The 265355-nt window shown below is 45.2% G+C and overlaps 2 protein-coding genes across 8 annotated transcripts; both read left to right on the top strand.

Moving 5' to 3' along the window:
• Nucleotides 1-2791: 2791 nt before the first annotated feature.
• Nucleotides 2792-98492, top strand: RLF (RLF zinc finger). Of its 4 annotated transcripts, none has more exons than XM_078849438.1 (6): nucleotides 2792-3009; nucleotides 8724-8856; nucleotides 24721-24923; nucleotides 38384-38520; nucleotides 70634-70775; nucleotides 93307-98492. In XM_078849438.1, exons 2-6 carry the CDS (start codon nucleotides 8796-8798, stop codon nucleotides 98071-98073), a joined length of 5310 nt encoding a protein of 1769 aa, XP_078705564.1. In that variant the 5' UTR covers nucleotides 2792-3009; nucleotides 8724-8795; the 3' UTR covers nucleotides 98074-98492. The 4 variants fall into 4 exon arrangements, with proteins under 4 accessions (XP_078705564.1, XP_073173744.1, XP_073173747.1 ...); XM_073317643.1 differs by lacking the exon at nucleotides 2792-3009 and adding an exon at nucleotides 4425-7818; XM_073317645.1 differs by lacking the exons at nucleotides 2792-3009; nucleotides 8724-8856; nucleotides 24721-24923 and adding an exon at nucleotides 69272-69489 and having other exon boundaries at nucleotides 38438-38520.
• Nucleotides 98493-138619: 40127 nt separating this feature from the next.
• On the top strand, nucleotides 138620-258400 carry ZMPSTE24 (zinc metallopeptidase STE24). Of its 4 annotated transcripts, none has more exons than XM_073317423.2 (10): nucleotides 138620-138796; nucleotides 140741-140887; nucleotides 157348-157434; nucleotides 195003-195119; nucleotides 202592-202744; nucleotides 220350-220491; nucleotides 230806-230966; nucleotides 233089-233193; nucleotides 241803-241946; nucleotides 257536-258400. In XM_073317423.2, the coding sequence occupies exons 1-10, from the start codon at nucleotides 138680-138682 to the stop codon at nucleotides 257758-257760; spliced, it is 1398 nt and encodes a 465-aa protein (XP_073173524.1). In that variant the 5' UTR covers nucleotides 138620-138679; the 3' UTR covers nucleotides 257761-258400. The 4 variants fall into 4 exon arrangements, with proteins under 4 accessions (XP_073173524.1, XP_073173525.1, XP_073173523.1 ...); XM_073317424.2 differs by lacking the exon at nucleotides 138620-138796 and adding an exon at nucleotides 138803-139011; XM_073317422.2 differs by lacking the exon at nucleotides 138620-138796 and adding an exon at nucleotides 139481-139655.
• The last annotated feature ends 6955 nt before the right edge of the window (nucleotides 258401-265355 follow it).

The following is a 265355-nucleotide window of genomic DNA, read 5'->3' as shown; positions in this document are numbered from 1 at the left end:
AGGCTATTTTGAAGGTTCCCTGTGCCATTGCAATTCATTTTATATTTTTCTTTTAGTACATTGCTAAAACATCTCCAACATTTTTGAAAGTTATGCTAAGGGTTACTGTAAGCTCAGTAAAATTCTGTTCTCTGAAGTTAGTTTAATCTTAATTGGAAAGCATCATAGGAGTCTTGTTCCTAGGAAAGCCTTACAAATCTTTCTTGGCCTATATTAAGTGTCAACAAAGCTCTTCCCGTCACCTTCTGTGCACACTCTGACTCCATTCTTTCTGGAGTCTCTTCTTGCAGCAACTCCAGTTAGTGAACTGCCCATGGTTCCCTAAGTTCAGACAAGTTTTCTGCGGTGTAGAGCTGTTCTTGAGGCAGCATCACTCTATTCTTCTTCCTACCTTTGAATGCAGGGGGATGAGGGGGCACTTACCTCAAAAGCAATCAGCTTCCCCAGCTGGCAGTCCACTTGTGGATCTCTGATGGTGAACTGCTGGTTTGAAATGCTGCAGGAGGCTCATCAAACAGGCACTGCCTGTGGAAGGAATTTGTACTTTCTAATGCTAGGGAAAGTATTGGAAGAATCTCGGGGGGGGAGGGCAGGGCAGGTATTTGCCTCCCATGGCTGTAGATTGGAGAGGGGTGGCATCTACACTTGTAGCAGTCCTGTAATACAGGAACTGCTGAGTCATGCTGAGTGGGCTGCCTTGCTTTGTGATTAACAGGAGCTTGGACACAAGGAGAAATCTTGTTTTGTTCTAGAGCAGGGCTGTGTGCTTTAGTATTACCTGCAGCCTGGCTGTGCTCTTGCCTTTTGTCACTGTAAAGACAGGGCCTTGCGCAGCAAACTGCCCCCTGTGCTAAAGACCCAGCTTGTCCACAAGGGAAACCTGTCATGCAGAACTCAGTTGCTGCAGTACTGCTGTAGACAAGAGAACCTTTTCTCCAGACGGTAACCATTTCTGGATGGTCCCACTTACCTCCCTCTGCCACACTCTTGTCTAACTCTACTCCCCTGCATCTTGCCCTACATAGAATGTGTTGGGGCCTTCCTTGTTCTCCATGCAGGTGACCGAATACTACCCACAAGTTGGGAGGAGGAATGACTCTCCTTTGCCCAGACAGTATTTGTGTGAGCATCATGGGCCTTGTAAAGTCAATAATCCACTTATCTGCTGAGACCAGCTCCTCAGAGAATTGCAGAGCCCAGTACACACACATACATGTCAGAGGACACCGAGTGGAAGGGGAGAAGGCTTCTCTGTGAGTCTACATGAAGAATGGTGCAACAGTTAGTTTACGTAATTGGCTGGTGAGCCCATGACTGTGGAACTCCATTATCAGCTCTGGTACAACCTCTTGTAGTTGGTTGTTGGCGCTGTGTGTGTGTTCTTTCAGTATGCTGCCACAGCTATGCGCAGATAGCCGACACAGCAGACCTCGATCAAACTGCCCAATAAAACCACAGAACTGTTTCAGTAGCAAAGGCACCCAACCATGTCTATTGATGATGAAGCACGGTCCTAGTATCCCGTAGACTCGACAGGGCCACTACAACATGTATTCCTGTAACAATGGACCAGCTCAGTAAATGGTGGGACTTTCCATTCCTGCCTCGGCTGGCAAAAGACACTTTCTCTGAGACCCCTATTTATACACCAGTACAGACAAATTACATATTCCCCCTCTGATGTGGTTAGTTACCACCCTTTATCTCGTACACTTGATTCGATCAAAACATCTCTATCCATCACGTTGTCATCCTGATCTTATCTCTGAGAGGTGAGTGTGTTTGTACCATATGGGTATCAGGGTGTTCTGATACCGTCCTTATTGAATGTGTTTACATGAGTGTTCTGTGCCTGGCATGTCTTAAGAATATAAGTGTTTTTTGCAATACCAGCCCTGTTCTTAGCATTTTCTGTGAACTTGTGCACAGGCAGGCCCTGACTTCTGCTCACGCCCTGACTTTTGCTAACTTAGCTTTATATTAGCAGGGCCTGACTACCACTTTAGTTCAGGCCTCTTCTACCAAGCCTCATGTCTCAGGCTCTCTCCTTTGACTACACCTCTTTCAAACCCTAACTCCTTTATCCCCCACAGCTCAGAGTTTTGGGACATCACTGGAGGCTAGAGTATGCTTCTAGACTGTTATGGCAGGAATGGGGAGATGGGCTATCAGCCTCCTAATCTTTCTCACCGCCCAGCAGAAACATGCTTCTTCCAGAGACTTTGTTTTATATTTCATTATACTGTGTGGCAGATTCTCACACAAAGCACTTTAATTAAGTGATATTAAGGCTCATGCTGTATGCTGGTAATTTGACCTTAATTTTGACCTTTAGTGATGTCACAAGGGGGGGATATTAAATCTAATGTGACTCTTAAAAATCAGTTTAATGAAGTCTGGGGTGACAAACTCTAAAATCCCTCAGTCATGGTATGGTTATTTCATGAGGTCACTATAGGACAGAGTTACGGTTGTTTGGATGTCTTAACTGTGCATTTCTTACCTTTAACATAGATTGGATTTCTTATAAATTTAATCTTACTGTGGCAGTTTCCACAGTATGTATCCGATGAAGTGAGCTGTAGCTCACAAAAGCTTATGCTCAGATAAATTGGTTAGTCTCTAAGGTGCCACAAGTGCTCCTTTTCTTTTTGCGAATACAGACTAACACGGCTGTTACTCTGAAACCAATCTTAACTCTGAATTTCCTGGGTTTGTAATACCTGGTTTTGTGATAATTACTACATCCCTGTAACTGGTGTGTTTTTTTTTTTTTTTTTTTTGGTTTTTGTTTTTAACCCTTAAGCTACAACCATGCTGTATCTTAATGTAGTTTCATGTCTGGGAATAAAACTAAGACCTGCCACTTTCTAATGCTGCTACAGCAATGTTTTAGCTATCTTACTTATACAGCTCTTTTGTTACAGGAGTTGTTTTGAACTACTGCTTTCTGTGCCTGAAAGTGAATTGCCATGTGAAGTATGGTTAGGATTCAATCAGTCTATACAGGTAAGTGTATTTCGCTAAGTTGTAACAAGATCCAATGGTTGGAAGATGAAGTAAGCCAAATTCAGACTGCAAATAAACCACAATTTTTTAAGTTAGGATAATTAACTATTGCAACAAATTACTAAAGGTTGTGGTGGAGTCTCCATCACTAGAAACTGTTAAATCAAGGTTGGATGGATTTCTAAAAGATAAGCTCTATTTTAAACAGGAATTAATTCAAGGAAGTCCTGTGGCCTATGTAATACAGAAGGTCAGATTAGAAGATCACAGTAGTCCCTTCTGGCCTTAGAATATATGAATTTGTGTATGTATAACAATAAGTGAGTTTATAGGCTGGACTTGAATGAGAGGGTGGTGGCATGGAGAGCAGGAATTGCAAATGTAGCCTTATGCATGTGAAGAAAGAAAAGGAGTACTTGTGGCACCTTAGAGACTAACCAATTTATTTGAGCATGAGCTTTCGTGAGCTACAGCTCACTTCATGTGCCACAAGTACTCCTTTTCTTTTTGTGAATACAGACTAACACGGCTGTTACTCTGAAACCTGTCCTTATGCATGTGGACGTCATGGAAAAAGGCATAGACAGAAGTGGGTGAACTAAACTACAAGGCTGGCATCATTGGCTAAGGGTGTGGCGATGCAGTAAGAGACAAAGTTCAATATGTAGGCTCAGGCATAGTTGTATATGGCCTTGTATGTGTGGGAGTTAAGTCGGAACTGGGGAAGTCAGTGGAGGAATTCCAAGATGGGAGTGATTTCAGCAACATTGGTTTGGATGGAATGAGTGGGATCGGGTTATGTGACAGCTAGGATTTACCAGGTGAATAACAAAACTTATTTTGCTTCAAGTATTCTAAGGCCATTTTGTAAAACAGGGCTTTACACAAAACCTACTGAGAATAAACGCTTTATTTACAAATGTTGAGCAGTGGGGATTAGTGAGAAGATGCTAAATGTTCCCTTGCAATGTTAAAACGTGCATAATAACACTGATCACTAGTGCTGAGAACAACAAAGTGGTTTCTTGTGCAGTCTAGAAGAAATGCAAAATTATAGAAAAGCAAAACTAACTACATTTCGGATTAATGGGCAGCAGGCGTCTAACTTGTGTACTCTAGTCACTAGAGGGACGTAACTTACCTGCTTGCTGAAAAATAGATTGAAGGATTTCATGGTCCTAGGAAAAGGTTTCCAAATATTTCTTGTAAACTGCAGAGTAGAAAAGTTGTACTTTAGGTTGAGAATGTAGCTCCTCCATGTTTAAGGTTAACAGGTTGATAGATTGCAAGACAATGCTTAAAAATGTGAACTGATGTAGTACTCGCAAAAGAAAAGGAGGACTTGTGGCACCTTAGAGACTAACAAATTTATTTGAGCATAAGCTTTTGTGAGCTACACGAAAGCTTATGCTCAAATAAATTTGTTAGTCTCTAAGGTGCCACAAGTCCTCCTTTTCGTTTTGCAGATACAGACTAACACAGCTGCTACTCTGAAACCTGTCATGATGTAGTACTGTGTGCCTGAGTCTGCAGATAGCCTTCGAGTATGTGGCAGCATGGATTGTTCTGTAGGGGCACGTGCATCGCATAAGCACAAGATCCAATTTTTTAAAACAATTTAAGTACTTTGCATTTGTCCGTATTGAATTTCATCCTATTTACTTCAGACGATTTCTCCAGTTTGTCCAGATCAATTTGAATTTTAATCCTATCCTCCAAAGCACTTGCAACCTCTCTCATCTTGATATCATCTGCAAACTTCGTAAGTGTACTCTCAATGCCAGTGGTGCACAAACTGGGGGGTGTGCCCTCCTGAGGGGGGCTCAAGAGGTTCTCTAGGGGGGTGGGAAGAAACTAGGATTCCATCGGTCCCACAGGACCTTCTGCCATAATAGTGGGAGCGGGATAAAAATAGAGTGGATATTTTGGGTCAGGACCGGAGCAGGATTAAAAAAAAGTCCTCTTGTGCTACAAACAACGTGAACACCCTGGCCAGCAGCTGCCGCTCTCCAGCCACCCAGCTCTGAAGGCAGCACTGCTACCAACAGCAGTGCAGAAGTAAGGATGGCAATGCCCCAGCCTGCAGCAGCCGCTCTCCAGCCACCCAGCTCTGAAGGCAGCGCTGCCGCCAGCAGCAACATAGAAGGGGGCTACTTCAAGTAATGGAAGGTGTGACAAATTCCATGAATGGTAAGAGGGGTGTGACTGGAAATATTTGTGCACATCAACTCTATACTATTATCTAAATTGATGGAAGATATTGAACAGAATCAGACCCAGGACCAATCGCTGTGGGACCCCATTCAATATGTCTTTTCAGCTTGACTGTGAACCACTGATGACTACTCTCTGGGAATGATTTTCCAATCAGTTATGCACCTACCTTATAGTAGCTCCATCTAGGTTGCATTTCCCTAGGTTGTTTATGAGACTGTCAGGTGAGACCGTGTCCAAAGCCTTACTAAAGTTAAGATACATCACATCTACTGCTTCTCTCCCCCACATCCCCCTCCCAAAATTCACAAGGCTTGTTATTCTTTCAAAGAAAGCTATTAGGTTGGTTTGATGTGATTTGTTCTTGACAAATTCATGCTGTTACTTATCACATTATCTTCTAGGTGTTCACAAATTGATTGTTTAATTATTTGCTCCATTATCTTTCCAGATACTGAAGTTAAGATGACTGGTCTATAATTCTCCAGGTTGTCCTTATTCCCTTTTTTATAGATTGGCACTATATATGCCCTCTTCCAGTCTTCTGGAATCTTTCCCATCTTCCATGAGTTTTCAAACATAATTGCAGATGGCTCCGAAATCTCCTCGGTCAGCTCCTTGAATATTCTAGGATGTATTTCATCAGGCCCTATCATGAGTCCTCCCTGCAGAGATCCATCACAGAGCCAATATTCCATCATTGGGTGTGGGAGAATAGCTTCCTATGCTGAAACGTTTGTTCCAGGGGGGGCATGAGCCTGGGGTAGTTAACACACACCTTCCTTTTGCTGTGGAAACCAGGCTTTCTTCATGCCCTTCCACACATTTGCCTAATCCCTAGGGTGACTTCCAAAATCAAAAGGGACAAGGCCACAATCTTTCTCATAGCTCCTATTGTAGTTGTGACATTAATGGCATCTCTGCCCCCAAGACCTAAAAGTGCTCCTTTAGATCTCAGGCCTCCAGCTGTCACCTTTCTGTGGGCAGGGATCCAAATTCCTCATCTTGCAGACTGGGGATTTAGGCTTTCAGTCCCCCTGAAATTTGCTGTGTATCCCAGCAGATTGCTGAAGGGACGATGACAGTGTCTACTAGTGACCAGCCAGCTTTCACAAAGCAGAATATACATTTATTTTAGGACAAAAGCATTACAGGTAAAACACCATAAAATTATATTGTTTTGATATGCCTGCTAAGTTTAGTTGGTGTCCCTTATCTTCCACGTAGAGACCTTGGCAAGATCCAGTTCTTCAAACTCTTCTGGGCAGAGTTTTACCCTGTTAGCTACAATCACATCAATTTTTAAATCAAAATGAGGTTCATAAGTCAGTTCATGCCAACCCATTGTACCACACGCCCTTCTTTGTCTCCTTGGCCTCCTGAACATGGTGTGAACCACTATATGTAACTGACCCAAACTTCTCTGGAGTTGTCTACCTGATCTTGAATTTGCAGTAATTACCTCCATTGATTTTAGTTCCCGGCAGAAGTTTGGTAACCCTCCCCCCTAGAGGAGATAGAACACAGACCCAAGCTCACAAAGATACATATAGCATTATAGACACAAGTTTGACTAATCCTTGGGCCCTTAGCATTTGGCGCATCTCACTATAATAGTCTTTTGAGATTCAACTCCCAGGTGGCCCGGATCTGATTTCACAGCACCACAGTCAGATACTCCATTAAAATTTGAAGTCCCTGTAACATCCAGGGTGTTGGCTGGTTAAGTACCGTGGATGGGGATTGCTGTAGGCAAGTCCAGGAGATCCTGATGCAGAGGATGACTGTATCCACCAGAAGGACTTATTTGTCTAAATGGAAGAGGTTCTCAATATGGGTGGCTCAGCGTAGTGTGGACCCTGTGCAGACTTGGGTACTGAAGATCCTTGAGTATTTGCTGCCTCTGAAGTACTCCAGCCTGTCTTCCAGTACCTTCATGGTGTTCCTAGATGGTATCACTTTGGCCAGGAGAGAGTAAGTGCCAAGCACTTATGGCTGACCCTCCCCACATGAAACCTCCCCCTAAGATGGCCCCTCAGGTGGTCTCAGAATTTTGTGTGAATAGTTAACCTGCCTGTCATCTTCCCAAAACCCCACTCTTCATCTGGATAAAAGTTTTTAATCCTGGGGGAACATCTGGTGTGTCTTTTTACTACAGCGACAGACCCAAACTTTTCAGATTTCCCCCCTGAGTTATTTCTGGCTATAGCCATGGCAGTTCCAAAGGCCATGTCATCACATCACAAAGAATATCTAACTAGCTAATGCAGTGTATCTCATTGTTACCAGTTGGCTGTGTACCTCTCCCACTGAACGTCAAGACTTACTCTACTAGAGCTCAAGGGACATCCTCCACCTGCTTCAGAGATCTCCAATTTGCATTGCAAGGCAACGGCATGGAGCAACCCACTGACTTTTTGTCAAGCGTTATGCATTGGACTTAGTTGCCAGAACGGACGCCTGGTTTTGGAGACTAGTGCTATGATCCCTGTTTGACTGATGCAGCTGATATGCCTCATCCCACCATCCAGAAGTGGTACTGCATGCTAATCACCTATCATGGGGGTGATCCACACCAACACATACACAAATAGGGTGGTTACTTATTCTATAATAACTATGCTGCTTCAATGTTGTTGTAATCTGTGAATCCCATAATCCCACCTCCGTCCATGCTTTAGGAGTCCTCAACTAACACGAGCTTTGAATTGGGAGGGAACTGAGGGAAGGTTATGATCTTGTGCCCTTTATGCTCTCACATGTGAGCATGAGAAAGTTGAGTGCATGAATCTCCTGTGCACAAGGCACATGCACTCCTACAGTGGGATCTACAGTGTCTTCAACATATCAAAGAACCACAATTACTACAAGGTAAATAGCCATTCTCTCTGAGGTTGTGAACCAGCCCTACTCATCTCAATGGAGTGTTAACTCTGAAAGATGACAGTTTGAGCCATCTGCATTGTTTCTCATAAAATGGTCAAGTTAATGTCCTTATCCTACAATTCCCAAACCACACCCCACATTTTATGTGGTACTAAAAGCCCCAACTATCCCTAATCCTCTGCCAAAACCTCCATCTTCTCCTCTGACAACTTCTGTTCAGTTGTGTTGAAACTAGGAAAATTTGAGGCACACAGAAAATGAAGAAATGGTGTAAACATATTTAATATAAAAATAAATAGTTTAGGGTCTACTGTAGGGACATGTTTTTTTAATTTAATTCAATAAAAACCTCTAACTGAAGCTGCTAGAGTGCTGCAGAAACCTGAAGACCTAGCTGCAGAACTTAAGGCCAGCTTGCTAACAAGCAATGTTGTAATGTCCCAACACAGCACAATAGAAATGAAGCATTCAAGAATGACCATAATGTAATACTGTGGTATAATGTCAAAAGAGTATAGTTGGTTGGTTGTCTTTCTGAAGTTAGATTAAATATTTAATCTTATTTAAAATTCTCTTAATGGATTTTGGGTTCGTGTTTTTGTTTTGTTTTATAGGATTCACATGATGCTTTACTGGAATTTGGGAATAATAATCTCCAAATATTGGTTGACATTACTAGGGAAGGCATGTGGAAAAATCCAGTTCTTCTTAAAATTCTATCACAGCAACCAGTAGAAACAGAAGAAGGTAAGAACTGAGATTCTGATTTATAACATATGGATTTCAATAAACTGTTGGTACCCTTTGGTTGGGGGCAGGTACCTGTCAATCCTGATTTGAACTGCTCATTATTACAGAATTTGGCAATATTTCAGTTGGAGCTGTATGATGCTAGCCACGCGATAAACTGCATTTATCGTGAAACTTTCTCACTGGCGCTCTGTCCATTAATCATCTTTAATAATACATTTCAGCTCCAGGCCATTTCTAATATTGTAAATTTTGAGCATCTTGAAAGAACCACCATTTAAAAAAATAGTCTGCCAGAGAAATGTTTCATTCTTTTCCTGCCAATGTGGAATTTTCTTTCCTTCCCCAAAATTTTTCAGAAGATTGACTTGCATAAGTCTTTGCCACTTCTGACCAATGCATGCATTGCAGATGGGGAGAGAATTTTAAAGGTTACTTGCAAAGGATAAAAATAAGTTCTTCTTCGAGTGATGTCCCTGTAGGTGCTTAACTTTAGGTGATTGACTGCTCTGTGCCTCTAGTTGGAGAATTTCGACCGCAATACCTGGCTGGGCTGCACGTGCGCTCTCCCTGTCTCTCACCTGTCATTGTAGCTGATTAGCGCCGTGCAGCTGTTTCTTTCTCTCTCTCTCTCTTTTCCTTCTTAACTGCCCTTTGTCCAAATCAGAGCTCCAGCAGTGTCTTCACTTGCTTTACCTCAGGCGTTCTTGTTAGCAGTTTTTGTATATAATAGATTAGTTGATTAGGACTTTCTATTTTTCTTCTCCCTGTATTAAAATAAAATTCTTTCTTTATAACTTCACCCTGCCATGGGGTATTCCCTTTGAAATGCCAAGATCTCCTGGGTTTAAACCTTGTATCTCCTGCCATGAGGCAGTTCCTATCTCTGACGGACACTCACAATGCGTCAGGTGCCTGGGGGAAACACATTGTCATAATCTGAAGACCTGCACAAGGAAAGCAAGGGACCTCAAATTTAAGCCTGCCTCACACCCAGGAACGCAAACTTCTGCTGGTGACCAATTACCGAAGGCAGCTTCTGACAGTTCCTCCTCCTCAGCTTCATGTGGGAGGGACCTGTCTCCTAAAATACCTGCAAAGAGGAGAGCTTCCACTCCTCCTGTCAAACCTGCATCTAAAAAGAAGCGTTCCCTAGCTTGCTCTACTGGACAGGTACTGACCGCGCTGCAGCAAAGTACCTTCAAATCAGCAGGGACTAAAGCCACAGAACCTAAGTGGGCAGGTTCCAAAAAGGAAGGCAGAGAAAAGTGCCCTTTCCACTACAGCACTGGCAGCAACAGCAACAATCCTCCGTACCGAGTGCCTCTGCAGTTTTTAAGTCACTGGCGCCGTGTCTCTCTCTCTCTCTCTCTCTCTCTCTCTCTCTGCTGCACATCAGTGTTGCATCGTCACCAAAGCCTTCTAAGTCCTTGGTGCAGTCAACATCGGCACCTATCCTCACAGTGTCAGACTACTTCCTGGTACCTCAACAATTCTCGGCACCACAACAAATGCAAGTGCCTCCTCCAATACCGAGAATACAGCAGTTCCTTGCACCTAAGGGCCTGACAGTGAGCCTGGAACCTGCGTCCCCTCTTCTTGGTACTGACGCTGTATCTGTGCTTTCAGCACCACGCACACCACCAGCTGCATCTGAACCCTCCCCACCTCCAGTGATGAGGATCCAGGAGGATGAGGAGGGGGAACTTTCTTCATCTCAACATTCCTTGACCCTGCAGACCAGTATCAGATCTGAGCCACAAGAGCTCTCTAGACACTATCCAAGACCAGTCATACAAGGGTGGTATGGGGACCCCCACCTGTTTCATGTCTGGGAATGGTCAGTCTGGGACCTGTGGGCAGCATACAGGCAAAATTTTCCCAAGCCACCAAGCAACAGGGAAATTTCTAGACACGCCTCACCAAAGCCAGTAACACCACCTGACATCTCCCAGGAATAGACTTTTGAGGAAACAGAGCAGGAGTTAGACCAGGAGGCTATTCCTGCAACGAACTTGTCTTTCTCACTTGATGAGACCACCATGCCTCCGCTCCCTACTACCAGAGACTATTTCAAACAGTTTCAGGAACTGTTTAAAAGAATAGCTGACACACTTCAAATCCTTCTTGAAGAGGTTACTAAATCTCAGCACAGTCTCTTGGACATACTCCGCACATCGACATCTTCCAAGATTGCCTTCCCCATAAACGAGGCCATTATAGAGCCCACCACAATCATTTGGAAAACCCCCGCCACAATCCCACCTATGTGTAAGAGGGTGTACAAAAAGTATTATGTCTCTTTGAAGGGGCTAGAATTTGTATATTTCCCACCCCCAGCCAAATTCTGCTGTGGTGGATGCTGTTAATGAAAGAGGCAGGCAACATTATTCCAGGTCCACACCTTATGATAAGGAGTGGAAAAGGCTGGATTTACTCAGCCGCAAGGCCTACTCATCAGCAACATTACAATTTAAAAATGCCAATTATGAAGCTCTCTTGGCAAAATATGACCACACGACATATTACAAATTAGCAGACGTTATTGAACTTATACCAGAGGAAAAGAGAGAGAAGTTTACATTCATTTCTGAAGGCCACCTTATAGCTCAAACAGCCCCTCAGGCATCATTGGATTCCCCTGACATGGTGGCGAGGACCATCACAACTGCCATAGTAATGCACCGGGCCTCCTGGCTGCACCTGTTGGGGTTACCAAGGGAGGTGCAATCTACAGTAGAGGACCTTTCTTTTAAGGGTCTGAAGCTGTTTGCCTGCAAGACTGATGAGTCACTTCACTCCTTAAAGGACTCGAGAGCCACTCTTAGATCTCTAGGCATCTATATACCTTCCACAAAACACAAACAGGGCAGGTACTATACATCACAACGTCCTAGGCTCCGTACACACAGGACCAGAGACAGTATGATCCTCAAAGATGTTGGCAAAGACCACCCAAACGAAGATCAAATTCTTCGCAGCCCTCCACATCACAGCAACTGGCCTCCAAACACCAAATTTAAGGGTTTGGTCAAGGGCTTGATTGCTAACTCCATGTTCCACCAACCATCCGTTTACAGACCATCTGGTACCATTCTACTCATTCTGGCGTACTATCACTGCCGACAAGTGTGTATTAGAGATCATCGGGACCGGCTACTCCATCCAGTTCCTCTCCACCCTCCCGTCCGTCTTCAGGGATCCCTCTCACCAATCACTCTTGAGATAGGAAATAGAGTACCTCCTGCAATGAGGCTTGGTAGAACCAGTGCCAGTACAACAAAGAGAGAGAGGCTTCTGTTTCCATTATTTTTTAACACAAAAGAAGTCTGGGGGATGGAGACCCATTCTCTACCTCAGAAAACTAAACAAATTTGTCAAAACATAACGTTTCAGGATGGTTACTTTAGCAGCAACAATTTCTGCACTGGAACGAGGGGATTGGTTTGCAGCACTCGACCTGCAAAATGCATATATTCACATCCCCTTACACCCAGCACAAAGGCAATTCCCCTGATTTTGTACTGGGACAAAAGGGCCACTTCCAGTACATAGTACTACCCTTTGGCCTCCCCATAACCCCCTTGAGTATTTTCCAAAATTCTAGCAGTGGTGGTGGCCCACCTGCGCAAGCAAGGGGACATAATCTACCCATATTTAGATGATTGCTCACAAACAGGGAAGAATTAGTAGGGGAAGCAAAAGTGGATGGGAATCTGTGTGACCAGGAGATGGTAGAGTTCAGGATTCTGACAAAAGGAAGAAAGGAGAGCTGCAGAATACAGACCCTAGACTTCAGAAAAGCAGACTTTGACTCCCTCAGGGAACTGATGAGCAGGATCCCTGGGAGAATAACATGAGGGGGAAAGGAGTCCAGGAGAGCTGGCTGTATTTTAAGGAATCCTTACTGAGGTTGCAGGAACAAACCATCCCAATGTGCAGAAAGATTAGTAAATATGGCAGGCGATCAGCTTGGCTTAACAGTGAAATCCTTGCTGATCTTAAACACAAAAAAGAAGCTTACAAGAAGTGGAAGATTGGACAAATGACCAGGGAGGAGTATAAAAATATTGCTCAGGCGTTATTGAAAGAGTGAAATCAGGAAGGCCAAATCACACTTAGAGTTGCAGCTAGCAAGAGATGTTAAGAGTAACAAGGGTTTCTTCAGGTATGTTAGCAACAAGAAGAAAGTAAAGGAAATTGTGGGCCCCTTACGGAATGAGGGAGGCAACCTAGTGACAGAGGATGTGGAAAAAACTAATGTATTCAGTGCTTTTTTAGCCTGTCTTCACGAACAAGATCAGCTCCCAGACTGCTGCACTGGGCAGCACAGCATGGGGAGGATGTGACCAGCCCCCTGTGGAGAAAGAAGTGGTTCGGGACTATTTAGAAAAGCTGGACAAGCACAAGTCCATGGGTCCGGATGCACTTCATCCGAGAGTGCGAAAGGAGTTGGTGGGTGTGATTGCAGAGCCATTGGCCATTATCTTTGAAAACTCATGGCGATTGGGGGAGATCCCGGAAGACTGGAAAAAAGGCAAATGTAGTTCCCATCCTTAAAAAAGGGAAGGAGGAGGATCCAGGGAACTACAGGCCAGTCAGCCTCCCCTCAGTCCCTGAAAAAATCATGGAGCAGGTCCTCAAGGAATCAATTCTGAAGCACTTAGAGGAGAGCAAAGTGATCAGGAACAGTCAGCCTGACTAACCTAATTGCCTTCTATGACGACATAACTTGCTCTGTGGATGAGGGGAAAGCAGTGAATGTGTTGTTCCTTGACTTTAGTAAAGCTTTTGATAGGTCTCCCACAGTATTCTTGCCAGGAAGTTAAAGGAGTATGGGCTGGATGAATGGACTATAAGGTGGATAGAAAGCTGGCTAGATCGTCTGGCTCAATTGGTAGTGATCAATGGCTCCATGTCTAGTTGGCAGCTGGCATCAAGCGGTGTGCCCCCAGGTTTGGTCCTGGGGCCGGTTTTGTTCAGTATCTTTATTAATGATCTGGATGACGGGATGGATTGCACCCTCCGCAAGTTTGCAGATGACACTAAACTGGGAGGAGTGGTAGATATGCTGGAGGGTAGGGATAGGATACAGAGGGCCCTAGACAAATCCGAAGATTGGGCCAAAAGAAATCTGATGAGGTTCAACAAGGACAAGTGCAGAGTCCTGTACTTAGGACTGAAGAATCCCATGCACTGCAACAGACTAGGGACCGAATGGCTTGGCAGCAGTTCTGCAGAAAAGGACCTAGAAGTTACAGTGAACGCAAAGCTGGGTATGAGTCAACAGTGTGCCCTTATTGCTAAGAACGCTAACGGCATTTTAGGCTGTATAGGTAGGGGCATTGCCAGCAGATTGAGGGATGTGATCGTTCTCCTCTATTCGATGTTGGTGAGGCCTCATCTGGAGTACTGTGTCCAGTTTTCGGCCCCACGCTACAAGAAGGATGTGGAAAAATTGGAAAGAGTCCAGCAGAGGGTAACAAAAATGATTAGGGGGCTGGAGCACATGAGTTATGAGGAGAGGCTGAGGGAACTGGGCTTATTTAGTCTGTAGAAGAGAAGAATGAGGGGGAATTTGATAGCTGCTTTCAGCTACCTGAGAGGGAGTTCCAAAGAGGATGGATGTAGACTATTCTCAGTGTTACCAGATGACAGAACAAGGAGTAATGGTCTCCAGTTGCAGTGGGGGAGGTTTGGGTTGGATGTTGTGAAAAAGTTTCCTTAGGAGAGTGACAGGTTTCAGAGGAACAGCCGTGTTAGTCTGTATTCGCAAAAAGAAAAGGAGTACTTGTGGCACCTTAGAGACTAACCAATTTATTTGAGCATGAGCTTTCGTGAGCTACAGCTCACTTCATCAGATGTTTACCGTGGAAACTGCAGCAGACTTTATATACACACAGAAATCATGAAACAATACCTCCTCCCACCCCACTGTCCTGCTGGTAATAGCTTATCTAAAGTGATCAACAGGTGGGCCAATTCCAGCACAAATCCAGGTTTTCTCACCCTCCACCCCCCCACACAAATTCACTCTCCTGCTGGTGCTAGCCCATCCAAAGTGACAACTCTTTACATAATCAAGTCGGGCTATTTCCTGCATAGATCAAGGTTTTCTCACATCCCCCCCACCCCCATACACACACAAACTCACTCTCCTGCTGGTAATAGCTCATCTAAACTGACCATTCTCCAGGTTTAAATCCAAGTTAAACCAGAACATCTGGGGGGGGGGGGGGGTAGGAAAAAACAAGAGGAAACAGGCTACCTTGCATAATGACTTAGCCACTCCCAGTCTCTATTTAAGCCTAAATTAATAGTATCCAATTTGCAAATGAATTCCAATTCAGCAGTTTCTCGCTGGAGTCTGGATTTGAAGTTTTTTTGTTTTAAGATAGCGACCTTCATGTCTGTGATTGCGTGACCAGAGAGATTGAAGTGTTCTCCGACTGGTTTATGAATGTTATAATTCTTGACATCTGATTTGTGTCCATTTATTCTTTTACGTAGAGACTGTCCAGTTTGACCAATGTACATGGCAGAGGGGCATTGCTGGCACATGATGGCATAGATCACATTGGTGGATGTGCAGGTGAACGAGCCTCTGATAGTGTGGCTGATGTTATTAGGCCCTGTGATGGTGTCCCCTGAATAGATATGTGGGCACAATTGGCAACGGGCTTTGTTGCAAGGATAAGTTCCTGGGTTAGTGGTTCTGTTGTGTGGTATGTGGTTGTTGGTGAGTATTTGCTTCAGGTTGCGGGGCTGTCTGTAGGCAAGGACTGGCCTGTCTCCCAAGACTTGTGAGAGTGTTGGGTCATCCTTTAGGATAGGTTGTAGATCCTTAATAATGCGTTGGAGGGGTTTTAGTTGGGGGCTGAAGGTGACGGCTAGTGGCGTTCTGTTATTTTCTTTGTTAGGCCTGTCCTGTAGTAGGTAACTTCTGGGAACTCTTCTGGCTCTATCAATCTGTTTCTTTACTTCTGCAGGTGGGTATTGTAGTTGTAAGAAAGCTTGACAGAGATCTTGTAGGTGTTTGTCTCTGTCTGAGGGGTTGGAGCAAATGCGGTTGTATCGCAGAGCTTGGCTGTAGACGATGGATCGTGTGGTGTGGTCAGGGTGAAAGCTGGAGGCATGCAGGTAGGAATAGCGGTCAGTAGGTTTACGGTATAGGGTGGTGTTTATGTGGCCATTGTTTATTAGCACTGTAGTGTCCAGGAAGTGGATCTCTTGTGTGGACTGGACCAGGCTGAGGTTGGTGGTGGGATGGAAATTGTTGAAATCATGGTGGAATTCCTCAAGGGCTTCTTTTCCATGGGTCCAGATGATGAAGATGTCATCAATATAGCGCAAGTAGAGTAGGGGCTTTAGGGGACGAGAGTTGAGGAAGCGTTGTTCTAAATCAGCCATAAAAATGTTGGCATACTGTGGGGCCATGCGGGTACCCATAGCAGTGCCGCTGATCTGAAGGTATACATTGTCCCCAAATGTGAAATAGTTATGGGTAAGGACAAAGTCACAAAGTTCAGCCACCAGGTTAGCCGTGACATTATCGGGGATAGTGTTCTTGACGGCTTGTAGTCCATCTTTGTGTGGAATGTTGGTGTAGAGGGCTTCTACATCCATAGTAGCCAGGATGGTGTTATCAGGAAGATCACCGATGGATTGAAGTTTCCTCAGGAAGTCAGTGGTGTCTCGAAGGTAGCTGGGAGTGCTGGTAGCGTAGGGCCTGAGGAGGGAGTCTACATAGCCAGACAATCCTGCTGTCAGGGTGCCAATGCCTGAGATGATGGGGCGCCCAGGATTTCCAGGTTTATGGATCTTGGGTAGTAGATAGAATATCCCAGGTCGGGGTTCCAGGGGTGTGTCTGTGCGGATTTGATCTTGTGCTTTTTCAGGAAGTTTCTTGAGCAAATGCTGTAGTTGCTTTTGGTAACTCTCAGTGGGATCATAGGGTAATGGCTTAGGAGAGTGGTGATGCACTGGAATGGGTTACCTAGGGAGGTGCTGGAATCTCCTTCCTTTAAGGTTTTCAAGGTCAGGCTTGACAAAGCCCTGGCTGGGATGATTTAATTGGGGATTGGCCCTGCTTTGAGCAGGGGTTTGGACTAGATGACCTTTTGACGTCCTTTCCAACCCTGATAGTCTATAATTCTTATACTGATGGAAAAATCAGCCAAAAAACCCTCTTGAATAAAACCACTCCATTTCTTTGTAACTTTGCACTCTCCTCTATCAAGTGACTCCTGATCAGCCTCCGTGATGACCTAGAGTCCTACCAGGTGGCTTTATTGCCAGAGAGCCTTTCCCTGACAAACCAATTCTACAGGGTAGGAGCTAGTCTGTTGCCTAGGATGTTTGTAGTTCAGTAGAGGACTATCCTGATTTAACAACCCTCTATTGTCATGTACCATTTTAGTCCATCATGGGGTAAAGAGTCAACAGATAAGATAAAGAATCCCATGTCCAGTAGGGAGTCTGCAGCCTGTCAGGTACATGCAAAGAGCCCCCAGTATTAAACAGAGTTTATAGGTTGTGCAGGCAGATTCCACAAATTATCACAAGGAGGATGGGCATTTTGAGCAATGGGTGGCAAAACAGGACCTCTTCGGAGTGATGACAAGGAAATCATGCAGGCGGACTTCAGAAATGAGAGAGAGGAGCAAATGGGGGTTACAGTTTCAGCTGGAAAAGTTCAGAGTAAGAAGGTAGAAATAAAATTGATGGTTTGGTCCAGTATTTTCCCCCTTCTCTTGTGCCTGAACTTCTTGCCTGATGATATGGCATCAGTTAGGACAATAGCACTTGAGCTTCGTAACAGCCTTCCTCCAGCACTCCAGCCCCCTGCAAGACCAGGGAAGAATTCTGTGTCCAGATGTGAGGCACATAAAGGCCTCAGCTAGGTCGGGCCCTGCGGTTTATACACAGGAGTGGTACTCCCTCTGCAGCATCTTATCTGCAAGTACAGCACACGCCTGTGTGGAGAGGCAGTGAAGGGGGAGGTGGATGAGTGTTGCATTATTAAGGGTTAAGATTCTGTATCACCTTATGTTTAGTAAAAGTCAGGTCACTGGCAATAAACAAAAACCATGTCCCTGACTTTCACTAAAAATACCCTAGGGGTTTGGGTGGGGAGAAAGTGTGCTGCCAGGGCTTGCAACTGCTTCAGCCCCGCTGCTGCTCCTGTGGTGATGACCCAGCCCCACTCACTGTGCCAGTCAGCTGTTCTGGCCATCCTTACCCTACCGGTTGCTCCGGCAGCCCCAGGGCTAGTCCCGGGGCTGGCCAGTGGCCAGCTGCTCCAACCCTGCCCCAGGAGAAGTCACGGAAAGTCACAGAATCTGTGACAGAATTGTCTTTATGCATTATGAACTCAGTCTGCAGGTACTGTTGGAACATCCTCTCCTCTCTCAAGACTGCTTTTCCTTAGCTTTAGCTGAAACCTTCCTTGCTGAAAAAGAATTGAGCATTCGTAGTTAGCTTCCATTTTGAAGGAAAAAACTAAATGGAGCTGGGAGTAGGGGACTATGGTAGTTTCATGTCTTCCAGTTTTCTCCTGGATCTCTAAAAGGCACAGAAGGCTTCTGAAATCTCCCAGAAGAAATTGCTGTGAGACAGGTACCCAAAGGTGCATAACAGCAATGCTAGGTGAGTGCAAATAGGGATGCTAAGCAAAACTGCTATGGACCTGCACCTGAAACAATGACTAGTCTGGACAAGCTGTTGTGCTGTGGGTATGTAGCAGGGTGGGCACTCGCCGCCGCGGTGCCTCCTGGTGGTCAGTCTGGGAATTAGCTCACATTAGCCTTGGAGCGCCGCCTGCTAGCCGATGTCTCCCTACCGGTACCTGCTTCCTGGTCAATCTCCATCACTGTACTTCAGGCTCCATGTCCCTCACCGGCCCACAGTGCCCCTTCTCCTGGGTACTGCCCTGCAGCAGTGCCCCCATGCGTTTGGGATCCTCCCTTCTCCAGGGAACCCCAATCCCCTAATCCCACCTCGCCTCAGTGACCGACTGCCAGTCTTCATCTAGCTTTTTCCCTCAGGGGCAAACTGCAGTCTAAAGTGTCCACTCATCATTGGCCAGGGGGGTTGGACCAGGTGTCTCTTCCTTCCCTTGCTGCTTCCCCACAGCCCTAGTACCTCCTCCGACCCTGACAGCAAGGCTTCTACCTGGGGGTTTGCCAGGCTGGAGCTTCTCCATCTCCTCCTGCCCTGCCCCAGTACCGCAGTGTCCAAGGTACCCTTTGCTCTTTCAGGCAGCCAGGTCCATCTCTCTCCAAGACTGGAGAGAGACTGACTACCTACCCCTTCTGGTCTGCTCTCTTTTATAGTGGCTTGGCCAGCTCTGATTGGCTGCCTCCTGCCTCTTCCTGATTGGCTGTCAGCACCAGCCCTCTCCAAGGGCTGGCTTTTAACCCTTTCTGAGCCGGAGCGGGGTGATCGCCCCACTACAGGGTACTTCATGCTAGTGCTCTCATCAGTTTAGTTCTCTAGGGTGGGCAAGGTACATTCTTACTCTTACACAGCACTATTCTGTATTTGACACCATGATATGATACATGGTATGGGCAAGAGCGGAATCTGTTTAATTGAAGCCCTTCTTTTCTGTCTTCCTTTAATCAGTTACTTCTTTCTGCATTCCCAAGGCAGGTGGTATACAGATGCAACTCTCAAAGGAGAAAAAAAGGTTGCTTACTAATACCTGGAGACTTTAATATGTGTTGCCTCTGCTCAGCTACACTTCCTACCTTCTTTTCTACAATTTCTTGGAGTGCTTTCTTTAGCACAGTGGTATCAAACATATGGCCCATGGGGCAAGTAATGCAATAGGCTATTCTTCTCCAGGTCCTTCATGTGGAAGACTAGCAGCTGAAGGAAGGTAATTGGTCAGTACTGCAGATGTAGATCTTGGCCACAGTGTTCAAACTTGGATGTCTAAAGTGGAGGCTCTAAATCCATAGGTAGGCATTTAAATAAGTGACATGATTTTCAGAAGTGCTGAATGCCAACAAATCTTATTGAAGTTAATGAGAGCTTTATCTGCTTGACATCTTTGAACATCAGATCTTTTAGGTGCCTAATAAGTATCACCTTTCTGCCAAACAGTAATATATGTTGGGAGCATTATGAGTTTGTCACCGTTCGGTGAAGAACTCAGCAATGCAAACAGTGGGTATTAGTACCGTTCGTGGAACATAAATGGTCACAAATGGATTGAAGACAACCCCCTTTTTAGGGAATCTTGGCTCAGGCACCAATGGGTGTGTCTGCACTGCAGCTGGGAACATGGATAGACAGACATGCAAGTTTCACTTGAGCAAGCACACTAAAAATAGCAATATGGCTGCGGTGATTCAGGCCAGGACTCAGGCAGGCCACCCAAGTATGTACCAGGGTGTTGTGTGGGATAGTACTCAGGTGGCTACCCTGAGACCCTGCCTGTGCCACTGAGGCTGTTTTGTTTTGGGGTTTTTAAAATTGGGTTGGGCTTGAATGTGAATACAGGACACCTGTGTATTTAGAATAGTTTTCATAGATTCATAGAGCAGAAGGTCAGAAGGGACAACTGTAATCATCCTAGAGACTAACAAATTTATTTGAGCATAAGCTTTGTGAGCTACAGCTCACTTCATCAGATGCATCCGATGAAGTGAGCTGTAGCTCACGAAAGCTTACGCTCAAATAAATTTGTTAGTCTCTAAGGTGCCACAAGTACTCCTTTTCTTTTTGCAAATACAGACTAACACGGCTACTACTCTGAAACCTGTAATCATCCAGTTAACTTCCTGCGTAACACAGGCCATAGAACTTCTATGAATTAATTCCTGTTTGAAGTCAAGTAGTTTGTTTTCATTCTTTTGTTCGTTCATTCTTTCATTCCTTCTTTCCTTCCTTCCTTCCTTCCTTCCTTCCTTCCTTCCTTCCACAGAATTATGTCAGAAAAGGACTTCTATATTTTGTAATTTTTTGGTAGTGATATAACTAGATTTTAGACACATTTCATAAAGCATGCTTTTATTTTGCTGAACATAAAGTGTTTAGTGTATTGTTTGAGATACTTAATTTTCTCGTCATAGATGCTGTAGAAATAAAATATATTAAACTTACCCAACTTAAAGTACAGGAAAAAGTGTAGGTAGACAAAACTCAATTACTAGATTTTTACCCTTGAGCGGATCACTGCGGACTATGTGGCTCTAGGAAGAAGGATAAAGGAGTTGGAGGCGCAAGTGGTGTTCTCGTCCATCCTCCCCGTGGAAGGAAAAGGCCTAGGTAGGGAGTGTCGAATCGTGGAAGTCAACGAATGGCTACGCAGGTGGTGTCGGAGAGAAGGCTTTGGTTTCTTTGACCATGGGATGGTGTTCCATGAAGGAGGAGTGCTGGGCAGAGACGGGCTCCATCTTACAAAGAGAGGGAAGAGCATCTTTGCCAGCAGGCTGGCTAACCTAGTGAGGAGGGCTTTAAACTAGGTTCACTGGGGGAAGGAGACCAAAGCCCTGAGGTAAGTGGGAAAGCGGAATACCGGGAGGAAGCACAGGCAGGAATGTCTGTGAGGGGAGGGCTCCTGCCTCATACTGGCAATGAGGGGCGATCAACAGGTTATCTCAAGTGCTTATATACAAATGCACAAAGCCTTGGAAACAAGCAGGGAGAACTGGAGGTCCTGGTGATGTCAAGGAACTATGACGTGATCGGAATAACAGAGACTTGGTGGGATAACTCACATGACTGGAGTACTGTCATGGATGGTTATAAACTGTTCAGGAAGGACAGGCAGGGCAGAAAAGGTGGGGGAGTAGCACTGTATGTAAGGGAGCAGTATGACTGCTCAGAGCTCCGGTACGAAACTGCAGAAAAACCTGAGTGTCTCTGGATTAAGTTTAGAAGTGTGTGCAACAAGACTGATGTAGTGGTGGGAGTCTGCTATAGACCACCGGACCAGGGGGATGAGGTGGATGAGGCTTTCTTCCGGCAGCTCACGGAAGCTACTAGATCGCATGCCCTGATTCTCATGGGTGACTTTAATTTTCCTGATATCTGCTGGGAGAGCAATACAGCGGTGCATAGACAATCCAGGAAGTTTTTGGAAAGCGTAGGGGACAATTTCCTGGCGCAAGTGCTAGAGGAGCCAACTAGGGGGGGCGCTTTTCTTGACCTGCTGCTCACAAACCGGGTAGAATTAGTGGGGGAAGCAAAAGTGGATGGGAATCTGGGAGGCAGTGACCATGAGTTGGTTGAGTTCAGGATCCTGACGCAGGGAAGAAAGGTAAGCAGCAGGATACGGACCCTGGACTTCAGGAAAGCAGACTTCGACTCCCTCAGGGAACGGATGGCCAGGATCCCCTGGGGGACTAACTTGAAGGGGAAAGGAGTCCAGGAGAGCTGGCTGTATTTCAAGGAATCCCTGTTGAGGTTACAGGGACAAACCATCCCGATGAGTCGAAAGAATAGTAAATATGGCAGGCGACCAGCTTGGCTTAATGGTGAAATCCTAGCGGATCTTAAACATAAAAAAGAAGCTTACAAGAAGTGGAAGGTGGACATATGACCAGGGAAGAGTATAAAAATATTGCTCGGGCATGTAGGAATGTTATCAGGAGGGCCAAATCGCACCTGGAGCTGCAGCTAGCCAGAGATGTCAAGAGTAACAAGAAGGGTTTCTTCAGGTATGTTGGCAACAAGAAGAAAGCCAAGGAATGTGTGGGCCCCTTACTGAATGAGGGAGGCAACCTAGTGACAGAGGATGTGGAAAAAGCTAATGTACTCAATGCTTTTTTTGCCTTTGTTTTCACTAACAAGGTCAGCTCCCAGACTGCTGCGCTGGGCATCACAAAATGCGGAAGAGATGGCCAGCCCTCTGTGGAGATAGAGGCGGTTAGGGACTATTTAGAAAAGCTGGACGTGCACAAGTCCATGGGGCCGGACGAGTTGCATCCGAGAGTGCTGAAGGAATTGGCGGCTGTGATTGCAGAGCCACTGGCCATTATCTTTGAAAACTCGTGGCGAACCGGGGAAGTCCCGGATGACTGGAAAAAGGCTAATGTAGTGCCAATCTTTAAAAAAGGGAAGAAGGAAGATCCTGGGAACTACAGGCCAGTCAGCCTCACCTCAGTCCCTGGAAAAATCATGGAGCAGGTCCTCAAAGAATCAATCCTGAAGCACTTGCATGAGAGGAAAGTGATCAGGAACAGCCAGCATGGATTCACCAAGGGAAGGTCATGCCTGACTAATCTAATCGCCTTTTATGATGAGATTACTGGTTCTGTGGATGAAGGGAAAGCAGTGGATGTATTGTTTCTTGACTTTAGCAAAGCTTTTGACACGGTCTCCCATAGTATTCTTGTCAGCAAGTTAAGGAAGTATGGGCTGGATGAATGCACTATAAGGTGGGTAGAAAGCTGGCTAGATTGTCGGGCTCAACGGGTAGTGATCAATGGCTCCATGTCTAGTTGGCAGCCGGTATCAAGTGGAGTGCCCCAAGGGTCGGTCCTGGGGCCGGTTTTATTCAATATCTTCATAAATGATCTGGAGGATGGTGTGGATTGCACTCTCAGCAAATTTGCGGATGATACTAAACTGGGAGGAGTGGTAGATACGCTGGAGGGGAGGGATAGGATACAGAAGGACCTAGACCAATTGGAGGATTGGGCCAAAAGGAATGTGATGAGGTTCAATAAGGATAAGTGCAGGGTCCTGCACTTAGGACGGAAGAACCCAATGCACAGCTACAGACTAGGGACCGAATGGCTAGGCAGCAGTTCTGCGGAAAAGGACCTAGGGGTGACAGTGGACGAGAAGCTGGATATGAGTCAGCAGTGTGTCCTTGTTGCCAAGAAGGCCAATGGCATTTTGGGATGTATAAGTAGGGGCATAGCGAGCAGATCGAGGGACGTGATCGTTCCCCTCTATTCGACATTGGTGAGGCCTCATCTGGAGTACTGTGTCCAGTTTTGGGCCCCACACTTCAAGAAGGATGTGGATAAATTGGAGAGAGTCCAGCGAAGGGCAACAAAAATGATTAGGGGACTGGAACACATGACTTATGAGGAGAGGCTGAGGGAGCTGGGATTGTTTAGCTTGCAGAAGAGAAGAATGAGGGGGGATTTGATAGCTGCTTTCAACTACCTGAAAGGGGGTTCCAAAGAGGATGGCTCTAGACTGTTCTCAATGGTAGCAGATGACAGAACGAGGAGTAATGGTCTCAAGTTGCAGTGGGGGAGGTTTAGATTGGATATTAGGAAAAACTTTTTCACTAAGAGGGTGGTGAAACACTGGAATGCGTTACCTAGGGAGGTGGTAGAATCTCCTTCCTTAGAGGTTTTTAAGGTCAGGCTTGACAAAGCCCTGGCTGGGATGATTTAACTGGGAATTGGTCCTGCTTTGAGCAGGGGGTTGGACTAGATGACCTTCTGGGGTCCCTTCCAACCCTGATATTCTATGATTCTATGATTCTACCCTGGTTGTCCTGGTCAAATTTAATACTTCTAGTCGTGTGAAAACTACTATAGGATCTGAGTAGTGCCGTCGCTGTCTGTGTCTCCTAATGCTGTGCTGTGAGGTGTCTATTGAGCCAAAGAAGCTACCATTCCTTGCTAATATACTAGCACTACTTTTGTAGCCTAGCATTCCCTTATTGCTACACAGGTGCACTTCTAGTGTGCTAATTTGTATGAAAGAACACCACTGCTTATTTATTACTGTCCATTTTTATTGCAACAAGGGTTTCATATCTCTTATCTAAACATTGACCAGACCTCAGCATGTTTCTTACAAAATCAAAGTGGTGTGAATGCAATGAGACAACTAAGTGCCAACTGTAAATTTGGTGTATTCTCAAAGGTTTTTTTCTTTTCCTAGTCAATAAATTGGTTACACGAGAAGGGCCTTCCTTTCTGCAGATGCGAGTAAAACACTTGATGAAGTCCAACTGCATTCCACAAGCTACTGTCTTGTCAAAATTGTGTGCAGATTCTCCAGAAATTTCAAATGTATCCTCTTTTCGCCAAGCCTACATCACATGTTTGTGCTCTATGCTGCCTAATGAAGACTCTATTAAAGAGGTTAGTAATCATATCCCCTATTAATGTGTGAAGTTTCTATCAAGTGCATTTCTAAATCAGTTTGGCTAATGCTAAGGTTATAGAGTTTTTAAAGAAAATCTAAAATATAAAGACTTCAGGCAGTAGTATGAAAGTGCATTTAATGTTGTTGCTACAGATACACATGTGCATTATATACAGTCTATTAATGTGGGCTTATACATCATGCAAAAAAGGTTTGAGAGTGTTAGATCCTCATATGCCTCAAGTATAAATCTAAAGTCTTCCCTTCAGCTGCCCTATGCACTGTGACTCTGTACTCTTCTGATGCAAAGGAATAAAATGACTGTTTTAATAGAGTGAAAACTAATGTAGAAAAGGAGGACTGGTGAGCCATGGGCAAACTCCTCTAGTGTCTACTGGCCTGAATCTTTATGACCCATTCCGATTACTTTGATTCAAACATCTTTTTCTTTTTCAGTGTAGTAGCAACTGTGCTAATAGTGAACATTGTAATCAAGGTTGGAAAACTGTTGCCACTATAACCCCGCTTGTTATTTTTTATTGAATTCACTGGTTAGGCTGAAATCTTAAATGCTTGGTGTCAACTTGAATGAGACTTTGTGGTGGGAGGGAGTTTGAGCAAAATCTCTTAAGCAATATTTTTGGGGGGTTGAGGGAGGAGAGATAGTGAGCAGGACTTGCCATTGTTTAAAATTAAATATGGCTGAATAACTCAGATGTTTGCACTCCCCAGCTGCAAGAGAATAGGCCCCCAATTAAGGCCTCTGCTCAGTTCAGGGGGAAAAAATTAAGAGCAAACACATTATTTGAAAATATGGTGTTGTGTATGTTAGCAAATCTGTTAAACATAGTCACAATGCTTTGTCTGGGAGTTAACTGGACAGCTGAGCTGCACAGAGCCAATTACTTTGAATCAAGAAGTTGAGCCAAGGTGGCGAAGAGTGATGCAGGAGCAGGGGATGTGGTTTCTTCAGATGCTTATTTAGAAAGATGTTGTGCATACATGTACAGCTACTTATATGCCTTCTTTCCAAAACTGCTCAGGAGGCTCTCTTGCTCTCTAGTTCTTAGGCACACTTGTCCCACAAGTATTATAGGCAGGGCTGGTAGCATAGCCGATTAAGTTTGTCTGACACTTCTCATTGTTAGATCCTGTTCAGTTGCTTATAATTTTGCTAAACTTTTAACTATTTAGGTTGAAATTTCCATGCCATGTGTCTCCCTCACGCTCTGAATATTTTTGGAAAATTTCAGCCAAGAATTTCAGCTATTTCTGAGAACTAGGTTAGGGAAAAAATGTTGTTTTGCCTGTGTTTAAAAAAAAAAAATTGTCAGTTTCTTCTTTGACCAACTCTAGAGCCTCCATACTTTGGAGCAGGGATTTGAACTTTGGCAGTGGGGTGTCCTTTGTCTCAAGGATGTGCGTTCTACAATCTCTGTGAAAATCTGTCCAAGTTTGGCAAAGTTATTCATAGAAACTAAGGTCAGAAGGGACTATTACGATCATCTAGTCTGACCTCCTACACAACGCAGGCCACAGAATTTCACCCACCCACTCCTGCGAAAAACCTCTCACCTATGTCTGAGCTATTGAAGTCCTCAAATCGTGGTTTAAAGACTTCAAGGAGCAGAGAATCCTCCAGCAAGTGACCCATGCCGCATGCTACAGAGGAAGGCAAAAAACCTCCAGGGCCTCTTCCAATTTGCCCTGGAGGAAAATTCCTTCCCGACCCCAAATATGGCAATCAGCTAAACCCTGAGCATATGGGCAAGATTCACCAGCCAGATACTACAGAAAATTCTTTCCTGGGTATCTCAGATCCCACCCTATCTAATATCCCATTGGGTTATAAACCTTTGAAAGATATAGTGATTGTACATACCACTAAATTCCCCAAAGATCCCCTCTGCTGTGGGCATGCTGCAACCTGAGGTTGAGCAGAACTTTCCCTGCTGCTGCAGCTGAGACTGTTGTGGGGCCATGCATGGTTCAAGTTCAAGCACCTGACCTGAGACAGGCAGCCTCCCCTCCCCCCCCCCCATCTGTTCTGCCAGTGACACACGTGCAGCCGCACCCCTTGTTGGGCTCAGGCAGCATGAAGGAAGAAATCATCTGATTTACATGCAGAGTGGGTAAGAGCCCAACCTTTAGTGGAGTGTTAGATTGAGACAAGAAGACTGGGAGTGGTGGGGAGACTGTTGTGACCGATTTGGTAATTTCCTGCAATATTCTGGACAAATCTTACTGAATTAAGTTTATTTTGGGCCAGGGATTGTAAGTAATTCCATTGTGGGGGAACCAGATCCCTCAGGAGCGAAGAACAGGGGAGGATGACTAGGCAAATTCATTCAGGTTGTAAAACCCCAGAGAGCAACCAGCACCTGGAGAGGCTTGGATGTACTCGTTCAAACTGGACTATCCAGAGAACCAACAGACTATAGGGAAATCGTCTCTTTAATAGACTGAGTTTAAATAGGCTGAGGGCCTACTTTCTGATCCACCAAATGGACAGGATATTCTGTCCAAGAGAAATCCCACTCCTTTGGGGGAAGCGTTGGAAGAACTTGACCTATTCATGGGGATGCTTGTTCTAAGCTAGCAGCTGTTATGAACTTGTGACCACAAAAAAACCTCTTGATAGAGTTTGAAGAACAGATCACCTGTCAGAGCCTTTGTTGGAATTGGGGTGATCTCAGATGAGCTTATTAGCATGTGTAGTGTTTTTTTAATCGTTTTAATGTTTTTTCTGTAATGATTTCACTTTAAGAATAAATGTGCTTGCTTAGAAAGGGCAGTGTGGTAACTTATACCTATGGGCAATTACACTGTTTATAGCCTCTGAGGAGAAAACAAAGCAAGCCTGCTTAGGCAGTCTGACCTACTGGGGAATTCTCAGTGTAGGCAAGAAAGTGCAGCTTGGAAAAAAACCCAATCAAGAGGGAGAGACACATGTCTCCACTTGAGGTGATGGCCAGGGAGCTGGAAGCATGAGTGGGTGCCCTTGGTGGACCATAGAGGGGGAATAAAGGTAGAGCTGCTCTGATCTAGCACAACAGGGTGCAACTGGGCAAAGAGATTGGGACAAGAAGCCATGGGGTAGCGGGGTCTGAAGTCTGAGGAGCTTGTGGGAGGTAGATTGGGACTGGGAGCCAATGGGGACTGCAAACAAGGGTGGGGTTGGGCAACTGGAAGCCAGGATTGACGGGGAGAGACTGGGATGGGATGGGAAAAGGAGACTGGGACCAGAGAAGCTTGAGCAGTGGAGACTGGGGATAGGACTGGGACAAGGAGCCACAGAGGGGATGAGACAAGCTTGAGACAACCAAGTAGGAGGGGAGGAGGCAAGAGAGATCACACTTGAGGGGAATGGGTAGAAGACTGTGCCCACTAGAGAACACTCTCCTCAAGAGCCTGGAATGGATCACAATATTCCTGAGTCTCACCATTCCTCCATTAGACTACTGTTAGTCTAATTCCTGTGAAACTCACAGGCAAAGTGTCCCATTCCTCTCTCATGCTGGTTCACGTAGAGGATAGCCTACAGCTTCTGTCAGTCACTCCAGTATTTCAGATGATGAAGGTATGTTCGATAGATCCAAAGGTTCCAGTCCTGCTGCTGATCCATGTGGGTATCTGTATGATGCCACAAAATATCACGTATGTTTTTTGGTTTGCATTTTTAAAAATCTAGGAAATTACACCTCAAAAACTGTAAAAGAACATTAAGGTTGCATAGACAAGCACTCAGTCAGGAAATGCCAGAATTAAGGTTGCTTTTGCCTAAGTTCTCTAAAATCCACATGGTTAGTTGGATTTCTTTGAAATTTGGTGTGCCTCAGAAGAGTGCAGGGTAAGGTTATTTACGTGACCCAAATTTTAAGTCATTTGAGCCAGGGATTCCAGAGAAGCCTGGGGGAAAAGCCATTTAGGGTTTTTGTGGAGAGCTAAAGATCAAACTATTGATGTGATGTGGGTCTATCTGAGTTTTATCCAAGGTAGCGCATGGCAATCACTAAAATCTTTGGGGGACCCAAATGGAGAATGCGTGTTTTCTTAATGTGGCTGTGCCAATACAGAAACATAACTAGAGGGTTTCCATTTCTGCCATTTTAGGTGCTTTAGAGCTCTACTCTTGTAAATGCTCTAAAATCCCAATGGTTAATATGACTGTTTTGAAATTTGGTGCCCTTCATGAGGCCACAGGTCAGTGTTAGTGATCCATATTTGGGGTCATTTGACTGAGGGGTTCCCGAATTACAGGTCTCTCCCCCTCCCCCCCATAACTTTTTTCTTCTGCTGCCTCTTACTGTTAAACAGAGAGGTATTGATCACTGAATTAATCACAGACCTCCTGGTGTTTGCTATGAAGTTACCATTCAATTAACATAATTTAGGATAAGTAAATCACAAACCCCCACTTAAAACAAAACGAGTTTTGAATTGAGTGGCTGGAGATGCTAAAATTTGAGTCATGGGTGGCAGTTTATTTTGTGAGGGAATGTAATCAAAATATTTGGCAGCGGATTAGATATGTGAATGCTTCCTGGGAGAGGAGGAGTGGGGGAGCAGGTGGGAGAGTGGACGGGGTTAAGTGGTAGGGGAGGCGAGAGAAGTTGTTGGCTCAAGTAAGGAGGCTTGACACCCTTCATCTCTGCCAGTGCACCCAAGCCACCATTGTTGCCAAAGTAGCAATTTTTGTCACTTGATTTAGTGACTTTTTGGTTTCCCTAGCGAGGAAGTAAGTTCAAAGCGACCAGCCACAAATCTAATAACTTTCACTGCCAATTACAGTGATATTCAGAGAAAGAAGTCGCCAGTTTGTATAGTCAGAAAATCATAATAAAATCCATTCCATGCTTTTCTTACTAAACGATCCTGCTGGCAGCCCTCAGCCCTGGAGAGTGGTGGCAGGGGGAGGAAGAGAAGGAGATGGTGTCCAGACTGGAGACAGCAAACCTGCCAAGCTAAGGGAGGCCTGCGCAGCAGCAGCCAGAGTCATTGATCTGCAGACATATCCTACCCTGGAGTCGCCCCACACACCAGCAGATGAACAGTTTGGCACTCCCCATCAGGCTTGGCAAGGCTATGATCAGGTTGAGAGGGAGGAGTCTGGATGAGGGCAGCTTGGTCAGGTGTGCACAGCGGAGATGGAGTTTCAGCCACTGCCTCCCAAACCCTGGGAGAACTGGTGCGTCATGGGTACTGTGGTATTCCAGTGTGTATTGCCTTCCCCATCCTCCCACCCCCACTCCCCAGGACTCCCTGTCATGGACCCTGGCCCTGGGGAGAGACTCCCTCACTTGGACGTTGCCCTGGGTGCCCCTGGCTCATTGAGAGGAGAGAGATTCCCCTCGTATGAGATGGACATTTCTTATTGCATCTGTCTGAAATGTTCCCTTATGTAGGTTACATAGCGACATCTAGTGACTTTTCAGAGTTTCTCTGATGACTTTCTGCTATGTGAAGTTGGTAACACAATGAGTTGTGTTACAGGAGGGGGAATTAACAGTGATGGAAATGTTTGTATACCGGGGAGTGAAGTTTTCAGGGAGATGTCTTCCCTGCTTGTGGTGGGGAGGCATCGGGACAGTAATGGGGAGGTGGCCAGGTTGGAAGGGGAAGTGCATTAAATGGGCATGGGCATGGCTTGGGAGATGTGCTGAAGCAGGGCTGATGGGGTGCAGCTGGGGATGGGGGAGTGGAGAGGATGGTTGGCTCAGGTATGTTAATTACAGGGCATGATACATACAAATGCCTTAAATGACTACTAACTTCTACAGCAATGTATCTTTTTCCTGTTAAAAAAAACTAGGGAAATTGGCAAAAAAACCCTACATTAATGCAGAGTTAAGGTTGTTTGATATGTCGTCTCCTTGCAAAACATTGAGTTGAGCAAAAACTCAAGCTTCTGAAAACTAGGAAATGCCCAGTTAATGTTGTGTGGCCAACCATGCATACCTTTACTCTGCTGACTCCACAGTTGCTGAAATGGGCAAGCTCTTCACCTCCTCTTACAACCCATTCACTCTCACCCATAGATTTCATCTAACACTGTTAAAGGACAAAAAGGAGAAGAGGGGAAAAGGTTGCCCATGCCACCTTCCCTCTGATCCCCTGGAGGTGGCAGTAGCCAATGGAATTATTTGGATACTCCAGCTGCAGTCAGTGTGTTTAAGTGTACACTAAATGGTGCAGGCAGTAGCTGAGCCTGTTTGGTAAAGGTGTGTTTGTGGTAAGAGGATGTGTGGATTACTCTGAGGTGAGAGACAGGGCTGTGATTTATGAGATCTGTTTTCCACCCTCATTTGTGTGAGGAAAGGGAAGCAGTACACGTGTACCTGCAGTATAAAATTATTTCTATTCAGAATTTTGTAGGTTATGTCGATAGCAGGGCATAGTGCTGTTACTGTAAAGGATATTGTCAGCAGTGAGATGGAATATGAAAGGATTCTAATTGTTTAATGCTGGTTAAGTGAAAGTGAGATTGTATCCTGGGAGTGAGTGTAAGGGAGTTGTAGAAGACTGTGAAGTGGTTCTTAAATTGTACGTGCTTAATATTCTTTCCTGCAGGGCTTTGGAGCTGTGCTCCAGCTCCGCTCCAGCTCCAGGCAAAAACCTGCAGCTCCACTGCTCCGGAGCTGTTCCAGGTTCTGCTCCAAAGCCGTGCTTTCCTGGGAGTGGGCTAAGTGTGAGAGTTTATGCCAGGATCTGGAACCTCCTGAATCTTACCGTGCCAAAGGCCACTGTGAGAATGTGCTTTGTGCAAACTGAGGCATTTCTCAAAGAGGGTAGAGGGAAGGTGATGTATGCAACCTTTTTTGTTGTTGTTTGTCATTTAATAGTGTTAGATGGAATCCTGTGGATGAGAATGAATGGGTTGTAAAAGGAGGCTCTTCCTTGTACATTTCAGTAACTGGGGTTGGCAAGGTATAGGTATGTCTCGTGTTAGAGCATATTGGAGCACTGCTGAAGAGGAGGAGAGTTAATTTTGCATGGCCAGTCTTAACTCTCTGGTTTCAGAGTAGCAGCCGTGTTAGTCTCTATCTGCAAAAAGAAAAGGAGTACTTGTGGCACCTTAGAGACTAACAAATTTATTTGAGCATAAACTTTTGTTATATTTTATATATTTTCATTAAATTTGTTAGTCTCTAAGGTGCCACAAGTACTCCTTTTCTTTTAGTCTTAACTCTGTATTTCCTGGTTATCAGAAGCTTGCTTGCTTGCTTCCTTGATTGATTGATTTTCCCCCCTCAACTCAGTGCTCTGTAAGGGGACAATATACCATCAAGCAACCATAAGTTGCAACCATAACTTTTTTCCTATTGATAGTACTTTGAACATATAAAGCGCAGTTTCCATTGACTTCAGTTGTGGGTGGGTGTGTGTATGTGCGTGCGTGCATGTGCATTCACATTTACATAAATCAGACCCCCAGTCTCAGCTCAGCCATCCTGATAGTGAGAGGGACCATTAATGACCCCCTGTGAAAAGTTTGAGCCTGGTCTATACTACAAAGATACATTGGCATAGGTATGTTGGTCAGGGGTGTGAAAAAACAACCCCCCAGCTGACATAGCTATGACTGCAAAAACCCCGGTGTAGACATAGCTTCTGTCAGCCTAGATAATATTTGTGGAGTTTGTGGTATGATCCGGGACGAAAAATTCCTATTGACAAGTACTTAATCTACACTGGAGGCTCTTTTGAGATAAATATACCAGGAAAGAATTTGTAGTGTTGACAAGGCTTTGGTTACATCAGCATCACATAGCAAATCTGTGGCACAGGCAGGGATAGAATCCAGTTCTCCAAGGTGGTATTCAGCTGCCTTAACCATGAGACAGTTGTCTCTTCCTTCAATCCCCTTCCCATTCTCATTGTGTTCCCTATGGGTCTGTCCTCCTGAGGAAGCCCTGGAAGGAGCAACAGTTGAGCCAAATCACAGGGCAGTGCTCCCTGAACTTGGAGGGGGGGCGGGGAGGGAGAGTTTCTTGTCAACGGCTGGAAATGGCCCACCTTGATTATCACTACAAAAGGTGTGCGTGTGTGTGGTGGTTTGGTTTTTGTTTTTTTTCCCCTCTCTCCTGCTGGTAATAGCTCACCTTACCATACACACTGTAACGAGAGTGATCAGGTAACACCCATTGTTTTGTGTTCTCTGTGTATATAAAATCTCCCCACTGTATTTTCCACTGCATGCATCCGATGAAGTGAGCTGTAGCTCATGAAAGCTTATGCTCAAATAAATTAGTTAGTCTCTAAGGTGCCACAAGTACTCTTTTTTTTTTTTTTAAAGTCCTGAGTGGAACAAAGTACCTGCAACAGAAAGAGAATTTGGGTCAGAACGTAAACAAAAAGCATCTTGCACTAGAAGTTATATGTGAATATCTAATTCAATAACTGCTTCCCTATTAATACAAATGCTCACAGTCACCACTGTAATACTCATCCAGTTGAGACTGTAAGTTTTTGAAAACGTAAATTGCTCATGTTGGGGGAACGGTGTGCTAGCAGGCTGGCATTCCTACTGGGGCAGAGTTAGGATTGTGGTAGGTTGTTTGTGGTATATTGTTTGTTCTACAGTGTTCTGTACAAACAGTTCCACAAATCCTTCATGTATTAAGTCTCATGCTCAAATCACTAAATTAAGCAATTATTAAGTTGGGTTAATAATTGTGGGTCAGACTGAACAGGTATTTGGAGGTATACCATACCAACAGTACTTTGTAGTGAACATGATCCCTTACTGATTTGTTGGTGTGTATTTTTTACTTTAGTGACAAATAAAAATTTTACTGCCAGAGAGGTGGAGCTGGATTCTGTTCCATCTTCAGTTATCAATTGAATTGTTCCTGTCATGGACACCTGCACAACTGTGTTTTTCAAAGATGTCAGAGGGCATAATTTATTCCAGAGAATGTTTATTTCTAGTGATTACTCACAAGGTAGAAAGAATGCAGCATTGACTCTCAAAATTTGGGTTGACTTTGCAGTACTGGTGATTGGGAAGAATATCTTTGCTAATAGTATGTAGTTTCATTGTGATACAAAAAAATGGAATCCCACAGTTAAGTTTTAGTCACGTCTTAAGTTGCTAGTCCTTATGGTTATGAAGAAATCCTGTAATTTGAACCAAGTGGTTATGTCTTCCCAAGTCTGCAGAGGAAAAAATAGCCCTGAATTACCCCATTCATCTCCATAATGGTGCACAGTCAAGATGGAAGGGTATATTGAGTGGGATCCCACAGGGATTGGACCTGCTTTCAGTTCTGGTCCGTATCTTCCTCATAGATTTAGATAATGGCACAGAAAGTACATTTATAAAATTTACAGACAGTACCAAGTGGGGAGGGGTTGCAAGTGCTTTGGAGGATAGGGTTACAATTCAGAATGATCTGGACAAACTGGAGAAATCATCTGAAGCAAATAGGGTGAAATTCAATAAGGACTAATGCAAAGTACTCCACTCAGGAAGGACAGTCAATTGCACACATACAAAATGGGAAATGGCTGTGAAAAGGGATCTGGGGAATATAGTGGATCATAGAATCATAGAAGATTAGGGTTGGAAGAGACCTCAGGAAGTCATCTTGTCCAACCCCCCGGCTCCAAACAGGATCAACCCCAACTAAATCATCCCAGCCAGGGCTTTGTCAAACAGGGCCTTAAAAACCTCAAAGGATGGAGATTCCACCACCTCTCTAGGTAACCCATTCCAGTGCTTCACCACCTTCCTTGTGAAATAGTTTTTCCTAATATCCAACCTAGACCTCCCCCACTGCAACTTGAGATGATTACTCAGTGGTAGCAGATGACAGAAAAAGGAGAACAGTCTAGATCCATCCTCTTTGGAACCCCCTTCAGGTAGTTGAAGGCTGTTATCAAATCCCCCCTCACTCTTCTCTTCTGCAGACTAAATAACCCCAGTTCCCTCAGCCTCTCCTTGTAAGTCATGTGCCCCAACCCCCTAATCATTTCCATTGCCCCGCTGGACTATCTCCAATTTATGCACATCCTTTCTGTAGTGGGGGCCCAAAACTGGACAGAGTACTCTTTTCGGCACTGGTGAGGCCACATCTAGAGGGGAATAATCACTTCCCTTGATCTCCTGGCAGTGCTCCTACTAATGCAGCCCAATGTGCCGTCTGGCTTCTTGGCAACAAGGGCACACTATTGACTCATATCCAGCTTCTCATCCACTGTAATCCCCAGGTCCTTTTCTGCAGAACTGCTGCTTAGCCAGTCGGTCCCCAGCCTGTAGCAGTGCATGGGATTCTTCCTTCCTAAGTGCAGGACTCTGCACTTGTCCTTGTTGAACCTCATCAGATTTCTTTTGGCTCAATCCTCCAATTTGTCTAGGTCACTCTGGACCCTATCACTACCCTGCAGCGTATCTACCTCTTCCCCCCCATCTTAGTGTCATCCGCAAACTTGCTGAGGGTGCAGTCCATTCCATCATCCAGATCATTAATGAGATCACAAGCTGAATGAGTCAAAGTGTTGGCGGGGGCGGGGGGGGGGGGAAGCAAACATAGTTCTGGGAAGTATCAGCAGGAGTGTTGTAAGCAGGGCACAAGGAGTTATTTTTCCGTTCTACTCTGTGCTGATAAATCCTCAACTGGAGTATTGTATCCACTTCTGAGTGCCACATTTCGGAAAAGAGGTGGACAAGTAGGAGAAAATCCAGAGAAGAGCAACAAAAATGATTAAAGTTCTGGGAAACATGATCTATGAGGAAAGATTGAAAAACCTGCGTTTGTTTAGTCTGGCAAATAGAAGACTGAGGGGGGACATAACATTTTTCAAGTACATAAAAGGTTGTTACAAGGAGGAGGGAGAAAAATTGTTCTCATTAACCTCTGAGGATAAAACAAGATGCAATGGTCTTAAATTGCAGTGAAGGAAGTTTAGGATGGACATCAGAAAAAATCCCTAACTATCAGGGTAGTTAAGCAGTGGAACAAATTGCTTAGGGAGGTTGTGGAATCTCTATCATTGGAGTTATTTAAGAACAGATTAGATGAACACCTGTCAGGAGAGATCTAGTTATTACGTAGCCTTGCCTTGACTGCAGGGGACAGGACTTGATGACCTCTCAAGGTTCCCTCCAGTCCTGCATTTCTATGATTCTGTAGTGTTTGTGTCAGAAGGCTAATATTGGTGATTAATAGGCAGTATTGAAGCTATTTCACTAGTACTCATTTTTAAACATTTAAAATATCTGACTACCTAGATTGTTGATAGCTCTTAAATAGAGTATTATTGTTTTTTAATCTAATCCCGGTACACTGTAAAATTAAAGAAATGTACACAACACAGTTGCCAACTTTCACACAGTAAATAAGCACCCCGACTTTCACAATAAGCCAAAAATCAAGCACATTCCATTTCAAAACAAGGTAAAAACAAGCCAATCCCTAAGAACCCCAACACTCTATGTGACTAGACCCCCCCCCCCCCCAGCTTGCAGTCTGGGACTGTGGTAGGCCCACTGTGCGCCCCTGACTCTCTCTCCCTCTCTTGCCCCTGCTTGCCAGGAGCCTATTTAAAAAAAAAAAGAAGAAGAAAAGAAGAAGCAACAAGCTATAAGCCAAAAACTAGCCAACAAGCAACTCAAGCCAATTAAGCCAAAAACAAGCCCCATGTTTGTTTTTTTTCCCATGGGTTTGGCATGTCTGGTGCACAACTGAAGTGGTACTTTAGCTTAAACCCATTGGCAGTAGTGCAACAAAGGGCGTCTTGCCAAAATCTATTAAAGAGAATTAAAATATCAGAAAATATGGGGAAGGATAAACAGAGGACTATTGGAGAACATAAAAGAACATAAAACATGGCCGTGAAAAAAGCTAATGTGGTCTTGGGATGCATCAGGCGAGGTATTTCCAGTAGAGATAAGGAGGTGTTAGTACCATTATACAAGGCACTGGTGAAACCTCATATGGAATATTGTGTGCAGTTCTGGTGTCCCATGTTTAAGAAAGATGAATTCAAACTGGAACAGGTACAGAGAAGGGCTACTAGGATGATCCGAGGAATGGAAAACCTGTCTTATGAAAGGAGACTCAAAGAGCTTGGCTTGTTTAGCCTAACCAAAAGAAGGCTGACGGGAGATATGATTGCTTTCTATAAATATATCAGAGGGATAAATACCATGGAGGGAGAAGAATTATTTAAGATCAGAACCAGTGTGGACACAAGAACAAATGGATATAAACTGGCCATCAGGAAGTTTAAACTTGAAATTAGACAAAGGTTTTTAACCATCAGAGGAGTAAAGTTCTGAAACAGCCTTCCAAGGGAAGCAGTGGGGGCAAAAGACATATGTGGTTTCAAGACTAAGCTTGATAAATTTATGGAAGGGATGATGTGATGGGTTAGCCTAATTTTGGCAATTAATTGTTCTTCAACTATTAGCGGTAGATATGGCCTGTGATGGGTTGTTAGATGGGGTGGGATCTGAGTTACTACAGAGAATTCTTTCCTGGGTGTCTGGCTGGTGAGTCACACTGTTCCTGACAGTAGTGTCCCTCCATCCTAGGTTCCCACAGCAGAGGAGGAATGTCCTGCATTTACAAACACTGTCATATTCCTGAAAACTACCCAATCCTCCCACACACATTCCCATCGATACTCTCCTAACCTATTAGCAGCCTCATAAATGTTGTGAATTTTAACTGATCCATCCAAGGCCCTTGAAATAGAATAGTTCGTTTTAGTGGAGTGCCCTTAAATTGGCAGTCTGTCACACTAAGCTTGATAAGTTTATGGAGGGGATGATATGATGGGATAGCCTAATTTTGATAGTTAATTTATCTTCAACTATTAGCGATAGATATGGCCTATGATGGGATGTTAGGTGGGGTGACATCTGAGTTGCTACAGAGAATTATTTCTTGGGTGTCTGGCTGGTGAGTCTGGCCCACATGCTCAGGGTTTAGCTGATCGCCATATTTGGGGTCGGGAAGGAATTTTCCTCCAGGGCAGATTGGCAGAGGCCCTGCGGGTTTTTCGCCTTCCTCTGCAGCGTGGGGCACGGATCACTTGCTGGAGGATTCTCTGCACCTCAAAATCTTTAAACCACGATTTGAGGACTTCGATAGCTCAGACATAGGTTAAGGGTTTGTTCCAGGAGTGGGTGGGTGAGCTTCTGTGGCCTGCGTTGTGCAGGAGGTCAGACTAGACGATCATAATGGTTCCTTCTGACCTTAAAGTCTATGAGTCTGAGAGAGGAAGAAAAAGGTTATGAGACTGGCTTACTCCAGGAGTAGTTTTTCCTGGTTTTCCCTAAACCTTGAATTTCACATGTCTGAAAGAAGCTAGGAATATTTGCAAGTAGAAAAATTAACTAATGTTAAATACAGTCTGTTAACTTACATCATTTAGAAGATTTTGCAAAAAAAATCCCTGAAGAAACTCTACATTGTTCTTTTTGACATGATAACATTGTTTTTGTTAGATTGCAAAAGTGGATTGCAAAGAAGTACTAGAGATCATATGTAATTTGGAATCTGAGGGGCAAGATAACACTGCGTTTATTCTTTGTACAACATACCTTACCCAGCAACTTCAAACTGCAACCGTGTATTGCTCTTGGTAAGTAACACACACACACACACACGTGTATATATATATATACATATATATGTATAAATATATATATATATATTTTTTTTCTTCTCATGTATGGTTTATGAAAAGTGCAACAAACAGTTTACCATGAGTTTTAAATGCTGCTTTTTCATATAAAAAAATATAGAAAGTGATGACTAGACTAAAACCGGATGTCAAATTAGCTTTTCTACAGTATATGCAAACTGTTCATCATTGTGTTAAGGAGAGATAAAGTGACCTATCTGAAATAACACTTTTTCAATCTGTTAGGGTGAAGCATTGTCAGATAGGTATCGAAAAAGAGATAGTGGTACCTCTTGAGAAATTAAATCTCCAGAACTTGATCACATTCATTTGAGAATTCTAGAGGCAGTAAAAAGCCAAGTAGCTGAGCTACTAACAAGAATAAATTGGTGCAGTTCATAAAAATATACGTTCTGTGAAAAAGAGGTTATCTATGGGTAACTAACTGGAGTTCTTGGGGTTGTTGCTTCTGCACATTCATACTATTGGGATTCATGACCAGCACCTTAGGATCACAGAAATATTGGATAAGCTGCACAGGTACCTGGTCTTGGCACTGAACATTTAGGGACCAAGGTTATAAGAGGCATGTAACTCAAGTACTTCAGTTTCTTTCATTGAACCCCAGAGCCAAAGGTAGGTAGATAGGTCTATAGGGAACAAGTGAAAGTGGGTTGGGTAGAGAGAATGTGCAGGGGCAACACCCCTGAAGAACTCAGTTATTGTAAGAAACCTCTTTTTCTTTCAGGTGACCTCTTTACATTCCCACTGATGAAAATTTGGAAAGCATTACAATCCCCAGAATGCTGGGACTAGGTGTTCTTAACTGAACAGTGTTTCAAAAATACTCTCCCAATCCAAACATCAGATCTGCATGTCTAATTCAGGTAGAAGTGCACCCTTACATAACTCAATAGGAATGGGGCAGAAGCAGTGCAGAGAAGCTGCTCAGACTTTTGCTGAATAAAACCATAGCTGTGGTCCAGGAACCTTGGCTAAGGTGTAGCAGATCTCTGTTCAAAGTCTGATCTGTTCGGATAGATGACAGGAAGTGCGGGGATTCTCTTAAAGTGGTCCTCATATTCATTCAAACAGTCTATTTTTCTTAAATACTTTACATCTCTCTAGCTAATAGCACATTTGCAGAGCCTTGATGTGAATGAGGATCTGAGAAATAATGGTCTGGTTACAGTAAAATCCCAAAACGACTATAAGAAGGAATTGGGGTAGAGATGTCTGACAACCATGTGGAATAACAATTTGGGAGTGAGGATTGTGGGGTCAGCCATAACAGCTTGTAGCTCTTTCTTTGAGTAGTGTCCCTCTGGGTGCTCCATTCTAGGTGCTCTAGTGCCCCCTGTGCCTTTGATTGGAGATATCTCATAGTAGTGTCTGTTATGCATGCATAGGCCGGTTAGTCGGTCTCGTGCCGCCAGCTGTTCTATATAGCATTGCACTGGTGAACCACCCTCAGTTTCTTCTCAACTGCCTCGGCCTGAGACGGAGCTCTCGCAGTTGTCCTGTTGAGATTTCCTTAACTCTGTTTTTCTCTCATAATGATAGTAATGGTAGTGTTAGCGTTAGTTTTCTGTAGATAGAAGCTTACTCCTGGGGAAATTCTGCACACAATATTGCAAAATTCTGCATATTTTATTTGTCAAAATAACACTATAATCATACCAATTTCAATTATTTTGGTAATTTTATTTCAAAATACCTGTCAGCAAGTATGTAACAATACACACACACACACAAAATTTCCCCCGGGAGTAGAATTTAAAGAAACCCCTACAACAACTCAGTTTGTTTCTCGGCCTCCTATCCCCCCAGAGCCCAGCTGGGGGGCGCCAGACACTCAACCACCTTCCCTCCCAGACGCAAGCTGAAGGGCCACCAGACACTCTCACCCCCTTCCCCCAGAACCCAGCCATGCTGCTCCCCTCACCCCCCCCCAGCCCAGACACTCACACGCTCTACCTCCCAGAGCCCTGGGATCCAGAGAGAGAAATAACCTGATGATGGGTCCTAGGCTTGAATGGAGTTTCCTGCACACCACTACCTCCTTCCTTCAGGGCGTGCTGGGAACCCTCCAGTTCCTTCCCCGGGACTTGTCTTCTGTTTGTGAGATGGGCTCTACCGGGTTCAGCAGCCCCTAGAGGTGGCCAGTATCTCTGCAACCCATTTCTGTGGATGGGGGAAGAAATTCTGCGAGCACATGAATTTCTGCAAAATTCTGCATTAGGCATCTTTTCATTTTCTCTACATAAGTATGGCCATACTGGGTCAGACCAAAGGTCCATCCAGCCCAGCAGCCTGTCTTCCAACTGTGGCCAATGCCAGGTGCCCCAGACGGAATGAACAGAACAGGTAATCATCAACTGATCCATTGCCTGTCACTCATTCCCAGCTTCTGGCAAACAGAGGCTAAGGACACCATCCTTGCCCATCCTGGCTAATAGCCACTGATGGACCTATCCTCCATGAATTTATCTAGTTCTTTTTTTTAAACCCTGTTATAGTCTTGACCTTCACAACATCCTCTGGCAAGGAGTTCCACAGGTTGACTGTGCATTGTGTGGAAAAAATACTTCCTTTTGTTTGTTTTAAACCTGCTGTCTATTAATTTCATTTGGTGGCCCGTAGTTCTTTTGTTATGAGGAGGAGTAAATAACACTTCCTTATTTACTTTCTCCACACCAGTCATGATTTTACAGACCTCTATCGTATCCCCCCTTAGTCATCTCTTTTTCAAGCTGAAAAGTCCCAGTCTTATTAATCTTTCCTCATACAGCAGCTGTTCCATACCCCTAATAATTTTTGTTGCCCTTTTCTGAACCTTTTCCAATTCCAGTATATCTCTTTTGAGATGGGGCAGCCACATCTGCAAGCAACATTCAAGATGGGGGCATACCATGGATTTATATAGAGGCAATATGATATTTTCTGTCTTACTATCTATTCCTTTCTTAATGATTCCCAACATTCTGTTTGCTTTTTTGACTGCTGCTGCACATTGAGTGGATGTTTTCAGAGAATTATCCACAGTGACTCCAAGATCTCTTTCTTGAGTGGTAACAGCTAATTTAGACCCCATCGTTGTATATGTATAGTTGGGATTATGTTTTCCATTGTGCATTACTTGGCATTTATCAACACTGAATTTCCTCTGCTATTTTGTTGCCCAGTCACCCAGTTTTGAAAGATCCTTTTGTAGCTCTTCGCAGTCTGCCTGGGACTTAACTGTCTTGAGTAGTTTTGTATCATCTGCAAATTTTGCCACCTCACTGTTTACCCCTTTTTCCAGATCATTTATGAATAAGTTAAATAGGACTGGTCCCAGAACAGACCCCTGGGGGACACCACTATTTACCTCTCTCTATTCTGAAAACTGAACATTTATTCCAAGCATTTGTTTCCTATCTTTTAACCAGTTACCAATCCATGAGAGAACCTTCCCTCTTTCCCACAACTTACTTTGGTTAAGAGTCTTTGGTGAGGGACTTTGTCAAAAGCTTTCTGAAAATCTGAATACACTATAGCCATGATCCTCCTTGTCCACATGCTTGTTGACCCTCTCAAAGATTTCTAGTAGACTGGTGAGGCATGATTTCCCTTTACAAAAAAAATGTTGAGTATTCCTCAACAAATCCTGTTAATGTCTGATGATTTTGTTCTTTACTATAGTTTCCGCCAGTTTGCCCGGTACTGAAGTCCGGCTTACCAGCCTGTAATTGCTGGGCTCACCTCTGGAGACCTTTTAAAAATTGGTGTCACATTAGCTATCCTCTAGTTATTTGGTACAGAAGCTGATTTGAAAGATAGATTACAGACTACAGTTAGTAGTCCTGCAATTTCACATTGAGTTCCTTCAGAACTCTTCGGTGAATACCATCTGGTCCTGGTGGCTTATTACTTTTTTACTTATTACTTATTAGGTATTAGATAATTATTACTGCTTCTTACTGTGCGGTAATGCCCAGTTCTCCTGGCTTGCTGGGAGGCGATCCTGGTCAGTGACAGACACTCCCACAGTTTCTGTTGCCTTGTGGAATTGCACCTTGGTCAGAATTGCAACTTTTCTCTGCCACTGAAATCAAGAGCTAGAAAAAAATGGAGAGATAAAGCTTCACCTCCTCATGATGGAGAGCACTCTATATCTGGCCTCTGACCCAGGCCAAAGGGACCCTCCCTGTATGTCAGTCCTCCTGCAAGTCTGCTCCCTAAGAGGCATCTAAGAGGAAGAGACAAGACTCTTCTCATAAGCCCTCAAAAGAACGATCTCTGGGTTCACCTGGTAGAGATCCTACTTCTAAAAAGCCAAGAACATCAGTTTCCTCAGGTAACCTGGCACCACTGGCTCCTCAATCAGTTGCTGTTGAGGCTCCCGCTTCCTAAGGTACCCAGTGTGTGGTTAGACCACAAGGCAGGAAAGCCACAAGCCTGGAGAGACCGTTAATAACATTATCAGATCAAGGCAGCAAGAAGAGCTCTTCCTATGCTTCCTCGGTAGTAAAGAAGCCCACTTGGGCTCCAACCACATTTTGGTGCCATCAGCAACCATGCTTCCCTCTAAGCGCCCAAAGCCTGAGGAACCCTCAGCAGCCTTAGCCATAACTCCCTCAGTGCAGACTTAATCCTTTGTACCAATCACCTTTCGCCTTAGATGTCTCCAGATGCCCCACCTTTCCTGAGTGAACGTGAGGAAGAGGATTCAAGTGTCAGTTCCGGGCTCTCCTCCTCACTCCTATGGAGGTCCCTTTCCAGAACCTTCCTCTGAAGGATCAACTGTTCGTGGCCCACGATTACCACCAACCCCCTTGCTGGTATGAGCACCCATGGGTGCTGCCTCCTATAACGTATGCACCTCCTCCCTGGGCAGCTTATTGCCAATTGCCCAGAATATCGAGTGCCCCCCCACCAGAGAGGAGCAACCAGCTTCACCTACTCCCTCCAGAGACCTGATGCTTCAAGACAAGGGAGGCTAGAGCTGATGAAGGGATCTCTCCTATGGCAACATCTGCTCTTCATTTTCTACTCCGGGGGAATTCTGTGTATCTGCGGACATGCAGAATTCATCTCACATGTAATTTTGTATTTTCCCAAATGAAAAACATTTTGCTTAAGTACTGCAGTTCTGTCTTTTGCCTACCAGAGGCCTCTGTGGTGCCAGAACAGCCAGCTGCGTTCAGGCTGGCTGTTCTAGTGCTACAGCAACCTCTGGTGGAAAAAAGGTAGAACTGCAGCACTTCTTAGGCAAAACGTATTTTATATGGGAAAATACAAAATTCTGTGCCCAGTGCTGCAGAATTCCCCCAGGAGTAGAAGTTCATCACAGCATCCTGCCCGCGGAGCCAGGTTAGGATAGAGTGGAACACACAGGGCTGCTGGGGGGTCACAGACTGGGGTTCAGATGGCTAGTGCGGGGGGAACACACACTGGAGCATGGGCTCAGAAGCTAGTGGGGTGATAGAGTTGAGCATTGGGATGGGGAAGGGGGGCTGCAGAGATCCATGGGGATGAGAGGTGTGGGGACAGGGGCAGACATGCCTGTCTGAAGGGAGAAGCTTGGGGTCAGCCAGGGTCTGCATGGGGGAGGCTTCCCAACACCATAACAATCCCCCCCCTCCCCCCAAAAAAAACCCCACACCCAACACCCTCTAGGTTCACTCCTTAGCTCCTTCCCTCTCCCTCAGCTCCTCTGTTACCCTGACTCCCCTAAGCCTTTGCACTGCTTCTGATAGGTGCAGGAAATAAGTTCTGTATTGTAATTTAAATGAAATGCACAAAGTTCTGAATTAATATGCCTAGTAAGGAATCTGTTTGTCCAAAAAAAATTAACCAGAATCTTTTTTTTGTCTCTGTATTGTTAGACATACCTGCTGACAGATGATTTTGAAATAAATTACCAAAATAATTGAAACTGGCATGATTATATTGTGTTGTTTTGACAAATAAAATATGCAGAATTTTGCAGAAATATTATGTGCAGAATTTTTAATTTTTTGGCGCAAAATTCTCCCAGGAATAATCTCCTGGTGGATGATTTTAAACATTTCCAGGACCTGGTCAAGAGAGTTGCAGACTCCCTACAAATTCCCCTCAAGGAAATTACAGAGCCTCATTGTAAGCTCCTCAACATTCTCCACTCTGAGGTTTTTCTAAATCCAGCAAAGATCATCTGGCACACCCCAGCTTCTATTCTGCCTACATGCAAAAGAGCAGATAAAAAGTATTACATCCCAGCAAAGTATTGAGAATTTTTATTTTCCCATCCCTCACCTAATTCCTTGGTAGTGGGTGTAGTGAATGAACATGGTAGACAGCACCATGGTAAATCCACACCTGACGACAAAGACCACAACTGCCTGGATCAACTAGGGAGAAAGTCTCTTACTCCTTGGCCTCCCTACAATTTAGAATTGCCAATTATCAGGCTTTGCCATCAAAATACAACCATGTGAACTACACCAAGCTGGCCTCGTTTGAAGATCTATTGACAGAAAACAGGGAAGAGCTCCAGGCAATTGTTGGGGAGGACCAACTACTTGCCAGGACAGCCCTACAAGCCTCCCTTGATGCCACCGATACTGCCGCCTGTTCAGCTGCTGAAGCGGAGGTGATGAGAGTCTCCTGGCTTTAGCTCTCTGGATTCCCAAAGGAGGTCCAGAATACAGTAGAGGACCTTCTCTGAGTACAGTAGAGGATGGGTCAAAGTTGCTCGCAAATAGCACAGACAAGTCTCTGCAAACATTGAAAGGCTCTGGAGTGACCTTGTGTTTTCTTGATATCTAAACTCTGACCTACAAGAGAAAACTCAGCAAGTGTGAAACAGACCAGAGATCCCACCCCCTCCAATTCCTTATCTCCCAGAAGACCAAGATTTCAGAGAAGGAAACCATCTTCTCAGCTCCTGACTCACACCTATCCATCTCCAAGCAGCAGTTTTGATGGGTTGGTTGAGGGTTTGACCAGCCATCCTCATCCTCTTCAGCTGCACTGATTTACCAGTTTTCCTCCTTTCGGCGGCCACCGTCACCACTTCAGGCAAGCCTGGGAGTCGGTCACTAGTGACAAGTGGGTGTTGGAGATCATCTCCACAGGTTACACCATCCACTTTACGTCACTTCCACCAATTAATTCCTCTTTCCTGTCCCTCTTCAGGGAACTCTCTCACGAAAACATGCTTCATCAAGAAATACACTTTTACATTTGGGAGCTGTAGAACGCAGCACAAAGGGAAGGGTTTTTATTCACGGTACTTCCTGATACCAAAAAGAGTACAGGTTGGAGACCCATCCTTCACCTGAGGCTACTCAACACCTGTGTGAAGGCACAGAAATTCAAAATGGTGATGCTTGCAGCGATAATTAAATTGGTTCTCAGCCCTCAACCTTCAAGATGCATATTTCCACATTGCTATACCTCCATCCCACAAACAATTCCTCCATTTCATTGTTGGCCAGGACCACTTTAAATACTGAGTGTTCCCTTTCAGCTTATCTGTCCTAATGGTCTTTTTGATGGTCTGCCGAAAAGGTATCTTAGTATTCCCTTGCTGAAAGGCTGCTCCCTGGAACTGATGTCTTGGGTACCTTCTGATGCTATAGACCTATTCCTCAGATTGGGCCTACAACTGAACATACAAAAATCCACCTTGACCCCTGTGCAAAACTTGTGTTCAGAGGGACCATCTTGAATTAAGTATCAGGGGGTAGCCGTGTTGGTCTGTATCCACAAAAACAACAAGGAGTCCGGTAGCACCTTAAAGACTAACAGATTTATTTGGGCATAAGCTTTCGTGGGAGAAAAACACCAGTTCTTCAGATGGGTTCTTTTAATCTTGAATCAGTGACAACAAGCGCCTACCTTCCCCTGCACAGGTTTGTGGCTCTTTCCAACATAGTAAACAGAATTCAGCTCAGCCACCAAACCACAGTCAGGAGCTGCATTCAATTACTGGGGCAAGCCTCAGTCAGCCTTGCGATCACCCTCCCTCTGTGTGATTAACGAGGGGGTACGGCTGACCTAGGAGAGAAGGCCTTAAGAGCCAGAGACTAAGCGACCAAGGGGAGCTAGCAAACGGGACCGCCAACAGGGAAGTTTGTAGGAGGGAGTTGTAATATAGTTGCTATGGTTAGGAAGGGCTGCATTGCTAGTGCCAGTGCTGCCAGACAGACAACCTAACCATGGATGCCTCTATCCAGATCCTGGTGTGAATTTGCAGAGTCTGTGGTCTGCATTTCCCGCTCGTGGAAAGCCAGGTTGGAGGGACCATCCAGTGTGAAAGGTGCCTTCTGGTGGAATCTCTAAGGAAGCAGGTGGGTGAGCTACAGGAGGAGGTGGCTAGGCTGAGGATCATCTATGCCCATGAGGAATTCCTCGAGAGAATTCATATGGAGACATCCAAGGCTGAGGAAGCTATCCAGCTACAGAGGATTGCTGTCACACCACCCGGGAAGGATGGTATGGCTCAGTCACAGGGAGGACACTGGCAACTGGTTACTTTTGGCAGCAGACAGTACTCCACCCCTATTTCCAACCCACCCACCCTGGCAATGAGTGATGAGGAATCACCCCCAAAGGTGAAGGAGGAGAAGCCATGTTCCCCCAAGGCTGGGAGAATCGCAGCCACTGCTCCCCAGAGTAAATGTAGGGTAGTGGTGGTTGGTGACTCTCTTCTGAGGGGGATGGAGGCCCCCATCTGTTACCTTGACATGGCATCCCAGGAGGTATGCTGCCTGTCGGGGCCCGTCTGTGGCACATTATGGAGGGATTGTCGAGGTTCATCCGGCCCTCTGACTACTACCCCATGCTACTCATCCATGTGGGCACTAATGGTACTGCGAGGTGTGACCCTCAGCAGATCAAAAGTGACTAAGGTCTCTGGGAGTAAGGGTGAAGGAGTTGGGAGCACAGGTGGTGGTCTCTTTGATCCTTCCAATCAAGGGTAGGGGCCCAGGCAGGGACAGATGCATCCTGGAGGTGAATGCCTAGCTGCAAAGATGGTGTCACCAGGAGGGCTTCGGCTTCCTTGACCACAGGATGATGTTCCAGGAAGAAGGACTGCTAATTGAGGAAGGGGAAGGGCATATTTGAATACAGACTGGCTAACCTAGTAAGAAGGGATTTAAACTAGGCTTAAAGGGGGCAGGTGACCAAAGCCCACAGGTAAGTCAAGAACATGGAGACCTGGGAGAAGGTTCAAAATTTGGGGGGAGCTTGGGCTCTAATAGCAGAGATAAATCAGAGACAAGATAGAACTGGGGGTGGGGGAATCAAATCAGTATCTTAGATGTCTGTATACTAATGCAAGAAGTATGGGGAATAAATAAACACAACTATGACATAGTTGGCATGACAGAGACCTGGTGGGATAATATGCATGATTGGAATATTGATATAGAAGGGTACAGCTTGCTTAGGATGGACAGGCTGGGGGAAAAGGGAGTAGGTGTTGCCTTATATATTATAGTATACACTTGGACTGAGGTTGAGGTGGAAATAGGAGATGGACTTGTTGAAAGCCGCTGGGTAAGGATAAAAGGGTAAAAAAACGAGTGATGTCATGGTACGGTCTACTACAGACCACCTAACCGGGAAGAAGAGGTGGATGAGGCTTTTTTTTAAACAACTTTCAAAATCATCCAAAGCACAGGACTTGGTGGTGATGGGGGACTTCAACTACTCAGACATCTGTTGGGAAAACAACAGAGCAAGGTACAGATTATCCAACAAGTTCTTGGAATGTATTGGAGACCATTTTTTATTACAGAAGGTGGAGAAAGTTACTAGAGGAGAGGCTGTTCTAGATTTGATTTTGACAAATAGGGAAGAACTGGTTGAGAATTTGAAAGTGGAAGGCAGCTTGGGTGAAAGTGATCATGAAATGGTAGCGTTCGTGTTTCTAAGGAATGATAGGAGGGAGAAAGCAAAATAAAGATAATGGATTTCAAGAAGGCAGACTTTAGCAAACTCGTGGAGTTGGTAGTTAAAATCCCATGGGAAGCAAGTCTAAGGGGAAAAACAATTGAAGACAGTTGGCAGTTTTTCAAAGAGACATTATTAAGGGCACAAGAGCAAACTATCCCACTGCGTAAGAAAGATAGGAAGTATGGCAAGAGACGACCCTGGCTTAACCAGGAGATCTTCAATGATCTAAAAATAAAAAAAGAGTCCTATAAAAAGTGGAAACTCAGTCAAATTACAAAGGATGAATATAAACAAATAACACAAGTATGTAGGGACAAAATTAGAAAGGCAAAGGCACAAAACGATGTCAAACTAGCTAGAGACATAAAGGGTAACAAGAAAACATTCTACAAATACATTAGAAGCAAGAGGAAGACCAAGGACAGGGTAGGACTGTTACTTAATGAAGGGAGAAAAACAATAATACAAAATGTGGAAATGACAGAAGTGCTTAATGTTTTCTTTGTTTCGGTTTTCACCAAGAAGGTTGGCAGTGATTGGACATCTAACATAGTGAATACCAGTGAAAATGAGGTAGGATCAGAAGAGGCTAAAATAGGGAAAGAACAAGTTAAAAATTACTTGGACAAATTAGATGTCTTCAAGTCACCAGGGCCTGATGAAATGCACCCTAGAATACTCAAGGAGCTGACTGAGGAGATATCTGAGCCATTAGCAATTATCTTTGAAAAGTCATAGAAGAATGGAGAGATTCCAAAAGACTGGAAAAGGGCAAATACAGTGACCATCTATAAAAAGGGAAATAAGGACAACCCAGGGAATTAGACCAGTCAGCTTAACTTCTATACCTGGAAAGATAATGGAGCAAATAATGAAGCAATCAATTCGCAAACATCTAGGCAATAATAAGGTGATAAGTAACGGTCAGCATGGATTTGTCAAGAACAAATTGTGTCAAACCAACCTGATAGCTTTCTTTGACAGGGTAAAAAGCCTTGTGGATAGGGGGGAAGCGGTAGACGTGGTCTATCTTGACTTTTTAGTAAAGCTTTTGATACAGTCTTGCCTGACCTTCTCATAAACAAATGAGGGAAATGCAACCTAGATGGAGCTACTATAAGGTGGGTGCAAAACTGGTTGGAAAACTGTTCCTAGAGAGTAGTTATCAGTGGTGCACAGTCATGCTGGAAGGACATAACAAGTCAGATCCTGCAGGGATCAGTTCTGGGTCTGGTTCTGTTCAATATCTTCATCAATGATTTAGATAATGGTATTGAGAGTACACTTAGAAAGTTTGCAGACAATACCTAGCTGGGAGGGGTTGCAAGTGCTTTGGAGGATAGGATTAAAATTCAAAATGAACTAGACAAACTGGAGAAATGGGCTGAAGTAAATAGGATGAAATTCAATAAGGTCAAATGCAAAGTACTCCATTTACGAAGGAGCAATTGGTTGCACACATACAAAATGGGAAATGACTGTCATAGTGGACCACATGCTAAATATGAGTCAACAGGGTAACGTTGTTGCAAAAAAAGCCAACATCATTCTGGGATGTATTAGCAGGAGCATTGTAAGGAAGACCAGAGAAGTAATTCTTCTGCTCTGCTCTGAATTGATTAGGCCTCAGCTGGAGTATTGTGTCCAGTTCTGGGCACCACATTTCAGGAAAGATGTGGACAAATGGGAGAGAGTCCATAGCAGAGCAACAAATAAGATTAAAGGTGTAGAAAACATGACCTATCAGAGAAGATTGAGAAAATTGGGTTTGTTCAGTCTGGAAAAGAGACAACTGAGAGTTTTCAAGTACATAAAAGGTTGTTAAAAGGTGGAGGGAGAAAAATTGTTTTTCTTAACCTCTGAGGATAGACAAGAAGCAATGGGCTTAAATTGCAGCAAGGGAGGTTTAGGTTGGACATTAGGAAAAACTTCATAACTCTCAGAATGGTTAAGCACTGGAATAAATTACCTAGGGAGGTTGTGGAATCTTCATCATTAGATATTTTTAAGAGCAGGTTAGACAAACACCTGTCAGGAATGGTCTAGTCTAGATAACACTTAGTCCTACCATGAGTGCAGGGGACTGGACTAGATGACCTCTCAAGGTCCCTTCCCATCCTATGATTCTATGGCAGCCACCAACTTTGTTACAGAACATGCCAGACTTCAAATGCACTGCCTTCAAGCGTGGCTCAGAATTGTCTGCTCACTCACCAGACAGTCTAAATATGCTTCTTTCCATACCTACATTCATAAAACAGTCCCTCGACTGGTGGAAAGACCATCACAACATGTGCACAGTTCTATTTGCATGTCCTCCCCCTGTGGCCATTATAGCAACAGACCTCTTTCTGCTAGGATGGGGAGTGTATCTAGAAACTTTCACGATCCAGGGCAAGTGGATGTCACGCTACACATCAGTCTGCTAGAAATCCAAGTAGTCAGATACCCTGTCTCCAATTCCTACCACTAATTAGGGACAAACACACAAAGATCATGATGGACAATATATCATGGATGTTTTACATTAATTTCCAAGGAGGAGCAAAATCTCCCTCCCTTTGCACCGAGGTTTTCAGGCTTTGGAACTGGTGCGTATGTGATGAAATCACCATCACAGTGACCTATCTCTCAGAGATTCAGAAAGTGACTGCAGATGCACTCAGCAGACACTTCTTCTAAGACTACGAATGGGAAATGAACTTCAGCACATTACACAATACATTCCATCACTGGGCACCCCTCAGATAGAGTTATTCACCACAGAGTCAAACAAGAAATGCACCTCCTTCTGTTTGAGGGCCTGACTTGGTCACCATTACTTAGGGTATCCTTCAGTAGTCATCAGCTCTACTATATGTATTCCTGCGGACTCTCCTAATAACCAAAATTATGCTCAGAATAAAGGAAGACAGAGCAAGAGTCATTCTAACAGTTCTGACCTAGTCCAGGCAAATGTGGTTTCTTTACCTGATACAGCTGTCTGTTTGCTCTCTAATTACTCTGCACACTTTTCCCCACCTTCTCTCCCAACAAAATGAAATTCACCAAAGACAAATGTAAGGTGCTATGTTTAGGGACGAAAAAACAAATGCACAAATACAAAATGGGGGATAAAAGGCTTGGCAGTAGCCCTGCTGAGAAGGATCTGGGAGTTATGGTGGATCACAACCTCAACATGAGTCAGTAATGTGATGCTGTTGCAAAAAAAAAAAAAAAAAAGCAAATGCAATTTGAGGTTGCATTAACAGAGGCATAGCTTGCAAATCACGGGAGGTGATAGGATTTTTCATCCTAGTCTTACAATGCTCCACCTTAAAGCATGGTTGGTTGATGGCTATGGGATTAGAGAGAGCCTGTTGAGAAGACCTAAAAAGAGTGCTATTACACTGCAGGAAACAGTCTGTTCACTGCATGTATTCTCAAAAATGAATGCAGTTTGCTAGCTGATGTGATCGCAGAGAGATTCTACCAACGACCACATCACTTCGGATATACTGGAATATACACCAACTCTGAAAACCTTGGGTCTCTCGATGAGCTCTATAATAGTCAACCTGGCAGCCACCCTCCCCAATACAAGGTTATTCCATCTTTGCCTACTCAACCACAGTGAGATTCCTGAGCAGGCTGGGTAACCTCTATCTGCTGGTCCAATGTCCTATACCACAGAATCATAGAATATCAGGGTTGGAGGGGACCTCAGGAGGTCATCTAGTCCAACCCCCTGATCAAAGCAGGACCAATCTCCAACTAAACCATCCCAGCCAGGGCTTTGTCAAGCCTGACCGTAAAAACTTCTCAGGAAGGAGATTCCACCACCTCCCTAGGTAACGCATTCCAGTGCTTCACCACCCTCCTAGTGAAAAAGTTTTTCCTAACGTCCAACCTAAACCTCCCCCACTGCAACTTGCGACCATTACTCCTTGTCCTGTCCTCTTCTACCACTGAGAATAGTCTAGAACCATCCTCTCTGGAACCACCTCTCAGGTAGTTGAAAGCAGCTATCAAATCCCCCTCATTCTTCTCTTCTGCAGACTAAACAATCCCAGTTCCCTCAGCCTCTCCTCATAACTCATGTGTTCCAGACCCCTAATCATTTTTGTTGCCCTTCGCTGGACTCTCTCCAATTTATCCACATCCTTCTTGTAGTGTGGGGCCCAAAACTGGACACAGTACTCCAGATGAGGCCTCACCAATGTCGAATAGAGGGGAACGATCACACCCCTCGATATGCTGGCAGTGCCCCTCCTTATACATCTCAAAATGCTGTGAGCCTTCTTGGCAACAAGGGCACACTGGTGACTCCTACCCAGCTTCTCGTCCACTGTAACCCCTAGGTCCTTTTCTGCAGAACTGCTCTCTAGCCTCTCGGTCCCTAATCTGTAGCAGTGCATGGGATTCTTCCATCCTAAGTGCAGGACTCTGCACTTGTCCTTGTTGAACCTCATCAGATTTCTTTTGACCCAATCCTCTAATTTGTCTAGGTCCCTCTGTATCTTATCCCTACCCTCCAGCGTATCTACCACTCCTCCCAGTTTAGTGTCATCTGCAAACTTGCTGAGGGTGCAGTCCACACCATCCTCCAGATCATTAATGAAGATATTGAACAAAACTGGCCCCAGGACCGACTCTTGGGGCACTCCACTTGATACCGGCTGCCAACTAGACATGGAGCCATTATCACTACCCGTTGAGCCAGACGATCTAGCCAGCTTTCCATCCACCTTATAGTCCATTCATTCAGCCCATACTCCTTTAACTTGCTGGCAAGAATATTGTGAGAGACCATATCAAAAGCTTTGCTAAAGTCAAGGAATAACACGTCCACTGCTTTCCCCTCATCCACAGAGCCAGTTATCTCATCATAGAAGGCAATTAGATTAGTCAGGCATGACTTGTCCTTGGTGAATCCATGCTCACTGTTTCCTCTCCCCCAAGTGCTTTAGAATTGATTTCTTGGGGACCTGCTCCATGATTTTTCCAGGGATTGAGGTGAGGCTGTGTGGCCTGTAGTTCCCTGGATCCTCCTCCTTCCCTTTTTTAAATATGGGCACTGCATTAGCCTTTTTCCAATCGTCTGGGACCCCCCCGATTGCCATGAGTTTTCAAAGATAATGGCCAATGGCTCTGCAATCACACCCGCCAATTCCTTTAGCACTCTCAGATGAAGCGCATCCGGACCCATGGACTTGTGCTTGTCCAGCTTTTCTAAATAGTTGCGAACCACTTCTTTCTCCACAGGGGGCTGGTCACGTCCCCCCACATGCTGTGCTGCCCAGTGCAGCAGTCTGGGAGCTGACCTTGTTCGTGAAGACAGAGGCACAGAAAGCACTGAGTACATTTAGCTTTTTCCACATCCTCTGTCACTAGGTTGCCTCCCTCATTCGGTAAGAGGCCCACACTTTCCTTGATTTTCTTCTTGTTGCTAACATACCTGAAGAAACCCTTGTTACTCTTAACATCTCTTGCTAGCTGCAATTCTAAGTGTGATTTGGCCTTCCTGATTTCACTCCTAAACGCCTGAGCAATATTTTTATACTCCTCCCTGGTCATTTGTCCAATCTTCCACTTCTTATAAGCTTCTTTTTTGTGTTTAAGATCAGCAAGGATTTCACTGTTAAGCCAAGCTGGTCGCCTGCCATATTTACTATTCTTTCTACACATCGGGATGGTTTGTTCCGAAAACCTCAATAAGGATTCTTTAAAATACAGCCAGCTGTCCTGGATTCCTTTCCCCCTCATGTTATTCTCTCAGGGATTCTGCCCATCGGTTCCCTGCGGAAGTCAAGGTCGTCTTTTCTGAAGTCTAGGGTCCATATTCTGCTGCTCTCCTTTCTTCCTTTTGTCAGAATCCTGAACTCGACCATATCATGGTCACTGCCTCCCAGGTTCCCCTCCACTTTTGCTTCCCCTACTAATTCTTCACAGTTTGTGATCAGCAGGTCAAGAAGAGCTCTGCCCCTAGTTGGTTCCTCCAGCACTTGCACCAGGAAATTGTCCCCTATGCTTTCCAAAAACTTCTTGGTTTGTCTGTGCACCACTATATTGCTCTCTCAGCAGATATCAGGGTGATTGAAGTCTCCCATGGGAACCAGGGCCTGCGATTTAGTAACTTCCGTTAGTTGCCGGAACAAATCCTCGTCCACCTCATCCCCCTGATCTGGTGGTCTATAGCAGACTCCCACCACAACCTCAACCTTGTTGCTCACACTTCTAAACTTAATCCAGGGACTCTCAGGTTTTTCTGCAGTTTCATACTGGAGCTCTGAGCAGTCATACTGCTCTTTTGCATACAATGCAACTCCTCCACCTTTTCTGCCCTGCCTGTCCTTCCTGAACAGTTTATATCCATCCATGACAGTACTCCAGTCATGTGAGTTATTCCACCAGCTCTCTGTTATTGCAATCACATCATAATTCCTTGATTGTGCCAGGACTTCCAGTTCTCCCTGCTTGTTTCCTAGCCTTCTTGCATTTGTGTATAGGCACTTAAGATAACTCACTGATTGTCCTGCTTTCTCAGTATGAGGCAGGAGCCCTCCCCTCTTGTGCTCTCCTGCTCGTGCTTCCTCCCGGTATCCCACGTCCCCACTTACCTCAGGGCTTTGGTCTCCTTCCCCAGGTGAACCTAGTTTAAAGCCCTCCTCACTAGGTTAGCCAGCCTGCTTGCAAAGATGCTCTTCCCTCTCTTCGTTAGGTGGAGCCCATTTCTGCCTAGCACTCCTCCTTCTTGGAACGCCATCCCATGGTCAAAGAATCCAAAGCCTTCTCTCCGACACCACCTGCGTAGTCATTTGTTGACTTCCACGATTCGACGGTCTCTACCCGGGCCTTTTCCTTCCACAGGGAGAAGGGACGAGAACACCACTTGCGCCTCAAACTCCTTTATCCTTCTTCCCAGAGCTACGTAGTCTGCAGTGATCCACTCAAGCTGTATGGGACCTCAATCTGGTCCTTAAATCATAGAATTTAGGGTTAGAAGGGACTGCAAGGGTCATCTATTTTAACCCCCTGCCAAGATGCAGGATTTCTTGTGTCTCAGTCATCCAAGACAGCTGGCTATTCAGCCTCTTTTTGAAAACCTCTAGTGAAGGAGCTTCCACAACCTCCCTAGACAGTCTCTTCCATTGTCCTACTGTTCTTACAGTTAAGAAGTTTTTCCTGAGATTTAATTTAAATCTGCTATTCTGTAGTTTGAACCCATTGCCTCGTATCCTGCCTTCTGTGGCAAAAGAGAATAACTTTTCTCTGTCTTTTTTTATGGCAGCCTTTTAAGTATTTTGAAGACTATTATATCTCCCCCTTAATCTCCTCTTTTCCAAACTAAATGTACCCAGTTCCTTCAGCCTTTGCTCAGACGGCTTGCATTCCATTCCTTTGATCATCTTTGCTCGCCTGTGGATCCTTTCCAGTTCCTCTACATCCTTTCTATACGTTGGTGACCAAAATTAAAAAAAGTATTCCAGTGGAGGCCTAACCAGCACTGAACATAAAATCAGAGAATATTAGGGTTGGAAGAGACCTCAGGAGGTCATCTAGTCCAATCCCCTGCTCAAAACAGGACCCAGCACCAACTAAATCATCCCAGCCAGGGCTTTGACAAACCTGACCTTAAAAACCTCCAAGGATGGAGATTCCACCACCTCCCTAGGTAACCTATTCCAGTACTTCACCACCCTCTTAGTGAAACAGTGTTTCCTAATATCCAACCGAGACCTCCCCAACTGCAACTTGAGACCATTGCTTCTTGTTCTGTCATCTACCACCACTGAGAACAGCCTAGCTCCATAATCTTTGGACCCCCCCTTCAGTTAGTTGAAGGCTGCTGTCAAATCCCCCATCACTCTTTTCTTCTGCAGACTAAATAACCCCAGTTCCCTCAACCTCTCCTCGTAAGTCATGTGCGCCAGCCCCCAATCATTTTTGTTGCCATCTGCTGGACTCTCTCAAATTTGTCCATATCTCTTCTGTAGTGGGGGGACCAAAACTGGACACAGTACTCCAGATGTGGCCTCACCAGTGCCAAATAAAGGGGAATAATCACTTCCCTCAATCTGCTGGCAATGCTCTTACTAATGCTGCCCAATATTCTGTTGGCCTTCTTGACAACAAGGGCACACTGCTGACTCATATCCAGCTTCTCGTTCAGTGTAATCCCCGGGTCCTTTTCTGCGGAACTGCCACTTAGCCAGTTGGTCCTCAGCTTGTAGCTGCGCATGGGATTCTTCCTTCCTAAATGCAGGATTCTGCACTGTCCTTGTTGAACCTTATCTTATTTCTTTTGGCCCAATCCTCCAATTTGTCTAGGTCACTCTGGACCCTATACCTACCCTCCAGCTTATCTTCCTCTCCCCTGAGCTTAGTGTCATCTGCAAATTTGCTGAGGGTGCAATTCATTCCACCATCCAGATCATTAATGAAGATGTTGAACAAAACTGGCCCCAGGACCGACCCCTGGGGCACTCAGCTTGATACCGGCTGCCAACTAGACATTGAGCTGTTGATTGCTACCTGTTGAGCCTGACAATCCAGCCAGCTTTTTATCCACCTTATAGTCCATTCATCCAATCCATACTTCTTTAACTTGGTGGCAAGAATACTGTGGGAGACCATATCAAAAGGTTTGTTAAAGTCAAGATATATCACATCCACCACTTTTCCCATATCCATAGAGCCAGTTATCTCATCATAGAAGGCAATCAGGTTGATCAGGCATGACTTTCCCTTTGTGAATCCATGTTGACTGTTCCTTATCACCTTCCTCTCCTCCAAGCGCTGCAAAATGGATTCCTTGAGGACCCGCTCCATGAATTTGCAGGGGACTGAAGTGAGGCTGACCCATCTGTAGTTCCCCAGGTTCTCTTTCTTCCCTTTTTTAAATATGGGCACTATATTTGCCTTTTTCCAATAGAGCAGAGCAGTACTATCCCCTCCCGTGACTTGCATGCTATGCCTCTGTTAATGCAGCCTAAAATCGTGTTTGCGTTTTTTGCAAGAGCATCACATTGCTGACTCATTTTGAAGTTGTGATCCACCATAATTCCCAGATCCTTCTCAGCGGGGCTACTGCTAAGCCAGTTATCCCGCATTTTGTATTTGTGCATTTGGTTTTTCTTCCCTAAGTGTAGCGCCTTACATTTGTCTTTGTTGAATTTCATTTTGTTGTCAATAGCCTAGTCCTCCAATTTATCAAGGTCCCTCTGAATTTTAGTTCTCTTATCCAAGATGTTAGCAACCCCCTAGTTTTGTGTAATCTGTAAACTTGATAGGTATGCTTTCTATTCCTACATTGAGGTCATTAATAAAGATGTTAAACAATACCAGAACAGATCCCTGTGGATTCGCCACTTGAGACCTCCCTCCAATCTGATATCATTCCATTAATAAATAGAAAAGGAGTACTTGTGGCATCTTAGAGACTAACAAATTTATTTGAGCATAAGCTTTCGTGAGCTTCAGCTCACTTCATCAGATGTATTTAGCCGTAGCTCACAAAAGCTTATGCTCTAATAAATTTGTTAGTCTCTAAGATGCCACAAGTACTCCTTTTCTTTTTACAGATACAGACTAACACGGCTGCTACTCTAAAACATTCTATTAATAGTTATTCTTTCTTTGTGGTTGTTTAACCAGTTATGTATTCACTTAATGGTAGTTTGGCCAAGCCCGCATTTCTCCAGCTTACAGATTAGAAAGTCATGTGGGACTGTGTCAAAAGCCTTGCCGAAGTTCAGGTATATTTTGTCGTCCACACTCCTTCGTACATCAAACCAGTTATCCTGTCAAAGAATGAAATCAAACTGGTTTGGCATGATTGATTCTTAGTAAATCAATGCTGCCTGCTACGTGGTTACCCCTTCATCCTCCAAGTATGTACAATTTGAATGTTTTATTGGTTTAGTTCTTCCCAGGTATTGAAATTAGGCTGACTTGACTATAGTTTCCCAGCTACTCCTTTTTAAAGATGGGCACAGTTAGCTCTTCTCTAATCATAGAATCATAGGACTGGAAGGGACCTTGAGAGGTCATCTAGTCCAGTCCCCTGCACTCATGGCAGGACTAAATATTATCTAGACCATTCCTGATTGGTGTTTGTCCAACCTGCTCTTAAAAATTTCCAATGATGGAGATTCTGCAACCTCCCTAGGCAATTTATGCCAGTACTGAACCACCCTGACAGTTAGGAAGCTTTTCCTAATGCCCAGCCCAAACCTCCCTGGGACCTCTCCTGCTGTCCATGAATTTGTAAATATTATTGCCAATGGCTCTGAGATTTCTTCATTTAATTCCTTCAGTCCTGTCACGTGAATAGCATCCAGCCCTGCTGATTTGAATGCATTCAAATTTGTCAGAAGGTTTCTGACATGTCTTTTACTTATTCTGATCTGCATCCTTTCCCCTTTATTGTCTGCGGTAACTTTGCTAGTCGTCCAGTTACATGTTATTTTTTGTATGAAGACCGAAGCAAAGTAAGCATTGAGCAGTTCTGCTTTGATATAGTCTTCCGTTACCAGCTCATCTTCTCTATTGAGCAGCAGATCCACACCGTCCTTGATCTTTCTTTTTGTCTAACATATTTGAAGAACTCCTTGTCTATAAAATTCCTCCATATTCCGTATGTATCCCTTTTCGTTTTTAGATAGCTAAAAAGCTCCTTGTGCAGCCATATTGGCCTCCTGTGGCTCTTCTCTTTCCTCTGCACCAGAATAGCTTGATATTGAGCCACTAGTATTACATAGTTTAGGAACAGCCCTCTTGAACTCTTTCCATGGGACCTTGTCTGCTCTTTCTCTGAGTCGGCTGAAGTCCAGTATCCTTGTCTTGCTGTTCTCATGTTCTCCTTTCCATAGGATCTTGAATTGTATCAGATCATGAGCACTTCCTCCCAAGTTCCTCACCACCTTCATGTTCACAACTAATTCATCCCTATTGGTCAAAACCATATCCAAAATGGATGACCGCCTTGTTGTTTCCTCAACTTTCTGAATCGGAAAGTTGTCCTCTACATATGCTAAGAATTTGCAGGACATATTATTTTTTCTGTAATAATCTTCCAACAGATATTGGGGAAGTTAAAATTTCCCATTACTAGCTTGTGTGTTAGCTAATCTTGATACCTGCTTATAGAATGCCTCTTCCACTTCCTCTTCCTGATTTGGTGGTCTCTGTTAAACCCTCACCATAACATCACTTCTTTTTTTCCCCTTTTTATCCACACCCAGAGACTCTTAGTAGGTCTGTTGCGCACTTCCCCTCGTACCTCGGAGCAAGGTACAGTAGAACCTTCGAGTTACGGACACCTCAGGAATGGAGGTTGTTCGTAACTCTGAACAAAGCACAGTTTGGACACCAGATCCAGCAGCTGACACTCCAGGCTAGGTTTCAGCAGCAGCTGAGCTCCCTCCTCAGCCCTAGCAGACAGCTTCTTTCAAACTTGTCTCCCTCCTGTCATGGGGGGTGTGGGTGTGGGGGGTGTAAACAGCACATCCCCCTCGAGGTCGGGGAGGGATGAAAACAGCACGGTCCCCCTCCAGGGGGAGGGAGGTGAAAGCAGTGCAGACCCCAGCATTGCTCCTGCTCTGCTGGCTCCGGCTGCCTTGGGCTGGCAGTCCCAGTGTCTTCACCTCTTATTGTAGCTGTAAGTGGCTGCCCCACGTGTGAGGGTGGGGACGGGGACAGGCAGCCCAGATGTTCTTACCTTTTAAGATGTAATACAGGCACAGTACAATATTTCTCTTTTTTTGGGGGGGGGGTCCTCTGCTTCTGCGTGATTGGTTACTTCCGGTTTCATATGGTGTCCAGTTGACTGGTCAGTCCGTAACTTTGGTGTTCGTATCTTTGAAGTTCTACTGTACCTCTTGACGTACAGCGCAACGCCGCCTCCTTTTTTCCCATAACTATCCTTTCAGAACAAGCTGTATCCCTCAATGCTGGTACTCCAAACATGGGAATTGTCCCACCAAGTCTCTGTAATGCTAACTAAGTCATTTTTTTTTTTTCATATACCATGACTAAGGCTGTGAGTTTGAAGTCACGGATTCCGTGGCTTTCCAGGACCTACGTGACTTCTGCAGTGTCTGGTGCGGCTGGCTCAGTTGGCCCCCGGGCCGGTTGCTTTGGCTGCTGCTGGAGTAGTCTTGCCCCCTTCTCCCCCCCCCCTCCCCCCAGCAGCAGCAGGAGTTTGGGTGTGGGAAGGGGTGAGGGCTCTGGGCAGTGCTTATCTTGGGGGGGTGCCCCAGAAGCAACATGTCCCTCCCTCAGCACCTATCTCCGCGCGCTGCCCCAAGTGCCAGCTCCGTGGCTCCCATTGGCTGGGAACTGCAGGCGGAGGCAGCGTGTGGAACTAGGAGTTGAGGGAGGGACATGTCGCTGTTTCCAAGGAGCCAGGTATAGAGCCTGCCACCCAGTCCTGGGTTGCTCCCCCATGAGCACCTGTGGTGTCCCCCGGGCTACTTCTCCCCTCCCCCCCATGAGCATCCATGGTGCCCCCCCCCCAGCCCCCCCCCCAAGCTCCTACAGCACTCGGGTAACCATCAAGTGATCCATTCCCTGTCACCCATTCCCAGCTTCTGGTAAACAGGCTAGGGACGCTTCAGAGGATGACTTTGCATCCCTGCCCATCGTGGGCATTGATTGATGAACGTATTCTCCATGAACTTATCTTGTCGTCATTACTTGATCTGGATGCGCATTGGCTGGATTTTTGTCACCATCCCTCATCGGGCCTAGTTTAAAGCTCTCCTTATCAAGTTAGCCAGACAATAGAGTCCATCCCAGTACAGTAATCCTCTTTCCTGGAACATCAGCTCATTGTCAAAGAAGCCAAAAGCTTTCTTGCCAACACCACCTGTGTAGCCACGCATTTGGTCATTGCTGCCATCATTTGAAATGACCAGGGTATGTTTGGAGCTACACTTGTTCTCATTTAGCCTGTAGTTTTGAGCCAGGCAGTTATCTAAAGGCCTTATTCTCAAATGTGCAGATAGTTAAGTCATCAGTCCTTGATCTCTGAGACGAAATGTCACTAACTTACTCAAGTTGATCTTCAGGTCCCTATGGCTTGATGCAGTTTCAAATATCCTGTCTCTGTCAGGAAAGCTTTTGTGTGAACAGAGTCCAAAATAGCTAAAAGGAACAAAATCCTTTGGATTTCGCTTCTTCCAGTTAATAAAAAGGCCTGCCTTCTGAAATAAGTTGCAAGTTTTTTCCAAAATGTCCAAAGACTAAGACAAATATTGAATCAGAGAGTTATCTAACTACTGATAGACATAAATTCTTTATCTCATATGAGTGTCATCCACAATTACATACTTGAAGAATTTGGGTGCCGAGCAGAGACTGAAAGTTAGGAACTTGTATTGCTAGTTTTAGAGTAACAGCCGTGTTAGTCTGTATTCGCAAAAAGAAAAGGAGGACTTGTGGCACCTTAGAGACTAACCAATTTATTAGAGCATAAGCTTTCGTGAGCTACAGCTCACTTCTTCAGATGCATATCGTGGAAACTGCCAAACTTCCACGATATGCATCTGAAGAAGTGAGCTGTAGCTCACGAAAGCTTATGCTCTAATAAATTGGTTAGTCTCTAAGGTGCCACAAGTCCTCCTTTTCTGTATTGCTAGTATAATCCAAGATCTTTAATGGAACCACTTGATGCTGACGAGGAAATAGGCATTCTTCAGTTTGACAGCCCCAAACCGGTTCTGTTTGGAAACTGAGAAAATGGTGGAAGATTGGGCAGTTACTCAAAATTTGAACTTCTTGATAATCTACAGTTTCTTGAGCTCTGACAGGGCAAAGCCTACAGTCTCTCTTTGGAATGAGGAAGTGTCTAGGGTAGAAGAAACCCTTCTCTCACTGCTCTTCTAGATCCTTTTCTGTTGTTCCCATTGTCAACGAGAATTTCCTTCATCTTCATTACTGTTTTGTGAGAGTGATCCCTGAAAGGTGATGAGTGAAGTTGATTGAGAGGTAGCATGAAGTGGGGGTAAAATTGAATTGTGTAACTATTCAATGACTGTTTATACCCAAAGAACAAAGTACAGGGAGTCTTGGGACTTGCGACGCCTGACTTGTGTCCGATGCCACATATGACGCTTTTCAATTGACTGCTCTTTTTGCCCCTACGACACTTGTTTCGCCCTTACAATGAAAGCCGGCAGGGAGAACAGCACACATCACATGCTGAGCCTCGGCCAATCACTGATTTCATTATTCAAGCTTTCTGATTGGCTGAACCCAGGGTTGGGAGCCAATCAAAAACAAGCGGCAAGGTTACCCGGCAACAAGCTATCCTGGCCTTGGAAGCCAATCAGACAAGTGAATACAAGAGACCCCTTCCAGCTCCATTCATTATAATGCAACCACAAAGTTATTTACAAACAACTCTATAAAAAGCAAGCCCAATTCTGCATAGTATGTTGCCGGCATTCTGAGCAGCTGAGTTGCTGGAATTCTGCCCATCCTGCCTTTCTGCTCAGCCTGACTTAAGATGCCCAGTTGCTGTTCTTTGTGGTTCTATTTTTTTTTTTTTTAAATGGCAGAAAAGCATAAATCTGGTGCAGGTGATGTTTCTTCTTCTAAGAAACGTAGAACCATTACTATGGAAACAAAAATGGATGTCACTAAGAGATCTGGAAAACCGGAGACAGCAACTGAAATCAGCAGAGTTTTGGATATCCCCTGAACAATTTTCATGACCATCCTGAAAGACATGGTCAGAATTCAGGAACATGTCAAGGGCTCAGCTCCTATGCAGTCAACTGTGATAACTAAGCAGCGTGTTGGACTCATTGCTCAGGTTGCAAAACTGTTAATTGTTTGGATGGAGGATCAAAATTAATGCCAAGCTCCTGTGAGTTTAGGCATAATTCAGGAAAAGGCTAGGAGCCTTTATGAAAAGCCAAAGACACAACGCGGGGAGAGTTCTACTCATGAGCCCTTTAATGCAAGCAGGGGTTGGTTTATGCGTTTTAAAGCCAGGGCCAATTTGCACAACATCAGGGTCTCAGGCAAAGCTGCCAGTGCTGATGAGGAGGCAGCTCGTGCTTTTCCTGACACATTGGCTAAAATCATTGAGGACGGTGGCTATTGTGCTTGTCAAGTTTCAACCCTAATGTTGACAAAACTGGGCTCTTTTGGAAAAAAAAAAAAATGCTATCAAGAACCTACATAGGCAAAAAGGAGAAATCCATGACAGGGTTCAAAGCTGCTAAGGAAAGGCTCGCTCTTTCGCTCAGTGCAAATGCTGAAGGTGACTTTAAACTCAAACCCTTGCTTGTTTGCTGGTTGGAAAAACCCAGGGCTTTCAAGAGATATTCCAAGGCATTTCTCCCAGTGATATGGAAATCCAATCCTAAGGCATGGGTCAGTAACATTTTTGAGAATTGGTTTAATCATCATTTTGTGCCAAGTGTCAGGAGCTATTTCAGCAACAACAATCTTGCATTTAAAGTACTGTTAATCCTCGACAATGCTCCTGGTCATCCAACCACCCTTGACGACATGCATCCTGATGTGTTGAGATTACTGGTTCTGTGGATGAAGGGAAAGCAGTGGATGTATTGTTTCTTGACTTTAGCAAAGCTTTTGACAGTATTCTGTCAATACTCCCACAGTATTCCTGTCAGCAAGTTAAGGAAGTATGGGCTGGATGAATGCACTACAAGGTGGGTAGAAAGCTGGCTAGATTGTTGGGCTCAACGGGTAGTGATCAATGGCTCCATGTCTAGTTGGCAGCCGGTATCAAGTGGAGTGCCCCAAGGGTCGGTCCTGGGGCCGGTTTTGTTCAATATCTTCATAAATTGGTCCTGCTTTGAGCAGGGGGTTGGACTAGATGACCTTCTGGGGTCCCTTCCAACCCTGATATTCTATGATTCTATGATTCTAAATGATCTGGAGGATGGTGTGGATTGCACTCTCAGCAAATTTGCAGATGATACTAAACTGGGAGGAGTGGTAGATATGCTGGAGGGGAGGGATCGGATACAGAAGGACCTAGACAAATTGGAGGATTGGGCCAAAAGAAATCTGATGAGGTTCAATAAGGATAAGTGCAGGGTCCTGCACTTAGGACGGAAGAACCCAATGCACAGCTACAGACTAGGGACCGAATGGCTAGGCAGCAGTTCTGCGGAAAAGGACCTAGGGGTGACAGTGGACGAGAAGCTGGATATGAGTCAGCAGTGTGCCCTTGTTGCCAAGAAGGCCAATGGCATTTTGGGATGTATAAGTAGGGGCATAGCGAGCAGATCGAGGGACGTGATTGTTCCCCTCTATTCGACATTGGTGAGGCCTCATCTGGAGTACTGTGTCCAGTTTTGGGCCCCACACTTCAAGAAGGATGTGGATAAATTGGAGAGAGTCCAACGAAGGGCAACAAAAATGATTAGGGGACTGGAACACATGAGTTATGAGGAGAGGCTGAGGGAGCTGGGATTGTTTAGCCTGCAGAAGAGAAGAATGAGGGGGGATTTGATAGCTGCTTTCAACTACCTGAAAGGGGGTTCCAAAGAGGATGGCTCTAGACTGTTCTCAATGGTAGCAGATGACAGAACGAGGAGTAATGGTCTCAAGTTGCAGTGAGGGAGGTTTAGATTGGATATTAGGAAAAACTTTTTCACTAAGAGGGTGGTGAAACACTGGAATACGTTACCTAGGGAGGTGGTAGAATCTCCTTCCTTAGAGGTTTTTAAAGTCAGGCTTGACAAAGCCCTGGCTGGGATGATTTAACTGGGAATTGGTCCTGCTTCGAGCAGGGGGTTGGACTAGACGACCTTCTGGGGTCCCTTCCAACCCTGATATTCTATTCTATGATTCTATTCTATTCTATGTCAAAGTGGTGTTTCTGCCCCCAAACACCACCTCATTGTTGCACCTCATGGACCAGCGGGTAATTGCATCCTTCAAGGCCTACTATCTCAGGAGCACAATTGCTCAGGTCATCAGGGCAACTGAGAAGCAAGGTGGACCAACTCTGAAGGAATTCTGGAAGGGCTTCAACATTTACCATGCAGTTAAGAACATTGGTGAGGCATGGAATGAGGTGAAACAATCCAATTTGAATGGCATTTGGAAAAAATTATGTCCTGAGTTTGTGTCTGATTTCCAAGGATTCACAGGCACTGTTGAAGAGGTGACCCAAGTAGTTGCTGAGATGGGCAAAGAACTCAACTTTAGATGTTGAACCAGAGGATGTTGATGAGTTGCTGGCATCACATTGTGAGGAATTAACTAATGAGGACATCATTGAATTGGAAAAGCAGAAGGTGGCAGAGGAAGAAGATGCACCCACTGCTGAGACTCCTGCCTGTAAAGTCTTGACAACAAAAGTGTTGGCTGCGGCATTTCAACATTTGGAAGCTGCCATGTCCCTGTTTGAGGAACACCACCCCGACATTGGACACAGTGCATCTGTGAATAGAATCATAGAATCATAGAATCATAGAATATCAGGGTTGGAAGGGACCCCAGAAGGTCATCTAGTCCAACCCCCTGCTCGAAGCAGGACCAATTCCCAGTTAAATCATCCCAGCCAGGGCTTTGTCAAGCCTGACCTTAAAAACCTCTAAGGAAGGAGATTCTACCACCTCCCTAGGTAACGCATTCCAGTGTTTCACCACCCTCTTAGTGAAAAAGTTTTTCCTAATATCCAATCTAAACCTCCCCCACTGCAACTTGAGACCATTACTCCTCGTTCTGTCATCTGCTACCATTGAGAACAGTCTAGAGCCATCCTCTTTGGAACCCCCTTTCAGGTAGTTGAAAGCAGCTATCAAATCCCCCCTCATTCTTCTCTTCTGCAGGCTAAACAATCCCAGCTCCCTCAGCCTCTCCTCATAACTCATGTGTTCCAGACCCCTAATCATTTTTGTTGCCCTTCGCTGGACTCTCTCCAATTTATCCACATCCTTCTTGAAGTGTGGGGCCCAAAACTGCACACAGTACTCCAGATGAGGCCTCACCAATGTCGAATAGAGGGGAACGATCACGTCCCTCGATCTGCTCGCTATGCCCCTACTTATACATCCCAAAATGCCATTGGCCTTCTTGGCAACAAGGGCACACTGCTGACTCATATCCAGCTTCTCGTCCACTGTCACCCCTAGGTCCTTTTCTGCAGAACTGCTGCCTAGCCATAGGGACATATCCAACATGTATAGCTGCTGCAGAGAAATTTACAAGGAGTCGAGACCATCTGTCCAAACTTTCTTGGACACTCTCTTTAAGACGGCAGAGAAGACTCCAGAGAAACCTGCAACCTAGACTTCAGAGAAGCCCCCAGCCAAGAGCCCTTCAAAGACCCATCCCATTAAAAGTAAATTCTTCTGCATAAACCTGTGAATCCACACATTATCCCTAATTAGCAAAGCCAACAGTAGTGTTGGAGTTATGTGCCTGAGCCACTGACCTTTCAAAAGCCGCTTTGAGTACATGCGTCACCACACACATACACACACAATAATAAATAAATAAGTAGTCGTCTTCTTCTCCTAATGGAGATACTGAAGTTATGGCTGGTATATTTTCCCAGAGGTTGTAGTGATTACATGCCATTTTAGCTTGATAATTGGCTGTCCACATACCTAATGTGTCCCCAAAATGATCTTCTGGCTAACTGTGTCCAGATTCTTCCCTTTATCAGAAAGTACAGAATGTAAGGACTTCTTGGCGGCACAGTCGAGTTTCGGAATAGGGTGGTGAAAAAATACCCTAAAATACTGAAGTGCTTACTACAGCCTATCTTTCTTGGAGATACAGCTCTACCCCGATATAACACGACCTGATATAACGCGGGTTCACATACAACGTGGTAAAGCTCTGACTCACTGCTCTGAGCAGCGTGTTAAGGGGGCCGGGCCAGGCTGGGGCCAAGGGGTTGGATAAGGGGCAGTGGGTCTCGGGGGCTGTCAGGGGCTCCTCCCCACCCCCAGGGTCTGGGAGGCAGGAGCTGTGGGAGGGCACTTTTGGGGGCCCCGCAGTCCCAGAGTGGCCCGGGGGATTAGTGCGGGGCTGGGAGCAGCCTGCTCCGCTTCCCCGGCCCCAGCAGTGTTGCTCAGGGGAGGGGGCTTGGGGGAACGGATCCCCCCTGCACTCACCAGCAGCAGCAGAAGCGTAGCAGCCTGGCCCCAGCTCGCTCCACTCCTCCAGCTCCAAGCCGCAGCGCTCTGCTTCCCGCCGCAGGTGAGTAGGGGGGATGTCCTTTCCCCAACCTCCCTGCACTCACCAGCAGCGGGAAGTGGAACACCGCAGCTGGGAGGTGGCGGAGAGGAGCGGGCTGGGGCTGTGTTGCTCCGCTTCCCGCTGCTACCAGTGAGCACCTGTCAGGGCGGGGGGTGTGGATAGGGGTCGGAGCAGTCAGGGGACAGGGAGCAGGGGGGTTGGGTGGGGGTGAGGTCCTGGGGGTGATTAGAGATGGGTGTCTCTGAAGGGGGCGGTCAGGGAACAAGGAATGAGGGGGCCAAAGCAAGTTGAATATAACGCGGTCTCACCTATAATGCGGTGAGATTTTTTGTCTCCGGAGGACCATGTTGTATCGGGGTAGAGGTGTAGAAGGTATGGAATTAGGCATTGTCTCTAGCAAGCTCTAGGACACCCTCATTCACTGGCAAGATGACTTTGCCACTCTCTTGATCTGAAGCTATTTTTAAAAAAAAAAGAGAGAGAGTGCATGAGGTAATATGTTTTTATTGGACTGACTTTTGGTGCGAGAAACACACTTTTGAGCTCTGTGTAAGCTTGAAACAATGTCTCTGTCGTCAGCAGATGCTGGTCCAATAAAATATAAAAGATCTTACCCACCTTGTCTCTCTAATATCCTGGGACCAACATGGGTACAACGCTACCTATCCCAAAAAAAACAACAAAAAGTGGTGTTCTCTAATATTGACATAGCACCCTCCTTATCTGGTGCCACATCAACATTCCATGGCAGCTAGTCTTTGCTATTACCCAGTGATCCAGGTGGATTTGGTAGCTCCATAAGGATTAGATTTCAGAGTAACAGCCGTGTTAGTCTGTATTCGCAAAAAGAAAAGGAGTACTTGTGGCACCTTAGAGACTAACCAATTTATTTGAGCATGAGCTTTCGTGAGCTACAGCTCATTTCATCGGCGTTTCCACGGTATGCATCCGATGAAGTGAGCTGTAGCTCACGAAAGCTCATGCTCAAATAAATTGGTTAGTCTCTAAGGTGCCACAAGTACTCCTTTCCTTTATAAGGATTAGAGAAACTGTAAAAAGAGGAGATGCAGGTCTGGGAGAGTCTGACGGGCAAGAAAATAGCAGGCTTGGCCTTCCTGCGTTTACAATTTGAAGGCTCTCTAGGGCATTAGAGATCCATCATCCAAGGGGATGTCAGCCCAATGACATTAGTGCATGTTGTAATCTCCCACAACAAACCTGAGAGAGATTGTAGAGGAAGCAGATCCCATGGAAATGAGAGAATTCCTGTTCCATAAGCCACCTCGTACGGTGGCAGGCCAACTATACATAACTAAGACCCAGAAGAAGAATCCTCCTTGTCTGGATCCGGGAAGGATCTGAATGGAGCTGATTTGAAACCAGACGGCACTGGTACAGGGAATGGTCTTAGCCTCAAAGCTGACATCTGGGGATATCCAGTGGCACAAAAATGAGCTGATGGGGCCTGTAGCACTGGTGAATCTGGATCAGCAACATAGCTTCCTGTGTCCCTGAATGTGTGCTGCCGCTGCTTTCTGGGAATAAACACATTCAGTGCTGGGGGAATTCGAAACATGCTCTTGGCTTTATGCTTCAGGTCAGGGGAAAGAGGAGGCCTCCTGGCGTCTGAAGGAGGCTTGGCATCAGAGGCTGGGGAGGGATCAAATGAATCAACCACTTCCAAGGCGCCAACATGGCAAAGATTCTTTAAGGTCCTTTCACTGCTGGAGGAAGCATGAGGCTGTTTTCCAGCACTGATGGTCCATCAACACTGAAGAACTCTCCTCTGACAGGCCCCTTGCTGTGGATGTGGTGGTGAGCATTGACTTTGGCACAGGTTTCTTTAGTTTAGCTCTCTGAAGCGGGCTTCAGAATTGAAACAGGTCTTTCCTGGCCCTGCCTGGATCCGGGATACCTAATGTCAGCTGGAGCGAAGAATATAGGCCTGAATACACAAAAGGTGTTAGGTGCCTACATCCTGGTGCTGGCATCACTGCAGTTCCCAACCAACTAAACACTGTAGGCTCCTAAATTCACTAGGTGCCTAAAGTTTTGCAGTAAAAGTTCTTTAGGCACCTGTGTTTCTGCCTTTGGGCAAGTGCTCTACTGCCTCCCTCTAGGCATCCAAATACTTATCTTCTGCCTGAGTCCCAGAGCGATTCAGAAATCAGGGTGGCTGAGCACCTTAGCTGCATGTGGGGCTTGATCCAGTAGGTGTTCTCAAAGGTCAAGTACAGGATTGGGCCCTCAGGTGAGTTCACACAAACGGGGTGGAGGAGGAGGACCTTCCTCATAACTTTTAACTTGGGGCTTACTTAGGATGTGGGAGACCCCCAATTCAAGTCCCTTCTCCACCTGAGGGGGAGAAGGAATTTGAATGAAGATCTGCCACTTCTCAGGTGAGTGCCCTAACTGCTGGGATATAGAATATTCTGATGTGAGGCTCCCTCTGTTTCTCCAGTTGAAGCTATTCTACTTTACATAAATAATTAGTCATCAGAGCAGGGGGACTGGATCCTGGGTCTCCCACGTCCTCTAACCACTAGACTACAGAGTCATTCTCATGCTTGTGCATGCTTTCTGAGTCATTTGGGCTAGAGAGAGTACATGCGCATGAGAGTAACTCTGTAGCCTAATGATTGGAGCATGCATCTGGGAAGGTGCTTTGGGAGAGCAAACTATCTTTAAAGAACCCACTCTCTTTCATGCTTGAAGAGAGAATAGCAAGCTGGTAGGTTTTGTTCTGATTTCTGTTTAATAAGAGTAACCTTAACAGTACTAACCTTATGTTAGCTGCCTAAGAGGTAGGAGCCTGATTAATATCAGGCAATATGGATTTTTCCCCAGTAGTTAATATTGTGTTAACCCTTAAAGCTACATTGTGGAGATTTTAGACAAATCTCACACAGTTTCCTCACCTTGCATTATGTTTACAATCTGCTTTGAACTCTTTTCACAGGGAGCTGACTCTATTCTGGAGCAAGTTGCAAAGAAGAATTGATCCTTCTTTAGATTCTTTTTTGGAGAGATGTCGGCAGTTTGGCATTATAGCTAAAACGCTACAACACTTATTCTTCCTTATTAGAGTCATACAATCTGAAGTAAGTAATTTATGTTGCAGTCTGCTGCTGTTAATTTCATTTTATTATTGAGTCCATGTACAAATTGCACCATAGAACATAACTTAATTTGTTGCTTTGCTATAACAATAATATTTGACAGGTTTCAGAGTAGCAGCTGTGTTAGTCTGTATCTGCAAAAAGAAAAGGAGGACTTGTGGCACATTAGAGACTAACAAATTGAATAACTGAAGATTTTTAAAAAACATAATTCCAACAGAAGTCATAAACATACTTCATAATTATTACATACATTTGTAATGCACCTATCAGTGTAGTACCTGGGCACATTTCTCATAGATTGCTCAACTAACGTTTCCTCAAACAAGAGCAAATACACCACAGTGCCATACTCACTAATCTTAAAATGCAGCTCTGCTTTGAAGTATAGTTGTAATAATATAATTTTTAAAGTGAGCATTGTTCCCTTTTTTCCCAAAAGCTTAATGGCTTGGGCCCAAGATGTATACTATATACTGATGTTCAAAATGTGCAATAAGGAGCTGGAAAAGGTGGTAAACAATGAGGTGGTAAAATTTGAAGATGAGTCATTTAGGTTAGTCAAGATTAAAGAAGACTGAGGAATTTCAGACAGGATTTGAGTTAAAGCCAGGCAGCATGATGGCAGATGAATTTCACTGCTGATAAATGCAAGGTAATGCATTTGAGCTATGTACTTTGCTGGGTTCTAAATTAATTGTAAATCCCCCCTCCCTCCACTATAACTGTAAATAGTAATAGAAGGATGCTAGAGATGGGCAACAAAAAATTATTATAGGCCCGGGAAGATTTCTGCATGAGGGGAGATGGAAGACTGGAATTGTGTAGTTTAAAGGTGACAAATATGGTGGGACACTATTAATAGGCAAAGCAATAGTTATGCCTATAGTTAAGGTATCTTAATACTTTCTATTATAATCCTTTGTTTCCAAATGCTTATAACTTTTGACATATTTCAGCTGTTTGGACTGAAATTTTCCATACTTGTTCTTTGCCTCAGACTGGATCTTTTGTGGGGGAAGGAATTAGCAAAGAATAAGTTAAACACTTTTGAGGACAAGGGTACAAAAAATAGGCTGATTGCTAATGGTAACGTTTTCTGACCATTTTTTGAATTGCTCTAACATCTTTGTATATTGGAGAAAATTGAAATTAGGTCTGAGGGTTGTCCTGAGGTTAGAGATGTGCCATCCAGTTTTCATTGATTTAGATGCTGAAAAGCAATCATTTGCACATGCAAAGTAGAACTTGATACATGTATCTTAATTTTCTGAATGTTCCAACTCACTGTGCGTACCAGATTCCACTGAGTTTCCTGCATCATGTGGATATCTAGCACAGAACTAGAACTCAAAATGGGACACAGAAAACTGCTGCTGCTACTGGTGCTTTTTCTCATTGAGATATCCTGTGGCCTAAGTGTGCACTTGCCTGGGAGCCAGGAGACCATAAATTGTAGCCTTATCTCTTCTTCTGACTAAGGTAAATTCTGTGCACATCACAACCTATTGAGTAGGCCTAAGAGGAGGAAGGGAAGTATCATTCCCCTCATTTGTAAAATGAGGGGAAAGTGACAATCTGAAAGGTTGCACAAGATACCTTCTGACAGAGCTAAGAATAAAACCGAGGTCTCTGATATGGCACACCCAAGCTTCATCTACTTAACCGCAACACTTCTCTGAATGAATATGCTATGGCTTGTCTCTAATGGCCACCTTTGAGATCCACAGTTGTATAAGTACTATGTAAATGTAATACATCATTAACAAACACAGTGCACCCAGGAGTCCTCTCTCTGTTCTCTGCCCTAACTGCTAGACCACATTCCTTTCCCCGAATAGGAATGCCAATTCCTGTAGCTGTCTAGAAAACACTTGTACAATCCACAGGAAACAGCTGGTGCAGGTAGAGGATAACAGCCTGCTAAACACTAGTAACTAATAGTTACTCTTTCATCTTAAGTGGTAGAGGTTTGACGTTAATGTGGAGGCTCTAGGTTCAAATCATGGTAAAGTATGTAGTTGGTTGGTTGTTCATTTAAATAAAACTAGGACATTCTATACAAAAAGACGTAATAAAGGTTGCAAAGGGAAGCACTCAGAAGTTAAGAAATGCCACAGTTAGGGGCCTGTGTATAGCCTGTACAACCTTCATTCTGCACACGGTCACATACTATTTTTTTTTACACTGAACCCTGCCTTATTCAGTGCACAGGATGGACTATACTCAGGGAATGAGACAGGGATGTATAGTGTTGAGATTGTTGTCTCAAGGACCCCACCTCATTAACTTCATATGATGTGTAATGAAAAAGGCAGTGGAAAGCAAGAGGAAAATGGATGGTGGTTAAGGTACTCGTGGTTAAGGTACTGGTCTGGAACATAAGGGTACTGTAGTCTATTCTTGGAATCGCCACAGACTTCCTTTGTTTTACTAAGCAAGTAACTTACACAAGAATTTTCAGATGTGACTGCTAATAGCGTATGCCTCATTTTCTTGGTGCCCAGCTTGAGATACCTGACAGCCTGATTTTCAGAATGGATGAACATTCAGAGCTCCTACTGAAGACAGTGGGAGCTGGAGGTACTCGGCACCTCAGAATAAGGGTAGGTGTCTCAAGTTGAGCACCCAAAATTCATGGACCATTCCATAAATTTTGGTCTCGGTCTCTCTTATTGAGTTCCTCAGCTGTAAAATGGAACTAATATTTCTGTATCTGAAGCCTTATCTGCCTGGAAAAGTTTTACCAGATATAATGATATAGCCACCTTTGTAGACACTCTTATTTCAGTATAAGAGAGGCTTTAAAAAAAAAAATTAAATTAGTTTATATCGCTTGGGAAGTGGTTTAAACTAAGCTGAAAAAAGCCACTCCATATTAGGATAGGAATGGCCATGTGAGGGTTGATACTGGTATAACAGTGTGCCCTTGTTGCCAAGAAGGCCAATGGCATTTTGGGATGTATAAGTAGGGGCATTGCCAGCAGATCGAGGGACGTGATCATTCCCCTCTATTCGACACTGGTGAGGCCTCATCTGGAGTACTGTGTCCAGTTTTGGGCCCCACACTACAAGAAGGATGTGGAGAAATTGGAGAGAGTCCAGCGAAGGGCAACAAAAATGATTAGGGGTCTGGAACACATGACTTATGAGGAGAGGCTGAGGGAACTGGGATTGTTTAGTCTACGGAAGAGAAGAATGAGGGGGGATTTGATAGCTGCTTTTAACTACCCGAAAGGAGGTTCCAAAGAGGATGGATCTAGACTGTTCTCAGTGGTAGCAGACAACAGGACAAGGAGTAATGGTCTCAAGTTGCAGTGTGGGAGATTTAGGTTGGATATTAGGAAAAACTTTTTCACTAGGAGGGTGGTGAAACACTGGAATGCGATACCTAGGAGGTGGTGGAATCGCCTTCCTTAGAAGTTTTTAAGGTCAGGCTTGACAAAGCCCTGGCTGGGATGATTTAGTTGGGATTGGTCCTGCTCTGGGCAGGGGGTTGGACTAGATGGCCTCCAGAGGTCCCTTCCAACTCTGTTATTCTATGATTCTATGAACTATAGCAGTTTTTAAATTCACACCTTAGTTTATAGCAAAAACTTTCCAGTGCAGTCAAGGGTTAGCAGGTGTGTTATGAAGATAAATTAACGTTTGTGGAGGCTCAGATACTACAGAGGGTAAGTGCAGTGCACAAAAGTCCATGAAGAAATCTAAAAATTCCTTTTTCAGTGCAGGGTTTGAATAGGCAGCAAATAAGGTCACAGGTTGGTTTATGTGTTTGAAAAGAAATATTGAACAGCTGCTTCATTCACTGAGCATTATTTTCCCTCATGGGGGAAAAAAAATAGAATATGATCCTGTAGTTACACAAATGGGGGAGAATGAATGTCACACAGGCAGTCTTCATCTGGATATTTCCCAACTTTTAAGTTCTTGACTTTGCAAACTTTAATCTTTTAATAAGCTTTTGTAGGAAATAGTATAGAGATCAAGTATGACACAAGAATAATTTAAATATTTTAGCATACATATATATGTGTATATATGTACAAGTGTGTTTATATGTGCTTAGAATTAGCGAGACATGGTGGGTGAGGTAAATATATTTTATTGGACCAACTTCTGTTGGTGAGAGACATGCTTTCAAGCTTCTTCCAGACTCTCTGTAAGCTAAAAAGCTTGTCTCTCTCACCAACAGAAGTTGATCCAATAAAATATATTTACCTCACCCACCATGTCTCGCTAATATTCTGGGACCAGCATGGCTACAACAATACTGCGATACAACAATAGAATTAAATCACATCATTAACATGATCAGTTACTTGTTATCAGTATTTCGCTCTAATACATCTTAGTTAGATATTTATTTAGTTACCATATTTACAAGAAGTGCAGTTAAGTACTTTGTACCTAGAAACACATTCTTATGTCAGTTTATCGAAACATTGTTTTCCATTTTTGTCTTTGTTCACCTGGAAATGTACCAAATTTTAAAATCTGCATACAGATAAATTGTTTACACATTCTCACTACATTTTTAACAATATTTTAAAGTACATTAATTGCTCAGAAGATATTGATTTGCTAACATTTGTGGGTGTCACAGCAAAAATAGAAAATATTTGCACTACTACATAAAGGACAGACAAACATCAGCCACAGTCATAAAAAAATACTATTTTACGGCTGTTTGCCGTAAAATTATGCCGTAAAATTATGCCGTAAAATTATGCTGTGATTACTAGCATAATTATTATTTGCAAAGGGGAATGGGTCAGTGAAGATGCAGATACTTGGAATTTTTGGCTAAATGGCCACAACTTTATTCAAAAGTACAATTAGGAATGGTAATTCCAACAAAATAACAGGTTTCAGAGTACCAGCCGTGTTAGTCTGTATTCGCAAAAAGAAAAGGAGTACTTGTGGCACCTTAGAGACTAACAAAATAACCTCAGACACCACTTGTCCCGACAACAGCTAAGAGGGAAGATGGCCTGTGAGGGGCTGTTCCAGACCCTCTTTCCTATTGGCTTACATCCAAACCCTCTCAAAAATTCCAGGACATAACCAGCCCATTTAATCACACCTGATGTGAGCCTTCATTCTAAGGCCAAGATCCTTAGTATGCCTGTCAAGGTTCCTCCCCCACTCTGAACTCTAGGGTACAGATGTGGGGACCTGCATGAAAAACCTCCTAAGCTTATCTTTACCAGCTTAGGTCAAAACTTCCCCAAGGTACAAAATATTACCCCCGTTATCCTTGGAATGTCCGCTACCACCACCAAACTAATACTGGTTACTGGGGAAGAGCTGTTTGGACGCGTCCTTCCCCCCAAAATACTTCCCAAAACCTTGCACCCCACTTCCTGGACAAGGTTTGGTAAAAAGCCTCACCAATTTGCCTAGGTGACTACAGACCCAGACCCTTGGATCTGAGAACAATGAAAAAGCATTCAGTGTTTTACAAGAAGACTTTTAATAAAAAATAGAAGTAAATAGAAATAAAGAAATCCCCCCTGTAAAATCAGGATGGTATATATCTTACAGGGTAATTAGATTCAAAAACATAGAGAACCCCTCTAGGCAAAACCTTAAGTTACAAAAAAGATACACAGACAGAAATAGTTATTCTATTCAGCACAATTCTTTTCTCAGCCATTTAAAGAAATCATAATCTAACACATACCTAGCTAGATTACTTACTAAAAGTTCTAAGACTCCATTCCTGTTCTGTCCCCGGCCAAGACGACTACAGACAGACCCACAAACCCTTTGTTTCTCTCCCTCCTCCCAGCTTTTGAAAGTATCTTGTCTCCTCATTGGTCATTTTGGTCAGGTGCCAGCGAGGTTACCTTTAGCTTCTTAACCCTTTACAGGTGAGAGGAGCTTTCCCCTGGCCAGGAGGGATTTCAAAGGGGTTTACCCTTCCCTTTATATTTATGACACGCCCCCCAAATCTCAGCTAGGGTGAAACACTGGCTGGGATTTCTTCCTGGAGCTCTAGGAAAACAGAGTTAATAAGACACATGCATCTCTAAATATACTACCAAGTACATAAAGACTAACAATATTTTCCACATCTCAAGGACGATTTTAACCAGTTGATTCTGGGAAACTTTCACGGGAGAGTGCATCAGCCACTTTGTTAGAAGCTCCTGAGATGTGTTGGATGTCGAAATCAAAATCTTGGAGAGCTAAACTCCACCGAAGAAGTTTTCTGTTAGTTTCTTTGACGGTGTGAAGCCACTTTAGTGCAGCATGGTCGGTTTGCAGGTGGAAACGCCGTCCCCAAACATATGGGCGTAGCTTTTCCAGAGCGTAGACAATGGCATAACATTCTTTTTCAGTGACTGACCAGTTGCTTTCCCTCTCAGACAGTTTTTTGCTGAGAAACACTACAGGGTGGAATTCTTGATCAGGTCCTTTCTGCATTAAAACTGCTCCCACACCACGCTCGGATGCATCTGTGGTTACTAGGAACGGTTTGTCAAAGTCTGGGGCCCTTAGTACAGGGTCAGACATGAGTGTCGCTTTAAGCTTGTTAAAGGCCTTCTGACACCTTCCGGTCCACTGAACAGCATTTGGCTGTTTCTTTTTGGTTAGGTCTGTCAGTGGGGCAGCGATTTGGCTGTAGTGCGGTACAAATCGTCTGTAATAACCGGCCAAGCCTAAGAAGGATTGAACTTGTTTCTTTGACTTTGGGACAGGCCACTTTTGGATAGCATCCACTTTGGCCTGTAGGGGGCTGATAGTTCCTTGACCCACCTGGTGTCCAAGGTAAGTCACTCTGTTTAGGCCTATTTGACACTTCTTAGCCTTAACAGTTAGTCCTGCCTCCCTTATGCGCTCAAGGACTTTTTGTAGATGTTCCCGGTGGTCTGCCCAGGAATCCGAAAATATGGCCACATCGTCAAGGTAGGCGACTGCATATTCTCCTAATCCCGCTAGGAGACCATCTACAAGTCTTTGGAAAGTGGCGGGTGCATTTCGCAGCCCGAAAGGGAGTACATTAAATTCATACAGCCCGAGATGTGTGATGAAGGCTGACCTTTCCTTGGCAGATTCATCTAGCGGTACCTGCCAGTACCCCTTGGTTAAGTCCAAGGCAGAGATGAACTGGGCCCTTCCCAGTTTCTCTAATAGTTCATCTGTGCGTGGCATGGGATAGTTGTCTGGGCGAGTTACAGCATTTAGCTTACGGTAGTCCACGCAAAAACGTATTTCCCCATCTGGTTTGGGAACTAGAACCACTGGAGATGCCCATGCACTTTCAGAGGGGCGGATTACACCCATCTGTAACATATCCTGGATCTCCCGTTCTATAGCAGTTTTAGCTTGAGGAGACACCCGGTAAGGTTGGACCCTAATTGGGTGAGCATTACCTGTGTCAATGGAGTGGTATGCCCGTTCAGTCAGTCCTGGGGTGGCTGAGAACGTTGGCGCGTAGCTAGTGCACAGCTCCTGGATCTGCTGTCGCTGCATACGCCCAAGGGTCATGGAGAGGTTCACCTCTTCCACACCGCCAGCACATTTCCCTTCGTAATAGACACCTTCAGGCCACTCAGTGTCGTCTCCTCCCTGGGCGGTAAACTGACAAACCTTTAATTCTCTGGAATAAAAGGGCTTTAGAGAATTAATATGATACACCTTAGGCTTTCGGTTGGAGGTGGGGAATGCTATGAGATAATTAACAGCTCCCAGGCGCTCCTGGACCACGAATGGCCCTTCCCACGATGCTTCCATTTTATGGGCCTGGAGCGCCTTTAAGACCATGACCTGGTCTCCTACTTTGAAGGAACGCTCTCTGGCATGTTTATCATACCAGGCTTTTTGCTCTTTTTGAGCATCCTGTAAGTTTTCTCTAGCAAGGGCTAAAGAGGTTCGGAGGGTGTTTTGTAGGTTGGTTACAAAGTCCAGAATGTTAGTTCCTGGAGAAGGTGTAAATCCCTCCCATTGCTGCTTCACCAACTGCAATGGCCCCTTAACCTCACGGCCATATACAAGTTCAAATGGGGAAAACCCTAAACTGGGATGTGGTACAGCTCTGTAGGCAAAGAGCAACTGCTGCAATACTAGGTCCCAATCATTGGAGTGCTCATTTACGAATTTACGTATCATGGCCCCCAAAGTTCCATTAAACTTCTCCACCATGCCATTTGTTTGATGATGGTAAGGAGTGGCAACCAAGTGATTTACCCCATGAGCTTCCCAAAGGTTTTTCATAGTTCCTGCCAGGAAATTAGTCCCTGCATCTGTGAGGATGTCGGAGGGCCAACCTACCCTGGCAAAAATGTCTGCTAGTGCCTGGCACACACTTTTAGCCCTGGTGTTGCTTAGAGCTACTGCTTCCGGCCATCGGGTGGCAAAATCCATGAAAGTCAGTATGTACTGCTTTCCTCTGGGTGTCTTTTTCGGAAAAGGACCCAGAATATCCACAGCTACTCGCTGAAATGGAACTTCAATGATGGGGAGTGGCTGGAGAGGAGCTTTGACCTGGTCTTGGGGTTTTCCCACTCTTTGGCACACCTCACAAGACTGGACATAGGTAGAAACATCCTTGCCCATTCCCTCCCAGTGGAATGACCCCCCCAAACGGTCTTTGGTCCTGTTCACCCCAGCATGGCCACTAGGGTGATCATGGGCTAAGCTCAAGAGCTTGGCCCGGTATTTAGTTGGAACTACCAACTGTCTCTGAGGATGCCAGTCTTCCTGGTGTCCCCCAGAAAGAGTTTCCTTGTATAAAAGTCCTCTTTCTACAACAAACCTGGATCGATTAGAAGAGCTGAGAGGCGGTGGGTTGCTCCGTGCCGCCGTCCAAGCTCTCTGGAGGCTTTCATCTGCTTCCTGTTCGGTCTGGAACTGTTCCCTTGATGCTGGAGACATCAGTTCCTCATGGGATTGTGGACCTAGGCTTGGTCCCTCTGGAAGCGATATAGGGGATGGAGCTGTTTCTGTTGACTGTGAACTGCTCTCCGCTGGTGCACTATGTTGGGATTCAGGCTCCGGCTGAGCCTCTTGTGTAGGGTTATCGGCTGCTGCCAGTTCAGGTTCGGTGGGGCCCTCTGGTGTTGAGGTTGCAAGTACTGGATTCAGTGCTGACACGGGGTCTGGTGTTGGTTGTTTGGCTGGTTCCGGTTCTGGGACTGGTTCCGTCTGGGTCTCTGGGACTGGATCCACTACTGCTGTTGCAGACATTGGCCTGGGGTCCAGGTCCATCACCTCTGACTGGGTCCTGATAGAAGTTTCCGGAACAGAGCTAGGCCTCACGGCTTGTTTAGCCTGGTTGCGGGTGACCATTCCCACCCTCGTGGCCTGCTTCACATGATTGGCCAAGTCTTCCCCCAACAGCATGGGGATGGGATAATCATCATAGACTGCAAAAGTCCACATTCCTGACCAGCCCTTGTACTGGACAGGCAACTTGGCTGTAGGCAAATTGAAAGAGTTGGACTTGAAGGGTTGAATCGTCACTTGGATCTCTGGGTTGATTAAATTGGGGTCCACTAAGGAAGCATGGATAGCTGACACTTGTGCTCCGGTGTCCCTCCACGCGGTGACCTTCTTCCCACCCACACTCACAGTTTCCCTCCGCTCCAAGGGTATCTGGGAGGTATCTGGGCCTGTGGACCTCTGGTGTGATTCCGGTGCAATGAACTGTAATCTGTTGGGGTTCTTGGGGCAGTTGGCCTTTACATGCCCCAGCTCGTTACACTTAAAACATCGTCCAGCTGACAGGTCACTGGGGCGAGGAGGGTTGCTGGAGAACGGGGTGGTGGGACGATAAGGGGTCTGGAGGGTTCTTTGGGAGGTAGGTGGGGCTTTGGGCGGCCCCCGGTAATAGGGTGTGGTCTGGGGTGGTCCCTTCTGGTCTCCGCTCCAACTGCGACCAGTTTTCTTCTTCTCTGCCACCTCCACCCATCTGGCTCCAATCTCTCCTGCCTCAATTACAGTTTTGGGTTTCCCATCTAGGATGTATCTTTCTATTTCCTCAGGAACACCCTCTAAGAATTGTTCCATTTGCATTAGGAAGGGCAAATTTACTGGAGATTCAACACTTGCTCCTGATATCCAGGCATCCCAATGTTTTACAATGTGGTAGGCATGTCGGGTAAATGACATGTCTGGTTTCCACCTTAGGGCTCTGAACCTCCGACGAGACTGCTCGGGTGTTATCCCCATTCTGACTCTCGCCTTGGATTTAAACAGTTCATACTTGTTCATGTGTTGTTTAGGCATTTCAGCTGCCACCTCAGCTAAGGGTCCACTGAGCTGCGGCCTCAGCTCTACCATGTATTGGTCAGTAGAGATGTTGTACCCAAGGCAGGCCCTTTCGAAGTTTTCTAAGAAGGCCTCAGTATCATCACCTGCCTTGTAGGTGGGGAACTTTCTGGGATGGGAAGTGGTACCTGGAGAAGGATTGCTAGGGTTTGTTGGTATATTCTGCTGGGCCTTTATCCTCTCCATCTCCTCCACATGCTTCCTCTCTTTTTCCTTCTCCTCCTCCACATGCTTCCTCTCTTTTTCCCTCTCCTCCTCCACATGCTTCCTTGCCTCCATTTCCCTCTTGTGGGCAGCCTCTTGGTGTTGTTCTGCCTCCCTTTCTTGTTCCTTCTTCAGCTGCATGAGTTCTATCTGTCTTTCATGTTCCCTTTGTTTTTCCTCAGCCTGAAATTTGGCTAATTCCAGCTGTAGTCGAGCTGAGGATTTGGCCATTCTAACCTCTCTGTTTTTAACTAACTTTACACCCGAGGTTTAGAAATAAACAAACAAAACTTGGCTGTAAAATTTTGCTGTGCTGGAATAGAATACCTATTCTCTGATAGTGATTGTCAGCCTACAGAAAAAGACAATTCCCTTGTCTCTGCTCTGGGCCCAAATTAAAGCAAAAACCCTCCAACTACTTGGAAACCTGCTTACCCAGCCCAAAGAAGAAAAAAATTTCTTTTCAAACCTGTGCTCCTTGTAAAACAAAAAAAAAAATCAAAATTCTAAAAAAACCCTGCCACTTTTGTCTCCAGGCAAATGGGTAGAGCACACACCCCCTATTTACTTTTAGGAAGAAAAGAAAAAGAAAAAAAACCTCTGGGTTGGAAGACTGTGAATTTCCCTGCAGGAGTTAAGTACCCTGCCTCCAGGCAAGAAAACCTGCAATTCACAAGATAATCCCCTTTTGTCTCTGCTTGGCCACAAAGCAGAGAGAAACCAAGCTGCTTTCAGTTTCAAAGCTGCCTTCTGGACTTCCTAAAAATTCCTTTTTAAAATCTGTATTTCTAGTTCAAAAAATCTCAACTGGATCTCAAAATGATTTCAGGTTAATCCCACCACTGTGCCACCATGTCAAGGTTCCTCCCCCACTCTGAACTCTAGGGTACAGATGTGGGGACCTGCATGAAAAACCTCCTAAGCTTATCTTTACCAGCTTAGGTCAAAACTTCCCCAAGGTACAAAGTATTACCCCCGTTATCCTTGGAATGTCCGCTACCACCACCAAACTAATACTGGTTACTGGGGAAGAGCTGTTTGGACGCGTCCTTCCCCCCAAAATACTTCCCAAAACCTTGCACCCCACTTCCTGGACAAGGTTTGGTAAAAAGCCTCACCAATTTGCCTAGGTGACTACAGACCCAGACCCTTGGATCTGAGAACAATGAAAAAGCATTCAGTGTTTTACAAGAAGACTTTTAATAAAAAATAGAAGTAAATAGAAATAAAGAAATCCCCCCTGTAAAATCAGGATGGTATATATCTTACAGGGTAATTAGATTCAAAAACATAGAGAACCCCTCTAGGCAAAACCTTAAGTTACAAAAAAGATACACAGACAGAAATAGTTATTCTATTCAGCACAATTCTTTTCTCAGCCATTTAAAGAAATCATAATCTAACACATACCTAGCTAGATTACTTACTAAAAGTTCTAAGACTCCATTCCTGTTCTGTCCCCGGCCAAGACGACTACAGACAGACCCACAAACCCTTTGTTTCTCTCCCTCCTCCCAGCTTTTGAAAGTATCTTGTCTCCTCATTGGTCATTTTGGTCAGGTGCCAGCGAGGTTACCTTTAGCTTCTTAACCCTTTACAGGTGAGAGGAGCTTTCCCCTGGCCAGGAGGGATTTCAAAGGGGTTTACCCTTCCCTTTATATTTATGACAATGCCGCTACCCAGGAATTACCACCAAGTCTCATAAAAGTGCTTGGGAATCCCTGCAAATCAAAGTCTGCCCCTTTGATGGGAGAGGGAGGTCAATGCCTTATTTACAAGAAGGGTGCTTATTTCTTACCTACAAACCCTTTGCCCTATGAACTGTGCCACACCTAGTCACCCTTAAAGAAGGCAAGGGAAATGCTACATCCCAGCTATGAGGACCTACCACCCCAGATGCTGCTCTTTGTATTTAACTGGCCTACCACACCAGGAAACTATTTCCTACATCTACACCTACAACTAAATATACATGTTTGCATTCATTTTTCTGTTACCCTTAATTAAACAAAGCACTAGGTCACCTGCGACTAAACACATTTTTAATAAATCTTGGAATACTGAGGAAATTCCAGAAGACTGGAGGAGTGCTAATGTTGTGCCAGTATTCAAGAAGGGCAAGTGGGATGACCTGTGTAACTATAGTCCAGTTAACCTGCTATAAGTCCTGGATGAAATAATGGAAAAAGCTGATATGGGATTCAGTTAATAAAGAATTTAAAAATAGGATGATAATACCAGTCAACACGGTTTTATGTCGGAAGGGGGGAGCGAATCTTGTCAAAGCTGATTTCATTCTTTGGGGAGATTACTAGTTTGGTTGATAAAGGTAACTGCATATGTGTAATATATTTAGACTTTGGTAAGGCATTTGAGTTAGTACTGCAGAATATTCTGATTAAAAAATTAACACTGTACACTATCAGTAAAGCACACATTATTTGGATTATGAACTGGCTGACATCTCAAAGTAGTCAGTGGAGTGTTTATAGTTGGGTTTTGAAGGGATCAGTAGTAGGCATAATGCTATTCAACAATTTCACTGATGAACTGGAAGTAAATATGAAATCACTTTGACAGTTTGGTGTAATGGTAAATAATGATGACTAGAACTGAGCAGTCACACAGAGTCATCTGGATCACTTGGTAAACTGGACCTAGTCAAGCGAGTTTTAACACATCCAAATGCAAAGTTATGCATCTAGTAACAAGGAACGTAGGTCATACCTACAGAGTAGGGGAATGTATCCTGGAAAGCAGTGACAATGAAAAGGATTTAGGGGATCAAAATAGACAAAGCATTCATCAAGAGCGCCTGTTGTCAGTCAGTGGAAAAAAGGGCTAATATGGCCCTTAGATATATAAACAAGAGTAGGAGTTAGGGCCATTATTTTATTTCTGTATCCGGCATTGGTGAGACCCCCATTTTAAAAAGGATGTTGAAGACTTGGAGAGGTTGCAGACAAAAACTATTCAAGGGCTGAAGAAAATGCCTTACAGTATGAGACTTAAAGAGCTCAGTCTGTTCAGTTTATCAAAAAGGAGATTGAGATGACTACAGTGTACAAGTATTGTAATGGTAGAAAACACCAGCTACTAAAGGGCTCTTTAATCTAGTGGAGAAGGGCATAACAAGAATCAATGACTGGAAGCTGAAGCCAGGCACATTCGCATTGGAAAAGAGGAACACATTTTAACAGTGAGGTGATTATCCAATGGAAGTAACTACCAAGGGAAGTGGTGGATTCTCCATCTCTGATGTCTTCAGATACTGGATGGAAAACACGCTGCAGTCAAACACATGTTATGTTTTAGCCCAGTACAATTTATTGGCCTTAATATAGGAGTAACTGAGTAAAATGTAATGGGCTATAACATGCTGGAGGTCAGATGAAATGATCTAATGGTTCCTGCTGGCCTTGAACTCTGTGGCTGTTAATTTGAGTATTAAGGGAGTGCATCCTCTTGAGAGGAAAAACAAACAAGTGATTCACAGACTGGAGGATGTAAGCCATGAAAGGGCTTGGGATGGACTGCAGTCTTTCTTAAAAGTTTATACTGATGTAGTCAGAGGATGCCCGCTGACCTTAGTAGATCACCACTCCTCAATGTCTCTCTTAAAAGGAATTGGGGGGTGGAAGGGCACCAACATTACCAATTTCTGTGTACCAGGATCACACCCTCGTTCACAGAGCCAGCCTGATTACAGATTTTGGGGAGAGTTAGTAAAATGATTCTTTGCTGTATAGCCAAACAAAATTGACTTTGCATATGGGAATATACATTGTGACAGGGTCGGGCCAGATGGCTATAGGAGAGTAACAGAAGGCAGATATATTAGCCCCAGGCTAAGTAGGTCCCTTTTCCCTGGGTAAGGTAACAAGGAAGGTTCCAGAACAATCAGGAACCTTCTGGAGACAATTAAGACAGGCTTATTAGAACACCTGCGGCCAATCAAGAAGCTGCTAGAATCAATTAAGGCAAGCTAATTAGGGCACCTGGGTTTTAAAAAGGAGCTCACTTCAGTTTGTGGTGTACATGTGAGGATCTGGAAGCAAGAGGCACTAGGAGCTGAGAGTGAGAATGCGGACTGTTAGAGGATTCGGGTGTACAAGCATTATCAGACACCAGGAGGAAGGTCCTATGGTGAGGATAAAGAAGGTGTTGGGAGGAGGCCATGGGGAAGTAGCCCAGGGAGTTGTAGCTGTCACACAGCTGTTCCAGGAGGCACTCTAGACAGCTGCATTCCACAGGGCCCTGGGCTGGAACCCGGAGTATAGGGCGGGCCCGGGTTCCTCCCAACTCCTGGTCAGACACAGGAGTCGTCGACCTGGACTGTGAATTCAGAAAAACGGCCAAGCTGAGGGCTGCCGTGAAGCTCCAAGGCAAGCAAATCCGCCAATAAGCACAAGACCCACCAAGGTAGAGCAGGAACTTTGTCACAACTGGTGTCAGAAGTGGGAGCTGGTGTCCACAGCGCGGCGGAAGAAGGAAGGTGTTTGGAAGGGGGGGGGATGAGGGAAGAGGGTCTATTTTTATTATTTTTTTCACCACAATGGAGGAGGTAGTGTGGGCACTGATACAAGCCCCAGCTGCCCAGCAGGAGGCTACTCGTGTCCAAGCAGCCGCCTAACAGGAGTCAGTGTGGCTGCAGCAAGAGACTAATCGCCTGCTGATGGACCAGCCTGCTCAAGACTGGGCTATGTTGCGGGAACTGGTAAACCAGGTAAAGACCCTTACAGAGCTGAACCATGGCCATGATGGGACGCAGATCGTGCGGGCCAGCAATTGGCTGCAGAAAATGACGTGGGAGGATGATGTAGAGGCATACCTCCTGGCCTTTGAGAGTACAGCCCTGCGGGAGGCTTGCCTCCGAGAACAGTGGTCTGGCATCCTCGCTTCATTCCTATGTGGGGAGGCCCAGAAGGCCTACTATGATTTGCCTGAAGAGGTTGCGGCAGACTACCCCCAAGTGAAAGCAGAGATCCTGGCCAGATCTGGGGTAACGACTGCAGTGCGGGCCCAGCAATATCATGAGTGGAGGTACCATGAAAACAAAACCTCGTGGTCCCAATTATATGACCTCATCCATCTCACATGAAAGTGGTTACGAACTGAGTCCCGGAATCCAGAGGAGATACTAGAGGTTCTAGTCATCGACCAGTACATGAGAGGACTACTGCCAGACCTTTGCAACTGGGTAAACCAGAACGAACCCTCCACCTATGACGAAGTTGTCGCGCTGGTAGAAGGGCGAAGGATGGCGAGGGAGCTGACCCGACCAGTTAAGGAAGAAGCACCCTGCGTTAAACTAGTAGCACCAAGCCCTAGAGCTCGGGTGACTGGGCCACCAGGAGAACCCAGGTGGAAAAAGAGAGGGGCTGAAGGCCCACCAGATGCCACAAAGAGTCGGAGCACTGAGGGGGAAGAGGATCGTGATGTTAGACTACCCAAACCAAGAGACCAGGGAATGCCTAGGGCTCCATACAGATGTTACGCCTACAGGGAGTGGGGACACATAGCTGCACAGTGTCCTAATGCCAAGGAGCCTATGCAGTGTAACCTAGGGAATTGGGCAGACCCATGCTTCCTAATCCACCTTGTGGGGGTCTCACTAACCCCACATATGTACACTAGACCAGTGAAGCTAAAGGGGGTAGAGACCACAGCACTGGTTGATTTGGGGAGTGCTATCACGCTTGTCTCGGGGAAGCTTGTGAAGCGTAGTCAGCTGCTGTGGGCTAAGCGTACGGGGATGACATGCGTCCATGGAACAGTTGGTTATTACCCCACCATCCCAGTAAAAATTGAGATTCAGGGGAACACTACTGAGGTAGCAGCAGGTGTAGTCCCTAAACTCCCATACCCAGTGCTCATAGGGAGGGACTTCCCAGGGTTTGGAGACTTACTCCTGGTAGGGGAATTGGAGAAAGGGGGAAGCCCTGAAAGTAGTGAGGCATCCACAGTAGACTGTCAACCCCCAACCTTCTCTGAAATATCCCCAGATTTGTTCTCCACTCCCAGACAGCATAGAAAGACGAAAAGGGAAAGAAGGGCAGCTAAGGCCTTGGGAACCCGAATACTGGCCCAAAGCCAGAGGGTCGCTCTCGTAGGTAGGCGGACCCGAGCAGCTGAAAAGGAGGTCACCCAGGAGGGAGAAGCAGCCGAGTCTGACCCACACACTAACGCCTCTGAACTAGTAGAGGCAACAGAGACTGGCCCCCTAGATCTCGGGCAGATTAGCCCCGGGAGAGGAAATTTTGGATGGTACCAGGCTGAAGACCCACGGTACGAGAACATTAGGAAGGAGGTGACCGAAATAGATGGGGTTCCCGTGGAAGGGAAAACCCAGGGACCAGGACCCTACTTCATAACGAAGAAGAATCTCTTATACCGGGTTGCACCAGTACAGGGGCAGAAGGTACAGCAGATCTTAGTAACTCAATAACACCAGAATGCTGTATTAAATCTGGCCCATATTCCTCTTTTTTGGGGGCATTTGGGGGTAGAGAAGACCCTGGCATGGGTCCTGCGACCATTCTTCTGGCCCGGAGTACATGAAGTGCGGAGGTACTGTGCGTCCTGCCCGGAGTGTCAGCTGCACAGTCCCCATCCCCACCTGAGGGCATCTTTAGTACCCCTTCCCATCATAGAGGTCCCCTTCTAGCGAATAGCCATGGATCTAGTGGGACCCCTGGAGAAGACAGCCCGGGGCCACCAATATATACTTATCGTTCTGGGTAGCGAGTAGCATAATCCAGAAGCCGTCCCCCTGCGCAACACGGCCTCTAAAACGATAGCTAAAGAGTTGGTGGGGATCTTTGCCCGAGTGGGGCTACCAAAGGAGATATTAACAGACCAAGGTACCCCATTTATGTCGAAGCAAAAGAAGGACCTCTGTACGCTGCTCCGTGTACATACCCTGAGAACTTCAGTCTATCATCCGCAGACCAATGGGCTGGTAGAAAGGTTTAACCGAACCCTCAAGGCAATGATAGGGAAAGTGGTAAGGCGGGACGGGAATGATTGGGACACCCTACTACCCTACCTTATGTTTGCAATCTTGGAGGTACCTCAGGCCTCAACTGGGTTTTCCCCCTTTGAATTATTAAACGGACGCCACCCCTGTGGCATACTAGATATTGCAAAAGAAATCTGGGAAGATAAACCCAATGAGGGGAGAAATATAACTGACCATGTGTTGCAGATGCGAGAACGGATAGCCCGGGTCACCCCTATTGTACGGGAACATTTGGAAAAGGCGCAGGAGGCCCAGCAAACCCATTACAAGTACCAGGCAAAAGTCCGACAGGTCCAACCAGGGGATTGGGTGATGATGTTGGTACCCACAGCAGAGAGCAAGCTTTTGGCCCAGTGGCAGGGGCCCTATGAGGTGGTTGAACCCGTGGGGGAAGTAACCTATAAGGTGCGGCAGCCAGGACGCCAGAAACAAGAACAAATTTATCACATTAACGTCTTAAAGCCTTGCACCGACGAGAGGCGTGTGTAGTGGACCAAGAGACCCCAATGCAGGGAAATAATATGCAGGAGCAGATCAGGATATCCACTGATCTGACACCAAACCAGAAGGAGGTAACTGAGATGATCAGCCGATACCAGGAGGTGTTTTCAACCAAACCAGGCCGGACCACCGAAGCATATCACCACATTATCACAGACTCTGGGGCAAAGGTAACTTTAAGGCCCTATCGGGTCTCAGCAGCAAAAAGGGAGGAGATCAAGGCAGAGGTAAAAAGGATGTTGGAGCTGGGAGTCATCGAAGAGTCCCACAATCAGTGCTCAAGCCCGATTGTGTTGGTGCCCAAACCCAATGGCACCACAAGGTTTTGTAATGACTTTCGCGGGCTAAATGAGATATCCAAATTCGATGCATACCCCGTATCGATGAGTTAGTTGACCGCCTGGGCAATGCCCGATTTTTGACCAGCCTTGATTTAACAAAGGGATACTGGCAGATTCCCCTTGCCAAAGATGCGAAAGAAAAGACGGCATTCTCTACACCAGAGGGTCCGTTTCATTGTACTGTTCTTCCTTTTGGACTGCATGGGGCACTTGCCACCTTCATAGATCATAGAATCGTAGAATATCAGGGTTGGAAGGGACCTCAGGAGGTCATCTAGTCCAGCCCCCTGCTCAAAGCAGGACCGATCCCCAATTAAATCATCCCAGCCAGGGCTTTGTCAAACCTGACCTTAAAAACTCCTAAGGAAGGAGATTCCACCACCTACCTAGGTAACGCATTCCAGTGTTTCAGCACCCTCCTAGTGAAAAAGTTTTTCCTAATATCCAACCTAAATCTCCCCCACTGCAACTTGAGACCATTACTCCTTGCTCTGTCATCTGGTACCACTGAGAACAGTCTAGAGCCATCCTCTTTGGAACCCCCTTTCAGGTAGTTGAAAGCAGCTATCAAATCCCCCCTCATTCTTCTCTTCCGCAGACTAAACATCCCCAGTTCCCTCAGCCTCTCCTCATATGTCATGTGTTCCAGTCCCCTAATCATTTTTGTTGCCCTCCGCTGGACTCTTTCCAATTTTTCCACCTCCTTCTTGTAGTGTGGGGCCCAAAACTGGACACAGTACTCCAGATGAGGCCTCACCAGTGTCGAATAGAGGGGAACGATCACATCCCTCGATCTGCTGGCAATGCCCCTACTTATATATCCCAAAATGCCATTGGCCTTCTTGGCAACAAGGGCACACTGTTGACTCATATCCAGCTTCTCGTCCACTGTAACCCTTAGGTCCTTTTCTGCAGAACTGCTACCGAGCCATTCGGTCCCTAGTCTGTAGTGGTGCATTGGATTCTTCCGTCCTAAGTGCAGGACTCTGCACTTGTCCTTGTTGAACCTCATCAGATTTCTTTTGTCCCAATTCTCCAATTTGTCTAGGGCCCTCTGTATCCTATCCCTACCCTCCAGCGTATCTACCTCTCCTCCCAGTTTAGTGTCATCTGCAAACTTGCTGAGGGTGCAGTCCACGCCATCCTCCAGATCATTTATGAAGATATTGAACAAAACCGGCCCCAGGACCGACCCTTGGGGCACTCCACTTGATACCGGCTGCCAACTAGACATGGAGCCATTGATCACTACCCGTTGAGCCCGACAATCTAGCCAGCTTTCTATCCACCTTATAGTCCATTCATCCAGCCCATACTTCCTTAACTTGCTGGCAAGAATACTGTGGGAGACCGTGTCAAAAGCTTTGCTAAAGTCAAGGAACAACACGTCCACTGCTTTCCCTTCATCCACAGAGCCAGTTATCTCGTCATAGAAGGCAATTAGATTAGTCAGGCATGACTTGCCCTCGGTGAACCCGTGCTGACTGTTCCTGATCACTTTCCTCTCCTCTAAGTGCTTCAGAATTGATTCCTTGAGGACCTGCTCCATGGTTTTTCCAGAGACTGAGGTGAGGCTGACTGGCCTGTAGTTCCCAGTATCCTCCTTCTTCCCTTTTTTAAAGATGGGCACTACATTAGCCTTTTTCCAGTCGTCTGGGACTTCCCCCGGTCGCCATGAGTTTTCAAAGATAATGGCCAATGGCTCTGCAGTCACATCCACCAACTCCTTTAGCACTCTCGGATGCAACGCATCCAGCCCCATGGACTTGTGCTTGTCCAGCTTTTCTAAATAGTTCCGAACCACTTCTTTCCAACGTCTTATGGACAAGCTCCTACGGCCCCATAGAAGTTATGCAGCGGCATACCTGGATGATGTGATTATTCACACCCCCGACTGGGAAACCCGCTTAGGAAAGGTGGAAGCAGTTCTGGACATGCTAGGACAGGCTGGCCTCACAGCAAACCCAGCCAAGTGTGCTATAGGGCTAGCCAAGGCTAAATACCTTGGCTACATTGTGGGAAGGGGCATTGTCAAGCCCCAACTAAATGAACTAGAGGCTATCCAAAATTGGCCCCGGCCGAATCAGAAAAAGCAAGTCCGGGCATTCGTGGGTGTGGTGGGGTACTACTGATGATTTATTCCCCATTTTGCTACCAGAGCGAGTCCCCTGACAGACCTGATAAAAGCCCTGGGTCCAGACATGGTGAAGTGGACAGATGCTGCAGAGAAAGCATTCATGGATCTACAGACAGCCCTCTGCAGTAACCCCGTGCTTAAAGCCCCAGACTTCAACAAAGAATTCATTTTACAAACAGATGCATCTGAAGTAGGATTGGGAGCTGTTCTATCGCAGATGGTCGGAGATGAAGAACACCCAATCCTCTACCGCAGCAGAAAACTCCTCCTGAGAGAGCAGAAGTATGCCGTGGTTGAAAGAGAGTGCCTAGCTGTGAAATGGGCCATGGAAACACTACGTTATTATCTTCTGGGATGACGGCTTACCCTTGTGACCGACCATGCACCTCTCCAGTGGATGCAGCGAAATAAAGGGAAGAACGCAAGGGTGACCAGATGGTTCCTGTCCCTACAACCTTTCCAATTCACCATACTACACCGGGCTAGAAGCCACCATGGCAATGCAGATGGCTTGTCACGAGTACACTGCCTGACGTCCCAAGTTGCCCAACCCCGTAGTGTTGAGCGGGGGGGGGGGGGTATGTGACAGGGTCGGGCCAGATGGCTATAGGAGAATAATAGAAGGCAGATATATTAGCCCCAGGCTAAGTAGGTCCCTTTTCCCTGGGTAAGGTAACAGGGAAGGTTCCAGAACAATCAGGAACCTTCTGGAGACAATTACGACAGGCTGATTAGAACACCTGCAGCCGATCAAAAAGCTGCTAGAATTAATTAAGGCAGGCTAATCAGGGCTCCTAGGTTTTAAAAAGGAGCTCACTTCAGTTTGTGGTGTACATGTGAGGATCTGGAAGCAAGAGGCACTAGGAGCTGAGAGTGAGAATGCGGACTGTTAGAGGATTCAGGTGTACAAGCATTATCAGACACCAGGAGGAAGGTCCTATGGTGAGGATAAAGAAGGTGTTGGGAGGAGGCCATGGGGAAGTAGCCCAGGGAGTTGTAGCTGTCACACAGCTGTTCCAGGAGGCACTCTAGACAGCTGCATTCCACAGGGCCCTGGGCTGGAACCCGGAGTAGAGGGCGGGCCCGGGTTCCCCCCAAATCCTCCCAACTCCTGGTCAGACACAGGAGTCATCGACCTGGACTGTGAATTCAGAAAAACGGCCAAGCTGAGGGCTGCGGTGAAGCTCCAAGGCAAACAAATCCACCAATAAGCACATGACCCACCAAGGTAAAGCAGGAACTGTCACAACATAATAGCATATGGAATGGAGGATGAACTTCAGGTGTCTATTATCCCCTGATATTCCCCTCCCCCCACCCCCTCCCCCCCCCCCAAAAAGAAATCACCACTATCCACAGGAGAAGTGGATCCCAGTTGCTTGTCCAGGGGTGTACGTAGTTGACAAAGCTTGAAAAACAGTTGGAGGAAATTCAAAGAAGACCAACTAAAATGATTAAGGAATTAACTTATAAGGAGAGAAAATAAAAGAAATGTATATAATTTGACCAAACTACAATTTTACAAATATTAGAATGAATTCTAAGGACGAAGTGGAATTGTTGTGTATTACTAGGAATGATAGAATGAAATTTGCCAAAGGAAAATTAGATTATTAGAAGAAAACAACAGTGGAGGTGGGGGCCAGTGAGAGTTTGCCAAGAGAAATGGTAGAAGCTCAATAGCTAAGTAAGTTAGAATTTATAAGGGTATAACATACAAGATTATACTTGCAAACCCATCAGTATTTATTTTAAAAGTGCCTAATAGTTCTTTTCAATATCTAATTTTTGATTTTATAGAATTTAGTGTGCAAGTGTGTCTTTGTTCTCCCAAATTTCTCCATTTGGAATTTTTTCTGCTGCCAATTTGCCTATTCTGCTAAGAGTTTTATTATAGCTATTCTAAACATCACTTCTAGCTTTAGGCAGACTTCAAGATGTAGATACAGTTGTTCCACAGTGTGTGATTCAGGGAAGAATGCATCTATCAAAAAAATGAAAAATAACTTTTGTTTGTATTTTACCACACAGGCAGAAGAAGCAGGTCTTGCTGTGTCTATTTTGTTATGTGTGAGAGCGCTTCAGATCAGATCAAATGGAAATGATGAAATGAAGACATCTGTATGTAAAACAATTGCATGCCTTTTACCAGTGGATCTTGAAGTTAGAAGAGCATGTCAGCTCACTGAGTTTTTGCTCGAGCCAAGTTTGGATGGATACAATGTGCTGGAAGAATTGCATTTGCAACCAGATCAGAAATTTGATGAAGAAAATGCACTGGTTCCCAACTCACTACGTTGTGAGCTTCTGTTAGCTTTAAAAGCGTATTGGCCATTTGATCCTGAATTTTGGGACTGGAAGACTTTAAAACGGCATTGTCTTAAACTCTTAGGGAAAGACGCTTCTGATTCTGAAGACGATGCAAGTTGTAATGATATGTCAGTCAATGAAACTGACTTGTTAGAAACTCTTTTGAGTGATTGTGATGAGACTAAAGAACATAAATACTATGAAGGAGGAAAAGAGGCATCACATCAACAGAAGGAGAAAACAAGAGTGAAAAAGCCAATCGGATCTTCTGAAAGATACCAGAGATGGCTCCAATACAAATTCTTCTGTGTGTTATGCAAAAGGGAATGTATAGAGGCTAGAATACTACATCATTCTAAGATGCACATGGAAGATGGTATTTATACATGCCCAGTGTGTACAAAAAAGTTCAAGAGAAAGGAATTTTTTGTACCACATGTAATGGAGCATGTTAAAATGCCACCTAGTAGAACATATAGACCAAAAAAGAAAATACTGTTGAAAAAAGAGAGATCACCACAAAAGATTAGTACATCCAGAAACCCTTATGCATCACCAGAGGAAAAGCAGCAGCAACCACAATCATCTGAAAAAAACAAAAGTGACATACATGAATATGTCACATTTAGCCAATTAGAAAATTACCATCTGCAAGACAGAGACATATATCCATGTCCTGGCACAGACTGCTCTAGAGTATTTAAGCAATTTAAATATTTAAGTGTACATCTAAAGGCTGAACATCAAAACAATGATGAAAATGCAAAACACTACTTGGATATGAAAAACAGAAGAGAGAAGTGTGCTTTTTGCCGACGTCACTTCATGACATCCTTTCATCTGCAGGAGCACGAACGAGTGCATTGTGGTCCTCAGCCTTACATGTGTGTGTCTATGGATTGTTATGCTAGATTTGGGTCTGTTAATGAATTATTAAATCACAAACAAATGCATGAAGATCTACGTTATAAGTGTGAATTAAATGGCTGCAACATAGTTTTCAGTGACTTGGGGCAGCTTTACCACCATGAAGCTCAGCATTTTAGGGATGCATCATACACATGTAACTTTCTTGGTTGCAAAAAGTTCTATTATTCAAAAACAGAATTTCAGAATCACCTTGTAATGCATAATATTACAATATCAAATGGAGAAGTGAAGGAGACATCAGTTAAACTTGAAGAGCCTATTTCAAAAGACAGTTGCAGTTATCTTCCTGAGTCTCAACTGGTTGATCAAGCAGATCATTTTAGTCCATATGAAAATCTTACTTTGTCTGTGGGCTCAACAAGTTCTCAAGAAATCCTACAGATTAAGGAAGAAGCTGTCTCTGACAATGACGAAACTGATAGCGAAAGCAACTGTAGTGTTTATTTTGGGAGCCACAGAACCACTACTGTAGTAACCAAAAAGCAGGCATCCCCTTTGATAGAAACAATAACTCAGAATCAAACAATTCCTGGTAGCCTAATATCCCAACAGGGAGTCTTTCACCCTTCCGGTTTAAAACAACAATGCTCCCATGTGGCAGTTTGTTTTGATGGGAAAAAAATTACCTGTGGTTTTGAAGGATGTAGTTCAACATACAAAAATGCCAGAGGTATGCAAAAACATCTTCGAAGGGTTCATCCATACCATTTCAAACATAACAAAAAAAAGATGGGGATCAAAGCTAAAGATATTTTTAATCTAATCAATGATAGTCAAAACAGCAAAACTACTGGAGATCTTAGTGCAGATCTTAGGCATAATTCGGATACAAATACTGACTCTCCAGAAAGTCTGTATTGTAATACAAATTCTAAAAGAAAAAATTGTCTCAAGGAAGAAATTTGTTCTTCCCCAGAAACTTCCTTTTATGAAGGTTCTACGGTGCCAAATATTGAAGATGCCATGTTGGAACTTCTGTTGGGCTTGAAACATTTAAGTTTAAAGTCTAACTTTACTGCAAATTCTTCCACTTTAACACACAAGCCTTTTTTAGGGTCATTACAGTCATATCCATCAAATGATGCCAAGAGTCCTCAATCAGTTGTCAATGAAACTACCTCAGAACTTCATTTTCAAGATCAACAACACAACTTACCTACACAGTATCTCACTCAACTGGCAGCTAAACCATTTTTCTGTGAACGTCAAGGCTGTAAATATGAGTTTGTGACCAGAGAAGCTCTCTTAATGCATTATGTTAAAAAACATAATTATTCCAAGGAAAAAGTTCTTCAGTTAAATATGTTTCAGCATCGGTATTCACCATTTAAATGCCATATTTGTCAAAGATCATTTACAAGAAAAACACACCTTAGAATTCATTATAGAAACAAACATCAAATTGGCAATGAGAAGATAACTCACAAGCTGTTTGCTAATGAAAAATGTGAGCACATAGGTGCATGTGCAGAGGGCAAGCTAAAAAATAATGCAGTTTCAACGCCTGGTTTCTGTACTAATAGAGATGAAGAGCATACTGAACAAACTGAGCAATCTGCTGAGCAGCTGTGTCACCCGAAGAAGGAAGAGTGTAGTTCTGAAACTGATTTGGAATCCAGTGAAGACACAGATAGTAATGTAACTGGAAAACCCTCTAAAATATCCTCACTAAACAGCCACAGGGAAGAATTGGAAGCAAGAGAGGGGAGAGGAAGTAAAAGAACAGTTGCCAAAGGAAATTTATGTTATATATTGCATAAGTACCACAAACCATTCCATTGTATTCATAAAAGTTGCAACTCTGCCTTTACCAATCAGAAAGGCTTGATTCGTCACTATAGAACTGTACATCAGTATAACAAAGAACAGCTTTGTTTAGAAAAAGACAAAGCAAGAACAAAAAGGGAACTTGTCAAATGTAAAAAAATATTTGCATGCAAATACAAAGAATGTAGTAAACGCTTTTTATGTTCTAAGGCTCTTGCTAAGCATTGCAGTGACTTTCATAACCTTGATCAGTTAGAGGATCAAAAAGTGCTTTCTGAAATGGAATCTGCAAGATTTCGATGTAACCAGCCTCAATGCCCTGCTGTATTTCATACTTTTAACAAGCTAAAGCATCACTTGATAGAACAGCATGCTAATGAAGAAGAACTAAACAAAGACTTTGAAATTCATTGTGACCTTAATGGCTGTGATAGGATTTTTACAAATTACAGCCATTACTCTCAACATGTATATTTCCGCCATAGTGAATATTATGGTAGTCTCCTTGGAAAACATAAAAAGGAGCAGGATAATCTGCTTAATGATAAAAATGAACAAGACTGTTTGAAAGATCAGTATGATATAAATGAGAATGAGAAGCAGATAAAAGAAAAATCTAAGAAAATTGGCAAAAATAAAGAAAAACATTTGATTCATTTTAAAACAAAGGAGGAAGCCCTGAAAATGTGCAGAGAGAAATCTAACCAGACTCAGTACCCTTGCATGGTTCAAGGGTGTCTATCTGTAGTAAAATTGGAAAGCAGTATTGTGAGGCATTATAAACGCACACATCAGATGACCAGTATGTATATAGAACAACAGACTGCGAAACTGGTAGTTTGTGTTAAAAGTGGTACAATGGTTAAAAAGGAACCCTCTTCAGAAACAGAACTATCGTTAAATAAAGAGGAACCCAGAGAGTTTAAAAAGGAAAATACAATGCACACAGACAACCTGCATGAAAATGGAAAACATTGTGTACCAAACACTGCTTATGATCATCAAGATACTGGCAATGAAAATCAAAATAGGAGTGCAGCAAATAATGTGGTTTTTGACACGGGTGCTTTTTTGTATTCAGGCACTTTAAAATATAAACATAGTTCAAAAACCAGTTGTTTTGAAGAATGTAGTATAACGGAGCCTTTGTGTAAAACTGAAGGTTTACCTGAAAGTAGAGAAAACAGTTCTTATTTTAACAGTTTACCTTTGCAGTTACCAAGGGAGAAAGAGACAGAAGGCTGGCAACACAGCAATCAGAATGCTAAAAAAAATTCACTCCACCCCACAAGAAACAAGGTTCAGAAGCATTCATTGTCCAGACCATTTGATTTAAAGGCATATAAACCAATGGGATTTGAATCCTCATTTCTAAAATTTATTCAGGAAAGTGAGGAAAAAGATGATGATGATGATGAATGGGAGTCCCCAGAACAATTTCAAATAGGTGGTGTCTTACAAAAAGATAGAGACTTACAAAGGAGTGTGATAGTAGACAACTTTGTGTGTGAAAACACAGAAGTAAGCATACCCCAAAATCATGGACCTGCAGTGCATGGGCAGTTAACAGAAGTACAGCCTTTATTATCAACGGAGTCGACATCTATCCCTTCTTTAGAAAACTTGAGGGCCATATTGGACAAGGCACTAACAGACTGTGGAGACCTTGCCTTAAAACAACTCCATTACTTACGACCAGTAGTTGTCCTTGAAAGATCCAGATTTTCCACACCCCTTATAGGCTTATTTCCAACAAAAAAGTCAGATGAACTTTGTGTAGGAAGTACATAAGTAGTTCGTTTAGAAACTGGCTTCTCCACTACTGCTATATGGGGAGAATTGCAAACTATAACAGAAACTGGTACAGTACACACACTGTTTAGGTTAGGTTAGGTTGTTTAATTCCATGAATGTGTCTGTCAAAAAGTATTAGCTAAGTTAATTTAGCTCCCCAGTTTCATTTTTTTTAAATGAAATGTGCTGTTTTTGGTGCTAATTAACACCTCAGAATACTGGGGGCTTCCTCTTGCAAAGTAAGTGTGCATGATTGTATATGAAACAAATACTAGGGTACCAGGGTTTGGGGAAAGATGGAGTTCTTACTTGACTTGAATGTGCACCTAAGGGTGCGTTGTGTAACATATTGTACACTACAGCATCTTATATTTTTTGAGTTATGAGTTTCAATAAACTACAATTTTTCACCCGTATTTGATTTACCCTATAGTAAATCTTCATCATTTTTTATTACAGGAGTTTTAATTTGGTTTGTTTGTTTGTGGTAAGTGAATTAAGGGCCATTGTTTATTACGTGCATTGGTAGTGGTGTTAAATATGAAGTTTCTGCAAATAGTTCAAAAACCTAAAACAAATGATTGTGTACATGTTGCTCTTAAAATACATAGATTAAAAAAAATTCATTAACTCTCTTCTATAAGCATTAAAATGTTAGGACTAAGAGAAGAGCATACAGCCTAAGAACACACAAATTTTAAAATGGGATAATACACTGGCCATTTTCAGATTTTGCACCAAACAAATACTGTATTTAAAATATGATGGAATTTGTCACTTAGTGAACATAACTGAAACCTGATGGCACAATCTTTATTACTATAATTCTATAAGGTTCTATATATGTAGGAAATAGGGGGATGGTACTGTCAAATAGAAAACTATTGAGCTTTTTTTTTTGTTTTATTTTGTTTTTAAAGGGGGATGATTATATACATCAGGTAAGAACACAAGAAATAATTTTTAAAAGCTACATATACCCATGACTGGAGGAGTTCATTGACCAGCTTTCCAACTACTTCGGCCACAAGAAACAATATGTGGAGGGTTTCCAACCTCTCTAGTGATCTTGTGGGTAATGAATACTGCTTAGCCCGAAGATTCACAAAAGTTCTTATGTTGAACAATAGTGATAAACCACATTAGATCTGTTTCTGCCTGACAGGGTTGAAATTGTCCAAACAGCTGAGTACAGGAAAATGAGATCACCAGCAAATGAAGTTGTTAATCAACAATAGTATGAACTATAGCCCCATTTTAGATCTCAAGACTGCTCTCTGAAGGGAATGAAACCCAGATAGTACTGCAGAATGAGGAATCAGTATTCAAATTCAAAGTGAAATCTAGTAGATTTATCAAATTTACAATTTCTTTGACAAAAGAACTCAACAAACAAGTGGTTAATTCCAAGATGAAATTTTCAGAAATCTGAGGCTTAAGGAAAAAAAACTGTTTGGAAAAGAGACCCAAACAAGGACTATGTCACATGAGGCTTCCAAAAAAAAAAAAAGAGATGGTCTGCAGGGAAGTAGACCAAGTGCTAGGCAAAGTAATTGAGAGAATAAAGACTTATAAATAGATAGGGACAGATAATAGAGTGGTTTAATTAATGAGAGAGAGAAAATGATGAGTGGCTGTTCAAAGTTGCATTTTGATTAGCTGGTTGGATATTTATTGTCATAGCTGGGCACCAATTCCCAGCAGTTCACATCTGGGGCCTTGTCTCTGAATTGGGTTGGTCTACACAAAAAGCTACACTGGTTTTACTAAATGTGATATTTTAAGTCATTTCAGTTAGAAGTCCAGCTTTTTTTGTGGACATCCGGAGTCGTTTAAACCAACCTTACATCGGCCTAGATTGCCCCTGTTAATTAGCCAATGCACTCTAAGCCAATATAACCAGTTTTTAAATTGATAAGAATCCATACTGATGTTTATACTGGAATAACAAATCATGTTTTAAATCCATTTTAAATTAAACTAGTGCAATGTGTGTTGACAAGCCCATGCATGCAGAAAATCACTTTGTTATTAAGGTAAATGGGTGAGGGAAACATGGCTGGGGAGGACAAGATAATAAGGGCCTCTGGAGGTATATGGGAGCTAGAGGAGAAAGTGAGTTCATTTTTAGTAAGCAAGGCACTTCTAGTTGTATTGCTAATGAAACACTAAACTGAGGTGTTCAGTACAGTATACTCCTGTTTACCCAAAACACTATTATCTGAACCTCTGCATGTATCTCATGCTGGGGGACAAGGAAGGGATTCCGCTAATATGGATGTTCAGATAATAGAGCAAAGATTCTGGGCTAAGACTGCAAGGAGGATGAGGAGAGACCCCTGGTCATGGGGGAGGCTACCCTGCAGCTGAATGGCTCCTGCAGCAGTACAGGGAGTCTCTACAATCTGTTGTCATAGGAGTGAGTGAGCAGAGCTACAGAGGGCTACTTCCATTCCTGCCAGGTTGGTGACACCCTATTCCTGCAGAAGCAGGATGTAGGGGAAAGGCTGCAGACTTGACAGGGTACAGCAGAATCCTGGCCCTGGGTCTCTGCTCTTCCCAGCCAGGACAGTAGCCTGCGCCTTCAGGGATCAGGTGTCACCAGCCCTGCAGCTGAACTGGGAGCCCTCTGCAGCACTGCTGTCATGTGAGTTAGTGGGGCAGAGCAGAGCCCCCTGGCCAAGACTGCAAGGAGAAGGAGCTCCCAGCCATAGGGGAGGCCACCCCACTGCTGAATGTCTCCTGCTCTCAATTATCCGAACTTCCAGTTATCTGCCTAAAATCCATGTTTCCCTATGCTATTGGGATAATCAGTAGTATGCTGTATTCCAAATCTAGCTTTACAGAGCATTTAAAACTAAGTGTTCCAATTCCTGGGACTGGGAGCGTGAGGAAGAAGGGCCATCGTGTTAGCATGGAAGGTTTTATGTCCTAATAATTTAAACTCCATCTTTTTTCTATCTTTTATTCTTTGAGGGTTGCCTTGGGATACATCCTGTGACCATAGCAGTTCATGCTACTTTGTTTTATGAATTAGTGACATCACAAACACCATGGACAAGTTAGAGAAAAACATAATGAAAACTTTCCCTAGTGAGTGTGTGTTCCCCTCTGAAACTTCCATGCTGAAAGAAGCATAGTGGCTTCACACAAGTCAATATTGCAGCTCTAACTAAGATCATATAATCCGAGGTTGAGAGGTGGTAATTCTGTTTACATCCAAACAGCAGAGATGTCAGCAGGACTTGGAGCTAGTCCGTCACTTCCCCACCCCCATGAATGGAAGGTCAGAGCCACTATTTTTACTTTTAAAAATTCTGACAGTGGGTTCTGACAAAAATAATGTGGAACTGGGTTTTCATGGACCATGATTCTAAAAAAGTGAACATACTAGGAAAAAAATTCAGGTTGTATTTAAAATACAAAAGCTTGGGAAAGAAGTTTAAAGTACTTAATAAGCAACTGTATTCAAAATAGAAAAATGTATTCTAACGACTTCGAGTGATTGCTCATGTCCATTCAACTTAGGTGTGTGTGCTTGCCAGATGCACTGATGCCGGAAGTTTTTCCTTCAGCAGTGTCCACAGGGGACCAACTCTGGTGCCCCGTGGAGTGGCGTGTGTATGCCACGGAATATAGGGCACCCCTGGCTTCCTCCACCCTCAGTTCCTTCTTGCTGCCAATGACGGTGCATGGAACTGGTGCTGTTTCAACTAGGGCAGTTGCTTTTTGTTCATTTGAACTCATTTGCCTCTTGCAAATATTACTGTATATAGATTCCCTCTTGTTTAATTCAACCTATTTGTTAAGTTAGAGACCTCACCTCAGGACGGGTCAAGCGATCACTGTAAAAGGCCCATGCCCATTAGCGAGTCACATAATAGTTGTTTATGGTTCTTGGGCAAAGGTCACGTTAGTGATAAGTGCAAAATCTGCAAGTCCTTCAAGCCCAGGATGAAGAAGGAGTGTGACATTCATTTGAAGGTGCTCCTTATGGAGTCTGCCCTTACTCCAATGCCGGAGCAGTGCTCCGATTCAGCTGCGAGCACCGTGACCTCGGTGTGCAGTGCCCCGTCGGTACCATCTACAAGCCAACACCAATCTCCTTCCGTGGCTCCAGCCAAGAAGCCCAGGAAGAAGGGGCAAGGAAGGATTCCAGCTTCCCACAAGGGAAAGGAAAAGTCTGGAGTGAACCAAGGCCCGGTCTTGAGTACCTCTTCACCCCCTTAGGGATCCTGGGCCACAGCTCAGGTCGAGCGGTGTAGCCCAGCCCACTCCCTGCCAGCTACCCTGGATAGCGGCAGAGGTCCTCATCCACTCAGGGTGCCGTCCATGACAGAGGCCCTCCAAGTGGCACAAGACGTCCTTCCCGATGCTGCCCACTCTGGCCCCTGCGGTGTCCTAGGGTAAACCCGTGCTGGGACCACCACAGTCTCCACCTTTCCGGCAGCGCTCCCCATCGCAGGGACATCCTGGCAATGGTTGCCCTCTCACAGCCGACACGCTTCTGACCATGATAGGCAGAAGTTTAATAGCCCCATCTGGTCTACAGACCTAGGATAAGGGCAGAGAGGTTCAAGGTGTGGCTCTCCAGTAGCCAGGCACAGACCTGCAGGGGGGTGCGTGCCTCCAGAGAAGTTTCGGAGTCAGTACCCAGAATCTCCGTGGCATCGGTACCACTCCAGGGACAGGTTGAGGAACCAACAGTACCATTCCCTGGACCATCACCCATCCCTAAGGTGGGGTCACCATGTGCAGCTACTTCTTCATGACGCCAAGCCTGCTCTAGTTTCTGATCCCGCTCCACATCCCAGTACTGCTCATTAAGCTTGAGGCATAGATCTTTGGCCCAGGACTATTGCGGATCTGCCGAGCGCCATTAAGCGATGAGGCCCTGATCCAGACACTCATTGAGGTCAGCCAGCTCCAACTTCGAGAGAGGCGACCAGTACCAATCAGTCCTATCTTGGTCGTAGAGGAGCGACCACTTGGGCTCGGGCTCAGGTTCAGAGCAAGGTTCCCTAGTGGTGGGACAGGCTCCGGCACCTCCCGTGCAGACTAAGTTAGTGGCACTGCAGCCAGGCCCATGGCCTCAGACTCTGTCCATCACAGTGGTACCCATGGGGGTTCACTCAGCCCACTCAGGCCGCCTGTTCGGTATTTAGAGCTTCAGAGGTACGGGCTACTGCCCTCTCCTGCCCCCCTCCAGCCCAAGAGGCCTTGGCTGCAGGCACAGGAGGAAGTGGGCAAGCAAGCTGCCAGACCACCTATTGTTGCAGAGGACCCTTTAGTGCCGGCTTCCTCCTCATTGTCACCAAACGAGGCCATAGTGGGGCCCCCTCCACCGGTGCCCCAGGATGATTTTAAAGCACATCAGGAGCTGTTAAAGAGGGTTGCCACCAACCTGGGCCTCCAGGTGCAGGAGGCAGAGGAACCTGCAGACTTCCTCTTTAACATTTTCTGCCCCATGGCCCCGGCCTTGCCCCGACATGAGGGGGTTGCTAAAATTACAAATGCCCTCTGGCAAACCCTTTCCTCCTTGCCTCCCATCTCCAAGAGGGTGGAGCGCAACTACTTTGTGCCTCCAAGGGCCATGAGTACCTTTATACCCACCCTTCTCCCAATTCCCTAGTGGTAGAGGCGGTCAACCACAGGGAGAGACAGCCTCTGGTTGACTATAAGAATAAACACTCAAGGAGACTAGACTTGTTTGGGCCTAAAGTTTATTCGTCCTCCAGTCTACAGTTGTGGGTGGCCAACCATCAGGCCTTATGTGACAGGCCATGACCAAGTTCAAGAGTGCCCTTCCTGAGGCTTCTAGGAAGAAGTTCTGGGTGATCCTGGATGAGGGCTTGACTGCTGCCAGAGCAGCTCTCCAGGCAGCATCGGGCGCTGCAGACACTGCCCCCCGTACCATTGCATTGGCCATCTTGTTGCTCAGGGCTTCGTGGCTGCTCCTCTCTGGTCTTTCTTTGGAAGCTCAGCAGTCAATGCAAGACCTCCTTTTCGACAGGCAGGCCATTATGTTGGATCCACAGACATTAAGCTCCATGACCTGAAAGATTTCTGTATGACCCTAAAAACACTGGGCCTGTATGTCCCTGGCCCTGCCCGCAAGCGGTTTAAGCCGCAGCAGTCTCAGAGCCAGGGGAGCCACCCTCACCAGAAGCTTCCCCACAAAAGATCCAGGGGCTACAAGAAGCGCCCTGGCCACCAACCCCTGTCTACATCCCAAGCGGGCTCGACCCACAGTGAGCAGACAGGAAAGCGCCTGTTTTGAGAGTACGCCTGAGGGTGACCCACCCGACTGGTCCCTGGATCCTTCCTTCCCTCTGTTTGCCAGCGACCTTTCTTCCTTTCTCCTTGCATGGGTATCTATAACATCAGATTGATGGGTCCTCAATACAGTGGCACAGGGTTACACCCTTCTGTTACTTTCTACCCCCTTATCCCTCTTCAGGGACCCCTCTCACAAGAATCTTCTTGTACAGGAGGCAGAGGGTTTACTACAGCTGGGTGTGGTGGAGGCAGTTCCTGTGGAGTACAGAAACAAGGGGTTCTATTCCCTATACTTTTTAATCCCCAAAGTCAAGGGTGGTCTGCAGCCCATATTAGACCTGATGGGCTTGAACCACGACTTAGCAAAACTGAAGTTCAGCATGGTCTCCCTGGCTTCCATCATCCCCTCCCTGGATCCAGGAGATTGGTACGCCACCCTCGATCTGAAAGATGTGTACTTCCACATCACCATCTTTGAGGGACACACACTTCCTCTGGTTCACAGTATCAGTTTGCAGTCCTTTCAACTGACCACTCTCAGTTTGCGGTCCTTTCATTTGGCCTAGCGACAGCACTGTGAGTATTTACCAAGTGCATGTTGGGGGTGGCAGCTTACTTCAGACCTCGGGGTATCTACATCTACCTGTACCTTGACAACTGGCTCATCAAAGTCAACTCCAGGTTCAAGGGGACATTGCGGTGCTGCTAGTCACCTGCCATCGCCTTGGCCTGTTGGTGAATGACACAAAATCCACGTTAGTGGATACAGAGGATAGAGTTAATCGGAGCAGTGCTCGACTCTACCTGCGCCAGGGCATTCCTGCCACTAGAGAGATTCAGGGTACTGATGGACCTCAGGTCGGAAGTCTCCGCATTTCCCCCTGACCACATTCAGGGTTTGTCTGTGCTTACTAGGTCATATGGTAGCATGTACATATGTGGTGTGCTATGCCAGGCTCTGGCTGCGACCCCTGCAGCAATGGCTGATGATGGTCTACTCCCAGTCCAGGGACCACCAGGAGAAGGTCGTCATCATCCCCGCAATGGTATTTAACTGGTAAGTCCTGGAAGGAATTCCCTTCATCAGCACTCCTCACTTGGTTTTGGATGCTTCAGCCTGGGGGGCGCACCTCGACACCCTCCAGACCCAAGGTATGTGGTCCCGAGAGGAATTGACACTACAAATAAACGTCAAAGAGCTCAGGGAGGTGCAGAGTGATCAGAGTCCTCACGGACAATACAGGCTCAATGTTCTACATCAGCAGGCAAGGTGGAGCGTGACCCTTGGCCCTTCACCAAGAGGCACTTGGGACTTCTGTCTCTGGGACCATCTCTGGGACTTCTGCATTGACCATGGAATCCATCTGGAAGCGTGTCACCTTCCAGATGCCAGGAACACACTAGCAGATCACCTGAGCAGGGACTTCTCCTCTCACCGTGAGTAGGTGCTCCACCCGCAGGTAGCTGGCACAATCTTCCAGAGGTGGGGAACTCCCCAAGTGGATTTGTTCGCCACCAAGCAGAACAGGAGGTGCCACAGATTTTGCTCCAGATGGGGTCTGGGCAAGGGCTCCATCTCTGATGCCTTCCTCCTGCCATAAACAGGAGGCCTGATGTATGCGTTCCCTCTGATTCTGCTCATCAGCAAGGTCCTAGCGAAAATCAAGAGGGACAAGGTGCAGATTATCATGATCGCCCCAGCATGGCCTTGCCAGCACTGATTGGGGACACTATCAAGTTTGACAGCGTTCCCTCTTTGGCCCCTGCCAAACCAACCAGACCTGCTGTCAGGATCACGGCCGACTCTTTCACCCCAACCTCATATCTCTCCACCGCACAGCATGGATGTTGTGTGGCTGGACCCTGAGGAACAGGCCTGTTCGGAGGGGGTCCAGAAGGTCCTCCTCAAGAGTAGAAAGCCCTCAACTAGGCAGACCTACCTGGCAGAGTGGACAAGGTTCTCCCACTAGGCGGCCGAATGGGGCATCTCTCCTTCACATTCTTCGGTGCAGTCAATCTTGGACTACCTGCTTCATTTAAGGAACCAGGGCCTGGCACGCTCCTCTATCAGGGTGCACCTGGTGGCCATTTTGGCCTTTCATCTGCCAATCTGGGGAGGATTGTATTCTCCTGTGACACGATGGTCAGTTTCCTTGGAGGCCTTGAGGGGCTCTTCCCTCAAGTCGAGTCCCTGACCCCTGAGTGGGCTCCCAACTTGGTTCTGTCCAGGCTCACGAGTCTGCCATTTGAGCCTTTGGTCTCATGCTCCCTATCTTGGAAGGTAGCTTTGCTGGTGGCAGTGATGTTGGCGAGGCGAGTCTCCGAGCTGCAAGCCCTGACGTCAGAATCGCTGTACATGGTCTTCTATAAGGACACGGTCCAGCTCCAGCCCCATTCTGCTTTCCTTCCCAAGGTGGTGTCCACTTTCCCCATGAGCCAGGACATCTTTCTTCTGGTCTTCTGCTCCATGAGACTAGTGAAGAAAGCTTACGCTTTGGACGTAAGAAGGGCTCTGGCTTTCTACCTAGTTTGGACAAAAAATTCTCATACTGAGAATGAGGGGTGATCAGCAGGTTATCTCAAGTGCTTATATACGAATGCACAAAGCCTTGGAAACAAGCAGGGAGAACTGGAGGTCCTGGTGACGTCAAGGAATTATGACGTGATTTGGAATAACAGAGACTTGGTGGGATAACTCACATGACTGGAGTACTGTCATGGATGGTTATAAACTGTTCAGGAAGGACAGGCAGGGCAGAAAAGGTGGGGGAGTAGCACTGTATGTAAGGGAGCAGCATGACTGCTCAGAGCTCCGGTACGATACTGCAGAAAAACCTGAGTGTCTCTCGATTAAGTTTAGAAGTGTGAGCAACAGGAGTGATGTAGTGGTGGGAGTCTGCTATAGACCACTGGACCAGGGCGATGAGGTGGATGAGGCTTTCTTCCGGCAACTCGCGGAAGCTACTAGATCGCATGCCCTGGTTCTCATGGGTGACTTTAATTTTCCTGATATCTGCTGGGAGAGCAATACAGCGGTGCATAGACAATCCAGGAAGTTTTTGGAAAGCGTAGGGGACAATTTCCTGGTGCAAGTGCTAGAGGAGCCAACTAGGGGGGGAGCTTTTCTTGACCTGCTGCTCACAAACCAGGAAGAATTAGTAGGGGAAGCAAAAGTGGATGGGAATCTGGGAGGCAGTGACCATGAGTTGGTTGAGTTCAGGATCCTGACACAGGGAAGAAAGGTAAGCAGCAGGATACGGACCCTGGACTTCAGGAAAGCAGACTTCGACTCCCTCAGGAAACGGATGGGTAGGATCCCCTGGGGAACTAACATGAAGGGGAAAGGAGTCCAGGAGAGCTGGCTGTATTTCAAGGAATCCCTGTTGAGGTTACAGGGACAAACCATCCCGATGTGTCGAAAGAATAGTAAATATGGCAGGCGACCAGCTTGGCTTAACGCTGAAATCCTAGCGGATCTTAAGCATAAAAAAGAAGCTTACAAGAAGTGGAAGGTTGGACATATGACCAGGGAAGAGTATAAAAATATTGCTCGGGCATGTAGGAATGAAATTAGGAGGGCCAAATCGCACCTGGAGCTGCAGCTAGCAAGAGATGTTCAGAGTAACAAGAAGGGTTTCTTCAGGTATGTTGGCAACAAGAAGAAAGCCAAGGAAAGTGTGGGCCCCTTAATGAATGAGGGAGGCAACCTAGTGACGGAGGATGTGGAAAAAAGCTAATGTACTCAATGCTTTTTTTGCCTCTGTCTGCACTAACAAGGTCAGCTCCCAGACTGCTGTGCTGGGCATCACAACATGGGGAATAGATGGCCAGCCCTCTGTGGAGAAAGAGGTGGTTAGGGACTATTTAGAAAAACTGGACGTGCACAAGTCCATGGGGCCGGACGAGTTGCATCCGAGAGTGCTGAAGGAATTGGCGGCTGTGATTGCAGAGCCATTGGCCATTATCTTTGAAAACTCGTGGCGAACGGGGGAAGTCCCGGATGACTGGAAAAAGGCTAATGTAGTGCCAATCTTTAAAAAAGGGAAGAAGGAGGATCCTAGGAATTACAGGCCAGTAAGCCTCACTTCAGTCCCCGGAAAAATCATGGAGCAGGTCCTCAAAGAATCAATCCTGAAGCACTTACATGAGAGGAAAGTGATCAGGAACAGTCAGCATGGATTCACCAAGGGAAGGTCATGCCTGACTAATCTAATCGCCTTCTATGATGAGATTACTGGTTCTGTGGATGAAGGGAAAGCAGTGGATGTATTGTATCTTGACTTTAGCAAAGCTTTTGACACGGTCTCCCACAGTATTCTTGTCAGCAAGTTAAGGAAGTATGGGCTGGATGAATGCACTATAAGGTGGGTAGAAAGTTGGCTAGATTGTCGGGCTCAACGGGTGGTGATCAATGGCTCCATGTCTAGTTGGCAGCCGGTGTCAAGTGGAGTGCCCCAGGGGTCGGTCCTGGGGCCGGTTTTGTTCAATATCTTCATAAATGATCTGGAGGATGGTGTGGATTGCACTCTCAGCAAATTTGCGGATGATACTAAACTGGGAGGAGTGGTAGATACGCTGGAGGGCAGGGGTAGGATACAGGGGGACCTAGACAAATTGGAGGATTGGGCCAAAAGAAATCTGATGAGGTTCAATAAGGAAAAGTGCAGGGTCCTGCACTTAGGACGGAAGAACCCAATGCACAGCTACAGACTAGGGACCGAATGGCTAGGCAGCAGTTCTGTGGAAAAAGACCTAGGGGTGACAGTCGACGAGAAGCTGGATATGAGCCAGCAGTGTGCCCTTGTTGCGAAGAAGGCCAATGGCATTTTGGGATGTATAAGTAGGGGCATAGCGAGCAGATCGAGGGACGTGATCGTCCCCCTCTATTCGACATTGGTGAGGCCTCATCTGGAGTACTGTGTCCAGTTTTGGGCCCCACACTACAAGAAGGTGGTGGAGAAATTGGAGAGAGTCCAGCGAAGGGCAACAAAAATGATTAGGGGTCTGGAACACATGACTTATGAGGAGAGGCTGAGGGAACTGGGATTGTTTAGTCTGCAGAGGAGAAGAATGAGGGGGGATTTGATAGCTGCTTTCAACTACCTGAGAGGTGGTTCCGGAGAGGATGGTTCTAGACTATTCTCATTGGTGGAAGAGGACAGAACAAGGAGTAATGGTCTCAAGTTGCAGTGGGGGAGGTTTAGGTTGGATATTAGGAAAAACTTTTTCACTAGGAGGGTGGTGAAACACTGGAATGCGTTGCCTAGGGAGGTGGTGGAATCGCCTTCCTTAGAAGTTTTTAAGGTCAGGCTTGACAAAGCCCTGGCTGGGATGATTTAATTGGGGATTGGTTCTGCTTTTGAGCAGGGGGTTGGACTAGATGACCTCCTGAGGTCCCTTCCAGCCCTGATATTCTATGATTCTATGAAAACCTTTCTGTAAGTTGACTCAGCTTTTCATCTCTACAGCTGATAGGATGAAGGGTCTCCCAGTGTCCACACACAGGATTTCTAACGGGATCACTTCTTGCATTTGGACCCGCTGCAAGTTAGCGGGAGTCCATCTGCCACTGATCATCAGAGCCCACTCGACTAGAGTGCAGGCATCCTCAGCAGCCTTCCTGGCACACATTCCTATCCAGGACATCTGTAAAGCTGCGTTCGTGGCCCACTATGCCATCACACAGCAGGCTAGGGATGATGCTGGGTTTGGCAGAGCTGTGTTGCAATCTACATCTCTGTGAATTCTTTACCCACCTCCGGGGGTACTGCTGGGAGTCACCTAAGTTGAATGGACATGAGCAATTACTCAAAGAAGAAAAGACAGTTCCCTTTTTCCATAACTGGTGTTCTTCGAGATGTGTTGCTCATGTCCATTCCACGACCCACCCTCCTTCCCCACTGGCTGAGTTTCTGGCAAGAAGGAACTGAGGGTGGAGGGGGCTGGTGGTGCCAGAACCAGTCCCCCACGGATACTGCTGAGGGAAAAACTTACGGCACTGGTGCATGTGGCGAGCACACACACCTAAGTTGAATGAACATGAGCAACACATGTTGAAGAACACCAGTTACGGAAAAAAGTAATTGTCTTTGCCTCACTATCACTTTCATTTTTAGTGGGAACTTCTTTTCATAGTCTAAGTTAATTATGGTTGTGTAAATCCCATCACTGGCTTTAAAGGGGCTTTTTAACAAATAAAGAAGATTGTTAGACTCTAATAGCAACACTCCACTCCAGAGTATGCATTCATTGGCTGTTGCTGCAGCTATTGAGTGATTGAATGCAAAAGGATGAAAAATGCACCTGTCATATACTCAGAGCACACATGGGATTGATAGTTTGGTTTTTTTCCTATAATAAAATGACTCTGTACTGTGTTTTTTTTAAAAATGTTGAAGTGCTTGTCTCTAGGTATACTGTATTTCAAGTTGTGCATGCACTGGAGACCGAAGAATTCTTCCTAGGAGCATCCGCTCACTGTATGCCAATACCCCTGCTCTCCTCATGCTCCATGCACACTATGTAAGTAGTTGTGGTGGACCACTGCCATCTCAATTTCTTTGCGCCACTTGTGGTCCAAGACAGATCACACAAGTGTTCACAGTGCCTATTTTGGCTTCTCTGTGCTAGCTTGGGACCTAAATTTGGTCTTATTGCCCTGTGGGGGTGCCATTTGAACAGCTGTCATACTCCCTGCTGGCATTTTTCCATGATGTTGGCATTTCTGGCTCTGATCATGTTAGCCGGGAGCTAGGGGTGCCTATGGAAGATCTCCTCTAGCATGTTCCACAAGGACAAAGTATCTATGCGGTTACACCCAAGATTGATTCCTAAAGTGGTATTGAACTTGCATACTAACCTGTGTTCTATGCTAAGTTGCACATTTGCAGGCAGGATAAGTTTACACACCTTTGGATGTGCTTGGGGCCCTGGCCTTTTACCTGCAGAAGACTTAAAGCATGGTGGAAGTTGTTTGTCTACTTTGCAAAAAGGCTGAGGCCATTTCCACTCAGAGGCTGTCAAAATGGACCTGAGGCTGCTTAATGCTGTGCTATAAGCTGAACAAGAAGAAAAGGAGTACTTGTGGCACCTTAGAGACTAACCAATTTATTTAAGCATAAGCTTTCGTGAGCTACAGCTCACTTCATCAGATGCATACATGAGCTGTAGCTCATGAAAGCTTATGCTTTTTGCAAATACAGACTAACACGGCTGTTACTCTGAAAGCTGAAGATCCCTCTTGAGCGCACTTGAATGCGCAGTCGACGAGAGACCCAGTAGCCTCATTCATGGATGTCTGTCACAGACAGCTGCAGAATGGCTACAGGGGCCTCAGTTTACACCTTTGCAAAACACTATTTTGACACAGATTGCTAGTTCAGCTGCCTTCCTAGGCAAAGGAGTCCTTCAATCAATAGTAGAACAAGGGTCCAAACACCCACTGCCTTGGGGGGGGGGGGGTACTGCGTGTGAGTTACCTGAGGTGCACTACACATTGTGACAAGCACTTGAAGGGGGAGTAGTTATTCACCTTGTAGTAATTGCAAAAAGAAAAGGAGTACTTGTGGCACCTTAGAGACTAACCAATTTATTTGAGCATGAGATTTTGTGAGCTACAGCTCACTTCAGCGGATGCATACTGTGGAAAGTTTAGAAGATCTTATTATATACACACAAAGCATGAAAAAATACCTCCTCCTACCCCACTCTCCTGCTGGTAATTTATCTAAAGTGATCACTGTCCTTACAATGTGTATGATAATCAAGATGGGCCATTTCCAACACAAATCCAGGTTTTCTCACCCACCCCGCCACACACACACACACAAACTCACTCTCCTGCTGGTAATAGCTTATCCAAAGTGACCACCCTCCTTACATTGTGTATGATAATCAAGGTGGGCCACTTCCAGCACATAGCCAGGGTTTAACAAGAATGTCCGGGTGGGGGAGTAGGAAAAAACAAGGGGAACTAGGCTGCCTTGCATAATGACTAAGCCACTCCCAGTCTCTATTCAAGCCTAAATTAATTGTATCCAATTTGCAAATGAATTCCAATTCAGCAGTTTCTCATGGGAGTCTGGTTTTGGAGTTTTTTTTTTGTAAAATAGCGACTTTCATGTCTGTAATCACAATCTCTCTGGTCACCATGAGTGGAGGTACCAGGAGGGCAAGCCTCTGAGGTCCCAATTGTTCAACCTCATCCGCCTCGTACAAAAACGTTTATGACCCAAGGCATGCAACCCGGAGGAAATGTTGGAAACTTTGGTCATAGACGGCTATATGAGGGGATTATTGCCGGCTCTTCATGCATGGGTGGGTCAGAACGACCCCTCCACTTATGATAGTATGATTAGATTGGTTCAGAGACAGATAGCGGCCTGAGAGCTGTCCTGACTACCCCGAGAAGCCCCCTCCCGAAACAAGTACACAGCCCCAATCCTGGAAGGACAGACAACAAAGCAGTCGGGAAACCCCAGGTGGAAGAGGGTAGTGGCCACAGAGCAGCTGGGAATCCAGAGGTGGGATAATAGCCTGAGGTAAGGACCTCTCATCCAAGAGACAGAGGAGCACCTAGAGCCCCTTCTAGATCATAGAATCATAGAATATCAGGGTTGGAAGGGACCCCAGAAGGTCATCTAGTCCAACCCCCTGCTCAAAGCAGGACCAATTCCCAGATGTTACGCATGTGGAGAATGGGGACACCTAGTGGCACAATGTCCCAATACTGAGGAGCCCATGCAGTGTAACCCGAGGGACTGGACAGCCCCATGCACTCTAATTAACCTTGTGGGGATTGCAGTCACCCCACATCAATATACAAAGCCAGTAAAACTGAATGGGGTAGAGACCATGATGCTTGTGGCCTCAGGGAGTGCTGTCACCCTGATTTCGGGGAAACTAGTGAAATGCAGCCAGTTAATACAGGTTAAGTGTACAGGAGTAACATGTACATGGAACTGTTTGTTATTATCCTGTCATCTCAGTAAGGATCAAAATCCAGGGAACCATCACCAGGGTAAAAGTGGGGGTGGTCCCTAAACTCTCATTGGAAGGGATTTCCCGGGTTTTGGAAAACTGATCCTGCCAGAGGGGTGGGAGAGAGGAGAGGACCCAGAAGTGAAGGAGTCATCCCTAACAGAAAGTCACACCTCCCTTTTTGTCAAAGTATCTCTAGTTGTTCCCCACCCCCAGGAAGGGCAGAAAAGCCAACAGGGAAAGGAGGGTGGTGAAGGCTTTGGGCACCCGAATTCTGCTTCAGGGCCAGAACATGGTAGCCCGATAGCCCTGGTAGCCTGATAGACATGGGAAACTGAGGAAGAGACCCCCCCAGAGGGGAGGAGGAAGCAGAGGCTGGTCCCAACCCCAATGCCACTGAACTAACCAAGGAGGTGGAGGCCAGTTTCTCGGAGTTCGGGTTAATAGGTCCCGGAGGAGAGACTTCCGGGCGAGACCAGGCAGAAGACCCCAGCTATGATAATTTCAGAAAAGAGATGGCTGAGATAGATGGGGTGCCTGTGGAGGGAAAGGCCAAAGGGCCAGCACCCTATTTCATAATTAAGAAAGACCTCCTGTATGGGGCAGTACAAATGCAGGAACAAGCAGTAAACCAGCTCCTGGTACCCCAAAAACACCAGAAGGCAATATTAAGTCTCACCCACAGTAATCTTTTGGGAGGACTTTTGGGGGTAGAAAAGACCCAAGCACAGATCTTGCACAGATTCTTTTGGCCGGGAGTACGTGAGGACGTCTGGTGGTACTGCGTCTCCTGCCCTGAGTATCAGTTGCACAGCCCTCACCCACAGCTAAGGTACCCCTACCAATCATCAAAATCCCTTTTGAGTGAGTAGCCATGGACCCGGTGGGACCTCTAGAGAAGACAATTCGAGGTCACCAATATGTGCTTATCTTGGACTATGCAACCAGGTACCCAGAAGCCATTCCCCTATGAAATATGGCCTCTAGAGGCTAAATAGCTGGGCTACATTGTGGAGCGAGGCATAGTGAAACTCCAACACAGTAAAACAGAGGCCATCCAAAACTGGCCCTGACCGGTTCGCAAGAAACAAGCCTGGGCATTTTTAGGAGTAGTGGGGTACTAGCTACGCTTTATCCTCCATTTTGCCACCAGGGCAAGTGCCCTGATGGACCTAATAAAAGCTTGGGGACGTGAGATGGTATGATGGACAGACACAGCAGAAGGCATTTACAGATCTACAGACAGCTCTCTGCAGTGACCTGTACTCATAGCCCCGGACTTCACTAAGGAGTTCATCCTGCAGACAGATGCATCTGAAGTAGGACTAGGGGCTGTCCTATCCCAGCTGGTCAGAGAAGAAGAACAGCCGATCCTTTACCTCAGTAGGAAACTCTTCCCAAGGGAACAGAAGTATGTGGTGGTCGAGAGGGAATGCCTCGCCATTAAGTGGGCCATGGAAACACTGTGATACTACCTGCTAGGGAGGCAGTTTGTCCTCATGACTGACCATACCCCTCTGCAATGGATGCAGCAGAACAAGGGAAAAAATGCCAGGGTGACCAGATGGTTCTTATCCAACCCTTCCAGTTCCACATACAGCACAGAGCTGGAAGTCGATGTGACTCAGGAAGAACTAAAGCAATAGTGCCCCAAGGTGTTGAGTGGTGGGGGGGGGGAGGATATCTGACAGACTCAGACCAGAAAGATTTAAGAGAGAGTAGTCCTATTGGATACTGGGAAGTGGGTGGCAGTCCGCCCACAGCTAAAGGCCCCTCCCCCAGCCTGGGGAGGAACTACTGAGCCCAGACCTCAACTGAAGTCGTGCGACAACGAAGGAAAAAAATGGGACAGGTGTGGGGGGGTCAAAGGGCCATAACTAGGGAACCGGAAGGAGACACCGAGCAGAGAACCCCAGACAGTGCCCACTACTCCTCAAAAGCATCCAAGAAGCCAGTGGATGCCACCCAAAGGAACTCTGTGGGGCCTGTTTTCATTCTTTCATCTGTTCAGTCACAGCCCTCCCACTCAGCCAACCTCCTCTCCCTGGTGTTATAAATGGCCACTTTGGCCATGGCTAGGAGGAGGTTGACGAGGTAGTCCCGCAACTTCGTGGGGCCATGGATGGGGTGAGCATATAGAAAAAGATGCAGGGAAAAGTGCACCCAGAACCTCAACAAGAGGTTCTGGAAGAGCCAGAAGAGGTACTGCAACCTGGTGCAGTGCAGACAGACAACATGGTGCAGTCTCCCTCACACTGCAAAAAGGGCGAGGGATGAACCATGCCAGGTACACACCCGTGCTCACGGCTCCATGAAGGAGCCACCAACTAATGTCCCTGGCATGTCGTCGAACCAGAATGGAATACAGGCTGGCCTACTGGGGTCCCCCACCCTCTGTAGCTGGTAAAAGGTCCAGCCGCTTAGTATCGGGGCGGGATGTGAGGGTGGGGAAATGAAGAATGTGGAGCATGAGCATGTAGAGGTTGTCCCGTGGCGCAGTTTGGAAATGAACAGGCTGCAAATTGTGCAGCTGGCTTGGGGTACAAAGGGGTGGGGGTCTTGAAGGTTCATGGGACAGGGGCCCGCTTAAGAGATCCGGAGGGCCTGGGATAAGGGGTGGGCGGGGAATACCCTCTCGCAGGACCCGCTCGAGGAAAAACCAAGACGTGGGCAATAAGGCTGCCTCCACCTCCCAAAGTACGCGCCACGGGGTGCCAAGGGCGGAGAGCCCCATGCGCCTACCGAGCACGTAGGGATCCACCCAGTCCCCCCCAGTCACTGAGACCAGCTTCCAGGTCCAGGGAAGGTTTTGGTAGAAGACCGGCAGCTTGGAAGGGTCTCATGGAAGACCTCTCAGGTGAAGATAAAAGAGCTGCCGGTCATATCGGACGTGGGTGAGGAAGGTGTGCGCCAACATACTCCACACCGAGCTACCTCGGTGAGCACTGGGAGTTCATCCCAAAGCACCCCAGAGGCATTGGCTTTGGTCAGATCCAGGGAGAAAAGGCCAGCGTGGAAGGCCCTGGTCCTCTCACACATCTCCACCATATCCGTGAGGGGGGTGCAATTGTGGCAGATTTTCGTTACCCATCTGCCTGGGGCATCAGTTGATCAGGCTGATGCCGCAGGATCTTTGGGGAGGAGATACGGAACACATCATCAAGTGTCTAAGTTTTAAAGCTTTATTGATAAAATAATAAAACAGCAGAGAGTGCCAGGAACACTCCCACATCACTCAGGGGAAGAAATAAAGCATTAGTGCCCCAAGCCCTAACCTACTTTCATACTCACACACGCACTACCTCAGACTGGCCAGACCTGGGTGTAACGTCAGAAGAAGAGGGGGGGAAGGGTGGATGTGAGTGGTGTCCTGGGCCCAGGTCGTCCAAGGATCTACTATTGATCTCTGAGGTGCTCCAGCTCTCAGGAGGGTTTTAATCCTGGGCTCCTTGCGGGGTATTCCACTCAGGGACCTCTGCTTTTGGTGCTCTTTGTGCCAGTCCAGACCGGCTTGCTGTGGCCTCCTCGGTTTCCCAAACATCCCGGCTCTGGAGACTTTGTTTTCCCTTCTATTGGTCTTTGCTGTTGCTGTCTCATTTGCTCTCAATGTTCTCGCTGCTATCTCTGCAGCTCTGCTCAACTTAGTTCTCCTCTTCTCACGGCTGGGCAGCTGCAGATTTCTCGTCAAGCCCATGACCTTGGGCCGGGGCCAGCGTCTTATCTTCACATAGAGCTAGCTGAAGTGTTGACTTAGCCCATTCTCTGCTCTTCTTCTTGCTCTCCCCCACCCCAGGTTTCTCGTAGTCTGCAAAGGAAACTTCCACTCTCCGCTCACACACCTTTGACCCTCCCCAATTGCGATGCTTGCAACAGTGTTAGCCACATACAATGCTGATCTTCCTTCCCTGGAGACTCCCTGAGGGAGGGGACCATTTGGGTGTGACACCATTCTCTGCCAAAAGGCAAAGGATGTACTTTTTCACCCCCCTCTTTTTTCTCTAAGGCATAGAAGCACGAGCCGCGATCCATCTCCTGCAGGAGATGGATGCGAGATTAAACAAAGGCACCCTGGGCCCGGAGATCATCAAGGGCCCGGAGCTCCTCCTGCTTCTCCCAGCACGCTCCACAGATGGATGGATTGCCTCCAGCTCTAAGACCTCCTGTTGCAACTGCTCTATCGCCACATCCCTCTGCCAGCTGGTGGCCTGGGTGTACCTATGGCAGAAGAGCTGGGCGCAAACCTTCCCCACATCCCACCACCGTTGCACCAAGGGAAAGGCCTGCCTCTGCCCGCACCAGGCCAGGCAAAACTCCTGGAAGGTCACCGCAAAGACCACATCCTCCAGCAAGCTGTTATTAAAGTGCCAATAGCCCGGCCCCAGCCTCTTCGAAGTACGAGAGGCCTTCATGGCCACAGGACGGTGGTCCAAGAACCGGGCTGGCTGGACGCTGGAGGAGTGGGCCTGCGAAAGATGGTAATGAGATAAGTAAATACGATCCAATTGTGAGTGGCATGACCAATCAACCTCCACCTGGACATACGTAAAGGTGGAGTCATCATCTGCGTGGTGGTCGTGCCAGACGTCCACCAGGGAGTGATCTATAATCTCCCAGAGGAGGTCTGCGGCGGCCTGGCACTGCTCGGTCCCCATGTGGTCCCGCTTAGAATCATAGAATCATAGAATATCAGGGTTGGAAGGGACCTCAGGAGGTCATCTAGTCCAACCCCCTGCTCAAAAGCAGGACCCATACCCAATTAAATCATCCCAGCCAGGGCTTTGTCAAGTCTGACCTTAAAAACTTCTAAGGAAGGAGATTCCACCACCTCCCTAGGCAACGCATTCCAGTGTTTCACCACCCTCCTAGTGAAAAAGTTTTTCCTAATATCCAACCTAAACCTCCCCCACTGCAACTTGAGACCATTACTCCTTGTTCTGTCCTCTTCCACCAATGAGAATAGTCTAGAACCATCCTCTCTGGAACCACCTCTCAGGTAGTTGAAAGCAGCTATCAAATCCCCCCTCATTTTTCTCTTCTGCAGACTAAACAATCCCAGTTCCCTCAGCATCTCCTCATAACTCATGTGTTCCAGACCCCTAATCATTTTTGTTGCCCTTCGCTGGACTCTCTCCAATTTCTCCACCACCTTCTTGTAGTGTGGGGCCCAAAACTGGACACAGTACTCCAGATGAGGCCTCACCAATGTCGAATAGAGGGGGACAATCACGTCCCTTGATCTGCTCGCTATGTCCCTACTTATACATCCCAAAATGCCATTGGCCTTCTTGGCAACAAGGGCACACTGCTGGCTCATATCCAGCTTCTCGTCCACTGTCACCCCTAGGTCTTTTTCCGCAGAACTGCTGCCTAGCCATTCAGTCCCTAGTCTGTAGCTGTGCATTGGGTTCTTCCGTCCTAAGTGCAGGACCCTGCACTTATCCTTATTGAACCTCATCAGATTTCTTTTGGCCCAATCCTCCAATTTGTCTAGGTCCCCCTGTATCCTACCCCTGCCCTCCAGCGTATCTACCACTCCTCCCAGTTTAGTATCATCCGCAAATTTGCTGAGAGTGCAATCCACACCATCCTCCAGATCATTTATGAAGATATTGAACAAAACCGGCCCCAGGACCGACCCCTGGGGCACTCCACTTGACACCGGCTGCCAACTAGACATGGAGCCATTGATCACCACCCGTTGAGCCCGACAATCTAGCCAACTTTCTACCCACCTTATAGTGCATTCATCCAGCCCATACTTCCTTAACTTGCTGACAAGAATACTGTGGGAGACCGTGTCAAAAGCTTTGCTAAAGTCAAGATACAATACATCCACTGCTTTCCCTTCATCCACAGAACCAGTAATCTCATCATAGAAGGCGATTAGATTAGTCAGGCATGACCTTCCCTTGGTGAATCCATGCTGACTGTTCCTGATCACTTTCCTCTCATGTAAGTGCTTCAGGATTGATTCTTTGAGGACCTGCTCCATGATTTTTCCGGGGACTGAAGTAAGGCTTACTGGCCTGTAATTCCCAGGATCCTCCTTCTTCCCTTTTTTAAAGATTGGCACTACATTAGCCTTTTTCCAGTCATCCGGGACTTCCCCCGTTCGCCACGAGTTTTCAAAGATAATGGCCAATGGCTCTGCAATCACAGCCGCCAATTCCTTTAGCACTCTCGGATGCAACTCGTCCGGCCCCATGGACTTGTGCACGTCCAGTTTTTCTAAATAGTCCCTAACCACCTCTTTCTCCACAGAGGGCTGGCCATCTATTCCCCATGTTGTGATGCCCAGCACAGCAGTCTGGGAGCTGACCTTGTTAGTGCAGACAGAGGCAAAAAAAGCATTGAGTACATTAGCTTTTTCCACATCCTCCGTCACTAGGTTGCCTCCCTCATTCATTAAGGGGCCCACACTTTCCTTGGCTTTCTTCTTGTTGCCAACATACCTGAAGAAACCCTTCTTGTTACTCTGAACATCTCTTGCTAGCTGCAGCTCCAGGTGCGATTTGGCCCTCCTAATTTCATTCCTACATGCCCGAGCAATATCTTTATACTCTTCCCTGGTCATATGTCCAACCTTCCACTTCTTGTAAGCTTCTTTTTTATGCTTAAGATCCGCTAGGATTTCACCGTTAAGCCAAGCTGGTCGCTTGCCATACTTACTATTCTTTCGACACATCGGGATGGTTTGTCCCTGTAACCTCAACAGGGATTCCTTGAAATACAGCCAGCTCTCCTGGACTCCTTTCCCCTTCATGTTAGTCCCCCAGGGGATCCTACCCATCCGTTTCCTGAGGGAGTCGAAGTCTGCTTTCCTGAAGTCCAGGGTCCGTATCCTGCTGCTTACCTTTCTTCCCTGTGTCAGGATCCTGAACTCAACCAACTCATGGTCACTGCCTCCCAGATTCCCATCCACTTTTGCTTCCCCTACTAATTCTTCCTGGTTTGTGAGCAGCAGGTCAAGAAAAGCTCCCCCCCTAGTTGGCTCCTCTAGCACTTGCACCAGGAAATTGTTCCCTATGCTTTCCAAAAACTTCCTGGATTGTCTATGCACCGCTGTACCGCTCTCCCAGCAGATATCAGGAAAATTAAAGTCACCCATGAGAACCAGGGCATGCGATCTAGTAGCTTCCGCGAGCTGCCGGAAGAAAGCCTCATCCACCTCATCCCCCGGTCCGGTGGTCTATAGCAGACTCCCACCACTATATCACTCCTGTTGCTCACACTTCTAAACTTAATCGAGAGACACTCAGGTTTTTCTGCAGTATTGTACCGGAGCTCTGAGCAGTCATACTGCTCCCTTACATACAGTGCTACTCCCCCACCTTTTCTGCCCTGCCTGTCCTTCCTGAACAGTTTATAACCATCCATGACAGTACTCCAGTCATGTGAGTTATCCCACCAAGTCTCTGTTATTCCAATCACGTCATAATTCCTTGACGTCACCAGGACCTCCAGTTCTCCCTGCTTGTTTCCAAGGCTTTGTGCATTCGTATATAAGCACTTGAGATAACTCCAGCTGCCAGTTAGCTTCGGCTGCCAGATCTGTGTGGGTCTCCTGCAGGAAAATTACCAAGTACTCTTCACCATTGGGCTGCGCAACAATCTGTGAGCGATCCTGTAAGTAAACAGGGAGTCATGGAAGCAGTGCGTTCACTGGTAGGCCAAAGAGCCCAGCCTCCTGGACCCTCTACCCTCCCTCAAAATGGCCCTCATGGCCTGGAGGATTTCATGAAAGTCCCCCCAGAGCTGGAGAGTGAGCTGCACCCACGGTCATTCTGGAGAAACTCTCGCAGCCTATCAGGAGGCGGGGTCCCTGGGCCCTCGCCGCCCTCCAGCGGGGCCCCTGTCGAAGCTCTGTGGCCTATCGAGATGGGCAGGTAGGGGGTGGACCCCCAATGTGGCACCCAACGTGCTGGTCCCTTGCAGCCCGCCTCAGACCCCAGCTCAGTTGGGGGTGGTGGAGGGAAAATAGCAGCCCCTAGGTTATCGGGACAGGCGAACGAAAAGGCCGCTCTGTGGGGGTCATCCTCCGGGAAGGGGAAGGAGACAGCCCAGGGGCAGCAATAGCAGCATGGGAGGTGGAGGGGAGGGGGGTGGGGTTGGCATCAGGCACAGGGGCAGGACAGGGATCAGGAGTAGGGTTGGGGATAGGTCCGGAAGCAGGATTGTGGGCCCCAGCAGCCAAGCCACTGGGGAGTGGCACCTTTTGGCCGGGCTCAGGAGTCTGTGGAGTGGGCCCTTGCTGATGCCAGGCTCGGGCTCCAGGGCGGGTGTTTCAGCCACAGCATCATCAGATGGACAAGCGGCAGTGGGGTCCCCACCTGGGAAGGGTGTCGGCCGCCCTGCATCAATGAGGGATACCCCTGGTAACTCAGGTCCCGGCCGCGCAGCACTGGTCATCACCTCAATTGGCTCGGTGGCCAGTAGCAGGGTGCCATCCATGGCTGGGTTGCTGGAAGAGTCCAGGGGTCCCTCAGAGGCGGTAGCAGAAGCAGTGTGTAGGGGGAGGGAGCATAGGGAAAGGGGAGCCAGGGTGAGGTTGCACAGATTGAGGCCCTCTGGCAGAGGGTCACCCTCCCCCTGGGTGACTGGGGTCAGACCCAGGGCCTCGATCTCCTCAAAAATGGAGGAAAGATCACACACACACACACGCCCACCCCCCGGGACCTCTTTGCCGATGCCCGAAGTGACGCTCGCCTCAGGGCTTGCAGTGGCCCTAGGTGGCAAGGGAGCAGAAGGGGCTCTATTGGAGGCCCCCTCGAGGAGGGATTCTGGAGGAGGGGCAGTGCTACCCTCCATTGCTGCCACATCATCCCCAGCTGGCTCCAGCAGATGGAATTCCCCTGGGGGAAAGGCAGAAGGCTCGGTGTCACTGGCCCCCTTCCTGGTCTTTTGAGGGGCCTCCGCCTCAGATGGGAGGAGCGGAGCTCAAGTCTTCTGCTTGCACCACTTCCCCTGAACTTGGACCCAGCCCTCCATGGTATCATCGATGGGCTGGTGAACAGGGGTGGGGGCATGGCATGAGGGAGGGAAAATTCCCCTGGGGTGGGCCTTTTCCCATGCCCGGCCGTAATCCCGCAGCACCCTCCTCCAGAGGCCCTGCCAGACTGCATGCAGCAGAGGCAGGGCTCTCCCGCTCATCTAGGCGCGCTGCGGGAGGTGTCCCTATGGTCTGAGCAGGAGCAGTTGTGGGCTGGGGAGGAGGAGGGGCAGTTCTCTACTAAAGGACCTCCCCCAGCCTAAGGGGAGGATCCACAAGGTCCAGGATCTCAATTAAGTACGAGGGACAACTAAAGATATAACAGGTATGGGAGTGAGGTCACAGGGCTAAACAAAGGTAACCAGACAGGGACATGGAGCAGAGAACCCTAGACAGGAGAGCAGCTGCAGAAGAAGCAGGTCCCAGGATAGCTAAACAAAGGCTACTCCAGGCCAATCTAGACACCTGATGCCAATTAACTAGTTAAGGTAGTTAGGCTAATGCCAGCACCTAACCCCAATTAACTGGCATAGGGACAGTTAAGCCCATTAGGCTAATGGAGACAGCTGGAACCAATTAAGGTCCCACTCATACTGCTGAAAAGCTGTTCTTTCCAGCTCTCTCTCAAGAGCCTAGGTGAAAGGAGCAGGAGGAGAAGATGCAGCAGCATTGCTGAATCCTGAGGTAAGGGTGCAGTTGGGAGAAGGGGACTATGGGGAAGTAGCCCAGGGAATCAAAGCAACATCAGTGGTGAAGGGAAAGCTGCCAACAGCTGCTACCATTAGGGTCCCTAGGCCAGAACCCAGAGTAGAGGGTGGGCCTGGGTTCCCCCCTATACTGTACAGAGATCCTTGAGTGGGGACACAGGACTCGGTCCAGGCAAGAGGCTGAACTGCACCCACAGAGCTCTACGGAGCAACAGAGACTGTGGGGTAATCCTCCTTCCCATCTACCATACTGGTCTGTGATGAAAGTAACTCAATAGACTGATTCTTACTGCTACATTGAGAAAGGGAAGTCATATTGGGGTCTTATTGAATTTGAGGCCACTGAATCCACCCAGAAGCATGGGACCCACCACTACAGGCTTGGAACTTTGTCACAGTAGCTGATGGTACATTAGTAAATTTAGGTAAATTCCATTAGAGATGTAATTATCCCTACTGATGCATAATCTTTGCAAATTCAGAGTTTAGTTGCACTTAAAAGAAATCCAAGCAGATTAAGGTAAGAAAAGCATAGTTAAGGCACCCAAAAAATCTTAAATCTGCCCTAACGAGACATAGGGGGAATATTTGTTTTAAAAATATATTGTGTGATTGTAGACACTCGTGTTGGAAAATAAGTGCCTTATTTTGAATTAGTTTAATTCACTTTGGAAGTCAATTAAGCTAATTTGAAATAAGGAACTCTTATTCCGGTATAAGAACTCCCTCTGTGGATGCTAATACAACATAGTTAAACAGGAATTGCTATTGCAGACAAACCCTAAAATGTGTATGGGTAAAGCATACCTTGCTGACAGACATCCAGTCTTGGCTAGGTGAATGGTTAGTGCACAGCAAGCTAGTCTGTCATGCACTAATTGTCTTTGTGGACCCTGCTGCCACATGCTAAAAGTTCTCTTGTGTTTTCATCTATTCCCATTTCAAAGTGGGGAAGATCAATGTGCACTAGAGAAGTTGTGCTTGGCAGCAGGGCCCACAGGGAGGGCATTTTTTAAAAAAAAAAGTTACTGATTTGAATTTATTTAGCTTCAGCTTCCAGTAGCCCTTTAGTATCTAGTATTTTCCTCCCTGTGGAGGCACTTACACATAAGTCAAATCCCTTCTTGGCCTGCTTTTTGGTAAACTAAGCAGATTGAGTTCCTTGAGTCTCTCACTGGATGGCATTTTCTCCAGCCCTCAAATCATTTGTTACTCTTGTCTGCATCCTCTCCATCTTTAACATGTGGACACCAGTAGCATACAAAGGATTCTAGTATCAAGCGCATCAATGTTATATACAAAAGCAAAGTTGTCTCCCTACTCCTATCCACAATTCCCCTATTCACACATCCAAGGATTGCATTGGCCCTTTTTGCCACAGAATCAGTGGGAGCTCATGTTGAATTTGTCCACTATGACCCCTAAATCCCTTTCAGAGTCGCTGCTCTCCAGGATACAGTCTCCCAATCTGTAGGAATGGCCTGGGTGCCTTGTTCCTCAATGTATAACTTCACATTTGGCTGTATTAAAATACCTTTTGTTTGAATGGGCCTAGGATAAGTGATCTCACTCTGTATGACTGCCATGTCTTCATTATTTATCTCTTCCCCAAACTTAGTCATCTGCAATTTTATCAAGTGATTTTTTTATTTACTTCCACATTGCTGATAATGTTGAACAGCATTGGGTTTTAGTATTGATCCCTAAAAAATCCCACTAGAAGCCACCCGTTTGATTATGGTTCCCCCATTGACAACTACTTTGAGGTGTCAGCCAATTTACAAGCCTGGTAACGTGTTATCAATAGTGCATAGTGCTAATTTTGTGACCAGAATGCCATGTCTTACTAAAGTCTATTACATCTATGCAGTTAATCAAAATGTGTGTTCAAAGAATGAAATCAGGTTTAACAAGATTTTTTTCCCCTCCCCATAAAACCAAGTTGGTGGTTGTTTTATGTTTGTTTACCCAGACATCTGTTGGGGAAAATACAACAGGGCACGGATTATCCAAAAAATTCTGTGAATGCATTGGAGACTACCTTTTAGTACAGAAGGTAGAGAAAGTGACTAAGGAAGAGTATTCTGGATTTGGTTCTGACAAACAGAAGAACTGGTTGAGAATTTGAAGTTGGAAGACAGTTTGTGTGAAAGATCATGAAATAAAGCATGAAACATGCTACAAGGGGCCACAGCAATGGTTCCCTCAACCCACCTAGCAATATTGTTAACCTATCCAACTATAATCTCAGCCCAGCAGAAGCAGCTGTTCTATCTCGGGGCCTTTCCTTCTGCCCCTCCACCCCCATGAACATGATACAGTTCTGTGGTGACCTAGAATCCTATTTTCGACGTCTCCAACTCAAGGAATATTTCCAAAATACCTCTGAACAACATACTAATCCACAGAGACCTCCCTACCAACACTACAGAAAGAGGGATTCTAGGTGGACTCCTCCTGAAGGTCGAAACAGCAGACTGGACTTCTACATAGAGTGCTTCCGCTGACGTGCACGGGCTGAAATTGTGGAAAAGCAGCATCACTTGCCCCATAACCTCAGCCGTGCAGAACACAATGCCATCCACAGCCTCAGAAACAACTCTGACATCATAATCAAAAAGGCTGACAAAGGAGGTGCTGTTGTCATTATGAATAGGTCGGAATATGAACAAGAGGCTGCTCGGCAGCTCTCCAACACGAGTTTCTACAAGCCATTACCCTATGATCCCACTGAGAGTTACCAAAAGCAACTACAGCATTTGCTCAAGAAACTTCCTGAAAAAGCACAAGATCAAATCCGCACAGACACACCCCTGGAACCCCGACCTGGGATATTCTATCTACTACCCAAGATCCATAAACCTGGAAATCCTGGGCGCCCCATCATCTCAGGCATTGGCACCCTGACAGCAGGATTGTCTGGCTATGTAGACTCCCTCCTCAGGCCCTACGCTGCCAGCACTCCCAGCTACCTTCGAGACACCACTGACTTCCTAAGGAAACTTCAATCCATCGGTGATCTTCCTGATAACACCATTCTGGCCACTATGGATGTAGAAGCCCTCTACACCAACATTCCACACAAAGATGGACTACAAGCCGTCAGGAACACTATCCCCGATAATGTCACGGCTAACCTGGTGGCTGAACTTTGTGACTTTGTGCTTACCCATAACTATTTCACATTTGGGGACAATGTATACCTTCAGATCAGCGGCACTGCTATGGGTACCCGCATGGCCCCACAGTATGCCAACATTTTTATGGCTGATTTAGAACAATGCTTCCTCAGCTCTCGTCCCCTAAAGCCCCTACTCTACTTGCACTATATTGATGACATCTTCATCATCTGGACCCATGGAAAAGAAGCCCTTGAGGAATTCCACCATGATTTCATCAATTTCCATCCCACCACCAACCTCAGCCTGGTCCAGTCCACACAAGAGATCCACTTCCTGGACACTACAGTGCTAATAAACAATGGTCACATAGACACCACCCTATACCGGAAACCTACTGACCGCTATTCCTACCTGCAGGCCTCCAGCTTTCACCCTGACCACACCACACGATCCATCGTCTACAGCCAAGCTCTGCGATACAACCGCATTTGCTCCAACGCCTCAGACAGAGACAAACACCTACAAGATCTGTCAAGCTTTCTTACAACTACAATACCCACCTGCTGAAGTAAAGAAACAGATTGATAGAGCCAGAAGAGTTCCCAGAAGTTACCTACTACAGGACAGGCCTAACAAAGAAAATAACAGAACACCACTAGCCGTCACCTTCAGCCCCCAACTAAAACCCCTCCAACGCATTATTAAGGATCTACAACCTATCCTAAAGGATGACCCAACACTCTCTCAAATCTTGGGAGACAGGCCAGTCCTTGCCTACAGACAGCCCCGCAACCTGAAGCAAATACTCACCAACAACCACATACCACACAACAGAACCACTAACCCAGGAACTTATCCTTGCAACAAAGCCCGTTGCCAATTGTGCCCACATATCTATTCAGGGGACACCATCACAGGGCCTAATAACATCAGCCACACTATCAGAGGCTCGTATACCTGCACATCCACCAATGTGATATATGCCGCCATGTGCCAGCAATGCCCCTCTGCCATGTACATTGGTCAAACTGGACAGTCTCTACATAAAAATAAATGGACACAAATCAGATGTCAAGAATTATAACATTCATAAACCAGTCGGAGAACACTTCAATCTCTCTGGTCACGCAATCACAGACATGAAGGTCGCTATCTTAAAACAAAAAAACTTCAAATCCAGACTCCAGCGAGAAACTGCTGAATTGGAATTCATTTGCAAATTGGATACTATTAATTTAGGCTTAAATAGAGACTGGGAGTGGCTAAGTCATTATGCAAGGTAGCCTGTTCCCTCTTGTTTTTTCCTACCCCCCCCCCCCAGATGTTCTGGTTTAACTTGGATTTAAACTTGGAGAGTGGTCAGTTTGGATGAGCTATTACCAGCAGGAGAGTGAGTTTGTGTGTGTATGGGGGTGGGGAGGATGTGAGAGAACCTGGATTTGTGCTGGAAATGGCCCACCTTAATTATGCACATTGTAGGGAGAATGGTCACTTTGGATGAGCTATTACCAGCAGGATAGTGAGTTTGTGTGTGTGGTTTTTGGGGAGGGGGTGAGAGAACCTGGATTTGTGCAGGAAATGGCCCAACTTTATTATCATGCACATTGTGTAAAGAGTTGTCACTTTGGATGGGCTATCACCAGCAGGAGAGTGAATTTGTGTGGGGGGGTGGAGGGTGAGAAAACCTGGATTTGTGCTGGAAATGGCCCACCTGATGATCACTTTAGATAAGCTATTACCAGCAGGACAGTGGGGTGGGAGGAGGTATTTTTTCATATTCTCTGTGTGTATATAAAGTCTGCTGCAGTTTCCACGGTAAACATCTGATGAAGTGAGCTGTAGCTCACGAAAGCTCATGCTCAAATAAATTGGTTAGTCTCTAAGGTGCCACAAGTACTCCTTTTCTTTTTGCGAATACAGACTAACACGGCTGTTCCTCTGAAACCTACAATATGGTAGGAATTTTGGTACACAGCTTTTATAATTACAGTAGTCTGATCTGGAGCTCCAAAAGATCTTTCCATAATGCTGCTTTTCCTGGGGATTGTCACAGTGGCAGCATGGAGAGTAGGGAGAACCAGACCACCTTTTCCTCCGCAATGGGATACAGCTCCTCCTGGGGGATTCCACGTGGGCACCAATGATACTGCCAAGAATGACCTTGAGCAGATCACTGCTGACTACGTGGTTCTGGGAAGAAGGATAAAGGAGTTTGAGGCACAGGTGGTGTTCTCGTCCATCCTCCCCGTGGAAGGAAAAGGCCAGGGTAGGGATAGTCGAATCGTGGCAGTCAACGAATGGCTACGCAGGTGGTGTATTTGGATTCTTTGACCATGGGATGGTGTTCCATGAAGGAGGAGTGCTGGACAGAGACTGGCTCCATCTTATGAAGGAGAGGGAAGAGCATTTTTTTGAGCAGGCTGGCTAACCTAGTGAGGAGGGCTTTAAACTAGGTTCACTGGGGGAAGGAGACCAAAGCCCTGAGGTAAGTGGGAAAGCAGGATACCGGGAGGAAGCACAGGCAGGAACGTCTGTGAGGGGAGGGCTCCTGCCTCGTACTGAGAATGAGGGGCAATCAGCAGGTTATCTCAAGTGCTTATATACGAATGCACAGAGCCTTGGAAACAAGCAGGGAGAACTGGAGGTCCTGGTGATGTCAAGGAATTATGACGTGATTGGAATAACAGAGACTTAGTACTCCAGTCATGTGAGTTATCCCACCGTCATGGATGGATATAAGCTGTTCAGGAAGGACAGGCAGGGCAGAAAAGGTGGGGGAGTAGCACTGTATGTAAGGGAGCAGTATGACTGCTCAGAGCTCCGGTACGAAACTGCAGAAAAATTTGAGTGTCTCTGGATTAAGTTTAGAAGTGTGAGCAACAAGAGTGATGTAGTGGTGGGAGTCTGCTATAGACCACCAGGCCAGGGGGAAGAGGCTTTCTTCTGGCAACTCACAGAAGCTACTAGATCGCACGCCCTGGTTCTCATGGGTGACTTAAATTTTCCTGATATCTGCTGGGAGAGCAATACAGCGGTGCATAGACAATCCAGGAAGTTTTTGGAAAGCAAAGGGGACAATTTCCTGGTGCAAGTGCTAGAGGAGCCAACTTGGGGGGGGGGAGCTTTTCTTGACCTGCTGCTCACAAACCGGGAAGAATTAGTAGGGGAAGCAAAAGTGGATGGGAATCTGGGAGGCAGTGACCATGAGTTGATTGAGTTCAGGATCCTGACACAGGGAAGAAAGGTAAGCAGCAGGATACGGACCCTGGACTTCAGGAAAGCAGACTTCAACTCTCACAGGGAACGGATGGGTAGGATCCCCTGGGGGACTAACATGAAGGGGAAAGGAGTCCAGGAGAGCTGGCTGTATTTCAAGGAATCCCTGTTGAGGTTACAGGGACAAACCATCCCGATGTGTCGAAAGAATAGTAAATATGGCAGGCGACCAGCTTGGCTTAACGGTGAAATCCTAGTGGATCTTAAGCATAAAAAAGAAGCTTACAAGAAGTGGAAGGTTGGACATATGACCAGGGAAGAGTATAAAAATATTGCTCGGGCATGTAGGAATGAAATCAGGGGGGCCAAATAGCACCTGGAGCTGCAGCTAGCAAGAGATGTTCAGAGTAACAAGAAGGGTTTCTTCAGGTATGTTGGCAACAAGGAGAAAGCCAAGGAAAGTGTGGGCCCCCACACTTGAGGAGAGGCTGAGGGAACTGGGATTTAGTCTGCAGAAGAGAAGAATGAGGGGGGATTTGATAGCTGCTTTCAACTACCTGAGAGGTGGTTCCAGAGAGGATGGTTCTAGACTATTCTCAGTGGTAGAAGAGGACAGGACAAGGAGTAATGGTCTCAAGTTGCAGTGGAGGAGGTTTAGGTTGGATATTAGGAAAAACTTTTTCACTAGGAGGGTGGTGAAACACTGGAATGCGTTATCTAGGGAGGCGGTAGAATCTCCTTCCTTAGAAGTTTTTAAGGTCAGGCTTGACAAAGCCCTGGCTGGGATGATTTAATTGGGGATTGGTCCTGCTTTGAGCAGGGGGTTGGACTAGATGACCTCCTGAGGTCCCTTCCAACCCTGATATTCTATTCTATGATTCCCCAGCATTCCCAGGCCAGCCAGGAGATATAATCCCTTCAGCATGTCCCGAGTTGGCCTCGGGGCATCCGCCCAGTGGGACATGCTTGGTATAGTTCCAATGGAAGTCTCCAGGTGGCATCCTTATCAGGTGCCTAAACCACATCAACTGGCTCCTCTCAATCTGGAGGAGTAGTGGCTCTACTCTGAGGCCCTCCCAAATAGGCGATCTCCACACCCTCTCTCGAAGAGTAAGCCCAGCCACCCTACAGAGAAACCTCATTTCCACCACTTGTACCTGTGATCTCATCCTTTTGGTCATTATCCAAAGTTCATTACCATAGATGGGGATGTAGAGCTACCTATAAACCAAGAGCTTCATCTGAGAACTCAGCTCCTGCTCCACCACCACGGATTGGTACAGCACCTGCATCAACGCCACCACTGCACCAAACCACCAGTCAATCTCTCATGAACAAGACCCCTAGATACTTCAATTCATCCACTAAGGGCAGCTGCTGCCCTCACCTGGTGAGAGCAGTCCACCTTCTTCTGGGAGAGGACCAAGACTTCCAATTTGGAGGTGCTGATTCTTATCCCAGCTGCTTCACACTCAGCAGCAAAACATTGAATTGAGCATGCAGAGATGCCACCAAGTCCCCATACCAGATGACTCCACAACCTGGCTGTGCCTTGATATCCTATCCATGAAAATAACATATTATGGCCAGATTTAAGCCTCTTTGTGAATTACTTTCATTATGCTTTTTCCCCAGTATTGAATCATAGAAGATTTGGGTTGGAAGAGACCTCGGGAGGTCGTCTAGTCCAACTCCTTGCTCAAAGCAGGACTAACCCCAACTAAATAAACTTGAGAATAAGTTTATACCTTTATGCTACTCCCTCAAAACAGACCCAGGATACCAGCACAATAGCTCACCTATTACCTCTTCCTGGATTTCCCAGAGTTTCCCATCAGTTGACTCATTTATCTGTTTCTGTAAGGTGAAAGGGGGGGCAGCTTTTGAGAAATTGCCATGGTTCTGCAGGAAACTTAGGAAAAACATCCTACTCCAGCTTAAACCGTCTGCCTTTGGGAGGACACAGATACAGTCCTCAGCTATAATTGATTGACCTCCTGATCTTCCAACCCTAATCTTCTATGATTCTATGACATCCAGGCAGTATTCTTCCAAAACAAAGTATTTTATTTAGTTAGTGTAACCAGCCTTCCTTGATACAATTGTGACATTCTATACCTTAGGACAGCATCCTGTTACCTCCATATTTTTTAAAATGATCTGACAAACTGCAGAAATGGTCTCAAGTAAATAGGATGAAATTCAATAAGGACAAGTGCAAAGTACTCCATTTAGGAAGGAACAATTTCAAAATGGGAAATCACTGCCTAGGAAGGAGTACTGTGGAAAGGGATCTGGGGGTCAGTGTACTGCTGCTGCAAAAAAAAAAACACACACAAATCATTCTGGGATGTATTAGCAGGAGTATCGTAAGCAAGACCCAAGAAGTAGTTCTTCATTGTACTCTGCACTGATTAGGTCTCAAGTGGAGTATTGTGTCCAGTTCTGGGCACCACATTTCAGGAAAGATGTGGAGAGTCTAAGAGAACAAAAATGATTAAAGGTCTAGAAAACCATGACCTATGAGGAACGATTGGGGAAAAAAAAATTGGGTTTGTTTAGTCTGGAGAAGAGAAGACGGGGGACATAAAAGGTTGTTACAAGAAGGAGGGAGAAGAATTATTGTTCTTTCCCTCAATCTGCTGGCAATGCTTATTCCCCTCTATTTGGCACTGGTGAGGCCACACCTGGAGTACTGTGTCCAGTTTTGATCCCCCCCACTACAGAAGGGATGTGGGCAAATTGGAGAGAGTCCAGTGGAGGGCAACAAAAATTAGGGGGCTGGAGCACATGACTTATGAGGAGAGGCTGAGGGAACTGGGATTGTTTAGTCTGCAGAAGAGAAGAGTGAGGGAGGGATTTGATAGTTGCCTTCAACTACCTGAAAGGGGATTCCAAAGAGGATGGAGCTAGGCTGTTCTCAGTGGTAGCAGATGACAGAACAAGGAGCAATGGTCTCAAGTTGCAGTGCGGAGGTCTAGGTTGGATATTGGGAAACACTATTTCACTAGGAGGGTGGTGAAGCACTGGACTGGGTTACCTAGGGAGGTGGTGGAACCTCCATCCTTAGGTTTTTAAGATCTAGCTTGACAAAGCCCTGGCTGGGATGATTTAGTTGGTGTTGGTCCTGCTTTGAGTAGGGGACTGGACTAGATGACCTCCTGAGGTCTCTTCCAACCCTAATATTCTAGGATTCTATGATAGGACAAGAAGCAATGGGCTTAAATTTCAGTCCAGCAGTTTAGGTTGGACATTAGGAAAAACTTCTTTAATTGTCAGAATGGTTAAGCACTGGAATAAATTGCCTAGGGAGGTTGTGGAATCCCCATCATTGGGGATTTTTGAGAGTAGGTTGGACAAACCTGTCAGGGATGGTCTAGATCAGTGGTTCTTTACCTGGGGTGCAAAATGCCCTTTCTGGGGGTGTGAGACATGCCAGATTCTTTTAGAAGGTAAATCAAACACAAATTAAGCACAGGCATGTAAGTACAACTACTTTACTTCATCAGACCTATGTATTTATAAACAATTACTGTAATATAGAAAAAAAATCTAGGTTTAAAGAACTGACCTACTTCAACAATTTTATAATGGGTGCGAGAACATATTGAGAACCAAAAGGGTGCAGGCTGCAGTAAAGGTTAAGAACCACTGGTCTAGATAATACTTAGTCGTGCCTTGTGTGCAGGAGATCAGACGAGATGACCTTTTGAGGTCCCTTCCAGTTCTGTGATTCTATATTCCTCATTTATATACAATTGTGATGTTCCATATAAAGCATGCCATGTTTGGAATCAGGGGAAAGGTTATGATCTGCTGAAAGTCATTGTTCTATCATTAATGCATACAAAGTTATGAGAATGTTTTGTATGGTTGTCACTAAAATATGCTGAGAGTCTGGGAAGCACTCAGATACTAGCTCTCCAGAGACAATGACAAGGGTGGTAACCAATGCCCAGGTGTGTGCTGAACAGAGATCACCAGCCATTGTCCAGCAGAGGAGTTACAATTCAGTGACTCTCACAGGACGCAGACCAGGGTATTGCTTCACCTTGTGACTCAGCAAGGCCCACATACCTGGACTCTCCAAGCACATGGACTAAGGGTATAAAACAAAACACCATGGCCTGATGCTTAGCCTTTCTCCTTCCCCCACCTATGCTGCAAGCAACAAGGACGTTGCCAAGCCTGCTCCCAGTAAGCGTATATTGCCTATTCATTTCTTTAAGTATCGTGTTTCTTGTTTGGGGGCTCTTCTGGGGGTGTGGCTTCTGCTTTTTTTTTTTGGTTGGTTTGTTTTTTCCTGCCAATCTGCTAAAAAAAAAAAAAGCTTTAAAAGACTGCTTGCTGTTCATTTAAGAGTGAAGACTCCAACAGAGGGGACTGGCCCAGGTTTCAAGGATGAAACCTGTGTACTATGAACTGCAATATCCAGTGGGGTGAGGAAAAACTGCTTAATCTAGAAGTTTCCCAGTCTAATAGGGTTGAGAGTTTAGACTGCATGCTTATATTTTCTTTTGGTAACCACTCTGACTTTTTGCCTATCACTTAAAAAATTTATCTTCTGTAGCGAATAAACTTGTTTTATTGTTTACCAGCAAGTTTGTCTGAAGTGTTTGGTAAATCTGCTCACGTTTACAAAGGCTGGTGTAAATCCACTTTCCATTGATGAAGTGATGTACCAATTAATTTGCATTGCTTAAGAAAGGGTCTTGAGCAGTGCAAGATGTTATATTCCTGGGATACAAGGCTGGGAGGATTTGGTTGGTGCCTTTCTCTGTGTGATTCATGAGTGGCTCTGAGGGCATTCGTTCAATCTAGCTGGTTGTGGGGCACCACATGCTGTTGTGCTGAGCAATAACAGTGCTTGGAGGGGTTTGCTGCTTGTCTCTCACCCAGTATTGAGAGAGACAGCCCATGCTGGAGAGTTAAGGGGGCACAGTGATCCCAGGCTGCACTCCAGGGGTCTTGTCGCAACAATAATCTAAACTAATCAAAACAAACAAACCCCTTAACACAATCTTTGGGTAAGAGTTAAAGTTACCCAAACGATAAACATCTAGTTAGAGCAATACTAAGCAACTGCATTTGGTGATCAGTCGGTGACAGCATTCTTATTATTCTATAAGTTTAACATTCATAACATCTTTATTCACAAAGATACAGACATAGAAATTGGATTAATGAGTATCTGTTTTACACTATAGCTAGTATGCTTAGTCTTTTCCTAGCTCCCTACCTTGACTGACTTGCCTTCTGACTGCCTCTCTTTTATTCTGTTTTTATCAGCCACTAGACCATTTCAGATTGGCTTGTTTCCCAATCTTGATATTAGCATACTCTATCCTCCAATCACGTTTAAAGCCTTTTTGATTAGTCTGTTCTTATAGAAGAATCATAACTGCTAAATGCTGGCTGTCAATCACAGCAGTTGCACCACTAGCCTGAGTATTCTGATCTGTTTACTATTATGGTCTAGTGTCAGAGTAGCAGCCGTGTTAGTCTGTATTCGCAAAAAGAAAAGGAGTCCTTGTGGCATCTTAGACTAACAAATGTATTTGAGCATAAGCTTTCATGAGCTACAGTGAGCTTATGCTCAAATTTTGTTAGTCTCTAAGGTGCCACAAGTACTCCTTTTCTTATTATGGTCTAGTGACTTACCTAGTTTTGCACTGAGCATACCTGACTGACACTTCCCTGCAATGCTGGAGTGACCTTTATCTGATCTCAGTCCACATTTGTCTTCCTGCCAACAGATCAACTATATACTAAGGTCAAACTGCTAACTAATTTTTCTTGGCTGTGCATCAACATTCCACACAGCAAATTACCACAACTATAAACAACCTCATCCTGTTAATTCATGCATCTTAATTTTATGGTCTGTTGTTGCCACCCTATTTTCAGTTAATGGTGACAATACTTTTAGTACTATGCTTAGGAAACAGTAGAGCAGCTCAAAATCTCTCATATCGTATTTGGTTTGGTAGGATCATTTTTCTTCAAGATTGGTATAAATGATGCCTTTAGTCAGTACCTCCCCTTGCTCTCATACCTTCTTGCATATTTTTTCTAATGCTTTGATACCACTTGTTACACTGGCTTGTAGCAGCTTAGTCTTGTAGCTGTGGACTGGCATCAATTAGTCTCATCCTTTAATTATATTTCAGTTGAATCCCTTATCAGGTTTTCTATTACTTTGCCTGGGGTTGTCAGGGTCACCAGTCTATAATTACCCTGGTCATCCTGCTTGACCTTTTTTAATACCGGCACAGCATTACCACTCTTCTAGTCTTTTTTTGAATTTCCCTGGTAGTCCAAGATTTACTAAAAAACACCAGTAAACCAGAGATCTGAGACAGCTCTTTTATGATTCTTGCATGCAAGTTATCAGGGCCTGCTAATTTTAAAAGATTAGTAGATGCTGTTTAATACCCTCCTTAGTTTAATAGATTGGAAAGTGTCTCTTCTCTGTCCTGCCAGATGGCCTTGAGGAAGAATTGCAGAAAGCAGGCAGTCAGAGATTCCAGCCAGTAGAAACCAAAATAGCTAAAGTAGGGACCTTTTTCACCTTTGGACATTAGTCAAAATTATAAAATATTCTCTCTGCCCTGTGTTTAGGTGTTTGCTCAAACAGCTTCCCCTCCCTCCAAGTCTCCAGCTCAGCTTCACTACACACCAACACCTCCTAGCCTCTCCTCCCCTTTTCTTTCTATTTAGCTGATTCCCACCTAATTAAACCCATGCCCTCCAAAATCATGGCACTGACGTCACATTCACTGCTATCAGATTGTTCACCCTGTTTGCATGTTATATGCCTTCCCCTACCCTGTATCTTCCTTATCTATTTAGACAATATTGCCTCATTATTTCTTTGTACTTTGCCATCTGCCTGTATCCATCTGTTGTCTCCTTCTTAAGGCTAGCCTACAGTAAAAGGCTTTGTCAATACAGCTATGCCTCTACAGCTATAACAGCAGAGACCCCTACACATGCAGCTTATGCAGGCTACAAGAGGGAGTTTGGGTGCAGGCAGGGACTCCAGGGCTGGGGATTAGGGGTTTGGCATGTGGGAGGGGGTGTAGGCTCTGGGCTGGGGCAGGAGGTTGGGATGTGGGAGGGTGATGGCTCTGGCTAGGGGGTGTGGGCTCTGGGGTGGAGCTGGATGAGGGGTTTGGGGTGCAGGATGGGGCTCAGCTGTAGGGAGTTGGGGAGGGGGTTCAGGCTTCAAGGTCCCAGCAGTGCTTACCGAAGCTCCCAGGAAGTCCTGGGATCCTGCTCAGCAGCATACTCTTCAGGACAGTCCTTATCTGCTTCAGGACACTGCCCCAGTCTCACCCCCTTCCAGGGAAGGATGTTATTAACAGCAGTCCTTCTGTCTGCACCTGCCTTGGTGGCTAACCACAACCCTGTAGTCTAGCCCCTTATCTCAGGGGCCAGTCGCTATCTGTCTCAGCTCTTCTCCTTGATGGCAGGTGCAGTGCAAAGGGGGACAGGACCCAGGCCCACCCACTACTCTGGCCCCTGACCCAGGGACCCTCTAACAGCAGCCTCCCTCTGCCCTTCTTCCTTCCCCTCTTGCCTGCTCAGTTTCCCTAGGCCACTTCTCCTTTGGCCCTATACACCTTCCTGACTCCTTGCAGCAGAGCTACAGCCTAGCAGGTAATGGGCTAGAGCTCCTATCTACTCCCCCATACCTGCCCAGCACTGTTCTGTTTGCTACTCTTTTCATCAGGAACTAGTCCTTCTCCTTTGCTGGCCAGGGAGTGACTTCATTCTCCCTAGCTGGGCAGCCTTTATATAGGACCTAGCCCAGTCCTGACTGGCTCTGGATCCATGCAGCCTCTTTGGCCTGGTTCAGCCCTTTTTCTCAGGGAGTGTGGCTCTGCCCCAGCACAGGTGCCTAGGCACATGGGAGGCCAGTGGGGCTCCATGTGCTGCCCCTGTGGCTCCCATTGATCATGGTTCCCAGCCAATGGGAGCTATTTATTTGGCATTGGGGGCACAGGCAGCACATGGAGGCTCCCTGAACACTTAGGGGCCACAGGGACCTGGTGGCCACCTTTGGGAGCTGCGCAGAGCCAGGGCAGGCAGGAAGCCTGCCTTATCCCTGGACCCCTGCTGTGCCACCAATTGTACTTTTAATGGACCAGAGCCTCCAGGGTCCCTTTTCAACACTACACTCTTTGGGTAATTTCTTCAAAAACACATCAAGTCAGTGGGTCTTATGTCACTTGGGCCACTTTTGAAAGTGATAACCTTCGTTGCTAGATCTATGACCTTGCATTTGGCCACATTAAAAAAACCCAGCATGTTGCTTGAATGAACTCCGCTTACCCAGCGACCTAGACCGCTCTGTTTTATCATTATTTACCACTCTATCAATCGGTGTATCACCTTGTTTACAAGCAATGGTTTGATATTTTTCCAGATGGCTAAAAGATAGCAAATAGCTCCCTGGTTCTGACTGTATTCTCTGCAGTATCCAAGAGATGGTGATACAAATGTTTTAGTCCCTTTTTTTTAACCAGTGTTGTGGTGACACCGGGCTGAAAGTCAGCGGGGGGGGGGTTTCACGGTGACACTGGTGCGGTTTGCGGTGACGCCGGGCCGGAAGCCGGGGGGGGGGGAAGGGTGTGCAGTGACGCCAGACCAGAAGGGGGGGGGGCGAGGTTTGCAGTGTCTCCGGGCCGGAAGCCGGGGGGGCGGGGTTTGCAGTTACGCCAGACCAGAAGTTGGGGGGGGGCCGGGTGTGCAGTGACGCCAGGCCGGAAGCCGGAGGGGGCCGGGTTTGCGGTGACGCCGGACCGGAAGCCGGGGGGGCCGGGTTTGCGGGGACGCCGGACCGGAAGCCGGGGGGCCGGGTTTGCGGTGACGCCGGGCCGGAAGCCGGGGGGGGCCGGGTTTGCAGTGACGCCGGGCCGGAAGCCGGGGGGGGCCGGGTGTGCGGTGATGCCGGGCCGGAAGCCGGCGGGCCGGGTGTGCGGTGACGCCGGGCCGGAAGCCGGCGGGCGGGGTTTGCAATGACGCCGGGCCGGAAGCCGGCGGGCGGGGTTTGCAATGACGCCGGGCCGGAAGCCGGCGGGGGCCGGGTTTGCAGTGACGCCGGGCCGGAAGCCGGCGGGGGCCGGGTTTGCGGTGACGCCGGGCCGGAAGCAGGGGGCGGGGTTTGCGGTGACGCCGGGCCGGAAGCAGGGGGCGGGGTTTGCGGTGACGCCGGGCCGGAAGCAGGGGGCGGGGTTTGCAGTGACGCCGGGCCGGAAGTCGGCAAGGACACGAGGTGGCAGCGGTTGCGGGTGGGGCGCTCCGTCATGGCGTTGCCGGGAGAGCTCTGGGCTGAGCTGACCATGGAGAAGCGGATCTTCTGCTCCGTGCTGCTCTTCTCCTGGGCCGTGTACCTGTGGGAGGCCTTCCTGGCGCGTCGGCAGGTGCGGGAGGGCCCGGGTCGGAGCACAGGGCGGCTGGCGTGGGGCAGAGCGGGCGGTGAAGTCCCTCTGCGGCCGCCCGCCTCGTGCCCTGCCGAGTGGGGAGCGCAGGGACCGAGGAGACGGCGGCGATTCGGGAGGGGAGAACGGGGAGCACACGGAGCTCCTGGCGTGGGAAATCAGGAGAAGCCCGTAAAGCTCCTAGGATGTGGTGAAAGGTGGGAAGGGAGGGGACCCGGAGCTCTAGCAGTTACCCTTCCCGAATATGATATTAAAGCCCTGGCTTAGGGCATTATTTAGGCCTTGCCTGAATGCATGGTACTACTAGTGAAGTCAGTGGGATTGGTGGGCAGAATTTGGTCCTCTGCCTAGATTCTGCTCAGTCATCACCATGGCGCCCCAAGTCATGCTGTGCGAGACAGAGCGTTCCTGGGATCTTCATAAACCGTTTTTGAAAATCTTTTAAAATAAGAGAAACAAATAGACAAGCAACTCCAATGTCAGCTTCTGGTCTCTGAAATAATAAATCACTCTGGCTTTACATTTGTCATTTGATAGGGTTTTGAGAACAACAGTTATTCAATAGATTCTGTTGCCATGTAGCTTTAATACATAAATAATCACACAAACCTAGTACTGGATATTGTTTCATCTTTACTGAAATTAAAATAACAAATCAAATATAGAATTTTATTAGATCATAAGAATGGCCATCCTGGCTCAGACTAATGGTCTGTCTAACCCAGTATGCTGTCTTCTGACAGTGGGCAGAGCCAGATGCTTCAGAGGGAGTGACCAGAAAAGGGCAATTTGTCAAGTGATCCATCCTCCGTTGTCCAGTCCCAGATTCTGGCAGTCAGAGGTAGGGATGCTTAGAGTATGGGGTTACATCCCTGACCATTTTGGCTAATAGCCATTGATAGATCTATTCTCCATGAACTTATCTAAATCTTTTTTTTTTTACCCCGGTTGTACTTTTGGCCTTCACAATGTTTCCTGGCAACAAGTTCCACAGGTTGACTGTGTTGTGTGAAGAAGTACTTATGTTTGTTTTAAACCTGCTGTGACCCCCCCACTCCCTCTTTGGTTTATTTAACATAACACATCCTTATTCACTTTCTGTACACCATTCATGATTTTATCCCCCCATGTCATCTCTTTTCCAAGCTGACCAATCCCAATCTTTTTAATTTCTCTTCTCCCTTCTCTAGTTTTTCTAATTCTAATGCATCTTTTTTGAGAGGGGTGACCAGAACTGCATGCAGTATTCAAAGTATACCATGGTTTTAGAAAATATCATAATGCCACTCTATATCTTATCTGTCCCTTTGCTGTTTCTAACATTCTGCTTGCTTTTTTGGCTTCGGCTGCACATTGAGCAGTGTTTTCAGAAAAGTATCCACAATGATTCCCAGATCTCTCTTGAGTGGTAACAGCTAATTTAGACCCCATCGTTTTGTATCTATAGTGCCCACTCAGTTTTGTGAGATGCCTTTGTAACCCCTTGCAGTCTGCTTTCGACTTAACTATCTTGAGTAATTTTGAATTGTCTTCAAACCTTGCCCCCTCACTGTTTACCCCCTTTTCCAGATCATTTACGAATACACTGGTCCCAGTACAGATCCTTGAGGGACCCCTCTATTTATCCCTCTCCATTGTGAAGTTTGACCATTTATTCCTACTGTTTGTCTCCTATATTTTAACAAGTTACTGATCCATGAGAGGACCTTCCCTCTTATCCCTTGACTGCTTACTTGCTTCAGAGCCTTTGGTGAGGGACCTTATCAAAGGCTTTCTGAAAGTTCAAGTCACCCTAGTCCACGTTTGTTGACCGACCCCCCCCCCCCCCCCAGAGAATTCTAATAGATTGATGAGACATGATATCCCTTTACAAAAGCCATTTTGACTCTTCCCCCCAACATGTTAATATGTTTTTCTCTCTTTCAGAGGAAGGTATATAGAACAACAACACATGTCCCATGGGAATTAGGACAGATCATGGATTCGGAAACCTTTGAAAAGTCTCGTTTGTATCAACTGGACAAAAGTACTTTCAGTTTTTGGTCGGGCCTATATTCTGAGCTAGAGGGCACTGTAAGTACCATAGCTGCTGTATAATTTATACAATACTTGTCAATGAATCTGAATGTAAAATACTTTATATTTAATCCTTCAAGTATAGCTATACAACTCCAGGGTAAATGCTGTGGCATGCCTTATAAGTCTCATACTGTGAGTGCAGTCTTTAATAAGGTTTCTCGCTTTGGGTTATGTTGTCACTGCCAAAAAAGTGAGTTTCTGCACCAAGATTGCTATCTCACTGTCAAAATACTTTTTATTTAGTCAGTGCGAACACAGCAGAACGTTACTTCTCTATGTTAACAAGAAAGTCACTGTGCTGACACAGAGCCCTGTGCAGATACAGAATTTGTTTCTGCTTCCGATCCACAACCCGCAGAAATGATCCGTGGATATCCGCATCAGTGGCTGAAGATACCTGCAGATATAAAGTGGATATCAGAGGATTTGCAGGGCTTTAGATATAAAATTTGGATTCATCTCCATCTGTGATCTACAAAAATGGTTTGCAAATATCCGTGGATATCTACAGATTTAAAGGGCTCTACCAACACTTTCATAACAAGGGTCTGTTTGTTTGTAAACTGCCTTGGGTAGTTTCCTTGCTAGTACAGCATGCAGACAGGTGCCATGTTCATCTGGTAGTAATTCATCCTCAGCACGTAAGCCTGCTAGACTTGGAGATCTTATGTTATGATTTTGCATTGTCCCTCTTTTCTTTTCCCAGGCAGTATGTGTGCATTTGTATTGATTATTTTTCCTTTTTAAAAAAAAAAACACACCAAAAAAACCTAGAAAATATAAGGCAAAAGTTTGAATCTGCAACTGTAGTTCTGTGCCTTTGTGTGGATGCATTATTTAAGTCTTTAATTACATGATCTATTTCTTAAGTGTATGTAGAAAACACTGTAAATTTTCATGGTAGCATTTTGTAGTACTGTCTGCCAGTGTTCCTTCTAATTTTTCCCACCCATGTGTGGAATGAATTTTATGTGCACCAGTATGGAGGTGATGTGTCACACATGACGTTCATATTGGTGCACATAACAAAATTCATGGGGTGGGGGTGGGGCCAAGGGGTTTGGAGTGTGGGAGGAGACTCAGGACTGGGGCAAAGGGTTGGGGTCCAGAGGTGTGAAGGCTCTGGCTGGGGGTGTAGGCTCTGGGGTGGGGCCGGGGATGAGGGAGTTGGGGTGCAGGAGGGTGCTCCTGTGCTATGGCAGAGAGAGAGAGGACTCCACCCAGTTCTCTCTCTCCCTGCAGCAGCTCCTGAGCTGGGGGAAAGGGGCCTCTCCAGCACTTGAGCTTCAGGATAGGCGCCCCTTCCCAGGCCCCAGCAAGTTCCTCTGGGGCTGGGTTTGGGCTGGGGAAGGGGCCCCCGGCCTAGCCTGGGTCTGCACCGCCCCAGCTGCACATGAGACTGGGTCGGGCCGGCCCATGCCTGAGTCCGCACCACTGCAGCTGGGTCCAGGCTGCAGCAGAGTTGGGGACCAGGCTAGGTTGGGGCTAGGGGAGGGGCGCCCCTCCCCCGGCTGGTCCCTGGCTGGGCAGGTCCCCGGGCGGATTTCCTGAGTGCCTGCATGGTGCTAAATAGGTTGCTGTATGGCCACACAGCTTACAGGGAACTTAGCTATCTGCTATGGTGGGAAAGTAGTGAATGATACGCACAACAAAATATTACAGTAAAATGTAAGCAACATATAAATCAGGGGTGGGCACACTTTTTGGCCTGAGGGCCACATGGGGGTTGCAAAACTATAGGGAGGTCTGGGTAGGGAAGGCTGTGCCTCCCCAAACATCCTGGCCCCCGCCCCCTATCTGCCTCCTCCCACTTCCTGTCCCCTGACTGCCCCTTGGGTCCCCCCGCCCCCTTACCGTGCCGGAGCCAGCCACACTGCTGTGCTTCCTGGCAGGAGCGGTGGGTCAGAGCGCTGGTGGCCCAGTGAACTGAGGCTGCGAAGGAGGAGGGACAGCAGGGGAGGGGCTGGGGGCTAGTCTCCCCGCCCAGGAGCTCAGGGGCTGGGCAGGATGGTCCCGCGGGCTGGATGTGGCCGCGGGCCGTAGTTTGCACACCTCTGAGATAAATGCATTATAATAAAATGTGATATGGCATTATCAGTTTTCATATACAGTATCAATTAAAGTTCTCAAAAAGAAAAGTTTGCGGATGATACTAAACTGGGAGGAGTGGTAGATACGCTGGAGGGGAGGGATAGGATACAGAAGGACCTAGACCAATTGGAAGATTGGGCCAAAAGGAATCTGATGAGGTTCAATAAGGATAAGTGCAGGGTCCTGCACTTAGGACGGAAGAACCCAATGCACAGCTACAGACTAGGGACCGAATGGCTAGGCAGCAGTTCTGCAGAAAAGGACCTAGGGGTTACAGTGGACGAGAAGCTGGATATGAGTCAGCAGTGTGCCCTTGTTGCCAAGAAGGCCAATGGCATTTTGGGATGTATAAGTAGGGGCATAGCGAGCAGATCGAGGGACGTGATCGTTCCCCTCTATTCGACATTGGTGAGGCCTCATCTGGAGTACTGTGTGCAGTTTTGGGCCCCACACTTCAAGAAGGATGTGGATAAATTGGAGAGAGTCCAGCGAAGGGCAACAAAAATGATTAGGGGTCTGGAACACATGAGTTATGAGGAGAGGCTGAGGGAGCTGGGATTGTTTAGCCTGCAGAAGAGAAGAATGAGGGGGGATTTGATAGCTGCTTTCAACTACCTGAAAGGGGGTTCCAAAGAGGATGGCTCTAGACTGTTCTCAATGGTAGCAGATGACAGAACGAGGAGTAATGGTCTCAAGTTGCAGTGGGGGAGGTTTAGATTGGATATTAGGAAAAACTTTTTCACTAAGAGGGTGGTGAAACACTGGAATGCGTTACCTAGGGAGGTGGTAGAATCTCCTTCCTTAGAGGTTTTTAAGGTCAGGCTTGACAAAGCCCTGGCTGGGATGATTTAACTGGGAATTGGTCCTGCTTCGAGCAGGGGGTTGGACTAGATGACCTTCTGGGGTCCCTTCCAACCCTGATATTCTATGATTCTATGATTCTATGAAAAGGAGGACTTGTGGCACCTTAGAGACTAACCAATTTATTAGAGCATAAGCTTTCGTGAGCTACAGCTCACTTCCTCAGATGCATATCGTGGAAACTGCAGCAGGCTTTATATATACACAGAGAATATGAAACAATACCTATTCCCACCCCACTGTCCTGCTGGTAATAGCTTATCTAAAGTGATTTCCAGCACAAATCCAGGTTTTCTCACCCTCCACCCCCCCACACAAATTCACTCTCCTGCTGGTGATAGCCCATCCAAAGTGACAACTCTTTACACAATGTGCATGACAATCAAGCTGGGCTATTTCCTGCATAAATCCAGGTTCTCACATCCCCCCCACCCCCATACACACACAAACTCACTCTCCTGCTGGTAATAGCTCATCCAAACTGACCACTCTTCAAGTTAAAATCCAAGTTAAACCAGAACATCTGGGGGGGGGGGGGGTAGGAAAAAACAAGAGGAAACAGGCTACCTTGCATAATGAAAATTAAATTAATAATTAAAGTTCTGTAACTACAATATTAAGTATCTTTTTAAAAAGAATAGGAGGACTTTCTCATAACTCAAAGCTTATGCTCAAATAAATTGGTTAGTCTCTAAGGTGCCACAAGCCCTCCTAATCTTTTTGTGGATACAGACTAACACGGCTGCTACTCTGAAACCTGTATCTTTTTTAGTATATTTTACTGTTTCCATTGTATTCTGTACTTAAAACACTTCTTTATAATAAAATTAACAGTTAAGCTAGAAACATACCTACATTTTAATGTCAGTTTTATGGGGTGGGAGTTTAGTTTTCAGAGTAATTTAATTAGAAGTTAGAAAAATAATCCTAGGTTGCAAACACCCTTCAGAGGTGTAGCTATTTCCAAAGCAAGGTGTGGAAAACAGATTATATGACACATTTGTCATTAAAGTTATACCATAAAGTTATGATCATGAACTGTTATGTGAGAATGTAAAGCTGACCAATTATAAAACAAGGTTGGGAAAAGAGCATCAGCTTGAAATAGTATAAGATCGTATAATTAGACTATTGTAAAACATACACACAAGGGAGCAGAGTTAAGAGAGTAAGTTCCATCTTAACTTACATTTCTTCAGTGCTTTTTGTGAACTTCAAGTTGCATTTTGTGTTTGTGTGTATACGTGTATTTTACAGTTCTTGATATAACACTCATGTTCATGGTACGTGACTTAGGATTTTTGTAGCCGATTGTAAAATTGTTTGACACACAACTTTTATTTTTTTTTTTTTTTTTTTTTTTTGGACCAACTTCAGACCTGATTAGAGTTTTTTAAATTGTCCTAATTTTGAAAACCAAAACTGAAAAAAAACTAAAAAATTTGTTAAACTGTCATTTCTCTTTTTTCCCTTCCTACACTAGTGGATTAATGAACAGATGGTCTCATGGCACCACATACTAGAAGCAAAAAAGCAAGGAGTTCTGAAACCTCATCCTGATAATATTAGCCTCAGTCAGAACAGCCCCTCCCCAGGTTTATTTTCTCTACGCAGAAACTTAGAGGCTTCGCTTCATCTCCTCTTTTTAGTCTCTACACTGCGAGGGGGATCTGTCCTGCTTTGAGCAGGGGGTTGGACTAGATGACCTCCTGAGGTCCCTTCCAACCCTGATATTCTATGATCTATGGTACGCAATTTCAGCCCCGAGAATAGTGTAGCTGAAGTCAACGTATCTTAGGTCGACTTACCTCACGTCCTCACGGCACAGGGTCGACTGCTGCCGCTCCCCCGTTGACTCTGCTTCCGCCTCTCACCATGGTGGAGTACAGGAGTCGATGGCAGAGCAATCTGGCGGGTAGTGTAGACGTACCCTTTGTCTTGTAGGGACGCTAATGGAAAAACGTGAGGCCGTCGCACTGCATTAAATCAGTTAGTGTGTGGAAGGCAGAGCTCACAGCTCTTCAGCTGAGCAGTGCCCTGAATCAGGGGCTTTCAGCTGGGGTCTGCCATTCACAGATTGTGAATCCCACTGGTCAGAGGCATGCCAGTGTGTCCGACCTTCCCCAATCCTCAGAAGTAACACCTCAGAAGTAATATGATGGTCATGAGCCCACATAAGGAATGTTGGTGTGTTCAGTCTTCCCTCATGCTTAGAATTCTGGGCTGCCACAAGAGGGACACTTATAGCTCTAGCAATCTGTCTGCCTATCAACTTCTTTGAATGCTTGCTCATGTCCATTCCATGCTAGGTGTGTGCACGCCATGTGCACAATTACTGGAGATTTTTCTCTCAGTGGTATCCATTGGGCTGGCTCTAGTGCTCTCTGGAGTCTCATGCAAAGAGAGCTGCTGGCCTCATGCCCTCTCAGTTCCTTCTTAGCACCCAGGACGGTTGCTGGAACAGCCCCTCCTGTTGCCACAAGGCTTCTTTCTCAATGGTTTGGACTTTCTCTGTACATATGTTGTATAGTTATTGTAGTTAGCATATATAGTTCTTAGAGTTAGTGTATATGGTAGTGCTAGTAGTTGCATAGAATCATAGAATATCAGGGTTGGAAGGGACCTCAGGAGGTCATCTAGTCCAACCCCCTGCCCGGAGCAGGACCAATCCCCAACTAAATCATCACAGCCAGGGCTTTGTCAAGCCTGACCTTAAAAACTTCTAAGGAAGGGGATTCCACCACCTCTCTAGGTAACGCATTCCAGTGTTTCACCACCCTTCTAGTGAAAAAGTTTTTTCCTAATATCCAACCTAAATCTCCCCCACTGCAATTTGAGACCATTACTCCTTGTCCTGTCATCTGCTATCACTGAGAATAGTCTAGATCCATCCTCTTTGGATCCACCTTTCAGGTAGTTAAAAGCAGCTATCAAATCCCCCCTCATTCTTCTCTTCTGCAGACTAAACAATCCCAGTTTCCTCAGCCTCTCCTCATATATCATGTGTTCCAGCCCCCTAATCATTTTTGTTGCCCTCTGCTGGACGTTTTCCAATTTTTCCACATCCTTCTTGTAGTGTGGGGCCTAAAACTGGACACAGTACTCCAGATGAGGCCTCACCAATGTCGAATAGAGGGGAACGATCACGTCCCTCGATCTGCTCGCTATGCCCCTACTTATACACCCCAAAATGCCATTGGCCTTCTTAGCAACAAGGACACACTGTTGACTCATATCCAGCTTCTCATCCACTGTCACCCCTAGGTCCTTCTCTACAGAACTGCTGCCTAGCCATTCGGTCCCTATTGGATTCTTCCATCCTAAGTGCAGGACTCTGCACTTGTCTTTGTTGAACCTCATCAGATTTCTTTTGGCCCAATCCTCCAATTTGTCTAGGTCCCTCTATATCCTATCTCTACCCTCCAGCGTATCTACCACTCCTCCTAGTTTAGTGTCATCCGCAAACTTGCTGAGGGTGCAATCCACACCATCCTCCAGATCACTAATGAAGATATTGAACAAAACCAAACCTTGGGGCACTCTGCTAGATACCGGCTTCCAACTAGACATGGAGCCATTGATCACTACCCGTTGAGCCCGACAATCTAGCCAACTTTCTACCCACCTTGTAGTGCATCCATCCAGCCCATACTTCTTTAACTTGCTGACAAGAATACTGTGGGAGACTGTGTCAAAAGCTTTGCTAAAGTCAAGGAATAACACGTCCACTGCTTTCCTTTCATCCACAGAACCAGTTATCTCATCATAGAAGGCAATTATATTAGTCAGGCATGATTTTCCCTTGGTGAATCCATGCTGACTGTTCCTGATCACTTTCCTCTCGTCTAAGTGCTTCAGAATTGATTCCTTGAGGACATGCTCTATGATTTTTCCGGGGACTGAGGTGAGGCTGACTGGCCTGTAGTTCCCAGGATCCTCCTCCTTCCCTGTTGTTGAGGGACTTTTCACCCCAGGGGCTGGGCATGCCCTAATCCCTGGGCTTCAATCTGTGTACCTCGTGTGGCAAGCTGATGCCAGTTGGTGACCTGCATCCTAGCTGCCTAAACTGTTTCACGTTAAAGAGAAGTGCCAGACCTGCAGACATTTCAAAGCCCGCATGAGAAAGGATACAGACATTTGGCTGAAGGCCATTCTTATGAAGGTGGCCCTCAGACCAGTCTCAGAGCCGAGCTGCTCTGAATCCGTGCCAAGAACCTCAACATCCATGTGGAGTGCTCCCCAGCACAGCTCTCCATCCCTGGTGCCGAGGAAAAGGCATAAGAAACAACGAACCAAGAGAGGGTGTTCTCCAGGTCAGAGGAGGGACAAGCAAGGAGTGACTAGTGTAGTGAGAGCTGCATCAGGCCACTCGTCCTCCCCTGAGCCTCTGATGGCACTGCCAACTCTACCTAGAGTGCTGAGTCCAGTATGGGACCAGCCTCCGACTCCCTGGAGCAGTGGTGTGATCAGGCGTCTGCTGGTTCCTTCGATCCCAGAGGCTTTCCAAGCAGCAAAGGACCTGCTGTCACTCCCGATCCCGCTGGCCCCTCAAGGACCCTGGTCAGCCAAGGCAGCCGGGGACAGAAAGGAGCAAGGGTCAACAAGCTCCATGTGGCACCATCCAGAGGCAAGCTCTCCATGGTCCCCATGGACTGGTCACTGGCCTGTCCCCAGTTCCCCGGCACGGCCAGAGACAGAAGTGGATACTGCACTGCTATGGTCTCCAGGGGAAAAATAGTCTTCTGAGTCTGAAGGGGAATCCTTGGCTCCACCCAAAACCTACTGGTACACAGCCTACACGCCAGACTTTGGTACCTGCCCTCCTGCTGGTGCCTGGCCACTGGCTAATACAGTAGCAGTATTGGAATCCTTCAGCGTTTCCCCGGTACTGGGCCCCCCCTTCCCAATGCTCATACTCAGTGATGTCAGAAAGATAAACTACTCTCTCTTCCTGTCTGGCACTGGACCCTGATTTCAGTACCAATCCCGGTAAACGGCCCAAATGGATGTGGTGGAAGGTAGAGGAGTAGGAGGAAGCCGCCTCCTCTGGCACAGGCCGCCTCCTTGTCATTCCCAGACGAGACTGTTGTAGGCCCTAGTAACCCACTCCTGCAGGACAACTTCGGGTCCCACCAGGAGTTCCTAAAAAGGGTCACTGCGAATTTGGGCCTGGAAGTTGAGGAGCTTAAGGAGTCAGCACACAGCCTAATCGGCATCCTGGCTGCAGTTGCTCCCTCCAGAGTGGCCTTGCCTGTTAACAAAGCGGTCATTGGGCCCCATCAGAACACTGTGGCAGACTCCTTCTCTGCCCCCCACCCCCAAAAAGGGCAGAAAAGAAATACTGTGTCCCAACCAGTGGGTTCAAGTACCTTTACTCGCTCCCCTTTCCCCTCACTGGGGTCTCTGGTAATGTTGGCAGCAAATGAGTGGGACAGACGGGCAGTCGAGTGCTACCCACAAAAATAGAGTCCAAGAGACTGGACCTGTTTGGATAAGAACACAAGAACGGCCATACTGGGTCAGACCAAAGGTCCATCAAGCCCAGTGTCCTGTCCTCTGACAGTGGCCAATGGCAGGTGCCCCAAAGGGAATGAACAGATAGGTTATCATCAAGTGATCCTTGCCCTGTCACCCAATCCCAGCTTCTGGCAAACAGAGGCTACGGACACCATCCCTGCCCATCCTGGCTTATAGCGATTCATGGACCTACCTTCCATGAATCTATCTAGCTCCCTTTTGAACCCTGGTATAGTATTGAACCCTGGTATAGCCTTCACAACACCTTCTGGCAAGGAGTTCCAGAGGTTGACAGTGCGTTGCATGAAAAAATACTTTTTTGTGTTTGTTTTAAACCTGCTACCTATTAATTTCATTTGGTGGCCCCTTGTTCTTGTGTTATTTAGTCCTTCTCATAATACTTATTTACTTTCTCTGTACCACTTAGGATTTTATAGACCTCTATCATATCCTCCCGCAGTTGCCTTTTTTCCAAGCTGAAAAGTCCCAGTTTTATTAATCTCTCCTCATACGACAGGTGATCTCCAGTTACATATCTCCAACCAGCAGGCTCTACTGCAGAGATACAATTTTAATCTGTGGGACTCATTGTCCAGATTTAAGGAGAGACTGCCATAGGAGTCAAGGCAGGAGTTCTTCACAACCATCCCAGAGGAGGGCTGGACTGTGTCCAGGACTTCCCTCCAGGCGGCTCTGTATGTGGCTGACTCAGCAGCCAGTACTGTTGCATCGGCAGTCATCAGCAATCATGTGGCCTCCATCTTGAAGTGCAGCAGTCCATCCAGGACCTCCCCTTTGAGAGCACCTCCCTGTTCTCTGAACAGACAGATTCAAAGTTTCACAGCCTCAAGGACTCGAGGGCCACCCTTCGCTCCTTGGGCCTTTATACACCTGCAGCTTCCAGGAAGCACTTTAGGCCCCAGTAGCCTCTCAGGTTTGCAGTGTCTCTCAAGTAGGAGCCCTACAAAAGAAAAGGGAAGGGTTATAAGTGTTGCCAACACCTCCCTCCTACCTAGGCCTCCTAAACGGGCTCTCATAGATATCCCAGCAGGGCCAGGCAGGCTTTTTCAAGGTACGTCCGAGGGCAATATGCCAGTCTTCACCCCAGATCCATCTCCCCTTTTATTTTTGGACTGCCTGTCGCCCTTCAACCCAGTGTGGTCAGATATAACATTGGACCACTGGATACTGAGTACAGTAACTGTAAGTTACGTTCTCCAGTTTTCATTCACCCCTCCCTGCCACCCTCCACCCCCATCCCTCTTCAGGGACAATTCTCACAAGCTACTTCCGTCCAGGAGTAGGCAACCCCTACTTGTGGGGGTCATAGAGGAGGTTTCTCAAGACTTGAAAGGGAAGGGGTTTTTACTCCTGATATTTCCTAATCCAGAAGGTTGGGGAGTGAGGGAGGGGGGAAATCTACGGCCTATCCTGGACCTGTGTCGTTTCAACAAATATTTCAAGAAATTGAGGTTCTGCCTGGTCTCCTTGGCCTTCATCATTCCCTCCCTGGATCCAGTAGACTGGTATGCCGCCCTTGACTTAAAAGATGCTTATTTCCACATCTCTATCTTCCATGGTCGCAGAAGATTTCTAAAGTTTGTAGTGGATCAGTATTGCTACCAATTCACTGCTCTTCCCTTCAGCCTATTGGCAACCCCACAAGTCTTCACGAAGTATTTGGTGGTGGTAGCAGCCATCCTCAGGCATCAAGGCATGTAAGTCTACTCATACTTTGACTACTGGCTGATCAAAGGTCAGTCACAGGCTCAGGTGCAGCACAGCATCAGTACAGTACTGGCCACCTTCCATCTGCTGGGTCCGTTAAGAAACGGACAACCCTGGTTCCGGTTCAGAGTCAACAGAAGTCATTTCTAGTCCCAGTTCAGAGAATAGAGTTCTTTGGGGCAGTGCTTGACTTAACCCAGGCCAAAGCCTCCCTTCCGGAAGCCCAATTTCGAGCTATATCAGACCTGATATCCAAAATCACGATCCCCCCAATAACGACTGCTCGGTTATGCTTCAAACTGTTTAGACACATGATGGCATGTACCTGCATGGTGCAGTATGCAAGGTTGTACCTCATACTCCTCCAGATATGGCTGGTTTCTCCGAGCAGACACCACCTGGACTCTACTCACAATTCTGCCTCCAGTCTTCGCTGACATGGTGGAGAGACCCAGGATACGTAATGGAAGTGGTATCCTTTGCTGCCCCTCAGCTGTTGATAATCCTAGTCTTGGATGTGTCAGCCTGGGATGGAGAGCCCACCTTGTCAGTATCATCTTCCAGAGGTGGGGGCCTCCCCAGGTGTACCTGTTTGCCACCAGACAGAACAGGAAATTCCATCAGTTCTGTTTGCTGCATGGGCACAGTCTGGACTCCCTTTCCGATGCCTTCCTGCTCTCATGGGCAGACCACCTACTTACTGTATGCCTTCCCACTGATCACCTTGGTTCATAGGGTCCTCCTAAACATCAAACAGGACAAGGTGAAGGTTATCCTGAAAGCACTGGCATGGCTATCCTAGCATTGGTTCGGTACTCTTCTGAACCTCTCAGTGGCAGTGATATTCGTGCTTCCGCTCCTTCCAGACTTGATTTCACAAGACCATGGCTAGTTGCTTCACCCAAACCTCACCTCGCCTTCCTGCACCTAACTGCATGGGGGTTGTGTGGCTGAATCCTGAGGAGCAGGCCTGCTCAGATCAGGTTTGACAGGTCTTGCTAGGTAGTAGAAAGACTTCCTCCAGGGTTACTTACCTGGCCAAGTGAAAACGTTTCACTTGTTGGGCCTCTGAACAGAATCTTTCTCCATCTCTATCTTCTCTGCATTCTATCTTGGACTATCTGCTCCACCTAAAGCATCAGGATCTGGCACTGTCATCTATTAAAGTTCACTTGGAAGCCATCTCAGACTTCCACCCTCCTGTGAATGGCAGATCAGTGTTATCCCACAAGATGACGGTCAAGTTTCTCAATGGGTTGGAAAGACTACCCTTAGACTCAGAACCGACCCTCCTCTTCTCTCCCCCCCCCCGCATGAGACTTAAACCTGGTCTTTTCGAGGCTCACAGGGCCTCCCAGCAAGTCATTAGTATCATGTCCCATACTGCTTCTCTCTTGGAAGGTCACCTTCCAGGTAGCAATCATCTCAGCTAGAAGGTCTCTGAGATTAAGGCCCTTATGTCAGAACTCCCTTATACGGTGCTCTGCAAGGACAAGGTCCAGCTGTGTCCCCATCCAGCCTTCCTACCAAAAGTGGTGTCGCAGTTCCAGGACATTTTTCTACCTGTCTTCTTTCTAAAACTTCACAAGACTGCTGGGGAACGTTGGATGCTAGGTGGGCCCTCACAATCTATATTGAGAGAACTAAGCCCTTCAGCAAGTCCACACAACTCTTTGTAGAAGTAGTGGAAAGGATGAGAAGGGTACCTGTGTCATCCCAAAGAATCTCATCCTGGATAACTGCCTGTATCCAAACTTGCTACAAACCAGCAAAGGTTCTGCTTCTGGCCATCGTGCTCACTCATTCCACAACAGCCCAGGCTTTCTAGGCAGCATTCATCACACAAGTACCAATCCAGGACATCTGCAGAGCTGCTACCTGGCAGTTGGTTCGTACCTTTGCTTCCTGCTACGCCATCATCCAACAGACCTGTGAAGATGTCAGTTTCAGGAGAGCAGAATTGCAGTCAGCATGTCCGTGATCTCTGAGCCCACCTCTAGGGGTACTGCTTGTGAATCACCTAGCATGGAATGGACCCGAGCAAGCACTCAAAATAAAAAACAGTTACTAACCTTTCATAACGGTTGTTCTTCGAGATGTGCTGCTCATGTCCATTCCAGAACCAACCCTCCTACCCCTCTGTCGGCATTACCGGCAAGAAGGAACTTGGCAAGGGGGAGTGGGGCTGGTGGCGCTCTTTATACCAGTGCGTAACTGCACAACTCAAGGGCTGCTAGAGCTGGACCAACAGATACCACTGGGGGAAAAATCTCTGGAAGAACAACAGTATGAAAGGTCAGTAAGTATTTTATCTTGCCTCAGCTTGCAGCTTGGTGCCATAGCTGATACAGCTCTGTAGTAGCATCTTTGCATCCACAAAGTCCAGAACTGCAGTTCTGGTAAGTCCCACTTTTGGGAATAACTGACTAGATGGTGGTAGTGCTGAAAAGAATCTGGGGGTTAGAGTGGATCACAAATTGAATACGAGCCAACAATGTGGTATAATTCGAAAGGCTGGTGTCATTCTGGGGTGTATTAACAGGCATGTGTAAGCCATGGGAGTTCTGCTCTAGCTGGCCTCTTCTGGAGTACTCTGTTGAGTTCTGGACACCACACTTGAGGAAAAATATGGACAAATGGGAAAGAACCCAGAGGAGAGCAAAAAATAATAGAAAGTTTAGAAAACCTGCCCCCACTGGAGTGGGTTACCTAGGGAGGTGGTGGAATCTCCATCCTTAGAGGTTTTTAAGGCCCAGCTTGACAAAGCCCTGGCTGGGATGATTTAGTTAGAATCATAGAATATCAGGGTTGGAAGGGACCTCAGGAGGTCATCTAGTCCAACCCCCTGCTCAAAGCAGGACCAATCCCCGACTAAATCATCCCAGCCAGGGCTTTGTCAAGCTTGACCTTAAAAACTTCTAGGGAAGGAGATTCCACCACCTCCCTAGGTAACACATTCCAGTGTTTCACCACTCTCCTAGTGAAAGTTTTTCCTAATATCCAACCTAAATCTCCCACACTGCAACTTGAGACCATCACTCCTTGTTCTGTCATCTGCTACCACTGAGAACAGTCTAGAGCCATCCTCTTTGGAACCCCCTTTCAGGTAGTTGAAAGCAGCTCTCAAATCCCTCCTCATTCTTCTCTTCCGCAGACTAAACAATCCCAGTTCCCTCAGCCTCTCCTCATGTGTTCCAGTCCCCTAATCATTTTTGTTGCCCTCCGCTGGACTCTTTCCAATTTTTCCACCTCCTTCTTGTAGTGTGGGGCCCAAAACTGGACACAGTACTCCAGATGAAGCCTCATCAATGTCAAATAGAGGGGAACGATCATGTCCCTTGATCTGCTGGCAATGCCTCTACTTATACATCCCAAAATGCCATTGGCCTTCTTGGCAACAAGGGCACACTGTTGACTCATATCCAGCTTCTCATCCACTGTAACCCCTAGGTCCTTTTCCGCAGAACTGCTGCCTAGCCATTTGGTCCCTACTCTGTAGCGGAGCATGGTATTCTTCCGTCCTTAGTGCAGGACTCTGCACTTGTCCTTGTTGAACCTCATCAGATTTCTTTTGGCCCAATCCTCCAATTTGTCTAGGTCCTTCTGTATCCTATCCCTACCCTCCAGCGTATCTACCACTCCTCCCAGTTTAGGGTCATCTGCAAACTTGCTGAGGGTGCAATCCACACCGTCCTCCAGATCATTTATGAAGATATTGAACAAAACCGGCCCCAGGACCGACCCCTGGGGCACTCCACTTCATACTGGCTGCCAACTAGACATGGAGCCATTGATCACTACCCGTTGAGCCCAACAATCTAGCCAGCTTTCTATCCACCTTATAGTCCATTCATCCAGCCCATACTTCTTTAACTTGCTGGCAAGAATACTGTGGGAGACCGTGTCAAAAGCTTTGCTAAAGTCAAGGAACAGTTGGTCCTGCTTTGAGCAGGGGGTTGGACTAAATGGCCTCCTGAGGTCTCTTCCAACCCTAATCTTCTATGATTCTATGACCTATGAGGAAAGGTAAAAAACACTGTGGTTGTTTAGTCTTTAGGAACAGAGAGTGAGGGGGTACCTAGTAAGTCTTCAAATATGTTAAGGGCTGTTATAAAGAGGACTGTGATCAGTTGTTTTCCATGTCCATTGAGGGTAGGATAAAAAGCAATTGGTTTAATATGGAACAAAGGAGGTTTAGGTTTGATATTAAGAAAATGTTTCAATTGATAAGGATAGTTAAGCTCTGGAATAAGCTTCCAAGGGACATTGTGGAATCTCCATCATGGAAGGTTTTTTAAGAACAGGTTGGACAAAGACCTGTCAGGGATGATTTAGGGTTACTTGGTCCTGCTTCAGCAGAGGGGCCTGGGTTAGATGACTTTTTGAGTTCCCTTCTAGATCTGCATTTCTATCGTTCTGAGATTTCCTTCTGTCAGTATGAGTGCATCTTAAAGACCAGGGATTCATCTTGGGATCCCTCAATAAGGCTTGATCTTCATTAACAGGCTAGGATATGTACCTTTCTTTGACACTTTAGGGCAGACTTCTGTCCTTTAAGATACTTTCTTTGTTGCTGCAATCTCACAATGATGAGGGCGTGAGCTCCTCTTTAATCATCCCTTCTCCTCACCCTCTGTTTTTTCCAGGAAGTGTTTTTATTAGCTTACTCTTTGTCCCCAAAGTGAACACCCAGTTCCATGTGAGTGAACCCATTGTTCTTCATCTGTCTGAACCCGCTACCCTCTTCGGACAATAGGCTGTGTTTTGTTAAGCGTGTTCTCAAGTTCGATCTTAATTCTCAGGAATTTAGGAAGTCAAAACAGCTATCTCTGTTTTGAGGGTTTAAAGGCTGCAGCTAATGCCAGTGTTGTGCTTTAGGCTGCATTAGTTTGCGCTTTAGGCTGCATTCTTGCAGTATATGACCAGGTTGGTGGACTTGGCTTGGATTTATCAGGTGCTACTTGGCTAGAAAAGCCTCCTCTTTATGGGCAGTGAGCATTCATTTCCTAGGTAAATAAGGTGGCAATGTGGTGGTCATCCTGCTTCTTGATATACTTCCTCATTAACTGGGTCTCTTTGCTTCTCAGGCTGTCTTTTGGCTCCAGGACCCTGCTAGCAACACAGTAGGGTAGGCCCCCTTCACCTCCTGTGACAACTACTTGTTACATACACTGTCTGTCCAGTAATGTACTTTCGTAGGTGGGAGAAGTGAGAGGCATATGACAAAGGAAAATCACTTACTGGTAATCTGCTTGTCATAGTTTCCTCTTCTCCTCCCCCCAACCCCTTTACAGGGTGCTTGCCTATTATATCTCTTTGTGTCTTATAGACTGACTTTGGAAGTTAGACTAGAGGGAGGCTTTCTGGCTGAAACTCATGTAATCAAGATGGGATTTCAGAACTCTTTGACTCCTTTCTTCAAATAGGTGAAACTACAGCACTGTCTGGCCATTAATTCTGTGTTGTAGAATGATCGAAGAGGAGACTGCAACTAACAGAATTACCAGTAAGTGATTTTAGTTTTTTCCCTTTCAACTCGCTTTATTCATGATCTTTTACCGAAGAGAGTTAACAACTTGTCTTTCTATGACCGTTCATCAATAACTGAAATTCTAGGTGTTAGAGGTGCCAAAAGGTTAGAGGCAACTTGCAAGAGCAGAACACAGTTTTTCTTGTGTCCTTTTGCCATCTTTTATTATATCTAAACTTCAACCTGAAAGTTGGTTTTTCTTTAAATAAATAAATAAATAAATAAATCGGCTTGTTTTTGTAAATCAGAAATTACATCCTATCCAGGCTGGAAGATGCTCTGATGACTTGAGATCTAGCGCAAGGTGATATCACACTAGTGAAGGAAGTAAAAGTCTGACTGTTTGAAAGTCTGTTTTTGTTTTTTATCAGCTATTTAACTTCACTGGTTGTCTTTCTAAATAAGGAAGCCTTTGTTAAAGGTGTACCCCCAAATCTTCAATTAAGGTAGTAGAGGCCACAGTAACCATGTCCTGAGATGTACCAACATTTCCCAAGTGAAACCAAGGAAGGTCTGACTTGCTATTCCTGATGTCTAAGGTTAAAAAGGGGGTTTAGTTAAAAAGCTAAAAAAACCTTGCAGGTGTTCTTTATATATTGTAAAGAAGCAAAAGGATGAAAAAAAAAATTCCATGTCACTTTTCAAAATTGGTCTTGTCCTTTTCAGGCTTTTTTTACTCCATGATAGCACAGAGTGAATTGAATCCATTACATGTTTTTTGTTATAGATGATTCTTCTCTGTGGAGGAATTCCTTTCCTTTGGAATGTATCTGGACAAATCTCTGATCGTGCTGGTTTTGAACCAGAATACGAGGTAAGCATTTTTAACTGTTTCTGAAAATGGTGGGTTCCTAAACTGTGTGTATAACAGAATTTATGTTAAAGATCCCATTTACTTTTATTGTACTGTATTGTAGAGAAATAAAGGATTATATATTTATAGTTAATTTTCTGATATGGTGAACTGGATGGTTCTGAGGAATCATAATCGTATATGAAGCCTTTTGTTACTAGGTCACTAATTCAAATCCAGCCTGGTCTCTGACCATCAAACAGCTTTTTATCACACAAGTCAGTTGAGATGGTTATCAGATTTTTAGTGGCACCCTTTTGCAATCTCAGAATGGACACAAAGAGGGCTCACTCCTAGATGTGGTCTTTCGAGATCAGAGATGTGGGGATGAAGCGTGAGGCTTCCTGGGTGATATCTGTTTGGTGAATGAATTAGTGTTCTCAATGCTGAAAGCCCTGACAAGTAAGAAAAATTACTTACAATTAATAATTTTAAAATGGAAAGAAAAGCTTTTTTCCCTTCTCCCTCATTGTATTGCCTTTGCAGATCCCATGTAACCACCACAGAGGAGATAAATTACCTTTCCTTACCCATCCCTCAGTTCTTCTCTTTTCACTGGCCATGGTAGTCATGGATCCCAACCTCCTTTGTGCATGGTCTGTTGCTACACTATGGGCACTATAGTAATACAGTTGTAGGGTAGATGCTTTCTGTTGTTCCATAACTGTAGGCACTCCACCTCCTCGAGTGGTGGTAGCTAGGTTAATGGAAGCATTGTTCTATCAATGTAGCTCTGCCTGCATAGGTAGGTTGGCTTATCTAGGGCACTTGGAGTGTTGTTTGTTTTTTTCCCCACACCCTGAGCACCATAGTTACGTCAACTTAACTTTTAGAGTGTAGACCAGGTCTTAGTTTTTACTGCTAAAATTAAACACCATGTAAAACTTATCTTTTGTTGAATAGTTCTTAGTATAAGAACTGATCCAAACCCATAGAAATAAATGGGAAGACTCCCTTTGACTTCTGTGAGCTCTGTATAAAGCCCATAGTTAAGATTTGTTTTTGTAGCATTTAGGATTTATCAGACAGAACTTGCTGCTTTGGTAAACAGAGAGTGCAGAATAGGAGAAGAGACTTTCCTCTTGCATTGCTGGTTTGAACGTGACCTACTTGAACAGCAACTTCAGCATTTTTGTTAAGAAACATTTTAAGCCACAGTCCCACAATCAAGAAAGAAGGCCATACCTGGTTTAGAGTGGAAGTGAAAGAAGATATTAAAACAGACAAAAAACGGAAGAAAAGGGAAGTTGATAGTAATGAACATAAATCAGAAGCTAGGAATTGGAAAAAATTGATGAGGGAAGCAAAGTGACACAAGGAAAAATCTATTCTGCAGAGTTAAGGACAATAAGAAGTTTGTTAGCATTTGTTTTAATCCTAATATGCTTATTATGATATTGGTCCTTTACTAGATGGAAATGGTAGAATAATCAGTAATAATGAAGAAAAGGCAACAGTGTACACTTAAAAAATTTCTGGTCAGTATTTGGAAAATACCTCACCATATCATGGGTGGTGATGGATACCTCACCATATCATGATGGTGATGACACACACTTTCTATTCCTATAGTAACTCAGAAGGATGTTTAACAGCAGCTACTGAAGTCAGACATTTTTAAATCATCAGGCCCAGATCACTTAGAATCATAGATTCATAGAATATCAGGGTTGGAAGGAACCTCAGGAGGTCATCTAGTCCAACCCCCTGCTCAAAGCAGGACCGATCCCCAATTAAATCATCCCAGCTAGGGCTTTGTCAAGCCTGACCTTAAAAACTTCTAGGGAAGGAGATTCCACCACCTCCCTAGGTAACACATTCCAGTGTTTCACCACCCTCCTAGTGAAAAAGTTTTTCCTAATATCCAACCTAAATCTCCCCCACTGCAACTTGAGACCATTACTCCTTGTTCTGTCATCTGCTACCACTGAGAACAGTCTAGAGCCATCCTCTTTGGAACCCCCTTTCAGGTAGTTGAAAGCAGCTATCAAATCCCCCCTCATTCTTCTCTTCCACAGACTACACAATCCCAGTTCCCTCAGCCTCTCTTCATAAGTCATGTGTTCCAGACCCCTAATCATTTTTGTTGCCCTCCGCTGGACTCTTTTCAATTTTTCCACCTCCTTCTTGTAGTGTGGGGCCCAAAACTGGACACAGTACTCCAGATGAGGCCTCACCAGTGTCGAATAGAAGGGAACGATCACGTCCCTCGATCTGCTGGCAATGCCCCTATTTATACATCCCAAAATGCCATTGGCCTGTTGACTCCTATCCAGCTTCTCGTCCACTGTAACCTGTAGGTCCTTTTTTGCAGAACTGCTGCTGAGCCATTCAGTCCCTAGTCTGTAGCGGTGCATTGGATTATTTCGTCCTAAGTGCCGGACTCTGCACTTGTCCTTGTTGAACCTCATCAGATTTCTTTTAGCCCAATCCTCCAATTTGTCTAGGTCTCTCTGTATCCTATCCCTACCCTCCAGCATATCTACCTCTGCTCCCAGTTTAGTGTCATCCGCAAACTTGCTGAGGGTGCAGTCCACCCCATTCTCCAGATCATTTATGAATATATGGAACAAAACCGGCCCCATGACCGATCCTTGGGGTACTCCACTTGATACTTAAATCTAAGAGTTTTAAAAGAACTAGTAGAAGTGCTCTCTAGACGGTTTTTTTTTCAATAAGTCTTTGAACACTGCGGAAGTCCCAGAAGACTGGAAGAAAGTGAATGTTGTGCCAGTATTTAAAAAGAGTAAACGGGATGCTACAGGTAATTATTGGCCTGTCAGTCTGCCATTGATCCTGGGCAAGACAAATGCAAGGAGTAGGAGGAATTAAACAGGAAGAACTGAAAATATTAGTACTTAATTGTCATCATAGCGACTTGATGGGATAAATATTAAAGCGGGAATATTAGTATAGAGTGGTATAGCTTGTTCACGAAGGACAGGCAGGGAATAAAGGGAGGAGGTGTTGCATTGTACATCAAAATATATATGCTTGTTCAAATGTCCAGAAGGAGGGGAGAGCCAGATAGTTAACATCGCTGGGGGGGATAAATGGAGGAAAAAAAGGGGACGACATGGTAGGGGTCCACTATAGACCACCAAATCATGAGGAGGAGCTAGATGAGGCATGTCTAGAACAAATATCAGGAATATCCAAAATGTAAAACTTAGTAGTAAAGGGAGACTTTAGTATCCAGGCATCTGTTGGAAAAGGAATAAGGCAAAACACAAAATGTCTAATAAGTTCTTAGCATGCATTGGGGACAAGTTTTTTTTTTCAGAAGGTGAAGTAACCAGGGGGACAGCTATTTGAGATTTGATTCTGACTAATGAGGAGGAATTGATTGCAAATCTGAAGGTTAAAGGCAATTTGGGTGAAAGTGATCATGATTTTAAGGAAAAGGCATGAGAGCAGCAGAATAAGGACACTAGACTTCTAAAAAGCAAATTTTAATAAACTCAGAGAATGGGTAGATAAGGACCTATTGAAAGAAAATGTAAGGGGAAAAGGAGTTCAGGATAGCTAGCAGTTTCTCAAGGAGACTGTATTAAAGGCACAGCAGTAAACTATCCTGATGCAAAGGAAAGATAGGAAGACTAGGAAGAGACCATTAACAGCTCTTTAATTACCTGAAAATCAAAAAGGAATCCTACAAAAAGCAGTAACATGAACAAATTGCTAAAGAGAAGTAAAAAGAATAGCACAAGGATGTAGGGACAAAATCAGAAAAACAAAGGCTCAAAATGCATTACAACCATGCAAGGGGCACAAAAGGCAATAAGAAGTTGTTCCATAAATAGATTAGGAGCAAGACAGTGACAAAATAAAGCGTAGGCCCTCTACTTAGTGGGTAAGGAGAGCTTATAATGGGCTACTAGGATGATCCGAGGAATGGAAAATGTATCTTATAAGAGGAGAGTCAAAGAGGTTACCTTGTTTAACCTAACCAAAAGAAGGCTGAGGGGAGATGTGATTGGTCTTCCTAAATACATCATAGGGATAAATACCTGGGAGGGAGAGGAGTAATTTAAACGCTAACATTAACAGAAGAACAAATGGATATAAACTGGCCATCTACAAGTTTACGCTTGAAATTAGACAAAGGTTTCTAACCATCAGAGGAGTGAAGTTCTAGAACGGTTTTCCAGGGGGAGCAGTGGGAGCAAAAAATCTGACTGGCTTCAAGACTCAGCTTGATAAGTTTATGGGGGGGATGGTACGATAAGACTACTTACTATGGCATTCAGCCCATCTGCCACTGCTAGTAGCAAATATCTACAATGACTGATGATGGTACATTAGATAGGGAGGGCTCTGAGTTAGTAAAGAGAATTCTTTCCCATGTGTCTGGCTGGTGGGTCTTGCCCATGTACTCAGGGTCCAATTGATCTCCATATTTGGGGTAGGGAAGGAATTTTCCCCCGGTTCAGATGGTAGAGACCCTGGGGTTTTTCACCTTTCTCCAGAGCATGGGGCATGGGTCACTTGAAGGTTGAACCTAGTGTCAATTGCAGGTTCTCCGTTACTTGAATTCTTTAATTCATTATTTGAGGACTTCAGTAGCTCAGTCAGAGGTTAGGGGTCTATTACAGGAATGGGTGGGTGAGATTCTGTGATCTGCAATGTGCAGGAGGTCAGACTAGATGATCATGATGGTCCCTTCTGACCTTAGAGCAGAGGGGCTGGGGCCATGACCACCCCACTTTTTAACAAAATAAACCACCTTGGTGGGCAAGGATAGGTAGTGCTGGATTCGCTCTGCTCCAGAGAGGTACTGTGTTCTCCTCCTCCTCATCAGCCCCATATCACCTGGGGCTGCTCCGCCTCCTACCTGCATCTCATGGGCGAGCTCCCTGTGTGGCTGGAGCTCAGCCTGGCTCCGCAAGCAGCAGGTGAGTCCCATTGCAGGCAGAGGAAGCCCAGCTCATGCTGAAGATGGGTGGGGATGCCCACCGCAGTGTTGAGAGAGGAGAAGGGGAGTCCATGGGTGCAGTTTGGGGGGCAGCAGGGGGTCATTGGCTCCTCAAACAGAGGCAAGGCGTGGTGTGTGTGGGGTGCATGCTGAGTCAGACACTGCTTCCCCCGCCCATCCCCCAATTTTTGCAAGCATGGAGCTGCTGTGCTCTGCCTGGGGGAAAAGTGGGCTCTGTCCTTCTCACACTCTCTCCCTCCTCTCCTGCAAGGGTGGAGGCAGTGGGGAAGGGGGAAGGCCAGGGAGTGAAGGGGAGGGGATGGAGCAGGGAGGGGGAAACTCAAGGCTATTAGGAGAAATCTTCCTGGCAATGCAATCTCTGCCTTAGGCTGTGGAATAATCTCCCAAGGGAAGTGCTAGAAGAAACCAAGTCTTGAGACTTTTAAAAGGAGACTGGACAAAACATACCGTAAGGATCAGCCCTGCAATGGCAGGGGGAGAGATCGAGCCGGGATGATCGTTGAGGGCTTTTTCTCCTGTAACCCCATCTCACTATTCAGGGAGTACAAATTCTTGTACTAAAGGCCTGGTGCCTGGATCCTATTGGACTGGGATTGTGAATTAATACCTTGATATGCAACTTCTACTGGGCCAATAGTGCAGATCCTGCTGCTAGTAAAGCTGTTTGCATGAGCCCTTGTGTTTAGCTGAACCATTGCCCTCAATCCCTGAGTGTATCCCCACTATACTGAGAGAGTGTGCACTGTGACACTGCTATCCTGCTGTGTGGATCCCAGAGTGCTTGTACCGTGAATTTTTGACATGCTGCTATATTAGTCTCATTGTGCTGGTAGTACTAGTTCCCTGGTGTAATGATGACATTATGCTAGGAATATGAATCCTGAAAATAGTGCTCTGGTGTGATGGTCACTCTGGGCTGAATCCTCCATTTTTGTATGCAATATTGTTGTTGCTCTTCTTACTTCTGTTGGTGAGAGAGAGAGAAGCTTCTGAGCTTATGCAGAACTCTTCTTCAGGTCTGTAAGCTTGAAAGCTTGTCTCTCTCACCAATGGAAGCTGGTCCAATAAAATATATTACATCACCCACCTTAAAAAGAAAAGGAGTACTTGTGGCTCCTTAGAGACTAAGCTGTAACTCACGAAAGCTTATGCTCAGATAAATTTGTTAGTGTCTAAGGTGCCACAAGTACCCCTTTTCTTTTTGTGGATAGAGACTAACATGGCTGCTACTCTGAAACCTATCACCCACCTTGTCTCTCTAATATGAATCCTGTCATTATGGCCCTTTTGGGCTGTTATAAAGAGCTGTTATAAAGCGGATTGTGACCAATAGTTCTCTGTGTCCGCTGAAGGTAGAATAAAAAGTAATCAGCTTAATCTGAAGCAGAGGAGATTTGTTAGATATTCGTGAAAACGGTCTAAATATACAAGTCGTTAAATTCTGGAATAGACTTCCAAGAGAGGTTGTGGAATTCCAGTTGTGACAGATACGGCAAATTTCCTGAAATGCCCTTTTGAGACCTTGAATTAAATTTGTGTTTTTGAGGTCCATTGTGTTAAATGTATTATTGTGGGCTGGGATTGTATGTAATGTGACAGATATGAGACTTGAGGGTTCAAGGTACTGTATTAGACAATGTGCAGTCAAGCATGGACTTCAGGAAAAAAAGTGTTAAGGTGAATGCAAAAATTTAGCCTTTTGAAGTTCTGCACTGAGGAGTGTGCCATTGTCTGCTGATCACATGCTACATGAGGCCAAGATCGAAGGCTCAAGCTGTAAAAAGAAGAGACTGAATTAGTCATGGTTGTTCTGGTTCTGAATCTGAGACAGTTATGAACTTGTAATCATGCGGAAAACCCAGTTGTGGATTTTAAAAGACTGACATCTGCCAGAGCCCAAAGTTGGAGTTGGGGGTGACCTCTGGTAAGCTTTTTAACATGCATGTGTGTTCTTTTATTGTTTATAATGTTTTCTCTGTAATGCTTTCACCTTAAGAATATATGTGGTTGGTTATAAAGAGCTGTGTGGTAACTTGTAACTGCTGGCAATTACCCTATTTCTAGCCTGAGGAGAGAAAGTAACGTACAGATGCTGGCCTGTTTAGGCAGTCTGGCTTGCTGGGGATTCCACAGTGTAGGCAGAGAACAGCTCAGCCTGGAAAAACCCTGGCCAGGAGGGAGGGAGGAGTGGGTGTCCTTGAGGGACCAGAGAGCGGGAATACAAATGTAAAGATGGTCTAAGTGTAGTTGGACCTCCCTTAGCACAAGGGAGTCCCTTCCTGACCTACATTGCTATGATTCCAAGGTAATGGAGTGGCTGATGTACAACTTGATTGATAAAGAATTAATGCCAGTCAATGTGGGTTTATGGAAAATAAATCCTGTCAAACTAACTTGGTATCTTTATTTGATGCGATTACAAGTTTAATTGATAAATGTAATAGTGTTGATGTAATATACTTAAACTTTCTCCTTTGAGTGTCCTCTGCATATTCCTATTCATGGGGTGCTCCAACCAGTGCAGCCTGAATGGTAAAAGTCTACTAGCAATGTGCCCTTCCCCCGAACTCTAGACATTCAAGGGCATGGGTTTAAAGGGAGTGTGGTGCTCCAGCACCTCAGTTCTTTCATCCGCCATCAGCTGAATGATTACATTCTTGTTGTATGGTCCTTACAGAAACATAGTAGCTGGATAGTTTGTATAGTGTTATAGTTTTAAGTTGAGATCGCTAAAGGATAACATGTCAGATCAGATGGCTAAGAAGTCTTGTTTCAAAAGACATGTCTCATGCCTGGCATAATTCCCAGTATCCGATGCACATGCCAGATGCTTGGAATGTTTTAGGGAACGTCATCCTCGCTCTAAAATGTCCACACTGCTCATTGTTTACTACAGGGGTGTAGAAAGAGAGACAAAACAGGCTCCCAGCAATTTTATTGCAGGAAACTCTGACAGCAGTGGTAGCTCCTCTGAGCTTTGGCTCCAAACAATTCAGCCGGAAAGAAGTGAGATTCAGCTTCTTTGTCAAGCGCAGAATCTTAGAGTTAAGGATGCGGAAGAGAAGAAGAGGTTTGGTTCAGTGAAAGACTCTGTTCCCAGAACTATCCTGTTTCAGAAAGATTTGGTTGCGCCCCTCGGTGTCGGCCTTATTACAAAGAGAGGAGGACTTACAGGGACAGACTCTTATTATGAAGCCAGACTCTTGGGTCTGCAGGAGTCTAAGGATCCAATTAAAAGAGCTGATGAGAGTTCATTAACTAGTACAGCTCTGCATAGTATTACTATTAAAGCAGTAGTTCATCAGGCAGACCTGACTACAGCTCTGTTGACAGTTGAGGTGAGTACTGCATCTCAGGACGTGTCATGTGTTACTACAACCAATCAGGCTGTCTACTTCTCCGAGAGTCGTCAAAGAATAGGAAAGAGTCAGAGCTCTCTGTTGCTGCCTCCTCCTAAGATCACTTCTGGAGAAGAACTCCTTGCCGCTTTCCTTTTTAAGGAAGTTATGGTCTCCATTTCCATGAGAGCCGTGAATGGATTGGGGCCAGAGAGATGCAGATCACAGATTAGAACCAGGAAAAAAATATTATCCGTTCAATGCAGCCTCACTGGACCCGCAGGCACAGAAATATTTCCAGCCGGATCCATCGCTGGGGTGGTTCTTCGAGCAGTGTCTCTATGGGTGCTCCACCTCAGCTCTCGTCCCCTAATGCCCCTACTCTGCTTGCGCTAGATTGATGACATCTTCATCATCTGGACCCATGGAAAAGAAGCCCTTGAGAATTCCACCATGATTTCAACAATTTGCATCCCACCATTAACCTCAACCTGGACCAGTTCACACAAGAGATCCACTTCCTGGACACTGCGGTACTAATAAGCGATGGTCACATAAACACCACCCTATACCGGAAACCTACTGACCGCTATTCTTACCTACATGCCTCCAGCTTTCATCCAGACCACACCACACGATCCATTGTCTACAGCCAAGCTCTACGATACAACCACATTTGCTCCAACCCCTCAGACAGACAAACACCTGCAAGATCTCTATCAAGCATTCTTACAACTACAGTACCCACCTGCTGAAGTAAAGAAACAGATTGACAGAGCCAGAAGTATACCCAGAAGTTACCTACTACAGGACAGGCCTAACAAAGAAAATAACAGAACGCCACTAGCCATCACCTTCAGCCCCCAACTAAAACCTCTCCAACACATCATCAAGGATCTACAACCTATCCTGAAGGACGACCCATCACTCACAAATCTTGGGAGACAGGCCAGTCCTTGCTTACAGACAGCCCCCCATCCTGAAGCAAATACTCACCAGCAACCACACACCACACCACAGAACCACTAACCCAGGAACCTATCCTTGCAACAAAGCCCGTTGCCAACTGTGTTCACATATCTATTCAGGGGACACCATCATAGGGCCTAATCACATTAGACACACTATCAGAGGCTCGTTCACCTGCACATCTACTAATGTGATATATGCAATCATGTGCCAGCAATCCCCCTCTGCCATGTACATTGGTCAAACTGGACAGTCTCTACGTAAAAGAATAAATGGACACAAATCAGATGTCAAGAATTATAACATTCAAAAACCAGTTGGAGAACACTTCAATCTTTTTGGTCACTCGATTACAGACCTAAAAGTTTCAATTCTTCAACAAAAAAACTTCAAAAACAGACTCCAATGAGAGACTGCTGAATTGGAATTAATTTGCAAACTGGATACAATTAACTTAGGCTTGAATAAAGACTGGGAGTGGATGGGTCATTACACAAAGTAAAACTGCTTCCCCATGTTTATTTTCCCCCCCTCCACCCCCCACTGTTCCTCAGAGGTTCTTGTCAACTGCCAGAAATGTCCCACCTCGATTATCACTACAAAAGGTCCCCGTCCCCCCTCCTGCTGGTAATAGCTCACCTTAAGTGACAGGTTTCAGAGTAACAGCCGTGTTAGTCTGTATTTGCAAAAAGAAAAGGAGTACTTGTGGCACCTTGGAGACTAACCAATTTATTTGAGCATGAGCTTTCGTGAGCATCCGATGAAGTGAGCTGTAGCTCACGAAAGCTCATGCTCCAATAAATTGGTTAGTCTCTAAGGTGCCACAAGTACTCCTTTTCTTTTCACATTAAGTGATCACTCTCGTTACAGTGTATATGGTAACACCCATTGTTTCATATTCTCTATGTATATAAATCTCCCCATTGTATTTTCCACTGAATGCATCTGATGAAGTGAGCTGTAACTCACAAAAGCTTATGCTCAAATTTGTTAGTCTCTAAGATGCCACAAGTACTCCTTTTCTTTTTGTAGGTGTATCTGTGTCCTTGTGCCTCTAACCGGGGATTTTAGTTAGCAGTGTCCATTCAACTGCACTCTCCCTCCCCCATTGTCTGACTCAGGGCTATTTAGCACTATGCAGGCAAACCGCACTCAGTTCCTTCTCCCTGGCCTTTGGCCTGGAATGGAGTGAGCAGTTCTCTTTGTTCTCTGCATCATTAGTATAAATAGTTGGTTTTAGTTCTTTTTGTTCTTAATAGTTAGTTTGTTTACCCTGTTAAGGTTTTTTAAAAAAAATGAAAAAGAAAATAACTTTACGTTTCCCACCCTTTTGGGAGGGAACGCCCATCTGCCCATCCCCTTAGGGGCATTAGGAGATGTTCTAACTTCTCTTACTTTAAAAAAAAAAAAAATGGTGAGAGAAAAGAGGACTGAACATCTTTCTTCTGCACTCCTCGCTGCTAGAGGGTGATAGCCCCTCCTCCCCCTCCCTGGCTTACCTAGCTTTGAGTTGCCTCTCCTGCAAGGAGTCTATTCCAGCAGTGGACAGACACTCTCACTGTGTCTGGTGCCTGAGAGAGTCCCATATCATGCAGAAGTCCTCCCTCTGACACCAGGTAAAGCTGAGGTCTTGCAAGAACCAGGAGCTGTAGTTAAAACTCCTCCTTATGGAGAAGGCACTTCAGCCTCCAAAGGACTATGATGCTGCCTCCAGATCCTCCCTGGAACTTTCAACTTCAAAGTGGGTAAAGTTGCAGGGGGGGAAAAAGCAGATTTCCCTCTGTAAAGGCTTGAGAAAAAGGGCTCCAAGCCCACAGTCTGAGTAGTTGCCCAGCCAGAGTGGTTTCCCAGCGTGATCGACTACCTTGCTACCGACCGCTCTGAAGCATCAGGGTGCCTCCACTGTGAGCTCAGCCGCACTGCCTTGAGACGCCAAGGGCTCAGGCTGTGAGGTAGCGGTGCCACGCCCTAAGAAACGGAGACAAATACTGTATTGCTTCTAAAGGAGTGGCACCCAGTAAACCTTCAGTAACAGATGTGACACAGCTCCCATCTAGGGAGCTCTGTGCACCTTCACAACCATTGGTACCAACAACATACCACAGACACTCCTCCGTGATACCGAGTGAGCTGACAATACTGCAAGAGTTCTGGCACCAGGCTCTGTGTACCACCAATACCTTAGTCAGCACCACCCTTACCCAGTGATAAGTGACCAGGACGATGTCATTTGCCTGGCCTCTCACTGTGTCCAGAACCCCTGAGCCAGTGGAGGAGGAAGCTTTGGAAGAACACAAAGAAGGGCTTGAAGGGGAAGCTGCCCCCACAGCAAATTTCTTCTCATCTTCACCAGATGAGGCTGTAATTGCCTCCACCTCCATCATCACTAGCTGATGATTTTAAGACCTTTCAGAATCTTACCAAGGGGGTGGTGGATAAACTGCAAATTTACCTGCAGGAAGTGACAGACACACATTACAAGCTGGTGGATATTCTACACACTTCTCATCCAGAATTGCCCTCCCAATTAATTAGGCGATTCTAGATGCTGCTAAAATCATCTGGCAGACACCAGCCTCCTTAACACCAACTTGTAAGAGAGCCAACAAGAAGTACTACATCCCTCCCCAGGAGGCAGACTTTTTGTTTCAACATCCGCAACCCAACTCAATTAGTGAATGCGTTTAATGTACGTGGCAAACAAAATCATGCCAAGTTGACCCCAAGTCAATCAGGACTGGAAGAGACTACATTTCTTTGGGAGGAAGGTGTATTTGTTGGCAACATTGCAGTTTAGAGTCGCAAACTACCAACCTGTTATGGCCAAATATGATTTTATTAATTATGGGAAACTCTGCGTTTGTGGAACATCTATCTACCAGAGGTGCAAAAGAAGCCATTTCAGACCATTGTCCGAGATGGCCAATTAGTACCCAGAACTGCGCTACAGACAGCACTGGATGCAGCCAATACAGTGGCTCACTCAGTCTCCACAGCAGTGTAATGAGGCAGGCTTTCTGGATACACCTTTCAGGGTGACCCAAAGAGCTGCAGATGACAGTGGAACATCTCCCATTTGAAGGGCTCAAGCTTTTCGCAGATAAGATGGGCTCCTCTCTTCAAAACCTGAAGGATTCCTGGGCCACATTATGCTCCCTGGGAATCTACAGTGCGGGACAAAAGAAAAGATACAGCTCTCAACCACAGCACAGGACACAGTACTCATCTGTACCCACTGTCACAGCGTAATTACAAACCGCAGTGCAAAAGGCCCAGAGTACAAAAGCAGAAGCAGTCAGCACTCCAATCTGCGTCTTCTCAGCCCTCTTAGCACTTTTGATGGGTTCGGTGTGGGTCTGAATAGTTATTCCTTGCAACTTCAGCTGCCTTCTGCGCACTTGTTTAGTCCCTTCGGAAGTCATCTGGCCATCTTTCACAACAGTAGGGGGAATATCACCGCCAACAGATGGATCTTGGAGATTTTTTCGAAGGGGTTATGCCATTCAATTCACATCGTATCCCACCAGGAGAGTGCCAGAGCTCCCTCCCTCTGCAAACAAGTACTCCTTCCCTCTGTACAGAAGCACTCAAACTTTGGAATTGGTGCATCTGTCACAACATGCTCATCTCAGCTTCCACCTACCAGGGATGCAGAATGTGACAGCTGACAGTCTGTTGCAACACACATGGGAACTGAACTCAGAGGTGCTTTGTGACATATTTGCCCTTTGGGGAACTCCAACTATAGATCTCTTCGCTACTTACTGGACCAAGAAATGCCCTCGCTACTGCAGGGCCAGCCTGTGGAAACATTCACTGGGAGACGCCCTCTTCCTCCTATGGGACAGGAACCTCTTGTATGCCTTTTCTATACAAAGTCCTGTTGAAAATCTGATGAGTTAAGCTAAAGTTATTCTGATTGTCCCCTCCTGGCTAAGACACGTCTGGTTTTGCCCTCACTTGCTCTCTCAGAACGACGGGATGATCCTTCACCCCAACTTGCGGATCCTCCGCCTTCATGCTTGGTTCCTTCTCGATTTGGAGGTAGAATGCTCTGACAAGGTGAAAGATGTTGCTAAACAGCCAAAAGTTGACCACTTGATGTACTTACCTACAAAAATTGAAACTATTCCAAATTTGGGGTCATTCTAAGCACATAGGCCCAGCCTCATTCTGCCTCTCTCTGATTTTAGACTACATTTTCGACCTCGAGGTCAAAACTTTTGCTCGGCTCCCTTAAGGTGTATCTCGTGGCCATAACTGCCTTCCACCATCAAGAAGACACATACTTGGTTCATACTTGGTACATACTTCATTCAACTGCTGATGTGTAGATTCTTCAGGTAGTGTCCCTATGGGTGCTACCCTGTAGGGTGTGGCCAAAGAGCTGCGGGATGGCCATGGGCTCCGGCAAGTTGCAGACCCCATGTGATAGCCAATCAGCTGAACAAGAAGTAGGACTGAGTGGACTTGTAGGCTCTAAAGGTTGACATTGTTTTATTTTTGAGTGCAGCTATGCCAAAAAAATATATATACATTTGTAAGTTGCACTTTCATAAGAGTTCACACTACAGTTCTTGTATGAGGTGAATTGAAAACTATTTTTTGTCTTTTTTTAGTGTAAATATTGGTAATAAATAATAAGTGAGCACTGTACACATTGTATTCTGTGTTGTAATTTAAATCAATATATTTTAAAATGTAGAAAACATCCCAAAATATTTAAATAAAAAGTACTGTTTAATAGTGCAATTAAAACTGCAATTAATCACAGCTGTCTTTTTAAATCTCACAATTTATTGCAATTTTTTTAAATCATTTGACTGGTCTTCTTTAAACTTTGTTTTTCTTCAACACTACCCCTTCCACCCCCGGCCTGTGGCTCCCCTGGACAGGATAGGAGTTCACCAAGCTTCAAGAAGTGTCTCAGTAGCAAAGAATCTAGCATAGTGACTGACGAACATTCTCAGTGTGCGCTCTCTGTCTGGGAGAGAACCACATTCCTCGGAAGTGTGGTTTATGCCAGCAATTGACACCCAAATCTAGAAAGGATAGAGAACTGAGGGTATGTCTACACTATGAAATTAGGTGGATATTATAGAAGTCTATTTTTAAAAATCAATTTTATACCGTCGATTGCATATGTCCACACTAAGCGCATTAAGTCGGCGGAGTGCGTCCTCACTACTGTGGCTAGCATCGACTTACGGAGTGGTGCACTGTGGATAGCTATCCCACAGTTCCCACAGTCTCCACCACCCATTGGAATTCTGGGTTAAGCTCCCAATGCTTGATGGGGCAAAAACATTTGTCGCGGGTGGTTTTGGGTACGTCATCAGTTGCCCCTCCCTCCGTGAAAGCAACAGCAGACAATCGTTTTGCACCTTTTTTCCGTGCGGACGCCATACTGCTTTCAGCAGATGGTGCAGTAGGACTGTTAACCATAGTCATCCACCGCTTCCGCTGCAACTCTGCTCTACTGCTATTGTCTCAATAGCGAATTTCTCTATGTTGTCTGTCATGGGCTCCTGGGTACATGTGTTCTTCCTCAGGAAATGTGCGCGGTGCTAACGGTCGTCCTCCACCGCTTCTGCTGCAACTCTGCTCTCATGAATCCACCTTGCAGGTCCTCTAGTCATTCTCTCTAAATATCCTCGTGGCATCCGTCATCAGCTACCACTTCCACTGCAACTCTGCTCTCCTGCAGATGCCATACGATGGCATGCATGGAGCCTGCTCAGATCACCGCTGCAGTTATGAGCATTGTAAACACCTTGCGTGTTATCCTGCAGTAGGTGCAGAACCAGAACCTGCAAAAGCAGGCAAGGAGGAGATGGCAGTGCGGTGACGAGAGTGATGGGGACATGGACACAGACTTCTCTCAATGTACGGGCCCCAGCATCCTGGTGGCAACGGGGCAGGCTCATGCCATGGAATGCCTGATTCTGGGCCTGGGAAACAAGCACAGATTGGTGGGACTGCATAGTGTTGCAGGTCTGGGATGATTTCCAGTGGCTGCAAAACTTTCGCATGCGTAAGGGCATGGAACTTTCATGGAACTTTGTGACTTGCTTTCCCCTGCCCCAAAGCTCAAGAATACAGAGATGAGAGCAGCCCTCACAATTCACAAGCGAGTGGCAATAGCCCTGTGGAAGCTTGCAACGCCAGACAGCTACCGGTCAGTCGGGAATCAATTTGGAATGGGCAAATCTACTGTGGTGGCTGCTGTGATCCAAGGAGCCAACACAATCACTGAGCTGCTGCTATCAAGGGCAGTGACTCTGGGAAATGTGCAGGTCATAGCGGATGGCTTTGCTGCAGTGGGATTCCCTAACTGTGGTGGGGCAATAGACGGAATGCATATCCCTATCTTGGGACAGGACGACCTTGGCAGCCAGTATGTAAACCACAAGGGGTACTTTTCAGTGGTGCTGCAAGCACTGGTGGATCATAAGGGATGTTTCATTGACATCAACATGGGATAGCTGGGAAAGGTACATGATGCTTGCATCTTCAGGAACTCTGGTCTGCTTGAACAGCTACAGGAAGGAACTTACTTTCCAGACCAGAAAATAACGGTTGAGGATGTTGAAATGCCTACAGTTATCCTGGGGGACCCCTCCTACCCCTTAACGCCACGGCTCATGAAGCCACACACAGGCACCCTGGACATTAGTAAGGAGCTGTTCAACTATAGGTTGAGCAAGTGCAGAATGTTGGTAGAATGTGCATTTGGATGAAAAGCGTGCTGGCGCAGTTGACTGACTCAGTTAGACCTCAGCGAAACCAATATTCCCTGCTTCCCTGCTTGCCCTGTTATTTCTGCTTGCTGTGTGCTCCACAGTCTCTGTGACAATAAAGGGGGAGACGTTTATGGTGGGGTGCGGGGTTGAGGCAAATTGCCTCACCACTGATAACGCGCAGCCAGACACCAGGGCGATTAGAAGAGCACAGCAGGGCACGCTGCGCATCAGAGAAGCTTTGAAAACCAGTTTCATGACTGGCCAGGTTGCGGTGTGACAATTCTGTTTTGTTTCTTCTTGATGAAAACCCACCCCCTTGGTTTACTCTACTTCCCCAACCACCCTCCTCCCTTCGATCACTGCTTGCAGAGGCAATAAAGTCATTGTTTCAAAATCATACATTCTTTATTAATTCATCACACAAATAGGGGGATGACTGCCAAGGTAGCCCAGGAGTTGTCGGGGAGGAGGGAAACACCAGGTGGGGTGGGGGCGTTCTTGGGCGTCTGGGTGAGGAGGCTATGGAACTTGGGGAGGCGGGCGGGCAGTTACACAAAGGCTGCAGTGGCGGTCTGTGCTCCTGCTGCCTTTCCTGCATCTCCACCAGACGCCGGAGCATATCAGTTTGAACCCCCAGTAGCCTCAGCATTGCATCCTGCCTCCTCTCATCATACTGCCGCCACCGCTCCTCTTGCTCCCGCAACCTCTCATCTTGCTCGTCCCTTCTGTCCTCACGTTCATTTTCTGCTTTCCTGGACTCTGCCATTGTTTGCCTCCACGCATTCTGCTGAGCTCTTTCAGTGGGGGAGGACTGCATGAGCTCAGAACATTTCATTGCGAGTGAGTGAGGTTTTTCTTGCCTTCTTATCTGCACTAGCCTCTGGAATGAAGATGATAGGGGGAGTGTTGAAACATTTGCAGCTACGGGAGGAAAAAAAGGGAGAGTAGTATTTAAAAAGACACATTTTGGAGATCAATGGGTAGACTCTTTCGCGGTGAACTAAGCTGTTAACATTACATAGCACGTGTGCTTTCAGTACAAGGTCGCATTTTGCCTCTTATATTGAGGGCCTGCTGGTTTGGTGTGTGAGATCACATATGCAGGGCCGGGCGACAGAATTTGGCTTGCAAGCAGCCATCCTAAGCCACAGTCTTTCAGCTTCTTCAACCTTCATAACAAGTGGGAATGGTTTCAAACAGCAGCTTCCTCCTTTCCCATACCAAGCACCTGTTGGGTTGGCCATTTAAAAGGAGGCGCTGCAGTTTTCGGGTTAATGTTCAGCACAAACCCAACTAGCCCCTCTCCCCCCCCCCCCCCCCAAATTCTCTGGGATGATCGCTTCACCCCTTCTCCCACCACGTGACTAGTATCAAAAAAGATCCCTGCCAGCCAAATGTGAACAGCTCAGCGTGAATGGCCCCTCCTCCACCGCGTGGCTAAAACCGGGGATGATTTCTTTTCAGCCACAGGCAAACAGCCCAGCAGAAACGACCACCTTTGAATGTCCCCTTAATAATGTCCGTGAAGGATTTCCGCTCCATCCCCAGACATATTAATAGACTTTTCCAGTAGCTGTACTGGCCGCTAATGCATCCCAAGTCTTCAGGGCAAATCAGTCATTAAATACACTTGCCTTTAAACCATGTATTATATTTACAAAGGTAGAGTCACCAGAGGTGCCTTCTCCGGCTTCATGGTCTGGGGCCCGCCTTGGGAGGGTTCGGAGGGTATTGGCTCCAGGGTGATAAACAGTTCCTGGGTGTCGGGGAGAACGGTTTCTCTGCTTGCCTGTTGTGTGCTATCCTCCTCCTCCTCTTCCCCCAAATCCTCATCCGTGTTGCGTGAGACTCCCCCCTTGCAGGTGTCCGCGGACGGGGAGGGGGAGTGGTAGGGGCACCCCCTAGAATTGCATGTAGCTCATCATAGAAGTGGCATGTCCGGGGCTCTGACCCGGAGCGGCTGTTTGCCTCTTTGGTTTTTTGGTAGGCTTGCCTGAGCTCCTTAATTTTCATGTGGCACTGCTGCGGGTCCCTGTTATAGCCTCTGTCCATAATGACCTTGGAGATTTTCTCAAATATATTGGCATTTCATCTTTTGGAACGGAGTTCTGATAGCATGGATTCATCTCCCCATTCAGTGATCAGATCCAGTACCTTCCGTTTGGTCCATGCTGGAGCTTTTTTGCAATTCTGGGACTGCATGGTCACCTCTGCTGATGAGCTCACCAAGCTGGCCAAACAGGAAATGAAATTCAAAAGTTCCCAGTGCTTTTCTTTTGTACCTGGCTAGTGCATCTGAGTTGAAAGTGCTGTCCAGACTGGTCACAATGGAGCACTCTGGGATAGCTCCCGGAGGCCAGTATCGTCGAATTGCGTCCACGCTACCCCAAATTCAAACCGGCGATGTCTATTTCAGCGCTAATCCCCTTGTCGGGGAGGAGTACAGAAATCAATTTTAAGAGCCCTTTAAGTCAACAAAAATGGCTTCGTCGTGTGGATGGGTGCAGGGTTAAATCAATTTAACGCTGCTAAATTCGACTTAAACTCATAGTGTAGACCAGGGCTCAGACTTAAGCTTCTTCTGATGAAAGCTACCCTCTAACAACCCTCGGAGCGGCGCCAAGACTCTGTACGACAGGAGTCCTCATGGCAACCCTCTACGTCTAAGGAAGGTGAGTCTAAGAAATTAACCATGAACCACTCACAAGCCTTCTAAGAAAAGAGCTGTGAGTCCTCACAGCGAGCCGTGACTGAGCCGAATACGCTATCTGGCTCACTCACTATCAACAGCACTGAAGCGATCTAAATCTGGTACCCAGAGCTCAAAGAGTACCACCCCAACAGAACATGTTGAGCTGCCTAAGGACCTGATGAGTGCAAGCAAGGAATCATCGGTACCAACTGGGCGAAAGGAAACTAAAGAATCCATCTTGGGGAAGGCTCCTTCGGTGTGGACATTGACGTCGGTACTGTCATTGGTATGTCAGGCACTGGCGGAGTGCGCGATCAGGACTGCGTCGTTCACTCCTTTGGTGCAGTCATCTTGGCGCTGCCAACTGCTATTGGTACCTACACCTGTAGCACTGCCGGACTTTTGGTACGTGTCAGACCTTTCAGTGTCTGATGCACCAGACTGAACTCTACTCATTACCGGGTCTCCGGTACTAAGTCCACCCAGAGCTCCAAACTTGCCGGTGATGACATACCAGGCACCCCCATTTTCGAGTCCTGAGTCAGACAGTGAGCTGATGGACCGCAACCTTGTCATGGTGGAGAGGCTTGTCTGGGCTAAAGACCCTCAAAGCTATATTGTCCAGAACTTTCATACTCCTAGTAGGGTCACCCTTGGCAAACAGGTCTGAGGTGAGGCTCCTGACCAACCGTGGTCCAAACTTCACAAGCCCCCAACAGTAGATCAGGCGCATAAGAAGACCTTAGTACTCTGCAGCTGTGAGGGCTGCAGCAGGAGGGAGGCCCCTGGTTGTCTTGGATCCCTTTGTCACCAGATAAGGGTCTTCCTCCTCTTCTGTGGTTACTGCCTATGCACTGGTTTCCCCATGTGAAAAGATTTAATGTGCAGGCCTCTGCCAAAGGGCTCACAAAGCCCTGCAGCGACGGACAAGTGGTGGTGAAGACAGGAGCAGTGTTCCCTGGGAGTCTTCAGTCACAAATCTGCTCGCAGGTGTGGCTGTTGTCTTGTGCTTGGATGAGACAAAAGAGCATTTCTGTAGCAGTGGCTGTGACTGAGAAGGCCTTTTCAGGATCCCCTCTGCTCACCACAAATGGGGAGGGGTCTAGAAAAGGTGCCCCAAACATAGGCTGTTTCACTGTCTTCTTGCTGGATGACCGCCTCTAATGGGATCACTCAACTTTGCTGCTGAAATAAGAGATACAAGACCATGTATTTTGCCACCTGATATGTCTGCACCCTTATGGACTGTCAGCACAGTGAATGCCCCGAAAGAACTGCCATAATGGCCAGAGGACTGGCAAGACTGAACATTGACATTGCAGCCCTTAGTGAGACCCATTGGGCCGGTGAGGGTCAATTAAATGAGGATGGAGATGGCTACACCTTCTTTTGGAAAGGAAAGTCATCTGAAGAGCGACGCATTCACGGGATTGGCTTTGTCATCAAAAATAAGATCACCAGTCAGCGTTTGGAACTTCCCGTGGGGATCAACGAGTGTCTCATGACTCTTCAGCACAAGTTCAGCAACAACTAATATGCCACGGTCACCTGTGCATATGTCCCAGCACTCGATGATGAGGAAGATAACAAGGAGCAGTTTTATAGTGCTCTTGATGCGATCCTCACAAACACACCTAAGGCAGACAAACTCATCCTCCTGGGAGATTTCAGAGTCAGACAAGATTCCTAACTCTGGAGTGGCACAATAGGTAAAGGAGGGCTGGGAAATGTAAACCCCAATGGTAATCTCCTCAGCAAATGTGTGGAGCATGACCTGCTCATCACAAATACCATCTTTAGGCAGAGTAACAAATTTAAGACCAGCTGGAAAAATCCTCGGTCCAAACACTGGCACTTCCTTGACTGTTATAGTCAGAGCCCGAGATTACACCAACATCCATATAACACGAGCTATGACAGGTACAGATCACTATTGGACAGACCAGCAGTTCAGCAACACCTGTCTGAAACACTCTAACTTGCCTGACAATATCATTGACATTCAAGAGCAGTAGGATCGACTTAAAAATACCATTCACGGTGTGTGCACTGAAACCATAGCATATTCCACTCATTGGCATCAAGACTGTTTTGACGAAAATGAGGAAATCCTAGCATTAATTCAGCAGAAAAGAAATGCATTCTGTAACTGGCAAAATGATTCCTCTAACCAGCGAAAACATGAGGCCTATCACCTGTTCTAGGTGGAAGTCCAAAGGAGGCTACATGACATCAAAAACAAGTGGTGGCAAGAGAAGGTCTCTGAGATCTAGGGTTTCGTAGGCTGGGATGACATGAAAAGCTTTTTTTCAAGCAACAAAAGTTATATATGGGCCACGCTCCAAAGGCCCAACCCCCTTACGTTCCCAGGATGGCTCCACCCTCCTAAAGGATAATGCCGTTATTAAACAAGAGCACTTTGAGAGCCTACTAAACCCGAATCCATGGTCTCTTAAGAGACCATCAAGTTCATTCCACAATGCTCAGCAATGGAACACCTTGCTGATCCCCCATCTTCTGAGGAAGTCTGGTGTGCCATTACCCAGATTAAAAATTCACAAGCCATCAGGCCCAGACAGCATTCCAGCTGAGGTTTTTAAAGCTGGTGGAACAATACTCCAGCACAAACTTTGCCAATTCCTCGACAAAATCTGGACCTGCAAAGAAATTCCACCTGCCTTTAAGAATGTCAGCATTGTTACAATATTCAAGAAAGGGGACAAATCTTTGTGTGGGAACTACAGAGGTATTGCCCTCCTCTCCATCTCAGGGAAGATACTTGCACAGATCCTACTAAATAGTCTCCTCCCTCTTGCCGAGGAACTCGTCCCCGAAATCAGTGTGGTTTCAGACAATCCCAAGGCACAACTGACATAATCTTTGTGGCATGATGTATTCAGGAGAAGTGCAGAGTGAAATGCCAGGAACTGCTCATGGCATTCATCAGCCTAACCAAGATCTTGGACTCTATCAATAGTGAGGCCCTATAAGGTGCTGTGTAGGTTTGGCTGTCCACAGAAATTCATTTATATCATCAGACTACTCCATGATGGGATGACTGCCACCATTCTATGCAATGGCTCAGAGACTGAACCATTCATCATTCACACATGGCTCCAACACTCTTTTCCATTTAGCTTGCCATGATCCTGATTCTCATCCACAACCAACTTCCTGACAGAATTGGGATTGAGTATCGTACAGATGGCCAATTCCTCAATCTCAGATGTCTCCAAACAAAATCTAAGATCACGAGAATTGGCATCACTGATCAGTATGCAGATAACGCACACACAAAGGTCGATCTGCAAAGCACCCTAAATCTTTTTGCAGATGCCTATCACAGCCTGCGTGTCTGTCTCAACATCTGGAAAACCAAGGTACTCTATCTGCTCTCACCTGCGCAAACTACTCTTGGTACTCCACAAATCACCATCAGCAGAGACCCCCTGGAAAACGTGGACCATTTCCATACCTTTGCAGCCACGTCTCACAAACAGCCAGCATTGACACAGAAATCGGATACAGGATCTGCTGTGCCAGCACATCCTTTGGAAGATTACTCAAACGAGTCTTCAATTATAGGGATCTGAAAACAGGCACAAGACCTTTGTTTACAAGGCAGTTGTCATCCCCACCCTTCTGTATGGGTGTGAGACCTGGGTAACCTACAGATGACATCTCAAGTGGCTGGAATGGTTCCAGCAGTGCTGCCTCAAGAGGATTCTCAGGATCAGCTGGGAAGACCAATGCACTAACATCAGCGTTCTCTCTGCAGCCAACACAAGTAGCATTAGAGGTGCAGATCATGAAACCCCAATGCTACTGGGCTGGCCACTGTGTACGTATGCCTGACACTCGCCTCCTGAAACAAGTACTCTTCTCTCAGTTAAGTTAGGGAAGAAGGGCTTGCAAAGGGCAGCGGAAGCGCTTCAAAGACATACTGAAAGTACACCTTCAAAATGGAGGCATCACCCCAACAAACTGGGAGGACTTAGCACGAAACAGAACACCGTGGCTCCACACCATACACCAACCCCTTTAGCAGACACCATCCTTGTATCGAGGGATAGCTGAAAAAAGTCTCCTGCCACTCCTCTCATCCATGCTTTCGTTTTTATTTCAAGTATGGATCTCAACTGTACCACCACTCTGACCACCAGCTTCTTGTTATGGGCAAGTGTGGTACCAACCTCCAGGGCCCTTCCCACCCTCTCAGTGGCTTTACTGGTACCCATGGCAGGCACATGGATACCGTGACTCTAGCTTGGCTTATCAGGAGCCAATGAGACACCTCCCTTTGGCTGCTGCATTGAAGGCATTCAAGCCCCCGAACAGTTAGGAGAGGTACAGGAGGCTGAAGTTGAGGAGGAGATTGCCCCCAGATTAACTTCTTGTCTTCATCACCGGACTAGACTAGTTATGTCCCCTCCTCTGTCATTGGCAGACAACTTTGAGCTTTTCCAGGAACTAGCTCAGAGAGTGGCAGATGTGTTTATAACTACCATTACAAGAGATGAATGAGAGACACCCTAAACTTTTGGACATTCTACACTCCTCTGCCTCCTCCAGAGTGGCTGTCCCTATTAATGAGGCCCTCCTAAACCCTGCCAAGCTCACAGGGCAGACCCTGGCATCAGTCCCACCAACATGCAAGCAGGCCAATAAAAAATACTGTGTGCCAGCAAAGGACACGGAATTCCTCTTCTCCAATCTGTCCCCTTATTTGATCATTGTGGACGCAGTGAACTTGAGGCTGTCAACATCTTCTGAAGTCCTCCCCCCTATGACCTGCCTGGAAGCACCTTGACCTTTTGGGGAGAAAAATATAGTCGTCACCCACTCTGTAGTTCCATATCACAAACTATCAGGCCTTAACAGCAAAATGTGATTGCATCAACTGCTCAAAACTCAATTCCTTTATTGAGCAGATCTCAAATTTTCACAAGGGCCAGTTCAAAGCCGTCATTAACGGAGGCAAACTGTTGGCAAAAACATCACTCCAGTCTGCACTCGACGCAGCTGACACAGCGGCATGTTCCATCTCCACTGCCATCATGGTGAGACAAGCCTCGTGGCTGCACTTATCCAGTTTCCCCAAAGAGGTGCAAACAACTGTGGAGGACCTTCCCTTAGAAGGCACAAAACTCTTTGCGGAAAAGATGGATGTTTCCTGTCACACTTAAAAGACCTACATGGCTACTCTTCGATTGCTCAGAATCTATGCACCTGGGCAGAAGAGAGAGAACAGTCCTCAGCCTTTGTTCAGCCCCTGCATGTCACGGTGTTCATCCCAATGTCCATATGAAACCCCCTCTCCTCCAAAAATCCAGGTTCTCCAAACGGAAATCTTCAGGCCCTCAACCTACTTCTTCACAGCCTTCCACATCAAAACAATAGTTTTGATGGGTTGGTCGAGGTGCACTCAGACCACTCTCTGCAATACCATTCAATGCTGGAAAACCCTTTTCATCCGTATGGATGTGTCTCACCCCATTGCGCAGCACTTGGGAACGGTTAACCAACAAATGGGTACTGGAGATTATTCAAGATGGATACTCCATCCACTTCACAGGCACCACCCAACATCTTTCCCCGTCAGTCTTCAGAGACCCTTCTCACAAGAGCCTATTGCATCGAAATAGGTCATCTCCTCAGCGTAGGGGCCATAGAGCTGGTGCCCACACATCTAAGAGAGAAAGGCTTTTACTCTCGTTACTTCCTGATACCCAAGAAAAAAGAGGTTGGAGACCCATACTAGACCTCAGAGCACTCAAAAATCCAAGATGGTCACTTTGGAAACGATTATTCCAGTGTTAGAAAAAGGAGACTGGTTTTTGGCCCTTGACCTCCAAAATGTGTACTTCCAAATTTCAATCATACCATGTCACAGAAGATACTTCAGATTCACCTGAGGCCAGGACTGCTACAAGTATAGAATATTCCCTTTTCACCTCTTTTCAGCCCCCAGAGTATTTTCCTGGGTCCTCTCTGTAGTAGCAGCCAACATATGTTCCCAGGGCATTATGATCTACCCTTACCTCCTCTGGACATGTTCCTTCGTCAAAGCCCAGTGAGTTACCCATACCACTCTGGATCTATGCAAGAATCTGGGCATGCAAATCAATGCACAAAAATTGACATTAATACCAGTACAGAGACGCCGACCTCGACTCTGTCCGAGTGAAAATGCTCCTCCCACAACACAGATTCCTCAGTCCCTCCATGCTTATAAAGGTAGTGCAATCCAGCCCTCATATATTGGCCAGACACTGCCTTCGGCTTCTGGGGCACATGGCCGTGGGCACATCAGTGGTAGCTCATGCCAGACTTTGCATGAAATGCCTCCAATCATGGTTCAGCTTGGTTTACAGACCTAACAAAGGTTTCAGAGTAGCAGCTATGTTAGTCTGTATCCGCAAAAAGAAAAGGAGGACTTGTGATACATTAGAGACTAACAAATTTATTTGAGTGTAAGCTTTCGTGAGCTACAGCTAGACAAATGGCTATTGATGCCCACCAGAATCAAGAAATCCTTGAATTGGTAGACTCAACAGACACCTGCACTGGCATCCCATTTGCTCAACCTTCTCCATCACTACTTCTCATCACCGATGTATCCCTCATAGGATGGGAGACACATCTCAACAATCTCACAGGGCAGTGCAAATTGTCTCTGTTCGAGACATGCCTTCACATCAATATACTTGAACTCAGTCGTCAGGATTGGCTGTGCTCACTTCCAGTGATCAGAGGTAAACACACATGCTGGACTATATAGCGTGCGTGTATTACATAAACCATGAAGGAGAAGCCAGATGGCCCTCCCTTTGTATGGAAGCACTAAAGTTATGGAACTGGTGCATTTCCCACAATGCACCGCAGACAATCTGAGCCACAAAATCCCTCATGACAACGAATGTGATACTGCGCAACATATTCCGACGATGGGGGATGCCCATTATAGACTTACCAGAACAAGAAATGTCCATAGTACTGCTCCAGAGCGAGCACCGGCCAGCACTCTTTTGGGGGATCATAGAATGTCAGGGTTGGAAGGGACCTCAGGAGGTCATCTAGTCCAACCCCCTGCTCAAAGCAGGACCAATCCCCGATTTTTGCTCTGATCCCTAAATGGCCCCCTCAAGGATTGAACTCTCAACCCTGGGTTTAGCAAGCCAAAGCTCAAACCCTTGAGCTATCCCTCCCCCGGTCAGGATTGGGTGTGCTCACTTCCAATAATCAGAGGTAAACACACATGCTGGACAATATAGCGTGCGTGTATTACATAAACCATCAAGGAGGCGCCACATTGTCCTCCCTTTGTATGGAAGCACTAAGGTTATGGAACTGGTGCATTTCCCACAATGCACAGCGGACAATGGAGGATGTGCTCCTCCTCTAATGAGACAAGGGCCTTCTTTACGCCTTTCCCCTATTTTCTCTATTGCTGAAAGTCCCACTGAAAGTAAAAAGAGAAAAAGCAAACATCACACTTATGGATCCCATCTGGCCCAGATAGATGTGGTACCCTTACTTGTCACAACTGGCACTGTGTCCACTGATGACTCTTCCAACCACTCCTTATCTCCTCTCACGGAATGAGAGATGCACTCTACATCCCAGCCTGCAGATACTACCACTTAAAGTTGTCTTAGTTCCAGCACATAGAAACATCATGCTCTGAAGAGGTACAGGAAGTGTTATTACATAGCAGGAAAAGGACTACTCATCGTACTTAGCTATGGAAGTGGACCAGATTTCAGATCTGGTGCTAGTCCAGAAGAGTTGCCCCAGATACTGCCTCTCTACCTGTAGTCCTAAACTATTTGCTGAATCTCAAGAAATTGGGACTCTGTTATCTTGCTAAAAGTACACTTACCAGCAATAGTGACCTTCCACCAGCAGGTAGAAGGATACTGAATTTTTTCCCACCCGACTAGGAAGAGGTTTCTCAAAGGCCTAGTGAGCCTCTTTCCCGATCCCAGGCTTCCTACTCTACAATGGGATCTCAATTTAGTATTAAAAGGACTGACTAGACCACCCTTTGAACCCATAGCCACTTGTTCCTTAACCCACCTTTCCATGAAGACTCTGTTCCTTATCGCCATTACCTCAGCAAGAAGGATAGGGGAGATAGCAGCCCTGATAGCGCACCCCCAATGCACATTTCCGCATTTCACATGAACCTACTCATTCACATTCTAGCATTTTATTCCAAGCCTCACCATGTTAAAAGGGAAGCCATCTTCCATGTGCTTGATATAAGGAGAGCCTTGGTCTTTTATTTGAACAGGACAAGTGTTTTTAGAAAATCTGAGACACTTTCTCTCCATCGTGGACAGCTTTAGGGGCACAACTATTTCTGCCAAAATACTCTCTAAATGGGTCTCCAACTGTATCAAACTCTGTTATGAGACTTGCAATTTAGCATTCCCATCCACAATCTGCACACATTCTACGAGATCAGTTTCCTCATCCATCGCCTTCTCCAAGGGTATCCCTGTATCAGAAATCTGCAGAGCAGCTACCTGGGCATCTGCACATATCTTTGCAGAACATTATGCCATCCTGGGGGACTCTGCTGCAGATGCCAGATTCGGCGTATGGTACTATCTAGCCCAGACTCAACTCCAAAACCCGAGTCTCCAGTGCAGGATACTGCTCAGGAGTCTCCTACAGTGGAGCACCCATAGGGATGCTACTCGAAGAAGAGGAAATTACTCACCTTTTGCGGTAACGATGGTTCTCCAAGGTGTGTGTCCCTGTGGATGCTCCACAACCCATCCACCCACCTTCCCTCTACTTTGGAGTTCTCATTGTACACTATGCAGTAGAGAAGAAATTGGGGATGGTTCGCCCATGCAGTGCGAGTTAATTTCTTGGCAGAGTATGTGGGAACAGTGCATGTGCGAGCTGAATGGACGTTGCTACCAAAATTCTCCGGTCAGGAGTGTAGGGATGCAGACACACTCTACAGTGGAGCACCCATAGGGGGACACATCTCGAAGAACCATCATTACTGCACAAGGTGAGAAATTTTCTCTTCCTTAAGGGCATTGGGAATCTCTTCTCACATGTGAGACCACCCACTCTGACCTGGGATCTTAACCTAGTTCTCAGAGCTTTGACTAGCCCTCCCTTTGAGTCCATGGCAACTTGCTCTCTCTTACACCTCCATGAAGACAACATTTCTAATCTACCCCCAACAAGCACCACTTTTTTTAAAGACAAAGTAACCCTGAGGCTGCATCCCAAGTTTCTCCCTAAAGTTGCCTCCACCTTCCATATGAATCAACAGAGCACTCTTCCTGTTTTTTCCCCAAAATCACATCGTGGCAACAGCGAGATGATTCTGCATATGCTAGATGTTAGAAGAGCACTAGCATTCTACTTGAACAGAACTAAAGTCACTAGGAAATCCCCTAAATTCTTCCTTTCGTTCGTGGAAAAATCCAGAGGCTCTTGTAATATTGGCTCAGAGACTATCCAAATGGGTCTCGAGTTGCATTAATCTCTGTTAGCAAGGATGCAACCTGTTGCCTCCGTCTGGAGTCCGTATGCATTCCACAAGGTCAATTTCTACCAAGGTCGCATTCTTTAAAGGTGTCCCTATCTCGGAAATCTACAGAGCAGTGACTTGGACCTCTGTCCACACTTTCGCAGATCATTATGCTCTCACTGGAGATTCGGCCTCCAAAGCCATCTTTGGCTCCTCAGTACTTTCTGTAACAGATTCCTTTCCTAAGTCCCAGCCCTCCGTGGGGGATACTGTTGCGAAGTCACCTACCGTGGAGCGCCCATAGGAACACTACTTGAAGAGGAGGAGGAAGTTACTCACCTTGTGCAGTAACGATGGTTCTTTGATTTATGTTCCCCTGTGGGTGCTCCACAACCCACCCTCCTACCCTCTACTTCAGAGTTCTCAGTGTGGGACTCTGCAGTAGAGAAGGGACTGAGGGGAGTTTTAGACTGAAGGAATTTAGACTGAAGGAATGAATGTTGCTAAGCAACAGTTGAGAGCACCTTTTGACTCCTCAGATACTTAAGAAAGATCAGTAGCTTTGGCTGTCTCACAAAGGAGACACACGTGGTTAAAATTGGTGGGACTCCCTCATGACAGAAAAGAGGATCAGCGACCTTCCCATTTGAAGGAGAAGGTCTGTTTAGTGTTCAGACTGATGAGATGCGGGAGAAGATGAAAAGTATAAGATCTACTACTAGATCTTTAGGTTTCTTTAATACAAGGAAGAGGTCATATCAACTCCATTAAACAAGTATTAAAGAGAATAGTCAACTTCTTCGTCTGCTTCAATTCATTACAGTTATCAGAGAAGGGTATCAGAGAAGGGCATGTCATTTCCAACCTCAACATTACACCTCACAAGACCAGCTACAACAGAGGAAGAAAATCAAACCTTACAATAATAAAAGGAAGGTGTTTTGTCTTCATCTTGTACAGTTCCTCCAAGATATCAGATCTGACATAAGGACATGGAGCTTCAAGTCCATCTATTTGCACATTTTGTCCATAGTTTTGAAATTGGCTGTCCTGTTTTTATTACCCATGGGAGTTAATAACATCAGACAGATGGATTTTAAGTTATTTCATGTGTTTTACACAATTCAATTCAAACACCTCTGGCCCCACTCCCCCCACCCACCTGCTTTAGAGCTGGACAGAGAGCAGGGTCATCTCAATTTGTTAAAAAACATGGTTCAATTTCTACTATAGTTAGGTGCAATAGAGGTAGTTCCACAAGATCAAGGGGGAAGGGTTTTACTTGTGTTACTTTCTGATTCCCCCTTTGCCCTATTTTGGATTTAAGGAGACACTTCTATAAAGAAATTTCACTTCCGCATTGGTTGTCTCTAACTTCTATAATACTGTCTCTTTCCCTCCAGGATTGGTTTCAGGTCTGGACTTAAGACATACATACATCCACATTTTTATAAGACTGTGTCAGTGGAAGAATCTGCATTTTGTTGTTAGAGAGGACCATTTTCAGTACAAGGTCCTCCCTTTCAGGTTGTCCGTTGCACCCAGGATGTTTACAAAATGCCTCTTGTTGCAGCATACCTAAGAAGGCAGAGCATGTATATTCATTAGAACACCAAGAGTTATGAACTGACCGGTCAACCACACACCTCATTTGGAACCGAAAATATGCAATCAGGCAGCAGCAGACACACACACACACACAGCAAATACTGTGCAGTACTGTGTTTAAACATAAACTACTAAAAAAAAAAAAAAGGAAAGTTTAAAAAAAAAAAGGCAAGGTAAGGAAATTGTTTCTGTGCTTGTTTCATTTAAATTAAGATGGTTAAAAGCAGCATTTTTCTTCTGCATAGTAAAGTTTCAAGGTTGTATTAAGTTAATGTTAAGTTGTAAACTTTTGAAAGAACAACCATAATGTTTTGTTCAGAGTTGTGACCATTTCAGAGTTACAAACAACCTCAATTCCCGAGGCGTTCCTAACTCTGAGGTTCTACTGTATACCTGTATCTAGTTAATGACTGATTAATAAAAGTGTCACCTAAGGAAGAGATGTTATTACATGTATGTCAAATATGTTCACTTCTGTTAGTCTGGGATTACAGATTTTTTTTTTATAGGAGGCATATTGGATTCAACTGTGGAGAAAACTTTTCTCCCAGAGTGGGGAGAGATCAAAATAAAAAGAGGTATACATCTCTTCCACCAGTCACTAAGACAATCTATTCTTTTCTTCCTTTGGTTGCTGGGTCTGTGGGTGTTAAGTGCAGCAGTGACTCCTTGTGCTTGTCTTCAGATGAGACCTTCAGCACTGGTTAGCAAAGAATTATAAATCCTCTTTAGACAGCGTGCATTGAAAAAATTAGTTCCTTGACAGCTGTTAACGTCATTAATATAGTGGATAGACAATCAAAATGCAATGAAAGGCACACTTTCAGTCACCATACAACATCTGTAATACTGATCAAGGATGCATCTGTCTTAGAATAGCGAGAACATCTGGCCATCAAATTGTTGGTCAAAGCTCATTATCACCAAAGGAAAGGAAATTACACATCAGTATTTTAAAACTGAGAGCAATCGAACTAGCTCTAAGATCTTTTTGACCTCAACTCAAATACAAAGCAATTTAGATTGTAACAGGCAGTGTAGTTTAAATAATATAAAGGGGACTCACTCTGTGAAATTATGCAGGGAGTCCAAGAGTCTTTGGAGCTATTTGATAGAACATGATATTTATCTAGTAGCAATTCACAAAATGGGGGAACAGGACCCCCTTGCAGATCATCTGAGCAGGTCCTCTGGTCAGATGCATAAAATGGTCTTTGAAGGATGAAGTGGTGAATCACTTCTTCAGTTTATGGAGGAACCCAATAATAGACCCGTTTGCATCCAGCAACAACAGGAAATGCCAGAGATATTGTTCCAGGGCACTCAAAGAAAAGGAATCTGTATTGGATCCTCTGAAGAGCTGTTCTTTATTTCATCCATATGTAAAAGCAGTGTTTTTGATAAGTCACTTTTGTGAGATTCATAAGTGAATTGCATCACACTCACCCTTAAATTTTACCAAAAATGTCAGATTGTCTCATAAATCAATCTATAATTCTATAATTTTACCAGTCTTCTTTCCCAAGCCCCATATACATGATGGGAAAGCTAAATTACGTGTGTTGGATGTGAGGAGAGGATTATCTTTTTATTTAGACAGGACTAAACAGTTTAGACAGTCTTCAAAGTTGTTTATAATTTATGGACCAAAAAACAAGGACAAAGCTATTTCTGTACAGTCTCTCTGTAAATGAGTTAGATTAGATTTTTATGAATCTTATAAATTGAAGGTATTATCCATTCCTCAAGTCACCAGAACTCATTCAGCTAGATCAAAGACAGCTTGCATGGTTTTCTCTAGACATATTCCTCTGATAGAGATATGTAGAGCAGCAACCTGGGTCTAGATTGGATAGAAAGCTTGGCAAGGTAATCCCGTTCTTTGCTTAACTAGAACTCTGGGTCCCACCATCACTGGTCAGAATACTGTTTATTAATCTAGCCCAGGACTGGGAATATGCAAGAACACTCAAAGCAAGAAATGAAGTTTATCTGTAATGTGTAATGGAGGGTCCACGGGATGGACTCTGCATTCTCACAATCCCCTCCCACCTTTCTCCACTAACATGGAGTCCTACTTACTAAAGGGCTGGGGTTGCAGGGGAAGGAACTCAGGGGGAGCATCAAGCTTCTTTTAAAACCTTGCCCTTGAATATCCACAGTTCGGGGGGGGGGAGGGGGAAGATGGCAAGGGAGATGCATGGATGCTCCAAAAGCTGCTGCTAGTAGAATTTAACCATTCAGGCCACCCTGGTCGGAGCATTCCATGAGTGAGAATATCCAATGAGTGGAAATATTGCAGAGTTCATCTTGAGAAACCTTGTTTCCAGGTAAGTAACATTTATTTCTTTAAGGCATATAACTTGGTACCATGCAACATTTTGATTTAAAATCTAGAATGAAACAAAGTTAACATGGCACACATTAAATGGGTTAATAGCTGGCTATCTGAAAGGTCTCAGAATGTAATTATAAATGGGGAATCATCATTGAGCAGGTGTGTTTCTAGTCGGGACCTTCAGGGATTGGTTCTTGTTTCTAAGCTATTTAACATTTTTATTAATGACCTGGAAGAAAACTTGAAATCAGCATTGATCTGGATTGCTTGGCAAGCTGAGCACAAGCAAACAATATGTGTTCTAATTAGGACTGTCGATTAATCACAGTTATTAATTAATTGTGATTAATCAGGCTAATAGAATACCAATTGAAATTTATTAAATATTTTTGGATGTTTTTCTAAATTTTCAAATATATTGATTTTTATTACAACACAGAATACAAAGTGTACAGTGCTCACTTCATATTATTATTTTGATTACAAATATTTGCACTGTAAAATGATAAAAGAAATATTAATTTTCGATTCACCTCATACAAGTACTGTAGTACGATCTCTTTGTCATGCAAGTGTAACTTACAGATGTAGATTTTTTTTTGTTACATAACTGCACTCCAAAACAATGTAAAACTTTAGAGCCTACAAGTCCACTCAGTCCTACTTCTTGTTCAGCCAATCACTAAGACAAACAAGTTTGTTTACATTTACGGGAGATAATTGTGCCTGCTTATTTACAATGTCATGTGAAAGTGAGTACAGGCATTCACATGGCACTTTTGTAGCCAGCGTTGCAAAGTATTTACGTGCCAGATATGCTAAACATTCGTATGCTCCTTCATGCTTCAGCCACCATTCCAGAGGACATGCTTCCATGATGATGATGCTCGTTTAAAAAAAAATTGTTAATTAAATTTGTGACTGAACTCCTTGGGGGAGAATTGTATATCTTCTGTTCAGTTTTGCCCACATTCTGCCATATATTTCATGTTATAGCAGTCTTGGATGATGACCCCCCCCGCACATGTTCATTTTAAGAACACTTTCACAGCAAATTTGACAAAACATGAGGAATGTACCAATGTGAGATTTCTAAAAAACAGCTCTCGACTCAGAGTTTTAGAATCTGAAGTGCTGTACAGAAGCTGAGAGGGGTGAGGTGTGGAGCATGCTTTCAGAAGTCTTAAAAGAGAAACACTCGGATGCGGAAACTACACAACCTGAACCACCAAAAAAAGAAAATCAACCTTTTGCTGGTGGCATGTGACTCATGATGAAAATGAACATGTATCGGTCTGCTCTGCTTTGGATCGTTATTGAGCAGAACCCATCATCAGCATGGACACGTGCTTTGGAATGGTGGTTGAAGCATGAAGGGACATATGAATCTTTAGCGGATCTGGCACGTAAATATCTTGCGATGCTGGCTACAACAGTGTCATGCAAACACCTCTTCTCACTTTCAGTTGACATTGTAAACAAGAAGCGGGCAGCATTATCGCCTGCAAATTTTAACCTAACTTGTTTGTCTGAGTGATTGGCTGATATAGGACTGAGTCAATATGTAGGCTCTAAAGTTTTACATTTGTTTTATTTTTGAATGCAGTTTTTTTGTACATAATTCTACATTTGTAAGTTCAACTTTCATTATAGGGACTGTACTACAGTACTTATATTAGATGAATTGAAAAATACTATTTCTTTTTTACAGTGCAAATATTTATCATCAAAATAAATATAAAGTGAGCACTGTACACTTTGTATTCTGTGTTGTAATTGAAATCAATATATTTGAAAATTAGAAAACATCCAAAAATATTTAAATAAATGGTATTCTATTATTATTTAACAGTTCAATTAATTTCTTGGCAGCCCTAGTTTTAATATGGCTAAATGTAAATGTAATCATAGACTTGAGGCCAAGAGAAACCATAATGATCATCTAGTCAGACTTTTTCTGTGCACCGCAGGTCACAGAATCTTACCCCACCCCACCCCTGCAGTAGTCCCATAACCTCTGGCTGAGTTACTGACTTCCTCAAATCTTGATTTAAAGACTCCAAGTTACAGAGAAACCACCATTTAGTCTAGTTCAAACAAGCAGGTGACCCATGGCCTACCCTGCAGTGAAGGTGAAAAACCCTCAGGGTTTCAAATTGGCAAAATTCCTTCCTGACCCCAGATATGGTGATCAGTTAGACCCTGAGTATGTAGGTAGGCATCTGGGAAAGAATTCTCTGTAGCAACTAAGAACTCTCCCCACTCTAGTGTCCCATCTCCAGCTGTTGGAGGTATTTGCTAATAGTGGTTGTGAATGGGCCATATGCCATTGTAAGCAATTGCATCAGGCCATCCCTTCCACAAACTTATTAAGCTCAGTCTTAAAACATGTTAGTATTTTTTTTGCCCCCATTATATGTAGGAACAAAGAATATAAGCCATTCCCTACAGTATGGGAGGAGGCAGTGACTAAGGAAGATATTTTGGGTTATGGTGAGTAATCAGCTGAACATTAGCTTTCAGTGCAGTGCTGTGACCAAACGGGCCAATGCAAACATTAGGTACGTAAACAGGGGAATCTTGACTATGTACAGAGAGGTTATTTATTTACCTCTGTATTTGGCACTAGCGTGACCACTGCTAGAATACTGTGTCCAGTTCTGGTGTCCACAATTCAAGAAGGATGTTGATAAATTGGAAGGCCAAGAAGGCCAATGGCATTTTGGGATGTATAAGTAGGGGCATAGCGAGCAGATTGAGGGACGTGATCGTTCCCCTCTATTCGACATTGGTGAGGCCTCATCTGGAGTACTGTGTCCAGTTTTGGGCCCCACACTACAAGAAGGATGTGGATAAATTGGAGAGAGTCCAGCGAAGGGCAACAAAAATGATTAGGGGTCTGGAACACATGACTTACGAGGAGAGGCTGAGGAAACTGGGATTGTTTAGTCTGCAGAAGAGAAGAATGAGGGGGGATTTGATAGCTGCTTTCAACTACCTGAGAGGTGGTTCCAGAGAGGATGGTTCTAGACTATTCTCAGTGGTCGAAGAGGACAGGACAGGGAGTAATGGTCTCAAGTTGCAGTGGGGGAGGTTAAGGTTGGATATTAGGAAAAACTTTTTCACTAGGAGAGTGGTGAAACACTGGAATGCGTTACCTAGGGAGGTGGTAGAATCTCCTTCCTTAGAAGTTTTTAAGGTCAAGCTTGACAAAGCCCTGGCTGGGATGATTTAATTGGGGATTGGTCCAGCTTTGAGCAGGGGGTTGGACTAGATGACCTCCTGAGGTCCCTTCCAGCCCTGATATTCTATGATTCTATGAAATTTTAAAGGGCTCAGATGAGCTAGGAGAATGATTAAATGATTAGAAAACAGCTAAATCTCTTTCTCTTTACAAAGAGACCGGTTAAGGAGTTATTTGATTAGTCTGTAAGTACCAATCTGAGGAAAAAAATTTGATAATTTGTCTGCTAGACTGAAGAGCCAAAGTATAACACAATCCAATGGCTGGAAATTGAAGTTAGACAAATTCAGATTAGAAATAAATTGTAAATTGGGATTCTAGAGAAAATACATCCAATTCAGACACAACATGCAGAAGTTACAGCCATTATAAAGGCTACTTTGACACACACAAAATGCAAAACGAGTGTCGAGGTCTGACTAGTAGTCTGGTAACTCTATCTGTGACAAAGTTTCACTCTGTCATACTACATTTCCTGAGGGTTAATCAGAGATGTCACTGTCAATGCACTTTAAATGAAGAGATGTTCACTATGATTCTCTTTCCTATTATCAAAGAGATTGCTGAGCGCTATTCCTGGAGAGTACTGTTTTAAAGCCTAGGGCTGGCCCTTCTTGCGGGCAATTCTGAGATTAGGAATTTTTATCAATTTTGTGTCTGGTTTTTTGCATTGTACTTTCCTCAGAGGCAATGACGCTCTCAGACATGATGATTTCTCATCAGATCTACCTGACAGCAGAACATCTGGTGGGAGAGGGCAGGTTGCAGGAACACTCACTAAGTAGGGCACAGGGCCAGCTTATGTCTTCTTTTCCTGGACCAAGAACTGCAGAGGAGAGTTCTCTTTCTTCAGGAGTACCATCATGACAAGCGCACACAATGTCAAATATGACAACCCTTTTCTACGAAGTCAACAGAATTGTGTTTAACATAGTGCTTGAAATTGTTAGTTAGGGTGTGTTATAACATATCTTTTTCAACTGTTGACAAGCCCCTATTGTACAGCCTTCAAATAGCAAGTATCTTGTCACTTTTATTGCTTCTGCCTGTTTTGGATCTGAACAGTGAAAACTGACCAGCTGGCTACCGATAATTTTCACTGTACTGCAACTCTGAAGGCTATGAACAGCTACAGAGTCAAGGATTTGGTCCTGTGAGGAGAAGCAAGAGGGCAGGAGGGAAATGTCCTTTCACTCCCCTTTCCAACAAATATTGGATTGAGTCCCTGTCTGCTGTTTCTTGTAGCCTTTGGAGCAGCTGTGCAGTGGAAAGAAACTGGTCAGTCTCACTGGCCAAAACGTAATAGGCAATTAAACTGACCAGGTAATTGTTATTTATACATCCTGAAAAATTGATGCCAATATACTCATAGTTTCAGCTTTTATGACTGACTTGATGAAAGCTCCTAGGAACAGGAGCTTAATGCTTAACTGTTCCAGTCAGCCAGTTGTATTTTTTCTCTATTAAAAAAATGCATGCTGGATCTAGCTTAGTCAGTGACTTGTCAAATTAAAAACCTTGCCATCCCGGACAAATTGACTTCTATCCTCCATAGAAAGTGATAAGACATGATTAACAATGGTCAGTACTTTGGAACAAATCAAGACTCAGGAGGGTATCCTGTTATCAGAAATTTGTGTATGTAATTTTCCCCTGTATTCTTGGCTCTAATTAGGGCATCCTCTGTCTGTTACGTTGTTGGACTTTACATATTCACACTTTGCCATGTATATTTCTTACCGTATCTTCAAATACTAATAAACCTGTTTATAGATTCATAGATTTTTAAGGCCAGAAAGGACTATTATTATCATCTAGTCCAAGCTACTGCTTAGCATAAGCCAAAGAATTTGACCCAGTAAATCCTTCATTAAGCTCAAATGTTGCGGTTAAGCTACATCATCTTTTTGGTAAGACGTCCAAACTTTATTCAATCACTTGGAGTATTAACCTGCTACATCTCCAGACAAGTTGTTCAATTGGTTAATGACCCTAAGCATTAAAAATTTGCACCTTATCTCTAGCCTCAATTTATCTAGCTTTAGCTTTCAGTCAGTTTCTGTTATACTATTTATATACATTTGCTTCATTGGCAATAAGATGTCTAAATTATGTTGTAAGAAGTTTATAAATAGGAACTCTTTCTTATGTATGTATAGATCGCTCAGTCATTGGTGTTTCTGCTGCTTGCTACACTCTTCAGTGCGGTGACTGGCCTCCCATGGAGTCTATATAATACCTTTGTCATAGAGGAGAAACATGGCTTCAATCAGCAGGTACTGTGAAATATACATGTACAGAAATAGCTTTCCAAATTAAAGTTAGTTTATGGAAAATGCCAGGTGGACAAATATCTGTAAATATGTCCTATTTGCCAGTGATATTTCTTTTACCACATGCCATGTGACATTAATATTTCTGTGGGAACCTAAATCTCTGAATGTTTTGACCATGATACCCAGATACTTCTGCTTTCCCTTATATCATCAGATCACTACCTGTTCCAGACCACCAATTCTTAGTACTTAGCTCTTTCTGCAGCCGTCCTCACACAAACATCACACCAGCACCTACGAAGGGGATCAGTCATGTCTTATGTCAAGTTGTTCAGGGAAGATGGTGGCAGCTGTTGCAGCAAAGAGAAGAGGAAATATATACCCTAGTTGTGTAGCCAAGAATCTCTCCTGTCTCATCACTTCCGTTGTCAGTTAGGTCTTGTCTCTGCCTCCTACAGCCTGGTTCCCCTTATGCTGAAGAGGTCTAATGAGTGTTCCTTTGCCAGGCTGCTGCCTAGCCCTCCCCAGAAGCACTTCTGACACCCAAGTCCAGGCACTGCATGTAGTTGATTGAGTGAGGCTGAGAGCACCATCTCTGGTTTACCTCCTTAATCTGCCTCATGAATTCCGCCTTCTGCTAAACCAGAAGGGTCATCTCTTCATTCACACCTCCTACAAACTACTCACTTGTCTTGTTCCAGCAGCTTCAATTTCCTTAACCTGCCCCTTCCCCATCACCTGCATAGGTCTCCCTCCTGCACTGGCAGGATTTCTCTCGTCAGAGAGCTTCCCCTTCTCAATTTCTGCATTAGTTCTTGCTCAGCTAGGGGTACCTCCTCAGGGTAAATCAGGCCTGGTTCCTTCCTTCCTTCCTGGCCCTAGTTCTTTCCAGTTCCTCTGAAGAAAGGGTTTGCTTCTGTGAGAGGGAAACATTTCTATCCAGATCATAATAGGCAATTTATTTCTGTGGACTTTGAAGCCTTGGCTGTAGCTGTCTGCACAGCACTATATCTCTCCAGGAAAGGACTGTAGGGCCCAGAGCCCACCAGAAAGTTCCAGTTTAACACAGGCTGAAAGTTGGGAAATCAATCAGGGAAGCCCTTTATCATATTGTAGAGAATTTATCTGCTTCACCTGCAAGAGCGTCATACCAGATGCCCTGGGATTTTCTCATTTCTATTTGCAGTTTCCAAGGAGCTAGGAGGACTGAGTCGAAGCTAGATCTAAAGTAGCTGAACTAGTTGTTTGTCACTTATAGACATTTCAAAGTAGAGCCAGTGTAGCACTTACTTCATCCTTACTGCGGTAGAATCAGGAGACTGTTTTGCCTCCATCAACCTACAGGTGACTCACAAATGAAAAATAACTGAGGCTTTTTTACTACGATGTATAAAGAAGGCCTGAAAATTTTCCTCATATGTCCTCTCCTGCTCCCCCACACTCTGCTCCCCAAAATCATCTTGGTTTCACACATTAGAATTACATGTCTAGCCAACCATTTTTTTCCTGAAATTCCCTGTGGGCCATGGAGATGGTGTGAATATGACATCACAGATACTACAGAAACAAAACCTAATTAACCGAGAAGGGAGATGACATCTGTTCAAAATATCTAAAACTTCATGTTTTATTTCACTTCTTACACACACACTCAAATGCCTGAGAAACATCTGAGGGAAGAGTGTTGTGAGTTCAAAACCAAACCCCTTTCAGCCTTTCATTCATCTTCATAAAGAAGCAAAAAGAGCACAGACCCATTTTTCCTCTTTGCAGGACAACATGTTCTCATGAAGCAGAGCTTGCCTGATGTTTGCTCTGGACCATGAATATTTCAATTTATCATCTTGCCCTACTATCTGCTCTGTGTGTATTCTCCAAAGTGGTTGTCATAGCAACAGTATTTTGCTCACAGAAGATGCATATTGTACCAGTGGCTGCTGATAGTTTCTAGATACTCCATCCTTCTTGGCAGGAAGAGTCATCAAGTGTAAAGGTCAGCCCAGTTAATTACGGTCATGGACTTTATAATCAACTCTGAGAAAAGTAATTTCCTTCTTAGCCCCACTTAGGCAGTCTGTGGGCTGGTGGAAGCATCATGCACCTAAACAGAAATGTGCCTTTCCACAACTTTTACTGGTCAGTCATTTCCAAAGCCAATGAGCAATTTTTATCTTTGGGTTGACTTAGGGCACCTGGCCAAGGAGGCAAAGAAATGTCTGGATTTTTTGCAAACTCCAGTCCATGCAATTTTCCCTAATACTCTTCAGAAAGCACATCTCCTTGTCCTCATCCAACTGGACAATATCTAGTGGATTACTTATTTAGGCAAAGCAGAACTTGGAATAAGGCACTAGTTTGTAGAAGCAATGTTTATAATGTTTGCAAAACATTATCTTACCTCCCTCAGACCAGCTCATCTTGTAAGGTTCTTACATTTCTAATGCCTTTCTGTTAAGGGAAGGGCTCTTGAAAACATGGCCATTCTGCTGAAAATGGGGCTCTCCAGGCCTGGATCTGCTTTCCACAGCCAAGAACGCCTACCCAGTTTATGCTGATTTTGTTGCGAGTTCAGAGACACTTGAATGATGGATGCCTTTTTAATCCCTTGGAATGGAGAGGGAAGGAGAGATTTGTAAGTTTTCCTTACCCCTTTGTACTGAATTTGGAGGAATCTGAAAGTTGTAGAGGAAAGATAATCATCACTGATTCCCTTTAGGTGTTGGTTCTGTGAATTGCTGATGCTGTCAGCCCAGGATCTGCTTGCCTTCCCGTTAGTTCCATGTCTTCTGTCTCAAGGCCCAGAAGTTCACAAAGGCCTAGAGAATCTTCACCTCAAACCCTGGTTTGAGAAAGTTTCCTTGAAATTTTTTTGTTTCTTTGGTCATGCAACTGATGTTCTCCTTCCAGGCAGTCCCCTCCAAATTCTATTATAGTGTCTGGAATTTGTTTCTGCTTAGTATTTTTTGAAGAGATTCAGAACTCCCCTAGGCCTTGGATTTTGTTTTCCCCAGATGTCTTGGAAAATGGTCTAATCCTACATCACTTCAAGTGGCAAGCTTCTTTTCTCAAGACTGTTATTCAGCCAGTTAATTGGCTCTCATCCTCTGCTCACTAGAGTCCAGGAAATGGAAAAGTTAGAGAGTAGACCTTACTTTTCTTCACCCTGCTTACCCATCTCATTGTTCGTTCTCCGTCAGTGAGGCATTTGCCGTCTGCTTGCTATCTCCAAAAGTCTTTGTAGCAGCCATCATCTTGTGGTGCTATGTAAGGGAACGTTGATTCTTTCCTAGTGTTTTGTAATAAGGTGCCCTTTTGTCATAGAAACCTAAAACGTTACCGCCTTAGAACTCAAGACTTTACATTCTCCACATCTTTGTCCTCTGCCACAAACCCAAAAAAGGGATAAAAGGCATCCAGACCAATTTGAGCAAAATTGACTTGGATTTGTATTGAAGGTTTATGTTGTAGGTTGCAAATCCTAGCTCAACTTCCTGGGCCAAACAAGAGCCTGGCTATGCAGTAGATTTGTCAGGCATCCACCTGGAGCACCGTTCACACTTTTATATACCATTAGTCTGTGTGTGTAGTTGCTTCCTTGGGTCCAGCATTCAGGTGGTGAGCATCAATCTAATGAGGAGAGGACTTCTCACAGAATGTTCACGTCCATGGAGTTTTGCGGGTCCTCAATGGTCGTTTGGCTCACCCTGGATATTCCCGAAGACTGGAACCACAAAGCCCTGTCCGTCATAGTGAAACCAGACATTGAACATTCCATTGTATCAGATGCATCTAGAGTAACTTTTGCACAGATGTTTAGGCCACTAGTTGCTCCTCACATACTATAGATCTCTCTTCTCTTTTATTCCTCAGTAAGCTTTGCTACAAACTGCAACACCTTGTCCCAGATAGAGCAGCACCTGCCAAGAAGTTGATGACAGATGCCACACAGATGGGGAGCTCAGATGGGGAGCTCATCTGGGGACCACCTTTAGACTCTGTGCCTCTTGTGTCTCCGCCCCCGCAGGAAATTCTCATTATTGTCCTCAAGCTCAGAGCCATACATCTAGTATGTGTGGCATTTTGACACTTGCTACAGGGATCCACAATCCAAGTGATGACGGACAATACAACAGCTATGTATTATGTCAATAGGTGGGGAGGAACATGATCAACTTGGCTCTGTCAAGAAGTCATTAGGACTGGTGCATTGGTCTTCAAATCTAACCTGTGGCTTTGCATCCTCCAAGCTTACAAAATGCCCCATTGGATCAGCTAGGATAGCTAGATCAGACAACCACAAGCTAACTGTGAAACTCAATTATGCGGAGTATCTTTTGTGGGTAGGTCTATTTTGGAGCCTCCCTATTTGCCACAGTCTAGAAGAAGAAATGCTGGATGTTCTGCTTCAGAGAGGTTTGATCATATGCCTTCCTCGCCTCATGGACAGCAGAGTTCATGTATGCCTAACCATCGATCCGATTAGTACCAAGATTTCCTGAAGAAACTTGGACAAGATTCAGTCTGTGATTATGGTAGTTCCAGCTTGACTTAGACAGTTCTGGTACTCTCATCTGATAAATCTGTCAATACAGCTGCTTATCACATCTGTTCTACCCAGTGTGGTTTCACAAAAATAGAGGTCGTATCTTACACCCAGTTCTAGCATCATTCTATCTGGCAGCCTGGATTCTGGCTTGCAAGCGGTCATCCAATGAAGCTGTTCTATGGAAGTCCAGAACGCTTTGATATGTAGTAATAAAATTTCTAATGGACATCCCCCTCTCCCTTGGAAGCCCTGGTTTCTGTTATTCTGGTCTGTCTGCCTGCCCTAAAACATTCAGGGCTATCCAGAAAGGGTATAGTTAGCAGCAATATGGGCGCATCATCCACCTGTTCAGGTTTATAGCATATTTTCCTCCCAACAGTTGCTAGATTCCTCAAGAAGCTCATTCATGTGCTTGCCTCAGTCTGGGAGCCCCCTCCTTTCTGGGACCTTAGCATAGTATTACTGGTTTGATGTGTCCCCCTTCTGATCCCTCAGAGACTGCTCTTTATGCCACTTGTCTATGAAGACTACATAATATAAGCATGCAGAGTAGAGGAAATTCATGTTTGGTCCACCTTAACTAGTCTTTGTGGAACACCATGTAATTCTTAGGCCTGATTCCAAATTCTTTCTTTAAAAAGGCTTAAATTTTCATTTAAATCAGCTGATTCACCTTCGTCTTCTTTCCCAAGCGCTGTTAAAACCAGAGGGAAGCCAAACAGCACACCATTGTATGAAAGAGGCCTGTCCGCACCAACTTAGAAAAAACAAGTGTCACAGATCCACAGTCTTGATACTATGCCCCAGCTTTTAAACAGTCTCTTGGAGAAATCCCTTCAGTAATAGACTCCCAAGGGGTTTCACTTTCTTCCTTCATAGAATAATAGAATATCAGGGTTGGAAGGGACCTCAGAAGCTCTAGTTCAATCCCCTGCTCAAAGCAGGACCGATCTCCAATTAAATCATCCCAGCCAGGGCTTTGTCAAGCCTGACCTTAAAAAGCTCAAAGGAAGGAGATTCCACCACCTCCCTAGGTAACGCATTCCAGTGCTTCACCACCCTCCTAGTGAAAAAGTTTTTCCTAATATCCAACCTAAACCTCCCCCACTGCAACTTGAGACCATTACTCCTTGTTCTGTCATCAGCTACCACTGAGAACAGTCTAGAGCCATCCTCTTTGGAACCCCCTTTCAGGTAGTTGAAAGCAGCTCTCAAATCCCTCCTCATTCTTCTCTTCCGCAGACTAAACAATCCCAGTTCCCTCAGCCTCTCCTCATGTGTTCCAGTCCCCTAATCATTTTTGTTGCCCTCCGCTGGACTCTTTTTCCAATTTTTCCACCTCCTTCTTGTAGTGTGGGGCCCAAAACTGGACACAGTACTCCAGATGAGGCCTCACCAATGTCGAATAGAGGGGAACGATCACGTCCCTCGATCTGCTGGCAATGTCCCTACTTATACATCCCAAAATGCCATTGGCCTTCTTGGCAACAAGGGCACACTGTTGACTCATATCCAGCTTCTTGTCCACTGTCACCCCTAGGTCCTTTTCTGCAGAACTGCTGCCGAGCTATTCGGTCCCTAGTCTGTAGCGGTGCATTGGATTCTTCTGTCCTTAGTGCAGGACTCTGCACTTGTCCTTGTTGAACTTCATCAGCTTTCTTTTGGCCCAATCCTCTAATTTGTCTAGGTCCCTCTGTATCCTATCCTTACCCTCTAGCTTATCTACCTCTCCTCCCAGTTTAGTGTCATCTGCAAACTTGCTGAGGGTGCAATCCACACCATAGATGGCCATGCAGCCTCACCCACTCAGAGGCTGAGCCTCTGGGCTCAGGCACTCCTATTTCACACTGTGAGCTCTGCCAGCAAATTCAGTTGTGATAGACTCCTAATCAGAGGCTTGTGCACTCTTCAGGGCCTAATTCACCTCAGCAAATACTTGCAGTGACACCAAGCAGTATTTTCAAAATAGAGTAGGATTTATTAGTTAACTGGAATACAACATTGGAAGTCCTTAGTTTAGCACAGAGAAATAAAATGTGTGTCTCCACCTGGCCAAGCCAGAACAATCCATCAGCCAAGCTGTAATGGGTTCCATTATTGCTTTTGTCTCTGACTGTTTTGTCAGTCCCACATGAGAGCAGCCAGCCTTTTCCAGAAACCACTCTTAATCCCCTGCCAGTCACCTCTCTGTCCTTTGTTTCTGAGCTTGTCTCTTCTTTCCCGCTCAGAGGCGGTGGGAAAAACCACCTTTCTCGTGGTGATTGACTACTAGGTGTGAATGTTTTGGTCATTGGGGTTTCCCATTTTCTCTTGGGAATCATGCTCTGATATGGGTAGCTTTCTGTAGGTTCCATCCTATTCCTTAAGGACCTGTTCATTGTGGCCCAGACAGCAAAGTGACGAAAACACCTCATATCTGCTGTGCTGCCCTGAGAGCAGACTTCAGCCTCCCGCCCCCTGCCCCACCCTGGATAGCAATGGAAAGTACAGAGGGAAGCGGAGGCACACATAGACTTCATAAAAATATTATGAAAAATTCCCATTTTGTTTGGGTTCACTCTACCCTTTTTATCTTTGAGTGGGGGGAGGGGGTGCAAGGACATCTATGGTGCAAGTGCAGCTCCATTGGATACTGCTGATCAAGAGAATCCTATATTGTATGCATGGGATGCATGTGCACCAGAGTGGAATCCATGTATAGAATACATCTTGAAGAACCACAGTTCCTGAAAGGTAAGTAACTGTTCTTTCAAAATTTAATTGTTGCCTTTGCTGTGTTGCTGTATGGCACACATCAGTATTGCTGTATTCCTCTTACTTGTAACCTAGAATAATTTTTGAACATTAGGTGAAAGACCAGTTCATTAACCCACAGTGCCACTTAGATAACTACAATATGAATATCACTAATGTTCTTTCTTTACAGACACTGGGATTTTTTTTTAAGGATGCCATCAAGAAGTTTATCGTGACTCAGTGTATTCTGTTGCCTGTGACCTCTCTTCTGCTTTACATTATTAAAATAGGGGGAGACTACTTCTTCATTTATGCCTGGCTGTTCACATTAGTTGTTTCCTTGGTGAGTATGGAGGTACTTTTTTGTCCATTTGTAATATTAGTTTGTTCTCGGAGTATAGTGCACAGAGTTTTTTAAATAATATATTTCTTAAAACTGGAAGAAATTTAAAGTGGGAACCTTATCAGTCTTTATAATCTTATGACTATCATTAGTGCAGCAGCAGCAGCTCATGTCTATTATTCCTCTGAATGCTCATAAAAGCTTATTAATGTGACATTTAAATTAAAAATACATTTAATCTAATATTGAAGTGTCTTCTATCAAGAAGAAATAACAGTTTGACTACATGTGCATTTCTGTCAACAGTATCTGACATCCTTTTTCAAGCATCCAACCACTGGTCCTCAATTACATAGTACTTAGGGTATGTCTATACTTAAAATGCTGCAGCGGCATAGCTGCTGTAGCACTTCAGTGTAGACAATCGCTACAGTGATGCGAGGGGTTCTCCTTTTGCTGTAGTGAATGCACCTCTCCAAGAGGCAGTAGCTAGGTTGATGGAAGAACTGGACCTGGTATTCAGTGATGATCTCACTAATGTTGACAGAGGTAGTATCAAGTAGAAGTAGGGAAAGTATTATTTCCCTGCTTCTGTTTCCAATTGTTAGGGTTCGTTTTTCATTAATGATTAATGAAATGTCAGATAACTCAAATCAGTTTATTAAACAGAAAAATTGGCACAGAGAGGGTCGTACGTGATCAGTCTCTGGGAAGTGGTCTCACAGCAATCACAGCTCACATCATCTGTGTCTGCTCCGAAGTGCGAGTTAATCTGACATATTTTTGTCCACTTGTTTACAGCAAGTAGAAGATTAATACACCTTACCCCTTTTCCTTATCTAGTTTCAGATCTATTTTCCAGTATACAAAGACATCTATACCAACCAGACACCATAACTTTCCAGATGTTCATGAACTGTAGAGTAGAAGTAGCAGCAGACCATAGTGACATAAACTGTTTTATATGAACGATACTTACCAACAATTCATATATAGCAATCCTTAACAGAACACATCTTACTCCTGACAAGTTCAGCGCACATAAAGAACAAAGGTTGTACATTGTTCACCATAAGCTTAGCATAAGTGCAAAAGCATGCTGGAAGTTGGGATCATAACTATACAGCTTTGCGTAAATACAAAATGTACAAAGCCTTCTAGAAAAATATATTGGCTAATGCAAGGATTGCATTTACTGTCTTAGTGCATCATACAGGGAGTTCATGTTCAGTTGATTTCCACCATGACTGTCCTGTTCAGAGATGCTGCTTTCCAAGATACAGGTCTTGATATTATAAGTGTGGCCTGTGCTCTTTGCTCCTAGATGCATGACTTTGCATTTGGTTACATTAAAGCCCATGTTAAAATGAGCCCAACTTACCAGGTGATTTTGATTGCTCTGTGGAACTGATGTGTCCTTATCATTATTTGCCTTTCGAACAATTTTTGCCACTTGCAGGCTTTACCAGCAATAACTTTATTTTATTGCAAATCGAGGGTGGTTTGATTTAAATCAAATTATTTAAAATTGACTTTAATTATGTTTTGCATTTGTACTTTTTAGTTCCTTTTTCCTTAAAAAAAAAAAAAAAAAAGTTGGTTTGTCATTGGTTGGTAACCATTAAAACAGGTTTGTTTGTAACTCAGTGTAGCCTTTGCACTAAATTTGGTGCCTTTTACGAACCAGGAGGATATGTTATATCTATACACATTTATTTAAGCAGTTATGTAGCTTAACTTACACTTATTCAAATTCTTAATGTATTAATTTTAGAAAATGGCGAATGACACATTTCTTATTTACTAAACATTTATTTGTGATTTGTGTCAACCTTCATTTGGATGGAAATTCAATTAAAAGTGCACAAAAACAGCATTTTAACTTTATTAAATAAAACTACCTTTAAATGTGCTGGAAACATAAGAAAGTTTATCAAAACACGTTTTGCCTTTAAAACTGATTAATTAAACAAAGGAAGTATGATCTGTAATTGAACTGATTATCTCTGGTCAGTGTGGGTGGGATCTGTGAAGGTCCTTAGGTGCCTAAACCAGAGATTTAGACACATAAGTTCCATTTGTGATCCACAGAATTTTTGCTGAGCCCTGTAGGCACCTAAACTCACTCACTAAGCACACCTGGTGGATCAAGTCCCAATTCAATCCTGATGGTGATGTGGCTGCCCAGTGGTTAGACTACTCACCTGCCTTGTGGGAATCATAGGCTTATTTCTCATCCCAGGCAGAGGGGGGAGAAGATTTGAACAAGGGACTTCCACCTCTCTAGAGAGTGCTCGAACAGTTGAGCTATGGGATATTCTGATGTGGGGCTTCTTCCCTTTCCTGTTGAAGCTGTTACACTGTAAGTAAATAATGAAAGAATGATTGAAGCAGGGGGACTGGACATGGGGTCTCCCACCTCCCAGGTGGGTGCCCTAACCGTTGGACTACAGAGTCATATTCTCTTTCTCTCTCATCCAATTGTCCCTGGTCCAATCACTCTTTCATTGACCCACCACACACCATGCCTCCCCGTCTTGTGTGGAGTCCTGCAAGAAATGCCTTGGGCACCTAAGTTGTCTGATTCTGGGGTGGGTTCCTGTTCGTGGATCGCTAAGCAGAATTAGGTGTCTTCCTGCAGCCTGGACTTAGGTGCCTGTCTTTGTGAGAGGGGCAGGGCTTAGCACATCCTCCTCTCTTTGGCATCTCCTATTGGCTAGCTTAGGCAGCTTCTCACCTAGCATACTGACTTTTGTGGATCATTCATTGTATAAGGAGCCTAGGCATTTAACTCAGCTTTGTGGATTGTGTGATTTTTCTAGGCTCATAAAAGTTAGGCACTCTGTGACATTCAGCCTTGCAATGCCCAAGTCCCTTCATGGATCTCACCCTATGTCCTTCAAGATCTTAGAGTACATCTCATTCTCTGATACCTAGTTTTTGTTCATAAATTGGAAAAGGAAAACAAGCTTTCCTGCTTTTTTCAACTCCCAGATGGTTTCTTAACTTTTGAATGAGCTAGTAATTGAACTGAACTAGTGGAATAAATTGAAATGAAGAAAATAGTCTCTCTGTACCCAGAGAAGAGTCTATGGCTGTCAAAAGCTGGTCTGGCGCTTCAGCAAACTCCAGTTCCAGATGTGTTGCCATTGACTTCCACCAATTCAGTAGTTTGACTTTCCAACTTGGCAGCAAATAAGTATTACTTAGTATTTTTTGTATAGAAAGACAAGTCGGATGAGGGTAATATCTTTTATTGGACTAACTTCTACTGGTAAAAAAGACAAGCTTGCAAGCTTACACAGAGTTCTTCCTCTTAATTTAAATTATTTTAATAGATTATCATAAATCTAGCCTTGACATAGGTTGTCAGTTTCAAATTTAATTTTTGAATAATTGTCCATAGTGCATTATAAACAATGTATTTGTATCAGATCTTAGGTTTACAGAAGAAGGAAAGGCAGTTCAAAAGTGGCAAAGGAAAGATATTTTATACTGCAGGGGTTCTCAAACTGGGGGTCGGGACCCCTCAAGGGGTTGCGAGGTTATTGCTTGGGGAGTTGCGAGCTGTCAGCCTCCTCCCTAAACCCTGCTTTGCATCCAGCATTTATAATGGTGTTAAATATATAAAAAAAGTGTTTTTAATTTATAAGGGGAGTTGCACTCAGAGGCTTGCTTTGTGAAAGGGGTCACCAGTACAGAAGTTTGGGAACTACTGGTGTACTGTATGTATCTCCCAAACAATTATAGCATTGCCCCTTGTGCTAAGTAATTCAAGAATAAAGTTCTAATATAGCAATCCTTTGGGCCCATTTCGTAATTACGTCCAACCTAGGAAGCACAACAAAGCCTGCAACTAGAATAACAATATTCTTGTAGTTTTCATCGGTATGGAGAGCTATTTGAAGGTATTGGAATCCGGAATAATAATGCATGCAACCAAGCAGAGTGGGCTATGAGTCTGCCCATAGTTTGATGAAGGGTGAAAGTCCTAGAAAATGAGGGGCATGAATTTGAAAGATGGTGGTCATAGGACAACTAATGGAATATGGGCAAGTTGGTCCACATTGATTTGCTAAATCCCTAATAAAAATAATTAGGTGCTACAGATACAAGAAACTCCAGAAATGCAAATAGGGAACTGGAATGTTTAGATTCTAAATGGCAGGTTTCAGAGTAGCAGCCGTGTTAGTCTGTATTCACAAACAGAAAAGGAGTACTAATGGCACCTTAGAGACTAACCAATTTATTTGAGCATAAGCTTTTGTGCCACTAGTACTCCTTTTCTTTTTAGATTCTAAATATTCCAGATAATTCAGATCTTATACTCCAAGTCCCAATGATTTTCAATGGGACTTGGGTTCCTAAGTCACTTCGTTGCTTTCCCAAATTTTACCCTTGGCTTCAGTAGTTGATTGATTGACTCAAACCAACCATGCTGGCTCCACACACTAGATACTCTCCTGCCTGGAGTAGACAGGAGTCATTGTATCTCCTGGGACTGTGGGGAGAAGAGGCTGTGCAAACACAGCTATGGACTGGCTGTGGAAACATGGACATCTGTGAAAAAATTGCATGGTGAATGCAAGCAAAGGGTCAGCAGCAGTGCTGCATGAAAGCAAAAGAACTTCAGGCAGATTTAAAGTGCAAAGGTTGGTTTAAAGATCATAAAATACATATGGTACGTAATCTGCAATAACCTAAATTTAGGTGAATACATTTAATGATACAATTTAGATATTAACATTCAAATATTCGGATACATCACTCATGAAACCTATCAATTTAATCTATCATTTAAATCAGCTTTTGTACCAAATGAATGGAGGATAGCTAATGTGAAGCCAATTTTTTAAAAGGATTCCAGAGGCGATCCCAGCAATTACAGGCCGGAAAGCCTGACTTCAGTACCAGGCAAAGTGGTTGAATCTATAATAAAGAACAAAATTGCCGGACACATAGATGAACATAATTTGTTGGGGAAGAGTCAACATGTTTTTTCTAAAGGGAAATCATGCTTCACCAATCTACTAGAATTCTTTGAGGGGGTCAACAAGCATGTGGACAAAGGGGAATCCAGTGCATATAGTGTACTTAAAAAGAAAAGGAGTACTTGTGGCACCTTAGAGACTAACCAATTTATTTGAGCATGAGCTTTCGTGAGCTACAGCTCACTTCATCGGATGCATACCGTGGAAACTGCAGCAGACTTTATATATACACAGAGAATATGAAACAATACCTCCTCCCACCCCACTGTCCTGCTGGTAATAGCTGGTAATAACCAGCAGGACAGTGGGGTGGGAGGAGGTATTGTTTCATATTCTCTGTGTATATATAAAGTCTGCTGCAGTTTCCACGGTATGCATCCGATGAAGTGAGCTGTAGCTCACGAAAGCTCATGCTCAAATAAATTGGTTAGTCTCTAAGGTGCCACAAGTACTCCTTTTCTTTTTGCGAATACAGACTAACACGGCTGTTACTCTGAAACCTATAGTGTACTTAGATTTTCAGAAAGCCTTTGACAAGGTCCCTCACCAAAGGCTCTTAAGCAAAGTAAGCTATGATGGGATAAGAGGGAAGGTCCTCTCATGGATTGGTAACTGTTTAAAAGATAGGAAAAAAGGGGTAGGAATAAATGGTCAGTTTTCAGAATGGAGAGAGGTAAATAGTGGTGACCCCCGGGGTCTGTACTGGGCCCAGTCCTATTCAACATATCCATAAATGATCTGGAAAAAGGGTAAACAGTGAGGTGGCAAAATTTGCAGATGATACAAAACTACTCAAGATAGTTAAGTCCCAGGCAGACTGTGAAGAGCTACAAAGGGATCTTTCAAAACTGGGTGACTTGGCAACAGACTAGCAGATTAAATGTAATGTTGATAAATGTAAAGTAATGCACACTCGGGGGAGGGATAGCTCAGTGGTTTGAGCATTGGCCTGCTAAACCTAGGGTTGTGAGTTCAATCCTTGAGGGGGCCATTTAGGGATCTGGGGCAAAAATTGGAGATTGGTCCTGGTTTGAGCAGGGGGTTGGACTAGATGACCTGCTGAGGTCCCTTCCAAACCTGATATTCTATGATTTTATGAACTATAAATGATGGGGTCTAAATTAGCTATTACCACTCAAGAAAGAGATCTTGGAGTCATTGTGGATACTTCTCTGAAAACATCCACTCAATGTGTAGCGACAGTCAAAAAAGCGAACAGAACGTTGGGAATCACCGAGAAAGGGGTAGATAATAAGACAGAAAATATCATATTGCTTCTATATAAATCCATGGTACAACCACATCTTGAATACTGCCTATAGATGTGGTCACCCTATCTCAAAAAGGATATATTGGAATTGGAAAAGGTTCAGAAAAGGGCAACAAAAATGATTAGGGGTATGGAACGGCTTCCGTATGAGGAGAGATTAACAAGACTGGCACTTTTCAGCTTGGAAAAGAGACGACTGAGGTCTATAAAATCATGACTGGTGTGGAGAAAGTAAATAAGGAAGTGTTATTTACTCCTTCTCATAACATAAGAACTAGGGGCCCCCAAATGAAATTAATAGGCAGCAGGTTTAAAACAAACAAAGGGAAGTATTTCTTCACACAACCCACAGTCAACCTGTGAAACTCTTTGCCAGAGGATGTTGTGAAGCCCAAGACTATAACAGGGTTCAGAAAAGAACTAGATAAATTCATGGAGGATAGGGCAAACAATAGCTGTTAGCCAGGATGGGCAGGAATGGTGTCCCTAGCCTCTGTTTGTTAGAAGCTGGGAATGGGGGCAGGAGATGGATCACTTGATGATTGCCTGTTCTGTTCATTTATAGAATATCAGGGTTGGAAGGGACCTCAGGAGGTCATCTAGTCCAACCCCCTGCTCAAAGCAGGACCAGTCCCCAACTAAATCATCCCAGCCAGGACTTTGTCAAGCCTGACCTTGAAAATCTCTAAGGAAGGAGATTCCACCACCTCCCTAGGTAACCTATTCCAGTGCTTCACCACTCTCCCAGTGAAAAAGTTCCCTCTGGGGCACCTGGCTTTGGCCACTGTCAGAAGACAGGATACTTGGCTAGATGTACTTTTGGTCTGACCCAGTATGACCATTCTTATGTTCTTAAAAGTTATACAGAGAGTTGGTTGTGGAAAGCAAATATATCAATGAGTGAAGATTGTCCCTCAATTGAGAATTTAGGATAGTTTGTCCCTTAGAAAATACAATCCATCAGGGAAGTACGTTCAGTTACTTTTCAATGCTACTCCAGCTCATCTCTTCTGGTGTTTCCTATGTCTGGTGATGTGTTCTAGATCAGTAAAAAGAAAAGGAGTACTTGTGGCACCTTAGAGACTAACCAATTTATTTGAGCATAAGCTTTTGTGAGCTACAGCTCACTTCATCGGATGCATGCATCGGATGCGAATACAGACTAACACGGCTGTTACTCTGAAACTTGTCATTATTCTAGATCAGTGTTTCCCAAACGGTAGGTCACAGAAAATTTATAGATGGGTTGCAGGCCTGGTGCAGGGAGGAGATTCTGGGGTGGAGGGTGTTGAAGAGCAAGCCCACCCTGCAGTGGCAGCTCCTGTCCTGGCTCCCCACTCTGGACATTGCAACCTGGTACACAGGATCACAGTACTTATCAGGTTTGGCCTGGTTGACTGTTATGACAGATGGGCGGCTGGACCAAATTTTAGTGAATAGTGTTGTGATCTGGCATACAGAAGGGCACTGGGCCAAATCTGAATGGTGTTACAACCCTGTGCGCCAGGTCATAACACTCAGAGTAGGGAGCTAGGCCCAGCACTGAGGCGCAGAAGCCCCCACTGCGGGGCGAGGGTGGGCAAGATCACACTCCTGCCCCAACCCAGACCTCCCCTCCAGGCTGGGATTTGGCTTGTAGTGCTGCGGTGGAGGGCGCTGCTATGGGTGGTCATTGCCCCCTTGGCAGGGCAAGGAGGAGAAGGTAGTGGAGAAAGAGAAGGACACTGGCCTGTGATTTTGGGGGGCCCTCCCCAAATTTGGAGCCTTGGTGGGTCACAAAAAAGACAAAATGCAATTGGTTGGTCACCTTACTTAAAAGTTTGAGAACCACTGTTCTAGATAGATGTCCCTCGACCACCTGATGCTTTCCGACACCATGAGTGTAGCACTGACTGATTCCACATTCCTGCAACAGTCACTCATTACTGGGTTCTCATGCATCCTGGGCCCTGATGATCAGAGCGTGTGTTTGAACCTTGTAACCCCTAGCTCTCAAGGCACTGGCCAGAGGAGTGTATTTCTCTACTTTTCGAGCTCAGGCGTTGTGGAAGGCCGGGGTCCTGTTCTCAAAGGGCGCTGTGATGTCCACCATGACGATCTTCTTCCATTCCTAATTGGTGGTGATGGTGTCTAGTCGCAGTTAGCTGTCCGTTCCGGGGATGGTGGAGTTCACAGCAGCCTTCCCATCGGGTGGTGGGATGGCTCTGATTAGGCGATTCTGGATGACGTTGTCACAGCTGCCAGGCTCTGGAATGGGACTTGAGCTACACAAAACATGGGGTAGCATCTTGCTGGCATAGCCGCATTTCCTGCATCGCTTGTCCCGTATCCCAGTGCAGATGGTTCTGTTCAGCAGGACGCAGTTGAGCCTGGCCCTGTGGATGAACCTCCTCTCAGCAAGTCAACTGAAACTGTCCTTGTGAGGAAGTGGTTGCTGGCGTCCCACTTGCATGTCATCTTGAAGGCCTTCCCCTGGTCTGGTTTCAGTTCAGGTTTTCAACATACTGGCAGCGGATGGCATCCTTCAGGGTCCTCTCCAGCATGGTTCTAGCTCTTGGAGTGATGATTGTGTGCTCTGTATTCTTAACCTGTGGCACTAGGACTCTCCGCTCCTGACGTTCCTCACACCACGTCCAGTGACAGCTGATACGCTTCTCCATTCGTCACATAGCATTGCAGGCACGAATCCAGAGTGAAGCACAGTCTTCCCTGTTTTTTCCAAATTCGCCTTCCAATGAGCTGCTCAGGTAGGTGGATACATGTTGGTTGGATGGGGTCCTATCGATTTGCTTCCTGATGACATCCTGCATAGCACTCTCTGTGATGTTCCTTATCATGGTGTCCGGGCACATCAGAAGGCGGAAGGTGTGAGTGATCACCACAACGTTGCACAGATCACCCATTCGAGGGATGTTGGTGCCGGTAGCAACATGGTTTCCCACTGACCAGTAGCAATCTAGTGTTTGCAAGCTTCTAGAATGCAGTTGCCACTTGTTTCTCCACTGTCAGTGCAGCTCTTAATGTGGTATTACTGCCCTCGAGTGCTGGGGTGAGCTTGGCATCCAGATCCAGGAATCTGGCCTTTCACATCTGAAAGTTCTGCAGGCACTGCTCATCGTCTTGAACCTCCATTACCATATGATCCCACCAGTTAGTGCTCGTTTCTTGTGTCCAGAAGCAGCGCTCAGCCATCCGCAGCTACTCTGTAAATGCTACCAACAACTTTTCAGTGTGTCCCTCAGGAAACAGTCCTCGAAGAAATTGTCATGTCCTTCATTGTTACTGTACTTCCTGTGGGTCTGCAAACACCAGGGAATTGTGTACCATTCATGAGATTAGTGCAGAGGTCTGTGGGCTTCATGTTTCTGTTACAGATGGCAGACACTGAAAAGAGCCATGTGAGGTTGTGGAATATTTTTAAAAAGACACAAATTATGGGATATGAATAGCATGATGGGATGGCGAAAGTTGCATTCTGAGAACTTGACCTCTAGCTTCCAGAGATCCATGGGCAAGTCTTTTCTATCCCACAAAATGTGAAAATATCCCAAAAGGCATTGTGCTGGATGGTGGCATGTGACTCACTGGAATGCTTACTCATGGTGCACTACAGTTTGCATTGACACAAGCACTCTGGTGAGTATGTGCCGCGCCAGTTCAAACAGGCAAGTATGCATGAGCAATAGACAAAATTCGGCAGCTCTACTCCCACATAAGTTATGTTGACCAAAGCTTTTAAGATATGATCTCAAATGAGGGGTATCAGATTTAGCCTATGGAATGGGTTAAAATGTTTCATAGGCTGGACTATATTCATTTAGGGCTACATATGCGCTGATGTCAATGGGAGGTTTTACACAGAGGTCATGGGTAAAATATGGTCTTTATGTGGTAACTGAATTTTAGAACCATTGACTTCATGGAACTAAATCAGTTAGCTGAGGATCTGACTTTTGTTTATTAATATTATTTGTTCAATACTTTATTGTTGCATTTAGCATCACTCACTGGGGAAAATCCGTGCCCCGTTAAGGCCATAGCTATTTCTGCCCTTTGTTTCTAACCCTTCTCCATCCTCTCCCTTCACTGTTTGTCTCCTTTGTTGTTCTTATTCCACATGTCCTTCACTCCCTTTCCATTTGCTATAATGGTCAGCAATGAAATAGTTAATTTTGACTTCTAAAATGTCATCTTCAGGCTTTCGATTTACACCTCTGAGTGAGATTAATGGAGCTGGGGAAGTTGACACCTCTGAGTCAGACTGTCTGCACTTGGAAAAAGACAACTTTGTGTTATACTTCGATCACATTTTGGAGACTTGTGTTAGAAGGTTATTTTTTTTAAAAGACAAACCAGCAGAATCTGAACATGTCATGCGGCTCTCCATAACATTAAGAAGGTCAGACATTTGACTTAGATGGACTGCAATAGTCAGCTTTTCTGTATTGTATGCAGTGTTCCTGGATTGACATGGCTACAATGATTTTAGAGAGAGAAGATGAGTGAGGTAATATCTTTCATTGGGCCAGCTTCTGTTGGTGAGACAGACATGCTTTTGAGCTTATACAGCGCTTATTTTCAGATCTGGGAATTGAAACTCTGAGCATATTTCCCACACCAGAAGAGCTCTGTGTAAGCTCAAAACCTTGTCCCTCTCATCAACAGAAGTTAGTCCAATAACAGATATTACGTTCCCCACCGTCTCTCTCTAACTTTACTGTTAGTGATTCCGCCTATTCTTAAGTTTATCAAGCATGGTAGAAATCATTTCTTTGGAGAAATCCTCTTCTGCTGCTACAGTTTCTGAAGAACAAAATGATCTCTCTGAATGGTTCACTCCGCTGCAGATGGAGCTATCAGTTTGGAACTTTTTCCCATTTTTTTTAGTGCTCACTCTTTTTTTTTTTTTTCCCCCCTCACATTTTTCAGTTGAAAAAAGTAAAGTGAATGTTGTCATCCAACTGTCTCCCTCCCTTGCTCTGTCCCACTTTCTCAAACTTTAAACTTTTTTCTAACTTTTTCTATTGTCAGAAAAGTATATAGGGAAGGGAGAATGGGTTTGTCTTGGTTTAACTTCCCCATCCTTTTTCAGTGGGGGTAAAGAGGGAACAGATGAAAAAAGAGGTCAGGGGATGTAGAAAAATGAAAATCAACAACCAAAAATAATGACAGGTTTCAGAGTAACAGCCGTGTTAGTCTGTATTTGCAAAAAGAAAAGGAGTATTTGTGGCACCTGAGAGACCAACCAACTTATTTGAGCATAAGCTTTTGTGAGCTACAGAAGTGAGCTGTAGCTCACGAAAGCTTATGCTGAAATAAATTGGTTAGTCTCTAAGGTGCCACAAGTACTCCTTTTCTTTTAACAACCAAAAAGTTTTAGTTTCTGAACACTAAACTAATGGAAATTGAAATGAAAAATATGATAGAGAATGAAATGAAAATTTTCAAAATTCTTGCAAAAAATAAATTATTGTTCAAAAAAAAATTTCAGTAAAAAACCATGTTATTTTGACCTATTCTACCCAAGTCCTAGCTCCTTTTCCAGAGCATACGTTATGTAGGATCATACTAGATACCTGCTTTTGTATGATTGTTTGATCTCGGCTTGTACTCACTGTGATGTTGTATGATTAAAACATGACAATGTAGATCATTGTTGCTACCACTGTTATATAATTGCAACAAATTATATACAAAGTGTATCAAGTAAGGTATCAATGGAAAAGTAATGATTTGCTGAATATGATTATGCTGTTTGTATGCATGTATCATTTTTGTATCTGAAGTTATGAATATTAACTATGTACCTGTATTTCAAATGTGTTTGCTCATGTGGTAACACCCACAAGGTATTTAGCCAGCACATTGCGAAGGAACTATATAAGCTGAAAGAAAAGGAGTACTTGTGGCACCTTAGAGACTAACCAATTTATTTGAGCATGAGCTTTCGTGAGCTACAGCTCACTTCATTGGATGCATACTGTGGAAACTGCAGAAGACATTATATACACACAGAGACCATGAAACAATACCTCCTCTCACCCCACTGTCCTGCTGGTAATAGCTTATCAAAAGTGATCATCAAGTTGGGCCATTTCCAGCACAAATCCAGGTTTTCTCACCCTCCGCCCCCCCCCCCCCCCCCCCCACACACACACAAACTCACTCTCCTGCTGGTAATAGCCCATCCAAAGTGACCATTCTCTTCACAATGTGTATGACAGGTTTCAGAGGAACAGCCGTGTTAGTCTGTATTCGCAAAAAGAAAAGGAGTACTTGTGGCACCTTAGAGACTAACCAATTTATTTGAGCATGAGCTTTCGTGAGCTACAGCTCACTTCATCAGATGTTTACCGTGGAAACTGCAGCAGACTTTATATACACACAGAAATCATGAAACAATACCTCCTCCCACCCCACTGTCCTGCTGGTAATAGCTTATCTAAAGTGATCAACAGGTGGGCCATTTCCAGCACAAATCCAGGTTTTCTCACCCTCCACCCCCCCACACAAATTCACTCTCCTGCTGGTGCTAGCCCATCCAAAGTGACAACTCTTTACATAATCAAGTCGGGCTATTTCCTGCATAGATCAAGGTTTTCTCACATCCCCCCCACCCCCATACACACACAAACTCACTCTCCTGCTGGTAATAGCTCATCTAAACTGACCATTCTCCAGGTTTAAATCCAAGTTAAACCAGAACATCTGGGGGGGGGGGGGGGTAGGAAAAAGCAAGAGGAAACAGGCTACCTTGCATAATGACTTAGCCACTCCCAGTCTCTATTTAAGCCTAAATTAATAGTATCCAATTTGCAAATGAATTCCAATTCAGCAGTTTCTCGCTGGAGTCTGGATTTGAAGTTTTTTTGTTTTAAGATAGCGACCTTCATGTCTGTGATTGCGTGACCAGAGAGATTGAAGTGTTCTCCGACTGGTTTATGAATGTTATAATTCTTGACATCTGATTTGTGTCCATTTATTCTTTTACGTAGAGACTGTCCAGTTTGACCAATGTACATGGCAGAGGGGCATTGCTGGCACATGATGGCATAGATCACATTGGTGGATGTGCAGGTGAACGAGCCTCTGATAGTGTGGCTGATGTTATTAGGCCCTGTGATGGTGTCCCCTGAATAGATATGTGGGCACAATTGGCAACGGGCTTTGTTGCAAGGATAAGTTCCTGGGTTAGTGGTTCTGTTGTGTGGTATGTGGTTGTTGGTGAGTATTTGCTTCAGGTTGCGGGGCTGTCTGTAGGCAAGGACTGGCCTGTCTCCCAAGACTTGTGAGAGTGTTGGGTCATCCTTTAGGATAGGTTGTAGATCCTTAATAATGCGTTGGAGGGGTTTTAGTTGGGGGCTGAAGGTGACGGCTAGTGGCGTTCTGTTATTTTCTTTGTTAGGCCTGTCCTGTAGTAGGTAACTTCTGGGAACTCTTCTGGCTCTATCAATCTGTTTCTTTACTTCTGCAGGTGGGTATTGTAGTTGTAAGAAAGCTTGACAGAGATCTTGTAGGTGTTTGTCTCTGTCTGAGGGGTTGGAGCAAATGCGGTTGTATCGCAGAGCTTGGCTGTAGACGATGGATCGTGTGGTGTGGTCAGGGTGAAAGCTGGAGGCATGCAGGTAGGAATAGCGGTCAGTAGGTTTACGGTATAGGGTGGTGTTTATGTGGCCATTGTTTATTAGCACTGTAGTGTCCAGGAAGTGGATCTCTTGTGTGGACTGGACCAGGCTGAGGTTGGTGGTGGGATGGAAATTGTTGAAATCATGGTGGAATTCCTCAAGGGCTTCTTTTCCATGGGTCCAGATGATGAAGATGTCATCAATATAGCGCAAGTAGAGTAGGGGCTTTAGGGGACGAGAGCTGAGGAAGCGTTGTTCTAAATCAGCCATAAAAATGTTGGCATACTGTGGGGCCATGCGGGTACCCATAGCAGTGCCGCTGATCTGAAGGTATACATTGTCCCCAAATGTGAAATATTGCTCCAACCCCTCAGACAGAGACAAACACCTACAAGATCTCTGTCAAGCTTTCTTACAACTACAATACCCACCTGCAGAAGTAAAGAAACAGATTGATAGAGCCAGAAGAGTTCCCAGAAGTTACCTACTACAGGACAGGCCTAACAAAGAAAATAACAGAACGCCACTAGCCGTCACCTTCAGCCCCCAACTAAAACCCCTCCAACGCATTATTAAGGATCTACAACCTATCCTAAAGGATGACCCAACACTCTCACAAGTCTTGGGAGACAGGCCAGTCCTTGCCTACAGACAGCCCCGCAACCTGAAGCAAATACTCACCAACAACCACATACCACACAACAGAACCACTAACCCAGGAACTTATCCTTGCAACAAAGCCCGTTGCCAATTGTGCCCACATATCTATTCAGGGGACACCATCACAGGGCCTAATAACATCAGCCACACTATCAGAGGCTCGTTCACCTGCACATCCACCAATGTGATCTATGCCATCATGTGCCAGCAATGCCCCTCTGCCATGTACATTGGTCAAACTGGACAGTCTCTACGTAAAAGAATAAATGGACACAAATCAGATGTCAAGAATTATAACATTCATAAACCAGTCGGAGAACACTTCAATCTCTCTGGTCACGCAATCACAGACATGAAGGTCGCTATCTTAAAACAAAAAAACTTCAAATCCAGACTCCAGCGAGAAACTGCTGAATTGGAATTCATTTGCAAATTGGATACTATTAATTTAGGCTTAAATAGAGACTGGGAGTGGCTAAGTCATTATGCAAGGTAGCCTGTTTCCTCTTGCTTTTTCCTACCCCCCCCCCCCCCCAGATGTTCTGGTTTAACTTGGATTTAAACCTGGAGAATGGTCAGTTTAGATGAGCTATTACCAGCAGGAGAGTGAGTTTGTGTGTGTATGGGGGTGGGGGGGATGTGAGAAAACCTTGATCTATGCAGGAAATAGCCCGACTTGATTATGTAAAGAGTTGTCACTTTGGATGGGCTAGCACCAGCAGGAGAGTGAATTTGTGTGGGGGGGTGGAGGGTGAGAAAACCTGGATTTGTGCTGGAAATGGCCCACCTGTTGATCACTTTAGATAAGCTATTACCAGCAGGACAGTGGGGTGGGAGGAGGTATTGTTTCATGATTTCTGTGTGTATATAAAGTCTGCTGCAGTTTCCACGGTATGCATCCGATGAAGTGAGCTGTAGCTCACGAAAGCTCATGCTCAAATAAATTGGTTAGTCTCTAAGGTGCCACAAGTACTCCTTTTCTTTTTACAATGTGTATGATAATCAAGGTGGGCCATTTCCTGCACAAATCCAGGTTCTCTCACTCCCTCACCCCCCTCCAAAAACCACACACACAAACTCACTCTCCTGCTGAGTGACCCATCAAAGAACACTTAACTCACAATGGACCATGGAAGATGCCTATCTATACTTAATGGGCTTTTCCTGAGGACATTCTAACTAAAGTATGGGTAATGGCTTCTGCTATGACTAAGCAAAGCAGGCATGGACATGTGACTTGCCCATGTGACTCCAAACCCTGTTCTCAGTGGTGACAGATGACAGAACAAGGAGCAATGGTCTCAAGTTGCAGTGAAGGAGGTCTACGTTGGATATTAGGAAAAACTATTTCACTAGGAGGGTGGTGAAGCGCTGGAATGGGTTGCCTAGGGAGATGGTGGAATCTCCATCCTTAGAGATTTTTAAGGCCCAGCTTGATAAAGCCCTGGCTGGGATGATTTAGCTGGGGTTGGCCCTGCTTTGAGCAGGGGGTTGGACTAGATGACCTCCTGGGATCTCTTCCAACCCTAATCTTCTATGATTCTATGACTAAGCAAAACGTGCATGGACGTGTGACTTGCCCATGTAACTCCAAACTCCATCTTGTTACCTGTAATTTTCACAAACTAGAACAATGGGTTTCCCTTCACTTGGCGGAAGCTATAAAAGGCCCTGGAAACATCTCCATTTTGCCTCTTTCCTGCTCTGATCTCTGGACTATGAACTTATACTAATGGGAGCATTCTAACCAAGGGACTGAGGACCTTCCAGTGATTTGAAAGCAACCAGAGACTGAACAAGCCAGCAGTTTATTCCATCATTGCTACAGGCCTGATCCAAGAACCTTGCATTTATTGTTACATACTTTTAGCCTATTTTAACTCTTACCTTTCTTTTTATAAATAAACCTTTAGATATTAGATACTAATTAAGCATGATTATTGGGTGAGATCTGAATTGTATATTGACCTGGTATGTGTCTGGCCCTTTGGGATCAGAAGAACCCTTTAGTTGATGAAATTGAGTTTAAAAAACCACTCATCATTAAGTCTAGTGTTTTTGGTGGTGATATAAGGACTGGAATGCCTAAGGAGACTGCTTTTCTGACTTCTTGTTAGCCAGTGTGGTGAAACAGAAGTTTACTTATGTTGCTGGTTTGGTATATCTTATGGGAGAATAACCACCAGTTTGTGGAGGGTGTCTTCCCTATTTCTCAGCAGTTTGTCCTGAATTTGGCATTCTCAGTTGTGACCCACTGAGGCATGGTGACACCCTGCCCTTTTCTTCCTCATCTCTCCACCCTCCTTTTCTTGCCTTAAAAAGAAAAATATATATTTTTTCCAGCTTGTTGGCACTCTGGGGCACTTGGGCCTCTAAAGTCTTAAATTTGAAAGAGTCCTGGTTTTATGGCTGGAGGCAGAAAAGTGCTCACCAGACCTGCGAGGCTTGTTCCCCTGTCAGTTGAAATGTTGGCAGTGGGGAGCACCATGAAACCTGACAATCATAGAATATCAGGGTTGGAAGGGACCTCAGCAGGTCATGTAGTCCAACCCCTGCTCAAAGCAGGACCAATCCCCAATTTTTGCCCCAGATCCCAAAACAGCCACCTCAAGGATTGAACTCACAACCTTAGGTTTAGCAGGCCAATGCTGAAACCACTGAGCTATTCCGTCCGTGGCCCTTCATGCTTTCAGAGTAAAGGTGTTATGCTAAAGAATGAGAGTGTCGTGTGGAATGGTAAGAGGAGGAATAATGGAATACTTCATTGCCTTTTAAAAAAAAATTGAAAGGACGGTTGCAGCTAAGCTTTGACTAGTCAGTGGTTCCAATCAGAGGAAGTCTTTAAGGACTGCAGACTTTTGCTGTAGTGCGTACAGGTCTCATTTTCAGTGTCTCATTTTGTTCTCTGCATGGTCTTCTTTCAGTCCCTCTTCTAAGGGAATGGCTCCTTAATGTCACCTTCTGCTGCAAATATTATTCTCAAGTTTTAAGATTTACTTTTGGTCTAGTTTACCAAGAATTTTTCTATGCCTGGTTTTAACACCTCTGTTTCTTTGCAGGTTCTTGTCACAATATACGCAGACTACATTGCCCCTCTGTTTGATAAATTCATTCCACTTCCTGAGGGAGAGCTCAAACAAGCAATTGAAATGATGGCAAAAAGTATTGACTTTCCTTTGACTAAGGTCTATGTTGTAGAAGGTGAGACTTTTAAGTAAACACACAGATGCAGTTCATAAACTCCTTACTTTTTAGTTTCCTTTTAGTTTTATTGATTGGGGGGTTATTTAAGTTTGCCAGCTCCTATGCTTTAGGTGAGGGCATGTGCTCTAGTTATTTCTATGAAGGCACATTTGTGTCTTAGGGTTAGTAAAGTTATAATAAAGTTGCCAGAATGAAAGTTGTCTGTGCAACCTTAAATCAGGCGCGTGCGTGTACACACCCACCCACACACACACACCCCCACCCCCAGCCCCCCATGTGTATGTATTTTCAGCGTTTCATAGGAAGTATGTCATAGAGCAAAGAATAGAACCAGGCCTTCTGGGTCCCAGTTCAGTGCATTAAACAAAGGAAAATCCTCTCACAACCCTGTGCCTCATTAAATGTCCATTTTCTACAGTCGCTGAAGCAGGTATCTGATGGATGAAATTCTTCCATCATGATTAAAGGCAATGCCATAATTCATATGCACAAAGAAGTCAAATTAAGGTTACCCAGCAACTTTCATTCCGGGATTTCCTAACTTTTAAGCATTTGACATTTCAACCCTTAACATTCATTGAAAAGATACAAAAATCTATGCTTTCCTAGATTTAAAACCCTCTGAAAATTCATCATGTGGAAACATATCAGTCCCACACGTCATCAGTTGCCTGAATCCAAGACCTTTATTTCACAGCACAGATCTCCACTACTTGAGCTAAGAGAGTAACAGTTAGTAGTAGTATACTGTTATCTTCTGTGTGGACCTGCCGCTAGAAGAGGGTATGATATCCTTTTGCCAGTGGTTTTTCACAACTATTTATTAGAAGAATATTGTAAGTTAAGATTCCTGGGTTCTATTCTTGTTTTGAGGGGCGGAGGGAGGGGTCAGGTCTAGTGATTAGACAGTGCAGCAAGGCACATAGATTTGGCACATTTATTCAGAAAGGCAATGTGGTCAATGTATGAGATTTGGGTTCTATTCATGACTCTTCCAGATGCCACCTTGTGTTACGTCTGCAAAATGGGGTGAATGATATTAGCATGTTTTGTAGGATATGATGCCATGCTTAAGAATAAGGGCTGTGAAATTCATAGAATTGTTAAGGAAGCCTTTAGACTAGAACCCATGTTGTCTCTTAACTTCCAGCACAATGCACCTTTTCTTAGGTCAAAAGGATATTTTGCAGCTCCTGTTTTGCCTGTATCCCATCTAGAGCCATGTAAGGCTCTCTAGAGTCTAGGAGCAGGTACCGTGGAGTTGCCATAGAGGGAGCTGTGGGGATGGGAACGTGCTTGGTGAAAAAGGTCTATAATTTCAGCAATGAGCCTCTAATAGGCTCTGCTCATCTTGTGTGAATGACAACTTTCAGAGGCCAAATACAGGTTAGTTTTCATGGAGACAGCAAAAAGCACATCTCTGACCTAAAGAGTATCCATCCAAATTTTAATTTCACATGCCACATTGAGGCACTGGAGCTCTTTAAAGAAATAGTTGGGGGGGAAAGGTGAACATTTGCAAAACTACCTATTTTTTCCCAACATAATTCTTGGAAATAGCTGAATTGTTGAAAGGTACAAAACATTAGACTGAGGTAAAGAGAACAAATGGAAAAAATTAGCCCAAATGGTTATAGTTTGGCAAAGTTCTGAGCAACTAAAAACAGGCTTACAATGGAAAGTGTTTGCAAACCTTACCTGATCAGTATCAGCTCTTCCTATTAATTAACTATGGTACTAACTTCAGATCTGATTTAAAGCGCCTTGAAATCAGTGGGAGCCTTTCCATTATCTTCACTGGGCTTCGGGTGAGCTTTCAATGTTTAAATCAGTCTTATTAAAACTTTAACAGAGTTAAGGTTGCCTGTTGATCATTCGTGCCCTTCCGGAATGTCGAGTTCAGCGAAACTCAGACTTCTGAAACCAGGAAACGCAGAGTTAAGGTAAATGCCCATGCAACCTTAACTTTGCCCCCCTGGAGCTGGCAATGGCCAGTGGGAATTGATGATTAACGATGGATAGGGGAAAGAATAAATTTCTGTGGCATCCTGTATGCAAGTGTGAAGGAGTTGTAAAAGGATATGAAGTGAAAGCGTGGTATTCTCTCAAGGCAGTAGGCTCAGTGTTTGTTTGAGCACATGGCAAGTGCAGGTCGCACCTGTCCAATACAAGGCAGAGTGGGAGTGTGTATGTATTATGGGTGTTGTGGAGCATTGCTCAAAGAAGGCAGAGGTAAGATTGTGTGGTCATCGTCTTTAACTTTGTATTTCCTGATTTTCAGAAGTGTAAGTTTTACTGAACTTGATGTTCTGGAAAGGGACAAGGTGTCACTAGGCAACCTTAACTCTGTATTAACAAAGTATTTTGCTATTTAATTTTTTTTTTTTTTAAACAACAAGATTGTTTTTGTTAGGAGCAGTGGCCATTTAGGTAGTTTTGCCTCTTACCTAGATTTGCAGTTGATAGGCTACTGGGCTAGGTAATAATCAAAAGACCTAGCTTTTGTACAGTGCTTTTCTTTACTAGATATCAAAGAACTTTTCATTATCTCCATTTTACAGGAAACTAAGGCACAGAGTTGAAGTGATTTGCCCAAGGTCACCCAGCAAACCAGTGGCAGAGCTAGAAATGGTCCCAGTCCAGTGGTCTTTCCACTGGTTGCTAGGTGATTCCTCAGTGCTCCTTTCCCCCTCCTGTACATCTTGTTATAGTGCAATGGGGATGATGGTCATGCTTTGAAATGTTTGCAGTGTGTAGTGGCTGACAAGGCCAGTGAGAGAAATCTCAGACGTTGTCTTTGTCCCGAAATCTTGACAGTTTTATTATATGGTGGTTACCAAAAGTTTTAAGCATCTTAGGGCACGTCTTCACTGGCAACGTTAAACGTTTAACATGTTTTATGTAGTCGCAGCATGGAACTGGGAGAGCGCTCTCCCAGCACTCTAAAAAAATCAACCTTAATGAGGGGAATAGCTACCAGTGCTGGTTCACTGTTTACACTGACACTTTATAGCACTGAAACTTGCAGCGCTCAGGGGGGTGTTTTTTCACATCCCTGAACGAGAAATTTGCAGTGCTATAAAGTGCCAGTGTAGACAAGCCCCAAGAGAAGACTGGTTTGAGTCTCTTTCTTCTTCCTTTGTCCCACCATTCCCTGCCAACGTTTCCAGGGTGATCCTCCCCTTACAATCCAATTAGCACCCAGAACACATAGCAGCATAGCAGGCTCAGAGAGGTGTTCATAGAATATCAGGGTTGGAAGGGACCTCAGGAGGTCATCTAGTCCAACCCCCTGCTCAAAGCAGGACCAACACCAACTAAATCATCCCAGCCAGGGCTTTGTCAAGCCTGACCTTAAAAACTTCAAAAGAAGAAGATTCCACCACCTCCCTAGGTAACGCATTCCAGTGCTTCACCACCCTCCTACTGGAAAAGTTTTTCCTAATATCCAACCTAAACCTCCCCAGGTGTTAAGTGGTCCATTCATCTCAATGAGATGTTCTTAGCTGAAAAAGCATACCCAGTGGAGCTGAATATAGCCCGAAACATTAGCTCTGAAACATCAACTGCTGCATTCATGTCAGTCGGTGTTCTTTTCTCCCCTTCCCACTGCTGGAGAGTTTCCAGTGTCAAGCATTCCCAGTTTCAGCCATGTGTTCTTGGTGGCTGTTCTAAGCTCCCCACCCAGAGCAGCAGGGCTTCCACAGATCATGGCTCACATGTTGGGATCAGAAGGAGAGTCAGACCCCTATAGCTGGGCAGGGCCCACAGATCCTCGTTTACAGAGGGGGAGTAGGGAGACAGGCTTAGACACACACCCACCACCACCCGCAGAAAGGCAGGCTTCTCAGATCACAAGGAGAGCCAGGAAGAGGGACCATACCCCGTAGATGGTCCTGGGGCCCCCAGGTGCCCCTGCTCGTATTCTCCCCCAGTCCTCCTGTCACCACCAAGACCCCCATCCCAGTGTCCCACCCATTACCTGACCCTCCCCCTCCATTAATCGCCTTCCAAATCACCTCTCTTCCCCTCACTGCATCCCATCCCCCTCTCCCCCTATTCCCGTCTGCTCTTCCACCACTAATCATGCTTCCCTCCCAGGGAAGTTACACGTTTGCACGTGTAACTTATTTTCTTCTCAAAAAACAGTTTAATTACCTGCTGAATATTCTGCTGTCTTCAGATTGCATTTCCCTAAAATAAACCCTTTGACAGATTGGAGCCCGTTTTCTTTTTATTTCAGAATTCTGTCCTGGGTTGGATTTGAATTCACAGTGCCTGGAAGCTATTCAGATTCAGAGTAGCAGCCGTGTTAGTCTGTATTCGCAAAAAGAAAAGGAGTACTTGTGGCACCTTAGAGACCAACCAATTTATTTGAGCATAAGCTTTCGTGAGCTTATGCTCAAATAAATTGGTTGGTCTCTAAGGTGCCACAAGTACTCCTTTTATTCAGATTCAGTGATTGGTACATTCTCCCTTGAGTCATTCAGGTCCTGTAATGTAGAGTTAGTTTTCCAGATAGTTAGCCCCTCTCTCTCAGCACTTGCTCAGTGTAATTTGTTTGACATGCCATCAAGCATTTCAGAGGGTACCTCTCCTAACTGAAGAACTAAAGTCTTTAGCTAATAAGGTTATAATTTGATTTCCCCCAGGGCTAGTGGGTGGCTAATTCTCAAGCACCTGAGACCCTGGTGTGATCTCAGCTCTGCTTTGATCTCTGTGAGCAAAAATTCATTGCTAGATATGTGAACGTTAAGAAAAGCTGTTTTTTGGGAGGGACTCTGTCTTGGGAATCCCGGATTCAAATGACCCCAAATTTGGGTTACTGATCAAAACCCCACACTCCCACGTGGCACATAAAATTTCAAGGCAATCCAAGTAACCATGCAGACTGTAGAGCATTTCCAACAGTTGGACTTAAATCATTCCTAAAACTAGCAAAAATTACTCCACATATTTATGAAACAGCGTTTTTGAACAATTCTCTGTTTGTAGCAAATAAAAAAAAGATTTAGTCCTCAGTGTGGACTATCCAAAAAAGGAAAAATTATTTTAAATGCAGTCATTTCAGTTTCCCAATAGCAAAGGAGCCTTAGGGTATGTCTACAATATGGAGACTATAGCAGTATCACTATGTCACCGTATCTATGCCAACATAATGCTGTAGCATAGATTCAGCCTACATGACAGACGGGGTTTTTTCATTGGTATAGAAACTCCACATTCCAGAAAGACAATAGGTATGTCAGCAAACGTATTCTTCTGTAGACATAGCTGCATCTATAGGAGGGGAGGAGGGGTTAGGTCAGGTCATCATAGCTATTCTAAAGTGGTTGTGTGCCAGCATAAATGTAATCAGGGTCCTTGGTCTCAAACAGCTTAACTCTTTTGCAGCATTAATTATATAAATTTATAAGGCCAGAAGGCACCATTGTGATTATCTGTGACATCATGCATAAGCTTCTTCCATGCTGAAGAGTAGCCTGTGGGAGAGGTGGTGAATCAGGCAATCAAGGCTGGCCTGATGGGCAGTGCAATAAAATTATAGGGAAGATGAGGCTATGTTGTGAAGGGCTTTGTAGTTAAGAATAAAAGTTTGTGCTTGACACAGTGGAAGAGAACTGAGTCAAAGATGAATAGAAGATTATGGGCTTGAGAGACAGAAAGGATGAGGGTACCATCTCTTCACTAATTTAGAGATGAGATGGGCAGGGGAGGGCCTCTAGGAAAAGATCAGGAGCTCTATTCTGACCATGTTAAGTTTCAGTTGATGGCTTGATGTCCATTAGGAGATTCCAGAAAAGGGGATGGAAACATTAGTTTAGATGGAAGGAGATTTGTCTGTGGTAAAGAGATAGATATGAGACATCAGTATAAACATGGAGACAAACAAATTTCTTAATTTCATAGAGATTAAAGTCAGGAGGGACAATTAGATCATCTAGTCTGACCTCCTGTATAGCACAGGTCATTAATTTTCACCCAGATACCTCTATATTAAGTCCAAAGACTTTAGTTAGACCAAAGCATTTCAGTTCTCAGGAGCCTAAAGTGTGTGCCACAGGGAGAGACCAAGGTGCCACCAGTGCCCATGGCCCCTGCAGTGACAGGAGATTGATTAGATGAGATATGCCCAGATGATCACAGCAGGTGAGCCATACTCCAAGCTGCAGAGACAAAAATGCACATCTCTTCTCCAGATCCCTGCCAAACTGACCACGTGAAAATTCCTTACTGACCCCAGATCTGATGATCAGTATCACCCTCAGCATGTGAGCAAGATACTAGTCAAGCATCTAGAAAGAGGATTCTCTATACCATCTTAGAGCACTGCCCACTCCATCTGGTCTCCATTCCAGCTGTGGCCAATCTGATGCTTCAGAGGAAGGCACCAAAAAAAAAAAAAAAATGGAGAGAGCAAGGGAGATTGAGAATATCTGGCCACTTGTGTACTGGTGGTGGGCCGGGGAAGATACCTTCCTGACCAATGCTGGTGACCATCTGAAGCCATGAAACATGAGATTTGATTATAGACATTATCTTAATGCAGAGCTGTAAGTGTTAATCCCCAAGGCCCATGAAGGGAGGGAATGATGGGAATTCATAGATTCACTGTTTCCAAGGCCAGATGGGACCCCACAACTATCCAGCTCTCCCCAGCACTCAGAATGCAGAACTTCTCCCAGAAGTTGGATAAAAGTATATTTTTTAAAAATATATCTAGTTTAGTCTGAAAGGCTCCAAGCAATGCTGAATCCATCACCTCTACTTGTAAACTGTTCCAATGTTTGTTTAACCTCACAGTTAGGACATTTCATCTTAATTAAAGGTTGAATTTATCTAAACTCAACTTCCAGCCATTGCATCTTGTTATGGCTTTGTCAGCAAGGTTGCAAAACCCTCCACTATCATATCTTTTCCATGTATATAAGTACCAGAATTGCCATTCTAAATCAGACCCATAAAATCATAGAAGATGAGGGTTGGAAGAGACCTCAGGAGGTCATCTAATCCAATCCCTGCTCAAAGCAGGACCAACCCCAACTAAATCATCCCAGCCAGGGCTTTGTCAAGCCAGGCCTTAAAAAACCTCCAAGGATGGAGATTCCACCACTTCCCTAGGTAACCCATTCCAGTGCTTCACCACTCTTCCAGTGAAATGGTTTTTCCTAATATCCAATCTAGACCTCCCACACTGCAACTTGAGACCATTAGTCCTTGTTCTGTAATCTGCTACCACTGAGAACAGCCTATCTCCATCCTCTTTGGAATCCCTCTTCAGGTAGTTGAAGGCTGCTATCAAATCCCCCCTCACTCTTCTCTTCTTCAGACTAAAGGTCTATCTAGACCAGTATCCTGCCTCTAACAATGGCCAGTATCATATGCTTCCAAGGAGGGTATAAAAACCCCATGCTAGCGGATATACCACCTGGACCAGGTGACTTTTTAAATTACTACTTTGTTCCAGTGCCATTTCTTCTAAATCTTCATGCGTCACCCAGGTTAAATGCCAGTATCTCATTTTATACTTTACCTGTTAAAACACTGGACAGTAATCAGTCAAAAGCCTGTGTTTCAAAGTTGCAGTAACTCTAAAACAGGTAATGCTACTTTTTATGCAGGCAGTTTGGTCTGATGGCTAGAACAATCGGGAGACCAGAGTTGTATTTCCAGCTCTGCCATTTGGCTACTGGACAACTTGGGCAAGTCACTTCACCTCTCTGTTCTTCAGTTTCCCCATCTGTAAAATAGAGATACCCAACTCTTATGTAATGTTGTTATAATTTTACCCACCTGTTCCTTCTTAAATAGTTGGTAACTGGGGATTTAAATATTCATATGAATCCATCCACCATATTTCTATAATAGCAACTATTGAAGAATTTTTCTCATACTCAAGAATTTTCAGTCCTTCCAGTCCAGACTCTTAACATTGGTATATACCACAGCAATTTAAAAATAGTTCTTTTCACATTCTGTGATACCTTCATTTGTTATGTTTGTGACACTTTGAGTCTGAGTTATGTCTGGTCTGTCCCCTGCAATTCGCTGCCTTTGCTCTAGTTAATTCCCTAGTGATATTCCTGTTGTTGTCACACTAAGTACTTCCTATCAGTGTTGATACATTTAATTGTGTAGAAGTATTTGGTTCTTTCATTTTGTGATCACAGCCTCTTTAATGCTACATAAGGCTGAGTCTACACATAGTTTTTTGTACCAATTTGAACTATTTTGGTTTGGGGTGTGCCTTTTTATAATAAAACTAGTGAAATCAGCATTCATCATAGTGTGGATGCAGTTGTATTAGTATGAAGGTGCTTATACTGGTATAGTTTATTTCTGTACCTGTACAGGAGTAAGCTACATTGATATAACTGGTATACGAGGGAATTGTATGGCTTTATACTGGTTTCCAACAGATTGTAGTTATACTAGCACAGAATCCATGTAGTCAGGCTCTAAATTTGGTAGTGTATTTTCAAGATTACAAACTTCCTTCCAACGCAGCTGCCACTTGCAGTTTATGCACAGGAAGGAAAACTCTCCCTTCAGGAGGGAAGGAAAATTTAGCACATCCCTTGAAGATCACAATAACTGTTTTTTCACTGGTTATCATAGTTACCAGAGTTGGATTATACATCTAGAAGGAAAGTGCTCTGGTTGAATCTCCTGTTCACTGTTCAGGAGTTTGCTTTATAACTGTCTTTTATACATAAATATTTCCTTTCAGAAGTATCTGTACCTAATCTACTCAAGATTTCCCTCTGCCAGTTTTTTTGTAAAATAGATTATAATGTTTTAAATACACACCAACAATCAAACATGAGAAACTCTCCTGACAAATTTTAACAGGAGATATATTTCTTACACAGAGCTAAACAAAAACTATATAAAATTCAAGGGGCATAATTCATAGATTTTTAAGGCCAAGAAAGAACTCTGATGATGATTTTGTCTGTTCTCCTGCATTACATATGCCTGAGAATTTCACACAGTGATCCCTGCGCACAGCCTATAACTTCCGGTTGAGGTAGTGCTTATTTTTTAGATATCCAGTTGTGATTAAAGACTCCAAGTGATAAATAATCTACCACATCCTTTGATAAATTGTTCCAGTGTTTGATTACTCTCACCATTAAAAATGTATGACTTATTTTTAGATTGAATTTATCTAGCTATTGCTTCCAGCCTTTGGATCGTGTTATGCTTGCTAGACAAGAGAGCCCTTTACAATCAGAAATCCTCTTCCTATGCGTAGTACCTCTTAATACCTCTTTTTTTAAATAAGCTAAATAGATTGAGCTTCTTTAGGCTCTCACTGTAAAGCATGTTTTCTAGACCTTCGATCATTCTTGTAGCTTCTATGGACACTATAATGGGCCACAATATTCCAGTAACAGTCTCACTAATTCTGTATGCAGTGGTAATAACAGCTTGATATTTTTTAGCTCAGTGTTCGACTCTCATATATCCAACTGTCAGATATGCCGTTAACCATCATGTTTCACTGGGAGCTCACATTCAGTTGGTTTCCACTATGGCCCCTAAGTCCTTTTTAGAGTCTCTGCATTTCAGGATAGTCTTCCATCCTAAAAGTGTGACCTAACTTCTTGGTTCCTAGATGTGTGACTTACATTAACCTGTACTAATTCAATCCACGTTGCTGTGTAGAACTGACCCATTCTTCTTGTTTACCACTCCACCAATTTTTGTCATCTGCAAACTTTTCTGGCAAGGAATTTATATTTTCTTCCCTATCATTGATAAAGTTTTCAAATAGAAGTGGACCAAGAACACATCCTTGTAAGACCCCAATAGAAATGTACCCATTGCATGACTATTCCCCATATGCTATTACTTTTTGAGATATATCAGCTAGCTATTTTTAAATCCATTGAATGTGATGCATTGGTTTTTGTATAGTGCTAAGCTAAAACTATATAAAATTCCACATTTAAAGGCTGTTTTCTTACTGAGAAAATTTTATGCCATATTTTATGTCCTTTTCTGAACACAGCCTTAACTGTGGTGTTGTATTCAGTGCCTCTATAATAGGTTTTGCAGATAAAGAAATCTATCCCTACAGTATGTATGTAGTACAGAAATAGATTAAACAAATCTAACAGGGTGTCTAAAAATATGCTTCAACCTGAGATTTAATGCATTTTGCCATGAATCAATGCCTACTGATCTCATGGTGGAAAGGAAATGCCCTTGAAAGACTGTTAAATAGAAGGTTGCACAGTTAGATTTTAATGCACACAAAGTACTTTGACGTATGTTTTTAATGTGAATTTTCACCCCCACTAGGTTCCAAGCGTTCCTCCCATAGCAATGCTTATTTCTATGGCTTCTTCAAGAATAAGCGGATAGTGTTGTTTGACACCCTCCTGGAAGATTACTGTGCACTGAACAAAGAACACTCAGAGGGAGAAGATGGTGAAGATGATGACACAAAGTCCAAAGTCAAAGTGAGCTTCATTTTTGTTCTCCTGTCATGTAGTTTGCCTGATCCCTCAGCGAGATTCTCCCTTACATCTTCTCCATATTCTGTTGTAGGATTGTGAAACTGTAAGAACAAAACCTTGAAAGCATTTGAAACTTCATGATTTATTTACAAAAGAATCTCTGAGACACTGGTACAAATGCACCTTCCAAGGCTGTGGATGGGTGCAACATCAGGAGCTCAAGAATCTTGGCTAGAGGTTCCTAAAAACCTCTTGAGAGCTCTGTTGGGCTCTCTTTCCACCTTAGAAGTTCTGGGTTCTACCTTCCTATCCATTTCTTGCCTCGTTAGATCTTGATATATCCCTCACCTGTATCTGTCTTCAGCTGGAGACCTTATAAATTTACTTCTCTCCCCATTCAAAAATCTTTTCCAGGCAGTCAGCAGCATGTTTTCCTATCCAGTCTTGAGGGACTGGCAAAAAGATTCCTGACTTCAATTCAGGAAGAGCCTTCAGGGGGCAGGGTTGGACAGGGCTGGTCTCCTGGTTATATTTCAGCGGTGGGGTGAGAAACAGACCTCTTCTGCAGAACAAAGTCTGCATCCTGAGAAAGTCTGGATAGCAAATGTAATCCACCAAACTGAATTTGTAAAACCCACTTGAACCAAAAAAGTGGATTTCAGTCTGCCCCAGTTATAAAGGTTTTGGGGAAATAGTTCAGACTTGAACTGTTTGGAAGAACACATTTAAATGTCTCCAAATGATGTGTTCTTCAGTAGAATAAGCAAATTTGTTTTACAAAGACTGATTGTACAGTAATAACTTTTTCCACCATCCTGTATGTCAGTCTGGACAGTGTCCTACCAGCAGAGAGAGGACAGGACAAAACAAAATCTAGGACATCCTCAGCATTATGAAGGTTTCAGAGTAACAGCCGTGTTAATCTGTATTCGCAAAAAGAAAAGGAGTACTTGTGGCACCTTAGAGACTAACCAGTTTATTTGAGCATAAGCTTTCGTGAGCTACAGCTCACTTCATCGGATGCATACTGTGGAAAGTACAGAATATTTTTTTATACACACAAACCATGAAAAAATGGGTGTTTACCACTACAAAAGGTTTTTTCTCCCCCCACCCCGCTCTCCTGCTGGTAATAGCTTATCTAAAGTGATCACTCTCCTTACAATGTGTATGATAATCAAGATGGGCCATTTCCAGCACATTATGAAGGTAGCTGGCTCAGTAGAGTTTTCTTCCAAGCAGCAGACAGTCCTTTCTCTGTTCACTAGAAAAATTCTTGGAGGATAGATCCATCAATGGCTATTAGCTAGGATGGGCAGGGAAGGTGTCCCTAGCCTCTGTTTGCCAGAAGTTGGTAGTGGGTGACAGAGGATGGATCACTTGATGATTACCTATTCTGTTCATTCCCTCTGGGGCACCTGGCGTTGGCCACTGTCAGAAGACAGGATACTGGGCTAGATGGACCTTTGGTCTGACCCAGCATGGCTGTTCTTATGTTTTTACCCGAACAAGAATTTTCCTTAATCTTTTCTTTTTGCTTCTGTCTCCTCTGTTGAGCACTCTGGGTAGGGCAGTGCACTATCTCTGTGTGTTTGGCTTCCTTTTAAATAATGTCTCCTGGTTTTCAATGGCTCGTTTTGTTGTCTCCTTGCCTGGAGACCAGAATTTTTATTTTAGAGGTATATTAAGGCCCCCAGACATAGCAAATAAGACCAAACAGATAAAGCTCAATGGTTATTCATTATATTTTTAATTTAACTCATTCAGTTCCGTTATAAGTGGAGAGACATTATGAAAGTTCAGTATAAAAGTGTCTCTATGTTGATCAGACCATCTGCTGGTAGGTAAGATTATGTAGTATTGTTCAAAAGTTTGTAGCTTCATTAATGGTTATTAGGCACAGTAAATGGCTTCTCGAGTTCAGCTCTTATGAGTGAGTTCCTATAAAAAAGGGGTAGAATATTACAAGAGGTTAGTTTTTACTTGTATTCCTCTGCTTAAAAGAGGAAAATAACTGCTTTCTGAGCTGGCATACCGTGGAGTTTGGAAAAAACAGATCAGCAGGCAGGAAATTGGTTAACCGTGTTATGTGAGATGTTTGAGATTTTTCTCTCGTTTTGCACAGAATAAGAAGCAAGGATGCAAAAATGAAGAAGTTTTGGCAGTGCTTGGCCATGAACTGGGTCACTGGAAGCTAGGTCACACGATCAAAAATATTGTCATCAGCCAGGTAAATAGTAGTATATTGATGGTATTCCTGGAGCATTTTTTCAATTACAAGGTTCAACAATCTAAAATTGTCACACTCCATGATTCACACACAATCATGCTGCCTCCAGCAAATGAAGGGGAGGTCTGTGGCATCCACTGGACCATTCAGATTTCCTTGTGTCCAATGTCCTACACTAGCATCTCTGTAGCTATTTGGGGACGGTATTGTAAACCCATGGCCAAATGCCCAAGTCAGCACTTTACTCCTGTCTAATTTGTCTGGCTCCCCTACTTCTTTCTGAATCTGAAGCAGGATCAATGCCTGTTTACAGTTCTCATCTAGGGTTCTGCATCCTGCATGCAACTCCTCTGCCCGGCACATCCAGTCACACCCTCAGGGAACACACACCTTAGTACAATCCAAACAAAGGGAGACAACATCCAACGTTTTAGTCCTCCTCTTCCTACAAAACATCCTCCTACCCCCCAAAGTCTCAGCTTCTCTCATGTTCCCCAAATCGTTCCTCGAATACATCTTTTTGAAGTTCTGGATTCCCTGAGAAGGGTGTGTGTGGTGCATCTTCCATCATGCTCTAGTAGACAGGTGCTCTACTCCCTTCTACTTGGGCAGTAGAGCACTTCCCCCAGGTTCCCAAAATGAGGTGACTCTTCGGAGAGGCTGCAATGAAAGGGCCCCCCAACATTCTGAGGTGAGGTTGTTACCCTTTCTTGGAACCAGCCAAGGAATAACCACAAACAAAGGTTGAATTGAAGTAGTACTGAGGGCTGATTTATTGCTTGCTTCCCTTATTTGCGCAGTTATACTCACACACACATTCCATGCATACTGGTGACAGGCTGCAGACACTGGTGTTGCTTTTGATCTTAGGTGACTGAGACTGGCCAGGTTCCAGCTTCCCAGAGATCAAACCACTAGGCGACAAGAGTCCCCTTCGTGTCTGCAGGAGGTAGGGTGACCAGACGGCAAGTGTGAAAAATTGGGACGGGGGTGGGGGGTAATAGGAGCCTATATAAAAAAAAATCCTAAAAATCGGGACTGTCCCATAAAATCGGGACATCTGGTCACCCTAGCGGGAGGGCTCTATTGCTTCTGGTCTGGTCCTGAGTTTTTGCTGTTGTGGGTTACATCTCTCTGACCACTACTGCCATAAGTTTATATACAGTCCCATATGCACCTTGATTATCCTTACACGCTAATATTTCGGTTTAAGCCTTGAGATTGGTTTCTTACACTCATACTATCTCACTCACTCCTTACATATTGATTACATATTCATAAGCATGAATACAATTAGTAGTATAGCTTTAAGCAAGCCCCTCACATCAGCGAGGACTTCCTTTGTTGTTTGTGGTTCAGACAGAAAACGGCAAACGTCACTTTAAGAGCAAGGTGAAGCTGGCATAACAGGAAGTCTACACAGACACATTTAAAAAAGCAGATGTTGGGGGGCCATGGGCTGCCCCTCCTCCCCATGGAGCAGGAGCTGCTCCTGCCTGGCAGAGACCAAGCCATGGACGGGGCCGTGTCCGGCTACAAGGTCTGACAAAATCAATTAACTCATGCAAACCAGTCTGGACAATGCACAAGAGCTAGAGAAACATTCCCCGAATCATAGAATATCAGGGTTGGAAGGGACCCCAGAAGGTCATCTAGTCCAACCCCCTGCTCAAAGCAGGACCAATTCCCAGTTAAATCATCCCAGCCAGGGCTTTGTCAAGCCTGACCTTAAAAACCTCTAAGCAAGGAGATTCTACCACCTCCCTAGGTAACGCATTCCAGTGTTTCACCACCCTCTTAGTGAAAAAGTTTTTCCTAATATCCAATCTAAACCTCCCCCACTGCAACTTGAGACCATTACTCCTCGTTCTGTCATCTGCTACCATTGAGAACAGTCTAGAGCCATCCTCTTTGGAACCCCCTTTCAGGTAGTTGAAAGCAGCTATCAAATCCCCCCTCATTCTTCTCTTCTGCAGGCTAAACAATCCCAGCTCCCTCAGCCTCTCCTCATAAGTCATGTGTTCCAGTCCCCTAATCATTTTTGTTGCCCTTCGCTGGACTCTCTCCAATTTATCCACATCCTTCTTGAAGTGTAGGGCCCAAAACTGGACACAGTACTCCAGATGAGGCCTCACCAATGTCGAATAGAGGGGAACGATCACGTCCCTCGATCTGCTCGCTATGCCCCTACTTATACATCCCAAAATGCCATCCCAATCTCCCCTGTGCTCCAGCATTGTCTAGTTCCAACAGTTTTCTGTCTCCATAGAAGATATCCAGTATTCCGCTCTAAACTGCTATTGATTACCAGTGTCGATCTCTTTCCTTCAGTCGCTCTTGGTGCTGGAAAAATCTTTGACGATCCCAGCAATAACCCTATCCTGAGTTCCCTTCCCAGCATTCGGGAATCATCCCTTAATCCATCAAATTTGATCATGTTTTCTCCGTGGCAGTCTAAATGACAGTTTTTGAGCATTCTGTGGTATTGTCTCCTGTCCCATCCAAGGGGACAGCACACTGGCTGCTTTTTTTATCTTGGTCACTGCAGATGTTCTACATTAAGATGTCACTGTCAGGTTGCCACTTGGGATCAGTCTCCATTTCTTCCTTTCAGGAATTTTATTTTTATCCACACAGCTAAAACTGTCACCCAGGTGCTCATCATCTCCACCTTGACTGTTGTAACTTTTTTCTCTCGCTTCTTTATGTAACAGGATCCCCAGGGTGCAGCCTGGGACTGTGGGATCACTGTGCTCCTTTATCTCTCCAGTCTGGGCTATCTCTCACAATGCCTTGCTAGTGACAAGCAGCAAACCCCTCCAGGCCCTGATATCGCTCAGGACAACAGCATGTGGAGTCCCACACCCAGCTAGATTGCATGAATGCTCCCAGAGTCACTCATGGATCGCACAGGGAAAGGCACCAGCCAAATCCGCCCTGAATTCCCAGCCTTGTACCTGAGGAATATGCCATCTTGCACTGCTCTTCAGGCAAACTCACTGGTAAAGATAAACAGTTAAACAAATTAAGTGATTATAAGTGATAGGCAAAAAGTCAGAGCTAGTTACCAAAAGAAAATATAAGCATGCAGTCTAAATTCTCAACCCTATTAGACTGGGTAACATCTATAGAATCATAGAATATCAGGGTTGGAAGGGACCTCAGGAGGTCATGTAGTCCAACCCCCTGCTCAAAGCCGGACCAATCTCCAACTAAATCATCCCAGCCAGGGCTTTGTCAAGCCTGACCTTAAAAAGCTCAAAAGGAAGGAGATTCCACCACCTCCCTAGGTAACGCATTCCAGTGCTTCACCACCCTCCTAGCGGAAAAGTTTTTCCTAATATCCAACATAAATCTCCCCCACTGCAACTTGAGACCATTACTCCTTGTTCTGTCATCTGCTACCACTGATGACAGTCTAGATCCATCCTCTTTGGAACCCCCTTTCAGGTAGTTGAAAGCAGCTATCAAATCCCCCCTCATTCTTCTCTTCCGTAGACTAAACAATCCCAGTTCCCTCAGCCTCTCCTCATAAGTCATGTATTCTAGTCCACTAATCATTTTTGTTGCCCTCTGCTGGACGCTTTCTTAATTTTTCCACATCCTTCTTGTAGTGTGGGGCCCAAAACTGGACACAGTACTCCGGATGAGGCCTCACCAATGTCGAATAGAGGGGAACGATCACGTCCCTCGATCTGCTGGCAATGCCCCTACTTATACAGCCTAAAATGCTGTTAGCATTCTTAGCAGCAAGGGCACACTCTTGACTCATATCCAGTGTCTTGTCCACTGTAACCCCTAGGTCTTTTTCTGCAGAACTGCTGCCTAGCCATTCGGTCCCTAGTCTGTAGCTGTGCATTGGGTTCTTCCGTCCTAAGTGCAGGACCCTGCACTTATCCTTATTGAACCTCATCAGATTCCTTTTGGCCCAATCTTCCAATTGGTCTAGGTCCTTCTGTATCCTATCCCTCCCCTCCAGCGTATCTACCACTCCTCCCAGTTTAGTATCATCCGCAAATTTGCTGAGAGTGCAATCCACACCATCCTCCAGATCATTTATGAAGATATTGAATAAAACCGGCCCCAGGACCGACCCTTGGGGCACTCCACTTGATACCGGCTGCCAACTAGACATGGAGCCATTGATCACTACCCGTTGAGCCCGACAATCTAGCCAGCTTTCTACCCACCTTATAGTGCATTCATCCAGCCCATACTTCGTTAACTTGGTGACAAGAATACTATGGGAGACCGTGTCAAAAGCTTTGCTAAAGTCAAGAAACAATACATCCACTGCTTTCCCTTCAGCCACAGAACCACTCATCTGGAGTACTGTGTCCAGTTTTGGGCCCCACACTACAAGAAGGATGTGGATAAATTGGAGAGAGTCCAGCGAAGGGCAACAAAAATGACTAGGGGTCTGGAACACATGACTTATGAGGAGTGGCTGAGGGAGCTGGGATTGTTTAGCCTGCAGAAGAGAAGAATGAGGGGGGATTTGATAGCTGCTTTCAACTACCTGAAAGGGGGTTCCAAAGAGGATGGCTCTAGACTGTTCTCAATGGTAGCAGATGACAGAACAAGGAGTAATGGTCTCAAGTTGCAGTGGGGGATGTTTAGATTGGATATTAGGAAAAACTTTTTCACTAAGAGGGTGGTGAAACACTGGAATGCGTTACCTAGGGAGGTGGTAGAATCTCCTTCCTTAGAGGTTTTTAAGGCCAGGCTTGACAAAGCCCTGGCTGGGATGATTTAACTGGGAATTGGTCCTGCTTCAAGCAGGGGGTTGGATTAGATGACCTTCTGGGGTCCCTTCCAACCCTGATATTCAATGATTCTACCACTCCTCCCAGTTTAGTGTCATCTGCAAACTTGCTGAGGGTGCAGTCCACGCCATCTTCTAGATCATTAATGAAGATATTGAACAAAACCGGCCCCAGGACCAACCATTGAGGCACTCCGCTTGATACCGGCTGCCAACTAGACATGGAGCCATTGATCACTGCCCGTTGAGCCTGACGATCTAGCCAGCTTTCTATCCACCTTATAGTCCATTCATCCAGCCCATACTTCTTTAACTTGCTGGCAAGAATATTGTGCGAGACAGTATCAAAAGCTTTGCTAAAGTCAAGGAATAACACGTCCAGTGCTTTCCCCTCATCCACAGAGCTAGTTATCTCATCATAGAAGGCAATTAGATTAGTCAGGCATGACTTGCCATTGGTGAATCCACGCTGGCTGTTCCTGATCACATTCCTCTCCTCTAAGTGCTTCAGAATTGATTCCTTGAGAACCTGCTGCATGATTTTTCCAGGGATTGAGGTGAGGTTGACTGGCCTGTAGTTCCCCGGATCCTCCACCTTCCCTTTTTTAAAGATGGGCACTCCATTAGCCGTTTTCCAGTCGTTCGGGACCTTCCCCGATTGCCATGAGTTTTCAAAGATAATGGCCAATGGCTCTGCAATCACATCCGCCAACTGCTTTAGCACTCTCGGATGCAGTGCGTCCGGCCCCATGGACTTGTGCTCGTCCAGCTTTTCTAAATAGTCCCGAACCACTTCTTTCTCCACAGAAGGCTGGTCGTCTCCTCCCCATGCTGTGCTGCCCAGTGCAGTAGTCTGGGAGCTGACCTTGTTCGTGAAGACAGGCAAAAAAAGCATTGAGTACCTTAGCTTTTTCCACATCCTCTGTCACTAGGTTGCCTCCCTCATTCAGTAAGGGGCCCACACTTTCCTTGACTTTCTTCTTGTTGCTAACATACCTGAAAAGAAAAGGAGTACTTGTGGCACCTTAGAGACTAACAGCTGTAGCTCACAAAAGCTTATGCTCTAATAAATTTGTTAGTCTCTAAGGTGCCACAAGTACTCCCTTTCTTTTTACGGATACAGGCTAACACGGCTGCTACTCTGAAACCTGTCAACATACCTGAAGAAACCCTTCTTGTTACTCTTAACATCTCTTGGTAGCTGTAACTCCAGGTGTGATTTGGCCTTCCTGATTTCACTCCTGCACGCCTAACCAATATTTTTATACTCCTCGCTGGTCATTTGTCCAACCTTCCACTTCTTGTAAGCTTCTTTTTTGTATTTAAAATTAGCAAGGATTTCACTGTTAAGCCAAGCTGGTCACCTACCATATTTACTATTCTTTCTACACATCGGATGGTTTGTTCCTGTAACCTCAATAAGGATTCTTTAAAATACAGCCAGCTCTCCTGGACTCCTTTCCCCCTCATGTTATTCTCCCAGGGGATCCTGCCCATCAGTTCCCTGTGGGAGTCAAAGTCTGCTTTTCTGACGTCCAGGGTCCGTATTCGACTGCTCTCCTTTCTTCCTTATGTCAGGATCCTGAACTCGACCATCTCATGGTCACTGCCTCCCAGGTTCCCCTCTACTTTTGCTTTCCCTACTAATTCTTCCCAGTTTGTGATCAGCAGGTCAAGAGGAGCTCTGCCCCTAGTTGGTTCCTCCAGGACTTGCACCAGGAAATTGTCCCCTACACTTTCCAAAAACTTCTTGGATTGTCTGTGCACCGCTGTATTGTTCTCCCAGCAGATATCAGGGTGATTGAAGTCTCCCATGAGAACCAGGGCTTGTGATCTAGTAACTTCCGTTAGTTGCCGGAAGAAAGCCTTGTCCTCCTCATCCCCCTGGTCCGGTGGTCTATAGCAGACATCACCCTTGTTGCTCACACTTCTAAACTTAATCCAGAGACTCTCAGGTTTTTCTGCAGTTTCATACCGGAGCTCTGAGCAGTCATACTGCTCTCTTACGTACAGTGCAACTCTCCCACCTTTTCTGCCCTGCCTGTCCTTCCTGAACAGTTTATATCCATCCATGACAGTACTCCAGTCATGTGAGTTATCCCACCAAGTCTCTGTTATTGCAATCACATCATAATTCCTTGACTGTGCCAGGACTTCCAGTTCTCCCTGCTTGTTTCCCAGGCTTCTTGCATTTTTGCATCTAGATCAGGGGTCGGCAACCTTTCAGAAGTGGTGTGCCGAGTCTTCATTTATTAACTCTAATTTAAGGTTTCCCATGCCAGTAATACATTTTAACATTTTTAGAAGGTCTCTTTCTATAAGTCTATAATATATAACTAAACTATTGTTGTATGTAAAGAAGATTTTTAAAATGTTTAAGAAGCTTCATATAAAATTAAATTAAAATGCAGAGCCCCCCGGACTGGTGGCCAGGACCCAGGCAGTGTGAGTGCCACTTAAAATCAGCTCACCTGCCACCTTTGGCCCACGTGCCATACGTTGCCTACCCCGATGTAGATTAGGCAGTTTTTCTCACCCCATTGGATATTGCAGTCCTTAATATACAGTCCTTAAACTTGGGCCAGTCTCCACTGTCAGACTCTTCAGTTTTCTCAGTGTCCTTGTTGCTTGAAGCATAGATGGGGGAAGAAGAAAGTCCCAGCACAGGGCCACTGTGTTCTGTTTTATACCCTCCATCCCATGTGCTTGGAGAACAAAAGTCCAGGCATGTCTGGTAGGCATTGCTGAGTCCCCAAGCAAGGTTGAGCAATTCCCCTGGTGTGGTCTTATGCAGATGAATCATTGAATTGTAACTCCCTTGCTGGACTATGGCTATTGATGATTGTTTGTGGCACCTGCCCGGGCATTGGTTACATTCCTTGCTGTTGTCTCTGGGGAGCTAGTATCTGGCCGATTCCCCAGCTTACAGCATGTTTTACTGACAACCATACAACACAATCTCATAACTTCATATGCACTAATGATATACATATTTAGATAGAACAGTGACTTTCACCAGATCATAACCTTTCCCCTGATATCTTACATGGCATGCTTTATATGCAAGATCACAATTATATATAAATGAGGAATATGGGGGTTACAGGACACTCCCCCAAGGTATAGAATGTCACACTTTAACATCCATGTTGCTCCGTACCTGCCCAAATTCGGCTGCTAAGATCATCCTGTCGGACCATTGCTTGGACTGTATCACCTCCCTCTTTCAATCTGTCCACTGGTTCTCCCATTTCACTGCATTAAGTTCAAACTTCTTGACCTGCTCTTCAAGAACCTTCACAAATCTGTCCCTCCCTACGTCTTCTCCACTCTTTCTTATAACAAGCCCCTCACCTATTCTGCACTCTCAATTTTTCATGCAAACATCTCTGTGCCTTCTGGCATGCTGCCCATTACACACATAACACTTACTTTGAACAGATCTGTAAAGTGCCACAGAATCCTGCTTTAGAAATTTTCACAGGAACTGCCTGTGTCTGTATATTACCATCCTGTCTGTATAAAGCCAGCCTAGTCGTTGGCAGAGAGGGATAATGGACAGACTTTATTCATAATTACACACAGAAAACTACATTAAAAGAACATTATTAAGGTTGCAAAGTCAGGTACTTGAAAGTTAGGAAATGTCAGAACTAAGTTGCCTGTGAACCCTTAATTTGGGCCCCCGTGCATATGCATTATGATACAGTGTTTAATTACATGATCAGTTTTTTCAGCAGAACCCCTGCTTTTGAGCACCTCTGTAATAAGCATTTAAGCAATAATCTTGTGGATAGCTGAAAGGGTCATATTAATGGGAATATTTTGTTTCCTCTCTTTCTAGATGAACTCCTTCCTCTGCTTCTTTTTGTTTGCAGTATTAATTGGTCAGAAAGAACTCTTCGCTGCATTTGGTTTCTATGAGACTCAGCCCACCCTGATAGGACTGATGATTATTTTCCAATTCATTTTTTCACCTTATAATGAGGTAAAAGTTAGCTTTGTGAAATGGCTTCTTAAAAAGATATACATTTGAATATCATACTGTTTGCTAATTTGTTGTTATTTCAGGGAATAGTTTGAGGTTTCTGATGACTATTTTATTTCTCTTTGATTTATTCAGGTTAGTGATTTGTCATGGTAAACTGCAATAAGCCTCACAATCTCTGACTGCAGTGTGTAAAGCACTACTGCAATGCAAATAATAAATAAGCTATCCCGCTGGTCAAAGTGAAAAAAGGAAAATCATGAATTTTTAGTAAAAATCCCAATGCACAGGTTGCATTTTTCAAAATAGCCTGTTTTTATTTTCAGTAAAAATAATTTACAATGATTTCACATTTAATTAATAGTTAAGACTATTTTAAAATTGCTAAATTTGCTTGTGCCCATCATTGGAGCCTTGCAGCACCTACTCCATTCCTGACTCAATCCCATGACTACCTGACAAAGCACTAGCGCTTTAAAGAGTTCCTGCTGTGTTAGTTTCCCCTGCATCCCAGTCTCTCACTTGGTAGCTGTGTAGGTCTAGCTGTTACTGTTGCATCCATCTAGCCACACACACCCACAAAACGTCAAGCCAGGGTTATTTTTTTAAATTGAAAGTCATGGAATCTATGACTCCTGTGACAATCAGTACAGAAATGCAGTTTTACTGATTTTGTTTTCTGAAATTTGGGGGCTGTTGCAAGAAAATGTTCTCTGGTAAAATGGCTGCTGGTTTGCTTTTTTTGTCCCATCCGTTGTTTTTTTCTCTCTCAATTTTTACTTACAGCTCAATGAGTTATGTTGTTTTCTGTTTAGACTTTAAGGCCAGAAGGGACCATCATGATCATATACTTTGACCTGCACATTTTGGCCACAGAACCTCACCCACCCACTCCTCTGGTAGGCCCATAACCTCTGGCTGAGTTAGTGAAGTCCTCAAATCTTGATTTAAAGACTTCATGTTACAGAGAATCCACCATTTACGATAGTTCAAATCAGTAAGTGACCCATGCTGCAGAAGAAGGTGAAAACGCTCCAGAGTCTCTTCCAATCTAACTAGGGGAAAATTCCCTCCTGACCCCAAATCTGTCCGTCAGTTAGACCCTGAGCATGTGGGCAAGACCCACCAACCAGATACCTAGGAGTAACTCAGAGCTCTCCCCTGCTAGTGTCCCATTTCTGGCTGTTGGAGATATTTGTTTGTTGCACGGTCATTTCTCTGTAGAGTACTGTATTTGCAGACACCAGAATGAAGTAAGATACAATAGCTGCAAAAGCAGTCAGAACTTGTAACTCCCTACATTCCTGCCTCACTTCCTACTATCCCCTTGGCCTGTCTCTCCCCTAGTGTGGGGGGAAAGGCAATAGGGTAGTGAAGTTTTAAATTGCCTCTTTCCTCCACCCCCACAAGCCCTACTGACTTCTCTTGCTACTTTCAGCTCCCACTTTGCATTAAAATGACCTTAAGAATATCAGTGTTTATATTATGTAATGTTAGTGAGAGTGGCCTCTGGATCACAAACTGTATTTGGAAAGGCAGCCAGGTTCATGGGGTTGGAAATGGTGGAGGAGTTTTTTCTAACAGTAAATATAATCAAAATATATATATAGATTCCAACGGCATGTAAATATATTCATCTCAGAACAAAGAATGTAGGCTTTGCCCAAACAGTGACTCTGAAAAAGCTTTGGGGGTTATGGTGGATAATCAACTGAACATGAGCTCCCAGTGCAATCATGTTATGCGTTTGTCTGCTAGCTAAGAGTCCATTATCAAATATTTGTTCCCCAGCTAGGTACTTGCAAAGAGGGTGTTAATATCCTTTTCTCTGTTCATCTCACCTCTTCGCTGTGAACTAGCTGTCCTGAAACAGGCAAATCCATGAAAGTAGCTGAGACCCTGCAGGCATCCAAGATATCTCTTCATGCAGAATATGCCAAAAACTGGTTTAAATTCAGTGACTGGGTACAGTGCAAAAAACATCAACCCAAAATTGGCAAAAATCCTTGCATTACAATGGCTGGAAGAACGGCTGGCCGTACACTTGAAACTGCTTTCCAGGAACAGCCTTCAGCAATCTCTTTTTGATAATAGGAGCATAAGTGAATTTTTCTTCTTCATTCCAAGTGCTTTCTGAGAAAGTCATCTCTGATTAATCTTCAGGAAATGCTGAGCGACACAGTGAAACCTCATCATAGATACAATTGCCATACTACTAGTCAGACCTTTGTCACTGATTTTGCACTTTCTTTGTGTCAAAGTAGCCTTTATGATGGCTATAACTTCTGCATGTAGTGTCTGAAGTGGGCAACTTTTCTCTGAAATCGCAATATATTGTGCTGTTCTTTGTATCAGTCCAGACTTTACCCCCAAAGTAAGTACTTTGAGTCATGGTACCTATGTGTATTCCACATGTGGGTGTGCATGCACGCAAATCCAGAAATTCTTCAGAATCAGTGTCCGTTGACCCACACATGCACAGTAGCTCCCCTCATGCTCTTAACTGAGGGTGTAAGAGGCAGTGCGGATTGATGCCTCTCTAGTTCCTTCTTACTGCCACACGGCCTGAGTCAGAAACATGTCCTCCTCCATTCTGTGCATAACCTGTAAAGTAGAAAGTATTTGTAAATAGTTTTATCTCTTAGCTTAGCAGTTTAAATTTGTAGTTACTATAGTGTCGTTTTTCCTCCCCTGGTTGAGGGAAATTCAAGAATTGCATCTCCTGCCCTTGTTTCTTCTCCATCTGTGATGAACATCAACGGTGCTTGTACTGTCTGGGTGAGACGTACAACTTTGCTAAGTGCAGTATGTCTTGAGCCTTTCCACCCAGAACTCGAGAAGTCTAGGAGCTTCACCTAAGAAAGGTTTCAGAGTAGCAGCCATGTTAGTCTGTATTCGCAAAAAGAAAAGGAGTACTTGTGGCACCTTAGAGACTAACCAATTTATTTGAGCATAAGCTTTCGTGAGCTAGAGCTCACTTCATCGGATGCCGTGAGCTGTAACTCACAAAAGCTTATGCTCAAATAAATTTGTTAGTCTCTAAGATGCCACAAGTACTCCTTTTCTTTTTTCACCTAAGAAAGTACCTGATGGAGGAGGCTATGAAGCCCCACTCTGATCCGGCCCAGCGAGACCTCCCTGTCCATTGGTCTTAACTGACCAATAATGCCCCTCCAAGCATGTGCCTTGGAGCAGAGCCTCTAATGCTGAAGCCCCAGGACTCTTCCTCCAGGGCTCCCCTTGAGAGTAGAAGACACTCTGATGAGCACAAGAATAGATCCCCACAGTGGACTGTCCATACGAAACACAATCCTTCCCTGAGCTGGTCCAAGTCAGGTAAGACATTGTGCTCAGAACCCATGGAACTGCCTCTGCCAAATACCCCCTGGTTAGAGGGCAAGGCATGCAAAAGAAGAGATCCACCTTGTTCCCATGGTGACTGTGATACTGAAGCATAAGCACAAATGCTTGCCAGTTCCATCTACGAGTGCCGATCCAGACCTGTCATCGACACCACCTTGTTTATCTAATGATCGTTCAACTGCAACAGATGAGTTGGGTCCTTCAGGCATTGCTGCTGGAACTTCTTGGACCCCACGCTGTTCAGAGACTTACTTAACATCAGAGGATGTATTCCTCCCCTATCCCCAGTCTCCACTCCTTTCTGACCCTGTCCTCCTGAGGGAGGTCTTTACTCCAGAAGAGGAATCTATACCAATGTCCGAGGAGCAGTTGCATCTCCAGCCGTTAGGCAGGAGTGCCCCAGTATCAATGGGACTGCCACTACTGATGGAACAGTCCTCTGAATCAGAGGAGATAGCTGTACCAGTATCTCCATGGACCTACGGGATTCCCAACTACGGTAACTCCTCACTTTAAAGTTGTCCCGGTTAACGTTGTTACATTTGCGGAATGCTCCCTTATAACGTAGTTTGGCAGCTGCCTGCTTCGTCCACTGCTTGCAGAAAGAGCAGCCCGTTGGAACTAGCTGGTAGGGGCTTGGAACCAGGGTGGACCAGCAGCCCCCCATCAGCTCCCCGCTCCCCTAAGTTCCCTGTGCAACAGCTGCCCAGCAGGCTATCAATTGCCAGGCAGTTCAGCTGTCCTTCCCCCCACTGCCATATGCTGCTCTTGCCCTCTGCCTTGGAGCTTCTCCCAGGAACCTCCTGCTTGCTGTGCCGGGGGGCGGGGTGGGAAGAGGGGTGTTAATGTCAGGATGTCCCTCTCCTCCCACTCCTGTACCCCATCTCCATAGAATGGGGACTGACTGACACGACAGGACTCAGGATGGAGGAAGCTTGCTGGCAGCAGCTGCTGACTCAACTTGCTGATCTACTTAAAAAGCCAGTATACTTAGACCGGTGTCCGCATACTTAAAGGGGCCGTGTGCATCTCTCTCTCTCACACAGTCTCTCTCTCTCTGCCATGCTGTCTCTCCTCCCTCCATTCATGCTGCCTTGTAGAGTATGAGGCTACATTAACAACAATGTGTTAACCCTTGAGGGCTTAGCCGAGTGCTAGGTTATCATTTAGCAGTAAGGCATTCCCTGGGAAATATCCCACCCTCTTCCACCCTCTGACTTTTACCACCTCAACCAATCTTCACAATCGTCACTGCTGTGTACAGTATTAAATTGTTTATTTAAAACTTATACTGTGTATATGTGTGTGTGAGTGAGTGTATGTGTGTGTATGTATATATATATGTATATAAAATAAAAAATATATAGCCTTTTGTCTGGCAAAAAAAAATTCCCTGGAACCTAACCCCCCATTTACATTAACTTTTATGGGGAAATTGGATTCACTTAACATCGTTTTGCTTAAAGTAGCATTTTTTCAGGAATATAACTACAATGTAAAGCGAGGAGTTACTGTACCGGTTGAGAAGCTATGCTCACCATACCTCCAGCTATGACCCTCTGTAGTGACCGCTTGTACTCATTCCCTTAGGGTCCCCCACAACTGATGGGTCCCTCCTTCTGGCCTGATATGGCAGGCATCTGGGGTCTTCTCAGGAGTCGTACCACTCCTCTTCCTCTCACCAACTGGTTCTGTTGGTGAACAAGGAGGAAGAACCAGCAATGGTTCCAACAGAGGCTTCTTCATCATCTCTGGACAATGCAGTCACTCCTTCATCGCCTTCTCCGTCAGACGACTACCAACAGTACCAGGCGCTGTTACAGAGAGTCGCAAACAATCTACAGATTCCATTAGAAGAGGTTCAGAATCCTCAGCACTGGCTCCTGAACATCTTGCAACTGCAGGGACTGAAAAAGGTGGCCCTTCCATTTAATGAGGCTATACTAGAGGAAGCCAGAGCAACATGGCACACACTAGCATCCTGTGCCCTTACACTGAAAAGAGCCAAGAGATAATACTTTGTTCCTGTCAAAGGAGCTGTCTTTTTATTTTCCCATCCTACCCCAAACTCGTTGGCGGCCACAGAAGGAGCTCAATCATACTACCAGAAATCCACCCCAGTAATAGATCTCCTGGGAAGGAAGATCTATGCAGGTCTGCAGTTTTATACTGTTAACTGCCACGCTTTGTTAGCAAAATACGACATTTAATAACTACTCCAGGCATGCGGACTTCCAAGATAAACTTCCCATGGAAGACCGAGTCCAGTTTCAGTCTCTTTTGGATGAAGGCAAAGGTGGCCCTTCAGGCTACAGTAGATTCTACAGACACAGTGTACAGAACTTTGGCCACAGGACTAGTCATGAGGAGGGACTTGCGGTTACAGTCATCAGGGTTTCCTAGAGAGGTCCTAAACACCATGCAAGATCTCCACTTCAGTGAATCCAACCTTTTTAATAAGACAACTCCCTGCACTTACTAAAGGACTAAAGATCTACTCTGTATTCCCTCTGGATTTACACTACAGCCCCCAGGAAGAAACACTAGAGGCAGCCCTTTAGACCGAGGTCAACACCTTTTCATACACCCTATTACCAGCGTCCAGCTCAGCCTCTGCACCAGAGGATTGAGAGGCCCCGTTTCTTTGCTCCCTCTACTGCCATAGGCTCCAATCACTCCCAACTGCTGGCCAAGGGCCATTTTTGACATACAGGTCAGGGCCTGTGTACCACCACAGATACCACCCATTTTTTCTCCTGTCACCGTTAGGGGCTGTCTTATACAATTCGCCCACAACTGGAACAAGATCACCATAGACACTTGAGTCCTGGAGATTATCCATTAGTGTTACTCCACAGAGTTTCTCTCCTTCCCTTCTCACAAATCCCCTTCAGGGACCACTCTCAAGAGTTGATTCTTTAAAGGGAGGCATATTCCCTCTTACATCAAGTGGCGATAGAGTGCATCCCACCTTAGTATCAAGGGAGAGGGTTATATCCACATATTCTCTAATTCCAAAAAAAGTCAGAGGAGGGAGACCTATCCTGGATATCTGGCAACTCAACATCTTTATCCCAAAGCTGAAATTTCAGACGATTACATTATCATCTATAATCCCCTTTCTTCAGGAAGGGATGTGGTTCTTTGCATCTCTAGACATGAAGGATGTGTATTTCCATGTGTATATTCACTCATCACACAGAAACTTCCTGCATTTTACAGTTAGCCAACAACCGTGTCAATTTCGGGTCCTCCCCTTTGGGCTTGCTACAGCTCCAAGGGTATTTTTGAATGTTTTAACTGTGGTAGCAGCCCAGAGGAGGCACCAGGGCTATTCGGTATTTCCATACTTGGATAACTTAGGCTGGTTTCTTGTGCAACTTCTTGCACCCCTATGCATTTGAATAAATGAAGAAAAGTCCATAGTGTCACCCACAGGGACAATATGTTTTAAAGGAACAAGAGCATTTTTCTCGGCAGACAGATTTTACACGATGAGGAACCTGATTTCCTGCATCACCGTGCACAGGTCTCTCTTTCTGTAGACCACATTGCCGTATGCACCTTTGTGATGCAGTTCGCCAGACTCCACTTACGGTGTCTGCAAGCTTGGCTCCACTTGATTTACCAATCAAACAGGGATCACATTGACTTCAAGGTGATTGTTCCCTTTAGCGTTATCACCTCCCTCGCTTGGTGATCAAACTCAGAAAAGGTCATGGTGGGGACTTCTTTCAGCTCTCCCACACTCAGGACCACCACTGTGACAGATGCCTCTCTCATTGGGTGGGGTGCTCATCGGGACTACCACCCTGCTTAGGGTACCTGAACCCCACAAGAGGCCAGGCTACATATAAACTTACTGGAACTGAGGGCAGTCTGCCTAGGGTGCAAGGCCTTCCTTCCCCTCATACGCTTGCTCCATGTACAGATAATGTTGGACGATATCATCACAGTGGTGTATATAAACAAACAGGGAGGAGCAAGATCTTGTCCCTTCTACCTTTAAGCTGTCAGACTTTTGAACTGGTGTGTCAGGAACCACATCATGATACAGGCTGCTTACCTCCTGGATATTCACAGCTACCTTCCAGCAAACGAAGCAGAAGTTTCTCTACAGACCACAAATAGCAGATTCATGCACAGTCCTAACCGTGATATTTACACAGTGGGGTAAACAGAAACAGAAAGCTTTCTATATCTTGTTCCAGGGGAGCCATGGGTCATGACTCCTAGAGTGATGCTCTCCTACTTCTTGGATGGATGGCCCCAGATACACCTTTGCTTCCATCCCCCTACACCCACAAGTCATAGGGAAAGTACGCCACAACAAAGCCACCATCATTCTCCTAACATCCTACTGGCCCAGACAGTTCTGGTTCACTGAACTTCTAATGATGTCCACCCACGAATCTATCAGGATCTGCCCATTTCCTGATCTCCTAACCAAGGACTGGGGGAAAATCAAGCACCCCAACCCACGCTCACTTCACCTCACAGTCTGATGTTTGGATGGGCATTGGAAATAGAATGTTCATGCTCTGCCCCCATTCAGGAAACCCTTGACTAAAGTAGAAAAGACCCTGCTACCTAGCCAAATGGAGGCACTTTCTGGACTGGGCACAACTCCACCAATGTTTGCTAGGTACCATGGGCACTCCTATCCTTGAAGAATATATGTCTAGCTCTTAGTTCAGTGCAGGTACATCTAGCAGCAGTTAGTGCCTTCATCCCTCTGGAGAAGAGTTCCATCTTTACACACTCAACTCATATATTTATGAAGGGCTTTATCGGAACCTTCCCACTGACCCTTAAACCTACTCCTAAGTAGGGGCATAGCGAGCAGATCGAGGGACGTGATCGTTCCCCTCTATTCGACATTGGTGAGGCCTCATCTGGAGTACTGTGTCCAGTTTTGGGCCCCACACTACAAGAAGGATGTGGATAAATTGGAGAGAGTCCAGCGAAGGGCAACAAAAATGATTAGGGGTCTAGATCACATGACTTATGAGGAGAGGCTGAGGGAGCTGGGATTGTTTAGTCTGCAGAAGAGAAGAATGAGGGGGGATTTGATAGCTGCTTTCAACTACCTGAAAGGGGGTTCCAAAGAGGATGGCTCTAGACTGTTCTCAATGGTAGCAGATGACAGAACGAGGAGTAATGGTCTCAAGTTGCAGTGGGGGAGGTTTAGATTGGATATTAGGAAAAACTTTTTCACTAAGAGGGTGGGGAAACACTGGAATGCGTTACCTAGGGAGGTGGTAGAATCTCCTTGCTTAGAGGTTTTTAAGGTCAGGCTTGACAAAGCCCTGGCTGGGATGATTTAACTGGGAATTGGTCCTGCTTCGAGCAGTGGGTTGGACTAGATGACCTTCTGGGGTCCCTTCCAACCCTGATATTCTATGATTCCTCAGTGGAATCTTAACCTTGTCCTGTCAACGCTCACCAGTCTACCCGTCGAACCTATGGCAACCTGTACAATAGCCTAACTGTCCATGAAGATGGCCATTCATAGTGAGCATTGCTTCGGCCAGGAGAGCCAGTGAGTTAGGAGCCATCATTGCACACCTTCCCTAGACGGCATTTCACAAAGATTGTTCTTCAAGTGCTTGTTCGTGTCCATTCCATGTTAGAGTGTATGTGTGCCGTGTGCACTGTTGCCAGAGATGTTTCCCTCACTGGTATCTGTTGGGCAGCCCTAGCACCCTCTGGAGCTACATGCTTGTGTGCCAGTATAAGGGGAGCTGCTGGCCCCACACCCTCTCAGTTCCTTCTTTCCTCCCGTGACGTTTGCTGGAATAACTCTTTTTGCTCCTGCAAGTCTTTCATCTCAGTGTTTCATTGGCGGTTATCATAGTTTAGCGTATATAGTTTTTTGTAATCAGTGTTAGTGTATATAGTTAGTTCCTGTTGTCAAGGGACGACTGTGCCCCAGGGGCTGGGCATGCCGTGGTCCCTGGGCTTCAAACCTTGTGCCTCCTGTGGCAAACCTCTGCCCATGAGAGACCCGCTTCTTAAATTGCTTGGGGGAAACTCATGTGAGGGACAAGTACCAGATCTGCCAGGACTTCAGACCCTGCACTGAAAAGGACAGAGACATTAGGCTGAAGGATATCCTCATAGAAGCTGCCCTCAGACCAGTCTCAGAGCCAAGCTGCTCCCATTTGGCACCAAGTACTTCAGCATTGGTGCGAAGCACTCCTCAGTGACAGAGCTCTTCCCAGAATGGTTCATCATCTCTGGTGCCGAGGAAGAAGCAGAAGAAGCAGCACACTGACAGAGGGCGCTTGTCGATAAAGAAGAAAGACAAGCGAGGAGAAGGCAGCACAGTGAGACGCATGCCAGGCCACTCTTCCACTCTTGGGCCCACAGTGGCACCGTCAGCTCCGCATAGAGCGTTGAGTCTGGTCCGGGACCTTCTGCTGATACCTGGAAGCTACCACGGTGCCAGCAATCTGATGGTTGAATCAATCCCGGAGTCTTTCCAAGCAGCTAGAGATCTTCTTTCTCTACCGGTCCTGTCAGCTCCAGTGCAACACCTGCTAGCTCTTGTGACTGGAGGCAAGGGAGGGAACAAGGAGCACTGGGCTCCTTTCTCAGCACTGTGCACCTGGCACCCTCTAGGGTCAAGCCTTCCCTGATCCTGGCATCCCAATCACCAGTCCGTCTCTGGAACCCCAGCACTGCATGGAGGCAGAAGCTACCGCTCCACTGTGGTTTCTGAGAGGACTCCTTTTCTGAGTCCGAAGGGGAACCTTACGCGCCAAAGCCCACCAGCTTATGTGCCACCAGACTTTGGTACCAATCCCCCTACCAGCACGTCAGTGACTGATGCAGTAACCCTACTGGAACCCCGGGGGGTTTCCCCCCGTATTGGGCCCCTCCCTCCCATTGTTCCTACTCGGTGGTTTCCGAGAGACAGACTACCGCTCCTTCCTGCTCAGCAGTGGACCCCGACTCCGCTATTGACCCCAGTACCGACATCCAGGAGGTCGCTCCAGCAGACATAGTTGAGGAAAAGGAAGGAGTGCCTCCTCCGTTGCAAGCCGCCTCTTCATCCTCCCCAGATGAGGCTGTCATGGGACCCACGAGCCTGCTTCCACAGGATGACTTCAGGGCCCTTCAGGACCTTCTGAATGAAGCCGTTTGCTACGAAACTGGGTCTGGAAATTGAGGAGCTCAAAAAGTCATCTCACGGCCTTATTGATATCCTGGCTGCAGCAGCTCCCTCCATGGTTGCTTTGACCATCAGTGAGGTAGTGATATGGCTGATCAAGGCCCTGTGGCAAACTCCTTCTTCTCTGTCCCCTACCTCAAAGAAGGCAGAGAAGAAGTATTATGTGCCAGCAAGCGGGTTCGAATACCTGTAGTCGCATCCCCCCCAAGGGTCCCTGATGGTGTCTGAAGCAAACGAAAGGGACAGGCAGGGCCAGTTGAGCACTATCCCTAAGCAAAAAGACACCAAAAGACTAGCTCTTTTCTGAAGAAAGTTTATTCAATGGGTGGCCTTCAACTACGTATCTCCAACCAACAGACTTTGCTGGGGAGATATGATTTTAATCTGTGGAACTCCTTGCCCGAAGATTCAACAAAGCAGTTTGCTGTCCTCTTGGAGGAGGGTGAGAATGTGGCGTATATTTCTCTACAGGTGGCTCTGAATGCTGCCAACTTGGCAGCCAGGAAAGTGGCCTCCTACTGTCACTATGAGGTGGTGTTCTTGGCTCCAGTCGTATGGCCTTCCTCATGAGGTTCAACAATCTATCCAGGACCTCCCCTTTGGAGGCCCCTCTCTTTTCTTGGATACAAGACTTCATGGCCTGAAGGACTCAAGGTCCACCCTATGTTCCTTAGCCCTGTAAGCTCTGTCAGCTTCCAGGAAGCAATTCAGGCCCAGCACCCTCGTTAGTTTTTGGCACCTCCAAGACAGGAACCCTACAAAAGAAAAGGTGGAAGTTATAAATAGCAGCAACCCCACTCCCATCCACCTCAGCCTTCCATTTGGAGTCTCAGAGATGCAGTGCAGGCCCAAGCAGGCCTTTTGAAGGTGTGCCCAAGGGCATTGTACTAGTCGCTGTTTCAGATCTGCCTCCCCTTTTATTTTTGGACTATCGCTCTTCAGCCCGGCATGGTCATACATAACATCGGACCGTTGGGTCCTGAGTACAGTGACAGTCGGAATATCCTTCGGTTTTTATCCACCCCCTCATCCCTGTCTCTCTTCAGGGAGTCTTCTCACGAGCAACTCCTCATGCAGGAAGTGCAATCCCCCCTACATATGGGGGCTGTGGAGGTCTGAAAGGGAAGGGGTCTGAAAGGGAAGGGGTTTTACTCCTGGTATTTCCTAATCCCAAAGGCCAAAGGGGACCTCTGACCCATCTTGGACTAGCTTTGTCTCAACACATATCTCAAGAAACTGAGGTTCCACATGGTTTCCCTGGCCTCCATCATTCCCTCCCTGGATCCAGGAGACTGGTACACATCCCTCGATTTAAAGGATGCATACTTTCACATTTCTATCTTCCATGAGCAGAAGATTTCTCAGGTTTATAGTGGGTCAACGCCACTACCAATTCACCACTCTTCCATTTGGCCTATCGGCAGCTCCCTAGGTTTTCACAGTATGGATGCTGGTCATAGCAGCCTTCCTCAGGTGGTGAGGCATACAAGTCTTCCCGTACCTTGACAGCTGGCTGATCAGTAGCATCACCACAGTCCAAGCCACCTTCCAAGCACTGGGCTTGTTAATAAAAAAGCAGAAGTCAACTCTTGTCCCAGTCCAGAGAACAGAATTTACTGAGGCAGTGCTTGACTTGACCCAAGCTAGGACCTTCCTGCTGAAGGCCCAATTCTGGACCATGTTGGACCTGATACTCAGTGTCAGGGTTCACCCAATCATGACAGCTCGGATTTGCCTCAAGCTACTGGTTCACATGGTGGAATGCAGTTATGTGGTTCAGAATGCAGGGCTGTGCCTCAGGCCCCTCCAGATGTGGCTAGCATCAGTTTACTCCCGGAGCAGACACCACTTGGACTTAGTGCTCACAGTCCCTTCTCTGGTCCTCGCCTCCCTGGACTGGTGAAAAGAGCTGAGATCAGTAATAATGGGGGTGCCCTTTGTTACCCCTCAGCCATCGGTAACCTTAATCTCAGACATGCTGGACCTAAGGTGGGGAGCCCCCCTCAATAACCTCAGGACTCAGAGCCTCTGGTTCCAAGAAGAACTCTCCCTGCACATAAATGTCAGGGAGCTCAGGGTGGTACTCTTAGCATGCCAAGTGTTCCTTCTCCAGATCTCAAGCAAGGTTAAAGTACAGCACAAGAAAGGCATACTGAGTGTCAAAAACTTCCAGAAAAGATTAAAACCCATGAGACAAAGGCATTAGCTATTTATTAGACACCAAAAAATGTTGTCCCCCAAGTGGCAGCATAAATCAATGGACTGGCCTTTCTTGAAGGAGAAAAAGTGTCATGTGTTTGTGTGTGTGATCAATCTGTTATCTATGCTGCAAAGGCATTAGGTTTTGTTTTTCTCTTTAGTTATGTAGACAAATGGTTTTCAAACTGTGGGTTGCGACTCAGTACTGGGTCATGGAATGTAAGGCATTGGGTTGTGGTGACTGGTCCGCACTGCCGCCTGGGCTGTTAAAAGTCCCGTTGGCAGTGCTGCCCGGCAAATGCAGGATAGTCCCTACCTGTTTTGACAGCTCGCTGTGCCCCGGAAGTGGCCAGCAGCAGGTCCAGTTCCTAGAAGTGGGGGGCCACGGGGCTCCATGCACTGCCCCTGCCCTGAGCATCAGCTCCAAACACCCAGCTGGGAGGCGGGGGGGTGGTGCCTGCGGGCAAGAGCCATGCAGAGCCACTTGCGTACCTCCGCCTAGGAGCCGGACCAGCTGCTGGGCACTTCCAGGGTGCAGCACGGTCCGCAGTGCACCCCGCTGCGCCGCTGAGTGGAAGCTGCCCAAGGTAAGCCCGTGCCCCAATCCCCTGCCCCAGTCTTGACCTCCACCAAACCCAGAGCCCCTTCCGGCACCCCAAACCCCTCATCCCTGACGCCAACCCCCTGCCCCAGCCCAGAGCCCCCTCCCACACCCTGAACCCCTCATTTCTGGCCCCACCCTACAACCCTCACCCCCACACCCCAACCCTATGCCCCAGCCCTGAGCCCCTACCACACCTCAAACCCCTCATGCCCAGCTCCATTTGGTTGCAGACATCAACAATTTTCTTCAACTGGATCACTAGAAAAGAAGTTTGAAAACCACTGATCTGGATGTTGGGGAAGCTGCTGTAGCTATGAGCTTCTCCCATGTGACAGGATCCTTCCATAACTAACCAGAATGTTAGCCGAACCTTTAACGTTCCAACCTGCCCATTTATGACACCATCATTCAAAATGTGTGAAAAATGAATGAAATGTGAAACATCTGTTTTTTACACCATAATTAAATTATGTTTTTAAGCTGTTAAGCCTATTGTAAGAGTGCTTTCTCACTCTGTGGGTTAAATAAAGCAGTGTTCTAAACAGTTCTCAGAGTAACAGCCGTGTTAGTGTGTATTTGCAAAAAGAAAAGGAGTACTTGTGGTACCTTAGAGACTAACCAATTTATTTGAGCATAAGCTTTCGTGAGCTACAGCTCATTTCATCGGATGCATACTGTGGAAAGTATGGAAGATCTTTTTATACACACAAAGCATAAAAAAATACTTCCACCCACCCCGCTCTCCTGCTGGTAATAGCTTATCTAAAATGATCACTCTTCTTACAATGTGTATGATAATCAAGGTGGGCCATTTCCAGCACAAATCCAAGGTTTAACAAGAACGTCAGGGGGAGGAGGGGGGAGGAAAAAACAAGGGGAAATAGGTTACCTTGCATAATGACTTAGCCACTCCCAGTCTCTATTTAAGCCTAAATTAATTGTATCCAATTTGCAAATGAATTCCAATTCAACAGTCTCTCGCTGGAGTCTGGTTTTGAAGTTTTTTTGTTGTAATATCGCAACTTTCATGTCTGTAATCGCGTGACCAGAGAGATTGAAGTGTTCTCCGACTGGTTTATGAATGTTATAATTCTTGACATCTGATTTGTGTCCATTTATTCTTTTACGTAGGCTTGAATTAACTTAGGCTTGAATAGAGACTGGGAGTGGCTAAGTCATTATGCAAGGTAACCTATTTCCCCTTGTTTTTTCCTACCCCCCTCCCCTCAGACGTTCTTGTTAAACCCTGGATTTGTGCTGGAAATGGCCCACCTTGATTATCATACACATTGTAAGGAGAGTGATCACTTTAGATAAGCTATTACCAGCAGGAGAGTGGGGTGGGGGGAGGTATTTTTTCATGCTTTGTATGTATAAAAAGATCTTCTACACTTTCCACAGTATGCATCTGATGAAGTGAGCTGTAGCTCACGAAAGCTTATGCTCAAATATTGGTTAGTCTAAGGTGCCACAAGTACTCCTTTTCTTTTTGCTAAACAGTTCTATCACAGTTCTGTCACAATCATAAGACTCCTAACTCCTCAGAGATCTGTGATGGGTTGAAATCTTGCTGCCTCTGAGCGACAGGAGTAATTGCTGCATAGACTAACCATAGACTTGATGTACTCTTTCTGTGGGTAATGTTGCTAGACATGAGTAAAATACTGGAGAATGGAACTCTCGGATTCTTCCTCTCCCTCTGATTGTGATGGTGGTTAGAGGTGGGATAACCAATGCCTGCTGATTTGGCACTTTTATTCTGAGAAGTGTGACTGATTGGATAAGACATGTGTCTGCCATATTAATGATCTAGACTGTACTCCCAGCAATGTGTGAAGAGGCCTTGTGCATCCTCTGTTAACTTATTTGTAAAATGGGAGATTAATATTTGACTTTCTTCTAGGGTTGGGGGGGGTGCAAGATTTTCAGTGTTAAGGGCTATGTAGTGCACTGAAATATTAGCTCACAGTAGAGGTGAGATTTGAACTTGTCTACCAATTTCAAGATAAGTGTGCTTCCCCTGGCTACAGGGTACTTGGTTGGGAACTCTCCTAGAACAGTTCCCAACTTGGTGGTATGGGAAGGAGGACTGAGCTCAAATGCAGAATGTTGCACAGCCCCGATGTTAAAACTTTCCAGCTGGTTTGCTGATAGACTGTATTCCTGCTGAATGATTTACTGACACTATAAGGAAACTGTAGGCAGCTGAGATTTTATACAATTTTCATCTATTTTCCCCACAACAGGTTCTCTCCTTTTGCTTGACTGTGTTGAGCCGACGATTTGAGTTTCAAGCTGATGCATTTGCCAAGGAGCTTGGAAAGGCTAAAGACCTATACTCTGCTCTGATTAAATTAAACAAAGATAACTTGGGATTTCCTGTTTCTGACTGGATATTTTCAATGTGGCATTATTCCCACCCTCCTCTGTTAGAAAGACTTCAAGCCTTGAAGGATGCAAAGCAAGATTGACTGGAATCATTGTTGGTTCAGAGACAGAGCTTCCATCTCAGAAGCAAAATTCAGAGCTATTTTTTATTTTTTTTAAAGTAATCGTTCCAATGTTCCCTGATCTGAATGCAGTTAGCTTCTGAAATGTGTGTTAAATTTACTGAACTGAATTTTTAAGAAAATAACTTGTGGGACTGAATTTGGAGAATATATTGTATAAAGGCTTTTCCTTTTCACTAAATTTTATCGTTAAATGACAGAACACTTTGAGGGAAAGCAATTCCCCTTGTCCCCATAAGCATACACCCCTTGAGTTTGTGTAAATTTTGAATGTAGCTTTTGACATTTTGACAATTTCTCAGTTTTTTGTAAAGTGAATTGTAGCTTTTCACCTTCATCAGTTTGATTGGCAGCACCTCAGCCCTGTGCTCCTAATTCACAGTGAAAAAGGTTTGGGTGACTTAATTCCTTATGTGACAAATGCTTATGCTAGCTAATCACTGTTCAAATGTATTTAAAAAGTGGTTGTATTGGATAGAAGGTGCACTTTTTCCATGGATTCAAATTCCTGTGTGCAGTGAATGAAAAAGCTACTTTCCTAGGTATAATAAAATTGCCTCTTCTTTCAATGGAGGAATAACAATAAATTCCATCTCCAGAATGTGTCTGATCATTCTTGACAAAGTCATCGCTTGTGCACTGTAACCAGCAGCCCTATACTGGACCTTGGTGTCAGCTCCAGTGACCGCTTCTCACCCTTCATTGGGCCTGTGGACAATGGAGGAGGGGCTACAGAAAGGCAGCAAGAAGATCCATAGAAGGGAGGAAAGCTGCCAACTTTTTGTCATCCCTGTCCCCGTTCCCCCCAACTCCCCAAAATTCCTGCTGCTTTCAAGGAGTGGCAGCTGCTCATAAGAATGGATATACTGGGTCAGACCAATGATCCACGTGGCCTAGTATCCTGTCTTCCAATAGTGGCCAGTGCCAGATGCTTCAGAGGGAATGAACAAGACAGGGCAATTATTGAGTGTCAAGTCCCAGCATCTGACAGTCAGAGGCTAAGGAATGCCCAGAGTATGGGGTTTGTCCCCCTGGCCATCTTGGCCAATAGCCATACATGGACTAATCCTCCATAAACTTATCTAACGTTTTAAAGCCTGCTGCCTATTAATTTCATGAGGTGACCCCAGTTCTTGTGTTATGTGAAGGGATAAATAATACTTTTTCTTCGAGCGATTGCTCATATCCATTCCAAGTAGCTGCGTGCATGATTGTCGGAAGGTTTTTCCCTAGCAATACCCGTTGGGTCGGCTGTGGAGCCCCCTGGAGTGGCACCTTCATGGTGGTGTATATAGGTTGCTGCCGACCCACCGACTGTTCAGTTCCTTCTTACTACCAGTGACGGTCATTGGAGCAGCTTTTCTCTTGTGTTAGCCAATATCAAGTGGAGTGCCCCAGGGGTTGGTCCTGGGGCTGGTTTTGTTCAACATCATTATTAATGATCTGGATGATGGGGTGAATTGCACCCTCAGCAAGTTCACAGATGGCACTAAACTGGGGGGAGAGGTAGATATGCTGGAGGGTAGGGATAGGGTCCAGGATGACCTAGACAGATCGGAGGATTGGGTCAAAAGAAATGTGATGAAGTTCCACAAGGACAAGTGCAGAGTCCTGCACTTAGGAAGGAAGAATCCCATGCACCGTTACAGGCTGGGGACTGACTGGCTAAGGAGCAGTTCTGCAGAAAAGAACCTGGGGATTACAGTGGACGAGAAGCTGGATAACGAGTCAGCAGTGTGCCCTTGTTGCCAAGAAGGGCTGTATTAGTTGGAGCATTGCCAGCAGATTGAGAGAAGTGATTATTCCTCTCTATTAGGCACTGGTGAGGCCACACCTGGACTATTGCGTCCAGTTTTTGTCCCCCCACTACAGAAGGGATGTGGACAATTTGGAGACAGTCCAGCAGAAGACAACAAAAATGATTAGGGGGCTGGGGCACATGACTTACGAGGAGAGGCTGAGGGAACTGGGGTTATTTAATCTGCAAAAGAGAAGAGTGATGGGGGATTTGATAACAGCCTTCAACTACCTGAAGGTGGGTTCCAAAGAGGATGGAGCTAGGCTGTTCTCAGTGGTGGCAGATGACAGAACAAGAAGCAATGGTCTCAAGTTGTAGTGGGGGAGGTCTAGGTTCGATATTAGGAAACACTATTTCACTAGGAGGGTGGAGAAGCACTGGAATGGGTTACCTAGGAGGCGGTGGAATCCCTATCCGTAGAGGTTTTTAAGGCCTGGCTTGACAAAACCTTGGCTGGGATGATTTAGTTGGTGCTGGTCCTGCTTTGAGCAGGGGATTGGACTAGATGACCTCCTGAGGTCTCTTCCAACCCTAATATTCTATGATTCCCTAGTGGATGCTCCTTTTCACTCTGTAAATAGTTGAAAGTCTTAGTGATAAGTGGTATAGTTAAGTGTTAGTTGAGGTTAACCCCCCCGCCCCCCCCCCCACACTACTTTGTTCCTGTCCCAGGGACCAGGACATGCCTCAGTCTCAGGTCGTCTGGGTCCTGCCTGAAGCCAATGCTGAAGGGAGACCCACACAATTCCTGTCTAAAGTGTCTCGGAGAGGGACACCAGCCCAACAGGTGTAAGAGCATTGAGTACTTCAGCTTTTTCCACATCATCTGTCATAGATTGCCTCCCCCATTCAGTAAGGGTCCCACACTTTCACTGACCACCTTCTTGTTGCTAACATACCTGTAGAAACCCTTCTTGTTCCCCTTCACATCCCTTGCTAGCTGCAACTCCAGTTGTGCTTTGGCCTTCCCCATGATTCTGGACCTCATCATGCAGAACCACAGCTGCCTTCATCACCCCAACCTGGAGTCTCTCCACTTCACCGTGTGGAAAATCCATGGTTAAACCCATTAGAGCTCCAGTGTTCTGATTCAGTTAGGGAGGTTGTCCTTGGCAATAAAAAGCCCTCCACTCGTGCCACTTACCTAGCCAAGTGGAAAAGTTTCTCTATTTGTTCCGCACAGAAGCTCATTCCTCTGCTGCAGGCCTCAATTGCCTTTATACTGGACTGCTTACTGTATTTAAAGCAGCAGTCTCGTCAATCATAGTGCAATCATGCTATTTCCGGTTTCCACCTGGGCACAGCAGGGTGGTCAGTATTTGCTAACTCCATGGTTGGATGCTTCCTTAAAGGGCTAGACAGGCTGTACCCCCAGGTGTGGCAACCGGTCCCTCCATGGGATCTTAACCTGGTCCTCTCAAGGCTCGTGGGGCTCCCTTTCGAACCTCTAGCAACTTGTTCTCTGCTTTACCTCTATTGGAAAGTGGTGTTTCTTGTGGCTATAACTTCAGCCAGAAGAGTGTCTGAGCTCAAGGCTTTCCTGTCTGAGCCTAAACAGTGTTTTATAAGGACAAGGTGCAGTTGCAGCCGCACCTGGCCTTTCTCCCTAAAGTAGTCTCACAATTTCACGCAAATCAGGACATTTTTCTACCAGTGTTCTTCCTGAAGCCGCATGCTAATGTCAGGGAACGCAGTCTCCATTCTCTAGATGCTAGGTGGGCGCTGTTTTTTTACATTGAGTGGACAAAGCCGTTTAAGAAGTCTACACAACTCTTCATCGCCATTGCTGAGAGAATAAAAGGGCTGCCGGTCTCATCCCAACGAATCTCGTGTTGGATCATGGCCTGTATCAGGACGTGCTATGACCTGGCAAAGATACTAGTCCCAGCATTGATGGCACACTCCATGAGAGCGCAAGCTTCATCTGCAGCATGTCCATTCCAAGATCCACCCGCCTCCCCTCTGTACCTATATATGCTGCCATGAAGGCGCCAGCCGACCCGACAGGTATTGCTAGGGAAAAGCCTTCCGATGATTGAGCATGCAGCGCTCACACACTTACTTGGATTGGACACAAGCAACACATCTCGAAGAACAACAGTTACGAAAGGTTGGTAACCATTTTTTCCTTATTCACTTTCTCTACAGCATTCATGATTGTGTATCTCTTATCATGGCGCTCCTGTGATGGACCCAGGCCAGTTGGGTACAGCAGAGTAGTTGAAGGCAGATATAATGGCTAGTGGATAAGCAGTTTTCTGTTCCCTGACTGACCAGAGCAGGAGCTGCTCCAGGCTAGGGTGGACACATGACTCCAATTAACCTGCAAAGAGTCAGGTGAGGCCATTAAGCTAATGTGAACACCTGACTCTAGTTAAGGCCCCTCTGATACTATAAAAGGGCTAACTCCGGTCAGGCCAAGGAGAGCCAGAGGAGAGGAAGTGCGGCTGAAGGGCTGGGTAATGAGGCTTCCACCCTCAAGCCACTGGAAAAGGAGCCCTAAGGTAAGGGTGAAGAAGGCGTTGAGAGAGAGAACCGGGAGAGCTGTGGGGAAGTGGCCCAGGGAAATATAGCAACTCTGGCAGTGAAAGGTCGGCTGCCAACAGCTGCTGTCATTAGGGTCCCTGGGCCAGAATCCGGAGTAGAGGGCGGGCCTGGGTTCTCCCCAACCCGACACTACAGAAACTCCTTTTGGGAGAGGAAGACAGGCCCCTGTCAGGACAGGAGGCTAAACTGTTCTGGAATAAACCTGTAGGGACAACAGAGACTGGGAATTCTCTCACCAACCTCCTTGCTGGCTTATGATGAAAAGGGCTCAGTAGACTGTAACCCTGGCCCTAGAGAGAGAATGACTACATGGAGGGTCGCAGTGAGCCTCTGAGGCTAGCATAAACCACCTGTAAGCGCGGGACGCATGGGGACAAGGTCGGAGCTCTGCCACACTCCCCCTTAATTGTCTCTTTTCCAAGTTGAACAGTCCCAATCTTTTTAATCTCTTTTCATATGGAAGCTGTTTCATAGTCCTAATATCTTTTCGACTTCTAATATATTTTTTTTGAGATTGAATGACCAGAACTGCATGGTTTATTCAAGGTGTGTTCGTGTCATGGGTTTATATAGTGGCAGTATGATATTTTCTTATATCTATCCCTTTTCTAATGCTTCCTAACATGCTTTTTTTACTGTGACTGCACACTGGATGATTTCAAAGAACTATCCACAATGACTCCAAGATCTTGAGTGATAACTTAATTTAGAACCTATCATTTGTATGGGACTATGTGTTCCAGTGTGCATTAGTTTACATTTGTCAATACTGAATTTCATCTGCCATTTGTTGCCCAGTCATCAGTTTTGTAAGATCTCTTTGTAACGTCACAGTCTGCTTTGGACTTAACTATCTTGAGTAATTTTGTATCATCTACAAATTTTGCCACCTCACTGTTTACCCCTTTTTCCAGATCACTCATGAATATGTTGAACAGCACTGGTCCAAGTACATATTCTTGGGGACCCCCTCCATTGTGAAAAGTGACCATTTTATTCCTACCCTTTATTTCCTGTCTTTTAGCCAGTTACTGATCCAGCTTTTTGAAAATCTAAGTACACTATATCCACTGGATCCCCCTTCTCCAAATGCTTGTTGACACCCTCCCAAGAATTTTAATAGATTGGTGAGACATGATTTATCTTTATAAAAGCTGTATTGATCTTTCCCAACATACCGTGTTCATCTATATGTCTGATAATTGTTGTTTACTGTCGTTTCAACCAATTTGCCTGGTACTGTAGTTGGGCTCACCGGCCTATAATTGCCACAATTGTCTCTGGTGTTTTTAAAAAAATCAGTCTTACATTAGCTGTTCACCAGTCATCTGGCACAGGCTGAATGAAGTGACAGGTTACATACTACAGTTAGTAGTTGAGCCATTTCCTATTTGAGTTCTTTCAGAACTCTTGGGTGAAAACGATCTGCTCCTAATGACTTATTGCTGTTTAATTGATCAGTTTGTTCCAAAACATCCTCTGGTGGCACCTGCATCTGGGATAGTTTCTTAGATTTGTCAAAAGAATGGCTTAGATATGGGAATCTCCCTCACATCCTCTGCAATGCAAAAAATTCATTTAGCTTCTCTTCAATGACTTTGTTTTCCTTGAGCACTCCTTTAGCATCTTGATTATCCAGTGGCCCTGCTGATTGTTTGGCAGGCTTCCTGCTTCTGATATACTTTAAAAAATAATAATTTTCTGTTAGTTTTTGTGTCATTTGCTAGTTGCTCTTCAAATTCTTTTTTGGCCTGCCAAATTATACTTTTACATTTGCCAGAGTTTATGCTTCTATTTTCCTCAGTAGGATTGACTTTCAGTTTTTAAAGGATGCCTTTTTGCCTCTAACCGTCTCTTTTCTCTGCTGTTTAGCCATGGTGGCAGGATTTTTTGGTACTCTTACTGTTTGTTTTGTTTTATTTGGGGTATACATAAACTTTGAGCCTCTATTGCAGTGTTTTCCTGCAGCTTGCAGGCATTTCTCTTATGTGATTGTTCCTTTTATTTCTATTTAACTAGCTTCCTAATCTTTGTGCAAAATTGAGCCAATCAGCTCTTTCATTTCTCTCCCACCCATTGCCAGTTCCTGTGTGCCCATGGAGTTGTCAGCTGCACAAATAAGACATACATGAAGGGAGCCCACCCTTTCCAGACAAAGGGCAGATAGCAGGATGGCGGGTGCATGTGGGAGTACTTTGCTAAAGCAAGAGACAGGGTGGCAAAGGCTGGAATGAGAACAAAGGCCATAAAGTGGATATTTTGGTGTGTTTAGTAGAAGTGACAGGTGTGACAAAGAGAAACAATTCCAACATGTGAGAGCCTCCATGCTGAATTTGTTTTAGGGCTTCTCTAATTTTTCTAGCCGTGATGGGACATTATATGGTATCTTAATTATTTTAGTCAGGATGGTTGTGGGGTCTTAACTTACGTCACAGGTTGTAGTAGTAACATTATAATACACACACCTTTAGCACAGAGAAGACCGATTAAAATAACTAAAGTATGGAAGATTTAAGTGCGTAATCCAGAAATGGCCTGTTGTACAAACAAGTGAATTCTGAGAAAGCAGGATGATCTCTCCAAACTGCTACATGTTGTCATGATTCCTTTCTGCTGAAAATTCTGTTCATTTGGTGAAAGATACAAGTGAAATATTCTTCCAGTGAATTAATCCCAGAAGATAAGACTAAGGTTTGGTGTATCATGCAAATGCGAAGCACCAGACCGAAGACCTTCATTGTAAGGCATGCGTAACAGTGCTAGTCTGCCTCTGCCAGATTCAACAGACTGAGTGAGTAAAGAGCCCTGTGTCATTCAACCTGAGGAGTATGAACTGCTCTATGGTAAGAGAGAAAACTGGCTTATAGTGAAGGAGTACATTCAAAATGTGTTATGTTCCAAAAGGTCATAATTTTGTTTCTAGTTGTATAAATTGCTTTCCCAAACCACTTAATTTAGGGAAATATGCTGATAAGGGAATATCTTGGGCCCAACAAGGGTAAGATAGAATCATAGGCTTAGAAGGGACCGCAGGGGTCATCTAGTCTAACCCCTTGCCAAAATGCAGGATTTGTTGTCTACTCTAAACCATCCAAGACAGGCTATCCAGCCTCCTTTTGTAAACCTCCAGTGAAGGAGCTTCCACGACCTCCATAGGCAGTCTGTTCCCTTGTCCTACCGTTCTTACGAACTTCAGACAGACTTCCTGAAT

Source organism: Lepidochelys kempii, chromosome 19, assembly GCF_965140285.1.
Source record: "Lepidochelys kempii isolate rLepKem1 chromosome 19, rLepKem1.hap1, whole genome shotgun sequence".
NCBI lineage: Eukaryota > Metazoa > Chordata > Testudines > Cheloniidae > Lepidochelys > Lepidochelys kempii.
The sequence above is the reverse complement of the archived record's forward strand: the minus strand, read 5'-3'. Positions and strand labels throughout refer to the sequence as shown.

Excerpts from the sequence above, each read along its gene's own strand:
- RLF (XM_073317643.1), top strand. The coding sequence starts at position 7,783 with ATGGGGGTGATCCACACCAACACATACACAAATAGG. Across the intron at positions 7,819-8,723 it reads CCAACACATACACAAATAGG|GATTCACATGATGCTTTACT; the intron begins GTGGTTACTTAT and ends TTTGTTTTATAG. Across the intron at positions 38,521-70,633 it reads GCAACCGTGTATTGCTCTTG|GGAGCTGACTCTATTCTGGA; the intron begins GTAAGTAACACA and ends CTCTTTTCACAG.
- ZMPSTE24 (XM_073317422.2), top strand. The coding sequence starts at position 139,500 with ATGGCCATCCTGGCTCAGACTAATGGTCTGTCTAACCCAGTATGCTGT. Across the intron at positions 139,656-140,740 it reads CCAGATTCTGGCAGTCAGAG|AGGAAGGTATATAGAACAAC; the intron begins GTAGGGATGCTT and ends TCTCTCTTTCAG. Across the intron at positions 140,888-157,347 it reads ATTCTGAGCTAGAGGGCACT|ATGATTCTTCTCTGTGGAGG; the intron begins GTAAGTACCATA and ends TTTTTGTTATAG.